Source organism: Salmo salar, chromosome ssa18 (assembly GCF_905237065.1).
Source record: "Salmo salar chromosome ssa18, Ssal_v3.1, whole genome shotgun sequence".
NCBI lineage: Eukaryota > Metazoa > Chordata > Actinopteri > Salmoniformes > Salmonidae > Salmo > Salmo salar.
This window is the reverse complement of record NC_059459.1, coordinates 71,718,642-71,982,895: the sequence shown is the minus strand read 5'-3', so window position 1 is coordinate 71,982,895 and position 264,254 is coordinate 71,718,642. Positions and strand designations below refer to the sequence as shown.

Here is a 264,254-nt window from a genome sequence, read left to right as displayed (position 1 = left end):
GGAAAAAAGGGGGTAAAAAAAAGATATAAAAAAAACAGTCTGATGGCCTTGAGATAGAAGCTGTTTTTCAGTCTCTCGGTCCCAGTACTGACCTCGCCTTCTGGATGATAGCGGGGTGAACAGGCAGTGGCTCGGGTGGTTGTTCTCCTTGATGATATTTTTGGCCTTCCTGTGACATCAGGTGGTGTAGATGTCTTCGAGGGCAGGTAGTTTGCCTCCGGTGATGCGTTGTGCAGACCTCACTACCCTCTGGAGAGCCTAACGGTTGAGGGTGGAGCAGTTGCCGTACCAGGCGGTGATACAGCCAGACAGGATGCTCTCGATTGTGCAAATGTAAAAGTTTGTGAGTGTTTTTGGTGACAGGCCAAATTTCTTCAGCCTCCTGTACGCCAAGGAACTTAAAACGTTCCACCTTCTCCACTACTGTCCCGTCGATGTGGGTAGGAGGGTGCTCCCTCTGCTGATTCCTAAAGTCCACGATCATCTCCTTTGTTTTGTGACGTTGAGTGTGAGGTTATTTTCCTGACACCACACACCAAGGGCCCTCACCTCCTCCCTGTAGGCCGTCTCGTCGTTGTTGGTAATCAAGCCTACCACTGTAGTGTCGTCTGCAAACTTGATGATTGAGTTGGAGGCGTGCATGGCCACGCAGTCATGGGTGAATAGAGAGTACAGGAGAGGGCTGAGAATGCACCCTTGTGGGGCCCCAGTGTTGAGGATCAGCGGGGTGGAGATGTTTTTTCCCACCCTCACCACCTGGGGGCGGCCCGTCAGAATGTCCAGGACCCAGTTGCACAGGGCGGGGTCGAGATCCAGGGTCTCGAGCTTAATGATGAGTTTGGAGGGTACTATGGTGTTGAATGCTGAGCTGTAATCGATGAACCGTATTTTTACATAGGAATATCTATGTAAAAATACTGTTCATCGATTACAGCTCAGCATTCAACACCATAGTACCCTCCAAACTCATCATTAAGCTTGAGACCCTGGATCTCGACCCCACCCTGTGCAACTGGGTCCTGGACATTCTGACGGGCCGCCCCCTCTTGTCCAGATAGGTTAGGGCATTGTGCAGTGTGATTGCGATTGCGTCGTCTGTGGACCTATTGGGGCGGTAAGCTAATTGAAGTGGGTCTAGGGTGTCAGGTAGGGTGGAGGTGATATGATCCTTTACTAGTCTCTCAAAGCACGTCATGATGCCGGAAGTGAGTGCAACGGGGCGATAGTCGTTTAGCTCAGTTACCATAGCTTTCTTGGGAACAGGAACAATGGTGGCCCTCTTGAAGCATGTGGGAACAGAAGACTGGGATAGGGATTGGTTGAATATGTCCGTAAACACACCAGCCAGCTGGTCTGCGCATGCTCTGAGGATGCGGCTATGGATGCCGTCTGGACCGGCAGCCCTGCGAGTGGGGTAGTGGGCTGTGTCAGTGGGGCTGTATTGTCCTCAAAGTGAGCAAAGAAGTTATTTAGTTGGTGCTCTAGTGCATGCTGGTGCTCTCGTGCTTGCTTCAGTGTTGCTTGCCTCGAAGCGAGCATAAAAGGTATTTAGCTCGTTTGGTAGGCTCGCATCACTGGGCAGCTCGGGTCTGGGCTTTCCTTTGTGGTCTGTAATAGTTTGCAATCCCTGCCACATCCGACGAGCGTTTTGACGCTTTGCTTGTTTGATGGTTCATCTAAGGGCATAGCGGGATTTCTTATAAGAGTCCAGATTAGCGTCCCGCTCCTTGAAAACTTCAGCTTAACCTTTAGCTCGATGCGAATGTTGCCTGTAATCCATGGCTTCTGGTTGGGATATGTACGTACGGTCACTGTGGGGACGACGTCGTCGATGCACTTATTGATGAAGCCGATGACTAAGGTGGTATACTCCTCAATGCCATTGGATGAATCCCGGAACATATTCCAGTCTGTGCTAGCAAAACAGTCCTGTAGCGTAGCATCCGCATCATCTGACCACTTCCGTATTGAGTGAGTCGCTGGTACTTCCTGCTTTAGTTTTTGCTTGTAAGCAGGAATCAGGAGGATAGAATGATGGTCAGATTTGCCAAATGGAGGGCGGGGGAGAGCTTTGTATGCATCTCTATGTGTGGAGTAAAGGTGGTCTAGAGTTTCTATTATTTTTTTTTTTCTCTGGTTGCACATGTGACATGCTGGTTAAAATTTTGTAAAACTGATTTAAGTTTGCCTGCATTAAAGTCCCCCGTCACCTGGAGCACTGCTTCTGGATGAGCATTTTCTTGTTTGCTTATGGCCTTATAAAGTTGGTTGAGAGCGGTCTTAGTTCCAGCATCGGTCTGTGGTGGTAAATAGATGGCTACGAATAATATAGATGAGAACTCTCTTGGTAGATAGTGTGGTCTACATCTTATCATAAGAAATTCTACCTCAGGCAAGCAATATCTCAAGACTTCTTTAATATTAGACATTGTGTACCAGCTGTTATTGACTAAAAGACACACACCCCCACTCCTAGCTTCTTCTCTGTTCTGCCGGTACATGTAAAATCCCGCCAGCTCTATATTATCCGTGTCGTCATTCAGCCACGACTCAGTGAAACATAAGATATTACAGTTAATGTCCTGTTGGTAGGATAATCTTAATCGTAGGTCATCAATTTTATTTTCCAATGATTGCATTTTAGCCAGTAGAATGGATGAGAGTGGGAATTTACTCGCTGGCCTATGGATTCTCAGAAGGCAGCCTGACCTGCGGCCCTTTTTTATTTTCTTCACGCAAATGACAGGGATTTGGGCCTGTTCCCAGGAAAGCAGTATATCCTTCTCAATGGACTCATTAACTTCTATGGGCTACATGGGACGCTAGCGTCCCCTGCGGGACACAGCCAGTGAAATATCAGGGCGGAAAATGTAAAAACAACAAAATGTCATAATTCAACTTTCTCAAACATACAACGATTAATGAGATAAACTTCTCGTTAATCTAACCTCATTGTCCGATTTCAAAAAGGCTTTACAGCGAAAGCAAAACATTAGATTATGTTAGGAGAGTACATAGACAAAAATAATCACACAGCCATTTTCCAAGCAAGGACATGTGTCAATAAAACCCAAAACACAGCTAAATGCAGCACTAACCTTTGATGATCTTCATCAGGTGACACTCCTAGGACATTATGTTACACAATACATGTATGTTTTGTTCGATAAAGTTCATATTTATATCCAAAAACAGCATTTTACATTGGCGCGTGATGTTCAGAAAATGTATTCCCACCAAAACGTCCAGTGAATGTGCACATCAATTTACAAAAATACTCATCATAAACGTTGACAAAATATATAACAATTATTTTAAGAATTATAGATAGACTACCCCTGGATGCAACCGCTGTGTCAGATTTTAAAATAGCTTTACGGAGAAATCACATTTTTCAATGTTCTGAGTACATAGCTCAGCCATCACAGTGAGCTATTCAGACACCCGCCAAGTTCGGGGCAACCTAAACTCAGAATTAGTATTAGAAATATGCTCTTTCCTTTGCTGATCTTCGTCAGAATGCACTCCCAGGACTGCTACTTCCACAAGAAATGTTGTTTTTGTTCGAAATAATCCATATTTATGTACAAATACCTCCGTTTTGTTCGTGCGTACAGATCACTTATCCAAAGGCATAACGCGCGAGCGCGGAACAAGAGACGAAAAGTAAAAATGTTCCATTACCCTACTTATAAGCATGTCAAACGCTGTTTAAAATCAATCTTTATGGTATTTTTAACGTAAAATTGCGATAATATTCCAACCGGACAATAGCGTATTCATTCAAGAAGAAAAAGAAGGAGGGGCGTTTTCGCGGGACCGAGCATATCCAATCCCTTTGTTGCCAGGCAGACCACTCAGTAACTGAGCTCCTATAATCTGCCCAGTGACAGGAGAAGCCTCAAACCACTTTCTGAAGGCTTTAGACAGCCAATGGAAGCCTTAGGAAGTGCAACGTCCCCCACAGACACTGTAGCTTCGATAGAGAATCAAAAGAAGAACTACAATTCTCAGACTTTCCACTACCTGCTTAGATTTTTCTCAGGTTTTTGCCTGCCATATGAGTTCTGTTATACTCACAGACACCATTCAAACAGTTTTAACAGAAACTTCTGAGTGTTTTCTATCCAAATCTAATAATATGCATATTCTAGTTTCTGGGCCAGAGTAGTAACCTGTTTAAATTGGGTACTTTTTTCATCCGGCCTTGAAAATTCTGCCCCCTAGCCCAGCCAGGTTATTCAAGGAAAAAGCTTCTTCCAGTTCGTGGTGAGTAATTGTTGTTCTGATGCCCAGAAGTTATTTTTGATCATAATAGACGATAGCAGAAACATTATGTACACAGTAAGTAAAAAAATAAGTTATAAACAACGCAAAAAAACTAACAAAGTTAGTTAGTTAGGAGCATGTAAAACTTCAGCCATCCTCTTAGGCGCCGTAGAGATCTGAGACAGGATTGTGTCGAGGCACAGATCTGGAGAAGGGTACCAAAATATTCTGCAGCATTGAAGGTCTCCAAGAACACAGTGGCCTCCATTTTTAAATGAAATAAGTGTGGAAGCACAAAGACTTCCTAGAGCTGGCCTCCCTGCCAAACTGAGCAATCGGGGGAGAGGGGCCTTTGTCAGGGAGGTGACCAACAACCCGTTGGTCACTCTGATAGAGATACAGAGTTCCTCTGTGAAGATGGGAGAACCTTCCAGAAGAACAACCATCTCTGCAACACTCCACCAATCAGTCTTTTATGGTAGAGTGGCCAGACGGAAGCGACTCCTCAGTAAAAGGCACATGACAGCCCACTTGGAATTTGCCAAAAGGCACTTAAAGGGCACTGACCATGAAAAACAAGATTCTCTGGTCTGATGAAACCAATATTGAACTATTTGGCCTGAATGCCAAGCGTCACACCTGGAGGAAACCTGGCACCATCCCTACGGTGAAGCACGGTGGTGGCAGCATCATGCTGTGGGGATGGTTTTCAGCTGCAGGGACTGAAGCTGAAATGATGGAAGGGAAAGATGAATAGAGCAAAGTACAGAGAGATTCTTGATGACAACCTGCTCCAGAGAGCTCAGGACCTCAGACTGGGGCGAAGGTTCATCTTCCAACAGGACAAAGACCCTAAGCACACAGCCAAGACAATGGAGGAGTGGCTTCGTGACAAGTCTATGAATGTCCTTGAGTGGCCCAGCCAGAGCCCAGACTTAAACCAGATTGAACATCTCTGGAGAGACCTGAAAATAGCTGTGCAGCGATGTTCCCCACCCAAGCTGGTAGAGCTTGGAAGGATCTGAATAGCGAAAAGCGCTTTTATTAATGAATGGGATCTAGCAGAGGTAAATGGCAAATATGAACCATGTATGCTGTCTATATTGCTTGTAATTGATTTAAGTCAACATCTAAGTATTGTTATAGTTATGGCAGTATTTAAAAAAAAAATTTAAAATAATGTTGTGGGTCCATCAGACCTGCGAACATTGGGTGAATAACAAAAACATGACCACCACACAGGTTAAAAACGGCAAAACTGTCTCCGCCAACAAGAGTAGTGTGAACAGTTTGTGTCATGCACGCATGGGTCCTGAGGTGGGGGTTTGTTACTATGCCAATAAATGAAAATATCCATCTTGAGCTTTGCAACCTAGGAAATTTGTGTGACCGGACCGCGGACGTAGTACCATACATCTTTAGGTTAATAATACAGTATCAGGATACCTTGCTTTTGGTTAAACAGTAACTAGCTGAAATGAAGTGATTACTTATCTCCAGCTTTTGGTTCTCATATGACCAATAGTATAAGATGACCGAGTGATTACACTCTGAATGTGAAAACAGGTTGTATCTCTCCCAAACTGAAATGTATAAAAATTCAACATTATAAATCAGGTTAAGAAAACATTAGCATAACTGCTCGCTGTATGGTGTTTGGGTCATTGTGGACTTTGTGCACAACTGTAATGGTGCTGTCAATCTGTTAGCTGCTATTAATGATTACCTCCTTAATCTGAGTAGATTCCATTCCGAGGGCACATTCATGAACGAGACACTCGTATCAGAGAGAACCAAGGTAAAGCCTTTTTTATTATTATTACTGAACATGACAATTTTTTCAAACAAATCCCTTGAAATATCAAATGAAATCAAATTGTAATAATCACATGCGCTGAATACAACAGGTGTAGACCATACAGTGAAATGCTTACTTACAAGCCACTAACCAACAATGCAGTTAAAAAAGAAGAAGAAATAAAAGTAACAAGTAATGAAAGAGCAGCAGTAAAATAACAATAGCGAGACTATATACAGGGGGGTACCAGTACAGAGTCAATGTGTGGGGGCAGCAGTTAGTTGAGGTAATATGTAGGTAGAGTTATTAAAGTGACCATGCCTAGATGATAACAACAGAGAGTAGCAGCGGTGTAAAAGACGGGGGGGTGGGGAGCAATGCAAATTGTCTGGGTGGCCATTTGATTAGATGCTCAGGAGTCTCATGGCTTGGGGGTAGAAGCTGTTTAGAAGCCTCTTGGACCTAGACATGGCGCTCCGGTACCGCTTGCCGTGCGGTAGCAGAGAGAACAGTCCTTGACTCAGTCCTTGACTTAAAATTTCATATCATGGTATTTTAAACATTTCTGACGGTATTTGACGGTATTTAATTTTTGGGATTAATAAAAGTTCTAAATTTTCTTCATGAGTAGTGTGTGATTAGGGTGGCAACACATAAACTCAGAAAAAAAAGAAATGTCCCTTTTTCAGGACCCTGTCTTTCAAATATAATTCATTAAAATCTAAATAATTTAACAGATCGTCATTGTAAAGGGTTTAAACACTGTTTCCCATGCTTGTTCAATGAACCATAAACAATTAATGAACATGCACCTGTGCAACGGTTATTAACTTCTTTGGGATATGGGGCAGTATTTTCATGGCCGGATAAAAAACGTACCCGATTTAATCTGGTCAGTACTCCTGCCCAGAAACTAGAATATGCATATAATTAGTAGATTTGGATAGAAAACACTCTAAAGTTTCTAAAACTGTTTGAATGGTGTCTGTGAGTATAACAGAACTCATATGGCAGGCCAAAACCTGAGAAGATTCCATACAGGAAGTGCCCTGTCTGACAATTTATTGTCCTTCTGTAGCCTCTCTATCGAAAATACAGCATCTGTGCTGTAACGTGACATTTTCTAAGGCTTCCATTGGCTCTCAGAAGGCGCCAGAAAGTGGAATGAGAGCTCTGCAGTCTCTGGGCTAAGTACAGCAGCTCTGTTTGTTACTGGCCTGCCTGGGGACAGTGACACTGGAGATGCGCGTCCACGAGACTACTCCATTTTGTTCTTTCAGTCTTTGAATGAATACAACGTCGCCCGGTTGGAATATTATCGCTATTTTACGAGAAAAATAGCATAAAAATTTATTTGACATGCTTCGAAGTACGGTAATGGAATATTTTGAAATTTGTTGTCACGAAATGCACCCGCGCGTCACCCTTCGGAGAGTGACCTCAACGCACGAACAAAACGGAGCTATTTCAATATAACTATGGATTATTTCAAACCAAAACAACATTTGTTGTTGAAGTAGAAGTCCTGGGAGTGCATTCTGATGAAGAACAGCAAAGGTAATTACATTTTTCTTATAGTAATTCTGAGTTAAGTGAGCACCAAACTTGGTGGGTGTCAAATTAGCTAGCCTGTGATGGCCGAGCTTTCTACTCAGAATATTGCAAAATGTGCTTTCGCCGAAAAGCTATTTTAAAATCTGACACCGCGATTGCATAAAGGAGTTCTGTATCTATAATTCTTAACCTGTTGGGGATAGGGGGCAGTATTTACACGGCCAGATAAAAAACGTACCCGATTTAATCTGGTTACTACTCCTGCCCAGTAACTAGAATATGCATATAATTATTGGCTTTGGATAGAAAACACCCTAAAGTTTCTAAAACTGTTTGAATGGTGTCTGTGAGTATAACAGAACTCATATGGCAGGCAAAAACCTGAGAAGATTCCATACAGGAAGTATGGAAGTATGGATACTGTCTGACAATTTGTTGTCCTTCTGTTGCATCTCTATCGAAAATACAGCATCTGTGCTGTAACGTGACATTTTCTAAGGCTTCCATTGGCTCTCAGAAGCCGCCAGAAAGTGGAATGGGGTGTCTGCTGTCTCTGGGCAAAGCACAGCAGCTCTGTTTGTGAGTGGTCAGCCTGGGGACAGTGAGACTGAGAGGCGCGTTCACGAGACTACTCCATTTTTTTCTTTCAGCCTTTGAATGAATACAACGTTGCCCGGTTGGAATAATATCGCTATTTTACGAGAAAAATAGCATAAAAATTGATTTTAAACAGCGTTTGACATGCTTCTAAGTACGGTAATGGAATATTTTGACATTTTTTGTCACGAAATGCACTCGTGCATCACCCTTTGGATAGTGACCTGAACGCACGAACAAAACGGGGCTATTTGAATATAACTATGAATTATTTGGAACAAAAACAACATTTGTTGTTGAAGTAGAAGTCCTGGGAGTGCATTCTGATGAAGAACAGCAAAGGTAATCCAATTTTTCTAATAGTAATTCTGAGTTTAGTGAGCACCAAACTTGGTGGGTGTCAAAATAGCTAGCCGTGATGGCCGAGCTATGTACTCAGAATAGCCCCAACAGGTTTTAACACAGTGTCCAAAGAAGGGCCAGAGGTATACAGAATGGTGTCGTCTGCATAGAGCTGGATCAAAGAATCACTAGCAGCAATAGCGACATCATTGATGTATACAGTGAAGAGAGTCGGCCCGAGAATTGAACCCTGTGGCGCCCCCATAGAGACTGCCAGAGGTCCGGACAACAGGTCCCCTGATTTGACAAACTGAACTCTAATTGTTGGTGAACCAGGCGAAGCAATCATTTGAGAAACCAAGGCTGTTGAGTCTGCCATTAAGAATGTTGTGATTGACAGTTGAAAGCCTTTGCCAGGTCGATGAATACGGCTGCACAGTAATGTCTCTTATCGATGGCGGTTATGATATCGTTTAGGACCTTGAGCGTGACTGAGGTTCACCCATGACCAGCTCAGAAACCAGATTGCATAGTGGAGAAGGTACGGTGGGATTCAAAATGGTCGGTAATCTGTTTGTTAACTTGGCTTTCGAAGACGTTAGAAAGGCAGGGTAGAATAGATATGGGTCTGTAACAGTTTGGGTCTAGAGTGTCTCCCCCTTTGAAGAGGGGGATGACCGCGGCAGCTTTTCAATCTGTGGGAATCTCAGACGATACGAAAGAGAGGTTGAACATGCTAGTAATAGGGTGCAACAATTTTGGCAGATAATTTTAGAAAGAGAGGGTCCAGATTGTCTAGCCTGGCTGATTTGTAGGGGTCCAGATTTTGCAGCTGATGCTGACTGTTAGTTTTGATTTTGACCCTTTGTTCAGGGACACATTATTCCATTTCTGTTAGTCATATGTCTGTGGAACTTGTTCAGTTTATGTCTCAGTTGTTGAATCTTGTTATGTTCATACAAATATTTGCACATGTTAATTTTGCTGAAAATAAATGCAGTTGACAGTGAGAGGATGTTTCTTTTTTTGCTGAGTTAATTTTCTAAATTATTTCAATGGGTCATTCGCCATTCGGATTGTTTTAAACTGTTCAATTCAATTTCAACCTAAAATAATTTCTTGCATTTCCATCAATTTCTGCATTTCCTGCAGTCATTTGAGATCATCTCCGCACTGCCACAATATGGGCAAAAATACTAGGCCTTATTTTTAACCAAATGTTACAATTGCGATTTAGATCAAAACACTTAGGTGAACTTTCAGAATCATGGAAATAGAATGTTTATTATACTTCTGTAATTAGAATATAAACGTGGGCACTTTGAATACAGTGTTGTTTGACATGACAATGAATGAAAATGCCATGGAAGAGTTATTGTGACAGGGTAGGAACCAAAGTGATGTTCCGTGTTTCCTAGGGGACCCTATAATCTTTGTCTACATTAAATCTTTATTCATATAGCCAGCATATTGACGCTTCGCCTATTCCTCTTTGATTTAGAAGATACTGTTGCACAAACAACATGCTGATAAGGCCTCCACCAGCACTGGTATCAGGTTGTGTTAGCTAGCTACGTTTGCTCTGACTTTTATTAGCTAGCCAGATAACCTCTACGGGCTAGGAGGCAGTATTGAAAATTTTGAAAGAAATATGTGGCCATTTTTAACTGCCTCCTACACCAACTCAGAAGCTAGGATATGCATATTATTAACAGATTTGGATAGAAAACACTCTGAATTTTCTGAAACAGTTTGAATGGTGTCTGTAAGTATAACAAAACTCATATGGCAGGCAAAAACCTGAGAGAAATACAACCAGGAAATTAGAATTTTGTGGCTGTACTATTTTCGAGTCATTGCTAATAGATCACACAGTGACAAAGGATTCATTTTGCACTTCCTACGGCTTCCACTAGATGTCAACGATCTTTATAAAGTTGTTTGAAGCGTCTATGATGAACAAAGACCGAATTAGAATGCAGGGAAGTTGACGTCCCTGGGATGTCGTCACTTCATTATTGCGCGCACATGCGCGTGCATGTGAGGCGAGACATTTTTCAAAAACGTTTTTCAAGACACAGGAGAGGTCGGGTTGAAATATTACTGATGTTTCACGTTAAAAATGGCCCTAAAGATTGATGCTAAACAACGTTTGACATGTTTCAACGAACGTAAATAGATTTTTTTTTTACTTTTCGTCGTGACTTTCCCCCCCCGCCCTACATTTTGAGGAGCCTAACAACATGGAACAACTTGGAGTTATTTGGACATAAATTATGAACTTTGTCGAAAGAAACCACATTTGTTGTGGACCTGGGATTCCTGGAAGTGCCTTCTGATGAAGATAATCAAAGGTAAGGTTTTATTTACAATAGTATTATTGATATTAGATGGTGCTAACCTGTATATCCTAGCCTATTGTTCTTAGCATGTTCTTAGCATAGCACCCCGTTTATTGCAAAGTGTGATTTCCCAGTAAAGTTATTTTGAAATCTGGCAATGCGGTAGCATTTACGAGATGTTAATCTATAATTCTTTGAATGACAATATTATAATTTACCAATGTTTTCGAATAGTAATTTTGTAAATTGTAACGCTGATTCACCGGAAGCATTTGAGGGAGAAAAAAATTCTGAATTTCACCGCTACTGTAAAATGCTATTTTTGGATATAAATATGAACTTGATGGAACAAAAAATGCATGTATTGTATAACATAATGTCCTAGGAGTGTCATCTGATGAAGATTGTCAAAGGTTAGTGCATAATTTTAGCTGGTTATCTGCTTTTGGTGACGCCTGTCTTTGAATTGACAAAACATTACACACAGCTATTTTATGTACTCTCCTAACATAACCTAACTTTATGCTTTCGCCGTAAAGCCTCTTTGAAATCGGACAATGTGGTTGGATTTAGGAGATGTTTATCTTTCAAATGGTGAAAAATAGTTGATTGTTTGAGAAATTGAAATTATTAGATTCTTGCAGTTTTGAATTTCCCGCCATGGTCACTTGTCAATAAATCCCAATACCGGGATCAGGTCCTCAACAGGATAACTAGCTACGCACTACCCTCTGTAGTGCCTTGCGGTCGGGGGCCGAGCAGTTGCCATACCGTGATTCAACCGGTCAGGATGCTCTCGATGGTTCCGCTGTAGATCCTTTTCAAGGATCTGAGGACCCATGCCAAATCTTTTCAGTCTCCTGAAAGGGAATAGGCATTGTCGTGCCCTCTACACGACTGTCTTGGTTTGCTTGGACCATAATAGTTTGTTGGTGATGTGGACACTAAGGAGCTTGAAGCTCTCAACCTGCTCAACTACATCCCCGTCTATGAGAATGGGAGCGTGCTTCGGTCCTCTTTTTCCTGTTGTACACAATCATCTCCTTTGTCAGGTAGCATGTTAGTGAAACATTTAATTTCCTGTGCTCTTTGATGACTTATTTGTTTATTTCTTAACACTATATCACTATCAAAAACATTTTATACCAATTAATTCAGTTATTATCTATACCATTTGCGCGAAATATTGCTCACATTTGTAAGCATTATAGTGATTGCCTTTATTCCACAATTTCATCTCTCTGCCCTTGGGTTTGAAACTACAGTACTATATCTCAGAATAGCATACAGAGTTTCCTGCAATGATACTTTCTTATCAATGTTTTATGGTCAGCATTACCTTCAGTACAATCTGTGTTTCAGGGTAATACAATGATTATCTTGTCTTTTCACCTGAACAGATACATTACAAAGAATGTCAGTGCATTCGGAAAGTTTTTCACACCCTTGACTTTTTACACATTTTGTTGTGTTACAAAGTGGGATTGAAATGTATTTAAGTCTCTAACAGCTTTGCACACCTGGATTGTACAATATTTGCCCATTATTAAAAAAATTATTCAAGCTCTGTCAAGTTGGTTGTTAATCATTGCTAGAAAGCCATAGATTTTGAAGTTGATTTAAGTCAAAACTGTAACTAAGCCACTCAGGAACATTCAATGTCATCTTGGTAAACAACTCCAGTGTAGATTTGGCCTTGTGTTTTAGGTTATTGTCCTGCTGAAAGGTGAATTAGTCTCCTAGTGGCTGTTGGAAAGCAGACTGAACTAGATTTTGAAGAATCTAAAATATATTTTAATTTGTTTAACACTTTTTTTTGGTTACTACTTGATTCTATGTGTTATTTCACAGTGTTGATGTCTTCACTATTATTCTACAATGTAGAAAATATAAATAATTAAGAAAAACCCTTGAATGAGTAGGTGTGTCCAAACTTTTGACTGGTATTTTTTTAATCAAATATGATATGTATTTTTTATACCTTAATAAAGGGGTCCTACAATTCTAAATCAAATAGCTAAATGATCCAGATTCCAAGGTTTCTAATGAACCTGTTTTTGCCAAACAATTCTACAAAATTGCGCAGATGGTCTCTGTTTTCAGGTACAACTTTTTACTAGAATAACCATGGCTCTGTGTGAGTTCCTCATGTGAAAAGGCTACTGGTGATGATCAGCCATTTTGGAAAAATATCCTTTCTTCTGTTAAATTCCATTATATTTTTACTGTAAAATGTGCGTGTTGACTATGGTAGGGCAGGGACTGTGATGTATGCTAAATTAACAAGTTGATTTCAGCGGCAAGGTGTAGCTACTAAGCACAGATAAATGCAACTCAAAACATGCTATTCTGTTCTTTTTAAATAAATTGTCTTTGATCATGTTTATGATCTTCCTAAAAAAATATGAATGGTTTTCTTTGTGATTGTGTATATTAACACTAGAAAGACAGAGAGCATCATAATGTAGCAAAATTCATTGAAATGTTTAAGTACTCTGACATTTTAAAGTCATGTCCCCCTTATCCTTGACTTTTCCCAAATACACTACATACACCTTCTTGTCGAACATCTCATTCCAAAATGATGGGCATGCATATAGAGTTGGTCCCCCTTTTACTGCTATAACAGCGTCCACTCTTCTGGGAAGCCTTTCCACTAGATGTTGGAACATTGCTGTGTGGACTTGCTTCCATTCAGCCACAAGCATTAGTGAGGTCAGGCACTGATGTTGGGTGATTAGACCTGGCTCATAGTCTGTGTTCCAATTCATCACAAAGGTGTTCCATGGGGTTGAGGTCAGGGGTCTGTGCAGGCCAGTCAAGTTCTTCCACACCGATCAACAAACCATCAGCACTACTAAAGGACACCAATAAGAAGAAGAAACTTGCTTGGGCCAAGAAACACGAGCAATGGACATTAGACCGGTGAAAATCTGTCCTTTGGTCTGATGAGTCCAAATTTGAGGTTTTTGGTTCCAACCGCCGTGTCTTTGTGAAACGCAGAGTAGGTGAATGGATGATCTCCGCATGTGTGGGTCGGCATGTACCCTAGTGGTTAGAGCATTGGGCATGTAACCGAAAGGTTTTTGGATCGAATCCCCGAGCTGACAAAGTAAAAATCTGTCATTCTGCCCCGAACATGGCAGTTAACCCACTATTCCCCGGTAGGCCGTCATTGTAAATAAGAATGTGTTCTTAATTAACTTGCCTAGTTAAATAAAGGTTAAACAAATGTGTGGTTCAAACGTGAAGCATGGAGGAAGAGGTGTGATGTTGTGGGGGTACTTTGCTGGTGACACTGTCAGTGATTTGTTTAGAATTCAAGGCACACTTAACCAGCATGGCTACCACAGCATTCTGCAGCGATTCGTCATCCCATCTGGTTTGCGCTTAGAGGGACTATAATTTGTTTTCAACTGGACAATGCCCCGACACACCTCCAGGCTGTGTAAGGGTTATATTACCAAGAAGGAGAGTGATGGAGTGCTGCATCAGATGACCTGGCCTCCACAATCACCCGACCTCAACCCAATTGAGATGGTTTGGGATGAGTTGGACTGCAGAGTGAAGGAAAAGCAGTCAACAAGTGTTCAGCGTACGTGGGAACTCCTTCAAGACTGTTGGGAAAGCATTCCTCATTAAGCTGGTTGAGAGAATGCCAAGAGTGTGCAAAGCTGTCATCAAGGCAAAGGGTGGCTATTTTGAAGAATCTAAAATATATTTTAATTTGTTTAACACTTTTTTTTGGTTACTACTTGATTCTATGTGTTATTTCACAGTGTTGATGTCTTCACTATTATTCTACAATGTAGAAAATATAAATAATTAAGAAAAACCCTTGAATGAGTAGGTGTGTCCAAACTTTTGACTGGTATTTTTTTAATCAAATATGATATGTATTTTTTATACCTTAATAAAGGGGTCCTACAATTCTAAATCAAATAGCTAAATGATCCAGATTCCAAGGTTTCTAATGAACCTGTTTTTGCCAAACAATTCTACAAAATTGCGCAGATGGTCTCTGTTTTCAGGTACAACTTTTTACTAGAATAACCATGGCTCTGTGTGAGTTCCTCATGTGAAAAGGCTACTGGTGATGATCAGCCATTTTGGAAAAATATCCTTTCTTCTGTTAAATTCCATTATATTTTTACTGTAAAATGTGCGTGTTGACTATGGTAGGGCAGGGACTGTGATGTATGCTAAATTAACAAGTTGATTTCAGCGGCAAGGTGTAGCTACTAAGCACAGATAAATGCAACTCAAAACATGCTATTCTGTTCTTTTTAAATAAATTGTCTTTGATCATGTTTATGATCTTCCTAAAAAAAATATGAATGGTTTTCTTTGTGATTGTGTATATTAACACTAGAAAGACAGAGAGCATCATAATGTAGCAAAATTAATTGAAATGTTTAAGTACTCTGACATTTTAAAGTCATGTCCCCCTTATCCTTGACTTTTCCCAAATACACTACATACACCTTCTTGTCGAACATCTCATTCCAAAATGATGGGCATGCATATAGAGTTGGTCCCCCCTTTACTGCTATAACAGCGTCCACTCTTCTGGGAAGCCTTTCCACTAGATGTTGGAACATTGCTGTGTGGACTTGCTTCCATTCAGCCACAAGCATTAGTGAGGTCAGGCACTGATGTTGGGTGATTAGACCTGGCTCATAGTCTGTGTTCCAATTCATCACAAAGGTGTTCCATGGGGTTGAGGTCAGGGGTCTGTGCAGGCCAGTCAAGTTCTTCCACACCGATCAACAAACCATCAGCACTACTAAAGGACACCAATAAGAAGAAGAAACTTGCTTGGGCCAAGAAACACGAGCAATGGACATTAGACCGGTGAAAATCTGTCCTTTGGTCTGATGAGTCCAAATTTTAGGTTTTTGGTTCCAACCGCCGTGTCTTTGTGAAACGCAGAGTAGGTGAATGGATGATCTCCGCATGTGTGGGTCGGCATGTACCCTAGTGGTTAGAGCATTGGGCATGTAACCGAAAGGTTTTTGGATCGAATCCCCGAGCTGACAAAGTAAAAATCTGTCATTCTGCCCCGAACATGGCAGTTAACCCACTATTCCCCCGGTAGGCCGTCATTGTAAATAAGAATGTGTTCTTAATTAACTTGCCTAGTTAAATAAAGGTTAAACAAATGTGTGGTTCAAACGTGAAGCATGGAGGAAGAGGTGTGATGTTGTGGGGGTACTTTGCTGGTGACACTGTCAGTGATTTGTTTAGAATTCAAGGCACACTTAACCAGCATGGCTACCACAGCATTCTGCAGCGATTCGTCATCCCATCTGGTTTGCGCTTAGAGGGACTATAATTTGTTTTCAACTGGACAATGCCCCGACACACCTCCAGGCTGTGTAAGGGTTATATTACCAAGAAGGAGAGTGATGGAGTGCTGCATCAGATGACCTGGCCTCCACAATCACCCGACCTCAACCCAATTGAGATGGTTTGGGATGAGTTGGACTGCAGAGTGAAGGAAAAGCAGTCAACAAGTGTTCAGCGTACGTGGGAACTCCTTCAAGACTGTTGGGAAAGCATTCCTCATTAAGCTGGTTGAGAGAATGCCAAGAGTGTGCAAAGCTGTCATCAAGGCAAAGGGTGGCTATTTTGAAGAATCTAAAATATATTTTAATTTGTTTAACACTTTTTTTTGGTTACTACTTGATTCTATGTGTTATTTCACAGTGTTGATGTCTTCACTATTATTCTACAATGTAGAAAATATAAATAATTAAGAAAAACCCTTGAATGAGTAGGTGTGTCCAAACTTTTGACTGGTATTTTTTTAATCAAATATGATATGTATTTTTTATACCTTAATAAAGGGGTCCTACAATTCTAAATCAAATAGCTAAATGATCCAGATTCCAAGGTTTCTAATGAACCTGTTTTTGCCAAACAATTCTACAAAATTGCGCAGATGGTCTCTGTTTTCAGGTACAACTTTTTACTAGAATAACCATGGCTCTGTGTGAGTTCCTCATGTGAAAAGGCTACTGGTGATGATCAGCCATTTTGGAAAAATATCCTTTCTTCTGTTAAATTCCATTATATTTTTACTGTAAAATGTGCGTGTTGACTATGGTAGGGCAGGGACTGTGATGTATGCTAAATTAACAAGTTGATTTCAGCGGCAAGGTGTAGCTACTAAGCACAGATAAATGCAACTCAAAACATGCTATTCTGTTCTTTTTAAATAAATTGTCTTTGATCATGTTTATGATCTTCCTAAAAAAAATATGAATGGTTTTCTTTGTGATTGTGTATATTAACACTAGAAAGACAGAGAGCATCATAATGTAGCAAAATTCATTGAAATGTTTAAGTACTCTGACATTTTAAAGTCATGTCCCCCTTATCCTTGACTTTTCCCAAATACACTACATACACCTTCTTGTCGAACATCTCATTCCAAAATGATGGGCATGCATATAGAGTTGGTCCCCCCTTTACTGCTATAACAGCGTCCACTCTTCTGGGAAGCCTTTCCACTAGATGTTGGAACATTGCTGTGTGGACTTGCTTCCATTCAGCCACAAGCATTAGTGAGGTCAGGCACTGATGTTGGGTGATTAGACCTGGCTCATAGTCTGTGTTCCAATTCATCACAAAGGTGTTCCATGGGGTTGAGGTCAGGGGTCTGTGCAGGCCAGTCAAGTTCTTCCACACCGATCAACAAACCATTTCTGTATTGACCTCACTTTGTGCACGAGGGCATTGTCATGCTGAAACAGGAAAGAGCCTTCCCCAAAACTGTTGCCACAAAGTTGGAAGCACAAAAGCACAGAATCACATAGAATGTAATTGTATGTTGTAGCGTTAATATTTCCCTTCACTGGAACTAAGGAGCCCGAACCATGAAGAAATAGCCCCAGACCATTATTCCTCCTCTACCAACCTTTACAAATGGTACTATGCAGTTGGGCAGGTAACGTTCTCTTGGCATCCGACAAAAATCCAGATGGTTCATCACACCAGAGAACGCGTTTCCACTGCTACAAAGTCCAATAGCGGCGAGCTTTACACCACTTCAGCCGACGCTTGGCATTGCGCATGGTGATCATAGGCTTGTGTGTGGGTGCTCGGCCATGGAAACCCATTTCATGAAGCTGCCGACAAACAGTAATTGTGCTGATGTTGCTTCCAGAGGTAGTTTGGAACTTGGTAGTGAGTGTTGCAACCGAGGACAGATGATTTTTACACGCTATACGTTCAGCACTCGGTGGTACCGTTCTGTGATCTTATGTGGCCTACCACTTCGCGGCTGAGCCGTTGTTACTCCTAGACGTTTCCAATTCACAATAACAGCACTTACAGTTGACTGGGGCAGCTCTAGCAGGGCAGAAATTTGACAAACTGACTTGTTGGAAAGGTGGAATCCTATGACGGTGCCATGTTGAAAGTCACTGAGCTCTTCAGTACGGGCCATTCTACTGGCAATGTTTGTCTATGGAGATTGCATGGCGGTGTGCTTGATTTTTTTTTTACACCTGTCAGCAAGGGGTATGGCTGAAATAGCCAAATCCACTAATTTGAAGGGGTGTCCACATACTTTTGTGTATATGTAGTGTTCGTCTATTTAACACACTGTCGTTGTTAGAATCGTAATATCACGAACAGAACTGGAGATATAACCAGTTTTTTTTTTTATTGGTTTTCCCTGTTAACCACATTTTTGGTCAAACTTATTTAGGCTTGCCATAACAAAGGGGTTGAATACCTACTGACTCAAGAAGTGTTCTTATTTTTAATTAATTTCCCAAAAATTCTACAAACAAAATTCCACTTTGACATTCTGGGGTACTGTCTCACTTCTTCCTATGTTTTTATCCACAGAAGAATAATACAGAACACAGCTGTTTCTGAACTTGGTCCTCCTCTACTGTTAGCTATAATGGGTAAATCTGCTGCACAGATTAAACTGTACACTCTTAAAATAAAAAAAAGGCAATTAGGGAGGGAGATATATTTTTGGGTTATACATTTTAGTTCGTTTTTTACATTATTAAAAGGAAAACCACCCAAAAACGATATAGGCCCAAAATGTTCTATATGTCAGCAATCAAGTTTAAGATATGTGACTTTCAAAATACAGAAATCTATCCCATATGATGCATTTTCCATCATGTGATGAATAACGCAGCATCTTTTGATGCAAATTACATCATGCGGGCCAGATGTCTGTGTTTAGAAAGTTACATATCTTGAAAAAGATTGCTGACATATAAAACATTTTGGGACTATATCAACAATGGACTAATGAAAGAAATACTAAAAGATAGTTTTGGGTGGAGTTTTCCTTTAATAATGTAAAAAAAAAAGAAAGAAAATAAATATATAACCCAAAAATATATCTCCCACCCTAATTAATATCATTATAACTATTACTAATATACTAATCAATGAAGAAAGAGATGCACACATTTTGAACTAAAGAAAGTACATACTGTACATCTCTTTATCAGATCATGATTGCACTACATGTTCTTCTTTGTACAGGTGGCTGTTGCAGTAGAACATCTGTTGAAGACAAAACAGGTACATTATGTTGATTGTATTTGCTGCATTAAAATCATAATGGTGGATTTAATAATTGTCTAGTTCAAAAGAGCAAAGTAATATCTTTGGACATTTGGTCATAACTATGTGATTTGAACAACACGTTGTACAGGAGCAGACATCCAAAATAATTCTAGTGAAAAACGTTTTACTTCAAAAGTAGAAAATCCCCATGTTGTACGTTTAAAATATGATTTCTAGGATTTAAGTATTTCAGATGAAAAATGTTTTATCAAATTATGATGAAGTCTTTTTTTTACATGAATGATATAACACCACAGTTATTGAACAGCCAAAGACACCCCCTAAGCAAGGTACAGTAACGAATGTAAACTACACACACATACATGCCACCATACGACATACTTTTAAATCAAGATATACCATACAGTAAGTACAGCATTATAGAAATACCTGTTATTTACTGTGTATTTCCAGGTTAATATATTTTAATTATTTTGATTCACTTATAGATGCATCAGTGCAGACCATGGAGCAGTCAACCGGTAATGGCCCTATTGTTTATACAGTATACTAATCAGGATGATAGTTTGAATGAAATGTGAGCTTTGTTATTGCACTTCTCTGTTTTCATTTTCTTTTCATTTTTTCAGATGAGAAGTTACATGAAGGTACTAAGCTATTTATTATTATTTTTTCTTACATATGGCTATTAATATTTTGTCACGTTTTCCAATCAACAACCAAGGGACAATCAGCAGTTGAAACAATAACAGTACCAGTCAAAAGTTTGGACACACCTACTCCAGGATTTGTCTTTATTTTTACTATTTTCTACATTGTAGTATATTACTGAAGACATCTAAGTTATGAAATAGCACATATGGTATTACCATCTTAAAACACTTCCATATTTTAGCTTTGTACCCTTCCCGCTCCACCCCAACAGCTTAGAGGTTTTTAAGATCAAAATAAGAAAAATGTGTCATCAACGGTATGTATGTATCTGTTTTCTTTCCTCAGTGGATGTAACTCTGGATGTGGACACAGCTCACCCTAACCTACTGATAGATGGTAAATCAGTATGCTGGATAAAGGAAACACCACAGAGACTGTGTAATGAGAAGATGTTTGATGAAGATCCCTATGTGTTGGGCATTATGGGCCGTGCTTGGAGGACCTACTGGGAGGTGAATGTGGAGAAGAAGGATGACTGGGTACTTGGTGTTACGAAGGCAACAGCTAACAGGAAGGGACAATTAGTTCTCAGCCCTGCCAATGGCTTCTGGGTAATCAGTCTGTCCAATGGGGGAAGACTGAAAGCCATGGATGATAAGGAGCATGTTCTTGACAAAGATATTCCAGATAAAGTTGCTATCTTTCTAGATTATAAGGAAAAGAAGGTGATGTTCTTTAATGCAGAAGATGGTTCACACATCTACTCATTTACCAACGGACCAAGTTATGAGGATGATGTTCGCCCACTTTTCTCACCCTGGAACAATGATATAGATCCAATCACAATTTTGTCAATTGAAACTAAACATCCTAAATCATCTAAAGCATTAAAGATCACCTCTACATCTATCAATAGGGTACTTCATTGTGATGGAGAGCTACACTTGAGTGGTCTTAACTACACTAATGATGATTAATATGCCATACATGAATAGGAGTAATTCTCACTACAGTAATATTTAGGCATTTGCTTTATGGATATAATTGTATGATGATTTGTGCTGGTCATCAAAATGTGTCTCTTCGTCACATCTAAAAAAAATGTGCAGACGCTCTTATCCAGAGTGACTTACAGTAGTGAGTGCATACAGTTTTATATTTTTTTAACTGGTCCCCTTTGTGAATCAAACCCACAACCCTGGCATTGCAAGCACCATGCTCTACCAACTGAGCCACACAGGACCAACAATGCATTTACTTTTTATTCTTCGTCTTCAACTTTGTTGAATATAATGGACAGCTATTTCAGTAGTATTTTTTCCAAACCACACGGATGTTATAAATACAAATCATGCATAGTGAATAGGTAATGTTACGCCTCCCTTCATGCACATTTACTGTACACTGTATTGATTTGTGAAACATAAAATACTGGTTTTAAGACTTGGATGTGTATCAGTTCATGTCTTGGGATCATGAAGATCAATCAGTTTATGCCAGCTCTTACATAACAGTGTATGTATATGGAAGGTTTGTAATAAGCCATAGTAAGTAACCTTGTACAAGCCAGAAAGGCTCATAGAAGCAGGAGCCTATCTCCTGCTTCTGTAGCGAAAAGCAGCATGATTTACAAGTACACCCTCTAGACAGGACACAAGTCTAGCGCATCTCCTTGATGCTGAGAGCCAAGTAGAGACGCATCAGGTCTCATTTTTAAAGCCTTTGGTATGACTTGGTCGGGGATCAAACCACAAGGTTAGCCATAGGTAAGCACAAATTACAATGTCAAGACTGCTGTTCTGGGATCTAATAAATATTTTAAAAATACATTTGTATACAGTGTCACACCCTGATCTGTTTCACCTGATCTTGTTATTGTCTCCACCCCCTCCAGGTGTCGCTTGTTTTCCCCAGTGTATTTATCCCTGTGTTTCCTGTCTCTCTGTGCCAGTTCGTGTTGTATGTTCCACGTCAACCAGCGTTTTTTCCCGTACTCCTGCCTTTGCTATTCTCCTTTTTCTAATCCTCCCGGTTTTGACCCTTGCCTATTCTGGACTCTGTACCCGCCTGCCTGACCATTCTGCCTGCCTTGACCTCAAGCCTGCCTGCCACTCTGTGCCTCCTGGACTCTGAACTGGTTTTGACCTTTTGCCTGTCCTCGACCATTCACTTGCCTACTTTTTGGTTTATTAAACATCCAAAACTCCAACCATCTGCCTCCTGTGTCTGCATCTGGGTCTCACCTTGTGTCATGATACACAGATTTAATCATAAATTGTTTGTTTAAAAATATTGTAACAAAGTCATTTTGAAATCATGAACTTGACATGGAAATATGCAATTCAAATAGATTCTGCATGAAATTTTATGATTTATAAATAAAACATTATTTTATGTGTGACTAGGGGCAGGTTTCAATCAGTTGCAGCATTAACCCGCGTTAGCCAACAACTGCATAGCTCTTGTTTTGGCAGTGTTGGAGGTGTAACTGCAGTAAGAGCTGACAAATCGGTGAGCACCTGCTCTTGTGGATCTTGTCACAAACCACTCCCCTCCTTATCCGCGTTAGTAGTTTATCCGAATATATATATATATATATATATCCCGACCGCGTTAGTAGTTTAACCAGCTATATACTGTGAAGTGATAGAAATGACATTCAAATGTAAAATTGTTAAAGGAAATGGCAGCCTACAAAATCCACTTGGCTATGTTCTCCTTAGGCTACTTGTGCAGTTGAAAAGCACCAACAAGGCTATATTTTCACAACTAAAATTGTCATACCTAAAACATAATAAAAATATATGAAATTATTTCTAGCCTATATTCTTTATGGGTTCTTTGAATAAGCTACGGCTAGCCAGCTAATGATGACACTTGAAGAAGCAAGTAGCCTATACGGATGATTACATTCCCCAGACAGAAACCAGGTTTTAGGAGGGGTTCTGAAAGACACTCATGGGGGTGTCCACTGAAAATTCACTAGCAACAACAACTCGGACCTAAAAGACACCCACCCATGAGCGGCCACTAAATTTGCCCAATAAGAGGCAAACCAAATAAAAAACCCACACCAAACTTAAAGACAGGGAGCAAACCAAAAAGTGGAGCAAAATGAAAACAGGAAAGATTAGATAAAAGATTGTTTTTCTAGAAATCAAATAGGGAGCGCCAACTAAAAGGTGTTAACCCTCCACATCTCTCAAACCGGACAGTTTTCTCTCAATCTCTTCATTCAAAGACTCAGTCATGGACACTCTTACTGACAGTTGTGGCTGCTTTGTGTGATGTATTGTTGTCTCTACCTTCTTGCCCTTTGTGCTGTTGTCTGTGCCCAATAATGTTTGTACCATGTTTTGTGCTGCTACCATGTTGTGTTGCTACCATGCTGTGTTGTCATGTGTTGCTGCCTTGCTATGTTGTTGTCTTAGGTCGCTCTTTATTTAGTGTTGTGTCTCTCTTGTTGTGATGTATGTTTTGTCCTATATTTATATTGTATTCATTTTTTATTTTTAATCCCAGGCCCCCTTCCCCGCAGGAGGCCTTTTGCCTTTTGGTAGGCCGTCATTGTAAATAAGAATTTGTTCTTAACTGACTTGCCTAGTTAAATAAAGGTTAAATAAATTATAAATAAATACAATTCAAGCTAAAAACAATGTGTTGGTTGAAAACATGAAATATTGACTCCAAACACACAAATATTGGCCATGATAATCAACAATTCGTGCCTCTTACAAGTGCTAAAAATTAAACTAGCTAAATTAAATGTACATAAATACAATCACAATTTGTCTCCAAAACTGGTATTTAAACCAATGTGTTTTACACCATTAATGCTGTAGATAGCATTGTATTGTAGGTAAAATGCTGAATGAAACTGTTATTAACTGTAATTGGAAGCCTCCTGTAAAGATTACTCTAACATACTGTATTACTTTACAGTAAAAGCTTATGCCTACTGTAGATTCAGATGATCAGTTTCATGCACCAACTTCATTCTGTCGGGTGAGACTCATGAAGCTCAGACTATTTTAGAAATATCTTCTTTAGCGGCTTTGAAGTGGAGTCATATTTTCAGCAGCTGCTGGCTAGGTACCTTGACTTGTTTATAAGAATCTTTATTGCTAGCCAACGTTGAGTTACTACATGTTTTCTTAGCTAAACTAGCTATCTGGTTGGCTAATGTTTGCATGCTAGCTAGTTAGCTAACTCATGTTGACACAGTGTCACGCCCTGATCATAGAGAGGTTTTTGTTCTCTATTTTGGTTAGGCCAGGGTGTGACTAGGGTGGGCATTCTATGTCATTTTTTCTATGTTTTGTATTTCTTTGTTTTGGCCGGGTATGGTTCTCAATCAGGGACAGCTGTATATCGTTGTCTCTGATTGGGAGCCATACTTAGGCAGCCTGTTTTCCTTTGGGTTTTGTGGGTGGTTACTTTCTGTTTAGTTCATGTTCCTGACAGAACTGTTTAGCTGTCGTTCGTTTTCTTGAAAGTGTTCTATTAAAAGTTAATGATGAGCACTCACCACGCTGCGCCTTGGTCTACTCCTTGCAACAGCCATTACAGAACCACCCACCACAAGAAAACCAAGCAGCATGGTATGGAGGAACAGAGGGTTATGGACTCCTGGACTTGGGAGATGATTTTGGACGGAAAGGGACCCTGGACAACGCCTGTGGAGTATCGCCACCCGCAGTGGGAGATCGAGGCAGCGAAGGCGGAACAGCAATACTGGGAGGAACAGGCAAGTCAGCTACAGGAGCCTGAGAGGCGGGGCACACGGGGAGTTGGAGTAAGTCAGGTTGGAGACCTGAGCCAACTCCCCGTGCTTATTATGGGGAGCGACGGTTCAAGCAGGCACCCTGTTATGCTGAGTTACGCACTGTGTCACCAGTGCGCAGCTATAGCCTGGTGCGGTCGATACGGGCACCTCAGCGTTGCCGTGCTAGAGTTGGCACTCAGCCAGGGAGAAGTGCGCCGGCGCAGCACATCTGGCCACCAGTGCGTCTCCTAGGTCCAGCCTACCCTGCGCCTGCTCTATGCACGGCAGCCATCATTTCCCAGCACAGCCCAGTTCGCCCTGTGCCAGCACTTCGCCCGTGCTGGGTTACAGCGACAACTCAGCCAGGATGGGTGGTGTCAAGCCTACGCACCAGATCTCCAGTGCTCCCCCACAGCCCGGTCTATCCTGTGCCTGCTCTCAGAGCCAGGCCTCCTGCATGTCTCCCCAGCCTGGTGAGTCCTGTGCCTGCTCCCAGAGCCAGGCCTCCTGCATGTCTCCCCAGCCTGGTGAGTCCTGTGCCTGCTCCCAGAGCCAGGCCTCCTGCATGTATCCCCAGCCTGGTGAGTCCTGTGCCTGCTCCCAGAGCCAGGCCTCCTGCATGTATCCCCAGCCTGGTGAGTCCTGTGCCTGCTCCCAGAGCCAGGCCTCCTGCATGTCTCCCCAGCCTTGTGCATCCTGTGCCAGAGTCGCCCGCCTGTCCGGAGCTACCAGAGTCGCCCGCCTGTCCGGAGCTGCCAGAGTCGCCCGCCTGTCCGGAGCTGCCAGAGTCGCCCGCCTGTCCGGAGCTGCCAGAATCGCCCGCAGGAGGGTCCCCACTCCAGAGGCGCCACCTAAGTGGGCCAAGCCGAAGGTGGAGCGGGGTCCACGTCCCGCACCAGAGCCGCCGCCGTAAGGAAGGCCCACCCGGACCCTCCCCTTTAGAGTCAGGTTTTGCGCCCAGAGTCCGCACCTTTGGGGGGGGGGTACTGTCACGCCCTGGCCATAGAGAGGTTTTTGTTCTCTATTTTGGTTAGGCCAGGGTGTGACTAGGGTGGGCATTCTATGTCCTGTTTTTCTGTTTTGTATTTCTTTGTTTTGGCCAGGTATGGTTCTCAATCAGGGACAGCTGTATATCGTTTTCTCTGATTGGGAGCCATACTTAGGCAGCCTGTTTTCCTTTGGGTTTTGTGGGTGGTTACTTTCTGTTTAGTTCATGTTCCTGACAGAACTGTTTAGCTGTCGTTCGTTTTCTTGTTTTGTTGAAAGTGTTCTATTAAAAGTTAATGATGAGCACTCACCACGCTGCGCCTTGGTCTACTCCTTGCAACAGCCGTTACACACAGCCATTTCGGTCTAATCTAAATTGATTGTAAATATCTTGCTGTGCAACCTAAAGTAAAATCTGACAGAGTGCCATTTAGAGAATAAACTGAGCGCATATATGTGACTGTTATGTTTTCACTACTGAGAAAATGGCTTGTTTTACTGTATTACTGTATTACTATCACAAAGTGTTTTTTTTCTTCGGATTGACGGGCCTAATTTTACATGTAAACCTTGTCGTGGGCTGATAAACTACTCGCGAGCCACTAAATTCAATGTGAATGACCAGTGCACCGGTGTTGTATCAGGTTCCTGCCGTCTATCGGCTGCTTGGCACTGGGCAGCTGTAACAGTGTCGCTGGCAGTAGCTAGTAACGTGGACAATATTTTTCCCTCCCAGGATTATATTTCAGTTTACAAAATAAATAAATAATATTAGCAGACATCTAGATGTCACCGTGATACAGTCTTCTCAATGGGGAGGCATGAATGGCAACAACACCATGACACAGTGTCCTCCTTAGCTGTCACAACCCTGTGTGATTCGGTTCACTCTGCTCTCAGCTGCGCTACGTACACCATCGTTTTGCAAGCCGTATAGCCTCATCCCACTAACCATTTGTTTCATTTAAACCACATTTTCCCATGATGTTACAGTATTAACTGTGACTGTTCACTTTATTAGTAGTATGCAAACGTTTGGTGGCACAGAAAGAAAGGAAAATATTATGAGTCTGGTAAAATAATCTGTGGTATTGTGTAGGCTATAACAATGTTTTATTAGTTAGCTGTCTTATATGTATTTTATCAACGACTCAATTGATTTCATAAACCTTATTGGATATATGGCTGTACAGATCCCTGGTCCACATCAACCCAAGAAAGAATCCTCCTTAGCTGTCACAACCCTGTGTGACTTGGTCTGTAGCCATGAAGTGCTTTGAAAGGCTGGTCATGGCTCACATCAACACCATCATCCCAGAAACCCTAGACCCACTCTCCAATTTGCATACCACCCCAAAAGATCCACAGATGATGGAGTCTCTATTGCACTCCACACTGCCCTTTCCCACCTGGAAAAAAGGAACACCTATGTGAGAATTCTATTCATCGACTACAGCTCAGCGTTCAATACCATAGTGCCCTCAAAGCTCATCAATAAGAATAAGCAAAGGACCCTGGGACTAAACAACTCCCTCTACAACTGGATCCTAGACTTCCTGAGAGGCTGCCCCCAGGTGGTAAGGGTAGGTAACAACACATCCGCCTGCTGATCCTCAACACAGGGGCCCCTCAGGGGTGCGTGCTCAGCCCCCTCCTGTACTCCCTGTTCACTCATGACTGCACGACTCCAACACCATCATTCAATTTGCCGATGACACAACAGTCACCGACAACGATGAGACAGCCTATAGGGAGGAGATCAGAGACCTGGCCGTGTGGTGCCAGGACAACAACCTCACCCTCAACGTGATCAAGACAAAGGAGATGATTGTGGACTACAGGAAAAAGATGACTGAGCACGCCCCCATTCTCATCGACGGGGCTGCAGTAGAGCAGGTTGAGAGCTTCAAGTTCCTTGGTGTTCACATCACCAACAAACTAACATGGTCCAAGCACACCAAGACAGTTGTGAAGCGGGCACGACAAAACCTATTACCCCTCAAGAGACTGAAAAGATTTGGCATGGGCCCTCAGATCCTCAAAAGGGTCTACAGCTGCACCATCGAGAGCATCCTGACCGGTTGCATCACTGCCTGGTATGGCAACTGCTCGGTCTACGACCGCAAGGCACTACAGAGGGTAGTACGAACGGCCTAGTACATCACTGGGGCCAAGCTTCCTGCCATCCAGGACCTCTATACCAGGCGGTGCCAGAGGAAGGCCCTAAAAATTGTCAAGGACTCCAGCCACCCTAGTCATAGACTGTTCTCTCTGCTACCGCACGGCAAGTGGTACCGGAGCGCCACATCTAGGCCCCAAGCCATAAGACTCCTGAACATCTAGTCAAATGGCTACCCGGACTATTTTACTGCTGCTCTAAACTGCATTGTTGGTTACGGCTCATAAGTAAGCATTTCACTGTAAGGTCTACACCTGTTGTATTCGGCGCATGTGACTAATAACATTTTATTTGATATTGATTTGATTTGAATCCTGAAAATGGAACAAAGTGTTTGACAAGATGGCCAAGAGAAAGCCAGCTGTTCCCAACCCTTCCATTGCCCCATTCTTCCAAGATCTCACTGAGTTTGAATGAAGTCCTCTAGTGAGGTACTGTAAGTACACACGCACACACACACATGACACAAGCTTGATATGTCCCTTGCCAGCTGTATTTCTACTTGTGAATATCTTCACTTAACTCTTAACTTTATCACTTTACTCCAACTGAAATCCAGATTACCAAAACATGAAAATAGATACTAGATCAGTGCAGAGGGACATGAGCATTCCATTTACTCCGGCTCATGCAGCTTGTACTTATGGTCTGCACTTTGAGAGATATTCTGTCCATCAAGCTGCATAATGATTTTTTTGAAAGACCTCAAAGGTGAATCAGAGTACCTTTGGATAGCTCAAGTTAAGAGCATACATGAGAGCAAATAGCATGGCGCAAGCAGATGCGACCAAACTCAGCTCATTCAGCACTTCCACACCTTCAATGGAAAGAGTCCCCTTCTTTCTGGAAGCAGACCATGGTGGTCTGCTTCAGCTCCGTCTCGGCCTTACCTTTCTGAGTGTCCTGCAAAAGAAAAAAAGAAAAAAGAATTTTAAAAAGGACAGTGCATTCTCTGATCTTAGAAGTAACAAATAATCATATATTGTGTACACCTCACTAATGAACAGGGAACGCATTTAAGGATAATGCACAATTTCATAAGTTGACTTGGAATGGGAATTAATATTGAATATATACCCTTACAAGGTACTATTTTGTCAGGTGTTCCATGTCTTCACCCAGGTACATGAGTGTTTTCAGTAAGTATTCCCTTCAGGTGAAGATGTCCACACACTGAAAACTCCAATTTATGTGCTGTCATTACTCAAAACGTTTGTGGGACCCATTACACTACCATATCTGAATACAGTTACTTGAAGTGATTTATACTGAACAAAAACATAAACACAACATGTAAAGTGTTGGTCACATGTTTCATGAGCTGAAATAAAAGATCCCAGAAATGTTCCATATGCACAAAAAGCTTATATCTCTAAAATGTTGTGCACAATTTTGTTTACATCCCTGTTAGTGAGCATTTCTCCTTTGCCAAGATAATCCATCCACCTGACAGGTGTGGCAGATCCAGAAGCTGATTAAACAGCATTACACAGGTGCACTTTGTTCTGGGTACAATAAAAGGCCACTGTAAAATGTACAGAGTGAGAGAGACAACATACTGTATCACTGCTGTTGAAGAATGTCAAGGTGTCAGATAGGGGACACTACAAATGCCAAGCCAGCTACTTGGATTGGATTCAAGAACCAGCCGTTATGCTACAGGTTACGCGTAAGTTAAGACAAAGTTAAACATCTTAATTCAGTGTGGTGCTTAGTGTAATTCAGTGTGTCTGGTACACAAATCATCAACGCAAATTATCCGTTATGATATGGTAATACTGTTCTGCTTCCCATCTTGAGCAGAGCAGGGCAGTGTCCCCAGGATCTCTATGAGGAAGCATCACAGAGTGTTCATCCAGTTCAGAGAACTGGGACCCAGAGCCTAACATGCTGAGGACGGACCGCAGTGGGAAGGACATCACCTCAGCAGAGACAGAGAGACCCAAACAGTAGGAGGGGGGTGACCTGTACTCCATCACCAGTCACATGAGAATAGGGATGGCCCACCTGGAGGGGGTCACATGTGTAGTGATGTCACAATACCAGGGAACCAAGAAGGAGTCTGCACTGCAGATGACTGGTTAGTTTAGGCACTGGATTGTATTGTTGGCTGATACCCTTAAACAAATTAACTAGGTCCTTTTTTTAATTTAAGTTTATAATGCTTAAGCGTGGTACATGTGGTGGTACACTTAGTTGTCATTTGACCCTGATTGTTTCCTATGGAGGAGTTTTACCTCAGCAGGGTTTACTGTATGTTAGGCCCCAGTACATTCAGTTACAGATAAAGGCCTAGAACATACCGTAGGTTCACTTAGAATCTAATCTGACACACACAAACCACACCTCGCAGACATTGTATTTGGATAGTGACATGAAAACCACACAGATTCTGCAGTGATGTTTTTCTGTATTTTATTCAATGTGTACAGTTTGGTATTTCACAAATGTCGATATTATTACTATTATTACATTATGTTATTGTTGTGTGCCATATTTTATATATTTCTTTACTTCCAGTTTGTCAGGAGAAAAAAAAGTAATTCAGTAAGATCTGGCAGATACTGTACATGATGCAACTCATTTGTGATGAATTTTGGGGACAAAACTCCCTTTTCTAAATGTGTTACAGTACATTCATAGTTCATTAAGTGAATTAACATGATTTTTTTTATCATTTGAGGCTTCATTTGTGTTTTTAATTATATTCATTTCACTCTTTTAAATTCCATGAGTTTTCACCAATTGTATTTTCTGATTAGGCATCATCAAATGTGAAGGGAAGGCAAGTTCTTGCAGAACTCACCAAAAAGGATACAGCCCTTGTCAAAAACAATACTATGAGTATACACAGTATTATTAACCATGGAGTTACCATCATTTCTTACATCAATCCCCAATACGTATTGATATAGCAACTTATTTTTAAATATGGTTATGTATACAGGTGTCACGTCCTGACCAGTAAAAGAGGTTGTTTGTTATTGTAGTTTGGTCAGGGCGTGGCAGGGGGTGTTTGTTTAGAGTGTTTCGGGGTTTGTTGGGCTATGTTCTATGTTAGTATATTTCTATGTTAGTTCTAGTATGTCTATTTCTATGTGGTGTTTATTGGGTTGACCTTCAATTGGAAGCAGCTGCTCCTCGTTGCTTCTAATTGAAGGTCCTATTTAAGAGGGGTGTTTTTTCTATGGGATTTGTGGGTAGTTATTTCCTGTTTTGAGTTCGTGCACCTGACAGGACTGTTTAGTGTCGTTTGTTGTTTTTGTATACGTGTTTCTTTTGTTTTCCTTCTTTAATAAAATAAGAAGATGAGTTTACACGTTCCCGCTGCGTTTTGGTCCAATCCCTATGACATCCGTGACAACAGGACTTACTGGAAACATTTCTGGCTTTTATGTTATTTGGCAAAATAAATGTTATTTATCATTTTGTTTACCATACTGTTTAGTTGAGCAATTGTCTTTTTCTGTCATAGTTTGGAGCCTAATTTTTGATTTCAAACCAACCACTTTCTTTTCACACACACACACACACACACACACACACACACACACACACACACACACACACACACACACACACACACACACACACACCACAGTGTTTTATAAATATTGTTTATTTTTCAAAATATTACTTAGAATGTTTAAATATATAATAGTACTAAAGACTACTAAATATGTTTTTAAGCATCTGGATAACCAGTTTATGATGGGGTGTGTTGAATTTCAAAGTATCTGAAACTACTTTATTTCAGTGGATGGACTTTCAACCCTGAAACTGCGCAACACAGTCTCACAGCATATCAGGACAAGACAAATATGTGAAGTTTAAAGAAAAACACAAAGAAGAGAGTACTGGGACACCTGGGAAGAACAACTAAGAAAAAGGTCCTAGGAAGAGGTTTCTGGGAAGGAAGTTTGTCTTGGGAATGGAGGGATATGATACAGGTAAACATTACTGGGAGGTTGACTTGGGGAAGAAGAGCCAGTGGAGTGTTGGAGTCTCACAGGACCCAGAGAACAGAGGGTCATCTACTAAAGTATCCAGAGAACGGCATGTTATCATCATGGAGAACAGAAAACTGTTGATGAGCTTCCCATAGAACTGAACCCTGAGAAGCTGAGAGTGTTAGTGGACTAGTAGGGAGGACAAATACATTTTTTCAACGCGGAGAAGAGGTGCCACATCCACTCCTTCTCTGGAACATGAACTAAGATAGTATATCCCTTCTTTGGCCCTAATGAAATGTGTAAAGAGTAACTCAAAATCTTCGCATAAATGCATAAATGTATTTTGGGAAACCTCATCCAAAGATGAAAATGTAAATGATAATTTATGCTCATCCATAAAAGCTACACATCTTTCATTTGTAAAAATAAATAAAATAAAAGACTGGTCCACCACTCAGATTTGCTTTAATTTAACAATGTTACAAAATATAAGTATTGAGTGTGACTGTATTGTTTGTAGTGTTGTAATGTAGTTCTGTAATATTCTGTCACCTGTATCTAATATCTAGTAAACCCCTCAAGCTCTGACAACTGTTGACAGGTGAGATGCAAGAAAACACTAAACCAAAATACTTTATAAAGGAATAGCAAATGTGTTGGAGTAGTATCTTATCTATAGATGAACATGTACATTCTAAATTATGCTAGTGTGAGGCAAACAAGGGATACATAAATAAATAACAAAGTAGATCCTCTTGTTGCTATAGCAACCTTAGTTCAACACAACGACACCTAGTGATTTTATGCTCTTGGGGAGGTTAAAAGAGGCATAGTTCAGCCATAATCCAAGTGGAAGTTGTATCTCTTTAACGGAAGCTTGAAGGCATATTTTTTGCTATAATAATGCACTTTTTCAGTATAACTTTTCAATATCTCAGATTTTTATTTAATTAAATGATTTGTTAAATGTGAAGAGGGCCATTCGTTAAACATTTAATTACATTTGTATGGCCTGACCTGTTTCAACTTTTACTGCTGGAGAAACCTCTAGAGGGAGCCTCTGAACCCTTGAACCTCAAAGTCTACAGTAGGTGTGGATAAACACTACTCATTGTTATAGGAAGCTCTGGGGAGAAAATAACGTTTATTTAATATCTGAAACGTACACTCCGTTATAGCTCCGTACTCTGTTATCTGTATTCAGGTAAGAGGTTCTAGTGAATTAATTAATTTCTAAAAGTGTATCTTTATCTATTGCGAAATAATTGGATATGTAACGTACATGTAATAATGTTTTCAAATGTCTTGATGGTTTAATTGTGTATTACTCTGGTTCATAATGAACTACAAAACATAGCTACGTATGAACAAATACATACATATCCACATAGAAGTACTGCAGTGCTTAATTTGTAAATCGGGAGGTGCTGCGACAAAAACGTGAGCGCTAGAAGGGGGTGACCTGGAGAGTTCTGAGGTACCGGAATGCATGAGAAAAAATATCACCTATATATTAAAGCATTGCATGTATATCATCGCATTTGCGTAGTGGCATAGAGCAGTAGAGTAGAGGAAGAAGTTGCACCCATGGGGAATTTTTTTTTTGCACCTTTAAGGTCCGGGAAAATGTTGGTATTTTAAAAACACATTTCATGCAATTCTATGTAATTTTACATGACTAGAGACTTTGGCAGAATCATTTTTAATACCGCACAAATGATCAAAATGGCAGGCTACTTTGACACTGACAAACTGAGAATCTGAGATCATAAAACACGACATTGTCTTGAATCCATCAATAGCCTAGGCCTAGGTTAAGTAAAGTTTAAATAAACAAATACAAATAGTTGTGTGGAGACATATTGTAGGCTACAATATGAGGAAATTATAGTCCAAAATATGCTTTCCAGTTTCACTGACTCACCCAATGATGCGCAGCTCACTCGCTGGTGATTGTCCGATGCGTTCGAAACAAAAGCATATCTCCCTTCTCCCTCTCTCTCTCTTGTAAAACATATTTGGAAGTTGATTCAATATTTTGGTGGCCTACAGCACAGACTCTTATCTTTTCAGCAGGAGTCGTTGCTTTTCAAGCTGTGTTTTCGCTCAATTGTATTTGAAATGTTTTCAGTGACAGATTTGGCGCGTTCCCGACTGTAGGCTATTCCTTATTATTGGGCTACAGTCCACCATTAGGCTATTTTTAAAAGCAGCTATTGATCATCTGTGGCTAAATTATAGGCCTTCTCGTGGTGTAGTAGGCTATGCTGAATGATTTAATGTATTTCTGAACAACCAGCAGTAATTATATAACTTTGGCAAATGTATTTGAATTCATCAGGGGTGCTGCAGTTCCCCCAGAACCCTTCGCGCAGCTTTGATTCTATACGGAAATAAATGATGAAGTGCAATGCTGGAGAGATGAGAGTTGCAGGCTCATGTCTATCAGAGCAGAGACTGAGAGAGATCATAGAACGTGAATTTCATTGTAGTTAAGTGAGAGACTGGTGCGCTTCTCACACAGCTACGGCCAAGCGTTGGTCTTAAACATATATGGTTACAATGTTGCGCAAACCATAAACAAGGGCCCGCCCAACCCAAATCAATTCATAGAATATTAGGCCCGGGCTGAAAATCAACGTTTTATTTTTTTAGGGTAAAGGAACATTTACGAAGAGGCAACTCGAATGAACTTTGATCTCTTTTATTTGAATTTTTACATTGCAAAAAGTGACAATGATTTTTCCATGCCACGATAGGTAGCGGAACAAAACAGTACAAAACAGAGAGTCGGGAATAGCCTACAGTCGGGATCCTCTCCCGACAGGATCCGGCTCAAATTACGCATTGAAGTACTGGCACAAAGTATTGTAATGAAACAGCAGGGAGCAAACCCTCGACGTTCAAGCCCGAAGTCCGGCGCGCTATCGACTGTGCCGCAAAACCATGCTCAAAAGGCAGAGTCGATATCCGCGCTTATAAACCCAGGGTCGTTACAGTATATCTGAGTAAACTTGTTGATAAAGATTTTGTTGAAAGAGTATTTGCAAAACAAAGGAATGCCAATCATGCTTATTATCTTAAAACATTATCGTAATAATATTGATGCATGCAGAGATTACAGGTCATGGTTTTATGTTCCCTGGCAGGTGCATCATGGGACCTTTGATCCAGCAATTCTGTTTGGTAACATGCCTTATCTTTTTTCCCTGTTCATCTGCTCCAGGTAATAAGCTAATAGTAACGTCTTGGGAAGGGCTATGAGGGCAGACCAAGTCATTTACCCTGGTACCACATATCCATATGTTGGTTGTCAATGTCCATTTGAACCATAAAGCTACAACAAAAAACAACATATCAGGTCCATCACCACTTATTTTAATCAAAGCCGAGGGATGATTTATTTTCTAACAAAGAGGACACATATTTAAATGTTGAGTTCAAGACCTAATTCTGATTAACCATTGCAGTTGCAGATGGAACAGAGACTGAGAGGCAATCAACTTCCGTGTCAACCTGTACACTGTATGGTTTGAATTGCACTGTGTGGTTTGCTGGATGTGTTACATTTGGGATCATTATTTTCCTGGGAGTGGTTTTCTTGGTATGGTATAAGTGCTGTAGAGGTAAAGCGTCATTAATTATACTTTATTACTTTTTAAAACAATATAATTAAATTGAGGAAATCCACTAATTTACTATGAACCTAACATTCATTATCTCCAGCATCTCCAGACTATGAGGTTATGAAGTAGTGGAAATCCCATTTAAACCCTCCATAAATCATTTTGTCTTGCTCTCTTACTGTTATCAATACAAAAACATATTACAAACAACTATCTGAGGATATGCACATACAGGTTTTTCTTAGAATAATGCAAAAACAAAAAAGAATAATAACTAATAATAACTTTCATTAAGCCAGTAATAAACTGTTCATAATTAGTGCATGTACAAATGTGAATAAATGTGTATGACAACATTTTATAAAATATTTATAAATAGTAAATATGCCACTGTTTCAGATACACAGAACCCTCCACAGCCAGACACTCCTAGCCAACCAGATAAGCAAGGTGAGGCAATTGAAGGCTACACACATGCTGATATCAGCAGGCACTGATTATGCTATCAAAGTAAGGGGTAATCAATGACAAGCAGTACATGTTCCATGAAATTGCACCAAAATTCAGAGGGTGTTGAGACATGTACAGTGGGGGAAAAAGTATTTGATCCCCTGCTGATTTTGTACGTTTGCCCACTGACAAAGAAAGGATCAGTCTATAATTTTAATGGTAGGTTTATTTGAACAGTGAGAGACAGAATAACAACAAAAATATCCCGAAAAACGCATGTCAAAAATGTTATAAATTGATTTGCATTTTAATGAGGGAAATAAGTATTTGACCCCCTCTCAATCAGAAAGATTTCTGGCTCCCAGGTGTCTTTTATACAGGTAACGAGCTGAGATTAGGAGCACACTCTTAAAGCGAGTGCTCCTAACCGCAGCTTGTTACCTGTGAAAAAGACACCTGTCCACAGAAGCAATCAATCAATCAGATTCCAAACTCTCCACCATGGCCAAGACCAAAGAGCTCTCCAAGGATGTCAGGGACAAGATTGTAGACCTACACAAGACTGGAATGGGCTACAATACCATCGCCAAGCAGCTTGGTGAGAAGGTGACAACAGTTGGTGCGAGTATTCGCAAATGGAAGAAACACAAAAGAACTGTCAATATCCCTCGGCCTGGGGCTCCATGCAAGATCTCACCTCGTGGAGTTCCAATGATCATGAGAACGGTGAGGAATCAGCCCAGAACGACACGGGAGGATCTTGTCAATGATCTCAAGGCAGCTGGGACCATAGTCATCAAGAAAACAAATGGTAACACACTACGCCGTGAAGGACTGAAATCCTGCAGTGCCCGCAAGGTCCTCCTGCTCAAGAATACATATACATGCCCGTCTGAAGTTTGCCAATGAACATCTGAATGACTCAGAGGACAACTGGTGAAAGTGTTGTGGTCAGATGAGACTAAAATGGAGCTCTTTGACATCAACTCAACTCGCCGTGTTTGGAGGAGGAGGAATGCTGCCTATGACCCCAAGAACACCATCCCCACTGTCAAACATGGAGGTGGAAACATTATGCTTTGGGGGACATTATGTTTTCTGCTAAGGGGACAGGACAACTTCACCACATCAAAGGGACAATGGACGGGGCTATGTACCGTCAAATCTTGGGTGAGAACCTCCTTCCCTCAGCCAGGGCATTGAAAATGGGTTGTGGATGGGTATTCCAGCATGACAATGACCCAAAACACACGGCCAAGGCAACAAAGGAGTGGCTCAAGAAGAAGCACATTAAGTTCCTGGAGTGGCCTAACCAGTCTCTAGACCTTAATCCCATAGAAAATTTGTGGAGGGAGCTGAAGGTTCGAGTTCCCAAACGTCAGCCTCGAAACCTTAATGACTTGGAGAAGATCTGCAAAGAGGAGTGGGACAAAATCCCTCCTGAGATGTGTGCAAACCTGGTGGCCAACAACAAGAATCGTCTGACCTCTGTGATTGCCAACAAGGGTTTTGCCACCAAGTACTAAGTCATGTTTTGCAGAGGGGTCAAATACTCATTTCCCTCATTAAAATGCAAATCATTTTATAACATTTTTTACTTGTTTTTTTCTGGATTTTTGTTGTTGTTATTCTGTCTCTCACTGTTCAAATAAACCTACTATTAAAATTATAGACTGATAATTTCTTTGTAAATGGGTAAACGTACAAAATCAGCAGGGGATCAAATACTTTTTTCCCCCACTGTATTTGCATATGTTTTACAGGCCAGAATAGATTTTATAAAGCCACGGCTACTTGTCAAAGAAAACAATATGTATGCTAAAACTAGATGGTAACTTTACAAGTAAACTTGTGAGGCTTGCTTTAGCTCTTTTAAAAATATTTTTGTGGTAATGGAAGAAGTTTATAAAGTTTTACATTACTATTTAAAGCAAAGCAGTTACGTATAGTTACATTTCTGTCTGCTTCTTTTGATAGACAACTACATCAACCTTATACTTAGGATTGTGGGGCAGATACATCAGACAAAAAGATTGATTGATTTCTTTGATTTATTGGTCAGTAGTTGTGTTGGTCAGTAGTTCTTTGGGCCCTAGAGCATGGACATGGTCAGTTGTGTTGGTTAGTAGTTGTGGTAAGTAGTTGTGTGGTTGTGGTCAGTAGTTGTGTGGTTGTGGTCAGTAGTTGTGGTCAGTAGTTATGTGGTTGTGGTCAGTAGTTATGGTCATTAGCTGTGGTCTGTAGTTGTGGTAATTAGATGTGGTCAGTAGTTGAGTTGTTGTGGTCATAAGTTGTGTGTTTCAGAAGTGTTGTGGTCATTCGTTGTGGTCAGTAGTTGTGTGGTTGTGGTCAGTAGTGGTGGTCAGTAGCTGTGGTCAGTAGTTGTGGTCAGTAGTTGAATTGTTGTGGTCAGTAGTTGTGGTCAGTAGTTGAGTTGCTGTGGTCAGTAGTTGTGGTCAGTAGTTGTGTGGTTGTGGTCAGTAGATACGGTCAGTAGTGGTGGTCAGTAGCTGTGGTCAGTAGTTGTGGTCAGTAGTTGAGTTGTTGTGTTCATAAGTTGTGTGTTTCATAAGTTTTGTGGTCAGTAGTTGAGTTTAGTAGTTGTATGGTTGTAGTCAGTAGTTGTGGTCAGTAGTTGTGGTCAGTAGTTGTGTGGTTGTGGTCAGTAGTTGTGGTCAGTAGCTGTGGTCAGTAGTTGTGGTCAGTAGATGTGGTCAGTAGTTGAGTTGTTGTGGTCATAAGTTGTGTGTTTCAGAAGTTTTGTGGTCATTTGTTGTGGTCAGTAGTTGTGTGGTTGTGGTCAGTAGTGGTGGTCAGTAGCTGTGGTCAGTAGTTGTGGTCAGTAGTTGTGGTCAGTAGTTGAGTTGTTGTGGTCAGTAGCTGTGGTCAATAGTGGTGGTCAGTAGTTGTGGTCAGTAGTTGAGTTGTTGTGGTCAGTAGTTGTGGTCAGTAGTTGAGTTGCTGTGGTCAGTAGTTGTGGTCAGTAGTTGAGTTGCTGTGGTCAGTAGTTGTGGTCAGTAGTTGAGTTGCTGTGCTCAGTAGTTGTGGTCAGTAGTTGAGTTGCTGTGGTCAGTAGTTGTGGTCAGTAGTTGAGTTGCTGTGGTCAGTAGTTGTGGTCAGTAGTTGAGTTGCTGTGGTCAGTAGTTGTGGTCAGTAGTTGAGTTGTTGTGGTCAGTAGTTGTGGTCAGTAGTTGAGTTGCTGTGGTCAGTAGTTGTGGTCAGTAGTTGAATTGTTGTGTTCATAAGTTGTGTGTTTCAGAAGTTTTGTGGTCAGTAGTTGAGTTCAGTAGTTGTATGGTTGTAGTCAGTAGTTTTGGACAGAAATTGTGGTCAGTAGTTTTGGTAAGTACTTGTGTGGTTCAGTAGTTGTGGTTACTGTCGTCCGTATTTTTCCAGGCAGCAAACGTTAGTTAGCTAACAGTAATGTTAGACTCTAACTTGAAATGAAACCACTTTTTGTCAAAATTAGAAATGTGTAATATCTGAAAATATAGCTAGCTAGACTATCTTACCGGTGCTCTGAATCAGAGTAGATAGCCAGAGCAAATTTACCAGCTACGTCTATCAACAGTTGTCGCAGTGACATTCTACTGAAATGGATACTTGAATAGTAGAGTCTTTTGTTAAGACATGTAGCTAGCTAAACAATTAACCATAATCCCATCTCATGACATTGCTACTCAGCTTGAATCTGAAAGTAGCTTACCAACCAGGTTCAATGTTAGCTAGGTAACAATAGGCTATAACTAGCAAAGCAAATGGCTCTGAGATATGAATAATAAGACCATACAGGTAATGTTAGCTAGCGAGCCAGCCAGCTTACATTAGCAAGCTAAGAGTACACTTTAACTTGAAATGAAACCACTTTATGTCAAAATTTGAAATGTGTAATATCTGAAAATGTAGCTAGTTAAACTATCTTACCCGTATAAATCATGGATGGACACGTCTCCCTCACGGATACCATGAATGCCCTTAGTGTGAAGATGTAATCCGGAGACTGGTGTTTTCTTCATCACCTTAGCTATCATACTTTATTTCTACAGATTTCAAAACTCGGTCCTCAAGAAAGTGGAGAGCAATACTTATGCAGTTTTACTACACGATACATAAAAAAAGCAGCGTTAGACAGGATTACCTACACATACTGACCAGCTCAAATAGACAGAAGCGTGTTATATGGCAGACCAATCCAACCTCATCTCTCGGCATGTCCAGCCCAATCTTTATGTCAGCCAATCATTGCTAGCGGGAAGGTTGTTGACTTTTTCTGTCATTAAACCAATTAGGCTCGTAGTTTTAAAATGTTATTTGTATTTACAGATGGCATACAAGTTTGTTATTGAGGCACATGAAAGTTCACATGTTCTAGATGACATTATGTTCAAATGGCTCTCCTGTGAAGTAGTGACCCGCGACATATGCCTGTTTCCTCAAACAAGTCACATATCATGATTGTCTGCTTGTTTCATATCTGCAAAGTAGTTGGAACTCTGTCAGTTCCACTTCAAGCATTTTGTCCTTATTTTTGTCCTCCATCCACGTTCATGGCATTTCCTTAACATTCTAAAGGCCCCATTATGACATCATCACTACTTCACAAACATTCCATTCTCTGTAAATGTAACAATGGATGACTGTAACTAAGGCTGGAAATGTCAATGCAATTAAACTAGCAAGTGCAATGATCACAAGTCATTCAAAACCTGGAAAATAGGCTAGCGCACATGTGACAAACACAAGACTCGCTGGCCAAATAGGACACACAAGCGAGTATAAATGAGTCAACAGTTGAGTCACCTACTTTATGATATTGCAGCCTGATGTGCTCACACTTCAATTGCGCTGTTTCTTATGTTCCGTTTACGGCGCGCAGTGGCGGGAAAGTGTACAGACACATGCCTCAGTCCTAGCTAGGCTACTAAAATGATGCAGTCTGGCTTCGGTTTTTAAAGCTGAACAATGAATAAACAAAATACAAAACCTGCAATAAAACACAATGCAAAGGAGAAACATTTAGGCTTAATACAGAAACATTTTGGCTTATTATAGTAACATTTGAGCAGTTGCCTAGACTGGCTACTCAACTACGAGACATTCTGAGTGCACCATACAACATCACCGGTGATCCATGCAGTGCAAAAGAAAGGAGAAACATAGTTTAAGTTTAAATGTTACAACAACCTATAGCTACGTTTTTGTAATTTGGAGACATTATATACTTTTTGATTAGGGTTGCAGCATTTACACACATCTGCAAGCATAGCAGCAAAGGCTGGACAAATATTATTTATTTCTTATTTTGTTTTAATATGTTAAAATGATATATACTGCATCCTATGGACATTATAATCCCGTTGACATAAAACAATGGCCAGTTTGGGTCACAGTTGCTATATCTGGCATGCAAATTCAATGTATTTTTTTCAATATGGCCAGTGTGCTGATTGAGTTTGGTTTCTGGGTTAGCATATCTATTCATAGAGCTAGCTAGCTATTTATTTAGCAAGCTAAAAACAAAGAGCCTAATGTTAGCTAGCTAGCTAGCTAGCTGCTGGGAGGATGTCATGTTATTGGAGGAGTGGCTGAGTGACCGATTTTTTTCCCCCTCATCGTTTTTTGAGTGGCTACAGCTAGAGATGCAGGTGTCATTTGGTTACCTAGCAAGAAATGTGAATCACTTTGCTAGTTTGCTAGCTAGCTATGCTGAACTTGAATGACAGTTATCCACAGTTAGCATATCTCTTAGTTGTCAATCAAATGTATTTGTCTTCAATCAAATCGACGTGTAGTTAGGACCATTCAGTTGATATTGTTGTTGTTGTTGATCTGCATAGACTCCCTTTTCATGGTTGTTTGATCAATAGGACTTTGAAGTTCCTAAATGTAAGAGGACTCCTGTGGTATTTACATATTTGCAGAAATCCATTCAGGTGTATTTTGTGGCTTTTGGAGAATGCATTCTTATGATCTAAAGTTGCGCTGTTGCTACTGCCTGTAAACACACAGTCCAGTTCAAAGTAAATCATCAAATCATATCAAATTGTATTTGTCACATGCACAGAATACAACAGGTGTAATAGACCTTACAGTGAAATGTTTACTTACAAGCCCTTAACCAACAATGCAGTTTTAAGACAAATATGTTTTAAGTAAAAAATAGATCAATAAAAGAGCAGCAGTAAAATAACAGTAGCAAGGCTATATACAGGGGGTACAGGTTAGTTAAGGTAATTGCGGTAATATGTACATGTAGGTAGAGTTAAAGTGACTATGCATAGATAATAAACAGAGAGTAGCAGCAGCGGGGGGTGGGGGCTTTCTCTGACACCGCCTGGTATAGAGGTCCTGGATGGCAGGAAGCTTGGCCCCAGTGATGTACTGGGCCGTACTCACTACCCTCTGTAGTGCCTTGCGGTCGGAGGCCGAGCAGTGTCATACCAGGCAGTGATGCGACCGGTCAGGATGCTCTCGATGGTACAGCTGTGGAACTTTTTGAGGATCTGAGGACCCGTGCCAAATCTTTTCAGTCTCCTGAGGGGAATAGGCTTTGTCGTGCACTCTTCCCGACTGTCTTGGTGTGTTTGGACCATGATAGTTTGTGGTGATGTGGACAACATGGAACTTGAAGCTCTCAACCTGCTCCACTACAGCCCGTCATTGAGAATGTGGGCGTGCTCAGTCCTCTTTTTCCTTTAGTCCATAATTATCTCCTGTGGCAAATGGCATATTTGCATATAGGCCTACTGTAGCTATGATTGGCTATGGCGCACTGGTCTGTGTAGACTCCGTTCCTGGACAAGACTGATGTTTTTATTAGGTTTCCTTTACTGCATTAATTGTCCAAACGCATGACCGTTTCCCACTCTATATTGCTATGTAATTTTCAAAAATGCCTTTCTCTACATCATTCCCAAACATTCTATAGTTGTATTAAAACGTGAAAATGACCATATCTACGTGCTTGCTTCTCCGAATTAAAAAAAATATATATCATCATATTCTTCCTGGAGCAGTCAACCTGTAATGATTCTACATTTCTAATACAGTCGGCTAATGTGATAATACAAAAACATTTGTTAGTAACTATCTTTTCTGGTTATTATGTGTTTATTTATCCTTTATTTAATCAGGGAAGACACGTTGAGATTGACATATCTGAGCCCTGCTTATTAGCTTTGGGTATAACACTGTATTCTGATTTACCTTTGCAGCTGATAAATTATTGCAGAATGTTGATCAGCCAAACGGTAATTATTATACTGTATTTTTATAGTCTGGTAATCAGAATGTTAATACAATGTAAATGTGGGACTTTATATAACTATTTTCATTGTGTTCTAATTGCAAAATAATTGTACAGATATAATCCTGTAATGTTCACCAGAAAGTTATGTAGTAATGTATCTAATCAGCGTCTTGTCTTTATTGTACAGTAGATTATATTAGGTAACCTTAATACCTTTAACACAAATGATGATAATTCTGACACTAGTTCTAGTTGTGTAACTGTCTAATTTCATTCTGCTTTTCAGATATAGATGTGAAGCACTTACATGAAGGTACTAAGCTATCATCTTTTAACATACAGTATTATGCCCACGTCTTCAGCAACATGTTGTCATAGTTTCAAAATAATGACGATTGATTAAATTGTTGTTTAGTAATGACCATTTTAACATGTATTTTCAAGTACGTCTGGTCATTTCTGTACTGTAAACTGAATCGGTATGGAAAACGTATTATTCAACTGTGTGTATCTGTTTTCTTTCCTCAGTGGATGTAACTCTGGATGTGGACACAGCTCACCCTAACCTACTGATAGATGGAAAAACAGTATGCTGGATAAAGGAAAAACCACAGAGACTGTGTAATGAGAAGATGTTTGATGAAGATCCTTATGTGCTGGGCATTATGGGCCGTGCTTGGAGGACCTACTGGAAGGTAAATGTGGAGAAGAAGGATGACTGGGTACTTGGTGTTACCAAGGCAACGGCTAACAGGAAGGGACAGTTAGTTCTTAGCCCTGCCAATGGCTTCTGGGTAATCAGGCTGTCCAATGGGGAAAGACTGAAAGCCATGGATGATAAGGAGCATGTTCTTAATAAAAATATTCCAGATAAAGTTGGAATCTATCTGGATTACAATGAAAATAAGGTGACTTTCTTTAATGTAGAAGACGCTTCACTCATCTACTCATTTACCAACGGACCAAGTTATGAGGATGAGGTCCGCCCACTTTTCTCACCCTGGAACAATGATACAGATCCAATCGATATTTTGTCCATTGTGATTACAAAGGTTTAGAGTAAACATTATAAACCATAAGCGGTCAGATGCCCAATTATAGCTTACATTGATGTTTTAACTGTTATTTAATCACTTGATCAAAGCAGTTTGATCTCTATCATTGGATCTCTTAATCCCTAAGAATATACTGTACAGTAACCTGTAAATGTTAGCCACTTTTTATGTTGAGTTGTTTCCACAAACATTCCACATGATGTGGATGATGTGGAAACTAAGCTACACTATGGAGAGTTTTCTTTTGTTGAACGACTTCAATTGTATATTTACAATGAAATGGAACCAATATGGGGTTGCCTGTGGCACCCACTTTGATGCCATTGGCAATCATATAGTAGTCCCCTTTGAATGTAAAACGAGAAATGTGAGTTTTGTCCACTGTGCCTCAAAACAGTCTAGATTAATACAAATATGGAAAACATTTTTATCTTGTCAATATCTGTCAATATGTATTGTGATGCAGTCCCTGTGACTTTTGAGAAATTTGAATATCATTCACTTCAGCTGTAATTCATAACATCTCCAAATGAGTGGTCACTAAATGCAGTAGCTGCTTCTATGCCAGTCATCAAGTAAAACAGGTGGAGTCCAATCAAGTTGTAGAAACATCTCAAGGATGATCAATGGAAACAGGATGCACCTGAGCTCAATATCAAGTCTAATACAAAAGGGTCTGAATACTTATGTAAATAAGGTGTTTTTGTTTTTGAGTTTTTCTACATTTGCAAATATGTCTAAAAAACTGTTTTCGTTAAAATCAATATGGGATATTGTGTGTAGATATTGTGTTTTAGAATAAGGCTGTAACGTACCAAAATTCTGAAAAAGTCAAGGGGTCTGAATACTTTCTGAAGACACTGTATTACATTTTATTCCCATATTTTCCATGACCTGTGTACTATGTCTACTGTATGTATAGGCTATTCATATGTATGTATGTACACAGTCAGGTCCAAAATTATTGTCACCCTTGATTAAGATGAGCAAGAAAGACTGTATAAAAAAAATAATACAAATAACTGAGTTGTTTTGTATGCTACATTTTTCAAATTTTGTATAGGATTTTATACTAATATAACTGCTCGGAAAAAAATATTTTGTTGAACAAGTAATATTTGTTTTTCTCAAAAAGACACTGGCACCCGTGTTTTCAATACCTTTCAATACCTCACCTTGCAAAGATAACAGCACAAAATGTAGATTTTGTGGTCAATTAAACATGTTGATGTGTGCTTGGGGTTATTATCTTGCTGAAAGATCCACTTGCGGCCAACTTTCAGCCTTCTGGCAAAGGCAACCAGTTTTTTTGCAAAAATGTCCTGGTACTGGATAAAGTTCATGATGCCGTTGACCTTAACAAGGGCCCCAGGACCAGCGGAAGCAAAATAGCCTCATAACGTCAAAGGTCCGCCACCATATTTTACTGTGGTTCTTTTCTGCTTATGCATCCTTATTTTGACACAAAACCTACCACTAGTGGGCATGGCCAAAGTGCTCTATCTGTCACGACTTCTACCGAAGTCGGTTCCTCTCCTTGTTCGGGCGGTGTTCGGCGGTCGACGTCACCGGTCTTCTAGCCATTGCCGATCCACTTTTCATTTTCCATTTGTTTTGTCTTTGTTTTTACACACCTGGTTTCTATTCCCCAATTACATGTTCATTATTTAACACTCTGTTCCCCCATGTTTGTTTGTGAGTTATTAGTTTGTTGTTAGTGCTTGTTGCACTTGACTGGTTTACGCTCGGGTATTATTGCCCAAATTATTGTTGTATTTTATGGGTGCCGTTTGTCGTTAATCAAACTACTCCGGTTATCACCCAGTTTCTGCTCTCCTGCACTTGACTTCACTGCAGCCAGTCACGCATCTTCTGACATCCACCTTTCATTTTCCATTTGTTTTGTCTTTTGTATCCAACAAATGTAAACACCTGAAGTTTGCTAAACAACATTGGTACTTGGATTGGAACTGGTGCTATGGTCAGATGACATGAACATAGAGCTCTGTGTGGCAACTTTATTTGTTCACATTGTTTCATTCAGCCTCAACAAGTAAAAGTGATATGAAGGGATAGGAGATACAGTATTGTCACTGGCTCTGATGATGTATGTTACATATTTTCTTCACCAAGATGTAAGATATAGAAGATACTGTACATTCTGTATCTTCATTTACAAGTTACAGTAATGTCTTATTCCTTTATTTAAATGTTTGACATTTACGTTATCCTGTACTTCTACTTTTCTTTCATTTCTCATTTTAGTAAACTCAATGAGTTTATACTACTGCAAACAAGTAGTAACTCCTTGAACCACTGTCTTCTGTCTTTTTCTCTGTTTGGCTGAGATTGTCCGGTTATATTTTAATTTACAGGTGATTTACGGTTACACATTTTCTTGGTTGTAGCTTCAATGCTGTGTTGTACCTCATGACACCAGGATCATGTGGTAAACAATCACCACAATGGAAAGGTCACCGGTTTGTGTCAAGAACTGCAACACTGCTATTTTTTTACCCTCAACAGTTTCCCATGTCTACTAAGAATGGGCCACCACCCAAAGGACATCCAGACAACTTGACACAACTGTGGGAAGCATTGGAGTCAACATGAGCCAGCTGCCCGGTGGAATGTTTTCGGATGTTCTGAGGGCAACACTCAATATTAGGAAGGTGTTCATAATGTTTTTTACACTCTATACGCATCACTATACACATCAATATTCACATCAATATACAAAAAGAGAAACGCATACAGAGAAAGGGAGGTAGAGAAAGGGAGCAGTGGTGAATAAGGATATTTATCATTAATCCTGGAGAAGTTATTCCTAAACAATTTCTTCTAGCTCTGTCAAGTGGGTTGTTCATTGCTAGACAGTCATTTTCATGTCTGGCCATAGATTTTCAAGCTGTAACTAGAACATTACATTTTGTCTTGGTAAGCAACTCCAGTGTATATTTGGCCTTCTGTTTTAGGTTATTGTCTTACTGAAAGGTGAGTGTTTCCCAGTGTCTGTTGGAAAGCAGACTGAACCAGGTTTTCCTTTAGGATTTTGCCTGTGCTTAGCACTATTCCGTTTTTTTTATCCTAAATAACTCTCTAGTCCTTGCCGATGACAAGCAAATGCACAACATGATGCAGCATTTCCCATGCTTGAAAATTTGAAGAGGGGTACTCAGTAGGGTTGGGTGGTATACCTTATATACCATTACCGTAAATACCTTTGAAAACTATTTCTTTTAAGTTTTTTAATTCATTTTTATTAGGTAAATACCTGCAGTCAACTTGTGCAGTCAACTTGTGCAGTAAGTTAGGAGATAAAATAATGTTGCATTCTTCATTTCACCTGTCATATAATTTTTCATTATGAAGCTTACCAGTAGTCCCCAGTCACGTGGTGTTTGTTTACAAGCACACAATGACCAGAGACCGGAGCCTTGTGAGTCACTCATTGTTGTGCAGCATGTGCCAGTTGATCTAATTATAGTATGGAATTCACAATTAAATGTTTGCCAGCTAGAAATGTGCTAAACGCTTTATAGTTGTACATTTGGTTTGCTAATATAGTAGCTAGTTAGCTACCTATAGAGAATCCCCTGCTGCATCAAGAGCCTTGCTGTCTAATATTTTGTTTGTGCATACAACAAACTGTGAGTAGCATGTTTTTGTTACTTGTATAGTTTAGGTCATAGACTGTATAAAATGTTTGCAATGTGCTCGTTAGCATTTAGTTAGCATTGGATTTTACATGTACTTGCTAGCATTGCTAACCTTCGGATTACAGAGTATCAGTCGAGTTTGAAAACAGCGCACCCTTATGTTCAGTTCCGGTATTACCGAATATCCCGGTATGGCACAAGGTCAGTATGAAGGTATGACAATGTGGATACCGCCCATGACTAGAACTCAGTGATGTGTTGTGTTAGATTTGCCCAAAATATAACACTTTTTATAACACTTTATGAAGTTAACTTCTTTGCCACTTTTGTAACAGTTTTACTTGAGTGCTTTAATGTGAACAGGATGCATGTTTTGGAATATTTGTATTCTGTACCGGCTTTCTTCTTTTCAATCTTTCATTTGGGTTAGTATTATGGAGTAACTACAATGTTGTTGATCCATCCTCAGTTTTCTCATATCACAGCCATTAAATTATGTAACTGTTTTAAAGTCAACATTGCCTCATGGTGAAATCCCTGAGCAGTTTCCTTCCTCTCCGGCAACTGAGTTAGGAAGGACGTCTGTATCTTTGTCGTGACTGGGTGTATTGATACACCATCCAAAGTGTAATTAATAACTTCACCATGCTCAAAGGGATATTCAATGTGAGGCATTGGAAAACCTCCTTTGTCTTTGTGGTTGAATCTGTGTTTGAAATTCACTGCTCAAATGAGGGACCTTGTAGATAACTGTATGTGTGGGGCACAGAGATTAGGTAGTCATTCAAAAACCATGTTAAACACTCTGCAAAGTCCATGCGACTTATTTTGTCACTTCTTAAGCACATGATTTACTCCTGTACTTATTTAGGCTTGCCATAACAAAGGGGTTAAATACTTATTGACTCAAGACATTTCAGGTTTACATTTTTTATTAATTAGCAAATATTTCTAAAAACTCAATTCCACTTTGACATTATGGGATATTGTGTGACACAACAAAATGTGTAACCAACAAAATGTGTCAAAAGTGAAGGGGTGTCAAAACCTTCTGAGGACACTGTACATTATTTTATTTCTTTTTACCTTTATTTAACTAGGCAAGTCAGTTAAGAACAAATTCTTATTTTTTTTTACCTTTATTTAACTAGGCAAGTCAGTTAAGAACAAATTCTTATTCAGCCTAGGAACAGTGGGTTAACTGCCTTGTTCAGGGACAGAACGACAGATTTTTACCTTGTCAGCTCGGGGATTCAATCTTGCAACCTTTCGGTTACTAGTCCAATGCTCTAACCAATAGGCTACCTGCCGACCCAAAAAAACATAAAGTGCACTTGGGTTCTCTAAAATACATCACAGTGAAGAACATATATCTTCTCTCTTCAAATGTCTTTGACTCATCTCAAGTTTCCCAACCAATGAGGAACAGAGATATAAGCGGTACTTACCATACACAACGACAGGAGAACACACACACACGCACGCACGCACTGATGAAAAATACTGCTCTATGTCAGTGGTTCCCAAACTGTGGGGCGTGCCCACTAGGGTGTGTGAGAGGTGTCGTCAGGGAACCCAGTTCATTTTTTTTTTAAGTCAGTCAGGCTTTCATCTTATTCTTGAAAGTTGTAATATTAAAATGCACAAGGTGCCATTTCGAACATTTTGCTGGGTTTTTTACCCCATAGATTTTGTTGAGTCACTCAGATATCACATAAACGCGTGTAGAATGTGTAGAATTGCAGGAAATAAGCTATAAAGGACCAATGTAGCTGTTTTTTTTATTATCTCAATATTAAAAATGTTCTGGGTAACAATAGAGTACATTACTGGGATTGTTTTCAATTATATATATTTTTCTATTTTAAAAAACTGCTTCTTAGCAAAGAGCTATTTCTCAAGCAAAAATTTTGCTAGGACTTTTTAGGAGTTGTCTGAGTGGGGAAGGGAAAACTGAAAACTAGCTGTTATTGGCAGAGAGGTTTGGAACTCTCTTTCTTATTGATAGATTAACTATTTTATTACATGGTGATGTCACCATGGAAGGCCAAAACTCAATCCCACCAAAACAGGCTGAGATTTCAGGCAGTCTTTTTAAACAGCACTTACACTAAAAGGGCATTATCATATGATACATTTCACAGTATTATTCCAACCTCTGACATACAGCACTGCACTATGTCAAATACCCTCTACTACGGATTCCACCAAACCATAAGACCGTCCTCATCCTAAGAATGAAACAAACAAGGAAATGTTTTATGGCCGGCAGTGTCATAGTGTGTCATATGCTAACGAGTTATAATGCATACATACATCCACTCCGTCCAGTGTCATAGTGAGAGTTATGGAGTGTTATAATGCGATGCAGGGCATGTGATATACATCCTCACTGTCCAGTGGGTTTTCTGCAGAAGGTACTGACACTGCAGCCATCTCCAGGCATAGTGTTATAATGTGATAAAAAGCATATCATAGTGAGTTATGAAGTGTTATAAGGCAACATAAGAAAAGCATACATCTTCACTGTCCAATGGGTTTTGTTTCGTCTGGACCTCCAATATGCATAATATGACCTCCTATAGTGAATATATTATTAAATTGCTATATTATTACTATTCATTTTAATATGAATTCATGTGAAAATTAAGAAACAACAACTTGAGTAAAAAAGACAGGGATAACCAAGCGAAAAAGGAAGAGATTGAAAATAGGGTTGCCTTAGCTCCATAGCCAAACCAGGCACCAGGGAGAATCCTTAGCTCCATAGCCAAAAAGGGTACCAGGGAGAATCTTTAGCTCCATAGCCAAAAAGGGTACCAGGGAGAATCTTTAGCTCCATAGCCAAACAGGGTACCAGGGAGAATCTTTAGTTCCATAGCCAAACAGGGCACCAGGGAGAATCTTTAGTTCCATAGCCAAACAGGGCACCAGGGAGAATCTTTAGTTCCATAGCCAAACAGGGCACCAGGGAGAATCTTTAGTTCCATAGCCAAACAGGGTACCAGGGAGAATCTTTAGTTCCATAGCCAAACAGGGTACCAGGGAGAATCTTTAGTTCCATAGCCAAACAGGGTACCAGGGAGAAGCTTTAGTTCCATAGCCAAACAGGGCACCAGGGAGAATCTTTAGTTCCATAGCCAAACAGGGCACCAGGGAGAATCTTTAGTTCCATAGCCAAACAGGGCACCAGGGAGAATCTTTAGTTCCATAGCCAAACAGGGTACCAGGGAGAAGCTTTAGTTCCATAGCCAAACAGGGCACCAGGGAGAATCTTTAGTTCCATAGCCAAACAGGGCACCGGGGAGAAGCTTTAGTTCCATAGCCAAACAGGGCACCAGGGAGAATCTTTAGTTCCATAGCCAAACAGGGCACCAGGGAGAAGCTTTAGTTCCATAGCCAAACAGGGCACCAGGGAGAAGCTTTAGTTCCATAGCCAAACAGGGCACCAGGGAGAATCTTTAGTTCCATAGCCAAACAGGGCACCAGGGAGAATCTTTAGTTCCATAGCCAAACAGGGCACCAGGGAGAATCTTTAGTTCCATAGCCAAACAGGGCACCAGGGAGAATCTTTAGTTCCATAGCCAAACAGGGCACCAGGGAGAAGCTTTAGTTCCATAGCCAAACAGGGCACCAGGGAGAATCTTTAGTTCCATAGCCAAACAGGGCACCAGGGAGAAGCTTTAGTTCCATAGCCAAACAGCGTACCAGGGAGAATCTTTAGTTCCATAGCCAAACAGGGTACCAGGGAGAACACTTCTCATCCTGAACATCCACATCCAAACAGACAGAAACATGAAAACACACACTATCACTGTGTTGGGATGCTCTGAATTAGAGGGTACTATGCAGATGATGCACTTATTTTATTGGGATGGTAGTATTATAGTGTGGTACTTTGTGACAACTGATGATGTAAAAAGGGCTTTCAAAATTAAATTATAAGCTGACATGGAATTGTTATAAACTGGCATGTGGAACTGTTTTAAGATGGTAATACCTTGGGCCATTTAGATATTTGATTTTGAATTTTAGGACCCCTTTAGGTATAAAAACATTAAAAATAATTATTTGATAGAATATTGAATTTGGCCTTCACTACTATAGCCCATAGAAACGCATTGAATAACACGTTCATAAATGACCAAAAAAAAGACAGTCAAAATATAAATCATAAGAAATAAAGTTTAGAAGTGTCTGTCCTCTAGGAGATATAAGGAGGGCTCAGAAAATATTTTAGTTTTTTAACACATATTTAACCCCTTATTTTTGGGGGGCACAAAACTACCTTCCTACTCCATTTCTTTGTTTGGGTTGTGTTCAGATGAGTCTCGTGACACTGGTGGGGTCGTAAAGCAAAACAGAGAACACAATTGTGTTCGTGAAAATGTCCCGTTTCCAAAGTGGAGTCACATTAGTTTGTAGCCCAAACAGTTTGGACACTACAACAGAAGTTGGCACATCGATGGTACCGATTTGAAACGAGTCAATGGACTCTATGGGATTTCCTATAAAGTACTGAACTGAAGAAGTCAATAAGGTACATTCTGTTGTCTTGATAAAAATTGGACCCTCCCAGTTTCCCAGCGTGATTCTTGCTGGAAGGTTCAACTGACTGGTTACACATTAACCAGAGGAGCAGCAGCATGCTATCTCATTATCAAATCTTTATTTTCTTATATGGCCACTCACTAGCATTTAGCATTAGTAAGTTGGTAAATGGGTACTTGGTATAAATCCTATTTGAGACTATAAGTGGTACACCAGTCTCAATGTCAACAGTGAAGAGGTGACTCTGGGATGCTGGCATTCTAGGCATAGTTCTTCTGTCCAGTGTATGTGTTCTTTTGCCCATCTTAATCTATTTATTTATTGGCCAGTCTGAGATACGTATTTTTCTTTGCAACTCTGCCTAGAAGGCCAGCACTCCAGAGTTGCCTCTTCACTGTTGACATTGAGACTGGTGTTTTGTGGGTACTATTTAATGAAGCTGCCAGTTGAGGACTTGTGAGGCATCTGATTCTCAAAGTAGACACTCTAATGTACTTGTCCTCTTGCTCAGATGTGCACTGTGGCCTACCGCTCCTCTTTCTACTCTGGTTAGAGCCAGTTTGCGCTGTTCTGTGAAGGGAGTACTACGCGGCGTTGTACGAGATCTTCAGTTTCTTGGCAATTTCTCGCATGGAATAGCCTTCATTTCTCAGAACAAGAATAGACTGACGAGTTTCAGAAGAAGGTAATTAATTTGAGGGTATTTTCATCCATAACAGTTTAGAAATTACCACACTTTTTGTACACAGTCCCCCCATTTTAGGGGACCAAGAATACTGGGAGAAATTCATTTATTAGTGAATTAAAGTAGTCAAAGGTTAATATGAATCGTGAGTAATGATGAATGAGAAAGTTACAGATAGGGCTGTTATGGTGACCGTATTATCGCCACACCAGCGCTCACGAGGCTTCTCCAAGCGCTGATTCTGCTGATGGTCATTAGTAGCCTACCAAACTTGCTAACTGCCTTGTATTCAGCATTATATTGTCCATCTAATCACTCTGACATCAATGCAAATGTTATCAAAAATCTAATCAAACACTTCATGAGAGCCTATGAGCTCATGTTGCACAACATTTCTATAGGCTGTTCAATTGTGTGAGAAAACAGAGTGATGGCCTCTATTGAAAAGAGGAGGGGTAAATCAGTTTTCAATAGGCAAGGCCTACTATATTTTTTTCTCAACTTTCCTAATATTAAGCACATTGCTTCTCTTCACAACAGGAGCATAGCCTACTTGGCTGGCAGGGAAAATGAAACACGGGAAAAGCATCCTCCACTGGCTATTTTAGTGCATAGATGACATGTATTTTTTCCCCTGTTTCGAGACAGGTGCATGATAATGGTTCATTCTATATATATTATATTTTAGCACTTGTGAATGATGCCCAGCATTAGGCAAGAAACAATGCATGCTTTTCAAATCATAGTCACACACCTTGCCCACAGGCCTTTATGTTTTGATAAGGTTTGTATCACAACTAAAGTAGCCAAATAACTTCTTAAAATTAAGAACATTAATCCACTTAACAATGGGTGTAAAGCCTACCTGGCATATATAAGCATCTGTGAGTTTCAAGTTTGGGGAAGATAATTTTCACCATAAAAATACACCTTTATAATAAAAGCATTACATGCATAATCACTTTTGCAGTTATTTTTGAAAGTGGTGTTTTCCCGCTAATGGAACATTTGAGTATAGCTGTAAGCATAGCTGTGCTTATAATGTGAAGAAATAGCTTAATAGTTTATCAGCATTTTTAACTAAACGTTCTGATCTGTTGAGTCAGCCTTATTGCATAAACAAGGTTTATGGATGCTAGTGGTTGTATTAATTTGGGAACTATCACATCCCACAACTGTCCCAGATTATGTTTGGAATATTTATTTATTGCACAGAATAGAATAGGTTCACTTTTGAACTATGGGGGTGTCATGACGTTGGCCTGTGGGTAAGGTTTATGACCCCCCCCCCATAAATACCTTTCTCCCTTCCCCTCTCTTTCTGACCCTACTGAAGGACTTGAATAGCCTGTGTTAAATATAGAGAGTCTGGGAACATCAAACAAATGGGGAAAAGGAACCATATTTTGGTAATAAAACCAGTTGGAAATATGCTTTGGAACGTAATGAGTATGGATGTCAGTTCGGTTGTCATCTGAGACATTATGACTGATGACAGGACGACATAAACTGTACCTGGGAAGGTATACACCCTCTAGTTATCAGAGTCACATGGAATTGTTGTGCAATTGAAATGTTTGATATTGAAATTGTTTGTTAGGAGATTAAATGTAATTTTAGCTTCCAAATGAGAGAATTGGGTTTTCATAAGGAAAGTGCCCTGCTTGATCAGTGGCCCACCCCTGTGAAGAGACAGGGGTTATAAACGATGAAACACATCCTTCCCCCTCTCCACTATATAAGCCTTTGACGAAAAGATAACCACATGTTCCAGTACGTGAGGTCTGCAGCCTCTACGTTAGAAGGACACACGTCAAGTACAGAACTAAGCCAACCTCGGCATGAGCTTTGGTGGCGAATGGTATGAACTTTGAGCTTATTCACTACAGAAGTGATACTTCCTAGCCGTTGGGAACCAGCGGCCGCTGTAGACGTGGGCTAGGAAAGGACGGACGACGTATCCAGTCTAACAAACAGACGAAGATACCACCACGTATCCAATTTACCACCAGAGACATTCTTCCGAGGACAGGAAGTTCTGTTGGCCAACCCGGCCAGCATCTACGACCAATCTACCGAAGCACAGCTCAGAGTAAATATTTATTGCATTTTCCTTTTCCAAATGGGCGGTAATTTAGTAATGCATAAGATAATGTATTTACGTTAGCATAGCTGCTGTTTCTTCGTTCCTAAGTCTTCCCGCTCTTTCATTCAAGCCCAACCCCCTTTCCTTTGTGTAACCAGCCATCATACAGGTTCCGTCCACCAGGACGTTTTCTGTATGACATCATTTGTATTCTGTGTATATGTAATTCTGTGTGATTAGTTTAGGTATTTAGTAAATAAATAATTAAACCCAATTTTGTATTGCTGATTCAACTTGTTAGCCAGGGTTCGTGAAGATAGCCAAGAATTTACAACTTTCATTATGAGACTGAAAATAAGATAAGGGTTAATATTGACTGCTATCGATGTAAAATATTACTAAGTATTTTAAGAGTTTATTCGGAAGATAACGGCTCTATAAACGTTCTTCCGTGGTGCCCCGACTTTCTAGTTAATTACATTTACATGATTAGCTTAATCAGGTAATATTAATTACAGAGAAAGAATTTTATAGGTTAGCATGTCATATCACTTAATCCGGCATAGCCAAAGACACGACAGGGGATAGTGGATTGACATATGCTAGTTCTTTTGCTGTTCGTTAGGCCTACTCATCTTGTTGGCTGATGAATAGTAAATGTGGACAGTTCTTCCAATTTCTTCATTATGCGCCTTGGAATTGGATAAGGACTTGAGCAGTTGTGTCCCCGATGTGTCTGTCTTCACTTGTAGCCTATGACAAAGACCTGATTACGTGACAGAGAGCTGTGTGAGTGAGAGACACTTCGGATTGTGCAGCACACTTAAGGAGAAGCGCACAACGCACCACTTCGGGACACAAAAGGCATGGATTTTTTAGGGTGCATTACAGCCACAAACGGGATGCCACAGAGAAATTTTAGGCATTATCAAGTGACGGAGAGCAATGTGAGAGAGATGTGCTTCGTAGCACGCAGGAAGCAGCAGGGAAAATGGAATTATAATTATTATATTCAGCACAACGGCCACTGGCCGCAAAAGGAATGGATTTTTATAGGAGGCATTATGGCCATGCTAAGGGGATGCCGCCAGGAAATTCGAGATATTAACAAGTGCTTGTAAAATTGTGAATCAGAGACTGTTGATGTGTGTACAGTCTGTGCAAATCATCTTTAGAGTCGCATCATTCAGAATAAGATTGTTTTAAAAATCAAAACATACAGCCCAACATTTGTATCACACCTAAAGTTACATTAATAACCTCTCTGGGCTACTGTCCCGCTAGCGGGACACCTACGACAACACTCGGTGAAATTGCAGAGCGCGAAGTTCAAAATACAAACATCGTAATATTAAACATTCATGAAAATACAAGTGTCATACATAATTTAAAAGCTTAAATTCTTGTTAATCCAACTGCGTTGTCAGATTTCAAAAAGGCTTCACGGCAAAAGCATTCCATACGATTATCTGAGGACAATGCCCCACACCAAAATACTATTTCAACCAGCACAAGTGGCACAAAATCACAAATAGCGATTAAATAAATCACTTACCTTTGAAGATCTTCCTCTTTTTGCAATCCCAAGGGACCCAGCCACACAATGAATGGTCATTTTTGATCCATAAATTCCTTCTTTATATCCTAAAAAAATAAATTTAGTTGGCGCCAGTGATCTCAGCAATCCACTCCTTCAACATGCATACAAACAAATCCAAAAAGTTACCAGTAAATTTCATCCAATCAAGTCAAACGATGTTTCTAAATCATCCTCAGGTACTCTAATATCTATATAAATGATAATCTTTAAGACAGAGAAAAGTGTGTTGAATGGGGAAGATAAATAACCAAGTGCGCACAACTCATTCACGCGCCAACAAGACCACTTTTGTAATAAGACACTCGATGGAAATCTTCAAACTACTTCTTAATTTTTCAGAAAACAAGCCTGAAACCCTTTCTAATGACTGGTGACATCTAGTGGAAGCCATAGGAACTGCAATCTGGGTCCTATCTATGAGTATATCCCATAGCCAACCATTTGAAATTGCATGTGACCTCCCCCCCAAAACATTCAGGATGGATTTTCCTCGAGTCTTCGCCTGCCATATCAGTTCTGTTATACTCACAGACATTCTTTTAACAGTTTTGGAAACTGCAGAGTGTTTTCTATCCAATGATCCAATAAGTATATTCATATCCTAGCTTTTGGGCCTGAGTAACAGGCAGTTTAATTTGGGCACATCAGTCATCAGAAATTCCAACCAAAAACCAGCATCCCAAAGAAGTTTTAAGCATATAGGACTACCTGTTTCTTTTTTAAACACTCAACACAGAATCGCCGCATATGCGCACTCCCTCAAATAGTTTGGAGGAAATATCCTTTCTATTTTATTCAGCTTTGTTCAATTGTACTCGTCATACTATAAAATAATAAAATAATACCACTGAATTCTAAGCAAATCTTGTCTGCTAATTGAACTAGTGTAGCCTACAGCCATATGGCATAGCCAGATCAGGACCTAACATTGTAAGGATCTGCTTTTCCTTTCTTAGTCAACCTTGTGTTATTTTTCTTTGTGTTCTTGAATGTAGCCCTGTTTCTTTGTGTTCTGGAACATACAGTGTGAGAAAAAAGTATTTGATCTGCTGATTTTGTATGTGTCACAGTATCTAACGAAGGTGGCGCCCCTCCTTGGTCGGGCGGCGCTCGGCGGTCGTCGTCGCCGGCCTATTAGCTGCCACCGATCGTTGTTTCTGTGTCTTTTGGTTTTGTCTGTCTATCCCGCACCTGTTTTGTGTTTGTCATTAGTGGGGGGTTATTTAGTGTGTATTTTCAGTTGGGGTTCTCGTGCGGGATTGTTTATTGTCCACTCAGGGCAGTTGCGAGTGTAAGCTGTTCTTTCGCTGTTATTGTCCATTATATTGCCGGGCTGCACCCCGTGCGCTTTTTTCCAGTGCGCTTATTTTGGGAATGTGTTTTTCCCCTGGCGGACTTCGCCACGCGCCCTGTGCCCTACGGCTATTGCGTTTGCAATTATTATTATTAAAACACAGTTGCTCCGGCCCTCTGTCTCCTGCTCCTGATTCCACATCTCCACTGGTCCTAGACAGCCGTGACAGAATCCCGCACCGACTATGGAGTCAGCAGGAGCAGAAGCGCCGTCCATGGCTGAGCAGGTCTCTCAACACGCCATCCTCCTCCACCGCCTAGGCTCGGCCATGGACCAGGTGTTGGCCCGGTTGGAGAACTGGGAGAGAGGTGCTTCCCCAGCTGGGCCAGCTCCGGTCCCTCACCCTGCGCCCCTACACACACCCCCTGAAGCGGGCGCCGGCGGTATCCGGATGACTCCTCCCCGGGAGTTCGATGGGACGGCCGCTGGGTGCAAGGGGTTCTTGTTCCAATTGGAACTATACCTGGCGACCGTCCGCCCCCCCCTCCGACGAAGAGAGGGTGAGCGTCCTCGTCTCGTGTCTCACGGGTCGAGCCCTGGAATGGGCCAATGCGGTCTGGGATGGCCCAGACTCGGCTCGGGGCGACTACCCTGAGTTCACCCGCCGCTTCCGGGCGGTTTTCGATCATCCCCCAGCGGGTGAGCAGCTATTCCATTTGAGACAGGAGACGAGGAGCGCTCAGGATTTCGCCCTGGAATTCCGGACTCTCGCCGCTGGATCAGGGTGGAACGAGCGGGCCTTGATAGACCACTATAGGTGTAGCCTTCGCGAGGACGTCCGCCGGGAGCTGGCCTGTAGGGACAACGCCTCCACCCTAGACCAACTGGTGGATTTGTCCATTAGACTGGACAACCTGCTGGCTGCCCGGGGACGTTCCAGTCGGGGCCTGTTCATTCCGCCTCCCAGTCCTCCCGCTCCACAGCCCATGGAGATAGGGGGGGGCTGCGTCGAGGAGGACCGGAGGGGGGGTCTCTCCTGCACCCGCTGTGGGCGCAGAGGACACACTGTGGACCGGTGCTGGAGAGGTCCCCCCGGGAGTTCGGAGGGCAGGCAGAGCACTACTTCGACCCCCCAGGTGAGTCCGCACCAGCCACACCCAGAGCCCCCTGTCGACCACATGTACACCTCCGTTTGTTTTCCTGATTTTTCCCCTCACTTCCAGTATAAGGCACTAGTCGATTCAGGTGCAGCTGGGAGTTTTATGGACCGTGGGTTAGCGAAGAGGTTAGGGATTCCCCTGGTTCAGCTGGACCACCCCTTCCCCGTGCACACCCTAGATAGTCGACCGCTAGGGTCAGGCCAAGTAGGGGAGGTCACAGTGCCACTGGTTATGCAGACGTGGGGGGGTCATGAGGAGCGTATCAGCCTGTTCCTCATTGACTCCCCAGCGTTTCCGGTGGTACTGGGAATCCCCTGGCTAGCCACGCACAACCCTCAGATTTCGTGGAGGCAGAGGGCTCTTACGGGGTGGTCGAGGGAGTGCTAAGGTAGGTGCACAGGAGTTTCCATCGGTGCGACTACGGTGGAGAGTCCAGACCAAGTCTCCACTGTGCACATTCCCTCAGAGTATGCCGATTTGGCTATCGCCTTCAGTAGGAGGAAGGCGACTCTATTACCCCCCCCCCATCGACGAGGGGATTGTGCGATAAACCTCCAGGCCGACGCGGTTCTTCCTAGGAGTCACGTGTATCCTCTGTCTCAGGAGGAGACAGTGGCTATGGATACATACGTCACTGAGTCCTTGAGACAGGGATACATTCGGCCATCTAAGTCCCCCGTCTCCTCAAGCTTTTTTTTTGTGAAGAAGAAGGAGGGAGGTCTGCGCCCGTGCATTGACTATAGAGGTCTAAATGCTATCACAGTGGGTTTCAGTTACCCGCTACCTCTCATTGCTACGGCAGTGGAGTCATTTCACGGGGCGCGCTTCTTCACGAAATTAGATCTCAGGAGCGCGTATAACCTGGTGCGTATCCGAGATGGAGACGAGTGGAAAACCGCATTTAGTACCACATCGGGCCATTATGAGTACCTCGTCATGCCGTATGGGTTAAAGAACGCTCCCGCTGTCTTCCAATCCTTTGTGGACGAGGTCCTTCGGGACATGCTCGGGCAGGGTGTGGTGGTGTACATCGATGACATCCTGATTTGCTCCGCCACACGCGCCGAGCATGTGTCCCTGGTGCGTAGAGTGCTTGGGCGGCTGCTGGAGCATAACCTATACGTCAAGGCTGAGAAATGTGAGTTCTCCAAACGAGCCATCTCATTTCTAGGATATCGCATTTCCACCTCGGGGGTGGAGGTGGAGTGTGACCGCGTGACGGCTGTGTGTAATTGGCCAACCTGTGAAGGAGGTGCAGCGGTTCTTGTGGTTTGCTAATTATTATCGGAGGTTTATCCGGGGTTTTGGCCAGGTGGCGGCTCCCATTACCTCACTGATGAAGGGGGGGCCGGTGCAGCTACGATGGTCAGCAGAGGCGGACAGAGCCTTCCATCGTCTGAAGGTTCTGTTTACCAACGCACCCGTCCTGGCGCATCCGGACCCCTCTTTGCCATTCATAGTGGAGGTGGACGCGTCCGAGGCTGGGGTAGGAGCTGTGCTATCGCAGCGCTCGGGCATTCCTCCGAAGCTCCGCCCATGTGCCTTCTTTTCTAAGAAGCTGAGCCCAGCGGAGCGCAACTATGATGTAGGGGACCGGGAGCTGTTAGCCGTGGTCAGGGCTTTGACGGTGTGGAGACATTGGCTTGAGGGGGCACGTCACCCTTTTCTCATCTGGACCAACCACCGTAACCTGGAGTATATTCGGGCAGCGAGGAGGCTTAATACCCGTCAGGCAAGGTGGGCCATGTTTTTTACGAGGTTTCACTTTACCCTCTCATACATTCCAGGTTCCCGGAACCGGAAGGCTGACGCACTGTCGCGTCTCTACGACACCGAGGAGCGGACCATCGATCCTACTCCCATACTTCCCACCTCCTGTCTGGTGGCACCAGGGGTATGGGAGGTGGATGCGGACATCGAGTGGGCGGGTCGGTCAGAACCCACTCCACCGCAGTGTCCCGTGGGCCTGAAATACGTTCCGCTTGGTGTTCGCGATTGCCTGATCCGATGGTCCCACACTCTACCCTCCTCGGGTCATCCTGGGGTGGAACGGACAGTGCGGGGCCTGAAGGGAAGGTACTGGTGGCCCACCTTGGCTGAGGATGTTCGGCGTTATGTCTCTTCCTGTTCGGTATGCGCTCAGTGCAAGGCTCCTAGGCACCTGCCTCGAGGGAAATTACAGCCCCTCCCCGTTCCACAGCGGCCTTGGTCTCACCTCTCGGTGGATTTCCTCACGGATCTCCCGCCGTCCCAGGGGAATACGGCGATCCTGGTCGTTGTGGACAGGTTTTCTAAGTCCTGCCGTCTGCTCCCTTTGCCCGGTCTTCCTACAGCCCTGTAGACCGCGGAGGCCCTGTTCACCCATGTCTTCTGGCACTATGGGGTGCCCGAGGACATCGTATCTGATCGGGGTCCCCAGTTCACGTCCAGGGTGTGGAGATCGTTTAGAGAGAGGCTGGGGGTCTTGGTCAGCTTGACCTCGGGGTTCCACCCCGAGAGTAATGGGCAGGTAGAGCGCATTAACCAGGATGTGGGCAGGTTCCTGCGGTCGTATTGCCGGGACCGGCCAGGGGAGTGGGCGCAGTTCGTGCCATGGGCCGAGATGGCCCAGAACTCTCAGCGCCACTCCTCTACCAACCTGTCACCCTTCCAGGTGGTATTGGGGTATCAGCCGGTCCTGGTGCCATGGCAACAGAGCCAGATGGAGGCTCCTGCGGTGGAGGCATGTGTGAAGCGCTCTCAGGAGACCTGGAATGGTGTCCAGGAGTGCCTAAGGAGGGCTGGTGAACGACACAAGGAGAGCGCTGACCGCCACCGCAGTGACGCCCCCGTGTATAATCCGGGGGACAGAGTCTGGCTCTCGACCCGGAACCTGCCTCTCCGCCTGCCCTGCCGGAAGCTAGGTCCGCGGTTTGTGGGGCCGTTCAAAGTCCTGAGGAGGATAAACGAGGTGTTTTACAGGTTACAACTCCCTTCATATTACCGCATTAACACCTCGTTTCATGTGTCTCTCCTCAGGCCGGTGGAAGCTGGTCCACTGCAGGACGATGAGGTGCTGGAGGTCCCCCCGCCCCCCCTGGACTCCCGACGTCGGGTAGGGGGCCTGCAGTACCTCGTGGACTGGGAGGGGTACGGTCCGGAGGAGAGGTGCTGGGTTCCGGCGGCGGACATTCTAGATCCACCTATGCTACAAGAATTCCACCGTCGCCGTCCGGATCGGCCGGCGCCTCGCCCTCCGGGCCGTCAGGGGAGGGGTACTGTCACAGTATCTAACGAAGGTGGCGCCCCTCCTCGGTCGGGCGGCGCTCGGCGGTCGTCGTCGCCGGCCTATTAGCTGCCACCGATCGTTGTTTCTGTTTCTTTTGGTTTTGTCTGTCTATCCTGTTTTGTGTTTGTCATTAGTGGGGGGTTATTTAGTGTGTATTTTCAGTTGGGGTTCTCGTGTGGGATTGTTTATTGTCCACTCAGGACAGTTGCGAGTGTAAGCTGTTCTTTCGCTGTTATTGTCCATCATATTGCCGGGCTGCGCCCCGTGCGCTTCTTTCCAGTGCGCTTATTTTGGGAATGTGTTTTTCCCTTGGCGGACTTCGCCACGCGCCCTGTGCCCTACGGCTATTGCGTTTGCAATTATTATTATTAAAACACAGTTGCTCCGGCCCTCTGTCTCCTGCTCCTGATTCCACATCTCCACTGGTCCTAGACAGCCGTGACAGTATGTTTGCCCACTGACAAAGAAATGATCCGTCTATAATTTTAATGATAGGTTTATTTGAACAGTGAGAGACAGAATTACAACAAAACAATCCAGAAAAACGCATGTCAAAAATGTTATAAATTGATTTGCATTTTAATGAGGGAAATAAGTTTTCCATATTTCCATAAAATCTAGACTTTCGACCCTGCCACTGCACACCCCAGTCTATATCAGGACAGGACAACAAATGTGTGAAGTTTGAAGAAAAGCACAAAGAAGAGTGTACTGGGACACCTGGGAAGAAAAACAAAATAGAAGGTCCTGGGAAGAGGTTTCTGGGAAGAAAGCGTGTCTTGGGAATGGAGGGATATGATACAGGTAAACATTACTGGGAGGTTGAATTGAGGAAGAAAACTCAGTGGAGTGTTGGAGTCACACAGGATCCAGAGAAGAGGTTCATCCAGTGGTGTAAAAATACTTTTAAGTATTACTTAAGTCGTTTTTTGGGGTATCTAACCTTTACTTTACTATTTATAATTTTGACAACTTTTACTTTTACTCCACTGCATTCCTAAAGAAAAGAATGTAATTTTTATTCCATACATTTTCCCTGACACCCAGAAGTACTTGTTACGTTTTGAATGCTTATCAGGACAGGAAAATTGTCTAATTCCCATACTTATCAAGAAAACATCCCTGGTCATCTCTACTGCATCTGATCTGGCAGACTCACAGACTCACACAAATGCTTTATTTGTAAATTATGTCTGAGTGTTGAACTGTGCCCCTGGCTATCCGTAAATTAAAACAACTAGAAAATCGTGTCGTTTGGTTTGCTTAATATAAGACATTTTAAATTATTTATAATTTTACTTTTGATACTTCAGTACATTTAAAACCAAATACTTTTAGACTTTTACTCAAGTTGTATTTTACTAGGTGACTTTTACTTTTACTTGAGACATTTTCTTTTAAGGTATGTTCACTTTTACTCAAGTATGAACATTGGCTACTTTTTCCACCACTGGGTTCATCTAACCTACTAAAGTATCCAGATAATGGCTACTGGAGCATGTTGTCATCATGGAGAACTGGAAACTGTTGATGAGCTTCCTATTGAACTGACAGCTGAGAAGCTGGCAGTGTTAGTGGACTAGTAGGGAGGACAGATACCATTTTTCAACGTGGAGAAGAGGTGCCACATTCACTCCTTTCTGGAACATGGACTAAGATAGTATATCCCGTCTTTGGCCCTATTAGAATTTGTAAAGAGAAACTCAAACTCTTACCAGTGCATAAATGTATTTTGGGAAACCTCATCCAAAGTTGAAAATGTAAATTATAATTTATGCTCATCCATTAAAGCTACATCCATTAAAACTAAATCAAATAAAAGGCAGTTCAACTCAGATAAGCTGTAAATTACTACATTTATATTTTAGTCATTTAGCAGACGCTCTTATCCAGAGCGACTTACAGTAGTGAAAGCATACATTTCTTTTTTTTTTTTTCCCATACTGGTCCCGCTTTTGAATCAAACCAACAACCCTGGCATTGCAAACACCATGCTCTACCAACTGAGCCACATGGGATAATTATATATTTTTTTACAAATGTAAGTATTGAGTGTGACTGTATTCTTTGTAGTGTTGTAATGTAGTTCTGTAATGTTCTGTCACCTGTACATATCTAGCATTTAGTAAACCCCTCAAACTCTGAGAACTGTTGACAGGTGAGAGGCAAGAAAACACTAAACCAAAATACTTTATAAAGGAATAGCAAATGTTTCAGAGTAGTATGCTATCTATAGATGAACAAGAAAATTCTAAATTCTGCTTGCATAAATTAAGGAAATGTATTTTTACTCGTACAGATACATCTCATATATTTATTATTTAACAGGGGCTTGCAAGAGGAAGAAGAATTTACAATGACACATCTTACATTTCTGATAATAAAAAGCATGATTGAACACTAAGTACTTCTCCTTGAGTGATTAGCGTACTTCCATGTTAACAGACATATGAATTAAGCAGAGATGAAATGTTGGACATTTACGTGACTGTTTTCTTTGCCAGTCAGGGTGTACAGCATCTGTTTGGCCATGAGGTCGTACACATGTTATTAAACGTTTAACAGATTTATTAGTTTTTTTTAAGCGAGGCAAACAAGGGATAAATAAATAAATAAAAAAGTAGATTATCTTGTTGCTATAGCAACCTTAGTTCAAAACTTAATGATACCTAGAGATTTTATGCTCTTGGGGAGGATAAAAGAGGCATAGTTCAGCCATAATCCAAGTGGAAGTTGTATCTCTTTAACGGAAGCTTGAAGGCATATTTTTTGCTATAATAATGCACTTTTTCAGTATAATTTTCAATATCTCCGATTTTGATTTAAATAAATAATTTGTTAAATGTGAAGACGGCCATTCATTAAACATTTAATTACATTTGTATGGCCTGACCTGTTTTAACGTTTACTGCTGGAGAAACCTTTAGAGGGAGCCTCAGAACCTTCGAGCCTCAAAGTCTAGGTGTGGTTAAACATTACTCTCATTGTTATAAGAAGCTATGGGTAGAAAATAACGTTTATTTCTTATCTGAAATGTACACTCCGTTATAGCTCCGTACTCTGTTATCTCCCAGCTAGCAAAGAGGAATTGGTCCAGAAGCGGCCCTCTCGGGGGGACGGAGCTGATTGAATTGGCCCGGAATCGGGTGTCGGACTCGGCCCGGAATCAAATGAATGACTGCCCAGAATCGGCCCAAGTACATCAGTCCGTTTCCGTCTACCAGAATTCAGCCGACTTTGCCGGAAACTTACCAGAATCCCCCCAGAAGCGTCTCGATGCAAATTTAAATAAATGTATAGAAAATTACCGATTTAGTCATTTTAAATATTAATATTATCGATTTTTTTCATACAAATTATACCCATCCACAAAAAAAAACATTTTGTTTTGGAGGAAACACCATACACCTGGAGACATCAAGCAGCTCACTCTCAGCTGAAGATATCACACAATGGGAAAGTTGTGGAGCGGGTGAAGCAAAAACAAGAACCACAGACAGAGATTGACAAGAATGACATTGACAAGCATTTTGATGAAGCCCCATATGTGTTGGGCAGTATGGGCCGTGCTATGAGGGCCTACTGGGAGGTGTGTGTAAAGGAGAAAATGGACTGGGTACTTGGTGTTACCAGGGCAACAGCTAGCAGGAAAGGACAGTTGGTTCTCAGCCCAGACAATGGCTTCTGGGTAATCGGGATCTCTGAAGGCAAAGACTTTAAAGCGTTCATAGATGATGATGATGTCCATAAAGTAATAACTCTACACCGAGTGGGTATCTATGTGGATTATCAGGAAAGGAAGGTGACTTTTTACAATGCAGAAGACAGCTCACTCATCCACTCATTTACCAATGGACCAAGTTATGAGGATGAGGCCCGCCCACTTTTCTCACCCTGGAACAACGATGCAAAACCAATCAGAATTTTGTCCATTGAAATAGTCTAAAGCATAAACTATCACCTCCACATCTGTCAATAGGCTAGTTTATTGTGATGGAATGCTAAACATGAGTGGGCCTAACTACACCAATGATGGTCAATCACTAATGATTGTCACTTCAGTAATATTTACACATTTGCTTGGAGTTGTTTAAATTGTATGATACATTTTGCTTATTATAGAAATGTGTTGCTTTCTCACGTTGACTTTATATTCTTTGTCTTTGACTTGAATACAATTTAACCGCTATTTCAGTTGTTTTTCTCAAACCACAAGGATATTATAAGATAAATCATGCATAGTGAACAGGTAATGTTATTTCTCCCTTTATGCACATTTATTGTACGCTGTATTGATTTGTGAAAAATAAAATATTCCTTTTAATACTTGAATGTGTATCAGTTTATTCCTTGTGATCATGAGGATCAATCAGTTTATGCTGCTCTTACATAACAATGTATAGATTGGGAAGGTTTGTAATCAGCCATTGGTAAGCACAACTCTGCATCAGAGGCCTTCGTCTTTACAATGTCAAGACTGCTCTTCTGGGACATCATTAATACAATGTTTGCACTCACAGATTTGATTTTAAATAGTGCATATAACAAAATCTACAGGAACAATGTGATATGGAATTTACATATATTCTGCATGACTCTGCATGAAAATGATTCTGCATTTTCTGATTATTAAACGAAAAAGCTTTTTTGTGACTAACGCAAACTTATTTATGGGTGTAGACATTATTATAAAGGACATGTCTCATATTTTAATACATATTTTAATACAATACAGACACATTTTTAAATGCCTTTTATTAATGTAACAAACGTTTTTACATTTTTACAGATTTAACACTGAGTACAGTGAGTGATTTTTTTTAACATAATATTTCAAAACAACACATAATTACAGTGAGTGAGTCAATTATTATATATTGTCATACAGTACTAAAAACAGCTAAGACTTCCTGCTCTTTCCTGAACAGTTGAAGCTATGATCCCTTATTGATGCCACTTAAATCCACTTCAGTCAGTGTAGATGAAGGGGAGGAGACAGGTTAAAGAAGGACTTTTAAGCCTTGAGACAATTGATTGTGTATGTGTGTCGTTCGAGAGTGAATGGGCAAGACAAAATATTTAAGTGCCTTTGAATGGGGAATGGAAGTAGGTGCCAAGTGCACTGGTTTGTGTCAAGAATTGCAGCGCTGCAGCGTTTTTCATGCTCTACAGTTTCCCGTGTGTATCAAGAATGGTCCACCACCCAAAAGACATCCAGTGGGAAGCATGTAGACACCTTGTAGATTGAAATGAGGCTGTTCTGATGGCAAAATTAGGAAGGTGTTCTTAATATTTTGTACACTCAGTGTATATTCTACACTACAAAACTAACATGTGTAAAAGCTACATTTTAGGATTTACATTTCATCTTTAAATTAAGCGTATATAATAAGCTTTGGGTTCTAAATACCTTTTTTTCAATGACTGTCATCTTCCATTATTTACACTAACAGTTCTCGGAGGTTGAGGGTTTGTCTCTTTGTACCACAGGTGAGATTTTGAGTTCCTCTTTACAATCAATCAAAGGACCAAAGAACGGATAGAGTTTCTTAGTAAACATGCCATAGAAGGAGTGTATGTGGCATTTCTTCTCCACGTTGAAAAATGTTATCTGTCCCCTCTCATAGTCCATGAAAACTCCCAGCTTCTCAGGTTTCAGTTCAATGGGAAGGAAAGTAGAAGACTGTTCAACTGTTTTCAGTTCTCCATCTTTGTAACATATGCTCCAGAAGCCATTTTCTGGATACATTTGGATGTTGTCTCTCTTCTCTGTGTCCTGAGCGATCCCAACACTCCACTGGCTCTTCTTCCCCAGGTCAACCTCCCAGTAATGTGTACCTTTTTCATATCCTTCCATTCCCAAGACACATTGATTAAATTTAAACTTATGTTTAGTGTCTTTGCATTTTTCTTTGATATTCTCACAATCTTTTTTTTCTTTGAATTCTCCAAATTTGAGACGTCTGTTATCATCAGATAAAGAGAGTTTGACATGTGCAGTGTCAGGGTCGAAAGTGACATCCACTGAAAAAAAATCCATGTAATTTTTGTTACAATGTTAAAAAGAATTCTGATGTTTTAAAGCAAGATATGAATCCAATAACATTAACATATTTCAACGTGTTTTGTTTGTTCTATAATGAATTACCATGACCATTGAAAAAACAATACATTTTAATTGAATTTGTGGTAGGCAATGTGATAACATTAATGTTAAAAATAAAATGTAAAATTAAAGATAAAATATCAAATATTGTTACTGAATTTAATATTTTTTGTGGTAGGAAATGTCACATGTTAAAAATGAAACATAAAATGATATAGGTGTGTGTGTGTGTGAGTATAATATTAGTCCCAAACATCATGAAACATTTGAAATATAACAGTGTTCATAATTACCTGCATGATCAACCATCAAGCTCCAAACTATGTAGGAGAAGAAGAAAAGGCATTGATGTAAGTATTTAAACACAAAAGTACTGGGACAGTGACACATTTTTGGTTGTCTTGGCTCTGTAATCCAACACTTTGGATTTGAAATGATACAATGACTATGAGGTTATGAGAGTCATTTTGGAGACACTTTTATTGTAAATAAGAATAGAAAATGTTTCTAAACACTTCGTTTTGGATGTGTTTCAGATAATTCTGTGCTCTATAGAAATGAATGGCAAATTATGTATTGTGTCACTTTGTAGTCACATTTATAAGAATACAATTAGAAGTGTATAAAAGCATTTTTTATTCTTATTTGTAATATAAGTGACTCCAAACTGACACTATACATTATTAACCATTCATTTCTGTTGGGCGCAAAATAATCTGAAACACAACCAAAACCAGTTGAAAATGAATCCAACAAGTTGGTAGAGTCACAAGCTTGATGTAGTCATTGCGTTTTAGGAATATAGTACTGAATACTAAACATTTGACTACTTTATTCATAAGAATCTTTATGGATGTCAATAATAATTGTCAATAATGTTGACCTCTACTTTTTGAATTTTTAAAAATAAATAAATAAACTAAATGAATCTATTTCTCTGAGCAATTGTATCTGTATAAAATCATATCATTTCAGGATTTATTTTACATACAATATAGCTCAGTATCTGAATTGTTTATTGAATACAGTTATTATTGCTCATCTTTATCAAGGGTGTCAATAATTGCAGTCCCCACTAAGAAGTAATCTGTTCTGCTGATGCATTCTCATTTTGACGCCAAACCCACCACTGGTGCACGTGGCCAAAGAGCTCTATTTTCATGTCATCCATAAAATGTAAAAAACTGCAGTTTGCTAAATGGCATTGGCACTTTGGTAAACTACATTGGCTTTTGGACTGGAACCGGTGCTTTGGTCAGATGCCATGAAAATAGAGCCACACACTCCTGTGGTGGGTTTGGTTTCGAAATGAGAATACACGAGCAGAAAATAACCCCATAACTACTGTAAAATATGGTGGATATTTGATGTTATGGGGTTATCATCATGAAATTTACCCAGTAGCAGGACATTTTAGTCAGAAACCTGGTTGCCTCTGCCAGGAGGCAGAAACTCGTCCGCAAGTGGACCTTTCAGCATGACAATGACCTAAAGCACACGACAATGTCAGTCTACGAACTTAAAAACCTATGGTTTGAATTAAAGAGGGAGGTCCAGACGAACGAAATCAAAGATCTGGAAGGTTTCTATATGGAGATCCCTCCCGATGTGTTTTCCAACTAAAAAAAATAACATTTTAGAAAAAGTCTCAGTGTCAAAATCCTCGCAAGGTGAGGTATTAAAATGTATTGAAAACAGGTGTGTCAATAATTTTGACCTCTACATTTTTGAGAAAAAAAGAGTACTTGTTAAACAAAATCTATTTCTCAGAGCAATTGTATTAGTATTCAATAATATAATTACCCAATTTCTTTGAGCATACAATATTATTCAGAATTTAAATTATTTATTTTATCCAGTCATTGTTGCACATCTTTATCAAGGGTGTCAATAATTTCATAACGCACTGTATTTCTGAAAACAAAAATGCATGGATTATATATTTAGATGACAAATCACTTGAAGTGTGTGCAGCACGTCCTGATCAGTAAAAGGGGTTATTTGTCATTATAGTATGGTCAGGGGGTGTTTGTTTTGTGTGTTTTGGTGTTTTTGGTTTAGGATCTATGTTTTCTTTATCTATGGTTTAATCTAGTTTTTCTATTTCTATGTTGGTTTTTTGGCATGACCTCCAATTAGAGGCAGCTGGTTGTCGTTGTCTCTAATTGGAGGCCATATTTAGTTGATGTTGTTTCACTTGTGTTTTGTGGGTGGTTATTTTCTGTATAGCCTGTGTTGCCTTACGGAACTGTTTCGTTGTTTTTGTGATTTTGGTTTAAGTGTTCACGTTACTTCAATAAAAAGAAGATGAGCACTCTACACTCTGTGCCTTGGTCCCCTTTGTATGACCCACGTTACAGAAAGAAGCCGATAGTTACCAGAGTCTGGGATTGTTTCAGTAATTCCTGTGAAAATACAAAATCATGTTACTGTATCAATTCACTTTTAATACTTGTGAAATAAATAATGCTCCATCAACTGTAAAACACATAATACGTACCCATTAACTTATCCTTATAAGTGAGTTCCTCTGTCTTTTTGATGAGATCTGTAATATACAGTAGAGGAAAGTTGTTATTTCGGTTTGAATTAAAACATTTTGAAATTATTAATTTTAAAGAAATACTGTATATATTGAAGATAAATATTGCATACCTTGGTCCATAGCTTTTAATTTTGTATTCATGTCATCTATTGTAAAAACATATATTATTATATATTTGTGAATGAGTTCAATATACGGCATACTACCTGATATTTGAATTCCTTTTTGACAATTGTTTTTTGTTTATTTATAAAAAATTTGACTTGAGATGTTGGTGTTTTTCAAATGTGTTACAGAACTCAGTTAATGCATCTTCCAGTATCGTTTCTTACCCAAAGGCTTCAGTTTTTCTCGAACAACTGGAGGTGAATATATAATATCATCATTACACAAAGTACTTGCACAACAATATTGCATGCAACAATGAAAGTATATGAAATTTAATTCCAATAACATCTGAAATGGCCTACAAAAATGTTGAATCATAGAACCTACTAATAAACATGCTTGTGTATAATTATACCCTGATATCATATTTAAACAACAAGTGAGATCCACCTCTTCTCTGATGGAATAAGGAGAGCACCGATGCAGTGATACACAGCAGTCCCAGAAACACAGGAATCACAAATGCAGAGATATACACCCGGTCTGGCAAACTGCTCATGTAGAATTCCTCTGTAACACAAGCAGGGTTAAAGGTTAGATTAGATTACCATTGCAATACATTAGTCCTGCAAATTGTTTAAGGTTCAATATTCCACATTTTTACAAATGTCACATAATTAAACTCCAACCTAATTTTCGTCTTATATAAGATGTACCTTGAGTCGGGAACTTTATACATTATCACCATGATGAACAAACAGGCCCCTGGACCACTTGTTTAGGGCATTGGTCTACAGCAGGGATGGGCAACTTTGATGGTGGTGTGGGCCACAAAAAAACAGAACTCATAACTTTGCCATAGGGTGGAGGCAAATGTTTACAGTTTTTAATGTGATAATTCGGTCAGTAAAACAACCACGCTTTCTATAAGTTTAGATAGCTGTCCGCTAGACTAACTTACCAATCAAAATGTTTGCTGACATGGGCTAATTGAGTGACTGCTGATGCACAACCAAATTTCAAAATTGCACCTTGTGTATTCTATTCTTCTAAACAGTAAGTTGAGACCTAAAGTTCCTAAACTCACCAGTCATCTGCAGTGTAGACTCCATCTTGGTTCCCTGGTACTCTGACATCACCACACAGGTGACCCCCTCCAGTTGGTCATTCCTTATTCTCATGTGACTGGTTATGGAGTACAGGACGCCCCCCTCCTTCTGTTTGGGTCTCTCTGTCTCTGCTGAGGTGATCTCCTTCCCACTGCTGTCCGTCCACAGCATGTCAGGCTCTGGGTACCAGTTCTCTGAACTGCAGCTGAGCTGGATGAACACTCTGTGGTGCTTCCTCATGGAGATCCTGGGGACACTGCCCTGCTCTGTAAAGAAACAGATGAAAAAATAGTTTTACCCTATTGTAAAATCTAAAATACTCTACTTTCTGTTGATCTGCTTTGATGATTCTGCACTAGACAGGAATGGATTAAATTGATCCTCTTACTGAATAGAGTGTTATTTACTTACGTTTAACCTGTAGCACAACAGGCAGTTCCTGAATCCAGTCCAAGTAGCTGGCTTGGCATTTGTAGCTTCCCCTTTCAGAAGCCATGACATTATTCAGCAGCAGTGATATATTGCCTTTCTCCAGCTCCTGAGTGAACACACTCACTCTACCCTCATAGCCTTTCCTCTCTGTCACCTTTCCACCATCATACAGGTACAGGGGGTTAGCGAATTCTCCTTCCTTAAACCACCTGATTTCCATGTCAACAGCACTGGTTTGAGGAGACAGGTGACAGGGAAGGATGACGTCATGACCAGCAGAGGTAACTACAGGGTCAGGAGGGACAACAAGCTGCATATCTGAGTGGAGAGAGGAGAAAGTGTTATCAGTCTGAAGGACACAAAGATAAGAGCGGCTCATATCGGGCAATAACTTTTTAAGACATTTACACAAAGTTTCCTTTTAACATAAGTGACCATCATACTAATGTATAGAGTATACCACTAATACCGAAGAAGTAGATATATAGATTTTTTATCAATAGGCTAACTTATTAGTAGGACCTACTGAGTACAATATGATATTAACGTTCAAGAGTATCAAATTGGTTACATATTGTGGATAAACGTTGAGAGAATGATCTTCCGTAATTTACATATTATAATAAGTTGTTATTTAAGATGCAAGATGATTTGTAGATCACTCGCTCTGCAATTTCCGACTGCAATGCAGTCAATCTCAAACAAAACCACTGACACATTTAAATGTGTTTATTATATTTAAGTTGTAGTTGTAGGTAAAAGTTTACATGGATAAAAGATCACTTGTAATATTAATTACCTGCAACAGATGAACAGGCAATAAAGAAGATGAGGAATGTTGACAAACAGACTTGCCGGATCAAAGGTCCCATGATGCACCTGACATGGAACATAAAACCAGGTCCTGTTAATCGCATGGTTCATTAAGTCTACAAAAATATATATTAAGCTTTAAAAAGTCAAAAGATATCATGAATTTATTTGGTATCACATTTCTTTTGGGGGGGGACATTTAAAATGAATTGACATCCATTTGTGAAAACACAGCAATTCATATCAATGTGTTTTCTCACAAATAATCAATGTATTCTGACGACGGATAGGGAAACTGAGGAAGAAGGAAATATGCCGAAGTTAAAGTGAGGACATTGGATAAATCACAACACTTGGGTAGAGGACGAAAATGAATCTGACAAGATTCAGAATGAATTACCTGCGGTGGCAGGTGTCGTGAAGATGGCCAAGGTTGAGCCTCATCCCAATAATGATAAGGATGATTCTGGCCCAGTTGGAGTGAGAAGTTTGGAGATAATGGATGCTAACCTGCTGGCGGATCCATGTGTGGTGTTAGGTTGGGTGGAGAAGAGGTTGGGGACTGCTGAGTCGGTGAATGTTACTCTAAGTGGACTTATGATGATTTTTAGCTGGGTGGCATTTAGTGTTAAGGAGGAGCAACTGAAATGGAAGATTCCTGGTATATGTGACACCTGCCGTTTGGTACGACGCAGAACCGATGGGGAGCGTGATGAAACAAGAAGACTTTGTCTGTCCTGATGAGTTTTGATGCAGAGTCTTTACCCGACAAAGTTAAGTTAGGATGTCAAATCAAATCAAATTGTATTGGTCACATACACGTGTTTAGCTGATGTTATTACGGGTGAAGCGAAAGGGAGGGCAGACGAGGGCCTTGTAGGCATCCCGGAAGTTGGAGTAGCAGTGGTCGAGTGTTTGAGAAGCGCGATTACTACAGTCAATGTGTTGATAGAACTTGGTAGCGTTTTCCTCAAATTTGCTTTGTTAAAATCCCCAGCTACAATAAATGTGGCCTCGGGATATGTGGTTTCCAGTGTGCATAGAGTCCAGTGAAGTTCTTTGAGGGCCGTCATGGTATCGGCTTGAGGGGGAATATTCTCGGCTGTGACTATAACCAAAGGGAATTCTCTTGGGAGGTAATACGGTCGGCATTTGATTGTGAGGTATTCTAGGTTGGATTAACAAAAGGACTTGAGTTCCTGTATGTTATCACAATCACACCATGAGTAGTTAATCATGAAACATACACCCCACCCTTCGTCTTCCCGGAGAGATATTTATTCCTGTCTGCACGATGAACTGAGAACCCAACTGGCTGTATGGACTCAGACAGAATATCCCGAGAGCCATGTTTCGTGATACAATCCCTGATATCTCTCTGGAAAGAAATCCTTGCCCTGAGCTCGTCAACTTTATTGTCCAGAGACTGAACATTAGTGAGCAATATACTCGGATGCGGTAGGTGGTGTGCGTGCCTCCTGAGTCCGACTATAAATCCACTCCGAGTATCTCTTCTCCGCCGGCGATGTTTTGGATCAGCTTCAGGGAACAGTTCAATTGCCCTGGGTGGAACGAACAAAGGATCTGATTCGGGAAAATCATATTCCCGATCGTAACGTTGGTAATGCTGGTGGGTTACCGCCGCTCTGATATCCAAAAGTTATTCCTGGCTGTATGTAATAACAACAAAAATAATCTGACCTAATAATGTAAGAAATAAAACATTAAAAAAACAAAATACTGTAAATTTTCTTAGGGGCTAGAAGAACGGCTGCCCTCTCTATCAGCGCCATTTTACAATATGTCAGTTATCCCGTGAGAGCTTTTGTCCCGAACCCATTACGTTGTTATAGGTGTCAAGCTTATGGCCATGTTGCAGCATTGTGTAGGATGGAGATTCCTAGATGTGAGAAGTGTGCAGAAGGGCACAAAACTAAGGAATGTGTAGTTGTGTGTGTTAGCTTTGAGGGTGCCCATAGTGCTGGAAATCGGAGGTGGCCGGTGAGAGAAAGGCAGGTTGAGGTTGCCAGGGTCAGAGTAGTACAGAAGGTGTCATGTGCTGAGGCAGTGAAGGGAGTTGTACAGGAAGATGGGTACATGGTGAGGGATCCTGAGAGGCCAATAAAGTGTGATAGGAATAATATGTTTCAGTGAGGTGGATTTCTTAGCGTTCATATCCATGGTTGTCAACTCTACTTTAGAAATAGGAATGCAACTCATAGAAAACAGAGGTTATGGTGTCAGCTGCAGAGATGTATTTGGGATTGTGAGGTTTTTCTGCAGAAGAGTTGCAGGGGGTGTTGAGTAGTAGTTTTCTGCTGTTGGCTTGGTGTAGGATTAGATAAGGTTAAATATGGTGGTGGGTTTTTAATGAGTGTACGGTTAGTTGGCACGGCAGTTTTTCCTTTTCCCATTTTATATCACAAAGTATAATGGATATATACAGTGCCTTTGAAAAGTATTCAGACCCCCTTGACGTTTTCCAAATTGTGTTAGTTTACAGCCTTCTTCTAAAATGTATTCAATTATTGATTTCCTCAATCATAATGACAAAGAAAAACAGGTTTTTAGATTTTTTTGCAAATGTAAAAAAACAAACAAAAAATTGAAATATCACATTTTCTGTACATAAGCATTCATACCCTTTACTCAGCACTTTGTTGAAGGACCTTTGGCAGCAATTAAAGCCTTGAGTCTCCTTGGGTATGGCGCTACAAGTGTGGCACACATTTTTTGGGAGGTTTCTGTCAGGTTTAATGGGGAGCATTGCTACCTGTTGGAAGGTGAACCTTCTTGAGGTCCTGAGCACTCCGGAGCAGGTTTTCATCAAGGATTTGTCTGTACTTTGCTCTGTTCATCTTTGCCTCGATCCTGACTAGTCTCCCAGTCCTTGCCTTTGAAAAACATCTGCCACCACCATGACACTGCCACCACCATGCTTCACCGTAGGGATGGGTCCATGTTTCTTCCAGAGGTGACGCTTGGCATTCAGGCAAAATTGTTCATTCTTGGTTTCATCAGACCAGAGAATCTTGTTTCTCATGGTCTGTGAGTCTTTAGGTGCCTTTTGGCAAACTCCAGTTGGCTGTCATGTGCATTTTACTGATGAGTGGCTTCCGTCTGGCCACTCTACCATAAAGACCTGATTGGTGGAGTGCTGCAGAGAGGGTGGTACTTCTGGAAGGTTCTCCCATCTCCACAGAGGAACTCTAGAGCTCTGTCAGAGTTACCATCATGTTCTTGATCACCTCCCTGACCAAGGCCCTTCTCTAGGAAGAGTCTTGGTGGTTCCAAACTTCTTCCATTTAAGAATGATGGAGGCCATTGTGTTCTTGGGACATCATGGCTTGGTTTTTGCTCTGACATGCACTGTCAACTGTGGGACCTTATATAGACAGGTGTGTACCTTTCCAAATCATGTCCAGTCAATTGAATTTATCACAGGTGGACTCCAATCAAGTTGTAAAAACATCTCAAGGATGATCAATGGAAACAGGATGCACCTGAGCTCAATGTCAAGTCTCATAGCAAAGGGTATGAATACTTAAGTAAATAAGGTATTTCAGTTTTTTCATTTTCTAAAAACCTGTTTTTTCGCTTTGACGTTATGGGGTATTTTGTGAAGATTGATGAGCATTTTTATTTATTTAATCCATTTCAGCATACGGTTTTAACGTAACAAAATGTGGAAAAAGTCAAGGTGTCTTGTAAAGTAGACACAGGGAGTCAGAAAGTAGGTGCAGTTAGTGAGTTCACTAATAACGAACACCAAGCGATACAAAACAAGAGAAGCGCTGACATAGAAACATATACAATACTACCCGATGACTGATAAAAAAGAGTGCTTTTTAAAGGGTAAGTAATCAAGGGCGTGATGAAGTCCAGGTGTGACTGATAATGAGATGCCGGTGTGCGTACTGATGGTTGCCAGGTGTGTGTAAAGATGTGTTGCCAGGACCGGTGGTTAGTAGACCGGCAACGTTGAGGGCCGGAGAGGGGGAGCGGGAGTTGACGTGACAGGTCTGAATACTTTCCGAATGCACTGTACATCCATTATAGTCTAGCTGGTGGTGGTAAAGTCTAGTTGTTGGTGGTAATGAAACATATACTGGATGCCAACCACCGTTAAACCTCACAAAGAATTAGAAGCAATGTATTACATACCAAAACAACGATGCTGTGAATACAAAAATTAGATGTATTAGAAGGTATAAAAATACCTTTTGAACAGATGACAAGATTACCATCTCGAAATATATTATTTCCATATCTACAATATTTTTTTTATTTTTGTTGCAGAATGCTGTCTGCATTGTTTAGCTGAAATGGAATGTTTATCCTGTATATTTGACTGTGATATGTGGTTAAGATGATTGCACTTACTGTAAGTCACTCTGGGTAAGAGCATCTGGTAAATTACTAAAATGTCAAATGTAAATGTTTTACATACAGTACAGATCTCATATTACTGTATTGAATACTATTTATTTATGATGTCACAAATTTATAATTTGTACAGTTCATATAAAATGTTTTATTTGTTACATTTGACTTTGTATAACCTAGCAGTACTACTAGCAGTACTTCTTTGTTCCCTGAGAGTGCGGCGGAAAAAATAGCATTTTGTACCAATAAATGAAAAAAATATTATTTGACTTTGGAAAGTAAGCATTAAGTGATAGATTTTAAACAAATGATGAGTTGAAGTTGGAAGTTCACATACACCTTAGCCAAATACATTTAAACTCAGTTTTTCACAATTCCTGATATTTAATTCTAGTAAGAATTCCCTGTCTTAGGTCCGTTAGGATCACCACTTTATTTTAAGAATGTGAAATGTCAGAATAATAGTAGAGAGAAATATTTACTTCAGCTTTTATTTATTTCATCACATTCCCAGTGGGTCAGAAGTTTACATACACTCAATTAGTATTTGGTAGCATTGCCTTTAAATTGTTTAACTTGGGTCAAACGTTTCGGGTAGCCTTCCACAAGCTTCCCACAATAAATTGGGTGAATTTTGGCCCATTCCTCCTGACAGAGCTGGTGTAACTGAGTCAGGTTTGTAGGCCTCCTTGCTTGCACACGCTTTTTCAGTTCTGCCCACAAATTTTCTATAGGATTGAGGTCAGGGCTTTGTGATGGCCACTCCAATAACCTTGACTTTGTTGTCCTTAAGCCATTTTGCTACAATGTTGGAAGTATGTTTGGGGTCATTGTCCATTTGGAAGACCCATTTGCAAACCAAGATTGAACTTCCTGACTGATGTCTTAAGATGTTGCTTCAAGATATCCACATCATTTTCATTGCTCATCATTCTATCTATTTTGTGAAGTACACCAGTCCCTCCTGCAGCAAAACACCCCCACAACATCATGCTGCCACCCCCGTGCTTCACGGTTAGGATGGTGTTCTTTGGCTTGCAAGCCTCCCCCTTTTTCCTCCAAACATAACGATGGTCATTATGGGCAAAAAGTTATATTTTTGTTTCATCAGACCAGAGGACATTTCTCCAAAAAGTACGATTTTTGTCCCCATGTGCAGTTGCAAACCGTAGTCTGGCTTTTTTTTATGGCCGTTTTGGAGCAGTGGCTTCTTCCTTGCTGAGCGGCCTTTCAGGTTATGTCGATATAGGACTCGTTTTACTGTGGATATAGAAACTTTTGTACCTGTTTCCTCCAGATTCTTCACAAAGTCCTTTGTTGTTGTTCTGGGATTGATTGGCACTTTTCGCACCAAAGTACGTTCATCTCTAGGAGACAGAACGCGTCTCCATCCTGAGCGGTATGACGCCTGCATGATCCCATGGTGTTTATACTTGCATCCTATTGTTTGTACAGATGAACGTGGTACCTTCAGTCGTTTGGAAATTGCTCCCAAGGATGAACCAGACTTGTGGAGGTATACAAAAAAAAATTCTCAGGTCTTGGCTGATTTCTTTAGATTTTCCCATGATGTCAAGCAAAGTGGCACTGAGTTTGAAGGTAGGCCTTGAAAGACATCCACAGGTACCCCTCCAATTGACTCAAATGATGTCAATTAGCCTATCAGAGGCTTCTAAAGCCATGACATCATTTTCTGGAATTTTCCAAGATATTTAAAGGCAGTCAACCTTTTGTCTGTAAACTTCTGACCCACTGGAATTGTGATACAGTGAATTATAGGTGAAATAATCTGTCTGTAAACAATTGTTGGAAAAATTACTTGTGTCATGCACGAAGTAGATGTCCTAACCGACTTGCCAAAACTATAGTTTGTTAACAAGAAATTTGTGGAGTGGTTGAAAAACGAGTTTTAATGACTCCAACGTAAGTATATGTAAACTTCCGATTTCAAATGTTTGTCTGTCATTGTCTGTCATTGAACCCCAAGGCATGATTAAATAGTGAAATAACACCACACCAATCTCTTTCATAATTTCTTGAAACAATAAAAGCGAAATTACTAACATTTCTGAAAATGGATACATAGCTTTTTGGAATTAATGGATAAAAATTGTTACCTGTACGCTGCTACAGCAAGTTTAAATGGAGAGTCTGTTGAAAAGAAGTCAAACTCTTTCCTTTTCTCCGTAGAGCATTTTATTACAATGATTAATGTTTAACCATCAATAGACTTTGGATATCCTTGAGCAATCAACGTGTCGGGAGCTTCCAACAGTGCGCTGAAATGGGGAATCATAGAAAAAAACAACAGGTTAAATCAAATCCAACAAAAGTGTGAAATGGTTTGAAGAAACTAAGGTCCAAGCAGTCAGGTGGGTTTTAAAGTTAGAATGCCAATAAACACTAACTTGTATATTAAGTTAAGTTTGCATAACTTAAATTCCAAATATATGGTTTAGAGGCTCCCTCTGGAGGAGTCTGAAGAGTGAAGGTAAGAGCAGTCATGACTAAAAAGATCTTCAAAAAACACTATTTGCATAGTGTCACTGTAATGTAGGCACTTTCAGTAGTGGAAAAGTACCCAGTAAATAGCTACTTGAATAAAAGTCTAAAAGTATTTGGTTGTAGTATTTGGTTGTAGATATACTTCAGTATCAAAAGTAAATGTAATTGCTAAATGAAACTTTAGAATCAAAAGTAAAAGAATAAATCATTTCGTATTCCTTATATTAAGCAAACCAGACGGCACCATTTTCTAGTTTTTTTAATTTACGGATAGCCAGTGGCACGCTTCAACACTCAGACATAATTTACACACAAAGCATGTCTTTAGTGAATCTGACAGCTTAGAGGCAGTAGGGATGACCAGGGATGTTCTCTTGATAAGTGTGTGAATTAGACCATTTTCCTGTCCTGCTAAGCATTCAAAATGTAACGAGTACTTTTGGGTGCCAGGTAAAATGTATGGAGTAAAAAGTACATCATTTTCTTAGGAATGTAGTGAAGTAAAAGTTGTCAAAAATAGCAATACTAAAGTAAAGTACAGATACCCCCAAAAACTACTTAAGTAGTACTTTCAAGTATTTTTACACCACTGGGTACTTTATAAGTAAGAGAGAGGAGGTCAAAGGGCTAACCAGTTGGCTGCATTAATTACCCTTGTGTAATGAATAACCTAGCCTGTAGTCTGTCGTCCCAGACATCACATACTGTACTCATATTCTAGAATGAACGGTCAAGGGGCTCCCTCTGGAGGCTGATTCAGTCTAAAGACTAAGTTACACATTAACCCTGATATTTGGCATTACAGTCAAGTAGTTCAGTGTTAATAAACTCACTGAGGTTGATTCTTGTTGACATTTGTTTTATATTAGATTCTAGTCTCAGTAGGTAGCACCAGGGTTGTGGTTTCAAGTCTTCATTCAAACACAAAAGTGTACAAAAGATGATAATACAAGATTACAACAAATGACTGTTAATCATCATGTTAGTCATACTGTTAATAAGTAACTTCTGAGTCTGAGTAATATTCCTTATTTCTAAACAAGAATAGGACGCTCGTATCAGGACAACTGAGTTACATTCATATACAACATTAAACCAAATACTCATTTCAAATCTCATGCCTATTCTACATCAATAAAATAAGTGTTTTCAGCATGTGATCTTATGAGGTGGTGTTGAAGAGAAGAGCCCGTGACAGGGTGATATAATAGACAGCCAGGTGGTAAATTGCATTTTGTTTTAAAGAAAGGACTAATATTTCTGCTAATGCGCTTCACAACCAAAATAAGACACTAATATTTCTGTAAACTCTACAAAGTTGTGTTCTCTGAGTGTCACTGAGTAGGCTGATACCCCATGTCATGGGTGCACAATCTCTAGCTTAGACTGTACAGTCCAAGATGTATGTTGAATAAGCATAATAGGCTTCATAGTGAGATGATTTCCCACAGTCAAAGTCCTGCAATAAGAGCTAAGACTTTCATATTTGTGTAAACTCTACAAAGTTGTGTTTTGTGAGTGTCACTGAGTAGGCTAATACCAGGTGCTTAATGTGTAAATCGGGAGGTCCCGGAACACATAGTGAGCGCGAGAGGGTGGGGGGTTATCCGGGCCGGAACACATTGAGAAAAAAAGTGTCAAACACAACATAGCAGACAAGTAGCCTACTATCTATGGTGGTGAAATGGACAGCACTCTCGCTAATTAATTTCAAGCATTTTAGACGTCACTGCAGTATGCCCACATACTTGAGTATAGTTTAGGGGTTTACATATGTCCGAATTTCCTATAGCCTAATTTTCTAGACATCAATGTACAGCAACATTTTTAGACGACACTGCAGAACACCCACCATATGCACACATACTCATCATCAATGTAGCAGTAGAACAAATATCACAATATCGGTATAGAACTTCAAATAAAATAGGCCTCCTGCCTATGTGATAATATGAAGCACATATTCAGATTACTAACTTGTTCTGTGCTGTTTTTGTTTTAGGTTTTTTTAATTTATTGAATATTCAAAACATTCAATATACTTGCAGTGAAGCCACTCAACAACTACATTATACCAGTCATCCAACAGATTCCCATTCAGAGCGACACACAGAAGCAGCCAGGGTCAATGCCCTGCTCAATGGCACGTTGACCGATCTACCACCAGGCCAAAAAACGTGAACCCGAACCCTCCGATATCCCCCAACAGTTCCCCAATAGCTGTCCCTCAACCATTCGAGACCCCTCCCACAGTCTCCCCCCCGGAAGAAAAATTCAAAATGAATTCCATTCCCCACCCCCAAGAACCCCCCAATGCACCAACAACCAAGAGAATGAACTAAAGAGAAAAAAGGAAAAGACAGAAGAAAACAGCAAACAGAAAACAACAATGAAAAAAAATTAGAAAAGAAAAAAAGAAATGTAAAACAAAGGACATCAAGGACAACTAAAATCATAGAGTCTTGGGTCAGTTCCAATGAGCAGGTCATACTCAGATCTGAAGGGTAAACCTAACTTACAGGTGGATCTGGCTTGTGAGTCATAGGAGTTGGAAATCATCAAACCAGTGTGGTGATTGTTTACCACATGATCCTGGTGCCATAAGGTACAATACAGCACTGAATCTACAACCAATGAAATGTGAAACCGTAAATCACCTGTAAATTAATATGTAACCTGACATTCTCAACCAAAGAGAGAAAAAGAGTTACAACTTGTTCAATGAGTTACTGCTTGTTTGCAGTAGTGTAACCTCTTTTTTTTATCAAATGAGAGATGAATCAAAGGTAGAAGTACAGGATAATGTAAATGTAAAACATTTAAATAAAGGAATAAGACATTACTGTAACTTGTAAATGAAGATACAGAATGTACAGTATCTTCTATATCTTACATCTTGGTGAAGAAAATATGTAATGTACATCATCAGACCCAATGACAATACTGTACCTCCTATCCCTTCATATCACTTTTATTTGTTGAGGCTGAATGAAACAATGTGAACAATAATCTTGCCACTCAGAGCTCTATGTTCATGTCATTTGACCATAGCACCGGTTCCAATCCAAGTACCAATGTCGTTTAGCAAGTTTCAGGTATTTACATGTGATGGATGACATGAAAGTAGAGCACTTTGGCCACGCCCACTAGTGGTAGGTTTGGCATCAAAATAAGGATGCATAAGCAGAAAATAACCACATACCTACTGTAAAATATGGTGGTGGATCGTTGATGTTATGGGGCTATTTTGCATCTACTGGTCCAGGGGCCCTTGTTAAGGTCAACGGCATCATGAACTTTACCCAGTACCAGGACATTTTAGGCAAAATAATGGCTGCCTCTGCCAGAAGGCTGAAACTTGGACTTAAGTGGCTCTTTCAGCAAGATATTAACCCCAAGGACACATCAACATGTTTAATTGACCACAAAATCTACATTTTGTGCTGTTATCTTTGCAAGGTGACTATTGTAGCTGGAAACGGCAGATTATTTATGAAATATCTAGGCGTACAGAGGCCCATTATCAACAACCGTCACTCCTGTGTTCCAATGTCACGTTGTGTTAGCTAATCCAAGTTTATCATTTTAAAAGGCTAATTGATCATTAGAAAACCATTTTGCAATTATGTTAGCACAGCTGAAAACTGTTGTGCTAATTAAAGAAGCAATAAAACTGTCCTTCTTTAGACTGGTTGAGTATCTGGAGCATCAGCATTTGTGGGTTTGATTACAGGCTCAAAATGTCCAGAAACAAAAACCTTCTTCTGAAACTGGTCAGTCTATTCTTGTTTTGAGAAATTAAGGCTATTCCATGCAAGAGATGGCCAAGAAACTGAGGATCTTGTACGACACTGTGTACTACTTCCTTCACAGAACAGTGCAAACTGGCTCTAACCAGAATAGAAAGAGGAGTGAGAGGCCCGGTGCACAACTGACCAAGAGGACAAGTACATTAGAGTGTCTAGTTTGAGAAACATATGCCTCACAAGTCCTCAACTGGCAGCTTCATTAAATGGTACCCGCAAAACACCAGTCTCAACGTCAACAGCGAAGAGGACAGCATCCCGAAGTTGCCGCTTCACTGTTGACGTTGAGACTGGTGTTTTTATTAACATGAAATCTTATTAAAATCTGTTCATATACACCCTCAAGAAGAATATGATTTTTTTTTGGGGGGGGGGCATTTTCTGAGAAGCAAGCATGTAAACATGGTCATTTACATGTTTTCAGACATCCATCGAATGTTTGGGAATGATGTAGAGGAATGCATTTTTGAAAATTATATAGCAATATAGAGTGGGAAACCGTCATGCGTTTGGACAGTTAATAGACACTGCAGTAAAGGAAACCTAAGAAAAACATCAATCTTGTCCAGGACCGGAGTTTACACAGACCAGTGCGCCATAGTCCTACTGTAGCTATGATTGGCTATATGCAACTATGCCATTTGCCACAGGAGATGATTGTGGACTACAGGAAAAAGAGGACCGATGCACGCCCACATTCTCATCGACAGGACTGTAGTGGAGCAGGTTGAGAGGTTCAAGTTCCTAGGTGTCCACATCACCAACAAACTATTTTACATTTCAGTCATTTTTGCAGACGCTCTTATCCAGAGCGACTTACAGTAGTGAATGCATACATTTCATACATTTTTTCTCCATACTGGTCCCCCGTGGGAATCAAACCCACAACCCTGGTGTTGCAAACACCATGCTCTACCAACTGAGTCACACGGGATCATCAACTATCATGGTCCAAACACACCAAGACAGTCGGGAAGAGGGCATGGCAAAGCCTATTCCCCCTCAGGAGACTGAAAAGATTTGGCACGGGTCCTCAGATCCTCAAAAAGTTCTACAGCTGAACCATCCAGAGAACAGAGATTCATCCAGTGGTGTAAAGTACTTTAGTTGTCACGGCTGTCTAGGACCAGTGGAGATGTGGAATCAGGAGCAGGAGACAGAGGGCCGGAGCAACAGTGTTTTAATAATAATTTCAAACGCAATAGCCGTAGGGCACAGGGCGCGTGGCGAAGTCCGCCAGGGGAAAAACACATTCCCAAAATAAGCGCTCTGGAAAAAGCGCACGGGGTGCAGCCCGGCAATATAATGGATAATAACAGCGAAAAAACAGCTTACACTCGCAACTGTCCTGAGTGGACAATAAACAATCCCGCACGAGAACCCCAACTGAAAATACACACTAAATAACCCCCCACTAATGACAGACACAAAACAGACAAAACCAAAAGACACAGAAACAACGATCGGTGGCAGCTAATAGGCCGGCGACGACGACCGCCGAGCGCCGCCCGACCGAGGAGGGGCGCCACCTTCGTTGGATACTGTGACATTAGTAAAAATACTTTTAAGTATTCGTTTTTTAAGTTATCTAGCTTTAACTTTTACTCCACTACATTCCTAAAGAAAATAATGTACTTTTTACTCCATACATTTTCCCTGACACTCAAAGGCACTCATTACATTTTGAATGTTTAGCAGGACAGGAAAATGGTCTAATTCACACACTTATCATCTCTGGTGGTCCCTACTGCCTCTGATCTGGCAGACTCACTAAACAGAAATTATTTGTTTGTAAATTATGTCTGAGTGTTGAACTGTGCCCCTGGCTATCCGTAAATAAAGAAATCAAGGAAATTGTGTCTTCTGGTTTGCTTATTATAAGACATTTATAATTTTACTTTTGATACTTAAGTACATTTAAAACCAAATGCTTTTAGACTTTTACTCAAGTAGTATTTTACTAGGTGACTTTTACTTTTACTTGAGTAATTTTCTTTTTAGGTATGTTTACTTTTACTCAAGTATGAACATTGGGTACTTTTTCCACCACTGGGTTCATCTAACCTACTAAAGTATCCAGAGAATAGCTACTGGAGCATGTTGTCATCATGGAGAACTGGAAACTGTTGATGAGCTTCCCATAGAACTGAAACCTGAGAAGCTGGGAGTGTTAGTGGACTAGTAGGGAGGACAGATACCATTTTTCAACGTGGAGAAGAGGTGCCACATCCACTCCTTCTCTGGAACATGGACTAAGATACTCTATCCCTTCTTTGGCCCTAATGAAATTTGTAAAGAGTAACTTAAACTCTCAACATTGCATAAATGTATTTTGGGAAACCTCATCCAAAGATGAAAATGTAAATTATAATGTATGGTCGTCCATTAAAGCTACACATCTTTAATTTGTAAATATAAATCAAATAAAAGACAGTTCCACTCAGATTTGCTGTATTTAAAAAAAAATGTTTTTACAAAATATAAGTATTGAGTGTGACTATATTCTTTGTAGTTTTTTAATATAGGTTAAAAGTGGCATAGTTCAGCGAAAATCCAAGTGGAAGTTGTATCTCTTTAGTGGAAGCTTGAAGGCATATTTTTTTGCTATACTAATGCACTTTTTCAGTATAACTTTTCAATATCTCCGATTTTTATTGAATTAAATGATTAGTTAAATGTGAAGAGGGCCATTCGTTAAACATTTAATTACATGTGTATAGCCTGACCTGTTTTAACATGTACTGCTGGAGAAACCTCTAGAGGGAGCCTCTGAACCTTTGAACCTCAAAGTCTACAGTAGGTGTGGTTAAACACTACTCATTGTTATAGGAAGCTCTGGGGAGAATATAACGTTTATTTAATATCTGAAACGTACACTCAGTTATAGCTCCGTACTCTGTTATCTGCAATCAGGTAAGAGGTTCTAGTGAATTAATTCATTTCTAAAAGCTTATCTTTATCTATTGCGAAATAATTGGATATGTAACGTACATGTAATAATACTTTCAAATGTCTTGATGGTTTAATTGTATATTACTCTGGTTCATAATGAACCACAATAAGTGAGCGGAAGAGGGGGGTGACGTGGGGAGTTCTGAGGTACCGGAACGCATAAAAAAAACGTTATAAAAAATAATTTCATGCATATCGTCGCTTTTTCGTAATGGCATAGTGCTGTAGAGTAGAGGAACTTACAGAAGTTGCACACACTTGGAACATTTTTAGTAACCTAATGTCGGGGAAAATGTTGGCCTTTTAAAAACGCATTTCATGCAATTCCTCGTCATTTTACATGACTGGAGACTGTCAGAATCTTTTTTAATACCGCAGAAATAATCAAAATGGCAGGATACTTTGACACTGACAAACTGACAATCTAAGATCAATAAAAAACGACCTTGTCTTGAATCTATCAATAGCCCACGCCTAGGTTCAATAAAGGTAAACAAATATATATAGGTGTTTGGAGACACATATTGTAGGCTACAACATTGTAGGCTACAATATGAGGAAATTATAGTCCTAAAAATTACTTCCAGTTTCAATGACTCACCCAATGATGGGCAGCTCACTCGCTGGTTATTGTCGATGAGCTCGTACCAAAAGCCTCTCTTTATTTTGTAAAAAATATTTTGAAGTTGATTCAATATTTTGGTGGCCTACAGCATAGTCTTCTCTTTTCAGCTGGAGTAGTCGCATTTCAACCTGTGTTTTCGCTCAATTTTATATGAAATGTTTTGTCTGCTTGCTGTTTTTTCACTGACAGATTTGCCGCGCGTTCCCGACTGTAGGCTATTCATTATTATTGGGCTACAATCCACAACTAGGCTATTTTTTAAAACAGCCATTGATCCTCTGTGGCTAAATTATAGGCCTTCTCGTGGTGTAGTTGGCTATTCTGAATCATTTATTTTATTTCTGAACAGCCAGCAGTAATTATATAACTTTGGGGTCCCCCAGAACCCTTCGCGCAGCTTTGATTCTATACGGAAATAAATGATGAAGTGCAATGCTGGAGAGATGAGAGTTGCAGGCTCATGTCTATCAGAGCAGAGACGGAGAGAGGTCAAAGAAAGTGAATCTCATTATGGTTATGTGACAGATACTGGCGCGCTTCTCGGTCACGCGTTGGTCTTAAACATATATGGTTACAATGTTGCGCAAACCATAAACCCGGGCCGGCCCAAACCAAATCAGCTCATAGAATATTAGGCCCGGGCTGAAAATCTACTTTTTCACATGACATTTTTTTTGTGGAGAAAGGAAAAATTAACTAAGAGGCAACTCGAATGAAATTCGATCGCTTTTATTCAAATTTTTATATTGCAAACAGTGAAAATAATTGTTCATGCCACGATATGTACCGGATCCGGCCAAATAGGTTTCGGGAACAAAACAGTCCAAAACGGAGAGGTGCGGATCCTCAAATTAAGCATTGAATTACTGGCACAAAAGTATATCTAAGTAAACTTGTTGACCAAGATTTTGTTGAAAGAGTATTTGCAAAATAAAGGAATGCTAATCATGCTTATTATCTTATAACATTATCTTAATAATATTGATGCATGCAGAGATGACATGGTTTTATGTTCCCAGGCAGGTGCATCATGGGACCTTTGATCCAGCAAGTCTGTTTGGTAACGTTTCTTATCTTTTTTGCCTGTTCAACTGCTCCAGGTAATAAGCTAATAGTAACGTCTTGGGAAGGGCTATGAGGGCAGACTAAGTCATTCACCCTGGTACCACATATCCATATGTTGGTTGTCATTGTCCATTTGAACCATAAAGCTACAACAAAAAACAACATATCAGGTCCATCACCACTTATTTTGATCAACAGCTGAGGGATGATATATGTTCTAATAAAGAGGACACATATTTAAATGTTGAGTTCAAGACCTAATTCTGATTAACCATTGCAGTTGCAGATGGAACAGAGACTGAGAGGCAATCAACTTCCGTGTCAACCTGTACACTGTATGGTTTGAATTCTACTGTGTGGTTTGCTGGATGTGTTACATTTGGGATCATTATTTTCCTGGAAGTGGTTTTCTTGGTATGGTATAAGTACTGTAGAGGTAATGCGTCATTAATGATACTTTATTACTTTTTAAAACAATAGAATTATAACTTAAATCAGGCATTTCCACCACTTTACTTTTTATCATAATATTCATTTTCTCCAGCTTCTCTAGACTATGAGGTTATGAAGTAGTGGAAATCCCCTTTAAACCCTCCATAAATTATTTGATCTTACTCTCTTACTGTTATCAATGCAATGTTATCAATGAAGATATGCTCATACAGGTTTTTTCTCAGAATAATGCAAAAACAAAACAGAATAGTAACTAATAATAACTTTCATTAAGCCAGTAATAAACAGTTTACAATTAGTGTATGTACAAATGTGAATACATGTATATGCCAAAATTTGAAAACTGTTGCTAAAAGAGCTGTATCGTTAGATTTTTGACATTTTTGTTCCAAGATTTGAATAGCAAAGAAATAGACAAAGATGTCATACCCTAAGATGTTGAAGAAATGCCACGAAAGTGGATGGAGGACAAAAAGAAGGACACACAGCTTAAAGTGGAATTGGCAGATTTCTTTAACTACTTTGTAGATATGAAACAAGCAGACAATTATAATATTAGTAAATAATATCAAATTCCCAGTTTATCTTTAAAAAAAATATTTTATAATAGGTTTTAAAATTAGGTTATCTTTTACTCAAAATTCCATGATGTACAGTAAGGAATTGTTGGCAGAATAGACTTAAATGTTTTGTCATTTAACAGATGCAAGTCAAAATCTGCTGGGAGTATTTCATGTCGTTGGAGGAGAGGGTGAGTGACCAATTTTGAATATATGGCTAAAATGTTACGTTGTTCTGTAGCCTTTCCTGCAGTCAAATGACCAAATCACGCTCTACTGGCCTCATGGGAGGAATGTTATTCATATTTTTTATAATTTCATAATGAATAAACATTCATAACAAAAACAGAAATCTGGTGTTTCTATGTCAAAGGGTTTTGTTATATTTCAGTCTTCTGTGATGTATATAAAGTGTCACACTGGAATGCAAACCCAAAATGTAATACATTTAAGCTCTATATCTGCCATGGTACAGGTCTTCTTTATTAAAAGCCCACAACCATCTATATGAGGTGTATACTTTTCATTCAAATTAGATTTGTTTAAGACTACCAAGAAACACTCTGCGTGACCCTGATATAGCCCAATGCAGTAAAAGGTCATTAATGCACACTGGAATGCCCAGCAGTTATTTAGAATTGACTATTCAACAAAAATGTGATGTAAGAAGATGTACTGTATATGTTTACCTTCAAATAAAAAATATGTTTTTGTGGTTTGGTTATACAGTACCAGTCAAAAGTTTGGACACACCTACTCATTCAAGGGTTTTTCTTTGTTTACTATTTTCTACATTGTAGAATAATAGTGAAGATATCAACACAATAAATAACACATTTGGAATCATGTAGTAACCAAAAAAGTGTTAAATAAATCAAAATATATTTTATTTTTGAGATTCTTCAAAGTAGCCACCCTTTGCCTTGATAACAGCTTTGCACACTCTTGGCATTCTCTCAAATAGCGTCATGATATAGTCACCTGGAATGCATTTCAATCAACAGGTGTGCCTTGTTAAAAGTTAATTTGTAGAATGTTTGTCCTTAATGCGTTTGAGCCAATCAGTTGAGTTGTGACATGAAGGTCAGTCAATCCGAAAAATTTCAAAGACGTTGAAAGTTTCTTCAAGTGCAGTTGCAAAAACCATCAGGCGCTAAGATAAAACTGTCTCTCATGAGGACCGCCACAGGAAAGGAAGACCCAGCATTACCTCTGCTGCAGAGGATAACTCAGTTAACTACAACTGCCACGCAGCCCAAATAAATGCCTCACAGAGTTCAAGTAACAGACACATCAAAACGTCACCTGTTCAGAGGAGACTGTGTGAATCAGGTCTTCGTGGTCGAAATGCTGCAATGAAACCACTACTAAAGGATACCGATAAGAAGAAGAGACTTGCTTGGGCCAAGAAACACGAGCAATGGACATTCATTTTTGGCTCCAACCGGCATGTCTTTCTTTGTGAGATGGAGAGTAGGTGAACGGATGATCTCCGCATGGAGGAGGAGGCGTGATGGTGTGGAGGTGCTTTGCTGGTGACACTGTCAGTGATTCATTTAGAATTCAAGGAACACTTAACCAGCATGGCTACCACAGCATTCTGCAGCGATTCGCCATCCCATCTGTTTTTCACTTTCTGGGACTATCATTTGTTTTTCATCTGGACAATGACCCAAAACACACCTCCAGGCTGTGTAAGGACTATTTGACCAAGGGGAGTGATGGAGTGCTGTATCAGATGACCTGGCCTCCACAATCACCTGACCTCAAACCGATTGAGATGGTTAAGGATGAGTTGGACCGCAGAGTGAAGAAAAAGTAGCCAACAAGTGCTCAGAATATGCAGGAACTCCTTCAGGACTGTAAAAAGGTAAGGGGTTGTTCAATAGTGAACATCATTGGAAATCCCAGGACATAGTGTCAATAACACTGTAATAAGCTCACATAGTTTCTGTCACAAACTCTAAACTCTACACAGTTGTCACTGACTATTTGGATATTCATTTCCTTGTGAGCAAACCATTTCTGTACTTACAGCGTTCATATACATTCATTTGATCACGTTGTTGCTTTGGCTGACCTTTTTCTATTATTGACATTTGTCAATACAACTCATGAGTGCAACTGTTTATGTCAAATTGTTTCGTGTTCTACTTGTAGCCCTGGTTGTCCTGAAAAGAAAATGGTAAAACACTTAATCGTGAGACTAAATATAAGGGTTGGACATTAAGATAAATGAAAGTCAGATAAAGGAAAAGCCGATTTTTGCTGCGGCCTTGGGACTGATAGGGTTAACAAATCACAATGTAGAAAATAGTACAAATGAAAATAAAAACTTGAATGAGTAGGTGTATTCAAACTTTTAACTGGGACTGTAAATGTTCAGTTTGGTCACATGGATATACTGCCATTACAGATACAAGTACCTCTCCCCATCCCAAGACGCCTAAGGCAGTTTCAATGAAAGGTGAGGCTAAATGAAGGTTACTTAACCATGCTGATATCAATAGGAAATAATAATTTTGTCACAGGACACTTCAATTAAGAACATCTTGGATAAGCAACAGTCAACCAGAAATGAATCTGTTTCAAATACAGTTTAAAAAAAAAAAATAACAGTACTATAATAAGAGTGAATTGTGAGATGTATTACTTTTCTCATATTATTTGTGTTGTAATTGTATTGTATTTTTTTCAGATACGAATATGAATTTGGACCTCCCACATAGTGGTAATGTGCTAATCAGTACTAACCATTGTTTTTACGATACATAAATTAACTTAACCCAATGAGTCCCACCATATCACTGCCGCATTTTGGACTTCTTAACCCCTTTTAAACTCCTTGTTTATTTCTTCCACATCCGTAAATACCACCCATTAGTCTGTGTGATTAACGGGGGCTGAGCTAGAGCAGTGTTTAAGAGACAAGGGCAGGTCCCAAAGAGGCTTGGGGGTTGAAAAGCTGATACTCTCACAAACATGCACATGTAACATGTTTTGCTCTATGACACTCACAAGCTACACAAGAGTTGATAGAAGGTAAGGGGTTGTTCTATAGTGAACATCATAGGAAATCCCAGGACATAGTGTCTATAACACTAATAAGCTCACATAGTTTCTGTCACAAACTCCAAACTCTACATAGTTGTCACTGACTAGTTGGATATTCATTTCCTTGTGAGCAAACCATTTCTGTACTTACAGCGTTCATATACATTCATTTGATCAGGTTGTTGCTTTGGCTGACCTTTTTCTATTATTGACATTTGTCAATACAACTCATGAGTGCAACTGTTTATGTCAAATTGTTTCGTGTTCTACTTGTAGCCCTGGTTGTCCTGAAAAGAAAATGGTAAAACACTTAATCGTGAGACTAAATATAAGGGTTGGACATTAAGATAAATGAAAGTCAGATAAAGGAAAAGCCGATTTTTGCTGCGGCCTTGGGACTGATAGGGTTAACAAATCACAATGTAGAAAATAGTACAAATGAAAATAAAAACTTGAATGAGTAGGTGTATTCAAACTTTTAACTGGGACTGTAAATGTTCAGTTTGGTCACATGGATATACTGCCATTACAGATACAAGTACCTCTCCCCATCCCAAGACGCCTAAGGCAGTTTCAATGAAAGGTGAGGTTAAATTAAGGTTACTTAACCATGCTGATATCAATAGGAAATAATAATTTTGTCACAGGACACTTCAATTAAGAACATCTTGGATAAGCAACAGTCAACCAGAAATGAATCTGTTTCAAATACAGTTTAAAAAAAAAAATAACAGTACTATAATAAGAGTGAATTGTGAGATGTATTACTTTTCTCATATTATTTGTGTTGTAATTGTATTGTATTTTTTTCAGATACGAATATGAATTTGGACCTCCCACATAGTGGTAATGTGCTAATCAGTACTAACCATTGTTTTTACGATACATAAATTAACTTAACCCAATGAGTCCCACCATATCACTGCCGCATTTTGGACTTCTTAACCCCTTTTAAACTCCTTGTTTATTTCTTCCACATCCGTAAATACCACCCATTAGTCTGTGTGATTAACGGGGGCTGAGCTAGAGCAGTGTTTAAGAGACAAGGGCAGGTCCCAAAGAGGCTTGGGGGGTTGAAAAGCTGATACTCTCACAAACATGCACATGTAACATGTTTTGCTCTATGACACTCACAAGCTACACAAGAGTTGATAGAAGGTAAGGGGTTGTTCTATAGTGAACATCATAGGAAATCCCAGGACATAGTGTCTATAACACTAATAAGCTCACATAGTTTCTGTCACAAACTCCAAACTCTACATAGTTGTCACTGACTAGTTGGATATTCATTTCCTTGTGAGCAAACCATTTCTGTACTTACAGCGTTCATATACATTCATTTGATCAGGTTGTTGCTTTGGCTGACCTTTTTCTATTATTGACATTTGTCAATACAACTCATGAGTGCAACTGTTTATGTCAAATTGTTTCGTGTTCTACTTGTAGCCCTGGTTGTCCTGAAAAGAAAATGGTAAAACACTTAATCGTGAGACTAAATATAAGGGTTGGACATTAAGATAAATGAAAGTCAGATAAAGGAAAAGCCGATTTTTGCTGCGGCCTTGGGACTGATAGGGTTAACAAATCACAATGTAGAAAATAGTACAAATGAAAATAAAAACTTGAATGAGTAGGTGTATTCAAACTTTTAACTGGGACTGTAAATGTTCAGTTTGGTCACATGGATATACTGCCATTACAGATACAAGTACCTCTCCCCATCCCAAGACGCCTAAGGCAGTTTCAATGAAAGGTGAGGTTAAATTAAGGTTACTTAACCATGCTGATATCAATAGGAAATAATAATTTTGTCACAGGACACTTCAATTAAGAACATCTTGGATAAGCAACAGTCAACCAGAAATGAATCTGTTTCAAATACAGTTTAAAAAAAAAATAACAGTACTATAATAAGAGTGAATTGTGAGATGTATTACTTTTCTCATATTATTTGTGTTGTAATTGTATTGTATTTTTTTCAGATACGAATATGAATTTGGACCTCCCACATAGTGGTAATGTGCTAATCAGTACTAACCATTGTTTTTACGATACATAAATTAACTTAACCCAATGAGTCCCACCATATCACTGCCGCATTTTGGACTTCTTAACCCCTTTTAAACTCCTTGTTTATTTCTTCCACATCCGTAAATACCACCCATTAGTCTGTGTGATTAACGGGGGCTGAGCTAGAGCAGTGTTTAAGAGACAAGGGCAGGTCCCAAAGAGGCTTGGGGGGTTGAAAAGCTGATACTCTCACAAACATGCACATGTAACATGTTTTGCTCTATGACACTCACAAGCTACACAAGAGTTGATAGAAGGTAAGGGGTTGTTCTATAGTGAACATCATAGGAAATCCCAGGACATAGTGTCTATAACACTAATAAGCTCACATAGTTTCTGTCACAAACTCCAAACTCTACATAGTTGTCACTGACTAGTTGGATATTCATTTCCTTGTGAGCAAACCATTTCTGTACTTACAGCGTTCATATACATTCATTTGATCAGGTTGTTGCTTTGGCTGACCTTTTTCTATTATTGACATTTGTCAATACAACTCATGAGTGCAACTGTTTATGTCAAATTGTTTCGTGTTCTACTTGTAGCCCTGGTTGTCCTGAAAAGAAAATGGTAAAACACTTAATCGTGAGACTAAATATAAGGGTTGGACATTAAGATAAATGAAAGTCAGATAAAGGAAAAGCCGATTTTTGCTGCGGCCTTGGGACTGATAGGGTTAACAAATCACAATGTAGAAAATAGTACAAATGAAAATAAAAACTTGAATGAGTAGGTGTATTCAAACTTTTAACTGGGACTGTAAATGTTCAGTTTGGTCACATGGATATACTGCCATTACAGATACAAGTACCTCTCCCCATCCCAAGACGCCTAAGGCAGTTTCAATGAAAGGTGAGGCTAAATGAAGGTTACTTAACCATGCTGATATCAATAGGAAATAATAATTTTGTCACAGGACACTTCAATTAAGAACTATAATAAGACTGAAACATGTTAAACAGGTCTGTTTCCTTTTCTTTTCCAGAGGCACGCTCACATGAAGGTAATCAGCTTTAATCATATTCTTTCTATATCTAAATATTCATCCCTGCTGTGAAAAAGTATTTCCCCCATTCTGATTTCCTCTGTTTTACAAATTATTTACACTGAATATTATCAGATCTTCAACCAAAATTATGTTGTGCACAATAGAAATGAAAGGTAAATTATGTATTTTGTCATTTTGGAGTCACTTTTATTACAAATAAGAATCAAATATGAATAAAAACATTTCTACATTCATGTGGATGCTACCATGATTAGGCAAAATCCTGAATGAATCGTGAAAATTTTTGAGTGAGAAAGTTACAGAGGGTCAAAGATCATACCTCCAAGACATGCTAACCTCCCCTGTTATTGTTAATGATGAGAGGTTAGCATGTGGAAAGACATTGTATTAGTTTATTAGTCCCATGTTGAGACAGCTTACTAGCAATCTGTATCTCACCTAACTTGCTCTTTAAGAGTGAAAGTTTTAAGAGTGCAGTTTTTATTTTTTATTTCAAATCATCACTGTATGTCTGGTAAATGTGTTTATTTCATGAAAATAACATTGTGTGTATATATATATATATAAAACATTTATTTTCCTGACACTCGTTTTGCCAATGAAATGCTCAGTCTGATGATGATACAAATGTAAATATATTTACATACACAGCGTTGATTGGTGGATAGGATCATCTAGACTCAGAGCCTACCTCGCTAGCCCCTTCAAAGTAGGAGGATACATTATGCAAATAATAGATGATAATAAGAATCAGATCAGATTGTGATGTCATGCTGTGGGACAAAAACTCCATCCTACCCGAACTGGCTGAAATTCCAGGCTCTTACACTAAAAGGGCATTCTCAGAATTTCCACAGTTTCAGAGTGTTATTTTGACTTCATATAGTGGAAATCAAGTTTTTGACTGCACTGCCCCTTCAAAGTATAATGTTTGAATAAGAAAACACTGGATTAAGGCCTACTATATGGCTAGTAAGACATACTCAGGGCCTTATTAGCTACTTATATACACTTATGAACCACAAATCGGTTGCTAATATGTGTACCTGAAAATGAAGTCTTACCAAATATGACATAATTGGTTGTCTTTTTTTTTGTTATTATCAGTGGATGTTGTTCTAGATAGAAAAACAGCTCACTCTCAGCTGAAGATATCACACAATGGGAAAGTTGTGGAGTGGGTGAAGCAAAAACAAGAACCACAGACAGAGATTGACAAGAATGACATTGACAAGCATTTTGATGAAGCCCCATATGTGTTGGGCAGTATGGGCCGTGCTATGAGGGCCTACTGGGAGGTGTCTGTCAAGGAGAAAAAGGACTGGGTACTTGGTGTTACCAGGGCAACAGCTAACAGGAAAGGACAGTTGGTTCTCAGTCCAGCCAATGGCTTCTGGGTAATCGGGATCTCCGACGGCAAAGACTTTACAGCATTCATGGATGATGATGATGTCTTTAAAGAAATAACTCTACACCGAGTGGGTATCTATGTGGATTATCAGGAAAGGAAGGTGACTTTCTACAATGCAGAAGACAGCTCACTCATCTACTCATTTACCAATGGACCAAGTTATGAGGATGATGTTTGCCCACTTTTCTCACCCTGGAACAATGATATAGATCCAATCAGAATTTTGTCAATTGAAACTAAAAAATTGAAATAATCTAAAGCCTAACTATCACCTCCACATCTGTCAATAGGCTAGTTTATTGTGATGGAATGCTAAACATGAGTGGTCTAACTACACTAATGATGGTCAATCACTAATGATTGTCACTTCAGTAATATTTACACATTTGCTTGGAGTTGTTTAAATTGTATGATACATTTTGCTTATTATACAAATGTGTTGCTTTCTCACATTGACTTTATATTCTTTGTCTTTGACTTGAATAATAATGGACAGCTATGTTAGTTGTTTTTCTCAAACCACAAGGATATTATAAGCTAAATCATGCATAATGCATAGGTAATGTTATGCCTCCCTTCATGCACATTTACTGTACGCTGTATTGATTTGTGAAAAATGTAATATTGCTTTTAAGACATGGATGTGTATCAGTTTATTCCTTGTGATCATGAGGATCAATCAGTTAATGCTGCTCTTACATAACAATGTATAGATTGGGAAGGTTTGTAATCAGCCATTGGTAAGCACAACTCTGCATTAGAGGCCTTCGTCTTTACAAAGTCATGACTGCTAGTCTGGGACCTCATTAATAAAATGTTTGCAACAACAGATTTGATTGTAAATTGTGCATATAACAAAATCTACAGGAACAATGGTATTTCTAAATCGTGAACCTGACATGCAAATATGGAATTTACATAAATTCTGCATGACATTATCTGATTAATAAACAAAAAAATCGTATTATAAGCTTATTATTATAAGGACATTTGTCTCATAATTTAAGAAATGCTCTTACAGAGAAATGTAAAAATGAATAATATTTTGCAAATGAGGCCTCTGGGCCTTTAAACAAATATCCACTAACATACAAGTACTTTGATCAGTTCATGACCAGTTTTAAAATGCCTTTTATTATTGTAACAAAAGTTTACACGTTTACATATTTTGCCGCATTGAGTACAGCGAGTGAAAAGCTTTTTTTAAACACATAATTACAGTGAGTGAGTAAATTATTCTATATTGTCATACAATTCTAAAAACAACTAAGACTTTATATTTAAATAGCTTAACACTGAGTGTACAAAACATTAAGAACTTCTCTTTCCTGAACAGGTGAAAGCTATGACGACTTATTGATGTCACTTGTTAAATCCACTTCAATCAGTGTAGATGAAGGGGAGGAGACAGGTTAAAGAATGATTTTTAAGCCTTGAGACAATTGATTGTGTATGTGTGTGGTTCAGAGGGTGAATGGGCAACACAAAATATTTAAGTGCCTTTGAATGGGGGAATGGTAGCTGGTGTCAGGTGCACCTGTATATGTCAAGAATTGCAGTACTGCTGTGTTTTCAATGCTCAACAGTTTCCCTTGTGTATCAAGAATGGTCCACCACCCAAAAGACATCCAGACAACTTGACACAACTATGGGAAGCATGTAGACACCTTGTAGAATGAAATGAGGCTGTTCTGAAAGCAAAATTAGGAAGGTGTTGTTAATATTTTGTACACTCAGCGTATATTCTACACTACAAAACTAACATGTGTAAAAGCTACATTTTAGGATTTACATGTTTAGCTTGAAATTAAGTGCCAATAATAAGCTTTGGGTTCAAAATACCTTTGTTTTCAATGACTTTGTCATCTTCCATTATTTACACTAACAGTTCTCGGAGGTTGAGGGTTTGTCTCTTTGTACCACAGGTGAGAGTTTCTTAGAAAACATGCCATAGAAGGAGTGGATGTGGCACCTCTTCTCCAAGTTGAAAAATGTTATCTGTCCCCTCTCATAGTCCACTAAAACTCCCAGCTTCTAAGGTTTCAGTTCAATGGGAAGGAAAGTAGAAGACTGTTCAACTGTTTTCAGTTCTCCATCTTTGTAACATATGCTCCAGAATCCAGTGTCTGGATGCATTTGGATGTTGTCTCTCCCCTCAGTTTCCTGAGCGATCCCAACACTCCACTGAGTCTTCTTCCCCAGGTCAACCTCCCAGTAATGTGTACCTTTTTCATACCCTTCCATTCCCAAGACACATTGATTATATTTAAACTTATGTTTAATGCCTTTGAATTTTTCTATTAACTTCAGTGGCCTCTTTGCGTACTTCTTCAACCTTCAGAGTACCGTCTTTGTTTTTTCCCTTTTGATTTTTCTGGTTAAAGATTCCAATTTTCTTGTCATCGTCTTTTCCTGAAACAATTAACATACCCTTTTCTGTAGGTTTTCCTGCAAATGGCCCTGGGTCTTCTTCTTTGGTTTTTTTTTCACACTTCATGCTGCCGCTTCCTTTGCATTTTTCTTTGAAATTCTCACAATCCTTTTTTCTTTGAATTCTCCAAATTTGAGACATCTGTTATCATCAGATAAAGAGAGTTTGACGTGCAGTGTCAGGGTTGAAAGTCACATCCACTGAAAAAAAATGTCAATGTAATTTTTGTTTCAATGTTAAAAAGAATTCTGATATTTTAACACAAAATATGAATCCAATAACATTAGCATATTTCAACATGTTATGTTTGTTCTATAATGAAATAGCATGACCATTGAAAAAACAATACAATTTAATTGAATTTGTGGTAGGCAATGTGATAACATTAATGTTAAAAATTAAACATAAAATTAAAGATTAAATTCAATGACGATGTTTGATTTTATATTATTTGTGGTAGGAAATGTGATCATATGTTAAAAGTGAAACATAAAATGATATGTGTGTGTATGTGTGCGCATGCGCGCATGTGTGTGTATTCTATTAGCGCCAAACTTCATGACACATAGGAAATATAAAAGGGTTCATAACAATCAAGCTCCGAACTATGTAATGGAAGAAGAAAAGTAATTATAGTGTATATAGATATATATATACATACACACACAAAAGTACTGGGACAGTGACACATTTTTGGTTGTTTTGGCTCTGTAATCCAACACTTTGGATTTGAAATGATACAATGACTATGAGGTTATGAGAGTCATTTTGGAGTCCCTTTTATTGTAAATGTTTCAAAAGACATGGTTTTGGTTGTGTTTCACATAATTTTGTGCTCAATAGAAATTAATGACAAATAATGTATTGTGTCATTTTGGAGTCACTTATATAAGAATACAATTAGAAGTGTATAAAAGCACATTTTATTCTTATTTGTAGTAAAAGTGTCTCAAAATGACACAATACATTATTTACCATTAACTTCGATTGGGCACAAAATAATCTGAAACACAACCAAAACTAAGTGAAAATGTATCCAACAAGTTTTTAGAGTCACAAGCTTGATGGAGTCATTGCGTTCTAGGAATATGGGACATAATACTAAACTTTTGAATACTTTATTCATAAGAATCTTTATAGGTGTCAATAATGTTGACCCCTACCTTTTTGACAAAAAATAAATATATAACTTGTTCATCAAAATCTATTTCCCAGAGCAATTGTATCTGTATAAAATAATATCATTTCAGGATGTTTTTGAACATACAATATAGCTCAGTATTTATTGAATACAGTTATTATTGCTCGTCTTTATCAAGGGTGTCAATAATTGCAGTCCCCGCTAAGAAGTCATCTTTTCTGCTTATGCAACGCCCTGGCCATAGAGAGGGGTTTTTGTTCTTTATTTTGGTTAGGCCAGGGTGTTACATTGGGTGGGCGTTCTATGTGCATTTTTCTATGTTGGTTTGTTTCATTGATTTTGGCCGTGTGGCTTCCAATCAGGCACAGCTGTAGAGTGTTGTTGCTGATTGGGAATCACACATAAGGAGCATGTTTTTCCTTTGGGTTTTGTGGGTAATTGTTTCTGTTAGTGTTTTGCACCTGACAGGACTATTGGCTGTCGGTTTTCTTGTTTTGTTTGTATAGTGTTCTTTCTTTATTAAATATTAAATGATGAACACTACGCTGCACCTTGGTCTACTCTCTCTCATGACAGCCGTTACAGCTTATGCATTCTCATTTCAACGCCAAACCCACCGCTGGTGCACGTGGCCAAAGAGCTCTATTTTCATGTCATTCATAAAATGTAAAAAACTGCAGTTTGCTAAATGGCATTGGCACTTTGGTAAACTACATTGGCATTTGGACTGGAACCGATGCTTTGGTCAGATGCCATGAAAATAGAGCTATTTGGCCACACACACCTGTGGTGGGTTTGGTGTCAAAATGAGAATACATGAGCAGAAAATAACCCCATAACTACTGTAAAATATGGTGGATCTTTGATGTTATGGGGTTATTTTGTTCCACTGGTCCTGAGGCCCTTGTTAAGGTGTAACGGCATCATGAAATGTACCCAGTACCATGACATTTTAGCCAAAAACCTGGTTGCCTCTGCCAGGAGGCTGACACTTGGCTGCAAGTGGACCTTTCAGCAAGACAATGACCCTAAGCACGTGTCACAATCCACAAATGGTTAATTGGTCACAAAATCAACATTTTGCATGGACAATCTCAGTGTCCGGACTTGAAACCCATTGAAAACCTATGGTTTGAATTGAAGATGGAGTCCAGATGAACAATATCAAAGATCTGAAAGGTTTCTGCATGGAGAGCCCTTACAATGTGTTTTCCAACTCAAAAAACATTTTAGAAAAAGGCTCAGTCGTAATCCTCACAAGGTATTGAAATGTATTGAAAGCAGGTGTGTCAATAATTTTGACCTCTATCTTGACCTCTATTTTTCACAAAAACAATAGTACTTGTTCAGCAAAATCTATTTCTCTGAGCAATTGTATTACTATTAAATAATATAATTTCCCAATTTCTTTGAGCATACAATCTTATTCAGTATTTGAATTATTTATTTTATACAGTCATTGTTGCTCATCTTTATCAAGGGTGTCAATAATTCCGTACCACACTGTATATATGAAAACAAAACTGCATGGATTATATATTTAGATGACAAATCACTTGAAGTTTGTGCAGCATTAATATGAAAGAAGCCGATAGTTACCAGAGTCTGGGATTGTTTCAGTAATTCCTGTAAAAACACAATACATGTTGCTGTATCAAACTCACTTTTAATACTTATTAAATAAATAATGGTCCTGTCACGTCCTGACCATAGAAGCTTTTATTTTCTATGGTAGAGTAGGTCAGGGCGTGACGGGGTTTTGTCTAGTTTAGATTTTCTATGTTATGTTCTAGTTTCTGTATTTCTATGTTGTTGTTTTTGGGATGATCTCCAATCAGAGGCAGCTGGTCATCGTTGTCTCTAATTGGAGATCATACTTAAGTAGTTGTTTTTCCCACCTGGGTTTTGTGGGAGATTGTTTTGAGTAGGTAGTAGTTCGTCACGGTTTGTTGTTTTGTTTATTAGTTTATTTTTATGTCTTGCATAGTTTCACAGTGATAATAAAATGTGGAACGATACACATGCTGCGCTTTGGTCCGCTCCTTCATTAAACAACCGTGACAGGTCCATCAACTGTAAAAAACATAATATGTACCCATTAACTTATCCTTATCAGGGAGTTCCTCTGTCTTTTTGATAAGCTCTGTAATATACAGTAGAGGAAATTTAGCCCAAACAACTACCTCTTCCCCTACTGTATTTATTTATTTATTTATTTTGCTCCTTTGCACCCCATTATTTCCATTTCTACTTTGCACTTACTTCCACTGCAAATCTACCATTCCAGTGTTTTACTTGCTATATTGTATTTACTTCGCCACCATGGCCTTTTTTTGCCTTTACCTCCCTTATCTCACCTCATTTGCTCACATTGTATATAGACTTATTTTTCTACTGTATTATTGACTGTATGTTTGTTTTACTCCATGTGTAACTGTGTTGTTGTATGTGTCGAACTGCTTTGCTTTATCTTGGCCAGGTCACAGTTGTAAATGAGAACTTGTTCTCAACTTGCCTACCTGGTTAAATAAAGGTGAAATATTTTTTTATTTTAAATAAATGTTTGCTGACATGGGCTAATTGAGTGACTGCTGATGCACAACCAAATTTCGAAAATGCACCTTGTGTATTATTATAACTGTAAACAGTAAGTTGACACCCCAACTGACTTATATTTATTTTTATAATTGGTCCACGGGCCTAAAGTTCCTAAACTCACCAGTCATCTGCAGTGTAGACTCCATCTTGGTTCCCTGGTACTGTGACATCACCACACAGGTGACCCCCTCCAGTTGGTCCATCCCTAATCTCATGTGACTGGTGATGGAGTACAGGTCACCCCCCTCCTTCTGTTTGGGTCTCTCTGTCTCTGCTGAGCTGATCTCCTTCCCACTGCTGTCCGTCCACAGCATGTGAGACTCTGGGTACCAGTTCTCTGAGCTACAGCTGAGCTGGATGAACACTCTGTTGTGCTTCCTCATGGAGATCCTGAGGACACTGCCCTGCTCTGTAAAGAAACAGATGAAAGAATAGTTTTACCCTATTGTAAAATCTAAAATACTCTACATTCTGTTGATCTGCTTTGATGATTCTGCACTAGACATGAAAAGATTAAATTGATCCTCTTACTGAATGAGTTCTTATTTACTTACGTTTAACCTGTAGCACAACAGGCAGTTCCTGAATCCAGTCCATGCAGCTGGCTTGGCATTTGTAGCTTCCCCTTTCAGAAGCCATGACATTGTTCAGCAGCAGTGACTCCTTAGTGAACACTCTAGTAATTCACTCTAATTCTCCTTCCACCACCTGATTTCCATGTTAACAGCACTGGTTTGAGGAGACAGGTGACAGGGAAGGATGACGTCATAACCAGCAGAGGTAACTACAGGGTCAGGAGGGACGACAAGCTGCTTATCTGAGTGGAGAGAGGAGAAAGTGTTATCAGTCTGAAGGACACAAAGATAAGAGCGGCTCATATTGGGCAATAATGTATTAAGACATTTACACAAAGTTTCCTTTTAACATAAGTGACCATCATACTAATGTACACAGTATACCACTAATACCAAAGAAATAGACATCTAGATTTTTTATCAATAGGCTAACTTATTAGTAAGACCTGCTGAATACAACATGACAATAATGTTCAAGAGCATCAAATTGGTGATGCATTTACATAAGTTGTTACTTAAAACCTCTTACATCTAGATGTTCCGCTAGCGGAACACCTCGCCAATATCCAATGATAGAGCGTGGCGCGAATTACAAACACCTCAAAAATCCCAAAACTTCAATTTTTCAAACATATGACTATTTTACACCATTTTACACCATTTTAAAGACAAGACTCTCCTTTATCTAACCACATTGTCCGATTTCAAAAGGCTTTACAACGAAAGCAAAACATTAGATTATGTCAGGAGAGTACCCAGCCAGAAATAATCACACACCCATTTTTCAAGCTAGCATATAATGTCACATAAACCCAAACCACAGCTAAATGCAGCACTAACCTTTGATGATCTTCATCAGATGACACACCTAGGACATTATGTTATACAATACATGCATGTTTTGTTCAATCAAGTTCATATTTATATCAAAAAACAGCTTTTTACATTAGTATGTGACGTTCAGAACTAGCATACCCACCGAAAACTTCCGGTGAATTTACTAAATTACTCACGATAAACGTTCACAAGAAACAAAACAATTATTTTAAGAATTATAGATACAGAACTCCTTTATGCAATCGCGGTGTCCGATTTTAAAATAGCTTTTCGGTGAAAGCACATTTTGCAATATTCTGAATAGATAGCCCGGCCATCATGGCTAGCTATTTTGAAACCCACCAAGTTTGGCACTCACCAAACTCAGATTTACTATTAGAAAAATTGGATTACCTTTGCTGTTCTTCGTCAGAATGCACTCCCAGGACTTCTACTTCAACACCCAATGTTGTTTTGGTTCCAAATAATCCATAGTTATATCCAAATAGCTGCGTTTTGTTCTTGCGTTCAAGACACTATCCGAAGGGTGATGCGCCGGCGCGTATCGTGACAAAAAAAATCTAAATATTCCATTACCGTACTTCGAAGCATGTCAAACGCTGTTTAAAATCAATTTTTATGCGATTTTTCTCGTAAAATAGCGATAATATTCCAACCGGGAAACCTTGTTTTCGTTCAAACACTGAAAATAGAAAATGGAGTCTTCACATGCACGCACGCACCTCGTGTCATTGTTCTCAGAACGACCACTTTCCAAAACCCCTACTGTTTTTCGCCCAGGGACTGCAGAGTCATCATTCCCCATTCTGGCACCTTCTGAGAGCCTATGGGAGCCTTAGAAAATGTCACGTTACAGCAGAGATCCTCTATTTTCGATAAAGAGGCTATAGAAGGACAAGAAATGGTCAGACAGGGCACTTCCTGTATGGAATCTTCTCAGGTTTTGGCCTGCCATATGAGTTCTGTTATACTCACAGACACCATTCAAACAGTTTTAGAAACTTTAGGGTGTTTTCTATCCAAATCAAATAATTATATGCATATTCTAGTTTCTGGGCAGTAGTAATAACCAGATTAAATCGGGTATGTTTTCTATCCGGCCGTGAAAATACTGCCCCCTATCCTAAACAGGTTTTTAGATGCAAGATTATTTGTAGATCACTCACTCTGCAATCGCCAACTGCAATGCAGTCAATATCAAACAAAACCCCTGACACATTTAATTGTGTTTATTATATTTAAGTTGTAGTTGTAGGTAAATGGTTACATGGATAAAAGATTACTTGTAATCTTAATTACCTGCAACAGATGAACAGGCATTAAAGAAGATGAGGAATGTTAACAAACAGCCTTGCCGGAACAAAGTTCCCATGATGCACCTGACATGGAACATAAAACCAGGTCCTGTTAATCACGTTTCATTAAGTCTACAATTTTTTTTATTCAGTTTTAAAAGGTCAGAAGATACAAATAATTTACTTGGTATCACATTTTTTTGGGGGGGGGGGGGGCAATTAGAATGAATTGTGCATTGACATCCATTTGTGAAAATACAGCAATTCATATCAATGTGTTTTCTCACAAATAAACAATGTATTCTGACGACAGATAAGGAAACTGAGGAAGAAGGAACAATGCCGAAGTCAAAGTGAGGACATTGGATAAATCACAACACTTCAGTGGAGGTTGAAAATGATGAATTACCTGCGGTGGCAGTTGTGGTGAAGATGGCCGAGGTTGAGCCTCGTCCCAATAATAATAAGGATGATTCTGGCCCAGTTGGAGTGAGATGTTTGGAGAGAATTGATCCTAAACTTCTGGCGGATCCATGTGTGGTGTCAGGTCATGTGGAGAAAAGGTTGGGGACTACTGAGTCGGTGAATGTAACTCAAAATGGACTTGTGATGATCTTTTGCATTTCTTTTGTCCAGAGGGAGCGGGTGCTCCGAACCACGCGCCTAGGGACAAGAACTCCTGAGCAGGGTGCCATTGAAAGGAGTGATAGCTGGGTGGCATTAAGTGTTGAAGAGGAGCAACTGAAATGTAAGATTCCTGGTGTATGTGACTCCTGCCGTTTGGTACAATGCAGAACCGGTGGAGAGCGTGATGAAACAGAGAAGACTTTGTCTGTCCTGATGAGTTTTGATGCAGAGTCTTTACCCGACAAAGTTAGGACAGGATGTCAAATCAAATCAAATTGTATTTGTCACATACAAGTGGTTAACAGATGTTATTGCGGGTGAAGCGAAAGGGAGGGTGGACGAGGGCATTGTAGGCATCCCGGAAGTTGGAGTAGCAGTGATCGAGTGTTTCAGCTGCGAGTACAACAGTCAATGTGTTGATAGAACTTTGGTAGCATTTTCCTCAAATTTGCTTTGTTAAAATCCCCAGCTACAATAAATGTGGCCTCAGGATATGTGGCTTCCAGTGTGCATATAGTCCAGTGAAGTTCTTTGAGGGCCGTCTTGGTATCGGTTTGAGGGAGAATATACACGGCTGTGACAATAACCAAAGGGAATTCTCTTGGGAGGTAATGCAGTCAGCATTTGATTGTGAGGTATTCTAGGCCGGATGAACAAAATGACTTGAGTTCATGTATGTTATCACAATCACACCATGAGTAGTTAATCATGAAACATACACCCCCGCCCTTCTACATCCCGGAGAGATATTTATTCCTGTCTGTGCGAAGAACTGAGAACCCAACTGGCAGTACGGACCCGAGAGAGCCAAGTTTCCGTGAAACAGAGTATGTTACAATCCCTGATATCTCTCTGGAAGGAAATCCTTTCCCTGAGCGTGTGAACTTTATTGTCTAGCAACTGAACATTAGCGGGTAATATACTCGGAAGCGGAAGGTGGTGTGCGGCCACCTGAGACCGACTAGTAGTCCACTTCAAGTACCTCTTCTCTGCCAGGCGATGTTTTGGATCAGCTTCAGGAAACAGTTCAATTGCCCTTGGTGGAACAAACAAAGGATCTGATTCGGGAAAATCCTATTCCTGGTCGTAATGTTGGTAATGCTAGTGAGCTACCGCTGCTCTGATATCCAAAAGTTCTTCCTGAGTTTATGTAATAACACAAAAAATTATCTGGGCTAATAATGTAAGAAATAACACACAAAAAAACTAAATTTTGCAACGTTGCCTAGGGGCTAGAAGCACGGCTGCCCTCCCTATCAGCACCATTTTACAATGTGTTAGTTATCACGTGAGAACTTTTGCCCCGAAACCATTACGGTGTCATAGGTTTCAAGCTTATGGTCATGTTGCTGCATTGTGTAGGAAGGAGATTCCTAAATGTGAGAAGTGTGCAGGAGGGCTGTAACGGCCGTCGTAAGGATTGGACCAAGGTGCAGCAGGAACGTGTATACTCATCTTCTTTATTTTTAATAAAAGAAGGAAAAACAAATGAAACACGTATACAAAACAACAAACGACACTAAACAGTCCTGTCAGGTGCACAGACACAAAACAGGAGACAACTACCCACAAACCCCCATAGCACAAACACCCCTATACATAGGACCTTCAATCAGAGGCAATGAGGAACAGCTGCCTCCAATTGAAGGTCAATCAACAAACCCTAAACATAGAAGTAGAAAAACTAGACTGAACATAGAAAAACACTAACCTAGAACATAAACCAAAAAACCCAGAGACACTCTAAACAAACACCCCCTGCCACGTCCTGACCAAACTACAATAACTAATAACCCCTTTTACTGGTCAGGACGTGACAAGGGCACAAAACAAAGGAATGTGTAGTTGTGTGTGTTAGCTTTGAGGGTGCCCATAGTGCTGGAAATCGGAGGTGGCCGGTGAGAGAAAGGCAGGTTGAGGTTGCCAGGGTCAGAGTAGTACAGAAGGTGTCATATGCTGAGGCAGTGAAGGGAGTTGTAGAGAAAGGTGGGTACATGGCGAGGGATCCTGAGAGGTCAATAAAGAGTGATAGGAATAATATGTGTTTCAGTGAGGTAGGTTTCTTAGCGTTCATATCCATGGTGGTCAACTCTACTTTAGGAAATGGAACGCAACTCATAGAAAACAGTGGTTATGGTGACAGCTGCAGCTATGTACTTGGGATTGCGAGGTTTTACTGCAGAAGAGTTGCAGGGAGTGTTGAGTGGTAGTGTTCTGTCATGCCAGGCCATTGGCATGTTTGTATCCTGTATATTTGACTGTGATATGTGGTTGTCATACCTAGCTATTTTAAGATGATTGCACTTACTGTACAGTGGCTTGCGAAAGTATTCACCCCCCTTGGCATTTTTCCTATTTTGTTGCCTTACAACCTGGAATTAAAATTGATTTTTTGGGGGGTTTGTATCATTTGATTTACACATGCCTACCACTTTGAAGATGCAAAATATTTTTTCTTGTGAAACAAACAAGAAATAAGAACTGAAAACTGAAAACTTGAGCGTGCATAACTATTCACCCCCCCCCAAAGTCAATACTTTGTAGAGCCACCTTTGCAGCAATTACAGCTGCAAGTCTCTTGGGGTATGTCTCTATAAGCTTGGTACATCTAGCCACTGGGATTTGCACCCATTCTTCAAGGCAAAACTGTTCCAGCTCCTTCAAGTTGGATGGGGTCTGTTGGTGTACAGCAATCTTTAAGTCATACCACAGATTCTCACTTGGATTGAGGTCTGGGTTTTGACTAGGCCATGCCAAGACATTTAAATGTTTCCCCTTAAACCACTCGAGTGTTGCTTTAGCAGTATGCTTAGGGTCATTGTCCTGCTGGAAGGTGAACTTCCGTCCATGTCTCAAATTTCTGGAAGACTGAAACAGGTTTCCCTCAAGAATTTCTATGTATTTAGTGCCATCCATCATTCCTTCAATTCTGACCAGTTTCCCAGTCCCTGCCGATGAAAAACATCCCCACAGCATGATGCTGCCAACGGGTTGATGAGAGGTGTAGGGTTTGCGCCAGACATAGCGTTTTCCTTGATGGCCAAAAAGCAAAATTTTAGTCTCATCTGACCAGAGTACCTTCTTCCATATGTTTGGGGGGTCTCCCACATGCCTTTTGGCAAACACCAAACGTGTTTGCTTATTTTTTTCTTTAAGCAATGGCTTTTTTTCTGGCTACTCTTCCATAAAGCCCAGTTCTGTGGAGTGTACGGCTTAAAGTGGTCCCATGGACAGATACTCCAATCTCCGCTGTGGAGCTTTGCAGCTCCTTCAGGGTTATCTTTGGTCTCTTTGTTGCCTCTCTGATTAATGCCCTCCTTGCCTGGTTCGTGAGTTTTGGTGGGCGGCCATCTCTTGGCAGGTTTGTTGTGGTGCCATATTCTTAAATAATGGATTTAATGGTACTCCGTGGGATGTTCAAAGTTTAGGATATTTTTTTATAACTCAACACTGATCTGTACTTCCCCAGAACTTTGTCTCTGACCTGTTTGGAGAGCTCCTTGGTCTTCATGGTGCCACTTGCTTGGTGGTGCCCCTTGCTTAGTGGTGTTGCAGACTCTGGGGCCTTTCAGAAAAGGTGTATATATACTGAGATCATGTGACACTTAGATTGCACACAAGTGGACTTTATTTAACTAATTATATGACTTCTGAAGGTAATTGGTTGCACCAGATGTTATTTAGGGGCTTAATAGCAAAGGGGTGAATACATTTTGTAATTCGTCTGTGTGTAGCTGGTGAGATGAGTCAGGCGCAGGACAGCAGATATGAGTAATGATAGCAATTTTACTCAAATATATCACAATACACGTCGTATAAATACAAGGCCACAAATACGGACTGCAATACAACAAACTATTACTCACAAACAACCATGGGGGAGCAAAGGGTTAAATAAGGAACAAGTAATTGGGGAATTGAACCAGGTGTGTAAGACAAAGACAAAACAAATGGAAAATGAAAAGTGGATCGGCGATGGCTAGAAGGCCGGTGACGTCGACCGCCGAACGTCGCCCGAACAAGGAGAGGGACCGACTTTGGCTGAAGTCGTGACACATATGCACACACCACTTTTTCGTTTTAGAATTTTTGGAATTTTATGAAACAAGTTCTTGTTTTAATTTCAATTCACCAATTTGGAATATTTTGTGTATGTCCATCACATGAAATCCAAATAAAAATCAATTTAAATTACAGGCTGTAATGCAACAAAATAGGAAAAACACCAAGGGGGATGAATACTTTTGCAAGGCACTGTAAGTCACTCTGGGTAAGAGCATCTGCTAAATGACTAAAATGTCAAAAGTAAATGTTTTACATACAGTACAGATCTCATGTTACTGTATTGAATACTATTTATTTATGATGTCACAAATGTATAATTTGTCCAGTTCATATAAAATGTTTTATTTGTTTCATTTGACTTTGTATAACCTAGCAGTACTACTAGCAGTACTTCTTTGTTCCCTGAGAGTGAGAAGGATATATAGCATTTTGTACCAATAAAAAAAACTAAAATCATTTGACTCTGAAATGTAACCATCAAGTGATAGATTTTAAACAAATGCATGTATGTCATTGAACAACCCCAAGGCATGATTAAATAGTGAAAAAACACACCACACCAATCTCGATCATAATTTCTTGAAACAGTAAAGTGAATTTACTAACATTTCTGAAAATTGATATATAGCGTTTTGGAATGAATGGGTAACAATTGTTACCTGTACGCTACCACAGCAAGTTTAAAATGGAGAGTCTGTTGAAAATAAGTCAAACTCTTTCCTTTTCTCTGTGGAGCATTTTATTACAATGATTAATGTTTAACAATGATTAATGTTTAACCATCAATAGACTTTGGATATCCTTGAGCAGTCAATGTGTCGGGAGCTTCCACCGGTGAGCTGAAATGGAGAATCATAGAAAAAAACAACAGGTTAAATCGAATCCAACAAAAGTGTGAAATGGTTTAAAGAAACTAAGTTTCAAGCAGTCAGGTGGGTTTTAAAGTTAGAATGCCTTTATTTACTATAAATAGACCACAATAAACACCAACTTGGATATTAATCTTTAACTTAACTTAACTTCCAAATATATGGTTCAGAGGCTCCCTCTGGAGGAGACTGAAGAGTGAAAGTAAGAGCAGTCATGACTAAAAAGATCTTCAAAACACTATTTCTTATAGTACCACTGTAATGTAGGTACTTTCAGTAATGGAAAAAGTACCCAAAGTCACCCAGTAAAATCCTACTTGAAATCCTACTAAATGTGTTTTGTTGTAAATATACTTCAGTATCAAAAGTAAATGGAATTGCTAAATTATACTTTAGAATCAAAAGTTAAAGAATAAATCATTTCAAATTCCTTATATTAAGCAAACCAGACAACACCATTTTCTAGTTTTTTAAATTTACGGATAGCCAGTGGAAAGCTTTAACACTCAGACATCATTTACAAACAAAGCATGTCTTCAGTGAATCTGCCAGATTTGAGGCAGTAGGGATGACCAGGGATGTTCTCTTGATAAGTGTGTGAATTAGACCATTTTCCTGTCCTGCTAAGCATTCAAAATGTAACGAGTACTTTTGGGTGCCAGGTAAAATGTATGGAGTAAAAAGTATATCATTTTCTTTAGGAATGTAGTGAAGTAAAAGTTGTCAAAAATAGAAATAGTAAAGTACAGATAACACAAAAACTACTTAAGTAGTACTTTCAAGTATTTTTTACAGAACTGGGTACTTTATAAGTAAGAGAGAGGAGGTCAAAGGGCTAACCAGTTGGCTGCATTAATTACCCTTGTGTAATGAATAACCTAGCCTGTAGTCTGTCGTCCCAGACATCACATACTATACTCATATTCTAGAATGAACGGTCAAGGGGCTCCCTCTGGAGGCTGATTCAGTCTAAAGACTAAGTTCCACATTAACCCTGATATTTGGCATTACAGTCAAGTAGTTCAGTGTGAATGAGATCACTGAGGTTGATTCTTGTTGACATTATTTTTACATTAGATTCTAGTCTCAGTAGGTAGCACCAGGCTTGTGGTTTCAAGTCCTCATTCAAACACAAAAGATGATAAGACAAGATTACAACAAATGACTGTTAATCATCATGTTAGTCATACTGTTAATAAGTAACTTCTGAGTCTGAGTAATATTCCTTGTTTCTAAACAAGAATAGGACGCTCGTATCAGGACAACTGAGTTACATTCATATACAACATTAAACCAAATACTCATTTCAAATCTCATGCCTATTCTACATCAATAAAATAAGTGTTTTCAGCGTGTGATCTTATGAAGTGGTGTTGAAGAGAAAAACCCGTGACAGGGTGATATAAAGATAGCCAAGTGGTAAATTGCATTTTGTTTTAAAGAAAGGACTAATCTTTTTGCTAATGCACTTCACAAAAAAATAAGACAATAATAATTCTGTAAACTCTACATAGTTGTGTTCTCTGAGTGTCACTGAAATGCTGATACCCCATGTCATGGGTGAAAAATCTCTAGCTTAGGCTGTACAGTCCAAGATGCACAGTTGAAGTCGGAATTTTACATTCACCTTAGCCAAATAAATTTAAACTCAGTTTTTCACAATTACTGACATTTAATCATAGTAAGAGTTCCCTGTCTTAGGTCAGTCAGGATCATAACTTTATTTTAAGAATGTGAAATGTCAGAATAATAGTAGAGAGAATGATTTATTTCAGATTTTATTTCTTTCATCACATTCCCAGTGGGTCAGAAGTTTACATACACTCAATTAGTATTTGGTAAAATTGCCTTTAAATTGTTTAACTTGGGTCAAACGTTTCGGGTAGCCTTCCACAAGCTTCCCACAATAAGTTGGGTTAATTTTGGCCCATTCCTCCTGACAGTGCTGGTGAACCTGAGTCAGGTTTGTAGGCCTCCTTGCTCGCACATGCTTTTTCAGTTCTGCCCACAAATTTTCTATAGGATTGAGGTAAGGGCTTTGTGATGGCCAGTCCAATACCTTGACTTTGTTGTCCTTCAGCCATTTTGCCACAACTTTGGAAGTATGCTTGGGGTCATTGTCCATTTGGAAGACCCATTTGCGACCAAGCTTTAACTTCCTGACTGATGTCTTCAGATGTTGCTTCAATATATCCACATAATTTCCCTCCATGTGCTCGCCAGAGGTAGCCTGACTGCCATTAGGTACCGAGATGAGATTCTCAGACCCCTTGTGAGACCATATGCTGGTGCCGTTGGCCCTGGGTTCCTCCTAATGCAAGACAATGCTAGACCTCATGTGGCTGGAGTGTGTCGGCAGTTCCTGCAAGAGGAAGGCATTGATGCTATGGACTGGCCCGTTCCCAAGACCTGAATCTAATTGAGCACATCTGGGACATCATGTCTCGCACCATCCACCAACGCCACGTTGCACCACAGACTGTCCAGGAGTTGGCGGATGCTTTAGTCCAGGTCTGGGAGGAGATCCCTCAGGAGACCATCCGCCACCTCATCAGGAGCATGCCCAGGTGTTGTAGGGAGGTCATACAGGCACGTGGAGGCCACACACACTACTGAGCCTCATTTTGACTTGTTTTAATGACATTACATCAAAGTTGGATCAGCCTGTAGTGTGGTTTTCCACTTTAATTTTGAGTGTGACTCCAAATCCAGACCTCCATGGGTTGATAAATTGGATTTCCATTGATTATTTTTGTGTAATTTTGTTGTCAGCACATTCAACTATGTAAAGAAAAAAGTATTTTAATAAGATTATTTCTTTCATTCAGATCTACGATGTGTTGTTTAAGTGTTCCCTTTATTTTTTGAGCAGTATATTTTTAATTCAACAGCAAAGTCCAGTTCTATCTTAGATTCCTCGCACGGGGCGTCATAATATGTCGTGTCTTTGGCATCATTAAAAGTGAAGACTGTTATGGTTATCTGCACTAACCTGTCACGTCCTGACCATAGTGAGTGGTTATTTTCTATGGTAGAGTAGGTCAGGGTGTGTCAGGGGGACTTTTTCTATGTTGTCTATTTCTATGTTTAGTTCTAGTTTGTCTATTTCTATGTTGGGGTTGTTTGGGTTGATCTCCAATTGGAGGCAGCTGATCCTCGTTGCCTCAAATTGGAGGTCATATTTGAGTTGATGTTTGTCCCACCTGTTTTTGTGGGTGATTAATTTTGAGTAGTGTGTTTTCCTCTCTGCGTCACGGTTTGTCATTTTTTGTTTAATTTGTAAAGTGTTCATTTCCTTCATTAAACTACAAGATGAACATATTCCACGCTGCACCTTGGTCTACTCATTTTGACGCCTGTGACATAACCCAGCCTTTACTATGAATTATCCATACACCAATTGTCTTAATAATTTATTTCCTAACTAAATAATCACAGAAATGCATAAATACACAAACAGTAGATATGGTTACAAGGAAATTATAGGGGAGGTTCCCTAGTGGGCTAAGCCGATATGATGGCTTGGTGGACAAAGGAAAGTGGGTGTGGACTGAGAACAGGCGGGAAAGAACAGAGGGCTCACTACATACAGTACTAGTATAATTATATTAATTGAAATGCTAATCCTTTGCACATGAATGCTCACTCAATGGGGAATAATTGCTATCAATATATATATTTACACCCATGTGTCGTGATCTTTTCTGTTGGAATCCGGTCCTTCTGCTGGAGAGTCAGTTCATCCGTGTCTCTTTCTCTCTCTCTCTACTTCCCTGAAGATCAACGTCTTTTGTAGTTTGAATGGAACCTTCAGAGTACCATTCAGAAATGTTCTCATAGAATAGATGTTTCGGTGGTTGTCAGTCTTCGCATCCCAGGTTTGCATAATTTCTAGCTGCAGACTAGTAATTAGTATCTAAGATTTGCTATTAGTCTGTAGGGATCGATAGTTTCAGAGTTTAACCTTTTCCAGCTGTGTAGCCAATGCTCCACGTGGAATGGTTAAGAATTGAATAACTATTCGCAATCACAGCTCACGCTGTGGGTTTAGTTAGTCTTGGTACTCAAACCTGTGCCACCTCAGCTTCCACAGAGGTACGCGTGGTCTGAAGAGGATTTCCTCAGGAGGGGGTTTTATTCGTAACAATAGAAAAGGCCGGTTCTATGATACCTGATCATGTCTGTGCTCACGGGGGCGGGCCAATGACTTAGTTCAACTTTAAAGGGAATACAATTCTCTCACATTAAAGGTTTAACATCACATGACATCATTTCACAAATAGTTTCATCTTTACTCATTCATTTTGTACAAGAATTAGATGCAAACCCCATAATTGAGAAATGTACACATTCATAGATATAGTTATGTGTGTTTCCTGTCCTCTCTGAGGTCACCAAATGAAATACACTCATCATACCCGTCCCTTAAGTGTCCACAGACCATTCCCACCTTCTCACAAGTGGACATTTTGTTTCAAATGCACATATTGGGGATTTAGGAGTTCGCCATTGTAACAGTGTAGGTTCCGTCCCTCTCTTCGCCCCAACCCGGGGTCGAACCAGGGACCCTTGCACACATCAACAACTGACACCCCACGAAGCATCGTTACCCATCGCGCCACAAAAGCCTTGCAACGCAAGGGGAAACCCTACTTCAAGTCTCAGAGCGAGTGACGTCACTGATTGAAATGCTATTAGAGCGCACCACCGCTAACTAACTAGCCATTTCACATCGGTTACACTCACCCCCCCCCTTTGACCTCCTCCTTTTTCCGCAGCAACCAATGATCCGGGTCAACAGCATCAATGTAACAGTGTAGGTTCCGTCCCTCTCTTCGCCCCAACCCGGGCTCGAACCAGGGACCCTTGCACACATCAACAACTGACACCCCACGAAGCATCGTTACCCATCGCGCCAGAAAAGCCGTGGCCCTTGCAACGCAAGGGGAAACCCTACTTCAAGTCTCAGAGAGAGTGACGTCACCGATTGAAACGCTATTAGCGCGCACCACCGCTAACTAACTAGCCATTTCACATCGGTTACACTCACCCCCCCTTTGACCTCCTCCTTTTCCGCAGCAACCAACGATCCGGGTCAACAGCATCAATGTAACAGTGTAGGTTCCGTCCCTCTCTTCGCCCCAACCCGGGCTCGAACCAGGGACCCTTGCACACATCAACAACTGAAACCCCACGAAGCATCGTTACCCATCGCGCCACAAAAGCCGCGGCCCTTGCAACGCAAGGGGAAACCCTACTTCAAGTCTCAGAGCGAGTGACGTCACTGATTGAAATGCTATTAGCGCGCACCACCGCTAACTAACTAGCCATTTCACATCGGTTACACTCACCCCCCCTTTGACCTCCTCCTTTTTCCGCAGCAACCAATGATCCGGGTCACTGCACCAATGTAGGTTCCGTCCCTCTCTTCGCCCCAACCCGGGCTCGAACCAGGGACCCTTGCACACATCAACAACTGACACCCCACGAAGCATCGTTACCCATCGCGCCACAAAAGCCGCGGCCCTTGCAACGCAAGGGGAAACCCTACTTCAAGTCTCAGAGCGAGTGACGTCACTGATTGAAATGCTATTAGCGCGCACCACCGCTAACTAACTAGCCATTTCACATCGGTTACACCATGTGAAATCCTTTGTTCTCTCAGTGTCTCTCTTTCTGCATGGCCAGAGAGAGAGAGTCTCTGCCAGGAAGGTACGACCTGAGATAACAGAACCTGGGTGTAGGAGAGAGTGGGAAGCCATGATCTATGACCAGAAAGGGCAACATCATAACAGTCCGCTATTGGGACAGCTTTATGTAGGCCCTGTGTGCACAGTTTGTCACCATTATAGTGCAATTAATGTATTGTTTAGTGTTGTGTTGTGAAGTGGCTTTGCTGGCATGCATCCCCAACAACATTATTTTTGGCTCACCAAGATTTACAGTCTGAATACTCATTTTCTTTATTGTGAAGAGAACCAAAATAAACACTGAATACAAAACAACGATGAAAAACAGTCCTGTGAGGCACACAGCTACACACAGAACAACTACCCACAAATCCCATAGACAAAACACCCCTATTAAATAGGACCTTCAATTAGAGGCAACGAGAAACAGCTGCCTCCAATTGAAGGTCAAACCAATAAACTAAGCATAGAAATAGACTAACTAGAACGAACATAGAAATACACTAACATAGAACATGAACCAAAAAAAAACGAAACACTCTAAACAAACACCCCCTGCCACGCCCTGACCAAACTACAATAACAAACAACCCCTTTACTGGTCAGGACGTGACGGTAGACCCCCCCCCCCCCAAACAGAAAAAACACAAAAATAAACCCCAAAACAAAAATAATCCCAACCTAAAGGGAGGGTGGCTATCGTCAGTGAAAAGGTTTTTGCCCACTTTCAAATGTTCTCTACTTTTGTATATTTTTTATACTGAATGTCATCAGATCTTCAACCAAAATCTAATATTAGATAAAGGGAACGTGGGTGAACAAATAACACAACAATTACATACTTATTTCATTTATTTCATAAACAAAAGTTATGCAACACCCAATGCCCCCGTGTGAAAAAGTAATTGTTCCCTTACACTCAATAACTGGTTGTGCCACATTTAGCTACAATGACTCCAACCAAACGCTTCCTATAGTTGATCAGCCTCTCATGTCGCTGTGGAGGAATTTTGTTCCACTCTTCCATGCAGAAGTGTTTTAACTCAACGACATTTGTGGGTTTTCAAGCATGAACTGCTTATTTCAAGTCTTGCAACATCTCAATTGTGATTAGGTCTGGACTTTGACTAGGCCATTATATAACATCAAATTTGTTGCTTTTTAGACATTTTCATGTAGCCTTGATTGTGTGTTTTGGATCATTGTCTTGCTACATAACCCAGCTGCGATCCAGCTTCAGCTTCAGCTTCAGCTTCAGCTCACAGACAGATGACCTGACATTCTCCAGTAGAATAATCTGATACATAGCAGAAACCATGGTTTCTTCTATTAAGGCAAGTCACCCAGGTCCTGAGGCAGTAAAGCATCCCCAAACCACACTATCACCACCATGCTTACTGTGGAATGCAGTGTTTGGTTTTCGCCAGGCATAATGGGACACATCTCGTCCAATAAGTTATACTTTTTAATTTCACAACAAGAATGATAATGTGAGAATGCTGTTCATTGACTACAGCTCAGCATTCAACACCATAGTGCCCACGAAGCTAATCTCTAAGCTACGGACCCTGGGACTAAACACCTCCCTCTGCAACTGGATCCTGGACTTCCTGACCTGCCGCCCCAGGTGGTAAGGGTAGGCAACAACACGTCTGCCACGCTGATCCTTAACACTGGGGCCCCTCAGGGGTGTGTACTTCGTCCAGCCTGAGGTGGTTCAACTCTGTCTAGCTGTTTAGAGTGGATGTAATTATTATCTGAGAAATCGTTTTTGGTGCTATTTTTTAAAACACAAAAGTACAAAACTCTAAACTGATAACACTTGTAATGCCCCCTATCTTATGTTCAGATTGCGCATTAATTGAGGGTTCACACATCTTTCACCCCTGAGTCGATCAAGCAAAATCTGTTTTCCATTGAATACAATGAGAACATTTAGTTAAGTCACCAATACATCAGATAATGATAGGCTCACCATGTAGTCATTTTAACTACCAAATCAAATCAAATGTATTTATATAGCCCTTCTTACATCAGCTGATATCTCAAAGTGCTGTACAGAAACGCAGCCTAAAACCCCAAACAGCAAGCAATGCAGGTGTAGAACCCCGGTGGCTAGGAAAAACTCCCTAGAAAGGCCAAAACCTAGGAAGAAACCTAGAGAGGAACCAGGCTATGAGGGGTGGCCAGTCCTCTTCTGGCTGTGCCGGGTGGAGATTATAACAGAACATGGTCAAGATGTTCAAATGTTCATAAATGACCAGCATGGTCAAATAATAATAATCATAGTAGTTGTCGAGGGTGCAACAAGTCAGCAACTCAAGAGTAAGTGTCAGTTGGCTTTTTTCATAGCCGATCTTTGAGAGTATCTCTACCGCTCCTGCTGTCTCTAGAGAGTTGAAAACAGCAGGTCTGGGACAGGTAGCACGTCCGGTGAACAGGTCAGGCTTCCATAGCCAATAGCAAAGAATATAAGATACACATTTCAAAACTGTTATTTTTGAAGTGCTGAACAGAACGAATAATAGATGTTAAATATAATTTACCATACAGTATTTGACTAAAACTTTGACTAAAACTTTTAAAATTATTTGTATCAATTGGCAGGTTATGAGGATGTTGAGAAATGTGTCAGTCTTACAGTTTCATTATCCTCATAGAATACATACATAAAGCAGTTGGCAACTGTAAAAACATAGCATGGTGTTGTATGCCATTTCTGCCCCATGCAACATTGTACAAGATCACCTTTTCTACATCACTGATACAGTACTGCCTGTCTCTCTGCTAGAAATGAATCAGCTTACAGTGTATCAATGAAATTCAGGAATATTGTTCTATATAATCCAGGTATTTCAGCAGTGCATTGTACACTATACTATAATGGTAGCACATAGGGAGTCTTTCCACTTTGTCCTATTGAAGCACACTGGCTGATGGAGAATGGAGGATGTAGTATTTACAGCCACATCCAAGTATGATACAGTTTTACATTACATTACAACATCAATTGATGTCAAATTGATAAATTTATTAGGTAAAAATATTGAATTTTACAGTGTTCCAGTTATCAAACTATATACGTTAACTATGCACTATACAATTCTGGTTAAGTAGTTATCCGATTTGAGCAGTTTGAGTAAGTTATAGTTAATTGTATTGTTAACAATTGACAACTAAGGGTGTGTTTCTAAATTCAATCTGGAGGGCCATAGTGCGCACAGTGTGTTCTGGCTGTTTGTAAATTCAGAGCATTGTCAGATTGTCCATTAGTAAATTCAGCTTTGATCTCGGAGCATACAGTATAGCACACTGGATGCTCTGGCCGAGGAGTAGGGTTGATCCGAGCGTTCTGACCTCACAACAGCAGTCAAGCACCCAAGCTAACTGGTTAATGTTGGCTAGCTTACTAGCTACTTCCAGACACAAATGAGAGAACACCTCACTCTGACCATTTTACTCTGTTTTTATGTTATCCAGAGCGTTGGTGACTGTAACTGTGCTGCATTGCTCCCCATCCAGATCTATCTGTGCTGTGCTCCATTCATCGTGCCCTCAATCCTGACTAGTCTCCCAGTCCCTACAACCGAAAAACACCCACACCACCGTGCTTCACCACCATGCTCCACCGTAGGGATTGTGCCAGGTTCCCTCCAGACATGACACTTGGTATTCAGGTCAAAGAGTTCAATCTTGGTTTCATCAGACCAGAAAATGTTGTTTCTCATAGTCTGAGAGTCTTTAGGTGCCTTTTGGCAACTTCCAAGTGGACCGAGCTCTGTCAAAGTGACCATCGGGTTCTTGGTCCAGACACAAATGAGAGAACACCCTGACCAAGGCCCTTCTCCTTCGATTGCTCAGTTTGGCTGGGTGGCCAGATCTAGGAAGAGTCTTGGTGGTTCCAAACTTCTTTGACTTAAGAATGATTGAGGCCACTGTGTTCTTGGGGATCTTCAATGCTTCAGACATTTTTTGGTACCCTTCACCAGATTTGTGCCTCGACACAATCTTTCTCGGAGCTCTACGGACAATTCCTTCGACCTCATGGTTGGTTTTTGCTCTGACATGCACTGTCAAATGTGTGACCTTATATAGACGTGTGTGCCTTTCCAAATCATGTCCAATCAATTGAATTTACCACAGGTGGACCCCAATCAAGTTGTAGAAACATTTCAAGGATGATCAATGGAAACAGGATGCACATGAGCTCAATTTTGAGTCTCATTTAAACGGTCTGAATACTTATGTAAATAAGGTAATTCCGTTTTTTATGTTTTATTAATTAGCAACAATTCTAAAAGCCTGTTTTCGCTTTGTCATTATTGGTTATTGTGGGTAGATTTCTGAGGATTTAAAAAAATATTTAATACATCTTAGAATAAGGCTGTATTAGGGGTCTTAATACTTTACGAAGGCACTATACATGCATCTTTACTGTCCAGTGTGTCACGGTTGTCTGAAGGATCGGACCAAGGCGCAGCGTGTTTGTAGTTCCACATCTTTAATAATTATTGTGAAACGTTGCAATACACCAAACTACTTGAAAATACAAAAACAACAAAACTCGTGACGCAGAGAGAAACACACTACTCAAAATGAACAACCCACAAAAAAAACCCTACTTAAATATGATCTCCAATTATAGACAACGAGGACCAGCTGCCTATAATTGGAGATCAACCCAAACAACCCCAACATAGAAATAGTAAAACTAGAACATAAAACATAGAAATAGAAAACATAGAAAAACACAAAACACCCCCTGTCACGCCCTGACCACTCTACTTTAGAAAATGACATCTTACTAGGGTCAGGATGTGACACAGTGGGATTCCTGCACTAGGTACTGGAACTGCAGTTATCTCCAGAGGCTGAACCTCCAATATGCCCTCCTATAGTGAATATATTATTACATTGTTATATTATTACTATTCATTTTAATATGAATTCATATGAACATCTACATCCAAACAAACAGAAACATGAAAACACACACTAACACTGTGTTGGGATGTCACGTCCTGACCAGTAAAGGGGTCATTTTGGTATTGCAGTTTGGTCAGGACGTGGCAGGGGTGTGTTTGTTTTGTGTGTTTCGGGGTTTTGTTGTATGTTCTATATTTTCTATTTCTATGTTCCTTGTTTAGTCAGAGCACCTTACAAGACTGTCTTCGTCATTTATTTTGTATAAGTATTTTGTTTGTGTTTTTCCTTCTAATAAAGAAGATGAGTATACACATTCCCGCTGCATTTTGGTCTATACAATACGACGAACGTTACATCGGATGCTTTGAATTAGAGGCTAATATGCAGATGTTCCACTTGTTTTATTGGGATGATAGTATTATAGTGTGATACTTTGTGACAACTGATGACGTAAAAATGGCTTTTAAAAATAAATTACAAGCTGACATATAGAATTGATATAAGCTGACATGGAATTGTTTTAAGATGGTCATACCTTGGATCATTTAGCTATTTGATTTTGAATTTAAGGACCCCTTTAGGAATTAAAACATACATAAAACAATTATTTGATAAAATATAGAATTTGGCCTTCAGTACTATAGCCCATAGAAATGCATTGAATATGTATTAAGGCAGTGGTCACCAACCTTTTCTGAGTCAAGATCCCTTTCTGAGTCAAAATGCATGCCGAGATCTACCACTCCGATTTTTTTATATGTTAATAAAAAAATGTAAGCCTATGCAACATTAACCAATTAAAACCAGTACTGTAGCAATGAGGTTTGTGCAGTAAGCTATAGGCCCAATACATTATCACCGCATATTGGCTTTGGTTGAATTGCCCTGCCAAAATTTGAGGTATTCTATATGATCACACCGGTAATAGATCCATTGCTGTATTACAAATCTAACTCCCTGTAGCTCAGGCCCTGAAGCAAGGATATGGATTTTCTTGGTACCATTTGAAAGGAAACACTTTGATGTTTGTGGAAATGTGAACGGAATGTAGGAGAATATAACACATTACATCTGGTAAAATATAATACAAAGAAAAAACCAAATGTTTTTTATATTTTTTTGTGCCATCATCTTTGAAATGCAAGAGAAAGGCCAAAATGTATTAGATGGCAGCAGTGTATGTGCAAGGTTTTAGTCTGTTCCAATGAACTATTACATTTCTCTTCCAATTGTTGTATCAAGAATGCCCAAATGTGCCTCATTTGTTTATTAATAGCTTTTCATGTTCTGAACTGTGCACTCTCCTCAAACAATAGCATGGTATTCTTTCACTGTTATAGCTACTGTACATTTGACCGTGCAGTTAGATTAACAAGAATTTAAGCTTTCTGCCAATATCAGATATGTCTATATTCTGGGAAATGTTATTGTTACTTACAACCTCATTGAATCGCATTTATCTACGTTAGATCAACCATCCCGCAGGGGACCCACCAATCCTGAAGAAGTTTTAAGGGCTCCGAATTTTGGGGAAAACACATATTTAACCCCTTTTTGGGGCACAAAACTACCTCCATACTTCCATTTCTTTGTATGGGTTGTGTTCAGATGAGTACCGTTGTCACGTTCGTTGTAAAGATGGGACCAAGGTGCAGCGGGAATGTGAATACTCATTTTCTTTATTGTGAAGAGAACCAAAATAAACACTGAATACAAAACAACGACGAAAAACAGTCCTGTGAGGCACACAGCTACACACGGAAAAACTACCCTCAAATCCCATAGACAAAACACCCCTATTAAATAGGACCTTCAATTAGAGGCAACGAGAAACAGCTGCCTCCAATTGAAGGTCAAACCAATAAACTAAGCATAGAAATAGACTAACTAGAATGAACATAGAAATACACTAACATAGAACATGAACCAAAAAACCCCGAAACACTCTAAACAAACACCCCCTGCCACGCCCTGACCAAACTACAATAACAAACAACCCCTTTACTGGTCAGGACGTGACAACCGTGACATTCGGGGTCGTAGAGAAAAACACAGAGCACCATTGTGTTCATGAAAATCTCCCCTTTCCACGGTGGAGTCATATTAGATTGTAGCCCAAACAGTTCAGATGCTACAACAGAAGTTGGCACATCGACAGCACCGACTTCAGACAACTCAATGGATTCTAAGGGAGTAAATACTTAGTCTGTACTCAATTTATATTCTGACTTGTAATGTTATAAAGGGGACAAAAATACATACCCGTTTTCTTTCTATCGGATGCTGCTAAGAATGAACAAAATTATAATTTGGTGAAATTAGTGGAACCTTGCACATGTGTAACAAGCATGGTAACAAGCATTCATTGTTACACCTCTGTAATTACAGACCTCAATTAATACCAGTTACATGTTGTTATTACAGTGTAACTTCTAGATATTACAATTAACTACAATACTTATAAAGAGCATATGCCAGGGAGATTGTTCAAAATTGACTTCGAAATTTGACCATTATCCAGGTCAGGAAATGACTTTAAAACCGGCCACTAGGGGGCAACAGTTATTAGCTATTACCATCAAGTAGTCTTTGGGTTTTCCTAGAGTTGTGTAAATGGGTGTGTGGGCATAGTCCCATGACTCCGGATTGGACGGTTGAGTGTTCAATTCCAGTGGTAGACCAATGTTTTTTATTTATTTTGTTTTAACACTTACTTTAAACCTTCGGAACCCTATCCCAAACCTTTACCTTAACCATTTGTAACGAATGCTAAACTTAATGTTTTAGGTTTTAGCAATTTCTAAATTTGACGTTTGGAGAAACGTACCGAAGCTGAGCAAGAGTCAACCCAGTCCTGGGTGTAAAAAACAGTTAGAAATTTGACGTTTGGAGAAATGTGGATAAACTTCAGAATCGGAAGTCAAATTGGTAAAACCGTGATATGCAGACACTGCTTCTCCAATAGAAATCCCCGATCACCCTTGTGTGTGACATTAGCTAGCATAGTTAATGTGCAGAAACACGTCATTGGGTCTAACGGTCTCGTTGTGCCGTACTACGCAGGCAGTCAAATTAAAGGCATTCCTTCGATATAAAGTTGTTTTTGACAAAACAGTTAATGTGTCACTTTGTCACTTTTACTAGGTTTTATGAATTACAGGTTCAGTGTTACGTTCCCCAGTTTCTGTGTTGTGGGTTTGTATTTCAGGAAATTGCTTCCTGGATTCCTCTAAGCAGCTGATTGGTCAGCCCCATTGATGATTGGAGCTGACCCCGGTCTCTCGTCAGAAAACGCTGTCTTCAATTACGAATTCCTTCTGAAGCTAGAAAAGCAAGTGTTCCTTTGTTAGGAGAGGAGATTATTAATGTGTGTGTGTGTGTGTGTGTGTGTGTGTGTGTGTGTGTGTGTGTGTGTGTGTGTGTGTGTGTGTGTGTGTGTGTGTGTGTGTGTGTGTGTGTGTGTGTGTGTGTGTGTGTGTGTGTGTGTGTGTGTGTGTGTGTGTGTGTGTGTGTGAGAGAGAGAGAGAGAGAGAGATATCCTGTGTTGGTTGTTTCTCAGATACAGCTTATTGTAATATTTCTGTGTTGGTTGTTGCACAGAGGTATAATTTGTTGCCAGTATTTTATAGTCGGTCCTGCTAAGGTGTGTCTATGAAAAAAGGACTGTGTTTTTGAATTTTTTTGAATTATTCTATTTCATTTGTTCCCAGGGGGGAAGGGGAAGGTGCTTAAACAAGAGGCCTGCGGGCATACATAACCCGTAGTATTTACTGTCTATGCACACTAGGTAAGAATTGGGCGGACCACCCCTGTATTTTGGTTAGCGCACCAGGTGGTGCTAAGTTAGGTAAGTAGTGGGTAGGCAGGTAAGGTAGGAGAGGGGGCTTTGACATTTACTTTCTTTGCTTTGGTTCCGTTCAGCCCCTTTTCCCAAATTTACCGTGTGAAGGAAGCAATAAATACCCAGTAAACGGTAAATTCTCTGCCTTTTGTCATCCTTACTCACACCTACAATCCCATACCTCTTTCACTCCACGGGGAGTTGACTGTAGCAGGGTGTTGCGTTCCCTCTTCCTAGAGACGTATGTAACATTCAGCTACTTAAGACATTGGTTTGAATCTAGGTTTTGCCTTTAGAATTTGAGAAAGGGGGTATATGTGAGACACACCAAGCATGTTAACGTTAGCTAGATAGCTAGTTACTTGTGTCAACACACCTATGAGTAGCTCCAATTCAATGTAAACAATAGCTAGCTTATCAATGTTAGCAAGCACCATCATTGGTATAATGCTAGCTGGATAACTGAATAACTAGGTAGCTAGGCCTTTCTATAGGCCTAAACTCCAAATGACAGAAATCATGATAATGATGATAGCAGAGATATTGAAGGAAGGTTTCTAGCTATACCGTCTCTTATGATAGCTAGCTAGTAGGCTAATTGTAGAGTGTCTTTCCTAAATTGTCATACATTCCTCTTCTCTCCAACAGATTCCCACAGACCGCAATTACCACCAGTTACATGTTATCACAGTGTAACTTGAGTTGATTCAACTAACTACAATACTTGTTACAGTGTAATTACACATGTTATTACACTGTGAAAAAGACCCCTTAAAATGAAGTGTTACAGAGGGAACATAGGTCACAGTTTGGACTTTGAGCCTGTTTTGTATGAAAACTTACAAGATGTGTCCAGTACAACCTATGACAGTGCTTAAAATGTATTAACTGATGGTTTGGGTTCTTTGAGGAATGAAACGCTGTATATTCTGCCAGACACTCTCCCAGTCAATAGCCTCATCATCAATAGCCAATTACTTTATACTTTCAGGTGAAAAAATCCCCACAGTCGTCAACATTTAGTAAATTTGTCTCAGAGCGTGTTACTGCTTTGATACCAAGTGGTATACACTCTTAGAAAAAGGGTTCCAAAAGGTTCTTCGGCTGTCCCCATAGGAGAACTCCTTTTGGTTCCATGCACCCTTTCCCCAGAGGTTTCTGCATTAAACTCAAAAGACTTTGTTCTCCTATGGGGACAGCCAAAGAACGCTTTTAAGTTATAGAATATATTTTTCTCAGAGTGTACAACACATGAATATGTGTTATGATACAGCACATAGATAATGCTTGCAGTAACTAAAATGGCCATGGGGGGGGGCAGCTTTCCTATAAAGTACTGAGGAAGCCAACAAGATACAATGTGTTGTCTTGATAAAACCTGGACCCTCCCAGTTTCCCTACGTGATTCTTGCTGGAAGGTGACAACTGACCGCTTACACATTAACCAGAGGAGCTGCAGTATGTTGCCTCCTTATCAAATCTTTCTGTTCTCATATGGCCACTCAGTAGCATTTAGCTCTAGTAAGTGGGTAAATGGGTACTTGGTATGAATAATATTTGAGACTATAGTGGTATGTATACAACAAAACAGGACATTCATTTATAAACTAGTTAAGTGTCTGAAAAAGAATCACCATCAGAACTGGAAATCTCTCTCTCTTTCTCTGATACTGTCTAGTTAGTGAAATGTCAAGGTCAGAATTTTTATTTTCACTTCTTTTTTTTACTCTTGGTTTTGTTAGCAATGTGAAGAAGGCCTATCAGACATGAAATAAGGCTGACGATTTCTTTATAGGTGCCATTGCTGAGTGTTACAGAAGGACGAGGCAGAGTTGTTCTGGGTCTACTTAGGACTATTTCATTGTTAACTGTTACCACTTTGCCACCATCACCATGGCAATAGCCACCATCACCATGGGTAAAGCTGCTCGCATATACAAACCTAAATCATTACCCTAAATACATGAATTTACCCCTGACTACTATATTCATTACAACTATAGTACATATACCACTGGGTCGAAAGAAGACACAACTCTTTCTTTCTTTTACAGGATAATATGGATCAAAACCAGAAGAACAGAGTAAGTTTGTTTTCGTCTCTGCATAGAAAGATTATGATGGATGTTTGTCTTTCAATAGAAGAAAATGTATTATTCAACACTGTATTACTTCATACAGGACAGATCACAGGGGATGCAACAAAGAAGGGTAAGCTTTTAATCTCTTAATGTAAATACTTTTAGTGGATCACTATTACAAAATAAGACAATCATGAGTTGGTGGATTTAAAATATCTGTTTCTTAAGGACTTAATATTTTAGTGTTTGATAGCATTAGTTATCTAATAAATAACAAAACATGACATTGATTGAAAGCATGTGCAGTTATAGGGTCTGACTAAGTATTTCAGTTGAAGAATGTTTATTAAAATGATTTAAGGAGAATTCTATTGTTTTGTTATGAAGGTTAGGACTCAACTGCGGAGGAAGAAAACCCATTACAGAAAAAAACTCAGTTCAAACCATCTAAGAAAGGTGAGAAATATACTACATCTGTCACGATCGTCGTAGAGCGGACCAAGGCGCAGCGTGAGTTGAGTTCCACATATTTTATTTAAAGTGAAACATAAAAAAAAACAATAAACAAACAACGAACGTGATAGCTGGGGTGCAACATGCACACACACACAAAAACAATATCACACAAAGCAGGTGGGAGAAAGGCCTTCCTAAATATGATCCCCAATTAGAGGCAATGATTACCAGCTGCCTCTAATTGGGAACTATACAAAACCGCCAACATAGAAATAGAATGACTAGAACACGCTCTGACCTAAACACCATAGAGAACCAAGGGCTCTCTATGGTCAGGGCATGACAACATCAATATAGTTGGTGCTGTGTATATTCTGGACACAGCTCACCCTAAGCTGAAGATAGATGGAAAAACACTACAATGGATAGATCAATCACCACAGAGAAAAATTGACATCACGGGCTGTGCTTTGAAGAGGCAACGGCTATCAGAATGGGGCCGTTGGCTCTCAAACCAACTGACGGCTTCTAGGTTAATCAGCCTATCCAATGGGCAAAGACTTAATGCAATGGAGGATAAAAAACATGTTCTTGACATAGGCATTCCAAATAAAGTTGGTATCTATCTAGATTATCAGGAAGGGATGGTGACTTTCTTTAGTACAGAAGAAGGCTCACTCATCTGTATTCTACTCATTCAACACTGTATTCTATATGAGCACAAATATGGTTTTTGTAAAAACTACTCCACAGATACAGCTCTTTTGCAACTTGTGGATAAAATCTTTACAGAGCTTAACAACAATGGATACGCTCTAGGCATCTTTTTAGATTGATCCAAAGCGTTTGACAACGTTGATCATTAAAGATTACTTTCTAAATTGAATTGTTTACAGTTTTCATGATTATACATATAATTGGTTATATAGTTATGTTTATGCAAATTGGTGTGCATCTACCAGGGCCAATACATCTTGTGGTGTGCCACAGGGTTGGATAATTGGACCTTCGTTATTCCTAATCTATATCATTGGCCTTGGTTTGACTCATCAGGCTTGCTTCCTAACTCTATACTAAAGCTTCATTTACCCATATCTCATTTACTGTAATATTGTCTGGGCCAGTACATATGCCTCCTACCTACACAACTGACTCATCATACAAATTACATTTGCAAGAATTTCCACCCTCTCTAATTACCTGGCTCCATCTGCACCTTTGTTTTAGAAACTCAGTATCTTCTCCATTTACGACATTAATGTACGTCAATTATTTACTTTCATCTACAAATACTTATAACTCCCTGACAGTTTGCCTAAACTCTTCAATGGATTCTTCCAGGTTAATTCTGAAATCTATCTATATAACACAAGACTGTGATAACCTTCACCCTCCCCTCTACCGCACCTCACATAGTCAATTCTCTGTCAGATACAGAGGTACCATACTCTGGAATTCTTATCTTCACATTGCCAAAACATCATCGTCCCTCAATGACTTCAAGTGAAGACTGGGGATCAGCCTGATGAACCAAACTACCCAATAATTCCCTCCATGTAGCCTAACTCTCATACACACACACACACACACACACACTCACACACACACACATAATCAAACATGTTTTTTCTTGTATACTGAGTATATCATGAACAATTATAATTTATATTTAACATATGTTTAACTGATTGAACAAACTTGTATTTTTGTACTTATATTTGTGGTGTGGTTTTCATAACAGCCCTTTTGTTCTTCCAACCTGTATGATCGTTTTGTCTTTCACTTATTTTCTTTGGCACAAATAAATAAAACCTAAAAAACCTGAAACCACTTTTCTCACCCTGGAACAATGACGCAAACCCAAAACTCTTCACACAGTTCTCCTAACTAACTGTCAGCATGGCACAGCAGTTAGTTTCACGTTCAAAATGCCCTAAACTACCAAAACACTTCATACATGTCTCAAATCAACTCGTTCTTCCATAACATTAGCAAAGGTTGTCCCCCAACAAGCACACGTTGTCACTCATAAAACAACGACCTAAACAACACTAACAACAGGTAGCACTACACAATGTTTTCATTACAAAACAGGAATGACACCTCTCTACTGTTTAGAATTCACTGCGGTATATGTTACAGGAATGAATCAGACATGATGCAATATGCTTCAATATGTTTATGTCATTGAGTGATTCCAAAATACAATAATTTGTATATACACCATCTACCGATACAGATATAGTAGCAATACTAGTCAACCCTGTCTTCTGCATTTGACCACAGGTTCTCATCCACGTCACATCTTATGTCATCTTGGGCAATACACCTAGGAAAGAATCTTTTGGCATGCCTGGTGCATCCCTGGCAATCTTCTGCAGATATGTCCAGGCATCCAGCATTCATTGTGTCCAGGAGGGACATTTGATCATGTGGATGGTGGTCATAAACCTTCCACCTCCATGAGGAAAATAATTCCTCTATGGGGTTGAGGAATAGAGAGTAAGGAAGGAGGAAAAGTGACATCATCCTGGGATGGTGTCATCGACGTGTGTGTAGGTGGCAGGGAAGTCAGGCGCAGGAGAAACCAACTTGTTATCACTGGAGTTGTTTAATAAATGATAAACAAAAAACGAACTCCAAAACCAACGTACATAAAAAAATAACATGGGTAAAAATACCCATAGCACACCAATACATAATACACAACAAAAATAACAAACAATCTCGGACAAGAACATGAGGGGAAACAGAGGGTTAACCTGTTAGGGCTAGGGGGCAGTATTGACACGGCTGAATAAAAAACGTACCCGAATTAATCTGGTTACTACTCCTGCCCAGTAACTAGAATATGCATATAATTATTGGCTTTGGATAGAAAACACCCTAACGTTTCTAAAACTGTTTGAATGGTGTCTGTGAGTATAACAGAACTCATATGGCAGGCAAAAACCTGAGAAGATTTCATGCATGAAGTGGCCTGTTTGACAAGGTGTCGTTCTTCTTGTCTCTGTTTATTGAAGAGTGAGGATCTTAGCTGTACCGTGACACTTCCTACGGCTGCCATAGGCTCTCAGAAGGCAGCAAAATGCTGAATCGTGGCTTTGCAGGCTCTGGCTGAAACAAAGTAGCGCGTTTGGGTAGTGGCTGGTTACAGTACTGTGAGACTCAGGCTCGTGCCCGCGTCGACCGAAAGCTTTGTTTTCTTTCCTCTGTTTAGCTAAATGGAGATTCCCGGTCGGAATATTATCGCTTTTTTACGAGAAAAATGGCATAAAAATGGATTTTAAACAGCGGTTCAAATCAAATCAAATCAAATTTATTTTTATATAGCCCTTCGTACATCAGCTGATATTCTCAAAGTGCTGTACAGAAACCCAGCCTAAAACCCCAAACAGCAAGCAAAGCATGTGAAAGAAGCACGGTGGCTAGGAAAAACTCCCTAGGAAAAACTCCCTAGAAAGGCCAAAAACCTAGGAAGAAACCTAGAGAGGAACCAGGCTATGAGGGGTGGCCAGTCCTCTTCTGGCTGTGCAGGGTGGATATTAAAACAGAACATGGTCAAAATGTTAAAATGTTAAAATGTTCATAAATGACCAGCATGGTCAAATAATAATAATCATAGTAGTTGTCGAGGGTGCAACAAGCACGTCCGGTGAACAGGTCAGGGTTCCATAGCCGCAGGCAGAACAGTTGAAACTGGAGCAGCAGCACGGCCAGGTGGACTGGGGACAGCAAGGAGTCATCATACCAGGTAGTCCTGAGGCATGGTCCTAGGGCTCAGGTCCTCCGAGAGAAAGACAGAAAGAGAGAAAGAGAGAATTAGAGAGAGCATATTTAAATACACACAGGACACCGGATAAGACAAGAGAAATACTCCAGATGTAACAGACTGACCCTAGCCCCCGACACATAAACTACTGCAGCATAAATACTGGAGGCTGAGACAGGAGGGATCAGAAGACACTGTGGCCCCATCCGATGATACCCCGGACAGGGCCAAACAGGCAGGATATAACCCCACCCACTTTGCCAAAGCACAGCCCCCACACCACTAGAGGGATGTCTCCAACCACCAACTTACCGTCCTAAGACAAGGCCGAGTATAGCCCACAACGATCTCCGCCATGGCACAACCCAAGGGGGGGGCGCCAACCCAGACAGGAAGACCACGTCAGTGACTCAACCCACTCAAGTGACGCACCCCTCCCATGGACGGCATGGAAGAACACCAGTAGGCCAGTGACTCAGCCTCTGTAAAAGGGTTAGAGGCAGAGAATCCCAGTGGAAAGAGGGGAACCGGCAAGGCAGAGACAGCAAGGGCGGTTCGTTGCTCCAGCCTTTCCGTTCACCTTCACACTCCTGGGCCAGACTATACTTAATCATAGGACCTACTGAAGAGATAAGTCTTCAGTAAAGACTTAAAGGTTGAGACTGAGTCTGCGTCTCTCACATTGGTAGGCAGACCATTCCATAAAAATGGAGCTCTATAGGAGAAAGCCCTACCTCCAGCCGTTTGCTTAGAAATTCTAGGGACAATTAGGAGGCCTGCGTCTTGTGACCGTAGCGTACGTGTAGGTATGTACGGCAGGACCAAATCGGAAAGATAGGTAGGAGCAAGCCCATGTAATGCTTTGTAGGTTAGCAGTAAAACCTTGAAATCAGCCCTTGCCTTAACAGGAAGCCAGTGTAGGGAGGCTAACATGCTTGACGGTTGACATGCTGACATGCTTCGAAGTACGGTAATGAAATATTTAGATTTTTTTTGTCACGAATTGCGCCATGCGCACGACCCTGATTTACCATTTCGGATAGTTTCTGGAACGCACGAACAAAACGCCGCTATTCGGATATAACGATGGATTATTTTGGACCAAACCAACATTTGTTATTGAAGTAGCAGTCCTGGGAGTGCATTCTGACGAAGACAACAAAAGGTAATCAAACTTTTGTAATAGTAAATCTGATATTGGTGAGTGCTAAACTTGCCGGGTGTCTAAATAGCTAGCCCGTGATGGCTGGGCTATGTACTTAGAATATTGCAAAATGTGCTTTCACCAAAAAGCTATTTTAAAATCGGACATATCGAGTGCATAGAGGAGTTCTGTATCTATAATTCTTAAAATAATTGTTATGCTTTTTGTGAACGTTTATCGTGAGTAATTTAGTAAATTGTTAGTAAATTCCCCGGAAGTTTGCTAGTTCTGAACGTCACATGCCAATGTAAAAAGCTGGTTTTTGATATAAATATGAACTTGATTGAACAAAACATGCATGTATTGTATAACATAATGTCCTAGGGTTGTCATCTGATGAAGATCATCAAAGATTAGTGCTGCATTTAGCTGTCTTCTGGGTTTTTGTGACATTATATGCTAGCTTGAAAAATGGGTGTCTGATTATTTCTGGCTTGGTACTCTGCTGACATAATCTAATGTTTTGCTTTCGTTGTAAAGCCTTTTTGAAATCGGACAGTGTGGTTAGATTAACGAGAGTCTTGTCTTTAAATAGCTGTAAAATAGTCATATGCTTGAGAAATTGAAGTAATAGCATTTCTAAGGTATTTGAAAATCGCGCCACTGGATTAGACTGGCTGTTGCGTAGGTGGGACGAATTTGTCCCGCCTGCCCTAGAGAGGTTAAATACACAACATGTAATGAATGGGAATGGAACCAGGTGTGTAGGAAAACAAGACAAAACCAATGGAAAATGAAAACCGGATCAGTGATGGCTAGAAGACCGGTGACGTCGACCGCCGAGCACCACCCGAACAACTTCGGTAGAAGTCATGACAGATGGGCTGCAAACCACTCTGTGACTGCCCGGGAGTGGTGAAATGCCACATTGTCCCTTACAAACATTGGCCGATTTCGCCTCACCCTTTCCTCACCTGGCACAACCCTTCCATAGAGGTCACCCAGGAATGAAATGAGACGCTCGGTGTTGTATGGTCCAATTAGCGGTTTGTGTAACAGCAATCCATCAGAGGATATTGCTGCAGACATTGTGATGTTGGCACCCCTCTGGCCCGGGACATCCACTGTGGCTCTTTTTCCAATCACATTCCTTCCTTGCCGCCATGTTTTGGCCAAGTTGAAACCAGCCTCATCCAGAAAGATGAATATGTGGGGTGTTTGCCTTGCTTCTCTAAAATAAATCCACAAGACAACATAAGAGTTAGGCTATTACGGTAGTTTACATTATACCTTAAAACATGCCATTGTGTGCCTCTGCCCTGTTTGGTTTTGTTCAAAACCAGTTCTGTATTTTATAGTCATCTTACCTGGACATATTGGTTCCTGAGTTGCTTGACTCGTTCAGAGTTCCTCTCAAAGGGGACAGTGTACAACTGCTTCATCCTGACTTGATGTTGTTTCAGGAATCTAGAAATATTTGTTATGCTTACAATGTCTGCCAACACTCATTCCGAATCTCTGTGAGTTTTATGCCATTGATTCTGATGACCATATCAACGATTGCAGCTTCCTGCACAGCAGTGAAAATCCTACCTCTCCCGCCTGTAGGAGGTAACCCTTGGGTCCTACGCAGAAATATAAAAACAATTACAATTATACAGAAGTAGGTTTGGAGGCTTTGCTCAATTTACTTCTGTCATGTGCAGTTCAGTCAGATGCCCTTGCAGAATAAACATCTTTCCTGTTGTTTTGCCGGAAATTTCTCAAGATTCCACTGTTGAGTGTTTCAGATTTGGCTGCACTCTCAGACCAGCCTCTCTCATTGATAGATCATGATTTATTACATGATCAATTATAGTAGTCCTAATCTCATCTGAGACTACAGCTCTTCCTCTGTCTTCTTCCACCACGCGTACTTACTCCTCTCCCTCTCCCAGCCACTCTTCTTCCTCTGTCAGTGTAACGCCCTGGCCATAGAGAGGGGTTGTTTGTTTTTTATTTTGGTTAGGCCAGGGTGTTACATTGGGTGGGCGTTCTATGTTCCTTTCTCTATGTTTTTGTATTTCTTTGTTTTGGGCCGTGTGTGGCTCCCAATCAGGCACAGCTGAAGCTCGTTGTTGCTGATTGGGAGTCACACATAAGGAGCATGTTTTTCCTTTGGGTTTTGTGGATAATTGTTTCTGTTTAGTGTTTTGCACCTGACAGGACTGTTTGGCTGTCGGTTTTCTTGTTTTGTGTGTATAGTGTTCTTACGTTTATTCAAATTCAAAGATGAACACTAACTCTGCTGCACCTTGGTCTACTTCCACAGACAGCCGTTACAGAATTACCCACCAACAACGGACCAAGCAGCGGAGGAAGGAGAAGCGCCAGGAGAGGAGCGTTCAGGATTCGTGGACTTGGGAGGAAATCCTGGACGGGAAAGGTCCATGGGCTCAAGCTGGGGATTATTGCCGCCCGCAGTGGGAGATCGAGGCGGCGAGAGCTGAGAGGCGCTAGTACGAGGAAAGGGAGCGCAGCAGACACGAGAGGCAGCACACGGGGAGATTGGTGGAGTCAGGCGGTAGACCTGAGCCAACTCCCCGTGCTTACCGGAAGCAGCGTGGTACTGGTAAGACACTGTGTTATGCTGTGGACCGCACGATGTCCCCAGTACGCGTGCATAGCCCGGTGTGCTACATACCAGCCCCCCGCAAGTGCCATGCGAGTGCAGGCATCGAGCCAGGGTGGATGGTGCCAGCTCAGCGCGTCTGGTCTCCAGTGCGCCTCCTCGGTCCAGGTTATCCTGCGCCGGCGTTGGGTACTGTGTCTCCAGAGCGCTGGGAGGGTCCAGTTCGCCCAATGCCTGCTCTCCGCCCGTGCCGGGCCAAAGTGGGCATTCAGCCTGGAGTAAGCATGTCGAGCGTACATAACAGAACTCCAGTGCTCCCCCACAGCCCGCTTTATCCTGTGCCTCCTCCTCGGTCCAGGCCTCCAGTGGGTCTCCCCATCCTGGTCCGTCCTGTGCCACCTCCCAGGACCAGGCCTCTAGTGGGTCTCCCCATCCTGGTCAGTCCTGTGCCTGCTCCATGGGCCAGGTCTCCAGTGGGTCTCCCCATCCTGGTCCATCCTGTGCCACCTCCCAGGACTAGGCCTCCAGTGGGTCTCCCCATCCTGGTCCGTCCTGTGCCACCTCCCAGGACTAGGCCTCCAGTGGGTCTCGCCAGTCCGGAGCCGCCAGAGCTGCCCGCCAGTCCGGAGCCGCCAGAGCCGCCCGCCAGTCAGGAGCCGCCAGAGCCGCCCGCCAGTCAGGAGCCGCCAGAGCCGCCCGCCTGTCCGGAGCCACCAGAGCCGCCCGCCTGTCCAGAGCAGTCAGAGCCGCCCGCCAGCCCGGTGAGTCCTGTGCCTACGCCTAGGGCCAGGCCTCTGTCATGTCTCCCCAGCCTGGTGAGTCCTGTGCCTGTGCCCAGGGCCAGGCCTCCATCATGTCTCCCCAGCCTGGTGAATCCTGGGCCAGAGCCGCCATCGCCGCCCGCCAGCCGGGCGCAGCCATCGCCGCCCGCCAGCCGGGCGCAACCAGGGTCGCCCGCCAGCCAAGCGCAACCATCACCGCCCGCCAGCCAGGCGCAGCCATCGCCGCCTGCCAGCCGGGCGCAGTCAGGGTCGCCCACCAGACCTTCGGCGCGGCCAGGTGCGCCGCCTAAGAGGGCGACGCCAAGGGTGGAGCAGAGGCCACGTCCCGCACCTGAGCCGCCGCCGTAAGAAGGCCCACCTGGACCCTCCCCTTCAGAGTCAGGTTTTGCGGCCGGAGTCCGCACCTTTGGGGGGGGTACTGTAACGCCCTGGCCATAGAGAGGGTTTTTTTGTTCTTTATTTTGGTTAGGCCAGGGTGTTACATTGGGTGGGCGTTCTATGTTCCTTTCTCTATGTTTTTGTATTTCTTTGTTTTGGGCCGTGTGTGGCTCCCAATCAGGCACAGCTGAAGCTCGTTGTTGCTGATTGGGAGTCACACATAAGGAGCATGTTTTTCCTTTGGGTTTTGTGGATAATTGTTTCTGTTTAGTGTTTTGCACATGACAGGACTGTTTGGCTGTCGGTTTTCTTGTTTTGTGTGTATAGTGTTCTTACGTTTATTCAAATTCAAAGATGAACACTATGAGCACCTTGGTCTACTTCCACAGACAGCCGTTACAGAATTACCCACCAACAACGGACCAAGCAGCGGAGGAAGGAGAAGCGCCAGGAGAGGAGCGTTCAGGATTCGTGGACTTGGGAGGAAATCCTGGACGGGAAAGGTCCATGGGCTCAAGCTGGGGATTATTGCCGCCCGCAGTGGGAGATCGAGGCGGCGAGAGCTGAGAGGCGCTGGTACGAGGAAAGGGAGCGCAGCAGACACGAGAGGCAGCACACGGGGAGATTGGTGGAGTCAGGCGGTAGACCTGAGCCAACTCCCCGTGCTTACCGGAAGCAGCGTGGTACTGGTAAGACACTGTGTTATGCTGTGGACCGCACAATGTCCCCAGTACGCGTGCATAGCCCGGTGCGCTACATACCAGCCCCCCGCAAGTGCCATGCGAGTGCAGGCATCGAGCCAGGGTGGATGGTGCCAGCTCAGCGCGTCTGGTCTCCAGTGCGCCTCCTCGGTCCAGGTTATCCTGCGCCGGCGTTGCGTACTGTGTCTCCAGAGCGCTGGGAGGGTCCAGTTCGCCCAATGCCTGCTCTCCGCCCGTGCCGGGCCAAAGTGGGCATTCAGCCTGGAGTAAGCATGTCGAGCGTACATACCAGAACTCCAGTGCTCCCCCACAGCCCGCTTTATCCTGTGCCTCCTCCTCGGTCCAGGCCTCCAGTGGGTCTCCCCATCCTGGTCCGTCCTGTGCCACCTCCCAGGACCAGGCCTCTAGTGGGTCTCCCCATCCTGGTCAGTCCTGTGCCTGCTCCATGGGCCAGGTCTCCATTGGGTCTCCCCATCCTGGTCCATCCTGTGCCACCTCCCAGGACTAGGCCTCCAGTGGGTCTCCCCATCCTGGTCCGTCCTGTGCCACCTCCCAGGACTAGGCCTCCAGTGGGTCTCGCCAGTCCGGAGCCGCCAGAGCTGCCCGCCAGTCCGGAGCCGCCAGAGCCGCCCGCCAGTCAGGAGCCGCCAGAGCCGCCCGCCAGTCAGGAGCCGCCAGAGCCGCCCGCCTGTCCGGAGCCGCCAGAGCCGCCCGCCTGTCCAGAGCAGTCAGAGCCGCCCGCCAGCCCGGTGAGTCCTGTGCCTACGCCTAGGGCCAGGCCTCTGTCATGTCTCCCCAGCCTGGTGAGTCCTGTGCCTGTGCCCAGGGCCAGGCCTCCATCATGTCTCCCCAGCCTGTTGAATCCTGGGCCAGAGCCGCCATCCCCGCCCGCCAGCCGGCCGCAACCAGGGTCGCCCGCCAGCCAAGCGCAACCATCACCGCCCGCCAGCCAGGCGCAGCCATCGCCGTCTGCCAGCCGGGCGCAGTCAGGGTCGCCCACCAGACCTTCGGCGCGGCCAGGTGCGCCGCCTAAGAGGGCGACGCCAAGGGTGGAGCAGAGGCCACGTCCCGCACCTGAGCCGCCGCCGTAAGAAGGCCCACCTGGACCCTCCCCTTCAGAGTCAGGTTTTGCGGCCGGAGTCCGCACCTTTGGGGGGGGTACTGTAACGCCCTGGCCATAGAGAGGGTTTTTTTGTTCTTTATTTTGGTTAGGCCAGGGTGTTACATTGGGTGGGCGTTCTATGTTCCTTTCTCTATGTTTTTGTATTTCTTTGTTTTGGGCCGTGTGTGGCTCCCAATCAGGCACAGCTGAAGCTCGTTGTTGCTGATTGGGAGTCACACATAAGGAGCATGTTTTTCCTTTGGGTTTTGTGGATAATTGTTTCTGTTTAGTGTTTTGCACATGACAGGACTGTTTGGCTGTCGGTTTTCTTGTTTTGTGTGTATAGTGTTCTTACGTTTATTCAAATTCAAAGATGAACACTATGAGCACCTTGGTCTACTTCCACAGACAGCCGTTACAGAATTACCCACCAACAACGGACCAAGCAGCGGAGGAAGGAGAAGCGCCAGGAGAGGAGCGTTCAGGATTCGTGGACTTGGGAGGAAATCCTGGACGGGAAAGGTCCATGGGCTCAAGCTGGGGATTATTGCCGCCCGCAGTGGGAGATCGAGGCGGCGAGAGCTGAGAGGCGCTGGTACGAGGAAAGGGAGCGCAGCAGACACGAGAGGCAGCACACGGGGAGATTGGCGGAGTCAGGCGGTAGACCTGAGCCAACTCCCCGTGCTTACCGGAAGCAGCGTGGTACTGGTAAGACACTGTGTTATGCTGTGGACCGCACAATGTCCCCAGTACGCGTGCATAGCCCGGTGCACTACATACCAGCCCCCCGCAAGTGCCATGCGAGTGCAGGCATCGAGCCAGGGTGGATGGTGCCAGCTCAGCGCGTCTGGTCTCCAGTGCGCCTCCTCGGTCCAGGTTATCCTGCGCCGGCGTTGCGTACTGTGTCTCCAGAGCGCTGGGAGGGTCCAGTTCGCCCAATGCCTGCTCTCCGCCCGTGCCGGGCCAAAGTGGGCATTCAGCCTGGAGTAAGCATGTCGAGCGTACATAACAGAACTCCAGTGCTCCCCCACAGCCCGCTTTATCCTGTGCCTCCTCCTCGGTCCAGGCCTCCAGTGGGTCTCCCCATCCTGGTCCGTCCTGTGCCACCTCCCAGGACCAGGCCTCTAGTGGGTCTCCCCATCCTGGTCAGTCCTGTGCCTGCTCCATGGGCCAGGTCTCCAGTGGGTCTCCCCATCCTGGTCCATCCTGTGCCACCTCCCAGGACTAGGCCTCCAGTGGGTCTCCCCATCCTGGTCCGTCCTGTGCCACCTCCCAGGACTAGGCCTCCAGTGGGTCTCGCCAGTCCGGAGCCGCCAGAGCTGCCCGCCAGTCCGGAGCCGCCAGAGCCGCCCGCCAGTCAGGAGCCGCCAGAGCCGCCCGCCAGTCAGGAGCCGCCAGAGCCGCCCGCCTGTCCGGAGCCGCCAGAGCCGCCCGCCTGTCCAGAGCAGTCAGAGCCGCCCGCCAGCCCGGTGAGTCCTGTGCCTACGCCTAGGGCCAGGCCTCTGTCATGTCTCCCCAGCCTGGTGAGTCCTGTGCCTGTGCCCAGGGCCAGGCCTCCATCATGTCTCCCCAGCCTGTTGAATCCTGGGCCAGAGCCGCCATCCCCGCCCGCCAGCCGGCCGCAACCAGGGTCGCCCGCCAGCCAAGCGCAACCATCACCGCCCGCCAGCCAGGCGCAGCCATCGCCGCCTGCCAGCCGGGCGCAGTCAGGGTCGCCCACCAGACCTTCGGCGCGGCCAGGTGCGCCGCCTAAGAGGGCGACGCCAAGGGTGGAGCAGAGGCCACGTCCCGCACCTGAGCCGCCGCCGTAAGAAGGCCCACCTGGACCCTCCCCTTCAGAGTCAGGTTTTGCGGCCGGAGTCCGCACCTTTGGGGGGGGTACTGTAACGCCCTGGCCATAGAGAGGGTTTTTTTGTTCTTTATTTTGGTTAGGCCAGGGTGTTACATTGGGTGGGCGTTCTATGTTCCTTTCTCTATGTTTTTGTATTTCTTTGTTTTGGGCCGTGTGTGGCTCCCAATCAGGCACAGCTGAAGCTCGTTGTTGCTGATTGGGAGTCACACATAAGGAGCATGTTTTTCCTTTGGGTTTTGTGGATAATTGTTTCTGTTTAGTGTTTTGCACATGACAGGACTGTTTGGCTGTCGGTTTTCTTGTTTTGTGTGTATAGTGTTCTTACGTTTATTCAAATTCAAAGATGAACACTAACTCCGCTGCACCTTGGTCTACTTCCACAGTCAGCCGTTACAGTCAGCCACTTCTCTATCTCTGGCTGGGTCCATGTTTACATTACAGTACAGCATTATTCATAAGATGTCCCCTTTTGTATAGATGGTAATGTAATTGAAAGACTAACACCTGTGTAGATGTTCAGCTACAATGGGAATCAGCTGTGGTTGGTCTAATTGTTTTGATAGTATTTCATTTATTAGATTGGAATATATTTCAGTACGGTATTACTGTAGAAATGTAGCAAATGTATGTCTTATTAAAGGTTGTGTTATTTTAGGTTTTGAACTTAAGTTTAAAAGTTTTGAAAAGAGTATGTAAACATGTGCAAATTGGCCTGTAGGTACATAGAGTTTTGGTGGTGGTTGTGTCTGAGTGAGAAAAGAGTTCATGAAAATTGAAAGATGTAGTCATTGAATGCATTTTGTGCCAAAGCAATGAAAAATGATCCATAGTTTAGCCCACATAGACTGTTATGCTCACTGTGTGAAGAGTTTTGAAAAAGTGACCTAAGTATTGAGAAATGGGTCCTAGCGATTGTAAAAAACTAAGTTATATCAAGAAATGTGGATTAACTTGTATGATCTTTGCTGTCGTCTAACCAGGCATTAACGTTGTGTTCTCTATTATTTTATACATCAATTATTTCAGTAGTTTGTGAGTGACGTTAAACAAGCATTTTTGTTTTAAAACATGAAATGTTTATTTGTGAAAAATACAAGATTTATTGATGACTAGGATTGAGAGAAACTACTACCTTCTAATGGCTTGTATGTAGTTGTTTTGACAAGTTTGGTAATCATCCATCACATAAAAAATACTATATTAGTCATTGTGAAAGTAATAATCTTTACAATGACCAAGAATGAAATCTAGTTATCCAGAGACTTGACACAATATATTGACCCATATTTTCATTACAGACATTTCTACCAACATGCTAGTTCAAACAGTCTGGAATATAAAGTGATTCTATGATTTGTTTTTAAAATAACTAAACTACACAATATGAACATGACAAAACATTAATATGACAAATGAATATGACAAAACAGAATACGTTACTGTATACATCATTACAACAAGGGTTATTTACTCACTTTACAATAATGAGTATATACAGAATCAAAACAGAGGTTTTAGTAGGTTTTTACAGTTACATCTAAAGCATTATAAAACAGTACAGCTATAAAAAGGGGGAAACGTTCCATCTCAAATCGCTCAGATCAATTTGTGTGGGATAGAAGAAGTAAAAGATTAAAGTAACTCAATCTTAATTATGTTAATAATTGCTAAAGCTAAATAATTACTCATACAATGGAAGATAATCCAGATTGCACTCTATGCATCATCTGTATTCCCCATGGTCAAATAAAACCACAGAGAGTTGTGGAGTATTTGAGTACTAATAAAACCACAGAGAGTTGTGGGGTATTAGAGTACTAATAAAAACAGAGTTGTGGGGTATTACATTACTAATAAAACAGAGAGTTGTGGAGTATTAGAGTACTAATAAAACCACAGAGAGTTGTGGGGTATTAGATTACTAATAAAAACAGAGAGTTGTGGAGCATTAGAGTACTAATTAAACCCCAGAGTGTTGTGGACTTTTAGAGTACTAATAAAACCACAGAGAGTTGTGGGGTATTAGAGTACTAATAAAGCCACAGGCGAAGGCAGTAGTAACCAAAGACAGAACAAAAAATGCTATGGCCTTGCCTGACAACTGCAATCTTTTACAGGTTCACTTTTCAGCTTGAGGGACGGGTGAGATTTTGAGTTCCTCTTTACAATCAAACATAGGACCAAAGAACGGATAGAGTTTCTTAGTAAATGTTCCAAGGAAGGAGTGGATGTGGCATCTCTTCTCAACATTGAATGGTTGAATTCCAAGATGGCGTAGTAGTGCAGACGTGTTTTGTTTGTCCTCTCGTGTACTTTTGTATTTTTCGTCCTTTTTTGTATATATTTCACATTTATTTTCAATCTCTTTTCCATTTTAAATCAATTATACCTTCCGGTAACCTGCCTCACCCAATGTGATACGGAACCGCATTTTTTGTTGTTGTTGACCTTATAGCCAGAACCAGCTAGCCATCAGAGCTAACCAGCTAATTAGCTACATACTATTTAGGCATTGTTAGCGGCCTTTACCTTCTGCACAGATACCAGCCATTTTTTTTGCCTGGATAATACTTGCCAGCCTACCAGTATCGGACTATTTCTCCACTACAACGCCGGATTCCTGCTGTAAACCCTGGACGATTACTCCTGATCTTCACAGCTAGCTAGCTGCCACCGAGTGACCCAGTACCGAAGCTAGCCCTGAGCCAGGCCAGGCCCACCTCCCGTCCTACTCAGTTGTTCACCCGGACTCCACCCAAACACAGCTAGAATCCACTACTCCAACGGATCCTTGCCGTAAGCTCTGGATCTTGGCACCGGATCACCGCTGCTACCAAGTGGCTATAGTGGCTAATGCCCCTGCCCCGAAGCTAGCACCAGTTAGCCGTGAGCCAGGTGCATCTCCCGGCTAGCAAACTAAATTACTACAACTACAATACCTCTTTCGCCATCTGGCTTGGATCCTTTGTCGACACGACACCCCGCCGCACCACCACGACTGGTCTGCCGATGAATACTCCATCCGCTTTTCCCTCAACCGGCCTCTGTCGGACGTCGGAGCAGATGCTTTTACTAGCCCCGGCCTGCTAACTTTAAACGCTGTGTCGCCCACGTGCTAGCATAGTAGCAACTACTCCGCAGCTTCCCTGTTGCATCTATTACTGTCCCCTGGACCCTATGATCACTTGGCTACATAGCTGATGCCTGCTGGACTGTCCATTAATCACGGTGCTCCATTCTGTTTATTTATGTTTATCTGTCGGCCCCAGCTGCGAACTCAGGCTCTGTGTGTAGTTAACCGACCCTCTCTGCTCATTCTTTGCCATTTTACCTGTTGTTGTTGTCTTAGCTGATTAGCTGTTGTTGTCTTACCCGTTGTTGTCTTAGCTAGCTCTCCCAATCAACACCTGTGTTTGCTTTATGCCTCGCTTTATGTCTCTCTCAAATGTAAATATGCCTTGTATACTGTTGTTTTGGTTAGTTATCATTGTTTTAGCTTACAATGGAGCCCCTAGTTCCACTCATCATACCTCTGATACCTCCTTTGTCCCACCTCCCACACATGCGGTGACCTCACCCATTATAACCAGCATGTCCAGAGATGCAACCTCTATTATCATCACTCAGTGCCTGGGCTTACCTCCGCTGTACCCGCACCCCACCATACCCCTGTCTGCACATTATGCCTTGAATCTATTCTACCACGCCCAGAAATCTGCTCCTTTTATTCTTTGTCCCCAGACGACCAGTTTTGATAGCCTTTAGCCGTACCCTTATCCTACTCCTCCTCTGTTCCTCAGGTGATGTGGAGGTAAACTCAGACTTCTGTGATCGAAAAAGCCTTGGTTTCATGCATGTTAACATCAAAAGCCTCCTACCTAAATTTGTTTCACTCACTGCTTTAGCACACTCCGCCAGCCCTGATGTCCTTGCCGTGTCTGAATCCTGGCTTAGGAAGGCCACCAAAAATTTGGAGATTTCCATACCCAACTACAACATTTTCCGTCAAGATAGAACTGCTAAAGGGGGAGGAGTTGCAATCTACTGCAGAGATAGCCTGCAAAGTTCTGTCATACTTTCCAGGTCTATGCCCAAACAGTTCGAACTTCTAATTTTAAAAATGAATCTCTCCAGAAATAAGTCTCTCACTGTTGCCACCTGTTATCGACCCCCGTCCGCTCCCAGCTGTGCCCTGGACACCATATGTGAATTGATCGCCCCCCATCTAGCTTCAGAGTTCGTTCTGTTAGGTGTCCTAAACTGGGATATGCTTAACACCCCGACAGTCCTACAATCTAAGCTAGATGCCCTCAATCTCACACAAATCATCAAGGAACTCAGCAGGTACAACCCTAAATCCGGAAACATGGGCACCTTCATAGACATTATCCTGACCAACTTGCCCTCCAAATGTCTACTTTGCAGACAGAGTTCAGTATGTCAAATCGGAGGGCCTGTTATTAGGACCTCTGGCAGTCTCTATGGGGATACCACAGGGTTCAATTCTCGGGCCAACTCTTTTCTCTGTATATATCAATGATGTCGCTCTTCCTGCGGGTGATTCCCTGATCCACCTCTACGCAGACGATACCATTCTGTATACTTCTGGCCCTTCCTTGGACACTGTGCTAACTAACCTCCAAACGAGCTTCAATGCCATACAACACTGCTTCCGTGGCCTCCAACTGCTCTTAAACACTAGTAAAACCAAATGCATGTTTTTCAACCGTTCGCTGCCAGTACCCGCCCCCCCGACAAGCATCACCACCCTGGACAGTTCTGACCTAGAATATGTGGACAACTATAAATACCTAGATGTCTGGCTAGACTGTAAACTCTCCTTCCAGACTCATATTAAACATCTCCAATCCAAAATCAAATCTAGATGTGCCATCCGTTTTGTTACCAAATCACCTTATACCACCCACCACTGTGACCTGTATGCTGGCCCTGGCTACATATTCGTCGCCAGACCCACTGGCTCCAGGTCATCTATAAGTCTATGCTAGGTAAAGCCCCACCTTATCTCAGCTCACTGGTCACGATAACAGCACACGTTCCAGCAGGTATATCTCACTGATCATACCCAAAGCCAACACCTCATTTGGCCGCCTTTCCTTCCAGTTTTCTGCTGCCAGTGACTGGAACGAATTGCAAAAATCGCTGGAAGCTGGAGACATATATTCCCTCACCAACTTTAAACATCAGCTATCTGAGCAGCTAACCGATCGCTGCAGCTGTACACAGTCCATCTGTAAATAGCCCACCCAATCTACCTACCTCATCCCCATACTGATTTTATTTACTTTTCTGCTCTTTTGCACACCAGTATCTCTACTTGCATATCATCATCTGCTCATTTATCACTCCATTGTTAATCTGCTAAATTGTAATTTTTCGCCACTATGGCCTATTTATTGCCTACCTCCTCATGCCTTTTGCACACACTGTATATAGACTTTCTTTTTTTCTACTGTGTCATTGACTTGTTTATATGTGTTATTGGCTTGTTTATTGTTTATTCCATGTTATTCCATGTGTAACTCTGTGTTGTTGTCTGTGTCACACTGTTTTGCTTTATCTTGGCCAGGTCGCAGTTGCAAATGAGAACTTGTTCTCAACTAGCCTACCTGGTTAAATGAAGGTGAAATAAATAAAAAAATCTAATTAAAACCGTTGAAACATACTATCCTTCTCTCATAGTCCACTAACACCCCCTCATAGTCCACTAACACTCCCAGCTTCTCAGGTTTCAGTTCAGCGGGAAGTACAGTAGGAGACTTGTTAACTGTTTTCAATACTTTGTTTTCCAAACGTATGCTCCAGTAGCCATTCTCTGGAATTATTTGGAAGTTTGAACCTCTGTTCTCTGGGTCCTGGGCGACTTCAACACTCCAAAAATGACAGATAGCTAGCAACCTAAGAGTTTGTCAGTTCAAATGTCCCAACTAAGCGTCAAACTATCCTGTCACATCAACACCTTGATTTAGCTGTAAAAATACAGTAAATATGGTTTATCATGTGAAAAGTGAACTTGACAGACCACAGCTGTTTCACATGTGATTTTGACTGCAAATTGTTTTTTGTCAGGGAAGAGTGGCTCATATTCAGCACAAATACAGGCCTCTGCCTAATAGGTATGTTTTTTATTTTCAAATTTGTGTTGTCACTGCATGTGTATTAACAAATAACAAATGTGTGTTAACAGTATATACTTCAGAGGAGGCTGGTGTGAGGAGCTATAAGAGGACGGGCTCATTGGAATGGAATAAATGGAAACATGGTTTCCATATGTTTGATGTGTTTGATACCGTCCTATTTATTCCATTCCAGCCTTTACAATGAGCTACAGCTCCTCCCACCAGCCTCCTCTGACATAGTTGTAATTTCACTTACCTGCAACAGATGAAGAGGCAGCGAAGATGACAAGGAAAGTTAGCAAACAGATTTTGTGAATCAAAGGTTCCATGATGCACCTGTCAGGGAAACAAACCAGGTGCTTTTAGTCATTGTATTTGTCAAGTAATAATCCAGTCATATTTTACGAAGAAAAAAAAAATGTTTTCACTGTCCCATCGAAGTAATGTTTGCTTATACAAAATAAAAAGTAGTGAAGCCATGTGTTTTAGTTCAATACGATGACTAAAGGTATGGTCAAAATATACAATGGAAATATGTAACTGGACACATATAAAATGCCACTACTGTATGTAATAATATATATTCATGACATGTATTTTGTTTTGCAAAAGAAAATACCTATGAATATAACCTTTAAGAAATTAATTCACTAGAGCCTTTTACCTGACTTCTGGCACCAGGAAAGTTTACCGGAGAGTCAGTTGTAAATATGAGAACACTTTCATTTTCCATCAATGAATGTAATACACACCCACTTGGACATTTAGGAGGGAAAACACATTTCAAAAGATAGAATAGAGTATGGTTTTCAGTTATTGTTAAAGCTGTCTTAACATGTACATAGGTATTAATTTTCTTTAGATTCATTTATCATGTATATTAACGTATAACGTCTACATACTGTAGCTCCCAGATCTATGGTATACAAGCCCCCTCTACAGGCTGCTGCAGGGGTAATGTGAGAGCAGGTCATGGTCAGTTTCTCTAATACACCAGTTTATTACAATGTGTGGTTATCCTACATTTACATTTACATTTAAGTCATTTAGCAGACGCTCTTATCCAGAGCGACTTACAAATTGGTGCATTCACCTTATAATATCCAGTGGAACAACCACTTTACAATAGTGCATCTAAATCTTTTAAGGGGGGGGTTAGAAGGATTACTTTATCCTATCCCAGGTATTCCTTGAAGAGGTGGGGTTTCAGGTGTCTCCGGAAGGTGGTGATTGACTCCGCTGTCCTGGCGTCGTGAGGGAGCTTGTTCCACCATTGGGGTGCCAGAGCAGCGAACAGTTTTGACTGGGCTGAGCGGGAACTGTGCTTCCTCAGAGGTAGGGAGGCGAGCAGGCCAGAGGTGGATGAACGGAGTGCCCTTGTTTGGGTGTAGGGCCTGATCAGAGCCTGAAGGTACGGAGGTGCCGTTCCCCTCACAGCTCCGTAGGCAAGCACCATGGTCTTGTAGCGGATGCGAGCTTCGACTGGAAGCCAGTGGAGAGAGCGGAGGAGCGGGGTGACGTGAGAGAACTTGGGAAGGTTGAACACCAGATGGGCTGCGGCGTTCTGGATGAGTTGTAGGGGTTTAATGGCACAGGCAGGGAGCCCAGCCAACAGCGAGTTGCAATAATCCAGACGGGAGATGACAAGTGCCTGGATTAGGACCTGCGCCGCTTCCTGTGTGAGGCAGGGTCGTACTCTGCGAATGTTGTAGAGCATGAACCTACAGGATCGGGTCACCGCCTTGATGTTGGTGGAGAACGACAGGGTGTTGTCCAGGGTCACGCCAAGGCTCTTAGCACTCTGGGAGGAGGACACAAGGGAGTTGTCAACCGTGATGGCGAGATCATGGAACGGGCAGTCCTTCCCCGGGAGGAAGAGCAGCTCCGTCTTGCCGAGGTTCAGCTTGAGGTGGTGATCCGTCATCCACACTGATATGTCTGCCAGACATGCAGAGATGCGATTCGCCACCTGGTTGTCAGAAGGGGGAAAGGAGAAGATTAATTGTGTGTCATCTGCATAGCAATGACATGAGAGACCATGTGAGGATATGACAGAGCCAAGTGACTTGGTGTATAGCGAGAATAGGAGTGGGCCAAGAACAGAGCCCTGGGGGACACCAGTGGTGAGAGCACGTGGTGCGGAGACAGATTCTCGCCACGCCACCTGGTAGGAGCGACCTGTCAGGTAGGACGCAATCCAAGCGTGGGCGGCGCCGGAGATGCCCAGCTCGGAGAGGGTGGAGAGGAGGATCTGATGGTTCACGGTATCAAAGGCAGCAGATAGGTCTAGAAGGATGAGAGCAGAGGAGAGAGAGTTAGCTTTAGCAGTGCGGAGAGCCTCCGTGACACAGAGAAGAGCAGTCTCAGTTGAATGCCCAGTCTTGAAACCTGACTGATTAGGATCAAGAAGGTCATTCTGAGAGAGATAGCAAGAGAGCTGGCCAAGGACGGCGCGTTCAAGAGTTTTGGAGAGAAAGGAAAGAAGGGATACTGGTCTGTAGTTGTTGACATCGGAGGGATCGAGTGTAGGTTTTTTTCAGAAGGGGTGCAACTCTCGCTCTCTTGAAGACGGAAGGGACGTAGCCAGCGGTCAAGGATGAGTTGATGAGCGAGGTGAGGTAGGGGAGAAGGTCTCCGGAAATGGTCTGGAGAAGAGAGGAGGGGATAGGGTCAAGTGGGCAGGTTGTTGGGCGGCCGGCCGTCACAAGACGCGAGATTTCATCTGGAGAGAGAGGGGAGAAAGAGGTCAAAGCACAGGGTAGGGCAGTGTGAGCAGGACCAGCAGTGTCGTTTGACTTAGCAAACGAGGATCGGATGTCGTCAACCTTCTTTTCAAAATGGTTGACGAAGTCATCCGCAGAGAGGGAGGAGGGGGGGGGGGAGGGGGAGGAGGATTCAGGAGGGAGGAGAAGGTAGCAAAGAGCTTCCTAGGGTTAGAGGCAGATGCTTGGAGTTTAGAGTGGTAGAAAGTGGCTTTAGCAGCAGAGACAGAAGAGGAAAATGTAGAGAGGAGGGAGTGAAAGGATGCCAGGTCCGCAGGGAGGCATCAAAGGATGCAGAGAGGGAGGAGAGGAGGGTTGAGGAGGCAGAATCAGGAGATAGGTTGGAGAAGGTTTGAGCAGAGGGAAGAGATGATAGGATGGAAGAGGAGAGAGTAGCGGGAGAGAGAGCGAAGGTTGGGACGGCGCAATACCATCCGAGTAGGGGCAGAGTGAGAAGAGATGAGGATTCCAGTGCCACCACCCCGCTGGCTCGATGCTCTAGGGGTATGCGAGAAGACGTAGTCAGACGAGGAGAGAGCAGTAGGAGTAGCAGTGTTATCTGTGGTAATCCATGTTTCCGTCAGCGCCAGGAAGTCTAGGGACTGGAGGGTAGCATAGGCTGAGATGAACTCAGCCTTGTTGGCCGCAGACCGGCAGTTCCAGAGGCTGCCGGAGACCTGGAACTCCACGTGGGTCGTGCGCGCTGGGACCACCAGGTTAGAGTGGCAGCGGCCACGTGGTGTGGAGCGTTTGTATGGCCTGTGCAGAGGAGAGAGAACAGGGATAGACAGACACATAGTAGACAAGCTACAGAAGAGGCTACGCTAATGCAAAGGAGATTGGAATGACAAGTGGACTACACGTCTCGAATGTTCAGGAAGTTAAGCTTGCGTTGCAAAAATCTTATTGACTAAAATGATACAGTACTGCTGGCTGGTGGAGTAGGCTAGCTAGCAGTGGCTGCGTTGTTGACTTTGAACGTGTAGCTGGCTAGGTAACCTCGGTAGTTTCAGTACTACACCTTGTCATGATACAAAGCAACTTTGTAGCTAGCTAGCTAACATAACACTAATCAAGACGTTCCTTGTAGTGTATTTAGTTTCAACAATGCTGCTCGTCGGTAATAGTTGGCTGGGTTAGGAAAAATGGCGTCGCGGGGGACGGAAATAGCTGGCTAGCTAACCTCGATGGCTGGCTAGCTAACAATTATCAAGCTATGACAAAGACAACTAAGTAGCTAGCTAGGTAACACTGCACTAGTCAAATCGTTCCGTTGTAAAGTATTAGTATCTACAGCGCTGCTAGTCGGTAACGGTTGGCTAGCTGGCAGTGGGTTAATGATGACTAGGTGTGTTGAGTAAGTCTGGCGCCGCGTCGCGGCTGGCTGGCTCACCTCGATAATACTCAAACTCAAACTACACAATTATCTTAGATACAGAGACAGCAAAGACAACTATGTAGCTGGCTAACTAACACTAACACCACACTAATCAAGTCGTTACGATGTAATAGTTTCTGCAGTGCTGCTAGTCGGTAGAAGTTGGCTAGCTAGCAGTGATGACTAGCTAGCTAGCAGCTAGCAGTGTTGACTACGTTAGGAGGACGAAGATAGCTAGCCTCGATAATTACTCAGTTACTCTAAACTACACAATTATCTTTGATACAAAGACGGCTATGTAGCTAGCTAAGAAGAATTGCTCAGATCAAACAAATCAAGCCGTTGTAATGTAATGTAATGTAGTGAAGTGTAATATTACCTGTGGAGCGAAGCGTGGTGCGGCTGCTCGCTCCAAACCGGAAGCATCAATGATCCTGCTGTGAATGTTGTAATTGTTAGTTAAATATGAAGCCAGGTTTACATTTATTTTGACAATTTATCTAGTGACTGTTATTGGAATATTTTATTATGTAGATGTTTTCATTCCAACAAGCCAAAGTACATATAGGTGGTTATTAATCATTAATCTCATTGTCATAAACAGCTCGAAAGAAAACAACAACGTTTTTCCTAAATTAAACCGTGCCAGTAAAGAATTTGGACACACCTAATCATTCTAGGATTCTGCTGCAGGGGTAATGTGAGAGCAGGTCATGGTCAGTTTCTCTAATATGATGTAATACACACCTGGTTGTGACAATATGTGAGAGGTTATACTGCTGTGAATGCTGAAGTTTAAAGAACAATCTATTTGGACAGGTAACCGTCTATCCACAATATAACAGAGGATCTAAAGCCATAACACATATGTTTTTCCTGCTGCAGACAGTGATCAATAATATCAAAGCCACACTGAAGTCTAACAAAACACCACCTACAATCTTTTTATCATCAATTTTATCAGCCAACCAGTCATTTGTTTAAGTGCCCTGCTTGTTGAGTGTCCTTCTCTATAAACGTGCTGAAAGTCTGTTGTCAATTTGTTTACTGTAAAATAGCATTGTATCTGGTCAAACACCAGTTATCCCAAAAGTTTACTAAGGGTTGGTAACAGGCTGATTGGTCGGCTATTTGAGCCAGTAAAGGGGGCTTTACTATTCTTGGGTAGCGGAATGACTTTTCCTTCCCTCCAGGCCTGAGGGCACACACTTTTTTGTAAGCTTAGATTGAAGATGGAACCCCTGATCAAAGACAATGCTATGAGTATACACAGTATTACAAACCATAGAGTTATCTTCATTTCTTACATCAATGCCCAATACTTATTGATATAGTATTGGGCATTGATATAAATATGGTTATATATACAGGAGTTACTGGAAACATTCTGGCTTTTATAATACTAGGCTAAATAAACCATATTTATCATTTTGTTTACCATGTTGTTTAGTTGAGCAATATTTTTTTTTTCATCATACTTGGAGCCTAATTGTTGATCATTCAGGTAATTTCAGACCAACCACTTTCTATTCACACAGGCACACACACAGGCACACACACACACAGGCACACACACACACACACACGCACACACGCACACACGCACACACGCACACACGCACACACGCACACACACACACACACACACACACACACACACACACACCACGGAGTGTTTAATGATTATTTTATTTTTTTACTAAATATTGCTTAACATATATTATGATATAATAAAACATATATATAATAGTACTAAAGATTAGGAAATATATTTTTAAGCATCTGGATTAACAGTTTATGATGGGGAATGTTGAATTTCAAAGTATCTGAAACTACTTCATTTCAGTGGATGGACTTTCAACCCTGAAACTGCACACCCCAGTCTCACAGTATATCAGGACAAGACAACAAATGTGTGAAGATTGAAGAAAAAAACAAAGAAGAGGGTATTGTGACACTTGGGAAGAAAAACTAAGAAAAAGGTCCTGGGAAGAGGTTTCTGGGAAGGAATTGTGTCTTGGGAATGGAGGGATATGATACAGGTAAACATTACTGGGAGGTTGACTTGGGGAGGAAGACTCAGTGGAGTGTTGGAGTCACACAGGACTCAGAGAACAGAGATTCATCCAGTGGTGTAAAGTACTTTAGTAAAAACACTTTTAAGTATTCGTTTTTTAAGAAATCTAGCTTTGACTTTTACTCCACTACATTCCTAAAGAAAATAATGTACTTTTTACTCCATACATTTTCCCTGACACCCAAAGGCACTCATTACATTTTGAATGTTTAGCAGGACAGGAAAATGGTCTAATTCACACACTTATCAAGAGAACATCCCTGGTCCTCCCTACTGCCTCTGATCTGGCAGACTCACTAAACATAAATTATTTGTTTGTAAATTATGTCTGAGTGTTGAACTGTGCCCCTGGCTATCCGTAAATAAAGAAATCAAGGAAATTGTGTCTTCTGGTTTGCTTATTATAAGACATTTATAATTTTACTTTTGATACTTAAGTACATTTAAAACCAAATACTTTTAGACTTTTATTCAAGTTGTATTTTACTAGGTGACTTTTACTTTTACTTGAGTCATTTTCTTTTAAAGTATCTTTACTTTTACTCAAGTATGAACATTGGATACTTTTTCCACCACTGGGTTCATCTAACCTACTAAAGTATCCAGAGAACGGCTACTGGAGCATGTTGTCATCATGGAGAAGTGGAAACTGTTGATGAGCTTCCCATAGAACTGAAACCTGAGAAGCTGGAACTGTTAGTGGACTAGTAGGGAGGACAGATACCATTTTTCAACGTGGAGAAGATGTGCCACATCCACTCCTTTCTGGAACATGGACTAAGATAGAATATCCCTTCTTTGGCCATAATGAAATTTGTAAAGAGTAACTTAAACTCTCAACATTGCATAAATGTATTTTGGGAAACCTCATCCAAAGATGAAAATGTAAATTATAATTTATGGTCATCCATTAAAGCTACACATCTTTAAATTATTAAATATAAATCAAATAAAAGACAGTTCCACTCAGATTTGCTGTATTTAAAAAAAATGTTTTTACAAAATATAAGTATTGAGTGTGACTATATTCTTTGTAGTTTTTTAATATAGGTTAAAAGTGGCATAGTTCAGCAAAAATCCAAGTGGAAGTTGTATCTAGTGGAAGCTTGAAGGCATATTTTTTTGCTATAATAATGCACTTTTTCAGTATAACTTTTCAATATCTCGATTTTTATTTAATTAAATGATTTGTTAAATGTGAAGAGGGCCATTCGTTAAACATTTAATTACATTTGTATGGCCTGACCTGTTTCAACTTTTACTGCTGGAGAAACCTCTAGAGGGAGCCTCTGAACCCTTGAACCTCAAAGTCTACAGTAGGTGTGGATAAACACTACTCATTGTTATAGGAAGCTCTGGGGAGAAAATAACGTTTATTTCATATCTGAAACGTACACTCCGTTATATCTCCGTACTCTGTTATCTGCAATCAGGTAAGAGGTTCTAGTGAATTAATTAATTTCTAAAAGCTTATCTTTATCTATTGCGAAATAATTGGATATGTAACGTACATTTAATAATACTTTCAAATGTCTTGATGGTTTAATTGCATATTACTCTGGTTCATAATGAACCACAAAAAGTGAGCGCTAGAGGGGGGTGACGTGGGGAGTTCTGAGGTACCGGAACGCATGAAAAAAAAAAACGTTATAATAAATCATTTCATGCATATCGTCGCTTTTTCGTAGTGGCATAGTGCTGTAGAGTAGAGGAACTTACAGAAGTTGCACACACTGGGAACATGTTTAGTAACCTAAGGACCGGGAAAATGTTGGCATTTTAAAAACGCATTTAATGCAATTCTACGTCATTTTATATGACTGGAGACTGTCCTAATCTTTTTTAATACAGCAGAAATAATCAAAATGGCAGGCTACTTTGACACTGACAAACTGTTCCCCCAGAACCCTTCGCGCAGCTTTGATTCTACACGTAAATAAATGATGAAGTGCGAGAGATGAGAGTTACAGGCTCATGTCTGTCAGAGCAAAGACGGAGAGAGGTCGAATAAAGTGAATAAAGTGAATCTCATGTGACAGATACTGGCGCGCTTCTCGGTCACGCGTTGGTCTTAAGCATATATGGTTACAATGTTGCGCAAACCATAAACAAGGGCCGGCCCAAACCAAATCAGCTCATAGAATATTAGGCCCGGGCTGAAAATCTACTTTTTCACATTACATTTTTTTGTGGAGAAAGGAAAAATTAACTAAGAGGCAACTCGAATGAACATCTATCGCTTTTATTATGATTTTTACATTGCAAAAAGTGAGAGAAAAAAATTTCATGCCACGATATGTACCGGTTCCGGCCAAATAGGTTTCGGGAACAAAACAGTCCAAAACGGAGAGGTGTCGGATCCTCAAATTAAGCATTGAAGTACTGGCACAAAAGTATATCTAAGTAAACTTGTTGACAAAGATTTTGTTGAAAGAGTATTTGCAAAATAAAGGAATGCTAATCATGCTTATTATCTTACATTATCTTAATAATATTGATGCATGCAGAGATGACATGGTTTTATGTTCCCAGGCAGGTTAGTAGTAATAATAATAAGTTAGTAGTAACGTCTTGGGAAGGGCTATGAGGGCAGACTAAGTCATTCACCCTGGTACCACATGTCCACATGTTGGTTGTCATTGTCCATTTGAACCATAAAGCTACATCAAAAAACATCATAACAGTTCACCCACCACTTATTTTAATCAAAGCCGAGGGATGATTTATTTTCTAACAAAGAGGACACATATTTAAATGTTGAGTTCAAGACCTAATTCTGATTAACCATTGCAGTTGCAGATGGAACAGAGACCGAGAGGCAATCAACTTCTGAGTCAACCAGTACGCTGTATGGTTTGGATTCCAAAGTGTGGTTTGCTGGATTTGTTACATTTCTGATCATTATTTTCCTGGGAGTGGTTTTCTTGGTATGGTATAAGTGCTGTAGAGGTAAAGCGTCATTAATTATACTTTATTACTTTTTAAAACAACAGAATTCTAACTTAAATCAGGCATTTACACCACTTTACTTTTTAACATAATATTCATTTTCTCCAGCATCTCTAGACTATGAGGTTATGAAGTAGTGGAAATCCCCTTTAAACCCTCCATACATTATTTGATCTTACTCTCTTACTGTTATCAATGCAATGTTATCAATGAGGATATGCTCATACAGGTTTTTTCTCAGAATAATGCAAAAACAAAACAGAATAGTAACTAATAATAACTTTCAATAAGCCAGTAATAAACAGTTTACAATTAGTGTATGTACAAATGTGAATACATGTATATGCCAAAATTTGAAAACTGTTGCTAAAAGAGCTGTATCGTTAGATTTAAATAAAAAAATTGTTCCAAGATTTGAATAGCAAAGAAATAGACTAAGATGTCATACCCTCTAACTTTTTTGTCTAAGTTGTTGGAAAGTGGTCAAAGTAGCTGATTTGTGTCAAAAGTCAAAATGTCACATTGGGGCCTTTAGAATGTTGAAGAAATGCCACGAAAGTGGATGGAGGACAAAAAGAAGGACACACAGCTTAAAGTGGAATTGGCAGATTTCTTTAACTACTTTGTAGATATGAAACAAGCAGACAATTATAATATTAGTAAATAATATCAAATTCCCAGTTTATCTTTAAAAAAATATCTTTTCTAAGAGGTTTTAAAATGAGGTTATCTTTTACTCACTTTATCAGATCTAATAATACTCAGTGTAAATAATTTGTAAAATAGAGAAATACTTTTTCACAGCAAGTGTCCAAAGTTTTATCAACACTACTAAATAACACATTTGGAATCATGTAGTAACCAAAAAAGTGTTAAACAAATCAAAATATATTTAATTTTTGAGATTCTTCAAAGTAGCCACCCTTTGCCTTGATAACAGCTTTGCACACTCTTGGCATTCTCTCAAATAGCGTCATGATATAGTCACCTGGAATGCATTTCAATCAACAGGTGTGCCTTGTTAAAAGTTAATTTGTAGAATGTTTGTCCTTAATGCGTTTGAGCCAATCAGTTGAGTTGTGAAAGGTAGGAGTGGTATACAGAAGATAGCCCTATTTGGTCAAAGACCAAGTCCATATTATGGCAAGAACAGCTCAAATAAGCAAAGACTAATGACAGTTCCTCATTACTTTAAGACATGAAGGTCAGTCAATCCAAAAAATTTCTAAGACGTTGAAAGTTTCTTCAAGTGCAGTTGCAAAAACCATCAGGCGCTAAGATAAAACTGTCTCTCATGAGGACCGCCACAGGAAAGGAAGACCCAGCGTTACCTCTGCTGCAGAGGATAACTCAGTTAACTACAACTGCCACGCAGCCCAAATAAATGCCTCACAGAGTTCAAGTAACAGACACATCAAAACGTCACCTGTTCAGAGGAGACTGTGTGAATCAGGTCTTCGTGGTCGAAATGCTGCAATGAAACCACTACTAAAGGATACCGATAAGAAGAAGAGACTTGCTTGGGCCAAGAAACACGAGCAATGGACATTGATTTTTGGTTCCAACCGGTATGTCTTTCTTTGTGAGATGCAGAGTAGGTGAACGGATGATCTCCGCATGTGTGGTTCCCACCGTGAAGCATGGAGGAGGAGGTGTGATGGTGTGGGTGTGCTTTGCTGGTGACACTGTCAGTGATTCATTTAGAATTCAAGAAACACTTAACCAGCATGGCTACCACAGCATTCTGCAGCGATTCGCCATCCCATCTGTTTTGCACTTTCTGGGACTATCATTTGTTTTTCATCTGGACAATGACCCAAAACACACCTCCAGGCTGTGTAAGGACTATTTGACCAAGGGGAGTGTTGGAGTGCTGTATCAGATGACCTGGCCTCCACAATCACCTGACCTCAAACCGATTGAGATGGTTAGGGATGAGTTGGACCGCAGAGTGAAGAAAAAGTAGCCAACAAGTGCTCAGAATATGCAGGAACTCCTTCAGGACTGTAAAAAGGTAAAGGGTTGTTCAATAGTGAACATCATAGGAAATCCCAGGACATAGTGTCAATAACACGGTAATAAGCTCACATAGTTTCTGTCACAAACTCTAAACTCTACACAGTTGTCACTGACTAGTTGGATATTCATTTCCTTGTGAGCAAACAATGGCTGTACTTACAGCATTCATATACATTCATTTATAGTGTTGGCCGAGCTTTTTGTATTGTTGACATTTGTCAATACAACTCATGAGTGCAACTGTTTATGTCAAATTGTTTTGTGTTCTACTTGTAGCCCTGGTTGTCCTGAAAGGAAAATGATAAAACACTTCATTGTGAGACTAAATATAAGGGTTAAACATTAAGATAAATGAATGTCAGATAATGGAAAAGCCGATTTTTGCTGGGGCCTTGGGACTGATAGGGTTAACAAATCACAGTACTATAATAAGACTGAAACATGTAAAACAGGTCTCTTTTCTTTTCTAGAGGCACGCTCACATGAAGGTAATCAGCTTTAATCATATTCTTTCTATATCTAAATATAGAACCCTGCTGTGAAAAAGTATTTCTCTATTTTACAAATTATTTACACTGAGTATTATTAGATCTTCAACCAAAATTATGTTGTGCACAATAGAAATGAATGGTAAATTATGTATTTTGTCATTTTGGAGTCACTTTTATTACAAATAAGAATCAAATATGCATTGAAACATTTATACATTAATGTGGATGCTACCATGATTAGGGAAATTCCTGAATAAATCTTGAATAATGTTGAATGAGAAAGGATGAGTTGGACTGCAGAGTGAAGAAAAAGTAACCAAGAAGTGCTCAGAATATGTAGGAACTCCTTCAACACTGTTGGAATAGTATTCCAGGTGAAGCTGGTTGAGAGAATGCCAAAAGTGTGCAATGCTGGCATCAAGGCAAAGGGTGGCTACTTTGAAGAATCTCAAATATACAATATATTTTGATTTGTTTAACACTTTTTTGGTTACTACATGATTCCATGTGTTATTTCATAGTTTAGATGTCTTCACTAATAGACTACAATGTAGAAAATAGTACACATTTTAAAAAAAACTTGAAAGAGTAGGTGTATTCAAACTTTTAACTGGGACTGTAAATGTTCAGTTTAGTCACATGGATATACTGCCATTACAGGTACAAATATTTCTCCCCATCCCAAGACGACTAAGACAGTTTCAATGAAAGGTGAGGCTAAATTAAGGGTATTTAACCATGCTGACATCAGTAGGAAATAATAATTTTGTCACAGGACACTTCAATTAAGAACATCTTGGATAAGCAACAGTCAACCAGAAATTCATCTGTTTCAATTACAGTTAACAAAAATATATAACAGTACTATAATAACAGTGAATTGTGAGATGTATTACTTTTCTCATATTATTTTTATTGTGTTGTAATTGTATTGTATTTTTTACAGATGCGAATATGAATTTGGACCTCCCACTCAATGGTAATGTGCTAATCAGTATTAACCATTGTTTTTACGATACATAAATTAACTTAACCCAATGAGTCCCACCATATCACTGCCACATGTTGGACTTCAAACCCTTTTTAAACTCCTTGTTTATTTCTTCCGCATCCTTAAATACCAACCATTAGTCTATGATTAAAGGGGGCTGAGTTAGAGCAGTGTTGATGAGACAAGGGCAGGTCCCGAAGGGGCCCGGGGCCAGGGTTGGAAAAGCTGAGACTCACAAACATGCACATGTTAAATGTTTTGCTCTATGACGCTCACAAGCTACACAAGAGCTGTTAGAAGGTAAAGGGTTGTTCTTCAGTGAACGTCATAGGAAATCCCAGGACATACTGTCTATAACACCGTATTAAGCTCACATAGTTTCTGTCACAAACTCCAAACTCTACATAGTTGTCACTGACTAGTTGGATATTCATTTCCTTGTGAGCAAACAATTTCTGTACTTACAACATTCATATACATTCATTTTATAGTGTTCTTGTTTTGGCTGAGCTTTTTTTATTATTGAAATTTGTCAATACAACTCATGAGTGCAACTGTTTATTTCAAATTGTTTTGAGTTCTACTTGTAGCCCTGGTTGTCCTGAAAGGAAAATGGTAAAACACTTAATCGTGAGACTAAATATAAGGGTTGGATATTAAGATAAATGAAAGTCAGATACAGGAAAAGCCGATTTTTGCTGAGGCCTTGGGACTGATAGGGTTAACAAATCACAGTACTATAATAACACTGAAACATGTTAAACAGGTCTGTTTCCTTTTCTTTTCTAGAGGCACGCTCACATGAAGGTAATCAGCTTTAATCATATTCTTTCTATATCTAAATATAGAACACTGCTGTGAAAAAGTATTTATCTATTTTACAAATTATTTACACTGAGTATTATCAGATCTTCAACCAAAATTATGTTGTGCCCAATAGAAAGGAATGGTAAATTATGTATTTTGTCGTTTTGGAGTCACTTTTACTACAAAAAAGAATCAAATATGCATCAAAACATTTCTACATTAATGTGGATGCAACCATGATTAGGGAAAATCCTGAATGAATCGTGAGTAATGTTGAGTGAGAAAGTTACAGAGGGTCAAAGATCATACCTCCAAGACATGCTAACCTCCCCTGTTATTGTTAATGATGAGAGGTTAGCATGTGGAAAGACATTGTATTAGTTTATTAGTCCCATGTTGAGACAGCTTACTAGCAATCTGTATCTCACCTAACTTGCTCTTTAAGAGTGAAAGTTTTAAGAGTGCAGTTTTTATTTTTATTTTCAAATCATCACTGAATGTCTGGTAAATGTGTTTATTTCATGAAAATAACTGTGTGTATATATGTACATATACATAACATTTATTATCCATAAACTCATTTTGCCAAATAAATACTCAGTCTGATGATGATACAAATGTAAATATATTTACATACACACAAAGTAGGAGGATACATTATGCAAATAATAGATGATAATAAGAATCAGATCAGATTGTGATGTCATGCTGTGGGACAAAAACTCCATCCTACCTGAACTGGCTGAAATTCCAGGCTCTTAAACTAAAAGGGCATTATATTCATTTTCGCAATTTCAAAGTGTTATTTTGACTTCATAGTGTTGAAATATCATTAACAAAACAGGAGAATCACATTTTTGACTGCACTGCCCCTTCAACGTATTTTTGAATAAGAAAACACTGGATTAAGGCCTACTATATTACATTTACATTTACATTTAAGTCATTTAGCAGACGCTCTTATCCAGAGCGACTTACAATAAATTTACTATATTGCTAGTAAGATACTCAGGGCCTTATTAGCTACTTATATACACACTTATGAACCACAAATCGGTTGCTAATATGTGTACCTGAAAATGAGGTCTTACCAAATATGACATAATTGGTTCTCTTTTTTTGTTATTATCAGTGGATGTTGTTCTAGATGGAAAAACAGCTCACTCTCAGCTGAAGATATCACACAATGGGAAAGTTGTGGAGTGGGTGACACAAAAAGGAGAACGACAGACAGAGATTGACAAGAATGACATTGACAAGCATTTTGATGAAGACCCCTACGTGTTGGGCAGTATGGTCCGTGCTATGAGGGCCTACTGGGAGGTGTGTGTAAAGGAGAACAAGGACTGGGTACTTGGTGTTACCAGGGCAACAGCTAGCAGGAAAGGACAGTTGGTTCTCAGCCCTGACAATGACTTCTGGGTAGTCAGGATCTCCAATGGCAAAAACCTTCAAACATTCATGGGTGATGATGTCCTTAAAGAAAGAATTCCACACCGAGTGGGTATCTATGTGGATTATCAGGAAAGGAAGGTGACTTTCTACAATGCAGAAGACAGCTCACTCATCTACTCATTTACCAACGGACCAAGTTATGAGGATGATGCCCGCCCACTTTTCTCACCCTGGAAGTATGAAAAACAGCCCATCACAATTTTGTAAATTGAAACTAAACATGTGAAATAATGTAAAGCATGAAAGGATGCCCTCTACATCTGTCAGTAGGCTACTTTATTGTGATGGAAAGCTTAACTTGGCTGAGTGGTCTTATACAAGTAATTAATGGGAATAATTACCACTTCAGTAATATTTAGGCATGTGCATGAAATTGTTGAAAATGTAGGATATTTTTTGCTTATTATAGAAATGGATTTCTATCTCAAATGTACTTTATATTCTTCAACTTTGTTGAATGTAATACAGCTATTTCAGTTGTATTTTTCTCAAACCACACGGATATTAGAAGAGAAATCATGCATAATGTATATATAATATTATGCCTCCTTTCATACACATATGCTGTACACTGTATTGATTTGTGAAAAATAAAATATTCCTTTTAATACTTGAATGTGTATCAGTTTATTCCTTGTGATCATGAGGATCAATCAGTTTATGCTGCTCTTACATAACAATGTATAGATTGGGAAGGTTTGTAATCAGCCATTGGTAAGCACAACTCTGCATCAGAGGCCTTCGTCTTTACAATGTCAAGACTGCTCTTCTGGGACATCATTAATACAATGTTTGCACTCACAGATTTGATTTTAAATAGTGCTTATAACAAAATCTACAGGAACATGTGATTTATAAATCGTTAACTTGAAATGAAAATATGGAATTTACATAAATTCTGCATGAAATTTTGGGATTTATAAATTAAACATGTTTTATGGTGACGCACACATATTTTAATAAATGTAAAAACAAATAATATTTAGCAAATGAGGCCTCTGGGCCTTTAAACCAATATCCGCTAACATACAAGTAATTATCATGACACATTTTTATTAAAATGTCTAAAATTGTCACAAAACTTTACATTTTTACAGATTTTGTAAAAATGTGAGTGAAAAGCTTTTTTTAAACAGAATATTACAAAACTACACATAATTACAGTGAGTGAGTCAATTATTCTACATTGTCATACATATTGTAATTAAAACAACTAAGACTTTACATTTAAATAGATTAACACAGTGTACAAAACATTAGGAAGACCTGCTCTTTCCATGACATAGACTGACCAGGTGAATCCAGGTGAAGCTATAATCCCTTATTGATGTCACCTGTTCAATCAGTTTAGATGAAAGCGGGAGACAAGGCTTAAAAATCCTTCTTTAACCTAAGACAGTTAAGACATGGATTGTGTATGTGTTCCATTCAGATGGTGAATGGGCAAGACAAAATGTGTCTTTGAAGGAGGTATGGTAGAAGGTGCCAGGTGCACCGGCTTGTATTTTTCATGCTAAACAACATTTTAAGATTTACATTTTCATCTTAAATTTAAGTGTCTATAATATACTTTGGGTTCTAAATACCTTTTTGTTTTCAATGACTGTCATCTTCCATTATTTACACTAACAGCTCTCGGAGGTTGAGGGTTTGTCTCCTTGTACCACAGGTGAGATTTTTAGTTCCTCTTTACAATCAATCAAAGGACCAAAGAACGGATAGAGTTTCTTAGTAAACATGCCATAGAAGGAGTGGATGTGGCATTTCTTCTCCACGTTGAAAAATGTTATCTGTCCCCTCTCATAGTCCATGAAAACTCCCAGCTTCTCAGGTTTCAGTTCAATGGGAAGGAAAGTAGAAGACTGTTCAACTGTTTTCAGTTCTCCATCTTTGTAACATATGCTCCAGAAGCCATTTTCTGGATACATTTGGATGTTGTCTCTCTTCTCTGTGTCCTGAGCGATCCCAACACTCCACTGGCTCTTCTTCCCCAGGTCAACCTCCCAGTAATGTGTACCTTTTTCATATCCTTCCATTCCCAAGACACACGTATCTTGATTAAACTTAACTTTAGTTCCTTTGGATTTTTCTTCTAAATTCTCAGTGGCCTCTTCTTTGCGTACTTCCTCAACCTTCAGAGTACCTTCTTTGTTTTGTCCTTTTTTCATTATCCTGTTCAAGAATCCAGTTCTCTTATCTTTGTCTTTTCCTGAAGCATTTAACATACTATTTTCTGTAGGTTTTCCTCCAAAATGCCCCGTGTCTTCTTTGTTTTCTTCATCAAACTTCATGCTGCTGCTTCCTTGGCCTTTTTCTTTGAAATTCTCACAATCCTTTTTTTCTTTTAATTCTCCAAATTTGAGACATTTGTTATCATCAGATAAAGAGAGTCTGGGATGTGCAGTGTCAGGGTCGAAAGTCACATCCACTGAAAATATTGTTCGGTGTTATTTTTTTTTCAATGTTAAAAATAATTCCAATACGTTTCGCACAAAATATGAATCCAATAACATTAGTATATTTCAAAATGTTATATTTGTTCTATAATGAATTAACATGATCATTGAAAAAACAATACAATATAATCTTATTTGTGGTAGGAAATGTGATCATATGTTAAAAGTGAAACATAAAATGATATAGATGTGTGTGTCTGCGCAAAAAAAATAATAATAAAAAAAGAATGCATGAAATGAAATGTATGCATTCACTACTGTAAGTCGCTCTGGATAAGAGCATCTGCTAAATGACTAAAATGTAAATGTAAATGCATTATTTTAGCGGCAAACTTCATGACACATAGGAAATATAACAGTGTTCATAATTACCTGCATGATCAACCATCAAGCTCCAAACTATGTAGGAGAAGAAGAAAAGGCATTGATGTAAGTATTTAAACACAAAAGTACTGGGACAGTGACACATTTTTGGTTGTCTTGGCTCTGTAATCCAGCACTTTGGATTTAAAATGATACAATGACTATGCGGTTATTAGAGTCATTTTGGAGTCACATTTATTGTAAATAAGAATATAATGTTTCTAAACACTTAGTTTTGGTTGTCTTTCAGATTATTTTGTGCCCAATAGAAATGAATGGCAAATAATGTATTGAATCATTTTGGAGTTACTTTTATAAGAATACAATGTGCTTCTATACACGTCTACATTAATGTGGATGCTAAAAGGATTACGGATAATCCTGAATCAATCGTGAATAATGATGGGTGAGAACTTTACCCCCAAGACATGCTAACATTAACATGTCTTTGGGATATGATATGTGACCCTCTGTAACTTTCTTACTCATCATTATTAACAATTCATTCAGGATTTTCCCTAATCATGGTAGCGTGTAGAAGTGTATAGAAGCACATTTTATTCTTATTTGTAATAAAAGTGACTCCAAAATGACACAATACATTATTTACCATAAATTTCTATTAGACACAAAATAATCTGAAATACAAACAAACTAATTGAAAATGTATCCAACAAGTGTGTAGAGTCACAAGCTTGATGTAGTCATTGTGTTCTAGGAATATGGGACAAAACACAAACAATGTGACTATTTTATTCATAAAGAATCTTTATGGTGTCAATAATAATTGTCAATATTTTTGACCCCTACCTTTTTGACAATAAATAATAACAATTACTTTTTCAACAAAAATATATTTCCCTGAGCAATAGTATCTGTATAAAATAATATATTTTCTGTATTTATATGAACATTCAATAAAAATGTCAAATACTGAGCTGTGTTGTATACAGTTTTCATCACTATCAAGGGTGTCAATAATTGCAGACCCTTCTAAGAAGTAATCTGTTCTGCTCACACATTCTCATTTCGACACCAAACTCACCACTGGTGCATGTGGCAAAAGAGCTCGATTTTCATCCATGAAATGTAAAAGCCTGCAGTTCTCTAAATGGCATTGGCACTTTGCTAAACTACATTGGCATTTAGATTGGAATCGGTGCTTTGTTCAGGTTACATGAAAATAGAGCTGTTTGGCCACACACACCCTGTGGTGGGTTTGGGGTCGATATGAGAATACATGAGCAGAAAATAACCCCATAACTACTGTAAAATATGGTGGATCTTTGATGTTATGGGGTTATTTTGTTCCACTGGTCCTGGGGCCCTTGTTAAGGTGCAACAGCATCATGAACTTTACCCAGCACCAGGAGGCTGACCCTTTGCCAGGAGGCTGGCCGCAAGGGGACCTTTCAGTAAGACAATGACCCTAAGCACAAGTCACAATCCACAAATAAATGGTTCATTGGTCACAAAACCAACATTTTGCATTGACAATCTCAGTCTCCGGACTTGAAACCCATTGAAAACCTATGGTTTGAATTGAAGAGGGAAGTCCAGATGAACGACACCAAGGATCTGGAAGGTTTCTGTATGGAGATCCCTCCCAATGTGTTTTCCAACTCCTTATGTTTTTTTGAAAAAGTCTCAGTGTCGTAATCCTCTCAAGGTTTAGGTATTGAAACGTATTGAAAACAGGAGTGTAAATCATTTTGACATCTACCTTTTTGAAAAAAAGAGTAGTTCTTATACAAAATCTATTTCCCTGAGCAATTGTATTAGTATAAAATAATATAATTTTCCAATTTATTTAAACATATAACATAGCTCAGTATTTTAATTATTTATTTCATCCAGTCATTGTTGCTCATCTTTATCAAGGGTGTCAATAATTCCGTACCACACTGTATATATGAAAACAAAACTGCATGGATTATATATTTAGATGACAAATCACTTGAAGTTTGTTCAGCATTAATGTGAAAGAAGCCGATAGTTACCAGAGTCTGGGATTGTTTCAGTAATTCCTGTGAAAATACAATACATGTTGCTGTATCAATTCACTTTTAATACTTGTGAAATAAATAATGGTCCATCAACTGTAAAACACATAATACGTACCCATTAACTTATCCTTATAAGTGAGTTCCTCTGTCTTTTTGATGAGTTCTGTAATATACAGTAGAGGAAAGTTGTTATTTCGGTTTGAATTAAAACATTTTGAAATTATTAATTTTAAAGAAATACTGTATATATTGAAGATAAATATTGCATACCTTGATCCATAGCTTTTAATTTTGTATTCATATAATCTAATATAAAAATAAATATTAATTTATATTTATATACAGCATATTACTTGATATTTTAATTCCTTTTTGACAATTGCTTTTTATTTATTTATAAAGAATGATACTTGAGATGTTGGTGTTTTTCAAATGTGTTACAGAACTCAGTTAATGCATCTTCCAGTATCTTTTCTTACCCAAAGGCTTCAGTGTTTCTCGAACAACTGGAGGTGAAAATATAATATCATCATCACAAAGTACTTGAACAACAATATTGCATGCAACAATGAAAGTACATGAAATTTAATTCCAATAACACCTGAAATGGCCTACAACAATGTTGAATCGTAGAACCTACTAATAAACATGGTTGTGTATAATTATACCCTGATATCATATTTAGATAACAAGTGAGATCCACCTCTTCTCTGATGGATTAAGGAGAAAACTGATGCAGTGATACACAGCAGTCCCAGAAACACAGGAATCATAAATGCAGAGATATACACCCGGTCTGGCAAACTGCTCATGTAGAATTCCTCTGTAACACAAGCAGGGTTAAAGGTTAGATTAGATTACTATTGCAATACATTAGTCCTGCAAATTATATAGGTTCAACATTCCACATTTTTCCAAACGTCACATAATTACACTCCAACCTAATTTTAGTCTTATATAAGCCGTACCTTGAGTCGGAAGTTTACACATTATTAACATGATGAACAAACAGGCCCTGGACCACTTGTTTAGGGCATTGGTCTACAGCAGGGATGTGCAACTTTGATGGGGGTTGGGGCCACAAAGAAACGGAACTCATCATTTTGCCATAGGGTGGAGGCAAATGTTTGCAGTTTTTTATGATCAATAGGCCCCACGCCAATCAATAATTCGACCATGCTTACTACAAGTTTCGATAGCTGGTTGCTAGACTAACTTACCAATGAATAATAAAATAGCTGACATGGGCTAATTGAGTGACTGCTGATGCACAGCCAAATTGATACATTTCACCTCCAGTATTCTATTATTCTAAATCTCAACAGTAAATTGAGATTTTTTGGAGGTGGTCAAATTCGTCCGCGGGCCAACGAAAGGGGGGCTGCCAGTTGTCCATTCCTGGTCTACAGTATATTCCAGTTAATAAACTCACCAGTCATCTGCAGTGTAGACTCCATCTTGGTTCCCTGGTACTCTGACATCACCACACAGGTGACCCCCTCCAGTTGGTCCATCCCTATTCTCATGTGACTGGTGATGGAGTACAGGTCACCCCCCTCCTTCTGTTTGGGTCTCTCTGTCTCTGCTGAGGTGATCTCCTTCCCACTGCTGTCCGTCCACAGCATGTCAGGCTCTGGGTACCAGTTCTCTGAACTGCAGCTGAGCTGGATGAACACTCTGTGGTGCTTCCTCATGGAGATCCTGGGGACACTGCCCTGCTCTGTAAAGAAACAGATGAAAAAATAGTTTTACCCTATTGTAAAATCTACAATACTCTACTTTCTGTTGATCTGCTTTGATGATTCTGCACTAGACAGGAATGGATTAAATTGATCCTCCTACTGAATGAGTTCTTATTTACTTACGTTTAACCTGTAGCACAACAGGCAGTTCCTGAATCCAGTCCATGTAGCTGGCATGGCATTTGTAGCTTCCCCTTTCAGAAGCCATGACATTATTCAGCAGCAGTGATATATTGCCTTTCTCCAGCTCCTGAGTGAACACACTCACTCTACCCTCATAGCCTTTCCCCTCTGTTACCTTTCCACCCAAATACAGGTACAGGGGGCTGGCGAATTCTCCTTCCTTAAACCACCTGATATACATGTCAACAGCACTGGTTTGAGGAGACAGGTGACAGGGAAGGATGACGTCATGACCAGCAGAGGTAACTACAGGGTCAGGAGGGACAACAAGCTGCATATCTGGAGGGAGAGAGGAGAAAGTGTTATCAGTCTGAAGGACACAAAGATAAGAGCGGCTCATATTGGGCAATAATGTATCAAGACATTGACACAAAGTTTCAACAAAAGTGTATATCATACTACTGTATATACCACTAATATCAAAGAAATAGACATCTACATAGTTTTACAAATCTATAAGCCTACTTAATAGTAAGCCGTGCTGAATACAACATTATACAAATGTTTGAGCGATTCAAAAATTTGTAAGACATTGTGCTACACAAGGAAAATCTGATTGATCTACGTACATATAAAAATATTTAGTTGTTTTTTAAGATGCAAGGTGATTTGTAGATCCGCAATGCAGTCAATCTCGAACATACGTTTATTATATTTAAGTTGCAGGTGTAGGTAAATGTTTACATGGATAAAATATTACTTGTAATCGTAATTACCTGCAACAGAAGAACAGGCATTAAAGAGGATGAGGAATGTTAACAAACAGACTTGCTGGATCAAAGGTCCCATGATGCACCTGACAGGGAACATACATCCAGGTCCCGTTAAACGCACAGTTCATTCATCAACAAAAACAAATATTAAGCTTTAAAAAGTCACATGATACCATTAACTTACTTGGTCTCACACATTTTTGGGGAGAATATTTAAAATTAATTGTGCATTGACATCCATGTGTGAAAACACAGCAATTCATATACATTTGAGTTCTCACAACAACAACAAAAAGCTATTTATTCTGACGACAGAAAGGGAACTGAGGAGGAAGGAAATATGCCGAAGTTAAAGTGAGGACGTTGGATAAATCACAACACTTGGGTGGAGGACGAAAATGAATCTGTCAAGACTGAGGATGAATTACCTGCGGTGGCAGGTGTGGTGAAGATGGTCGAGGTTGAGCCTCGTCCCAGTGATGATGAGGATGAGTTGGAGTGAGACCTTTGGAGAGAATGGATCCTAACCTTCTGGCGGATCCATGTGTGGTGTCAGGTTGGGTGGAGAAGAGGTCGGGGACTGCTGAGTCGGTGAAAGTAACTTGAGGTAGACTCGTGATGGTATTTTTGTCCAGAGGGAGCGGGCGGTCCAAACCAAGCGCCTAGGGACAAGAACTCCGGAGCAGGGTGCCATTGAAAGGAGTGATAACTGGGTGGCATTAAGTGTTGAGGAGGAGCAATTGAAATGGAAGATTCCTGGTGAATGTGACGCCCAACGTTTGGTGCGAAGCAGACCTGGTGGAGAGCGTGGTGACAGAGAAGACTGTCTGTCCTGATGAGTTTTTATGCGGAGTCTTTACCCGACAAAGTTAAGTTAGGATGTGTCAGTAATCCCGTGAGAGCTTTTGTCCCGAACCCATTACGCTTATGGTCATGTTGCAGCAGTGTGTAGGAAGGAGATTCCTAGATGTGCAGGAGCGCATGAGACGAAGGAATGTATAGTTGTGTTAGCTGTGTGTTAGCTGTGAGGGTGCCCATGGTGTTTGCAGTTGGATGTGTCTGGTGAGAGAAAGGCAGGTTGAGGTTGCCAGGGTCAGAGTAGTACAGAAGGTGTCATGCTGAGGCAGTGGTAGAGGAAGATGGGTAGAGGGCGAGGGATACTGAGAGGATTCCGGTGAGTAGGCCAATGGATAGTGATAGGAATAATATGTGCTTCAGTGAGGTGGGTTTCTTAGCGTCCATAGCCATGGTTATCAACTCTACTGCAGAAATGGAACGTTAGTTATAGAAAGTAGAGGTTGTGGTGGCAGCTGCAGAGAAGTAATTGGGATTGCGAGGTTTTACTGCAGAAGAGTTGCAGCGGGTGTTGAGTGGTAGTGTTCCGTCCTCCCAGGCGGTAGGCCTGGTGTAGAATTATATAGGGTTAAATAGGGGAATAGGATTGTGGGTTTTTAATGAGTGTAGGGTTAGTTGGCATGGTAGTTTTTTTCCTGTTCCCATTTTGTATCACAATGTATAATGAATATATACTGTATACTCCAGCCTTGTTGGTGGTGGCAATGCAAATAATATTGGATGCCACCCATCGTTAATCCTCACCAAAGAAGAAGAAGAAATGTATTACAGACCAAAACAAGGATGTGATGAATACAAAAATGTTTGAATATATTAGGTCTAAAAAGTCCTGTTGCAACAGATGACAAGACTAGCATATCTAAATATATTATTTCTATATCTACACATGTTTCTTAGTGGTGTTTTTTCATCAGAAATTATATGTTATGGGTACCTTTATGTGTGTGTAAAATATTACTGTTCTCAGATTTATTATTGATAGATTTTAGATGTGTATGATTCATTTTCTTATTTTTCAGAATTGTATATATCCATTGTTTAGCTGGAATGGAATGATTGTATCATATATATATACATATATATATATATATTTTTTTTTATTTGACTGTGAAATTAGGTTCTCATCTAACTATTTTAAGATGAATACTCTGGATAAAATGTAAAATGTAAATGTTTTACATACCATACAGATATCATATTACCGTATTGAATACTTTTATTTAAATAACGTCACAAATGTATAATTTGTACAGTTCATATAAAATATGTTGTTATTTGTAAAAATGTACTTTGTAAAACCTAGCAGGACTACTAGCAGTAGTACTTCATTCCCTGAGAGGGAGGCGGACATACAGTACCAGTCAAAAGTTTGGACACACCTACTCATTCAAGGGTTTTTCTTCATTTTTACTTTTTCTACATTGTAGAATAACAGTGAAGACATCAAAACCATGAAAAAACACATGTGGAATCACGCAGTAACCAAAAAAGTGTTAAACAAATTAAATATACATTTAAATTTGAGGTTCTTCAAAGTAGCCACCCTTTGCCTTGTTGACAGGTTTGCACACTACCGGCATTCTCTCAACCAGCTTCACCTGTAATGCTTTTCCAATAGTCTTGAAGGAGTTCCCACAAATGCTGAGCACTTGGCTGCTTTTCCTTCACTCTGTGGTCCAACTCATCCCAAACCATCGCAATTGGCTTGAGGTCGGGTGATTGTGGAGGCCAGGTCATCTGATGCAGCACTCCATCACTTTCCTTCTTGGTAAAATAACCCTTACACAGCCTGGAGGTATGTTGGGTCATTGTCCTTCTGAAAAATAAATGATTGTCCCAATAAGCACAAACCAAATGGGATGGAATATCGCTGCAGAATGCTGTGTGTAGCCATGCTGGTTAAGTGTGCCTTACATTTTAGATAAATAACAGTGTCACCAGCAAAGCACCCCCACACCTCTTCCTCCATGCTTCATGATGGGAACCACACATGCAGAGATAATCCGTTCACCTGCTCTGCGTCTCACAAAGACACGGCGGTTGGAACCAAAAATCTTACATTTGGACTCATCAGACCAAAGGACAGATTGCCACTGGTCTAATGTCCATTGCTTGTGTTTCTTGGCCCAAGCAAGTTTCTTCTTATTATTGGTGTCCTTTAGTAGTGGTTTCTTTGCAGCAATTCAACCATGAAGGCCTGATTCACGCAGTCTCCTCTGAACAGTTGATGTTGAGATGTGCCTGTTACTTGAACTCTGTGAAGCATTTATTTGGGCTGCAATGTCTGAGGCTGGTAACTCTAATGAACTTATCCTCTGCAGCAGAGGTAACTCTGGATCTTCCTTTCCTCTGGCAGTCATTATGAGAGCCAGTTTCATCATAGCGCTTGATGGGTTTTGCGACTGCACTTGAAGAAACTTTAAAAGATCTTGACATTTTCCGGATTTACTGACCTTCATGTCTTAAAGTAATGATGGACTGTCAATAGTCTTTGTTTATTTGAGCAGTTATTGCCATAATATGGACTTGGTCTTTTACCAAATAGGGCTATCTTCTGTTTACCAACCTTACCTTATCATAACACAACTGATTGGCTAAATCACATTAAAAAGGAAAGAAATTCCACAGCTGTTAATTGAAATGCATTCCAGCTGACTACCTTATGAAGCTGGTTGAGAGAATGCCAAGAGTGTGCAAAGCTGTCATCAATGCAAAGGGTGGCTACTTTTAAGAACCACAAATTTAAAATATATTTTGCTTTGTTTAACACTTTTTTGGTTACGACATGATTCCATATGTGTTATTTCATAGTGTTGATGTCTTCACTATTACTCTACAATGTAAAAAATAGTAAAAATGAAGAAAAACCCTTGAATAATTAGGTGTGTCCAATCTTTTGACTGATACTGTATAGCATTTTTATAACATGTTTTTTTTGCCTCTGGAATGAAACCATCAAGTTATAGACTTTAAAGAAAAACATGTCAGTCATTGGACAACCCGATGCCGTGATAAGATAGTGAAAAAACACCACACCAATCTCTTTCATCATTTTTTGAAACAATAAAAGTGAATTTACTAGCATTTCTGAAAATGGATATATAGCGTTATGGAATGAAACTCATCATATGCGTTTATAAATTAATGGATAGAAATTGTTACCTGTACGCTGCCACGGCATGTTTAAAATGCAGAGTCTGTTGAAGATAAGTCAAACTCTTTCCTTTTCTCCGTAGAGCATTTTATTACAATGATTAATGTTTAACCATCAATAGACTTTGGATATCCTTGAGCAATCATTGTGTCGGGAGCTTCCAACGGTTCGCTGAAATGGGGAATCATAAAAAAAACTACAGGTTAAATCGAATCCAACAAAAGTGTGAAATGGTTTGAAGAAACTAAGATTCAAGCAGTCAGGTGGGTTTTAAAGTTAGAATGCCTTTATTTACTGTGCATAGACCATAATAAACACTAACTTGTATATTAAGTTAATTTTTGCATAACTTCAATTCCAAATATATGGTTTAGAGGCTCCCTCTGGAGGAGTCTGAAGAGTAAATGTATGAGCAGTCATTTTTTAATTATTTAACTTGGCAAGTCAGTTAAGAACAAATTCTTATTTACAACAACGGCCTAGGAACAGTGGGTTAACTGCCTTGTTCAGGGGCAGAACGACAGATTTTTACCTTGTCAGCTCAGGGATTCAATCTAGCAACCTTTCAGTTACTGGCTCAACTCTCTAACCACTAGGCTACCTGCTGCCCCAATCATGACTAAACAGATCTTCAAAACACTGTTTTGCATAGTGCCACTGTTATGTAGGTACTTTATAAGTAAGAGTGAGGAGGAGGAGGTCAAAGGGCTAAGAAGTTGGGTCCATGAACTACCCTTGAGTAATGAACATTCATATTGCAACATACAGCCTAACCTATGCATCGTGCACCCATGAAATGGGGTATCAACCTACTCAGTGACACTCACAGAACACAACTGTGTAGGATTTACACAAATATTAGCATCTTAGCTCTTATTGCAAGACTTTGACTGTGGGAAATCAGCTCACTATAAAGCCTGCTATGCGAATTCAACATACATCTTGGACTGTACAGTCTAAGCTAGAGATTGTGCACCCATGACATGCGGTATCAGAATTTCAGTGACACTCAGAGAAAACAACTAACATTCATATTGTAGTCTGGCATCCCAGACATCGGTCAAGGGGCTCCCTCTGGAGGCTGATTCAGTCTAAAGACTAAGTTACACATTAACCCTGATATTTGGCATTACAGTCAAGTAGTTCAGTGTTAATAAACTCACTGAGGTTGATTCTTGTTGACATTTGTTTTATATTAGATTCTAGTCTCAGTAGGTAGCACCAGGGTTGTGGTTTCAAGTCCTCATTCAAACACAAAAGTGTACAAAAGATGATAATACAAGATTACAACAAATGACTGTTAATCATCATGTTAGTCATACTGTTAATAAGTAACTTCTGAGTCTGAATAATATTCCTTGTCTCTAAACAAGAATAGGATGCTCGTATCAGGACAACTGAGTTACATCCTTATGCAAAATTAAACCAAATACTCATTTCAAATCTCATGTCTATTCAACATCAATAAAATAAGTGTTTTTCAGCATGTGATCTTATGAGGTGGTGTTGACGAGAAGAGCCTGTGATATAATAGACAGCCAAGAGGTAAATGCATTTTGTTCTAAAGAAAGGACTAATATTTTTGCTAATGCACTTCACAACCAAAATGACTCTACTAGCTGTAAATGCTTGGCTGGGAAATTTGCCTACTAGTTTATCAAGACAGCTATTTTTTAATAGAACTTTTCAAATATATATAACCAGATACATAACCAGCTGTCTATGGTCTAGCTACCTGTATACTCACCAACACCGCACTGGGGACCAACGAACTACAACCACCTATTGAACATGACAGTCCTTCAGCAGGGCATGCAAACCATAGATGATCAATCCATATGGGGATTTTCAGTCTCAAATGGTTGTGATCTTTGAAATGCTTTGGGAGCGAAGAAACAACAAAGCCCCATTCATTGAAGGGAAGCAACATGGGCAGAGGTGCAAATTAAGAGCTAAGACAATAATACATCTGTAAACTCTACATAGTTGTGTTCTCTGGCTGGCACTGAAATGCTGATACCCCATGTCATGGGTGCACAATCTCTAGCTTAGACTGTACAGTCCAAGATGTATGTTGAATAAGCACAATAGGCTTCATAGTGAGATGATTTCCCATAGTTAAAGTCCTGCAATAAGAGCTAAGATGCTAATATTTGTGTAAACTCTACACAGTTGTGTTCTGTGAGTATCACTGAGTAGGCTGATACTCCATTTCATGTGTGCACGATCCATAGGTTAGGATGTACAGTATACGTTTGTCCCCAATGCAATTCTAAATGCTATTACATTCACAGTTTCAAATTAACTAATTATTGCATTTTGTTTAATTTATATAACACCCCGATCTTGGTAATCATTATCTAGTTCAAATATGGGATGATTCCACTATATGTATCTGTTTGAATTACTTTCAATGGGAGACTTTACATTTAAAAGCAAACCACAAATTCCAATATTGTGGCTAGTCCTTGTATCTAGCTTCACACAGGTGTGCACGGCAGAGATGTTGACAAATGTCGAACACATGGCACAGTTGATAATTTGGCACTGTTGATCAGCACACATTTGGATTAAAATGTCAAGTAGACAGGAGAAGGAGCGTAGCGGAATGTGTTATGTATGTTAAAAACTGGTGAGCTTGTCTAATGATAGTAGTAGTAGCAACCCGTATTATCGGCATATTCAACAGCGTTTAAGAAATATATTACCTTCAACACTTATCTTGTGATCAAGCCATCAATGTTTTGTGATTATTGGTGTTGTAAAAATGTTAGCTAACGTATTAGCAATTAGCATGTTTAACATTTCAGTGGAAATACTACCACTAGCAGATTTTTGATAAGTGGTTTGGCAAATAAAATATGTCCTGTATTATTGGCCACCTAACTGTTTTGTTCAATTACACGATATATCCGTTTTATTTTGATCAAAAAATAGTGACCAACCTTGTATCCGAAGTGTTTATTAGATAGTTGACTAGTGTGCTAGCCTTCCGATAAGACAAAAAATGACTTGTGTGAAATCCGCTAGCTACATTTCGGAGGTAAAAAGTTTGATTTTAAATGATGTGAGGTCTGTTGCACAGTCAAAATTTGAATATACAGCGTGTCCCACAAAATGTACATAACTTCTTTGAAAACTCTCAAAACCTAACTTACATAAATTGCAATGAAAATCGGTGGTCAGCTAGCTAGAAGGGTGTCTATAGTTGCAAAACTTAACGTTTAAATGTTGAGCTCTAGGTGATAAATTGCTTCTGCGGAAGAACCGGCACCCAAACTTTTATCGACAGGAAACACGACCTTGACGCCCAGCAGATCTACAATTGCCTCTAACCTCTAGAAAGTTAGGGGTTGTCCGATGTTGTGGAAAAATTAGCTTGCAAGAATGCATATGCACACTGGTGTCAGTGCACAACAGAACGATGAGCTTTGTTTATTTGTAACGTTAGCTAGCAATTTGTTTTCTCAGCCATTTGAGATGTGCCATACCGTAGCTTGGACTATGGAGTAGCTATCTAGATAGTGCTGCAAAATACCATTGTACGCATTGTAAAGTGACAATTTGCCAAACATTTGATGTTGGTTTTGAAACGATTTACATTAGCTAACTAGCAATATTTTGTGGGAAAATGTAGGGCTGGCATTTGGAATTGAGCTAGCTATCAATAGCTTGCTTCTATGTTGAGGTCAGCTGTTGTTTTTTTGGCTATAGCAAATGGCTGAAGTAATTTGTGTAAAAACCATCCATAATCAAATATAGCTACCTTTGTTTGCCTGCTCATTAGCTAGAGATGTGGTTAAGGTTACGTTTAAATCAGATTTTATGAAGAAAAATTCTAGAAATAGGCGTTACGATGTTATTACATCACAGGCCACGATAACGTGCTGGGAGTACTCGCAGAAACTCTTCAGCCAAGAGGACCTGCAATATGTATAATGCACGTGGCTGTATGAGACAATGTATGTATTATGTTGAGTGTATTTTGTTTACAGCAGTACTCTGCCTCTAAGACAATTTCCCCTCTGGGACATTAAAATGAATCCAATCCTACTTCTTGTAGGACGTGTTGATGTAAACCGTGTACACAGCAAGCGGCCTGGCGCTGATGCATTTGTTGCTGTGGTACGAGCCCTGGTGGGTCCACAGGCGGGTGCCATGGCCATTGCAGATCTGCTGGACGTCAAGGTCATGTTTCCGGTCGATTAAAGTCTGGGTGCCGGTTCTTCCGGAGAGGCAGTTTCTCTTCAGGTGTAGTGTGTTTCAGGGTAATGATCATAACTTCTCTAACAATATATTTAACACGCAGCTAACTCACTATCACTTAGCTAGCCTAGAAATCTTAGTCCGGATGTTAATGCTGCACTTACTGTTATGAATCCACATATCCAACCTACTGCTTTCACTATACTTGTGAGAAATTTGATTCAGGTGGTTTCGTAACATTTATGTGTAAGATTTTTTTTTCTTCTGTTTTCCTCAAATATGCCAAATACTCAAATACTTCCGTTACAATAAACAATATGTACTTGTCGTCTTCAGTCTTCTATGTATTAGTGCGAAAGCACTGACACCATCTGGGAGATTTCTTACACTCTAAAATGATATGGGCAGATCCTAAAACTGATGTGTGTATTATTGTCAACATCACCTTTTCCTGTACTTGTTTGCATTATACAACAAATATGTTGGCTAACTGCGACTAGTAACTATATAGTACAATTGTTTCTTGGGGCTCTATTCAATCTGTATCGTTGAAACGTTACAGACTGCGCGATAGCATTTTAAAAGTAATTTCCGATTGAGCTGACATATGCAGCGTTTACCATGAATGCAATCTCCGCTAACATGGGAACATTGTCTTTAAATTGTAATAATGTTGTACCTCTTGCTACATGGACTGAATAAAGCCCTTAGTTGCATAAAACTGTACATTAGAAAAACTGTAGAGGAAATGGGTAGTTGTAGGTCTACCAGCAGCATTGGTTTTAAATTGTATAGCTAGGCTAATGAATTTGTCGGAAGCTATTTAGTTTTGCACCTCTCATATCTTATGTTTGTGTATTTATGTCAACATAACAACACAGTTAAGAATTCACAAGAGTATAGCTACAGTATACTGATTATACATTACTTTATATGAGTATAGCTACACTATACTGATTATACATGGCTTTATATGAGTATAGCTATACTGATTATACATGGCTTTATATGAGTATAGCTATACTGATTATACATCGCTTTATATGAGTACAGCTATACTGATTATACATGGCTTTAGATGAGTACAGCTATAGTGATTATACATTACTTATAGTATAATGTAGTGGTTTCAGGGGTTGTGTGGTGGTTGGACGTTATGTGCCTGCGAGATTTCTTTGTTTTTTGGCTGCCAGGATCATGGGTCTTTTTATCATTAATATTCGATAATATTCCAACCGGACAATAGCGTATTTATTACAGAGGAAAAAGAAGGAACGGTGCGCCTGTGTGACTGTGCAGTAAACAACTCATTGGTCTCAGGCAGTCATCTTGTTGAGTCAGCTCTTATTCTCGCCCCAGTAACAGTAGAAACATGAAACAAGGTTCTAAAGACTGTTGACATCTAGTGGAAGCCGTAGGAAGTGCAAAATGAACCCTAAGTCGTATACTGTACAGGCAATCACTTGAAAAACTACAAACCTCAGATTTCCACACTTCCTTGTTGGATTTTTCTCAGGTTTTTGCCTGCCATATGAGTTCTGTTATACTCACAGACATCATTCAAACAGATTTAGAAACTTCAGACTGTTTTCTATCCAGATCTACTAATAATATGCATATCCTACCTTCTGAGCCTGAGTAGCAGGCAGTTTACTACAGGCATGCCTTTCATCCGGACGTCAAAATACTGCCCCCTACCCTAGAGAAGTTAAATTGTTTGTTGACTTGCTCCTGTGTGAATAAGAGGCCTGTCAGCAAAAATCTACAGTACACAGGCCTATACAGAGGGTTCAGGATGTTGTCACTAGTTTATTTAGTTCTATGTTGTTTGGTTCTAGTTTCAGTTTTTCTATGTTGGGTTTTTTGGATGATCCCCAATTAGAGGCAGCTGGTCATCGTTGTCTCTAATTGGGGATCATATTTAAGTAGTTGTTTTTCCCACCTGTGTTTGTGGGAGATTATTTACAGGTAGTGCATGTAGCACCTCTGCCGTCATGGTTTGTGTTTTGTTTATAGTTTATTGTTTGTCTTGCATAGTTTGACATTTAAATAAAAGATGTGGAACGATACCCACGCTGCGCTTTGGTCTCCTTCCTACGACGGTCGTGACAGAATCTCCCACCACCAGAGGACCAAGCAGAGTGACCAGGAGGAATGGACATGGGAGGACATTCTGGACGGCAAAGGATCCTGGACGTGGGAGGAGATCCAGGCCGGATGGGATCGCCTCCCATGGGAACAGGTGGAAGCAGCGAGGGAGGAACGGCGACAAGATCGGGAGTCACGGCAATGACGGAAGCCCGAGAGGCAGCTCCAAAAACATTTTTTTTGGGGGGGGCACACACGGGGAGATTGGCAGAGTCAGGGTTTAGACCTGAGCCAACTCCCCATGCTTACCGTGGGGAGCATGTGACCAGTCAGGCACCGTATTATGCGATGATGCGCACTGTATCTCCAGTGCGCATTCATAGCCCGGTGCGCACTGTGCCTGCGACCCGCATTTGCCGGGATAAAGTGAGCATTCAGCCAGGACGGGTTGTGCCAGCTCAGCGCTCCTGGTCTCCGGTGCGTCTCCTCGGTCCAGGATATCTTGCACCGGCTCTATGCACTGTGTCGCCAGTGCGCCTTCATAGCCCAGGGCGTCCTGTGCCAGCGCCCCGCACTTGCCGGGCTAAAGTGAGCATTCAGCCAGAACGGGTTGTGCCAGCTCTACGCTCCAGACCTCCAGTGCGCCTCCACGGTCCAGTAAATCCTGCACCGGTTCTACACACCAGGTCTCCAGTGCGCCTCCACAGCCCAGTACGTCCTGTGCCTCTTCCTCGCACTCTCCCTGAAGTGCGTGTCCTCAGTCAGGTACGTCCTGTGCCTGCTCCTCACACTCTCCCTGAAGTGCGCCTGCCCAGTCAGGTACGTCCTGTGCCTGCTCCTCGCACTCGCCCTGAAGTGCGTGTCACCATTCTGGCACAACCTGTTCCAGCTCCACGCACCAGGCCTCCAGTGCGCCTTCCCAGTCTAGAGCTTCCGGCGACAGTTCCCAGTCCAGAGCTTCCAGCGACAGTTCCCAGTCCAGAGCTTCCGGCGACAGTTCCCAGTCCAGAGCTTCCGGCGACAGTTCCCAGTCCAGAACCTCCTGAGACGGCCCACAGTCCGGAGCCTCCTGAGACGGCCCGCGGCCCGGTGCCACCTGAGACGGCCCGGAGCCTCCTGTGAAGGCCCGCGGCCCGGAGCCTCCAGGGACAGTCCGCGATCCGGAGCCTCCAGCGACGGCTCGGAGCCTCCTGTGACGGCCCGCGGCCCGGAGCCTCCAGTGACAGTCCTCGGTCCGGAGCCTCCAGCGACGGTCCGCGGTCCGGATTCTCCACCAATGCTGGCGGGTTTGCAGGATGAGAGGGTTCTTCGTCCTGCACCAGAGCCGCCTCCTCTGCTGGCGGATCCGCGGGATGAGAAGGTTCTTTGTCCTGCACCAGAACCGCCACCAACACTAGACACCCCCCCAACCCTCCCTTTTGGTTTCAGGTTTTGCGACCGGAGTCCACACCTTTGGGAGGGTACTGTCACATCCTGACCATAGAGAGCTCTTCTTTTCTATGGTAGAGTACGTCAGGGCGTGACTGGGGGGTGGTTTATCTAGTTTATTTAGTTCTATGTTGTTTGGTTCTAGTTTCTGTTTTTCTATGTTGGGGTTTTTGGATGATCGCCAATTAGAGGCAGCTGGTCATCCTTGTCTCTAATTGGGATCATATTTAAGTAGTTGTTTTTCCCACCTGTGTTTGTGGGAGATTATTTTGAGGTAGTGCATGTAGCACCTCTGTCGTCACGGTTTGTGTTTTGTTTATAGTTTATTGTTTGTCTTGCATAGTTTCACATTTAAATAAAAGATGTGGAATGATACCCACGATGCGCTTTGGTCTCCTTCCTACGACGATCGTGACAGATGTATACACTTATGCTTTGTAATGCCAGTAAGAGTTTTAATTTCATACAAAAAGTAGTCACTCATTGGTTATATATATGCAATTGATTCAAATATTTTCACCAATGTGTAACAAAGTAAAAAGAAAGACAAAATACGTATCTGATTGAATTGACAATTTGCTAACACCATACTAACCCAACCTAGGGCTGTTGTGGTGACTGTATTACCGCAACACCGGTCATGAACGCAGTCAACTTCCATGTGTCCGTTTAGTCACATTTATTAGGCTTCTCCATGTTCTGATGCTTTCTGCTGGAAGTTAGTAGCCTACCAAACTTGCTAGTTGCCTGGTACTAATCACTCTATTGTCCATCTAATCACTCTGACATCAATGTAATCGAATCTAATCAAACACTTCATGCAAGTTCATGAGCTCATGTTGCACAACATTTCTATAGGCTATGCAATTGCGCAAGAAAAGAGTGATGGCCTCTATGAAAAAGAGGAGGATCACATCAGCTTTCTGTAGGCTAGGCCTACTATATTTATTTCTCAATGTTCTCTTACAGTTTCTGTTTTATTTTGAGTGTGTTTCCTTAGGTTACTGCTGGAGGGCAGCCTTACCTTGTTTCTAGTTTCCAGGTTACCCTGATTGTTTCTTATTGGCTTCACCTGTGTTTGATTGCCCCCTCTGTTCACCTGGTTGCCTGGCTATTTAGGTTCCTCTGTTGGCCTGGATCCTTGCCTTGGTCTTATTTTTAGTGCACTCTTGTGTGGTTGCCTTGTTTCTGTTAAGACTTTTAGTAAAGATCTGGATTTACCCTTATCTCTGCTTGCTGTGTTTCTCTGCGACTGGGTTCGAGTTCGTACAAGCATCATTGTAACACCTTCATAATATTAAGCACGTTGCTTATATTTATAACATGAGTATAGCCTACCTGACTGGAATGAAAATGAACCATGGGAAAAGCATCCTCCATTCGCTCTTAAAGTGCATAGATTACATGTTTTTCCTGCTGCCCCTGTTTTGATACAGGTGCATGATAATGGTCCATTCTCAATCAAAGCAAATGTCATACAAATATTATTTAGTATATGTAAAGATTAAATCAAGAATAGTCTGATGGGTGACAATATTAGCCTATTATATATTATCACTTGTGAATGATGCCCAGCATAAGAAACATTTTTTTTGCAACTTTTTCTAATCATAGTCGCACATCTCATGTAGCCTAGTCCATAGCTCTATATAAAGTTGCCAAATAACTTATGGATAGGAGGCAGTATTTTCACGGCCGGATAAAAAACGTACCCGATTTAATCTTGTTATTACTCCTGCCCAGAAACTAGAATATGCATATAATTATTGGATAGAAAACACTCCAAAGTTTCTAAAACTGTTTGAATGGTGTCTGTGAGTATAACAGAACTCAAATGGCAGGCCAAAACCTGAGAAGATTCTGTACAGGAAATACCCTGTCTGACCATTTCTTGGCCTTCTTTGTCATCTCTATCCAAAACAAAGGATCTCTGCTGTAACGTGACACTTTCTAAGGCTCCCATAGGCTCTCAGAAGGCGCCAGAACGTTGAATGATGACTCTGCAGTTACTGGCTGAAAAACAGTAGCGCATTTGGTAAGTGGTCGATCTGAGAACAATGAGACGGGTGTGCGCATGCACGTGAAGAGTCCATTTTAGATTTTGAGTCTTTGAACGGAAAGGACGTCTCCCGGCCGGAATATTATCACTTTTTTACGAGAAAAATCGCATAAAAATAGATTTTAAACAGCGTTTGACATGCTTCGAAGTACGGTAATGGAATATTTTGATTTTTTTTTGTCACGATACGTGTCCGCGCGTCGCCCTTCGGATAGTGTCTTGAACGCACGAACAAAACGCCGCTATTTGGATATAACTATGGATTATTTGGAACCAAACCAACATTTGTTGTTGAAGTAGAAGTCCTGGGAGTGCATTCTGACGAAGAACAGCAAAGGTAATCCAATTTTTCTTATAGTAAATCTGAGTTTGGTGAGTACCAAACTTGGTGGGTGTCAAATTAGGTAGCCCGTGATGGCGAGCTATCTACTCAGAATATTGCAAAATGTGCTTTCACCGAAAAGCTATTTTAAAATCGGACACCGCGATTGCATAAAGGAGCTCTGTATCTATAATTCTTAAAATAATTGTTATGTTTTTTGTGAACGTTTATCGTGAGTAATTTAGTAAATTCACCGGAAGTGTTCGGTGGGAATGCTAGTTCTGAACGTCACATGCTAATGTATAAAGCTGGTTTTTGATATAAATATGTACTTGATTGAACAAAACATGCATGTATTGTATAACATAATGTCCTAGGAGTGTCATCTGATGAAGATCATCAAAGGTTAGTGCTGCATTTAGCTGTGGTTTTGGTTTTTGTGACATTATATGCTAGCTTGAAAAATGGGTGTGTGATTATTTCTGGCTGGGTACTCTGCTGACATAATCTAATGTTTTGCTTTCGTTGTAAAGCCTTTTTGAAATCGGACAGTGTGGTTAGATAAAGGAGAGTCTTGTCTTTAAAATGGTGTAAAATAGTCATATGTTTGAAAAATTGAAGTTTTCGAATTTTCGAGGAGTTTGTATTTCGCGCCACGCCTTATCACTGGATATTGGAGTGGTGTTCCGCTAGCAGAACGTCTAGATGTAAGAGGTTCTTAAAACTAAGTACATTAATCCGCTTTACACGGGGTGTAAAGCCTGACATATATAAGCAGCGTGTGAGTTTAAAGTTTGGGTAAGATACATTTTCACCAGAAAAATGCACCTTTATAATAAAAGTATTATAAGCTTTTTAGTGTTTTCCACTAATTATAGCCTACTACCATGTGCGCATTGCTGCGCTTATAATGTGAAGAAATAGCCTAATTGCCTAACATTTTAAGCTAAGTGTTCTGATCTGTTGGGTCAGTCATATTGCGTAAGAAAAGTTTTTTTGTATTAATTTGGGATCTATCACATCCCACAACTGGCCCAGACTATGTTTGGAATATTTATTTATCACACAGAACAGAATAGGTTGACTTTTGCACTATGGGGGATAGTAGATTGACATAGACTAGTGCTTTTGCTGTTCGTTAGGCCTCCTCTTCTGGTTGGCTGACGAAAAGTAAATGTGGACAGTTCTTCCAATAACTTAAATATGAACCTTTGAATTGGATAAGGACGCGCGCAGTTGTGTCCCCGAAGTGTCGGTCTTCACTTGTAGCCTGTGAGAAAGACCCGATCAAGTGATGGAGATCCATGCTAGTGAGAGGTGATTCAGAGCAAGCAGCACTCAGGGAGAAGGGCACAACGGCTACTGGCTGCAAAAGGCATGACATTTTTTAGGGTGCATTACGGCCACACAAAGGGAATGCCACTGTAAAATTCTAGGCGGCATCAAGTGCTTGTCAAATTGTGAATGAGTGACTGATGTAGTGTGTACAGCCTGCACCAAAAAACTAAGCAGAGCTCATGCCTTTAAAGCAACGTTTTTCAAATCATTAGAGTCGCATCATGCAGCCTCACAATGTATTAGACATCTAAACATATAGCCCAACATTTGTAGAAGAATTAAAGTTACATGAATAACTAAATTAAGCATATAGGAATACCTATTTCTTTGTTAACCGCTAAACATAAAATACCCGCATGTGCGCACTTCCTCAAATCTATTGGAGAAAATATCCTTTCTATTTTATTCAGCTTTGTTCAATTTTATTCTTCATACTATAAAATAATGCAACGGAATTAAGCAAATCTTGTCTGCTAAATGAACTAGTGTAGCCCACATGAATTTGGCATTGTCACGGCTGTCTGAAGAATGGGACCAAAGTGCAGCGTGTGTATCGTTCCACATTTTTATTTAAACTGTGAAACTATGCAAGATATAAAAATAAACGACTAAACAAAATAACAAACCATGACGAAGAGGTGAAACATACACTACCTCAAAATAATCTCCCACAAACCCAGGTGGGAAAAACAACCACATAAATATGATCCCCAATTAGAAACAACGATGACCAGCTGCCTCTAATTGGAGATCACCCCCCCCCCCCAAAGAAAACAGAGAAATACAACAACTAGAACCCCACATAGAAATACATAAACTAGACAAACCCCAACATAGAAAAAAGAAACTAGATCCAACATAGACATAAATAAACTAGACAAAACCCTCTGTCACGCCCTGACCTACTCTACCATAGAAAAATAAAAGCTTTCTATGGTCAGGACGTGACAGGCATAGCCAGATCAGGACCTAAAATAAGGACATCTCAAAGTAGGCTATTCTATTCTTCTGAAATAGACTACATTTTCTTAATATCATGCTTCTTTAGACCTGTCTAAAATAAATAATGGATTTATTGTGAATTAGTAGGCTATGTTACGTTGACTTATTAGACTTTTTAAATGTTAACGTTCCAAAGGTCTGCACCAATGGCTTGTATGTGTGGAAGCCAGGAGATGCTAAATGTGTTTATGTTAATTAACGGTCAACTACCTTGACACCGACAGTTATTTGCTTGACTATCATCGGCTGATGAAATTTTGTGACCGCCACAGCCCTAACCTGACCCAGCCCTAACTCTAGCTGTAGCCCTAATCCTAACCTGAAGTGAATGTCTTTCACCTATAAGGCTGAGCAATGCGGGACATCACCCTGTTTTGGTGATGACCAGTGGGTCTGAGTTCTCCTCCCCATTCAGAAGATGTGGGCTGAAATATGGATATATTTCCCCAATAAAGGAATACCCAGTGAAAGAATGTATGTGAGCCTTAGCCTCCACATCATAAAAAGACACCAACCCCTCCTCATAATCCACAAACACCCCCACCTTCTGGGGCTTTTCTCTCAGTGACAACAGAAAAGGGGGGTCCCCCAAGGCTCCGTATTTGGCACCATTATAATTCACTATTGCCCAGTAACCGTTAGTAGGATTCACAGAGAGCTTCCCCTTCCTGTTGGCATCTCCTCTTGCTATTCCCAGATCCCAACCCGTCTTGTTGCCGACATCCACCTCCCAGTATGATCTCCCAGAGGTTAGCTTGTTTTGTCCTAGGACGCTGCCGAAGTGATCGAAGCGATGCGGACAGTCAGGGAGGTCCTGTATCTTTCCTCCATCTCTCACTTCTTTCCCGTCCTCAGATAGAATCAGCTGTGTGTTTGCTGTGTCCGGGTCCAATGTCACGTCAACTGAATAACATCATATATGGTTGTTATTGATATGAAAAGATATATGGGCATATAGAAGGCCTATCAGTTGGCCTGAATGAGGTTAACATGTGGCCTACTACAAAATGAATGTGGTTGAGATGTACTCTAAAATATTCGTATACTAATGTAGTTTTACACTGAAATAAAAACAATATACACCTGCAAACTTCAGGATCCTCTTAAGTTCTGTGGAAGAAATCACATATTTGGGCTGTCAGGGTACTTGCAACATATCAAGCTAAACAGAAAAACACTGGAAAGTAGTCCGATAATATTTACAGTTGAAGTCAGAAGTTTACATACACAACTCGTTTTTTAACCACTCCACAAATTTCTTGTTAACAAACTATAGTTTTGGCAAGTCGGTTAGGACATCTACTCTGTGCATGACACAAGTAATTTTGCCAACAATTGTTTACAGACAGATTATTTCACTTATAATTCACTGTATCACAATTCCAGTGGGTCAGAAGTTTACATACACTAACTTGACTGTGCCTTTAAACAGCTTGGAAAATTCCAGAAAATGATGTCATGGCTTCAGAATCTTCTGATAGGCTGATTGACATCATTTGAGTCAATTGGAGGTGTACCTGTGGATGTATTTCAAGGCCTTCCTTCAAACTCAGTGCCTCTTTGCTTGACATCATGGGAACATCCAAAGAAATCAGCCAAGACCTCATAAAAAAAATTGTAGACCACCACAAGACTGGTTCATTCTTGAGAGCAATTTCCAAACGCCTGAAGGAACCACGTTCATCTGCACAAACAATAGTACGGAAGTATAAACACCATGGATCCAAGCAGCCGTCATACCGCTCAGGAAGGAGACGCGTTCTGGAGACGTGTTCTGTCTCCTAGAGATTAACGTACTTCAGAGCAAAGGACCTTGTGAAGATGCTGGAGGAAACGGGTACAAAAGCATCTATATCCATAGAAAAACGAGTCCTATATCGACATAACATTAGCATTAGCATCGAACTGCCCCCGCGATATGCAACTTTTTAGGGAAGTTAGAAACCAATACACACAGGCAGTTAGAAACGCCAAGGCTAGCTTTTTCAAACAGAAATTCGCTTCGTGCAACTCCAACTCTAAAAAGTTCTGGGACATTGTAAAGTCCATGGAGAATAAGAACACCTCCTCCCAACTGCCCACTGCACTGAGGATAGGAAACTCTGTCACCACCGATAAGCCCACTAAAATTGAGAATTTCAATAAGCATTTTTCTACGGCTGGCCATGCTTTCCACCTAACTACCCCTACTGCATTCAACAGCACTTCACCCCCCACAGCTACTCGCCCAAGCCTCCCCCATTTCTCCTTCTACCAAATCCATTCAGCTGATGTTCTGAAAGAGCTGCAAAATCTGGACCCCTACAAATCAGCTGGGCTTGACAATCTGGACCCTTTCTTTCTAAAATTATCTGCCGAAATTATTGCAACCCCTATTACTAGCCTGTTCAACCTCTCTTTTGTGTCATCTGAGATTCCCATAGATTGGAAAGCAGCTGCTGTCATCCCCCTCTTCAAAGGAGGTGACACTCTTGACCCAAATTGCTACAGACCTATATCCATCCTACCCTGCCTTTCTAAGGTCTTCGAAAGCCAAGTCAACAAACAGATTACCGACCATTTAGAATCCCACCGCACCCTCTCCGCTATGCAATCTGGTTTCAGAGCTGGTCATGGGTGCACCTCAGCCACGCTCAAGGTCCTAAACGACATCGTAACCGCCATCGATAAGAAACAATACTGTGCTGCCGTATTCATTGACCTGGCCAAAGCTTTTGACTCTGTTAATCACCACATCCTCATCGGCAGACTCAGTAGCCTTGGTTTCTCAAATGATTGCGTCGCCTGGTTCACCAACTACTTCTCTGACAGAGTTCAGTGTGTCAAATCGGAGGGCCTACTGTCTGGACCTCTGGCAGTCTCTATGGGGGTACCACAGGGTTCAATTCTTGGGCCAACTCTTTTCTCTGTATACATAAATGATGTCGCTCTTGCTGCTGTTGAATCTCTGATCCACCTCTACGCAGACGACACCATTCTGTACACTTCTGGCCCTTCTTTGGACACTGTGTTAACAACCCTCCAGTCGAGCTTCAATGCCATTCAACTCTCCTTCCGTGGTCTCCAACTGCTCCTAAACACAAGTAAAACTAAATGCATGCTCTTCAACCGATCGCTGCCTGCACCTGCCCGCCTGTCCAGCATCACTTCTCTGGACGGTTCTAACTTAGAATTTGTGGACAACTACAAATACCTAGGTGTCTGGTTAGACTGTAAACTCTCCTTCCAGACTCACATCAATCATCTCCAATCCAAAGTGAAATCTCGAATTGGCTTCCTATTTCGCAACAAAGCATCCTTCACTCATGCTGCCAAACATACCCTCGTAAAACTGACCATCCTACCAATCCTCGACTTCGGCGATGTCATTTACAAAATAGCTTCCAATACCCTACTCAACAAGCTGGATGCAGTCTATCACAGTGCCATCCGTTTTGTCACCAAAGCCCCATATACTACCCACCACTGCGACCTGTACGCTCTCGTTGGCTGGCCTTCGCTTCATAATCGTCGCCAAACACATTGGCTCCAGGTCATCTACAAGACCCTGCTAGGTAAAGTCCCCCCTTATCTCCGCTCACTGGTCACCATAGCAGCACCCACCTGTAGCACGCGCTCCAGCAGGTATATCTCTCTGGTCACCCCTAAAGCCAACTCCTCCTTTGGTCGTCTCTCCTTCCAGTTCTCTGCTGCCAATGACTGGAACGAACTACAAAAATCTCTGAAACTGGAAACACTTATCTCCCTCACTAGCTTTAAGCACCAGCTGTCAGAGCAGCTCACAGATCACTGCACCTGTACATAGCCCATCTATAATTTAGCCCAAACTACTACCTCTTCCCCTACTGTATTTATTTATTTTATTTATTTTGCTCCTTTGCACCATATTATTTATATTTTATCTCTGAACTTTCTTCAAACTACAAATCTACCATTCCAGTGTTTTTCTTGCTATACTTTATTTACTTTGCCACCATGGCATTTTTTTGCCTTTACCTCCCTTATCTCACATCATTTGCTCACATTGTATATAGTCTTATTTTTTTTTCTACTGCATCATTGATTGTATGTTGTTTTACTCCATGTGTAACTCTGTGTTTTTGTATGTTGTCGAACTGCTTTGCTTTATCTTGGCCAGGTCGCAATTGTAAATGAGAACTTGTTCTCAACTTGCCTACCTGGTTAAATAAAGGTGAAATAAAATAAAAATAAAATAAATAAAAATAACCTGAAAGGCCGCTCAGCAAGGAAGAAGCCTCTGCTCCAAAACCGCCAGAAACCGCAACTGCACATGGGGACAAAGATTGTACTTTTTGGAGAAATGTCCTCTGGTCTGATGAAACAGAAATAGAAGGGTTGGCCATAATGACCATCGTTATGTTTGGAGGAAAAAGGGGGAGGCTTGCAAGCCGAAGAACACCATCCCAACCATGAAGCACAGTGGTGGCAGCACCATGTTGTGGGGGTGCTTTGCTGCAGGAGGGACTGGTGTACTTCACAAAATAGATGGCATCATGAGGGAGAAAAATTATGTGGATATATTGAAGCAACATCTCAAAACATCAATCAGGAAGTTAAGGCTTGGTCGCAAATGGGTCTTCCAAATGGACAATGACCCCAAGCATACTTCCAAAGTTGTGGCAAAATGGCTTAAGGACAACAAAGTCAAGTTATTGGAGTGGCCATCACAAAGCCCTGATCTCAATCCTATAGAACATTTGTGGGCAGAACTGAAAAAGTGTGTGTGAGCAAGGAGGCCTACAAACCTGACTCCGTTATACCAGCTCTGTCAGGAGGAATGGGCCAAAATTCACCCAACTTATTGTGGGAAGCTTGTGGAAGGCTACCCGAAACATTTGACCCAAGTTAAACAATTTAAAGGCAATGCTACCAAGGACTAATTGAGTGTATGTAAACTTCTAACCCACTGGGAATGTGATGAAAGAAATAAAAGCTGAAATAATCATTCTCTCTACTATTATTCTGACATTTCACATTCTTAAAATAAAGTGGTGATCCTACTGACCTAAGACAGGAGATTTTTACTAGGATTAAATGTCAGGAATTGTGAAAAACTGAGTTTAAATGTACTTGGCTAAGGTGTATGTAAACTTCCGACTTCAACTGTATTATTTTTAGTACGGTTTATATTGTCTCAATCTTTTACCAACTGAGGAGAGCTTCTCCAGCTCGTGCTTGATTCTCTCCGTCATGGTCGACCAGCTGCTTCTCATGGTGCCAAAGGAGAGTGTAGTATCAATGGAGGCCTCAGTCCAGTCTCTGCCATCACCCAGCCCCGACAGGGATGGGAAAGTCTTGTGGCGAGACGGATGGAGGGACAAGGGAAAGAAAGAGAGGGAGACAGGAATCAATAGAGAGAAAGAGACACATTAACAGAGATAGATGACAAAGTTAATTGAATACTTGTTTTTCATTATACTGTATCATTATTATGAAATTCAAATTCAACCATTTTTAGACAGACAATAGACACTCCAGTCTAGTACAATCCATGTACTGTATTTCACACAATACTGGTACACAAACATCAGCTAACATTGGAACAGCTTGCAGAATGTTCAGAGTGTGGTGCCAGTGGAGATCATGTGTGGATCATATATTAAAAGGGTTATGTCAAAGTAAAATTACTCACCTGCAGGAAGTGAATGTGATCCTTGAGGTCAGCAACAACCTGCAATTGACCAATGGTTTCTTTCAGTTCTCTGATCTCTCTCTTCAGCTCCTGGGTGAGTTCTCCTGCCTCTCTCTCCACCTCCTGCTGCCTCTCCTCCATGGGCCTGAGAGCATCTAGATGGGTCTCCTCTACAGCTGCTATCACTGCTTTGAACACAGAGTCAATCTCCCTCCTCTCCCTGTCCACGTGGGCCTAGAGGATGGATGGTGGACAACAACTCAGTATTAACTCAATGTCTCTCTCCCTCCTGTGTTTTTGTCTCTGTCTGCCTCACTTTTCACTGTACATTTCTCTCTGTGCTTGTCTCACTGTCTGTGTTTCATGTTTCTCTTTCTCCCTGTCTATGTGCAACAGGTCTCTCTTTCTCCCTGTCCCTGTGCAACAGGTCTCTCTTTCTCCCTGTCCCTGTCTATGTGCAACAGGTCTCTCTTTCCCCCTGTCTATGTGCAACAGGTCTCTCTTTCTCCCTGTCTATGTGCAACAGGTCTCTCTTTCTCCCTGTCTATGTGCAACAGGTCTCTCCGCCTGTCTCATGGTTAAATATGTCACTGTTACAGTCCTCCATCTTTGTGTTTGCAGGTAGACATGTAGTGACTCACTCTGACTCACACAAGACTACCCTTACAGGTATAGTTCCTCATGTCTTTGTGCATACGGTCCAGATTATTTGTACTATCTTGGTTCCCTCTCTCTGTGCTTGTAACACAGTCTCATGTGTACTGTTACAGTCCTCCATCTCTGTGTTTGCAGGTAAACAGGTAGTACCTCACTCTGACTTAACCAGGCCTCACCTTGCACTGCTCCACAGACACCCTGATCTCCTCCACCTTTCTCTCCCTCTCCAGGATCCTCCCCTGCATATCAGCCTTGGTGCTCTCCAGGTTACCCTAGGACATACAAACATGTACAGACACACACACAATGAAACTACCTCATGGTTTTGTGTTAGGTTATTTGATGTTTTCATCACTCAATACACACTCTCATTCAGACCCACTCAATACTACACACTTTTTAAACACAACGAAACATCTACAGAGTTTATTGAACCAATTGAATATATGACAGCATGAAAACCCATTGAAAATATGACAATATGACACCTTCTTCCTGTCCCACTCCATTTCCACAGAGATGACCTCGTGACCCTCCTCCACGCAGAGGGCACAGACACAGCGCCCCTCTGCTCTGCTATACAGCTCCAGGGGACGACCGTGGGTCAGACACGCCCTCCCGTCCAGGTCCTTCACAGGGGCCACCAGCCTGTTTATACATTTTAAACAATACAACATTTTAGTTCCTTTTGTTGACTGGAAAGTGTATGTTATTTTGTTGTCCTGTCCTATCCATCTATCTAAGTGTGTGTTTTCTGATGAAGTTTTCTATGCAATTTTCTGTATTTCTACAGATTTATTGTGACCTGTTAGCAAGAATCAATCAAGTCAAAGTAAACCAAGCCATTCAGGACATCCACAGGGGCCACCAACCTGTGGCCCTTCAGCCTGCCTGCTGAGGTGTGGGGGCCCAGGTGAGTCTCGCAGTATGAGGCTAGACACACCAGACAGGACTTTTGGGCCTTTAGCTTCCTCTCAGTGCAGACGTCACAGGCCACCTCACCTGGAGCTCCAGAATACTCCCCTGGCTTCCTCTCCTGGGCCTTCTTCAACTCCTGAATGAGAGTACTGAGGATGATGTTCACCTGTGGGTGATATTGTGCTTTGTTTATCAATTTGATGCTCTTACTGTTTATTATCTATCCTGTTGCCTAGTCACTTTATGTAAATATGTATGTATGTAAATATCTACCTCGTACCCCTGCACATCGACTCGGTACTGGTACCAAGTCTATATAGCTAAGTTATCATTACTCATTGTGTATTTATTCCTTGTGTTATTATTTTTCTATGTATTCCTTGTGTAATATTTGTTCTACTATTTCTAAATTTGTTCTCTCTGCATTGTTGGGAAGGGCCCATAAGTAAGCATTTCCCTGTTAGTTTACAGCTCGGTTAGTCTACAAATCATTTGATTTCATTTTAGTACAATACATCCCCCCCAAACAACAGGTTGATGTAGTGGGGGAAAATGGCTGAGACAGGAAGTGTTATATTGACTTTATCTGGCATGAATTCACCTGTGGGTTCCTCCTCAGATGCTCCTTGCAGACGGGGCATATGAGGTCATTGAAGTGGAGGTTGCATTCCAGGCAGGTCTGGCAGAAGGTGTGACCACAGGGGGTGGTGACCGGGTCCTTAAACAGGCCCCGACAGATGGAGCAGTTGAGGTGCTGTTCAATCAGGACAGGGGTGTTGATGGAGATGGAGACTGCAGATGAGAAGGCCATGTCTGATATGGGACGTTAGAGATATCAGATCCATTATTCATCGTTCATTAAACAGACAGTCTGCAGTTGCTACATCTTTTTAAATGCCTCATGAGCTTAGTTCAACTGTAGTACTCCATCACAACCCAAAATATAAGCTTGTTTTACGCCAATGTTTGGAAACAAACACTATGTATCCTCAAAACATGGTTAAAACTATCATCTTGATATAATGGATGGTCAGCCCTTGCATCCATAGGTCTGTCTATGAATTTAGGAATGGTTACATTTCTCCAGCCCCATTGATAAGCTTTTTACCGAAACAGGGGTGGGAATCACACTTTGTTATTGTTTCAACTGCTGATTGCCCCTTTAAGAGACTAAAACACATATTAGAGATGCATTGTTGGTGGTGCACAGTTTGGGTTTTGCCCTAGCAGTACACAGCTGATTCAAATAATCAATGTTTTTTATTTGAATCAGATGTTTAGTGTTAGGGCAAAAACCAAAACGTGCACCCCATGAGGTCCCCAGGACCGAGTTTGGAAAACGCTGCTTTACAGAATAGTCACAACTTTGCTGTGTAACTGAGGCACTAAAATGAACCGTGTTTGGTCGTCCTCTGCTGGTACAGGGACAGTACAACACCATCCTGATGTCTACAGTACATTGTCTATTGAGGTATTTGCATCAGTCAAATGAGATTTCACAGTGAGACATATAGGTATGCCCACATATGGTATGACCACTGACACACCCATGTAACGAGAGACGCCTCTAAGACACTGTGTGTATACCTACCTACCTACTGTACCTACTGACCTACCTACCTACTGTACCTACCTACCTACTTTCCTACTGACCTACCTACCTACTAACCTACCTACCTACTGACCTACCTACCTACTGACCTACTTTCCTACTGACCTACTTTCCTACTGACCTACCTACCTACTGTACCTACCTACCTACTGACCTACCTACCTACTGACCTACCTACCTACTGACCTACCTACCTACTGTACCTACCTACCTACTGTACCTACCTACCTACTGACCTACCTACCTACTGTACCTACGTACCGTACTGACCTACCTACCTACTGACCTACCTACCTACTGACCTACCTACCTACTGACCTACCTACCTACTGTACCTACGTACCGTACTGACCTACCTACCTACTGACCTACCTACCTACTGTACCTACGTACCGTACTGACCTCCTTTTGACTATTTCATGGATTATTGAATGAGGCTAATTGTTGGCTAGTTTTGATACAGAAATAATAATTTAAGTAGTTTTACCATAGTCCTTCAAAGTATAATATGTCTATCAACAGTATTACACCATCTCATAATGTATTACATCTATCGTACCTGTACATGATCAATAACAAACAATCAATAATACATGACAGTTGAACATCATTCTTTGACATCCTATATCAACACATCCTGACGGTAGTATAATGTACACATAAAAGTCATACAATCTGTTTTTAGTATAAGAAAAAGGGTACTACCTTTCAGCTGATGCGATCTTCCTTTACTTTAGGCTCATATACTCCCTGTGTATTGGATCTCTATTTCTCTCTGTCTTGAGTTTCGTTTCTGAAAACATAATAAATCCACACCCCTTTCCCTGAATCAGGTATTTCTACATCAGTACCAGTGTGGGCCTATGCAAACATGTGTGGAAAACCTGTGTGTGTGTGTGTGTGTGTGTGTGTGTGTGTGTGTGTGTGTGTGTTTTTATGCTTGAAAGTCAAAAATGTGTCTTTGCGTGCAGATTTGTTACCAAAGTTTCACTTCTGTGGCATTACGTTATGTTAACAACAAGCTGCAGTATTTATACAAGACAAAGACAAACTATGCTAACTGCACAATCACAAAATGGTGACAACCCTGTGTAAAACTTGATTGGTGGGTCATACTGTTTTCTGGCAAAGTTCAAAATAATTAAACACAAATTATAAGAAGCCATACATTTTAGTGGTGAGCTGTTTGTTCACCTGCAATTTTTATTTTATTTTATCTTTATTTAACTAGGCAAGTCAGTTAAGAACAAATTCTTATTTTCAATGACGGCCTAGGAACAGTGGGTTAACTGCCTTGTTCAGGGGCAGAACGACAGATTTGTACCTTGTCAGCTCAGGGATTCGAACTTGCAACCTTTCGGTTACTAGTCCAACGCTCTAACCGCTAGGCTACCCTGCCGCCCCGCTAATAACCCATCTAATAACCCATCTGCAACAGCCTGACTATATGTAATAAAGTCAAACTCTGAGGCCCGCACTCAACCCTAACCCACAAATATAGACAATGCGCTACAGTCAAAGACGGCAGAAAGGTTTTTTGACAGCGGTTGCAGGATTTATTTTTTGCTTGATTAAGATATGTTCCTGCTTATAATTTCGGATATTTGGGTAGGCTATATGTTAGTCAACGTGTCTATAGTTAGATACATGTAGCTTCTCTTTTGTCATAATATGTTGTAATAGAAGACTAAATATACCCCTGTGAAACAGAATAATGTAATAATTTGATAGAATGAATGCTTCAATCTATATAGTGAATATCAGTAAAGTTCTCTGTCATCGTTCGAGGAGTAAAGACGTTTAGGGACTGGTGAGAAAATACCATATCGCAAACGTTTTTACCAAATGTCCAAAATGTCCAAATGACATCAGTTTGACCGATGGTAAGGAAAAAGAAAGCTGTGAAAACAACCCAACGTGTTTCTGATAAGATTTCAGTTAAGTTTCAGTTCTCGAGTCAAGTTTCAGTTCTCGACTCCTGTAGCTGGACTGCCGCTCGGGCCTGATGAATGTTTCCCCGCCTTGTCATCTGTCCCTATCCGAATGGCCTGTGCTACCTGGAACTTGCCTGCCAAGAAAGACGTCTCCATCTGCTTCTCCTCCTCCGTCTTGTAGTGGAGTAGACGAAGAACAGCAAGATGATTGTTTCAATCAGCGCTGGTCCCATGTCACAAGTCGTGGAAACAGAAGGCAGCGGCATGCTGCTAAGCGGACAGGAGTGTGTGCGAGGGGTTCGGAGCAGATAGACATAAGTTATAGCTTCGCTGTACTGGTGGTACCTGATCGACCTGTGCCTATATCGTTGGGATTGCCTGTGTCTGCGACGGCTGTGCTGATTTCATCAACGCTGACTCCTGCAGCGGCTTCGTCGTCAAGTTTGGAACCTTTCCCTCTCTCTGGATCTGACGGGGCACTGCCTGCTATGGGAGGTCTGGATCTATCCCCGGGAGCAGCGGGCGTATGCTATCCTGCTACTCATAGGCCTGTGAAAGGTTCAACGAATTGTGTGAGGGGTAGGAATGGGTGGATTTCTCCATCTCCATCCCCTTGTATTGGGAAGTTCAATGATGAGAAATGTCTCAGTACCTGAGTGTAATATTCATATGTGAATACATACTGAATTATAATTGGATGCATTTTACCGCCGTATCATACTGTGCGGTGATTGGTTAAGACCACCCAGACGGTTAGGTCATCGTCAGTTGATCGTGGTTGGAGATAGGCTAACATGTAGTTGTAGCTAGTTAATAAAGAGTTATGTTAAGAAACATCCTGTAGTTCTGCGTTTTATTATTTTGTACAAAGCGTACAAAACAAGACATGGTGTCAGAGTAAATGATCTTAAAAGATGGATTTTTCTGGAGTTCCTTCACCTCGAATGGACTGGGAGTCTACAAAGTTACCCGATGCATGGCGTAAGTACAAACAGCATGTGGAGCTAATGTTCACGGGTCCTCTGAAGGAAAGAGGAGAAGAGGAAAAATGTAGCTACCTGCTCCTCTGGATCGGTGAAAAAGGGAGAGATATTTACAACACATGGACACTTACCGAGGCTGAATCAAAGGTACTGAAAACATACTACGATCGTTTTGAAGCATATGTTGTGCCGAAGACTAATACAATTTTCGCTAGGTACAAATTCCATGAGAAAGTACAGGGAGCTAGCGAGTCTTTTGAACAGTTTGTGACTGAGCTGCGTCTGCTTGTGAAAGACTGTGATTATGCAAACAAGGATGAGATGGTCAGGGACCGTATTGTATTTGGAATACACTCACCGCGAGTGAGAGAGAAACTTTTGAACGTTGGGTTTGAGCTAACGCTGGACAAAGCTATCGACATAGCCAGATCTCACGAGCTAGCACAGGCTCAGATGAAAACCATTTCGCGGCAGCACGAGCGCATCACGTGAACAAGCAGTGCACGCAGTCAGGCAGACATCAAAGCACACCTCCGGTGCCCAGAGAGAGCGTTTCAGAACGGAGAGAGACATAACTCCAAAACAGAGCGACACAGACTCAAAACGCCCCCAAAACATGTGGATATTGTGGATACAAAGTGCATGGCGAACAAGGAAATTGCCCAGCTAAAGGCAAACAGTGTACTAAATGTGGTAAATGGAATCACTTTGCAAAAGTGTGCAGAGCTTACCGTGGAAAAACAGTACACACAGTGAGTGAAGATGAAATGTCAATCAAAGAGTCAAATGATGATGAACTGTTTATTGATTCAGTGACACAGAAAAGTCACATATCAGAGACAGAGCAAACCTTTGCTGACATTGAGATAGGAACACAAGGCACAAAGCTAAAGTTCAAACTAGACACTGGTGCACAAGTAAACATTATTCCTCTGAATAAGTACCGCAGCTTGACATCTGAGTGCGAGCTACAGCCCACCATGCGCAGACTGACTGGTTATGGTGGTGAACAGCTCCCGGTAAAAGGCACATGCACTTTCAAATGCAAATACAAAGAAAGTGACATGATGTTGGACTTTTACGTTGTTGACACTAGAGCACCTGCAGTGCTAGGTCTTAAAGCATGTTTAGACATGGACCTCATCAAGCTAGTTTTATCAGTAACAGCACCAGTAGAGACAGAAAATGTACTGGAGGAGTTTGCTGATGTCTTTACAGGAATAGGATTATTCCCAGGAGAATGTACCATTCACCTTGACCCAGACGCAACCCCTGTGGTCTACCCACCGAGAAAGATTCCCCTTGCTCTCCGTGCCCGTCTGAAGAAAGAGTTGGAGAGCATGGAGCAATCTGACATAGTCACCAAGGTTACAGAACCGACTGACTGGGTAAACGCGTTAGTGGTGGTGGAGAAACCACGCACAGGCAAGCTCCGAGTATGCCTCGACCCAAGAGACTTGAACAAGGCTATCAAACGGCCCCATTACCCTTTACCGACGCTAGATGGTATCACGCACAAGCTAGCGGGAGCACACTACTTCAGTGTCATGGACGCTAGATCAGGCTACTGGGCTATCAAGCTCACAGAAGAGTCATCTAAGCTCACAACATTCAACACACCGTTTGGACGCTACAGGTTCCGTCGCCTGCCTTTTGGGATTATCTCAGCCCAAGACGAGTTTCAGCGAAAGATTGACGAAGTATATGAAGGCCTCGACGGAGTTGTGGCAATTGTGGACGACATCCTTGTTTATGGTCGAACCAAAGAGTAGCACGACCGAAACCTCCGCGCGATGCTGCAAAGGTCCCGCGAGAGAGGAGTCCGGCTCAACCCCGAGAAGAGCACAGTCAGAGGTCAGAGGTCAGCTACTTCGGACATCTTCTCACAGCGAATGGAATCAAGCCAGATCCACAGAAGATCACAGCCATAAAAGAAATGGAGCCAACAAAGAACCGTGCAGAGCTGGAAACAGTGCTTGGCATGGTCAACTACTTAGCCAAGTTCGCACCCAGCCTCTCCAATGCTAATGCACCCCTGCGTCAACTGCTAAAGCAGTCCAGTGAGTTTCTTTGGGACAAGCAACACGACATTGCTTTCCAGAATGTGAAAGACTTGATCACGAGAGAACCAGGACCAATCCTTGCCTACTACGACCCCAACAAAGAGCTCAGACTCCAAGTGGACGCGTCGAAGTATGGACTAGGTGCAGTGCTACTGCAAGAAGGAAAGCCCATCGGCTACGCTTCCAAATCTCTAACAGACTGTGAAATCAACTACGCTCAAATCGAAAAGGAGCTCTATGCCATTCTGTTCGGATGTAAACGTTTCCATCAGTACGTATATGGACGACAAGTCATTGTGGAATCCGACCACAAGCCCCTTGAGTCAATCATGAGGAAACCACTAGCTGCAGCCCCGCCAAGGCTACAGAGAATGATCCTTCAACTACAAAAATACGACTTCACAATCAGTCACCGTCCAGGCAAAGACATCCCTGTCGCAGACACACTCTCCAGGAAGTTTCTTACCTACAAGGACAGCAGCCTCAGTGAGGGCATGGACATGCAAGTGCACACTGTGTACAGCAACTTACCAGTTAGTGACACGAAACTGAAGGAGATCCAAGCAGAAACAGACAAGGACTCACAACTCACACAGCTGAGGAAAGTCATACAGGATGGATGGCCTGAGGAGAGGAGAAAATGCCCTCAGAGCGTCTCAGAATTCTGGAACCATCGTGATGAACTATCACAGATCAACGGAATCATTTTCAAAGGAGAGAAAATCATTATTCCTACCAGTCTCAGAGAAGAGATTTTGACAAAGATCCATGCTGGACACATGGGCATGGAAAAGTGCAAACAGAGAGCACGGGACATTTTGTTTTGGCCTGGAATGTGCAAACAAATAGAGGACATTGTTGGTAGATGCACCATCTGTCTTGAAAGACGCCCCTCAAACACCAAAGAGCCAATGTTACCTCATTGTATCCCAGACCGACCCTGGCAGGTTGTGGCAACCGATCTGTTCACCTGGAACAACGAGGACTACATCGTAACAGTGGACTACTACAGCAGATACTTCGAACTCGACAAGCTTCACAGCACCACATCTGCAGCTGTGATACACAAGCTGAAAGCAGCCTTTGCCAGGCATGGCATTGTAGAGACTTTAATATCTGACAATGGGCCCTGTTACAAATCAAATGAGTTTGAATCCTTCACAAAAGCATGGGAGTTCACACATGTCACCACAAGCCCACATTACCCTCAAAGTAATGGCCTTGCTGAAAAATCTGTGCAGATTGCTAAATCACTCATGGACAAAGCAAAAGCAGACAAGAGAGACCCCTACCTCAGTCTCCTTGAATACCGCAACACTCCAGTTGACAACTTCAAATCACCAGCCCAGCTGTTGATGAGCCGCAGACTTCGCTCAACCCTTCCCAGCACCAACCAGCAGCTGCAACCTGAGGTCGTCAGCTACAAGGAAATGCATGAAAAACGTGCACAGAGACAACAACAACAAAAGCGATACTACGACAGGTCAGCTAGACCACTGCCACCACTGATCGACGGAGAGTCAGTTAGAATCCAGGAGCATGGCCTTTGGAAACCAGCAGTCGTCATCCAGCCAGCTGACACTGAACGTTCATATAATGTCCGCTCAGCAGAAGGAGCGGTGTACCGCCGCAATCGTCGTCACCTACTGAACACAAAAGAACAACACACTGATGAGATGAACAGTACCCCTGAAAGAGAATGTGATGGACTAAACACACACACAGCACAACATACACCACACTTACCTGCAACACCACAAGAGCTGTTGACTGACACAGAAGCATGCTCAACATCATATCGCACAAGGTCAGGAAGAGAGGTCAAGCCCAGAGCTCTCCTCGACCTGTGAAATGTCAAAGGGTGTAGGCGGATCGCTGCCATAAAAGAGTTCCAGACTGTAAACTTGTTATTGAAAGTTCACTTGACATGCTTTGGTATTGTATTTGTTTGAAATGTTAAGATGTCATTCCTACAGTGATAGCTGAGTTGCTGAGAATCCCTTGTTTGAAAAGTTGGATCATTGTTTCAGAGTCTATGTTGATTCAGTTGGTGTATTATGCAATATAAATGGTTACTTACCTTGAGTTCAAACTACAGAGCATGTATCCAAAAGAAAAGCTTAGAATATGTAAAACATTTGTATTTTGTTTAAAAGAAGGGGGATGTAATATTCATATGTGAATACATACTGAATTATAATTGGATGCATTTTAACGCCGTATCATACTGTGCGGTGATTGGTTAAGACCACCCAGACGGTTAGGTCATCGTCAGTTGATTGTGGTTGGAGATAGGCTAACATGTAGTTGTAGCTAGTTAATAAAGAGTTATGTTAAGAAACATCCTGTAGTTCTGCGTTTTATTATTTTGTACAAAGCGTACAAAACAAGACACTGAGCAAAAACGTTATGCTATCCATGAGCATGAGTACAAGACATTAATAAGCTGCTCCCAAACATTTTAAACCTACATCAGGAAATTGACTTTATGATAGTTCATGTGGGATTAAATAATATTATGAAGGGCAGCTCACAACAGCTGAAGATGGATTTTAAAGAACTGATTGGGTCTCTGCTTGACACCAACAAACGCCCCATAATATCTGGCCCAGTGCCCTCCCCATGGCATGTAACGTTTCAGCAGACTTGTTGCCCTCCATATATAGCTACGAAACTATTGCAGCTCTGTGGGTGTAACATTTTATTGACAATTTTTATACCTTCTGGAAACAAAGCAAAGTTATGAGTAGGATGGGATACACCCAAATCATTTGGATTCCTGGATCCTTTCACAGCATTATTATATAATTTTTCTAAAAACTCTACTTTAAAACACTCTCCTGCAACCCGCCTCACCAGTTTGTGGTGCGAATATTATTATTATTTTTTTTTAAGTATTATTCACCTCAAATCTGAAATCCACAACAGAAGCTAGCCAGAAGTTAGCCAGTTCACTGGATAATGTTAGTATTCAGCTAACCACGGCTAGCGGTCATCAGCTATCCTTTTCCTCAAAAAGCAATCGTCAGTTTTGTACAACGCGACTCAGACCAGAGCATACCGGACCTATTTTCTCTCCATATCCCCGGATTTCTACCGCAAGCTCTGGACATTTACACCTGGATCTTGCAGCTAGCTAGCTGCTATCCGAGTGACTATTGGCTAACGTCGATCCCGGAGCAAACATCAATTATTCCGGAGCTAGCTAGCTGAAGAGTTCCATCAGCCACTCCTGGTCTACAATCACCTATCCGGACCCGTTTTACTGCCGATCCGGAGCCCCACTGGGCCTTCACGACTGGACTACCGACGTTATCTGCCCGAGGTCTATTTATTGCCTTTACCTCCCTTATCTCACCTCATTTGCTCACATTGTATATAGACTTATTTTTCTACTGTATTATTGACTGTATGTTTGTTTTACTCCATGTGTAACTCTGTGTTGTTGTATGTGTCGACCTGCTTTGCTTTATCTTGGCCAGGTCACAGTTGTAAATGAGAACTTGTTCTCAACTTGCCTACCTGGTTAAATAAAGGTGAAATAAATAAATAAATAAAAATATAATATTTCAACCAGGCAGGTGCGACACGAAAGTCAGAAATAGCTATATAATAAATGCCTTACCTTTGAAGATCTTCTTCTGTTGGCACTCCAAAAGGTCCCAGTTACATCACAAATGGTCCTTTTGTTCGATAAAGTCCTTCTTTATATCCATAAAAACTCAGTTTAGCTGGCGCGCTTCAGTCAATAATCCACCGGTTTCCCTCCATCAAAATGCATACAAAATGAATCCCAAACGTTACTAATAAACTTTCCAAACAAGTCAAACAACATTTATAATCAAACCTTAGGTACCCTAATACGTAAATAAATGATCAAATTTAAAACAGAGAATCGTTATTGTCTTTACCGGAGATAAATAACAAAGAACGTGCTCTCAACCACTCGCTTGGAAACACTACAGCCAAAATGGGAGCCACCTAGAAAAACTACATTTTCTGACAAATTTTTCTAAAAACCAGCATGAAACACTTTCTAAAGACTGTTTACATCTAGTGGAAGCCCTAGGAACTGCAATTTGGGATGATTTCGCCTCATGATGAAAGTGACAGCCATTGAAATCAGTGGTAGGCAGAATTTTTTTTGGGGGGGATGGTTTGTCCTCGGGGTTTCGCCTGCCATATCAGTTCTGTTATACACAGAGATTATTTTAACAGTTTTAGAAACTTTAGAGTGTTTTCTATCCAAATGAAATGCATATCCTAGCTTCTGGGCCTGAGTAACAGGCAGTTTACTTTGGCACGCTTTTCATCCGGACGTCAAAATACTGCCCCCTAGCCCAAAGAGGTTGAATAGCCATCACTTTCCGGCTACCACCCGCTTACTCAACCCTGCACCTTTGAGGCTGCTGCCCTATATACATAGACATGGAATCACTGGTCACTTTAATAATGGATCACTAGTCAATTTAATAATGTTTACATACTGCTTTACTCATCTCATATGGATATACTGTGTTCTATTCTACTGAATTTTTTGTCAATGCCACTCCGACATGCTCATCCTAATATTTAAATATTTCTTAGGGAAACCCTGTGTAAGACGACTGCTTTGTTTGAGAACCTCTGCAGCTATGTCTGTCTCTATCTCCTAGTATAGCAGTCCTTCTACAGGCACATACAGCATGACACCACAGTCTAGAAAACCACAAAAATGAAAAGTATTATATTAATACATTCATGTATGAATACTCATGATATTCATATAATATTAATACATAATAAGAAGCTAATGTCACCTACCAGTCCTTTAAGGAGGATACTATAAAGTCAAGCCCTAGGCCTACGGTGGCACAACAAGTGTGTGAGAGTGTGTGCAGTAAAGTGGCACACTCATTGGTGATCTCCTCACCCAATCACAAGGGTGAGGACACACCTTGTCACTGTCGATAAAGGGGAGGCACATTTGGACTATGAACATATAGTATTGCATCTTCCTTACCACCTATTCTAATAAACATGTCCTAAAGTGGAGCTGGTGCTTTTTGTACTTTCCCCTCTAGCAAATCTTACATATGCAAAATAAAAAAATAAAAAATGTAGATTAGAAAAATATTTATTTTGTCTTAATTTATAACATTATATACTCATAGTGTACATACAAACTAAACAACCATTGATACAGAAAGGCAACAGTGAGTGTCAACAATATTGAATTATTGTTCTACGATATGTAAAATGTGTTTTGACACTGTCAATAAAGATACATTAGAAAGAAATATTTATGGAATTTATAGAAAGTGAACCACATTATGATGCATTAGAATGACTGGAAGGGAAACTATAACATCTGATTTCTACAGTGCTAGAGCCATACAATTCATATGGTTACTCTTTAGCTTTAGAGACGGCTTGCAGGAGTGATAGGTAGCGTGCGCTTGGGTCCTCCATGCAGGAAATGACCAATGCCTCTGACTTTCTGGCCTTGCTATACACGTAAAAGTAAGGGTAGAGTTTCTCAGTGAAAGACTGGTTTGTGAAAGAGTAGATGTGAGATTTTTCATCCACGTCGTAGAAGGAGACCTGACCCCTCTCATAGTCCACATAGATCCCAATTTTTCTAGGCCTGGGGTTCAGATAAAGATTCTTAAGGGGGGAGGAATTAACCTTATAATCAAATCCATCTTTTCCCAGCGCAAAGAACCCATGCGCTGAGTTAATTTGGACATCTTCCTTCCTGTTTACTGTTTCCTTGGCAACACCTACATACCAGTCATTTCTTAGGCCCACCTGAACCTCCCAGTAATGGCGTTCAGAGTTGAAGCCTTTCTCTCCTAAAACCATGGGGTAGATGTCGAACCTGTCTGGGCTGTCAGATATGATGATCTGGGATGTTTTAGAGTGTTTGATGCGTTTGCCACCATCAAACAGGCATATCCAACGACTTGCTGTGTTCGAGTCCAGGGTGACGTCCTCTGTGGAACAGAAAATCCATAGCAACCTTACTGAAATATATAGCGCTGCGAAAAAGTATTTGCCTTTCTGATTTTCTCTATTTTTGCATATTTGTAATACTGAATGTTTTCAGTTCTTCAACTAAAACCTAATATTAGATAAAGGGAACCTGAGTTGACAAATAAAGTTATGCAACACCCAATTCCCCTGTGTGAAAAGTAATTACCCCCTTACACTCAATAACTGATTGTGCCACCGCTGCAATGACTGCAACCAAATGCTTCCTGTCATTGTTGATCAGTATCTCACATCACTGTGTAAGAATTTTGGCCCACTCTTCCATGCAGAACTGCTTTAACTCATCAATATTTGTGGGTTTTCAATAATGAACTGCTTGTTTCAAGTCCTGCCACAGCATCTCAATTGGGATTAGGTCTGGACTTTCAGTTTAGGCCAGTCCAAAACTTGAAATTGGTTGTGTTTTAACAATTTTATGTAGACTTGATTGTGGACTTTGGAAAATTGTCTTGCTGCATGAACCAGCTGTGCTTCAGCTTCAGCTAACAGATGGATGGTCTAATATTCTACTGTAGAATTATCTGATACAGAGCAGAATTCATGACCTAATCCCAATTGAGATGTTGTGACAGGACTTGAAATGAGCAGTTCATGCTTGAAAACCCACAAATGTTGCTAAGTTAAAGCAGTTCTGCATGGAAGAGTGGGACAAAATTCCTCCACAGTGATGTGAGAGACTGATCAACTATAGGAAGCGTTTGGTTGGAGTTAATGCAGCTAAATGTGGCACAACCAGTTATTGAGTGTAAGGGGGCAATTTCTTTTTCACGGCATTGGGTGTTGCATAACTTTGTTAATGAAATAAATGAAATAAGTATGTCATTGATGTGTTATTTGTTCATTCAGGTTCCCTTTTTCTAATATTAGGTTTTGGTTGAAGATCTCATAACATTCAGTGTCAAAAATATGCACAAGTCGAGAAAATTTGATAGAGGGAAAATACTTTGTCACAGCACTGTATTCACTGTTAATGGCAATTACTGCTCTGATTTAAATTTCATATTGCTTGTAGTTGAGGAATTTAGCATCTTACCTTTAAACCCCCTCATTCTCTTCAGTTCTGAAAAAATATGAAAATGATTGATCCTCCACTATATTTACATTCAGAAATATATTTTTTAATAATTTAACATAAAGCTAACCCATGTCTGTTAGCGTTTTCAGTTCTCTCTTGAATATCTCCACCAGATTGGACACAGCTCTCCTCACTATCCCAACACACAGATCTGAGTACACACTGATCTCAGAAAAGTCCTTGGTGGATGGAGGGACACGTAGGGTCAGGTAAGTCTACAGTGAAGGAGATCAGAAAGCCAACAACATTAAGTTATGTACAGTATAGTAATCTTCTGACACATTGACATCAACCACTGAGAGTGATACTGGCCTGTAGGAAGTGGAGGTGATCATCAGTGTGTGAGAGCTGCTCCAACTCAGTGCTTCTCCTCTGTAACTCAGTGATTTCCTGCTCCAGGTCATTGATGAGCCCTTCAGCCCTTTTTTCTGCTGCTGTTTGCATCGCCTCCATCACCTGCTTTAGATTGGTTTGTCTTTCTTCAACCGAACGCAACAGATTGGTGAAGAGATTCTCACTGTCCTCAATATCTTTGTTTGTACTTTTCTGTGTAATGGAAAGATGTTTACACACTATTGATTAACTGATTCAATTGTTATACCCATTTTCCCATTGATTACATTAACATTGTGTATTGATGATATTCTTTTTATTATGACATTTCTAAAGACTTACCCTAGTGAGCTCCACGGAGTGTTTGATTTCATTCACCTTCTTCTGTCTCACCTGGACCATCTTTTCAACCTCTGCTTTAGCGGCCGCAAGCTCACCCTATAGACAGACAATATTGACATAAATCAATTCTGTTTTTGCAGAAAAATAAATGTTTACTGTGTGGTTTCAACAAATCTTACCTTCTGGTGTGTTCCCATGTCTTCAATGGGCACAGTATCGTGAGACTTGTGGTCTGTCTCAGCACAAAACTGACACACACATGTCTGGTCGCTCCTACAGAACAGCTCCAGCAGCCTATCATGCTTCTTGCACATCCTGTCCTCCAGGTTCTCCACAGGGTCGATCAGCTTGTGTCTCTTCAGATTCACCACTCTCTGATGAGGCTCCAGGTGAGTCTCACAGTAAGAGGTGAGACACACCAGGCAGGACTTCAGGGCCTTGGTCTTTCTTGTAGAACAAACATCACAAGCAACCTCCCCAGGAGCAGCTAAGCATTCTGGTACATCAAGTCTTCTTCTCTTGATATGTACAGAGATCTCTTCTATCACAGAGTTGGTGGAGATCTCTGGTCTCACATAGAATCGTTTCTGACATTTTAGACACTGGCATATCTCACTGTTATCCCAGTGTCCACTAATACAAACTTTGCAGAAGGTGTGGCCACAAGGCGTGGTAACTGGATCAGTGAACACATGCAAGCAGATAGAGCACAGTAACTGCTCTTCTGGTAGAAGGCTGCTGTCAATATTCAATGATGACATCTCTATGGGGGGAGATATGTTATGATTAAATTATTATGGCTCTTGAATCATCCATATACTTTGAGTCAATATACATTTAGTCCATTTGCTTACTTTTGGTTGATAAGAAATGACTTCAACCCAAATACTGTGAAAATGCTGTAAAATACACATGTATAAATATGTATAAAAAAAGCACATGCACAACATTTTAAGCAGATGGAATTGAACTACACTGCAAGCAAAGGCTTGTACCTACATCATCATTAATAAGACTGGTCTCCATCCTGTTGAGAGTGACTCACTGTACATGCATGTAACCCAACACCTCCTGCCAATTAATTGAAACCTAAAGTTGAACATCACTTTCTTTCACTTCACTGAACAAAAGTAAAAAGTAAGGTTAAGAAAAACTACCTGTTTTGTCTTTTCTTTAGCTATATTTGTCCCGGCACACTTTTCAAACGCAGACAGGAATCATCAGGACAGGAAAGAAAACGATCACACACACATAAGAGTACTCCCTCACAACAAGATAAATGCTGTTCCTTTTAGAAGGGAGGAGGATGAGCATTTCAAAGGGAGGAGCTACATTTCATAATTTCACTGAAAACGAAACTTAGAACTCTCACTGGAAACATTCACAGGTGACGGCCAAATGTTCAACTTGAGGTGTAGGTTTTTCATACTTTATGATAACAATCTTACACGACATGGAGAATAGACAAACATAAACCTTTGTTGAAAATCTATGTACATGTTTTCACATAGTGTGCAATACACATCTGAGAGAGTAGGTAGAATATGCAAATAGGCATTTAATGCTAAATGGCAAGGCAGAAAAAAATACTGTAATAATCATAGGTACAATCAAGTCACAGCCACAGCAGGCCTGTGTGCAAATACTAGTTCACGCTGTTGGAGTTGCTCTTTCCTTGTTCAATGTCATCAATTGTACTTTCCTCTCTTGCAAATCTTATACATACAAAAATGTTTGAAACATGTAAATTCAGCAGAATTTCACACACATATTTGATGACAACATAAAAACTTTGTATTCCTTCATTTTATGACTTTTACTGTTGTTTGTGAGGAAACACATGCTATATAAACATGATATAGGATTTTATTACGTCAGAGGAAACTAGTGAGGTGTGCCAAGTCATTTAATTTAGTGTAATATAGAGTACTATTGAGTAATAATATCTAGCCTTTTATGGTGAGTATCTTCACTTTGCGGTATTGGAGAGTCTCCTCAAATGGTCTTTGTACTTCTTTATCCAATCGATGTAAATGACCAGCGACTCAGACTTCTTTTTCATGCTGTAGAGGTAAAAGTAAGGGTAAAGTTTCCCGGTGAAGGACAGGCCAAGGAATGAGTAGAGGTGTGACTTTGCCAGCACATCATAAAAAGACACCTGCCCTTTCTCGTAATCAACATACACACCGACTCTTCTCGGTATGGGGTTCAGATTGAGGGTGGTAGGGGGTGAAGAACCAGCCTCATACCCCAAGTATCTGCTCTTTGACAGAACAAAGAAGCCATGTTCAGAGTTCTTTTTAACCGCCTTCTTCCGGTTGACGGCCCTCATGGCAATGCCGACCTCCCACCTCCCACTCACGCCCACCTGGACCTCCCAGTAATGGCGTCCAGAGATGAAGCCCTTCTCTCCTAAGACCGCTGAGTAGTAGTCAAACCTCTTTGGATTGTCAGACACTGTCTGGGCTGTTTTGGCATACTTTATTTGCATTCCGTCTTCAGAGAGCTGTAGCCAACGATTTGCAGTGTTGGGGTCCAGAGTGACTTCATCTGAGGAGCAGAGATATGGGCCAATATATCAGTTCGATAACAATTGCAAAACATACAGCACAATTATGGGCCATATCATGGTTGTTAATTACCATTAACTTCGTTATCATTCTCAAAGAAATTACAAATTATATCACCTTTGAACTCTTGCATTCTTGTGAGTTCTGTAAGAAAATAGACAGCACATCATTAAACAATCCAGACAGAATACAATAGGACTGATTTTGTTAAATGCTTCTTTAATATATTGGTCAAAAGGAATCTTACCTATTTCTGTAAGAACTTTTAGTTCTCCTCTTATGTTTTCCTCAATTTGAGACAAGGCTCTTCTCAAAGTCCCCACACACAGATCAGTGTTAACACTGACCCTGGACCATTTCTTAGTAGACAAAGGGGTGCGAAGGGACGGCAAACTCTACAACTCCCAAAAATGTATTTATTATCTCATGAGTTCAGCGAGTTTTCACTTGATGCATTTACAGTATATTGACGATATAGATTAACCCTAACCTATTGATCACAGAGAGGGACACTGACCTGTAGGAGGTGGAGGTGGTCCTCAGTGTGTGAGAGCTGCTGCAGCTCAGTACTTCTCCTCTGTAGTTCAGTGATTTCCTGCTCCAACTGTTGGGTGAGCCCTTCAGCTCTCCTCTCCGCTGCTTTTTGCCTCTCCTCTATTACCTTGACAAGCTTAGTTCTCCTTTTTTTTATAGACTGTAACAGTTCAGTGAAAAGCTTTTCACTGTCCTCCACTTCTTTCTCAGTACTTTTCTAATGAAAAAAATAATAATTACATGTAGAGTTAATTACTTCAAAAGCAGAATATTTGGTTAATACTCTACTATAAACTGCTTGAATACAGAAGATACCTGCCATCGGATCAATTGATTGACAAATATTCATTTTGGTTTAAAAGAATGTATACACATTTTGCCACTGGCCAAATAAACATTGTGGCAATCCAGTGTGGTAATATAACATATTTTATTTTTGTCAGAACTTACTTTGCTGAGCACCACTGAGCGTTTGATCTCCTCCATCTTTGCATGTCTGTCCTGAATCATTTTCTGCACCTCTGCCATAATGGACACAAGCTCAGCCTGTGGAAAATTCATAGCAAGTATGCATGAAGGAAATTAAGATGTTGTCGAAAAAAGAATGATAGAAACAAATGGAATTTAAAGGTCTTACCTTTTCTTTTACTCCCTCCTCTTCAATGGTTACAGTATTGTGACACTTGTGGTCAGTCTCAGTACACAAAACACACACACATGTCTGATCAGTTCTACAGAACAGCTCCAGGCCTCTTTCGTGCTTCTTACACATCCTGTCCTCCAAGTTCTCCACAGGGTCGATCAGCTTGTGTCTCTTCAGATTCACCACTCTCTGATGAGGCTCCAGGTGAATCTCACAGTAAGAGGTCAGACACACCAGGCAGGACTTCAGAGCCTTGAGCTTCATTGTGGAACAAACATCACAAGCAACCTCCCAAGGAGCAGCTAAGCATTCTGGTATATCAATTCTTCTTCTCTTGATATGCACTGATATCTCCTCTATCACAGAGTTGGTGGAGACCTCTGGTCTCACGTAGAATCGTTTCTGACATTTTAGACACTGGCATATCTCACTGTTATCCCAGTGTCCACTAATACAGGTTTTGCAGAAGGTGTGGCCACAAGGAGTGGTAACTGGATCAGTGAACACATGCCAACAGATAGAGCACAGGAACTGCTCTTCTGGTAGAAGGCTGCTGTCAACATTCAGTGATGACATCTCTATGGTTGGGAGATATGTTATGATTAAATTATTATGGCTCTTGAATCATATCATTTTTGTACCTTTGGCCCATATATTTTAGCACAGTATTGATGAGGTTCATAAGAAATTACTTCAGCTAAATTACAGTGAAAATACTGTAAATACACATGTAAATATGTAGAAAATGTAAGTACATGCACAACATTTTAAGCAGCTAAAACTGAACTACACTGCAAGCAAAGGCAGTTATCATCAATAATAAGACTGGTCTCCACCCTGTTGAGTGACTCAATTTACATACATGTAACCCAACACCTCCAGCCAATTAACCAAAACCTCAAGATGAAAAACATCAGTTTTTTCACTTTTTTAAAGAAAGCAACAACCCGAACATAACTAAATAAGTCCAAAGTAAGACAAAAAAACATAAGCTTACCTGTTTTGTGAAGAAGAAAAACTACAAAAAAAATGCCTGGGCTCACTTTTCAAAATGCACCACAAGAATGAAAACAGCGAAACACACGTACTCACAAACGGTACTGTATTATATTCCCTTTACAAAGAGAGGAGGAGGAATGTTTCAGAGGGAGGGGCTAAGTGCCATAATTTTGCTGAAAGGGAAACTTTAAACTCTAACACAAAACATACCCACGTGAAACCTACATTTTCAGATTGAGTGTGTTAAAACTTTTCAAAATCTCACAAGACATGGACCAAAGACAATCATACATTTATTGTTCAAAATCATTGTCATATTTTTTTCACAATGTAAGTTGGATATGTAAATAGGTGCTAAAGTGCAAGTTAGAGAACAGTACTGTCATCCTCATAGATACATTCAAGGTCCTGGGATGAAACCAATGTCTGTTAGATTCATCTTCTTTCAGATATTTAATCTAGACTTTAACGAACAGGAAATATCCCATAAAAAAAACAAACATAAAAAAAAATAAGAAAAAAAACAACCACCCTACCTACCAAGATTATATTTTAAGGTATTTTCTGGGATGTGAGAATTCCGTTTGTTTGACCTGACAAAGATCCGTTTTGGATCGAAACGTTGTCATTAAATCGGTGAATTGGGAGCTTTAACAGTGTGCTGGCCTTCTTGTTCTATAAAGGTATTTTCTGCACACAGAATTGTAGTCTTTCAGAGTTGTTCGTCATAGCTGCAGTCTTTCTCAACAAGGTTCAACTGATATGGGTGAGAGGGGGACTCGACACCACCATAATAAATTATGTTGTTATCACCATGAAAAAAAAGAAGTATTTTCTGCACACAGAATTGTAGTCTTTCAGAGTTGCAGTCTTTCTCAGCATTGCTTGATCTCAGTCTTCTCATTGGCCGGACAGATTACTATGGTATCCGACTGTTTATCACAACAGTACAAATAAAAGAAGGGAAACAACTTTTCCTTAAAGCTGTCCTCCATGAACGTATAGATATGACTCCTCTCCCTCACATTGTAAAATGACACCTGGCCCTCCTCACAGTCCACGTACACCCCGACCCTCTTCGGCTTGGGGTCAAGGGTCAGCGTTAACGGCGGGGTCGTGGAGGCCCTATACTCCTGACCTTTCTTCATGGCCAGCGCCCAGTAGCCCTGGGAGGAGCTGATGGCGATCCGGCCCTTCCTGTTGACCGATGCCTTGGCCACGCCTAGGTACCAGTCGTCTTTGTCTCCCACCTGAACCTCCCAGTAGTGCCGCCCGGTGCTGAAGCCCTCACAGCCCAGGACGATGACCACGGTGTCAAAACGCTCTGGGACGTCCGGAAGGTCCTGCCACGCCCCGAGGTGTCGTACCTGTCGGCCATCCTCTGAGAGCTGGAGCCACGGGTTGGCTGTGTCCGGGTCAAGTGTCAGGTCAACTGAGAATGGGGAGGAGAAATGTGTGAGCTACAGTATTTAATGCAATGAAATTACATTGAAAGTACTGTAAAAAAAAAAATAAGGTTAGTCTCAATATACATTTTTCAGGAGGACCTGTTAAAGGTGTTAGAGATGTGTGGAATATATAGGAATAGGATGCAATTGCACCTGCACACTGATCTTAGGTCAGTTATGTGTAACTCCCCTAATGGTTGAGGTTAGTTTTTTGGGCAAGGTAAACTGATCATGGATCTGCTTCTACCCAAAGCTTCAGTTGATCCTTCACTATGCCCTGCCCCAGAATTTTGGGCCATCAACCGCAGCGGTCCAATGGATAGCAACTGTCCTCCAGTCCGACTAGGGGTAAACGACTCCAGGATTTTTGGAGTCGACTCCGACTTCTGTGTTTGGAGTAGAAGGAGTTGACACTTGCTCAACACCCAGAGCACACTGAAATGGCTGTGCACAAGTAGGCTAACACACCACCTTGTTATTGCAGAGTCCTACTGTGTGATTGTGAGGCGCTATACAAATTCCACAGGCATTTCAAATAGACCTATGGCACGTCAAGGGAACTGTAGCCAACTCTTCAGATGGTTAAATGGAAACTGAAATCAGTACACTGACTGTATGTCTGTATAAGCTCTCACATGGCCTTAATATTAACTCCTGCAGAATTAAGCATTTCTTTCAAAGAACAGAAGTGGAGAAATATGATTTTTTTTCTTCAGTTTCTTGAGATAATGCAAATGCAGCTAGATACTGTCTTTAACCTACATTTTTTTTAAACATTTTTCAACCACATAAAATATGCATAATCTATTTCCTTACAACCGGTCAGAGATGACAGAGAAAACTTTACCGATGTCAACTAGATTAAAGCATTTGTTCTTTCGATTTATTACATTTTTCTGGTGAGCAAAGGTTTATTTAGTCTTCTAGAACAGGGTTTGCCACACTTGGGGGGGGTCCTCCCCCAGGTGCACACTTTGATTTTAGCCCTAATACTACACATCTGATTAAAATAATCAAAGCTTGATGATGAGTTGGTTATTTGAATCATCTGTGTAGTGCTAGGGCAAAAACCAAAACGTGCACCCAGGGGGGTTCCCAGGACCGAGTTTAGAAAACCCTTTTCTAGGACAATATAATTTATAACAGCAAAAAACAAACTGCATGCATCTGATTATAGACAAGTTGACTAACAAATAGCCTACCAAAATGTCCTAAAATCATAAGCAGAAACATAGACAATAAAAAAAAATCTTTCTCCACCGGTCAAAAAATCATTCTGAGATCTCTGACTGTATCCTAGTGCATTTTTTATATTAGCGGGTTAGGGTCGGGTGTGGGCCTTTGATTTTCTCATATAGCCGGGTGGTTGCGGATGGGTTACTAGCAATTGCAGGCAGGTGCAGGTGAACATTCAGCTGACCGTGCACCACTAGTCGGGGAAGGTAAACTGATCCTAGGTCTGCATCTACAGAAAACTTCTATCAGCAGCTTCAATTGTACCAGTTACAATGTTGCTTGTGACTTTTTAAGGACTAGAATTGTGGATAATTTCACAGGGACATCTATGGATTACAGGGAAAAGAAAAATGTTCACCTGAGTATTTTGGAATTCTCTTCAGCTCTGTAAAATAAAAGAAATAATCAATATCAATGTATAATTTGCTATATAGAACATTGGGGGGAAAGTTTCCTTGACACAGATTAAGCCTATTGCTGGACCGAAAAGCACAGTCAATGGGGAATCTCCATTGAAAATACTTTTTATTTTAAGGCTAGACTATCTGTGTCCTGGAACCCGCCCCTGAAGGTGTGGACCTCATGTAAAGAGGAATCAGAAACCTACCAGTGTCCACCAGTTTCTCAATTTCTTTAGCCAGTGTTTCTTCCAGTTCCGACACTGCTCTTCTGATGAGCCCAACACACACTTCAGAGTGAACCCTGGTCCCAGACCAGTCCTTAGTGGCTGGAGGCCTGCACAGGGCTGGGAAACTCTACATCGAGAGATATGAAAAAACGGTGAGTCAATCTACCTATGCAATATATTTGTGTGCCATATTTCTACAGTATCAAGACTCTAAAATGTGTGGACATTCTGATGATGCTTGGGTACCACACAATTATATTCTGCTATGCACTGACAATGAAAGGAATGTATGAAATAATTCCAACCTGTAGGAAGTGGATGTGGTCTTCTGTGCATGAGAGGTGTTCCAGGTCTTTATTCCTCCTCTGTAGCTCAGTGATCTCCTGCTCCAGATCCCCTAAGAGGCCCTGGGACCACCTTATATTATTAAAGAGACAGGACACCATAGTGTTAACTTAAAATCACATTTTATTGGTGAAATAAACATATTTAGCAGACGATATTGCCGCTGTAGCGAAATGCTTGTGTTCCTAGCTCCAACAGTGCAGTAGTATCTAACAATTCACAACAATACACACAAATCTAAAAGTAAAAGAATGGAATTAAAATACAGTAGAGCACAGTCTATACATATTAAATGCATAAAACAGTATGTAAACATTATTAAAGTGACTAGTGTTCCATTTAAAGTGACCAGCGATTCCATTTACATTTACATTTAAGACATTTAGCAGACGCTCTTATCCAGAGCGACTTACAAATTGGTGCATTCACCTTATGATATCCAGTGGAACAACCACTTTACAATAGTGCATCTAAATCTTTTAAGGGGGGGGGTAGAAGGATTACTTGATCCTATCCCAGGTATTCCTTAAAGAGGTGGGGTTTCAGGTGTCTCCGGAAGGTGGTGATTGACTCCGCTGTCCTGGCGTCGTGAGGGAGCTTGTTCCACCATTGGGGTGCCAGAGCAGCGAACAGTTTTGACTGGGCTGAGCGGGAACTGTGCTTCCTCAGAGGTAGGGAGGCGAGCAGGCCAGAGGTGGATGAACGCAGTGCCCTTGTTTGGGTGTAGGGCCTGATCAGAGCCTGAAGGTACGGAGGTGCCGTTCCCCTCACAGCTCCGTAGGCAAGCACCATGGTCTTGTAGCGGATGCGAGCTTCAACTGGAAGCCAGTGGAGAGAGCGGAGGAGCGGGGTGACGTGAGAGAACTTGGGAAGGTTGAACACCAGACGGGCTGCGGCGTTCTGGATGAGTTGTAGGGGTTTAGTGGCACAGGCAGGGAGCCCAGCCAACAGCGAGTTGCAGCAATCCAGGCGGGAGATGACAAGTGCCTGGATTAGGACCTGCGCCGCTTCCTGTGTGAGGCAGGGTCGTACTCTGCGAATGTTGTAGAGCATGAACCTACAGGATTGGGTCACCGCCTTGATGTTAGTAGAGAACGACAGGGTGTTGTCCAGGGTCACGCCAAGGTTCTTAGCACTCTGGGAGGAGGACACAATGGAGTTGTCAACCGTGATGGCGAGATCATGGAACGGGCAGTCCTTCCCCGGGAGGAAGAGCAGCTCCGTCTTGCCGAGGTTCAGCTTGAGGTGGTGATCCGTCATCCACACTGATATGTCTGCCAGACATGCAGAGATGCGATTCGCCACCTGGTTGTCAGAAGGGGGAAAGGAGAAGATTAATTGTGTGTCGTCTGCATAGCAATGATAGGAGAGACCATGTGAGGATATGACAGAGCCAAGAGACTTGGTGTATAGCGAGAATAGGAGAGGGCCTAGAACAGAGCCCTGGGGGACACCAGTGGTGAGAGCACATGGTGCGGAGACAGATTCTCGCCACGCCACCTGGTAGGAGCGACCTGTCAGGTAGGACGCAATCCAAGCGTGGGCCGCGCCGGAGATGCCCAGCTCGGAGAGGGTGGAGAGGAGGATCTGATGGTTCACAGTATCAAAGGCAGCAGATAAGTCTAGAAGGATGAGAGCAGAGGAGAGAGAGTTAGCTTTAGCAGTGCGGAGAGCCTCCGTGACACAGAGAAGAGCAGTCTCAGTTGAATGCCCAGTCTTGAAGCCTGACTGATTAGGATCAAGAAGGTCATTCTGAGAGAGATAGCAAGAGAGCTGGCCAAGGACGGCACGTTCAAGAGTTTTGGAGAGAAAAGAAAGAAGGGATACTGGTCTGTAGTTGTTGACATCGGAGGGATCGAGTGTAGGTTTTTTCAGAAGAGGTGCAACTCTCGCTCTCTTGAAGACGGAAGGGACGTAGCCAGCGGTCAAGGATGAGTTGATGAGCGAGGTGAGGTAGGGGAGAAGGTCTCCGGAAATGGTCTGGAGAAGAGAGGAGGGGATAGGGTCAAGTGGGCAGGTTGTTGGGCGGCCGGCCGTCACAAGACGCGAGATTTCATCTGGAGAGAGAGGGGAGAAAGAGGTCAAAGCACAGGGTAGGGCAGTGTGAGCAGGACCAGCGGTGTCGTTTGACTTAGCAAACGAGGATCGGATGTCGTCAACCTTCTTTTCAAAATGGTTGACGAAGTCATCCGCAGAGAGGGAGGAGGGGGGGGAGGGGGAGGAGGATTCAGGAGGGAGGAGAAGGTAGCAAAGAGCTTCCTAGGGTTAGAGGCAGATGCTTGGAATTTAGAGTGGTAGAAAGTGGCTTTAGCAGCAGAGACAGAAGAGGAAAATGTAGAGAGGAGGGAGTGAAAGGATGCCAGGTCCGCAGGGAGGAGAGTTTTCCTCCATTTCCGCTCGGCTGCCCGGAGCCCTGTTCTGTGAGCTCGCAGTGAGTCGTCGAGCCACGGAGCAGGAGGGGAGGACCGAGCCGGCCTGGAGGATTCCATGTCTATGTATATAGGGCAGCAGCCTCTAAGGTGCATGGTTGAGTAACCAGGTGGTAGCCGGTTAGTGATGCCTATTTAGCAGTGATGGCCTTGAGATAGAAGCTCTTTTTCAGTCTCTCGGTCCCAGCATTGATGCACCTGTACTGACCTCGCCTTCTGGATGATAGCTGGGGTGAACAGGCTGTGGCTAGGGTGGTTGACGTCTTTGATAATCTTTTTGGCCTTCCTGTACATCAGCTGCCATAGGAATCTTGGAGGGCAGGCAGTGTGCCCCCGGTGATGCATTGGGTAGACTACACCACCCTCTGGAGAGCCCTGCAGTTGTGGGTGGCGAAGTTGCCGTACCAGGCTGTGATATAGCCCGACAGGATGCTCTCAAATGTACATCTGTAAAAGTTTGTGAGGGTCTTAGGGGCCAACCCAAATTTCTTCAGCCTCCTGAGGTTGAAGAGGCGCTGTTGCGCCTTCTTCACCGCACTGGCTGTGTGGGTGGACCATTTCAGATTGTCAGTGATGTGTACGCTGAGGAACTTGAAGCTTTCCACCTTTTCCACTGCGGTCCCGTCAATGTAAATATGGGCGTGCTCTCTCTGTTGTCCACAATCAGCTCCTTCGTTTTGTTGACGTTGAGGGAGAGGTTTTTTTCCTGGCACTACTCCGCCAGGGCCCTCACTTCCTCCCTGTAGGCTGTTTTGTCATTGTTGTTAATACGGCCACTACTGTTGTGTTGTCTGCAAACTTGATGATTGAGTTTGAGATGTGCGTGGCCAAGCAGTCATGGGTGAACAGGGAATACAGGAGTGGGCTGACCACGCAACTTTGTGGGGAACCTGTTTTGAGGGTTAGCGTAGCGGAGGTGTTGTTTCCTACCTTCACCACCTGGGGGCGGCCCGTCAGGAAGTCCAGGACCCAGTTGCACATGGCGGGGTTCAGACCCAGGGCCCCAAGCATAATGATGAACTTGGAGGGTACTATGGTGTTGAAGGCTGAGCTATATTCAATGAACAGCATGTACACATGTATTCCTCTTGTCCAGGTGGAATAGGGCAGTGTGCAGTGCAATGGCATTTGCATAATGTGTGGATCTATTGGGGCGGTATGCAAATTGAAGTGGGTCTAGGGTGTTAGGTAAGGTGGAGGTGATATGATCCTTAACTAGCCTCTCAAAGCACTTCATTTTGTCAGAAGTGAGTGCTACAGGGTGATAGTCATTTAGTTCAGGTACCTTTGCTTTCTTGGGTACAGGAACAATGGTGGACATCTTGATGCAATTGGACTCGGATAGGTAGAGATTGAATATGTCCGTAAATACTCCAGCCAGCTGGTCTGCATATGCTCTGAGGATGCGGCTAGGGATACTGTCTGGACCGGCAGCCTTGCGAGGGTTAACACAATTAAAATGTCTTACTCACGTCGGCCATGGAGAAAAAGAGCCCACAGTCTTTGGGAGCGGACCGTGTCGGTGGCACTGTTATCCTCAATGCGGGCGAAGAAGGTGTTTAGCTTGTCCAGGAGCAAGACATCGGTGTCCGTGACATGGCTAGTTTCCCCTTTGTAATCCGTGATTGTATGTAGACCCTGCCACATACTACATCTCGTGTTTGAGCCATAGAATTGCGATTCCACTTTGTCTCTGTACTGATGTTTTTCCTGTTTGATTGCCTTACGGAGGGAGTAATTACACTGTTTGTATTGGACCATATTCCCAGTCATCTTGCCATGGTTAAATGCGGTGGTTCGCACATTCAGTTTTGTGCGAATGCTGCCATCTATCCACGGTTTTTGGTTAAGGTAGGTTTTAATAGTCACAGTGGGAACAACATTCCCTACACACTTCTTGATGTACTCAGTTACCCTGTCGTGAATACGTCAATGTTATTCTCAGAGGCAACCCGGAACATATCCCAGTCCACCTGATGAAAATAATCTTGAAGCATGGATTCTGATTGGTCAGCGTTGAAAAGACCTTAGCACGGGTACTTCCTGTGTGAGTGTATGCCTATAGGAAGGGAGGAGCAGAATGGAGTAGTGATCTAATTTGCTGAAGGGAGGGTGGGGGAGGGCCTTGCAGTCATCCCGGAAAGGAGAATAACAATGGTCAAGAATTTTTGTAGCGCGAGTACTGCAGTCAAAAAGGTGATAGAAATTTGGTAGCATTTTCCTCAAATTTGCTTTGTTAAAATCCCCAGCTACAATAAATGCGGCCTCAGGATATGTGGTTTCCAGTTTGCACAAAGTCGAGTGTAATTCCTTGAGGGCCGTCATGGTATCGGCTTGAAGGGGAATATACACGGCTGTGACTATAACCAAAGAGAATTCTCTTGGGAGGTAATACGGTAGACATTTGATTGTGAGATATTCTAGGTTGGATGAACAACAGGACTTGAGTTCCTGTACGTTATCACAATCACACCATGAGTAGTCAATCATGAAACAAATGCTACTTCCTTTCTTCTTCTCGTAGAGTTCTTTATTCCTGTCTGCGCGATATACTGAGAACCCAGCTGGCTATATGGATGGGGACAATATTTCCGGAGAGAGCCATGATTCCTTGAAGCAGAGTTTGTTACAGTCCCTGATGTCTCTCAGGAAGGAGATCCTCACCGTGAGCTTGTCTACTTTATAATTCAAGGACTGAACATTAGCTAGTAAAATACTCTGAAGTGATGGATGGTGTGCACACTTCCTGAGTCGGCTAGAAGTCCACTCCGAATACCTCTTCTTTGCCGGTGGCATCTTGGAGCAGCCTTTGGGATAAGTTCAATTGCCCTGTGGGGTACGAACAAATGATCCAATTCGGGAAAGTAATATTTCTGGTCGTAATGCTGATGAGTTACCACCGATCTGATATCCAAATGTTATTTCCCGGCTGTATGTAATAACACAAAAAACTTTCTGAGCTAATAATGTAAGAAATAACAGACAAAAAAACGAAACACTGAAAAGTTGCTTAGGAGCTAGAAGCAGAGCTGCCATCTGTCAGCGCCATTTTCTCCATCAGGAACCTCTTTAGTAAGATAACACCGGATACACGACACAGAGCATTATGGATACTGTAGTACCTCCCCTACACACCTCTCTGTCTCGCTCTGCTTCTCCTCGATGGCCAGCACCAGCTCAGTCTGGGTCCTCTGGATGGAGCGAATCAGCTCCTGGAACATCTGCTTGCTGTCCTCGATCTCCCTCTGGGCGCTGGACTATAGCAGGGAGTACCATTACTTAAGGTGAAGCAGTATTGCATTCTGGGGTCCCACATATACCATAGTAATTACAATGTTATTATACATTGTTACATGGTATTTAAATATTTGTAACTGCATAATTGAGACTAGTGTTGCAAAATTCCTTGAACTTTCTATAAATTCCGTGGTTTTCTTGGTTGGAGGATTTCTGGAATCAGAAGGGAATAATCAGGAAATCCGGACATCTCCAACCAGGATTTCTGGAAAACCAGGGAATTTATTGAAAGTTTCAGGAATTTTGTAACCCCAGTTGTGACTACAGCAGTGTGCATACTAGTTGTTTATATTATGGTATTCCCTCTGGGTACTGGATCATACTTCACAATATTTAGACTTCATAACATGGTAAATACCATTTTAGAGCAGTGTTACAATGAGTAAATTATCATTGTGTATTTATTCCCTGTGTTATTATCTTTCAATTTTTTCTATCTGCATTGTTGGGAAGTGGCCCCTAAGTAAACATTTCACTGTTAGTCTACACCTGCTGTTTACGAAGCATGTGACAAATACAATTTCATTTGATTATTACACGTTTGAATATTGCTTACTTCTTAGCAACTGGGTATCATCAATGTTATTATTATACTATATTGGGACACCCCTCTAGTGTGTAGAAGAGGATACCATTTCTTGAGCAGCAGCTGCAGCGGCAGTAGTATTCTACAGTATTCTTTCTAACGCCCTGTAGTAAGCACATCAATAAGGTTAATACTACAACCCTGCCAAGAGGTCCATGTTGCATACCAAATGACACCCTATTCCCTAATAAGTGCACTACTTTTAACCAGGGTCCTGGTCAAAAGTAGTGCACGACATAAGGAATAGGGGGCTGTTTGGGATGTAGCCCCCTCCAGACTCTTTGGTCTTTATGGCTGAAGTGTTGGCTTTGAGTGTGCCAGGACGTTATTGAGATCCACCCCTTCTGTCAGATGACCTTTAGGTTGCCTGAGGAGGATACATTTACATTGTGTGTTTTTCTACATCTCGATAAAGGAAGGAAAATACTTTGAAGCTAAAATACGGATCTACCCTACAAAATCCAACAGCAATGTATTGTGTCAACCCTGCTCCCCACATTGGGCCGATGTACAAAGCTAAATTATATGCTAGAATCCAGCAGTGTATTATGTTAACTCTGGTCCTTAAAGGTATTCTTCAGGATTTTGGCAATGAGGCCCTGTATCTACTTCCCCAGAGTCAGATGAACTTGTGGGTTCCATTTTTATGTCTCTGCGTGCAGTTTGAAGGAAGTGGCTAACTAGTTCAATTGCTCATGAGCGTTAGCTTAATGAGCTAATGCTAGTCAGCATTGGCTCACGAAACTACAGTACCTCTAACTTCCTTCATATTGGACACAGAGACATACAAATAGTATCCACAAGTTCATCTCACCATGTTTGTCAAAATATATCCCTGATATATCTATGATTTAATCTCTTGTACAGTACGAATCCCAACTGTCACCTTGACAACTGGGCGGCAGGTACCCTAGTGGTTAGAGTGTTGGACCGGTAACCGAAAGGTTGGTGGATCGAATCCCCGAGCTGAAAAGGTACAAATCTGTCGTTCTGCCCCTGAACAAGGCAGTTAACCCACTGTTCCTATGCCGTCATTGTAATCAAGAATTTGTTCTTAACCGACTTGCCTTGTTAAATAAAATAAAGGTAAAAAATAAATAAAATCATTTAACCTCTGTTTCCTATATGCTGTAGAGTACTGCTTTTGACCAGGACCCAAGTCTGTGATGAAAAGTAGTGCACTATGTACAGAACAGGGTACCTTTTAACCAGGGCCCGTATTGTTAAAAGTAGTGCACTATGTAGGGAATAGGGTGCCATTTTCGAAGCAGCAAAATAACTCACTTTATTCAGCTCCACTGATTGTTTGATCTCTTCCACCTTCTTCAGTCTGTCCTGGATCATCTGCTGTACATCAATCTCTGTCTTCTTCACCTGAGCCTGATGTGGAAAACGTAGGTGAGAGTTAATTCATCTTACAGCAGGCGGTCTACAGCTTGGTCCCAGATCTGCTTATACAACATGTTGACAATGACCAACAAGGACTTGGCATGACAGCGCAAGCAGACTGGAATTCAGGGTAGGCAGCATATTCTCTTCCAATAAAATCTAGGGCTAGGCCTCACAAATTGTAGTGTTTTATTGGTGTATTTACATAAATACACTTGATCTCTTCTGAAAGTTACTTTTACAACAACAATGGCAATCACTGTATGTCGGTTTTATTAGTAGTGGACTATAAATGTCTAAAATCTTCTGGCCATAATGTGATGCAACATCACAATGAGACTATACTATTTTGCTTTCCATGCTATGTGCATCAGGCCTTGACATCTGAAGAGTTGCTATGTCTTCGAAAATTATAAACCAATTCAATGAACTCCAATTCATCCTCAACACGTTCAGATACAGTATAGTCTTTGCCAAGTATGGGGCAAATCTTAACTTCCAGTCTCTCACTGACATCAATGCATGACTAAGAGAAAATTGGATGTTAGGACTTAACCTCAAGTCTAGGGAATTCCTCTCACCTTCTTGTCAGACCACTCCCTCTCCACAGGGACGGTATAGTGGGCTCTGTGGTCCGTCTCGGTGCACAGCACACACACACACATCTGGTCCTTCTTACAGAAGAGCTCCAGGAGCCTCTCGTGCTTCGGACACATTCTATCTTCCAGGTTAGCCACAGGCTCAATCAGCTTGTGCTTAGTGAAGCGGGTGTTGTGGTTCTTCATGTGTTCCTCGCAGTATGACGTCAGACACACCTACGAATAATTCATAAAAGTAATCATAATAAATGATTATAATTGTTAAGCGCTTTTCAGAACAAACATCAACTTGAATAATCTTCAGCATCAAAATATAACAGACAAGAAATGTATAAATGATATATTATCCAAAACACAACAAACAAATCTAATAAGAATCTTATATCACCAAGCAGGACTTGACCGCCTTCATGCGATCACCCATGCAGACATCACAAGAAACCTCGCCCCAGGGAGTGTGGGGTGGAGAGGGCGGAGCAAGGGCTGGTGGTGCCTTTGGCTTTTCCTCTGGTTTTGAATCCATTACTTTCTCTGGTTCCTGGCTGGTCGTTAGCTGCAGTTGTAGCTTCTGCATCTTTTGATTCAGCCTGAGCTCCTGAAGAAGTTTCTGCTGCTTTTGAACCAGATCCTGCTGTTCTTTCTTCTTAGTTTCCGGCTCCATCTTTTTCTCCTCCTGCTCCTTTCTCTGTTCCTCCATCTTCTTTTGTAGCTCATGTTCCTCTTTCAGCTCCTGCTGTTGGAGACGCACTGCATTGCTAACCCTGATGTCCTTGAATTGCTCTGCAATCTCTCTCAGGACGGTGTTGATGCTAATGTCGGGCCTCTTGAAGAAGGTCTTCTTGCACATGGGGCATTGGAACAGGGCGGTGGTCTTCCAGTAGTCTAGGATGCAGCAGCGGCAGAAGTTATGTCCACAGGGGATGGAGACAGGGTTGGTGAACACGTCCAGACAGATGGAACAATGGACCTGCTCCTCCGCCAGATTTCCATTATTTCCTGCAAAGTAAGCCATTGCTGGCAGAGAACACCATGCACAGTCACACTTTACATTGCAGTGTTCTGTGACACTTCATTGACATTGGGATCGTTGTCCAACCTGTGATAACTGACCTGTGAGATGCAGGCCATAAAGCAGGCAGTAAGATCAGGTGTATTTTAAAACAAAAAAGGTCTTCATGAAGTATGTTAATTTCGTCTCCAAAATATATTTCTCGAAACAGAATATTAGAAATTAATTTCTAGTGTTTCTTGAAGAATTACTATTATAACACAACAAATGCAGCCCTTGCCACTTCTGATGAGCAGCCAAGCGAGATCTGTTGATAAGCGTGTGGGCATTCTTTACTTGAATTATCCCCCATGTTCAATAGACTAGGCAAGAGTTGTTTGATATGGAAAGCAGGTTGTCAGCATGTTAAAACTATGTGCACCCCTGGCCCACCCGCTTTTTAATTTGGGCAACAAGCATTTATGAACACATGGCCTGCGATCCAAATGGAACCATAATACCCTATGCAGTGCACTACTTTTGACTAGTGCCCACATGGCTCTGGTCAAAAGTAGTGCACTATAAAGGGAATATGGCGCCATTTGGAATGCACACATGGATAGAAGTTTGGCTATTCTTAGATCTGCTCTGCTTTCTCTGTCATAAACAACTTGGGTGCATCCGTATAAGCTCTTCTTTCTCCAGACGTGTGCACTTCTCTTCATGGATTTGAAAGATGACTGGTATATCAATCCAATGGTTTTACATATGTGAATGAGTGTTAACTTCAGGAGGAAAAATAGATTGCTATTATTAGAACCACAAAGAGACTTTCTGGATCTTGTCAAGCCATTTAATCCTCAGAAAATTACTAATTATTTTTCATATGCATCCTCCAATCCGCCTGTAGTACACAATCAAGATATTTCAACAGCTTAGTACAAAAGCAAAAAAGCTGAGATCAAGCTATATTAAACTCTTTCCCATCTGTCCTGATAGAATACAAACACAATCAAAAATACATTATAGAATTCCCAATACCTTAAGTGTATTCTTGCTGAAGCAGTTATGGTAGAGAGAAAACGTGCAGAGAAAGAGAGAGACAGAGACAGACAGAGAGCTAGACAGAGACAGAGAAAAAGAGAGATATGGGAACACTCACCAGAAGGCAGCTGCTGTAGAGAACCACTGTAGACAGTGACTGCTCTGACCAACACTGACACATGACACTGTTGCCACCAACAGCCCCACTCCCCAAAATATACCTCTCTCCCTCTGCCTCTTCACCTCATTTATCAATTTATACTTCCACGACCACTGTGCACAAAGGGGAACAAGATTACCCCTTTATTAGGCAATGGCTTTTGTCATTCTTTGCTTACAGCCCTAGGTCACTTTTTCAATGATTAACATTTGTAAGATTGGGTCATACACTCAACACAAGAATTAGTAACGCATAGAATAGACATACCGGGGTGGCAGGTAGCGTAGCAGTTAAGAGGGTTGGGCTAGTATCCGAAAGCTGGTTTGAATCCCTGAGCCGACTAGGTGAACCATCTGTCAATGTGCCCTTGAGCAAGGCACTTAACCCTAATTGTTGGGTAACAGCGTCTACTAAGTTACTAAAATGTGAATGTCAACATCACACAATGCCGTACTTCTCACTTTAGATGTAAGTTATGTCAACACGTGGCCATTTGGGTGTATATTGTGCTCTCTCTCTCTCTCTCTCTCTCTCTCTCGTCAGGTTTTACAAAGGTCATAAATACAGTGGTTCCTCCTTTAAAAGTTGTGTCATACTACCGCACACCTTGCGAGCTGCCGCAGCATTCTGTGGCATGTCATTTAATCGTCAGCCATTTTTTTCTGTTAGTGCTAGTTTGACCACCAGAGGGCATCTTTGAGAAGCATTCGATAGTCTTCCATATGGGCATTACCAGAGATGGGCAGGGCACATGGGAGACAATGGTTCAATTCCCCGACAGAGAGGAAGGACTAGGCTGTCCTTGTAAATAAGAATTTGTTCTAAAGTGATTCCATATGTGTTATTTCATAGTTGTGATGTCTTCACTATTATTCTACAATGTAGAAAATAGTAAAAATAAAGAAAAATCCTGGAATGAGTAGGTGTGTCCAAATAAGGCACTATACAACGTGACGGTCAGGAGAAGGCTACAGCATAAGTGGATTGGAGGATTCTAAATTAATATCTAAGGGGCATAACATTTCCACACCCTAATTGTAGTGTAACCATACTTTCAATTGAAGGTACTAGCTCTTTGCCTTTTCTACCTCTCTACCAGAAGTTGATGCTGGAGTGCCGGCACTCATAAATTCAGAGTGTTTGTCAGACTGTCAGTTTGTAAATTCAGACCGTTTCACTCTCGGAGCGCACACTGGACGTTCGGGCTGAGGAGTAGGGTTGATTTGAGTGTTCTGGCCTTACAACAGTATTCAAGCACACAAGCTACTGCAATGCTGGCTAGCTACAGTGGGGGGAAAAGTATTTGATCCCCTGCTGATTTTGTACATTTGCCCACTGATAAAGAAAGGATCAGCCTATAATTTTAATGGTAGGTTTATTTGAACAGTGAGAGACAGAATAACAACAAAAATATCCAGAAAAACCCATGTAAAAAATGTTATAAATTGATTTGCATTTTAATGTGGGAAATAAGTATTTGACCCCCTCTCAATCAGAAAGTTTTCTGGCTCCCAGGTGTCTTTTATACATGTAACGAACTGAGATTAGGAGCACACTCTTAATTAAAGGGAGTGCTCCTAACCACAGCTTGTTACCTGTAAAAAAGACACATGTCCACAGAAGCAATCAATCAATCAGATTCCAAACTCTCCACCATGGCCAAGACCAAAGAGCTCTCCAAGGATGTCAGGGACAAGATTGTAGACCTACACAAGGCTGGAATGGGCTACAAGACCATCGCCAAGCAGCTTGGTGAGAAGGTGACAACATTTGGTGCGATTATTCGCAAATGGAAGAAACACAAAAGAACTATCAATATCCGTCGGCCTGGGGCTCCATGCAAGATCTCACCTCGTGGGGTTGCAATGATCATGAGAACGGTGAGGAATCAGCCCAGAACTACACGGGAGGATCTTGTCAATGATCTCAAGGCAGCTGGGACCATTGTCACCAAGAAAACAATTGGTAACACACTACGCCGTGAAGGACTGAAATCCTGCAGCGCCCACAAGGTCCCCCTGCTTAAGAATACATATACATGCCCGTCTGAAGTTTGCCAATGAACATCTGAATGATTCAGAGGACAACTGGTGAAAGTGTTGTGGTTAGATGAGACCAAAATGGAGCTCTTTGGCATCAACTCAACTCACCGTGTTTGGAGGAGGAATGCTGCCTATGACCCCAAGAACACCATCTCCACCGTCAAACATGGAGGTGGAACATTGTGCTTTGGGGGTGTTTTTCTGCTAAGGGGACAGGACAACTTCACCGCATCAAAGGGATGATGGACGGGGCCATGTACCGTCAAATCTTGGGTGAGAACCTCCTTCCCTCAGCCAGGGCATTGAAAATGGGTCGTGGATTGGTATTCCAGCATGACAATGACCCAAAACACACAGCCAAGGCAACAAAGGAGTGGCTCAAGAAGAAGCACATTAAGGTCCTGGAGTGGCCTAGCCAGTCTCCAGACCTTAATCCCATAGAAAATCTGTGGAGGGAGCTGAAGGTTCGAGTTGCCAAACGTCAGCCTCGAAACCTTAATGACTTGGAGAAGATCTGCAAAGAGGAGTGGGACAAAATCCCTCCCGAGATGTGTGCAAACCTGGTGGCCAACTACAAGAAACATCTGACCTCTGTGATTGCCAACAAGGGTTTTGCCACCAAGTACTAAGACATGTTTTGCAGAGGGGTCAAATACTTATTTCCCTCATTAAAATGCAAATCAATGTATAACATTTCTGACATGCGTTTTTCTGGATTTTTTGTTGTTGTTATTCTATCTCACTGTTCAATTAAACCCATTAAAATTATAGACTGATAACTTCTTTGTCAGTGGGCAAACGTATAAAATCAAATACTTTTTTCCCTCACTGTATCCTGTGTCCTCTGATTAATGCAGATGAAGGGAGTTAAATATGCATCGTTTTTTTCTGTATATATGAATTACAAATCAGCCTTTACTTAAATCATGTTTCTAGTCTACTGCATAGTTACAATGTGTAATCATTGATGTCCCAGGAGAGGTAAACACTGTTGAAGTGTATAATTGTAATACATACATGCAGACGCAGCATCATTCAAACACTGGAGTTTGATACACCTGGTATTGGACATGACTGAAAAATGTCTCAGATTCATACCTGAACCGCACCTTTATTTGCCAAGGAAGAGTACATGATCAGTAAATATATTCAATGTACAGGCTACAATGTGGGGATCTCACGCGTGGTAATAAGTACAGTACGTGTGTGTGTGTGTGTGTGTGTGTATATAGGACTTGCACAATAAATTTACTATATTCTACTCTATCCATAGGCTTCATTAATGCCATTCAGACTTGAAACCTGATACAACTACTATCATAGCTGAGGTTCATAGACAGGTTCTGAATTAATATTCATACCAAACGTTTTAGGGTCCATAAACAGATCGGCTACATACTGTAGCTAGCTACACATCCATAGGCATACAGTTATTTTTATCCTCCACTACACAATAAGCAAGTAAATAGTTAGCTAGCTATGTTACTTCAGCTGCATTGCAAGGCAAGGCAAGCTTACACAATTGTACATTCAATTTGCAGTAAATGCTTTAGCTAGCTAGATTCTTCACATCCACTGTTTCACAAGACGACAGCCTGGTTTGCTGGTTTTCTCAGGAGTCCCTAAAACATTAAATAACACGAATTACAATGTCATACTCATGTCATAACACCAGCTAGCTAGCTGGCTAATGTTAGCTAGTCAGTCAACGTGCTAAATCGTGATTTTCGTAAATTAACTATATGTCAAAAAAATATGCATAATTGTTTGTCTCTGCACCGACTAACATATTCCTCTCAATTGTACATTTTTTGCTTGGCTCGTTATGTTATAATTACTTACATTTGCTTCCACCGTAATGTTTTGACAGCCACCTTTGCTGAAGAATGTCACCAGGGACGGGTGGCGCACACCAAATTTGTCAATGGAACCACTCACTATGATTGGTCATATAAAAACCTTGGGACCCAAAAGCATAATGAGTGCTCCAACTCCCCCTTGTGGTGGTCTGGAGCAATGAAGCCATGATGCTGGGTACTTTTAAGTCCCGCAGTGTAAGCTCACAACTTTTAAAGGAGCAACCACTGTACCTGGAAGAAACTGCCATGCAGTATTGAGGGAGAGAGTCTACCAGAACAAAGAGCTTCTCTTTGTTCAAAACTCCTAATCCCCAAAATGGGAGAACTAAACAATATTTCTATTTTTGAGAATGTGGGAATGGTCCATGGTCACTTAAGGGACAATAATGTTGTGTGTTTCATGAAGGACAGGAAACACACATAACCGTATCTCTTAAAGTGTACATTTCCCAGCTATCTGGGAAATCTAAATATTGTGAAACGTATGTGATTAAACATTAAGCTATTTTTGAAAAGACATAATGTGATGTTAACCTGTTGGGGGTAGGGGGCAGTATTTACACAGCCGGATAAAAAACGTACCCGATTTAATCTGGTTATTACTACTGCCCAGAAACTAGAATATGCATATAATTATTGGCTTTGGATAGAAAATACCCTAAAGTTTCTAAAACTGTTTGAATGGTGTCTGTGAGTATAACAGAACTCATATGGCAGGCAAAAACCTGAGAAGATTCCTTAAAGGAAGTGCCCTCTCTGACAAGATCTTGTTCTTTTTGTCTCTGTTTATTGAAGACTGAGGATCTTTGCTGTAACGTGACACTTCCTACGGCTCCCATAGGCTCTCGGAGCCCGGGAAAAAGCTGAATGATGTCATTCCAGCCCCAGGCTGAAACACATTTGCGCTTTTGGCAAGTGGCCGATAAGAGGATAATGGGCTTTGGCGCGTGCACGAGTCGATCCCCTGCTTTATTTTCTTTCGTCTATTTACCTAAACGCAGATTCCCGGTCGGAATATTAACGCTTTTTTACGAGAAAAATTGCTTAAAATTGATTTTAAACAGCGGTTGACATGCTTCGAAGTACGGTAATGGAATATTTCGAATTTATTGTCACGAAATGCGCCAAGCTCGTAACGCTTATTTACCATTCGGATAGTGTCTCGAATGCACGAACAAAACGCTGCTGTTTGAACATAACTATGGATTATTTGGGACCAAACCAACATTTGTTATTGAAGTAGAAGTCCTGGGAGTGCATTCTGACGAAGAACACCAAAGGTAATCAAACTTTTCTAATAGTAAATCGGAGTTTGGTGAAGGCTAAACTTGCTGGGTGTCTAAATAGCTAGCCCTGTGATGCCGGGCTATCTACTTAGAATATTGCAAAATGTGCTTTCACCAAAAAGCTATTTTAAAATCGGACATATCGAGTGCATAGAGGAGTTCTGTATCTATAATTCTTAAAATAATTGTTATGCTTTTTGTGAATGTTTATCGTGAGTAATTTAGTAAATTCTTAGTAAATTCGCCGGAAGTTTGCGGCGGGTATGCTAGTTCTGAACGTCACATGCTAATGTAAAAAGCTGGTTTTTGATATAAATATGAACTTGATTGAACAAAACATGCATGTATTGTATAACATAATGTCCTAGGCGTGTCATCTGACGAAGATCATCAAAGGTTAGTGCTGCATTTAGCTGTCTTCTGGGTTTTTGTGACATATGCTAGCTTGAAAAATGGGTGTCTGATTATTTCTGGCTGGCTACTCTGCTGACATAATCTAATGTTTTGCTTTCGTTGTAAAGCCTTTTTGAAATCGGACAGTGTGGTTAGATTAACGAGAGTCTTGTCTTTAAAATGCTGTAAAATAGTCATATGTTTGAGAAATTGAAGTAATAGCATTTCTAAGGTATTTTAATAACGCGCCACAGGATTCCACTGGCTGTTACGTAGGTGGGACGATTTCGTCCCGCCGACCCTAGAGAGGTTAACCTTCTAAATGAGAGTATGGATTTTCATATAAAGATGAACTAGTCAGTGGCCACACCCCCGTGAACCCAAACATCACATTAGGCGTCATTGAACCACCCCTTTTCCACAGAGTATAAAACACACTTCCAACAAAATATACATTAAGTCAGAGAATGCCGGGGCAGAGTCCCCACGTTGGAATTGCTAAAATTCTATAGGCCACGGAAGATTACTTACAGGCATAAATGTATACATTGCAATTATTCTCGAATGAGCAGCCATTTATGTGCAAAGGATTAGCATTTCAATGATTATAATTATCCACTCTCAGTCCCCACCCCTTTCCTTTGTCTGCCAAGCAGTTATATTGCCTTAGCCCACTATGGACTTTTCATTCATTGTTAGTAACCAATATCTACTGTTTGTTATGCATTTCTGTGATTAGTTAGGAAATAATTAAGCCAATTTGTATATTGCTGATTCATTATGGAAACTAGGGTTTGTGCAGATATTCAAGGGTTTGCAACGTTCAGTAATGAGAATTGATATAGTAATAATAATTCATTAAATCGAAGACTAATTGATTCATTTAATCACATAATTAAACCAAGAGAATTGATTTGATAATATAGTCTTCACATTTAATGATAGTCCAGACACAACATTTATATAACTCCAAGTCTACTGTGAATTTCACTTAACTTTGCTGTAGTGGTTTTCTTTCCTAGGACTTTGGTTGAATATCATTTCAGGGGTCATTTACTTGATAGAAAATCTTTATTTAAAAGCTCCAGATTGAAGTACAAAAGTAAAAACATTTCTCTGAATTTGCTTTACTGTAGTTACATATTTAGTAGATGTTATTGTGGGTGTAGCAAAATGCTTGTATTCCAAGCTCCAACTGTGCAGTAATATCTAAGGATATGCAACAATTCACACAAATCAAAAGCAAAACAATGGAATAGAAATATTAGGATGAGCAATGTCAGAGTCCGGACTCTTAATAGCTTTCAATTTACTTCTAGACTAGAAAGATATATTTTTATCCAAAGATCGATCCCTTTAACAAATACTTAACATGTTTCGTTGTTTACTGTTTAGTAACGCAATACTCAAATTAAAGTATGGCAATACCCAACTAAATGTCCATTTTGATTAATCCAGCTATCAAAATAGTTCAAATGTAAAGCATTAGACTTCTGTGTATTAAAGCAAGTAAGAATCTGGACAGTAAGGTCAATCAAATATTAGCTTTTCCTGACCTGAGGAAAACTCTGGGCCTTAGTTATACAGTATATCGGCTATCACTTGGGTCCCACAGTTTTTCCTGGTAAGATCACACAGTGAGGAAGAACTCAGGCCCCTAATCAAGTGGCTAAACTGTGATGGTCAACCTCTGAGCAGAATGGGTTGTTGTCAAGGATGTGTCCCAAATGGCACTCTATTCCCTGCATAGTGCACTACTTTTGACCAGGGCCCATAGGAGTGCAGTCAAACTTAGTGCACTGTATTGGGAATAGGGTGCCATTTGGGACACAACCCATGTCATGTTTTGTCTCAGCTATGCTTCACAGCACTGATGATGAGCGGAGCCGTGTTCTTTCCATCCTGGTTGAGACAGGGACTAAATATCGGATACAAACTCTCACTGAACGTATCCACGAACGTGAAGAGGTGCGTGCGCGCCTTGACGTCATAGAACAACAACTGGCCACCTTCATAGTCAAGAAAGATGCCAATCTTCTGGGGGTGAGAGGTCAGCTGGAGGGGCTGTCGAGTAGATGCCAGAGCCTTGACCTCGCCACTCTTCAGCCACAGGCACCAGTACCTTTGTGATGAATTGACATTAGATTATTATTCTTGCTAAATATCACATCCATAACTGATCTGTAAATGTATTAGCTAATGTTAACTACAGCATTTGTTAATGTCTATTCATGTACCCTTATCGGCAAGTGTTAGCAATAAAATAAAACAAACATCCTACTCAATATTTTAAAAGGGTAGAATTAAATAATTACTTTGCTACACTGAACAATATGCTCTGTAACAATAAGGTCATGAAATCTATCTAGACTGAAGCTTTATGAATGTTATTATTATTATGAATTTTGTATACTTTTGTTTACCCCCTTCTCCCCAACTTCGATCTTGTCTCATCGCTGAAACTCCCCAACAGGCTTGGGAAGGCAAACAAAGGTCGAGTCATGCGTCCTAAGAAACATGACCAGCCAAACCACACTTAACACCCTCCCGCTTAACCCGGAAGCCAGCCTTACGAATGTGTCGGAGTAAACACCGTTCAATTGACAACAGAGGTCAGCCTGCAGGGCGCCCGGGCCTACCACAAGGAGTCGCTAGTGCATAATGACCCAAGTAAAGTCCCCCCGGCCAAACCCTCCCCTAACCCGGACGACGCTGGGCCAGTTGTATGCTGCCCTATGGGACTCTCGATCACAGCCAGTTGTGATAAAGCCTGGGATTGAACCCAGGTCTGTAATGGCGCCTCTAGCACTGCAATGCAGTGCCTTAGACCACTGCGCCACTAGAGCAATTTGTGATGTTTTGTGTTGAAATTTGTGGAAGGATGTGTTGCATTTTAACTTTTATCCTTCAAAATGTATGACATTTTAATTGAAAAATTAAAACAATTAAACAGAAAGTCAGCATTACCCTCCGTCAGGGCTCAGCTTTATCTCTCCTTTCCGACGTGCCGATGCCCGCATCACACCCACAGTCCAGGCAGTCTTGCGGCCCACCTCGACCTCCCAGTAATGGCGTCCAAAGGTGAGGCCCTCGCGAGCGAGCACGAAGAGGGCGGGGCTGAAGCGACGAGTGCCTTCCGAATGGTTGTGCTTCCGTTCCTCGTATATCACCTGGCGACCGTCCTCTGACAGGACCAGGTTCCTCTGGGCGGTACCCGGGTCCAGGTACACTTCAGCTGGAGGAGCAGAGAGAGAGAGCCGACAGCATTTATTCTTATGAGCAGAGAGTAAGTTATATTTGGAAGAGGGTGGGTTATATTGCAACCAGTCCAAGTTCCATTTAAAACAATGTATGTACTGTAGTTGACCAAACAAAATGGAGGAGTGGACTAGAGGTCGACCGATTAATCGGAATGGCCGATTAATTAGGGCCGATTTCAAGTTTTCATAATAATCGGAAATCTGTATTTTTGGACGCCGATTATTATTATAATTTTTATTTAGACCTTTATTTAACTAGGCAAGTCAGTTAAGAACACATTTTCAATGACGGCCTAGGAACGGTGGGTTAACTGCCTTGTTCAGGGGCAGGATGACAGATCTTTACCTTGTCAGCTCAGGGATTCAATCTTGCAACCTTACGGTTACTAGTCCAACGCTCTAACCACCTGCTTTACATTGCACTCCACGAGGAGCCTGCCTGTTAAGCGAATGCAGTAAGAAGCCAAGGTAAGTTGCTAGCTAGCATTAAACTTCTTATAATCACTAGTTAAACTAGTAATATCATCAACCATGTGTAGTTATCTAGCCTGTCCTGCGTTGCATATAATCGCTTAGGTACACGTTGCTCCAACCATAAACATCAATGCCTTTCTTAAAATCAATACACAAGTATATATTTTTAAACCTGCATATTTAGTTAATATTGCCTGCTAACATGAATTTATTTTAACTAGGGAAAATGTGTCACTTCTCTTGCAAACAGAGTCAGGGTATATGCAGCAGTTTGGGCCGCCTGGCTCGTTGCGAACTATGAAGACTATTTCTTCCTAACAAAGACAGCCGACTTTGCCAAGCGGGGGATAATTTAACAAATGCGCATTTGCGAAAAAAGCACAATCGTTGCACGACTGTACCTAACTATAAACATCAATGAATTTCTTTAAATCAATACACAGAAGTATATATTGTTAAACCTGCATATTTAGCTAAAAGAAATCCAGGTTAGCAGGCAATATTAACCAGGTGAAATTGTGTCATTTTGCGTTCATTGAACACAGAGTCAGGGTATATGCAACAGTTTGGGCCGCCTGGCCCGTTGCGAATTAATTTGCCAGAATTTTACGTAATTATGACATAACATTGAAGGTTGTGCAATGTAACAGGAATAACGTTTTGTTTTCGAGATGATAGTTTCCGGATTCAACCATATTAATGACCTAAGGCTCGTATTTCTGTGTGTTGTTATAATTAAGTCTATGATTTGATAGAGCAGTCTGACTGAGCGATGGTAGGCAGCAGCAGGCTCGTAAGCATTCATTCAAAATAGCACTTTCGTGCGTTTTGCCAGCAGCCCTTCGCAATGCATTGCACTGTTTATGACTTCAAGCCTGTCAACTCCCAAGATTAGGCTGGTGTAACCGATGTGAAATGGCTAGCTAGTTAGCCGGGTGCGCGCTAATAGCGTTTTCAACGTCACTTGCTCCGAGACTTGTAGTCGTTTCCCCTTGCTCTGCATGGGTAACACTGCTTCGAGGGTGGCTTTTGTCGATGTGTTCCTGGTTCAAGCCCAGGTAGGAGCGAGGAGAGGGACGAGGAGCGAGGAGAGGGACGAGGAGCGAGGAGAGGGACGAGGAGCGAGGAGAGGGACGAGGAGCGAGGAGAGGGACGAGGAGCAAGGAGCGATACTGTTACACTGGCAATACTAAAGTGCCTATAAGAACATCCAATAGTCAAAGGTATATGAAATACAAATCGTATAGACAAATATTCCTATATTAACTACAACCTAAAACATCTGACCTGGGAATATTGAAGACTCATGTTAAAAGGATCCACCAGCTTTCATATGTTCTCATGTTCTGAGCAAGGAACATAAAACCTCTTAGGGATAGGGGGCAGTATTTTCACGGCCGGATGAAAAACGTACCCAAATTAAACTGCCTGCTACTCGGGCCCAGGAAGTAGGACATGCATATTATTAGTAGATTTGGATAGTAAACACTGAAGTTTCTAAAACTGTTTGAATGATGTCTGTGAGTATAACAGAACTCATATGGCAGGCAAAAACCTGAGAAAAATCCAACCAGGAAGTGGGAAATCTGAGTTGTAGTTCTTTCAAGTGATTGCCTTTACAGTATACAGTGACTTAGGGTTCATTTTTCACTTCCTAAGGCTTCCACTGGATGTCAACAGTCTTTAAACATTGTTTGAAGATTCTATGGTGAATTTGATAGGAATTACAGCCCAAGGAAGTAGGTGTCCCATTATAAGGCATGGGCTCAGTCACGCGCAAGGACTTGGGAGCGAGCTGAGTTCATATTCACTCCTAAAGAGAATGGATAGGTCCACCTGGAATTTTATTGAAGATATATGTTAACCTTTCTGGGCTAGGGGGCGGTATTTTCACAGACGGATAAAAAACGTACCCGATTTAAACTGGTTACTACTCTTGCCCAGAAACTGGAATATGCATATTAGTAGATTTGGATAGAAAACACTAAAGTTTCTAAAACTGTTTGAATGGTGTCTGAGTATAACAGAACTCATATGGCAGGCAAAAACCTGAGAATATTCCAAGCAGGAAGTGCCCTGTCTGCGATTTTGTAGTTCTGCTTTTGCTTGTCTATCGAAACTACAGTATCCGTGGGTTTATGTTGCACTTTCTAAGGCTTCCATTGGCTCTCTAAAGCCACCAGAAAGTGGATTGGGGCATCACCTGTCTCTGGGCAAAGTATAGTAACTCTGTCAGTGGTCTGCCTGAGGACAAAGGGAATGGAAATGGAAATGCGCGTTCACGAGACCATGCTGTTTTTTCTTTCTCTCTTTGAATGAATACAGTATTGCCCGGTTGGAATATTATCGCTATTTTACGAGAAAAATAGCATAAAAATTGATTTTAAACAGCGTTTGACATGCTTCTAAGTACGGTAATGGAACATTTAGAATTTTTTTGTGTCGATATCCGCTCGCACGTTACCCTTTGGATAGTGACCTGAACGCACGAACAAAACGGAGGTATTTGGACATAACTACGGATTATTTGGAACAAAAACATTTGTTGTGGAAGTAGCAGTCCTGGGAGTGCATTCTGACGAAGAACAGCAAAGGTAATCCAATTTTTCTAATAGTAATTCTGAGTTTACTGAGCCCCGACGTTGGCAGGTGTCTGAATAGCTAGCCTTGATGGCCGAGCTATGTACTCAGAATATTACAAAATGTGCTTTCGCCGAAAAGCTATTTTAAAATCTGACACCGCGATTGCATAAAGGAGTTCTGTATCTATAATTCTTAAAATAATGATGTATTTTGTCAACGTTTATCATGAGTAATTTAGTAAATTCACCGGAAGTTTTCAGTGGGAATACAATTTCTGAACATCACACGCCAATGTAAAAAGCTGTTTTTTGATATAAATATGAACTTGATTGAACAAAACATGCATGTATTGTATAACATCATGTCCTAGGAGTGTCATCTGATGAAGATCAAAGGTTAGTGCTGCATTTAGCTGTGTTTTGGGTTTTTGTGACATATATGCTAGCTTGAAAAATGGCTGTGTGGTTATTTCTGGCTATGTACTCTGCTAACATAATCTAATGTTTTGCTTTCGCTGTAAAGCCTTTTTGAAATCAGACAATGTGGTTAGATTAACGAGTCTTATCTTTCAAATGGTGTAAAATAGTCCTATGTTTGAAATATTGAAATTATAGCATTTGAGGTTTTTAATTTCGCACCACGCTCTACTACTGGCTGTTGAATAGAGTGGGGCGCTCCCACCTAGCCCAGAGAAGTTAAAAACAACATAAAGATTGATTCTATACATCGTTTGACATGTTTCTACAAACTGTAGTATAACTTTTTTGACTTTTCGTCTGGACTAAGTAAGCATGCGCGTTGTGTATTTGGATAGTGAACCTAACGCACGAACAAAATTGATTATTTGGACAAAGATAATCTTTATCGAACATTTATTGTGGAGCTGGGGTTCCTGGGAGTGCCTTCTGATGATGATAATCAAGGGTAAGTGAATGTTTATAACGTAATTTCTTAGTTTTATTGATTACAAAATGGCGGGTTTCTGTTTGCTTGTTGGTGTCGTCTGGGCTGTACTCAGATTATTGCAAATTGTGCTTTCGCCGTGAACCTTTTTTGAAATCTGACAAAGCGGTTACATTTAGGAGAAGTGTATCTATAATTCTGTGCATAACACTTCTATATTGATCAAAGTTTATGATGAGTATTTCTGTAATATGTGTGCTCATTGACCGGAGGTTTGGAGGGAAAACATTTCTGAACATTACGCGCCAATGTAAAATGAGGTTTTTGGATATAAATATGAACTTTAACGAGCAAAACATTCATGTATTGTCTGACATGAAGTCCTATGAGTGCCATCTGATGAAGATCAAAGGTTAGTGAATATTTTAGCTGTATTTCTGGTATGTGTGATGCATCTAGTTGCTTGGAAAATGGCTGTGTGGCTTTTCTTGTTTATGTGGTGTCCTAAAATATTCTAATGTTTTGCTTTCACCGTAAAGCCTTTTTGAAATCGGACAATTTGGTTAGATAAAGGAGAACCTTATCTTTAAAATGGTGTATAATACTTGTATGTGTGAGAAATTTGAATGTGATTTTTGCTGTTTTGAATTTGGCGTTCAGATTTTTCACTGGCTGTTGTGAAATCAATCCCGCTAACGGGATTCGCGTGTTAAGGGGTCACTAACAGGTTAAACGTTAGCTTTTTTACATGGCACATATTGCACTTTTACTTTCTTCTCCAACACTTTGTTTTTGCATTATTTAAACCAAATTGAACATGTTTAATTATTTATTTATTTGAGGCTAAATTGATTTTATTGATGTATAATATTAAGTTAACTTCTCTAGGGTAGGGGCAGTATTTTCACGGCCGGATGAAAAACGTACCCAAATTAAACGGCCTACTACTCGGGCCCAGGAACTAGAAAATGCATATTATTAGTAGATTTGGATAGAAAACACTGAAGTTTCTAAAACTGTTTGAATGATGTCTGAGTATAACAGAACTCATATGGCAGGCAAAAACCTGAGAGAAATCTAACCAGGAAGTGAGAATTCTGGTGCTTGTAGTCCTTTCAAGTCATTGCCTATCGAACACAGTGACTTAGGGTTCATTTTGCACTTCCTAAGGCTTCCACTAGATGTCAAGTCTTTAGAAAGTTGTTTGAGGCGTCTATGATGAACACAGAGCGAACAAGAAGGTGGGTAAGTTGGTGACCCAGGGAAGGACATCAGTTCATTGGCGCGCATTCACGTGAGAGGTAGCTGTGTTCCAAAACATTTTTCAAGACAATGGAATCGTCCGGTTGGAATATTATTGAAGTTCTAAGTGATAAAGGCCCTAAAGATTGATGCTATACAATGTTTGACATGTTTGAACGAACATAAATAGAACTTTTAACTTTTTGTCGTGACATTTTCCACGCACTTCCTACACTTGGAGTAGCTAACTGAACACGCTAACAACAAGGAGCTATTTGGACATAAATTATGGACTTTATCGAACAAAGCAACATTTATTGTGGACCTGGGATTCCTGGAAGTGCCTTCTGATGAAGATCAAAGGTAAGTGAATATTTCTAATGCTATTTATGATTTTAGATGACTCCAAAATGGCGGGTATCTGTATTGCCTAGTGTATTTTTCTGAGCGCAGTACTCAGATTATTGCAAAGTGTACTTTCCTCGTGAAGCGTTTTTGAAATCTGTCACAGCGTTAGCATAAAGATGTTCATCTATAATTCTTTGAATGACAGTTTAATATTTTACCAACGTTTATGGTGAGTATTTTTGTAAATTGTTGTGCTGATCCACCGGCAGTATTGGAGGCAAAACATTTTCTGAACGTCACGCGCCAATGTAAAACGGGGTTTATGGATATAAATATGAACTTGATCGAACAGAAAATGCATGTATTGTGTAACATGATGTCCTAGGAGTGTCATCTGATGAAGATCGTCAAAGGTTAGTGCATCATTTTAGCTGGTTTTTGTGACGCCTGTCCTTGCTAGGAAAATGGCTGTGTGCTCTTGTGTTGGAACAGTCCTAACATAATCTAACTTTAGGCTTTCGCCATAAAGCCTTTTTGAAATCGGACAATGTGGTTACATTAAGGAGACGTGTACCTTTACAATGGTGTAAAATAGTACTTTGAGAACTTTGAATTATGACATTTTGTGGTTTTGAATTTGGCGCTCAGATTTTTCACTGGCTGTTGAATAGTGTGAACCGTGGGAGGTTAAAATAAGTGTTCATTCAGTATTGTTGTAATTGTCATTATTACAAATAAATAAAAATGCATAAATAAATAAATAAATAAATAAATATCGGACGATTAATCGGTATCGGCTTTTTTTGGTCCTCCAATAAATCGATATCGGCCTTGAAAAATCATAATTGGCCAACCTCTAGAGTGGACATATCCCTGGAGTGAACAACCGGTGGAGGCTGCTGAGGGGAGGATGGCTCATAATAAATGTCTGGAACGGCGCAAATGGATTGGCATCAAACACATTGAAACCATGTGTTTGATGTTGTTGATACCTTTCCACTTACGCTGCTCAGCCATTACCATGCCGTCCTCCCCAATTAAGGTGCCACCAACCTCCACTGCAGGTTTGTATCAAATCCTAACTGTTATCATGACCCAGTACTGACAATGTATGGTGAAGTATAGACAGAGCTGAATTACTGAGGTTCAACAAAGCCTTACTATTTTCATCTGATATCGACCAACATTTTAGTAATCCACAGGATTCTGTCATTAACGTTAAAACAAAGTTGTTTCAAAGAGGAGTATGTTTAGCCAAATCATCACAGTTGAAAGTCAAATTCGCACCAATCTAAAAAAGAACACAGGTAACTGTACTCACTTGCATAGTTCTGCAGCTGCCTGAGCTCTGGAAAAGACAGAGAGCAAGAACAAAAATATAATTACTTGAAATTGGAAAGAATGAACCAAAAGACAGAGCAAACTAGAATGCTATTTGACCCTAAACAGAGAGTACATAGTGGCATAATACCTGACCATTGTGACCGACACAAAATTAAGGAAAGCTTTGACTATGTACAGACTCAGTGAGAATATCCTTGCTATTGAGAGCTGCCGCCGTAGGCAGACCTGGCACTAAAGAGAAGACAGTCTACAGGATGTTCCCACTGCCAACAAAATTAGGTTGGAAACTGAGCTGCGATTTCTAACTTCCTGCCAAACGTGTGACCATATAAGAGACACATATTTCCCTCAGATTACACACCCACAAAGAATTTGAAAACAAATCATATGTTGATATCTCCCATATCTATTAGGTGAAATGCCACAGTGTGCCATCACAGCAGCAAGATTTGTGACCTGTTGCTACAAGGGCAACCAGTGAAGAACGAAGAACAAAAACCATTGTAAATACAAGCCATATTTATGTTTATTTATTTTCCCTTTTGTACTTTAAAACTTCTTCAGGATTGGTGGGTCGCCTGCGGGACGGTTGAGCTAACGTAGGCTAATGCGATTAGCATGAGTTTGGAAGTAACAAGAACATTTCCCAGGACATAGACATATCTGATATTGGCAAAAAGCTTAAATTCTTGTTCATCGAACTGCACTGGCCAATTTACAGTAGCTATTACAGTGAAAGAATCCATGCTATTGTTTGAGGAGAGTGCACAGTTTTGAACATGAAAAGTTATTAATAAACAAATTAGGCACATTTGGGCAGTCTAGATATAAAATGTTGAACAGAAATGCAATGGTTCATTGGATCAGTCTGAAACTTTGCACATACACTGCTGTCATCTAGTGGCCAAAATCTAAAATGCAGCTGGGCTGGAAAAATACATGATGGCCTCTCTCTTGCATTTCAAAGATGGTACAAAAAAAAGCAACAGTCGGTGCGGGTGGGAGAGCGACAGTTGGCACGGGCGGGCGAGCGACAGTCGGCGCTGTCAGTCAGTCACCTGTTGTTGCCATCTCATTACTAACAGATGGCTGACCTTTGGCATCTACTGTACCTCAATCTGATGACTCTATATATATATATATATATATATATATATATATATATATATATATAGAGGTGCTAGTCTAATGACCTACATCTAGATATCTACATAGACACCACAGGAGGTTAGTGGCACCGTCATTGGGGAGGACGGGCTCATGGTAATGGCTGGAGTGGAATAGTATCAAATACATCCAACCAATGCCATTCCATTGATGCCATTCCATTCCCTCCGTTCTGGCCATTATTATGAGCCGTGATAAACACTGACATAAGGTCAGTTTGGTTTTTTTCCTTCTTTGTAGTTGAGATAAGGATTGAGTGAAACTAAACTGATCCTAGATTGGTGCCTACAGGTATATTCTATCTGGAGAGAAATGGGATTTGGAAACAGGAAGTGAGGTCACAGTAAGCAAGTGAAAATGGTTGTCTCTCGATTTTAACAGTTTTACGCTTTTGACTAAAGCCTTATACTGTAGATCAGGGGTAGGCAACCCTGGTCTTGGAGTGCCGTAGAACTTCATGTTTTTGATTTAACCGACGTGGAACACCAGGTGTGTTGAATTTAGGCAATCACTGGACTGATCAATTAGCTCAGTTGGTCAGGAGTGGTGCCCAGTGGCAACAAAATCCTGCAGTACCTGTAGCCTACCCCTGCTGTGGGTAGTGCAGCACTATTTTACCCTGAAAAACAAGGTATCATTTGCTCTATATAATAATGGTTGATTTTACCCACCCTTTCCATACAGACTCTTCAGTTCTTCCTGGAACCTGTCGACAAGGGTGCTGACGGATGATTGGATGGTTCCTAGGTAGAGGTCTGTGTTCACACTCACTCCTGACCAATTACTGGGCTCTGGGAGGGGCGCCAGGGTGGGCAGGCTCTGCAGGGGAGGACGAGGAGAGGTTTAACTGTGCGTGTGTGTATGTGCGTCTGAGTTTCTGTGTGTGTGGGTCTGTGTATCCCCTCATGTCTTAGCCTACCTGGAGGAAGATGACTTTATCCTGGTTCTGTGCCAGGGCGTCCAGCTCTCCGCTCCTCTTCCGGAGCTGGATCAGTTCGTCCTCCAGACCTCGGGCCAGCTCCTGGGCATGCCTCTCCGCCTCACGCTGTCTCGTAGCGATCAGCTCCACCAGCTCAGCCTGGCTCTGCTCCACTAGACGCTGCAGCTCTGCATACACCTGCCAGCTGTCCTCCAACTCCCTCTGGGCAGTGCTCTATAAAGACAGGTGATAGACAGACGTACACAGACATTGAGACATTGTTCTATTTTTTCAATGTTTCATTTCACCAGGTTGGCCAGTTGAGAACAAGTTCTCATTTACAACTGCAACCTGGCCAAGAAAGCAAAGCATTGCGACACAAACACAGCGTTACACATGGAACAAACGTACAGTCAATAACACAATAGAAAAGTCTATATACAGTGCGAGTCAGAGATGGGAGAGGACAGCGTGACATGTACGGACATATTCTAGAGATACAGATAAATACATTACCACAGCTTGACTCCAATCAAGTTGTAGAAACATCAAGGATAATCAATGGAAACAGGATGCATCTGAGCTCATTTGAATCTCATAGCAAAGGATCTGAATACTTTAAAAAAAAAAGTCTTATAAATTTGCCTTCATTTCTATAAACCTGTTTTCACATTGTCATTATGGGGTAGTGTGTGTAGATTGATGAGGAAAACTAGTAGAATAAGGCTGTAACGTAACAAAATGTGGAAAAAGTCAAGGGGTCTGAATACTTTGTGAATGTACTGTATACAGACATTCTGGAGATAGAGATAAATCCTTCGCTCTCCTCCATCTCCCTCTGAGCACTGCTATAAAGACGGGTGATGCAGGAAAGAGGTTGTGGTGTGAAAACACACACGGCTGAGGTAGGTGTTTGAATGATGCCAAGTGACTAAAGCTGTGGACACACACAGACACCCACCCACCCGGTTTGCCAACAGCACAACTCGCCTAACAGGTCTGGCTGCCTTATCTCCCTCAGCCCACATTCAAATATCTACCGGTTTGAGTTGGAGGAAACACTGTGTTTTCTTATACTTCCTTTCCATGTCACATGTTCATGATTACACAGGAAAAGTGTATAATACAAAAACATTGAAAATCAGAACCTATTAACAGAATTGGTTATCAACCCCCCATTCCTTTCCCCCCTCCCTCCCTCTAGTCAGAAAGTAACCCACAATATATCCCCTCCCTCTGTAACCTGATCCCATTTTTAAACATGGCTCAAGTGAACTGCAGTTGCACTGTGCTCTATTTACAGTCAATATCTGACCAGGAGACTGGTCAACCAGTGTAGCAGTGAACTTAGGAAGATTTAGTGAGTAGGAAGTACTGCTAGATAGTAAACAACCCGGTTTTCTCCTGTTTACTACCATTTAGCCTAGTCTCAATTGGCTGTGTCTACAGTATGTAATCCCTGTAGGAATTGACCCCACGACCTTGGCTAGTGCCTCTCTATCTATTTGAGAGTGGCTACATTTTCTCTAGTCCCATGCCTCAGCTGTTTACCTAAACAAGTGGCAGGGTGGTCGTTTTGCTGTTATTCGAATACCGGATTTCCCCTTTAAATCCTACAGAAATCCTACCTTATTAACCTCTTTGGTCCACAAAGGGAGTTTCCAGGAGGTTCTAGCTAAGGAGTATAGGATTAAAACAGGGTGTGGGCACTCAGGTAAATGTTTGCACTGGCCATGCTGGTTAGTCTGCCTAGGGGATGGACCAGAGCCATCAAACATGGGAGCAAAAACACTTTCTATGGTAGTCAACTGTAAGACCTAGCGTAAGGGCTGGGGACACTATGGGGGGGTAATGACACTATGCAAATGTATTCTATTTGATTTATACATCATATGACTATTCACCATATGTCAAGATAGATGTTTATGTTACAGAAATAATAGAAGAAAAAAAAAAGAGGCTTGATCAAGAGGCAGTATGCCAATCAACTATACTGTACAATGCACTATTGTTAATTTGCTATGGTTTGCCCTAATGAATACAATCCAGTTTACACTCACTCAACCAAACACCACAAAAGACAAAGACAGTGCATTTTGATGAAATCACCATTTATACAAGGGACTCACTTTTATGACCCGTATGGACTGGTTGATCTCTTCTAACTTCTTGGCCCGCTCCTTGATCAGGTGTTTCAGCTCCAACCTCCACTTGCCCAGATGACTCTGTGTGAGGGCAGAAAATGTCCAAGACTGATGTATAGTACTGTACAAAACCAAAAATACACAAGGGGGGGTGCTTTTGTTGCAATTACTGGCTAGATGTGATGCAGATGCTAGGTGTGATGAATGCCGAATCACCTCCGTTACCCAAGGGCTGGCAGTACCCAACAATAATGTATCCACAAGTTATATTGTGTTACACATCTCAGCCTGCCTATCTGTCTGTCTGCTGAGCTAATGCACTGTAGTGCTACACAATTTCTGTAATTATAATAAACCAGGGTATCCTGTGCACTACAAGACTGTTAGCCCGCTGAGCTAAAGCCTGGCTATTAAGCCCATCTTTTTGCTGTATCTGTCTGTCTACCCTGGACTCACCATCTTCTTCTTCCACTCACGGTCGACGGACACAATCTCGTGGGTCTTGTGTGAGGCTTCTGCGCAGGAGATGCAGACGCAGCCGTGGTCGTTACGACAGTAGACCTCCAGCAGGCGCTCGTGCTTCTTACAGATCTTCTCTTCCAGGTGGTGCATGGGCTCAACCAGGCGGTGGGACATCAGAGACTTCACCTTCCTGTGTTAAGGTCAAGTTTAGCTTATGTGTCAGGGTGGGGGTCAATTACATTTCAATCATAGGGAGAAGGCGGAAAAATATATATATATATAGTTTTTATTTCTCACTTGTGATGTCGGAGATGTGCGTCACAGTATGACCCGGGACAGTTGAGACAAGACTTCAATGCCCTCATCTTCCTCCCAATGCACGCGTCACATGGCACCTCGCCCGCCCGGGCGAACTCTCCACCCTCCGCCGCAGCTGCCGGTGACTCTCCGTGAAACCCATGTCCCGCCGCCAGACACCCAGCCACCGCACCCGCCTTCGTGTTCGGTGAAGTCACACCCACATCGAGCCCCTGGAACTGGGAAGAGATCTCGGCGAGGACCCGGTTGATGCTGAGCTCCGGCCTTCGGGTGTAGCTCTTCTTACACATGGGGCACTGGAACTTCTTGCTGTGGTCCCAGTAGCCCTACAGAACGAGGAAGGAGGAGAAAGACTATACATTTTCTTTACAGTCCATGGAAACACACACACACAATGCGGGGTTGGAAGCACGTAGTCTAGTATTCTTCCTCGGTTCCTTAATACCATCTAGAATGTTTTTTTTCTGCCCACGTACATTTCGCTTAGGTTTTCCTTGCTTTTTAGGGTCTAGGCCAGGTAACTAAAGCATTTTCTGACAACTGCAGATGTAAAAAAGGCTTTATAAAGTAAATGTGATACCTGAAGACAGGCCTTGCAGAAGCTGTGTCCGCAGGGGGTCGAGACAGGCTCTACGAAGACCTCCAGACAGATAGAACATTGGAATGACTCCTCTGACAAGGTGCCCCCCCTCCCTGGGGATCTCACACCTGACAGGGGGGAGGCGAGGAGAGAGGGAGGTGAGTGAGAGAGTGTGTGTGTGTGTGCGCGCGAGTGAGTGCATAAGAGGGAGAGATGAAAAAGCCAGTATGTTTAAATGAGCACCACAGCCCTAAGTTTTTAAACATCAACAATGCTCACTCCCATCAGCAAACGGGTCATGAAAGAGTTTGTTCCAAACGTTCCATTTGTAAACCATCCCTGGAATGTAGAAATGCAGGCTGTATGTCTACCTTGTACCTGCTGTAGGTTTTAAAAGAATCTGTACGGATGCGTACTGTCTGCGTCTCAAATAGCACCGTATTCCCTATACAGTGCACTCTGGTCAAATGTAGTGCACTGATGGAGGATATTGTGCCCTTTGGGACGCAACATACTTGAACTGAAAGGACATGCCATATTTCGATAAATACCTTTTCATCTTCAAATAACAATACTATTAACAAAACAGCTTCACAAATACAGGAAGTTTGAAGTTAAAGGGAGAGCATATGGCAGAATAACCGATGTCAATTTCCACAGAACTATTATCAAATTCATGCAAAAAAAAATTAAGAAAATACTACTTTTAGATACTATTCTTTCGTGTTGACTTGAAAAATAATTTCTCCGCCCATACCATCGATTCATACTTTTGTAAATTGTTCTATACTAGATCAACATTTCTTTAAATGCACTATTGAAAACACTCCCCCCCACATGCTGTGAGAAAAACCTGTCCAAACAAGTTTACCATCATTCTTAGTAACCAACTTGATGACATATGAGATATATTACAACAATAAAAAGGGATAAAAATGTTTAGAAATATAAAGGTTAACTTACTCTGCATGCTGATTAAGGTATCCTGTTTCTCGTGTGTCCACACAGTCCCGTGTCTCTGTACAGGATTCTGGAGCTTTCTCCCTACTCCACTGTATTGTACTGGCAGTCTCTCTATGGAAATCCACAACAGGTTTTGGCCCTGTGAAACACACTACTGTCTCTCCCTCGAGCTCAACATCACACCCTGCAGTATCTCCCTCTCTCTCGCACTTTGATCTGAGCACTGTGGGTGTGTCCAAACTTCACCTGAGCCTGTATTCACGAAGCAGGAGTGTGGATCTAGGATCAGGCCCCTTATCCAAGTCCATATAATCATATTATGGTCGAAATGCAAAACTGATCCTAGATCAGCAATCCTAGTCAAAGGCTTTACAAATACAGGACATGGTAGGAAATTAGTGCTTCTCTAGTCTCCACCTTTACCCACACCCTACTCAACCCCAATACCACGACATCACAATCACTCCAGAAGCCTAAGCAAAGTTGTCAGAATTGTCATAATTAGGCCTGTGCTATAATGGATTGTAGTTTTGTTCCTTTCCATGAAAACATTACAAAAACTAACCAGATTAAGTCAAGATGTGACAATGCACACTGAAGTAGCCTACGCATGAGTGTCATTTCACGCCATTGCCATCAGTTGGCGCTCAACATAGATTGGAAATATTTGCAAATGTTTGTGAAGTTGCAAGCGATATGGGTTTTGGGTCAAGATTCACATGGCATTGACCAACACACCATTCTATTATCAGATATAGCTTCCTCTAGAAATAGTCTGCTTGAAAGACAGTTCAATTGCTCAGTCTGGAATTGTTCACTAATCCTCAGGGCCATAACTTCTGTAAGAATTGTATTGGTCAATGGTTTGTCCATTCATATACACTGTAAATTTAAAGAAAATTCTTCAGAGTGTAAAATGGAAGAAAGTTGAGGTGATGTAGAAAGATTACCTAGGCAGCATCCCCATTCCTTCTGTCGCTCACACTTGCATACTCCCAGTCATGATTGAGTGTCAACAATGTCTGTCCTCCCGAAGTGTACACTCCCAGTTAGATTTAACAATGGTGGAAACTTTCCAGCCAATGCTTACACCAAGCCAATGCTTTCAAATACATGAATGCTCAAGTACACTTTGGGAGAAATGTGGAGAAGTGGAATGCAGCCCAGATAAAAAAATTAAAAAAAAAATTGCCCTCTTACCATCTGCAACATTCTGAACAAATCACCCCAATGAATTGAGTGGTTTTGGAAAAGACTGTCTGACCATCCCCCCCCCACCATCATTTTGCAAGTACGCAGTTACTGTGAGCTCCTGCCCAAGTCTAGCACTGCATGTGCCTAAACCATGGCTGTCTGAAAACATTACTAGCAGTCAACCCTTGATTCCTCCATCCTGGGAAAGAGTACAATTTCATACCCGTCACTTAGTCTCCTCCTCAAAACCGATTGGAGGAAGAGGACAGAGGGGAGGGACCCCTGGCTTACTCATCCAATGGGTTTTGAGAATGAGACTAGAGGACACGAGGAGTATGCAATTGAGAACTTCCCCTGGGTCTCAACTCCATTAGAGGGGAAGACCCAAGCTCACTCTTTCAGACCTCCTCCAATAAGATTCCTTGAGAAAACAAGGACAGAGGAAGCAAAGAAAAATATTTCTCTTCAAATTCAGCTCACATTAAATGAAAATAAGGCAATGCCACTATACGGTCCTGTTAGACGGGAAGGGAGAGATTGGTTTCTACATGCAACAATAAGGAGCTCGAGGTAAAAAAATGTTTTACTTTTATTAAGACATCTTTAAAAACATTTTTTTTAACTGGATAAAAAAAATTGACAAGAAAAACAAGAAAAAGTAGTGATCTTGACCAGAATTCTCCCTCAAAATGCTTGGACTGGCACTGAGCATCATCATCCACGTAGGTGGTTTGTGGCAGTAAGGGGTCTAACAATCATGACGTGGTTGGCGGGGTTGTCTCCAGGAGTGAAGAAATCAGGGCTGAAGACAGGGAAGAGTCTTTCATTGGTTGGCACGTTGTGGTATGTGTAGAGGTGATGACCGAGATTCACGTCGTAGAAAGACACGCGCCGCTCCAGCCCGTCAAAGTATACACCCACGTGTGCCTGTAAAGTATGCAATAAGTTTATTAATACTTACTTAAGTAAAATTGTATTTGAATAAAATTGCCCCTCCAGAATAAATACATTTGACTTGAATTTAAAGGCGTAGATATGATTCCGGATTTAGCCTCGGTTTCAATTCCTCTCATTAGCAAATGCGACAGAGCAGGATTTGGGTTTTGGAGGCGTGCTTTGATGTGGGCATCTCGAGTGCGCGTGTGTGTGTGTGTGTGTGTGTGTGTGTGTGTGTGTGTGTTCGAGCAAGGGAAGCATTTGTACTTTCCCTGCCAAAACCCACAGTCAATCACCCTTCTAGAAAACTTGAAAGTGTCTAACCAGGTCGTATATGGAAGTAGACTAGTTAGCAAGCCAACTTCTTTTGCCATTAAGCTTTCCGTCAGCTGGTATGCTACTGTGGCAAAGTTGGTTTGACTTTGGATAGCCTATCTGTGGGGCTAGTTAGGGACCATCAATAAATTACAATGGAACAATATCTCCAATGCAACAATATCTTCATGTTACACACCTTTTAGTCATCTCATTAAATGGTTTCAATATGCATATACACATTCCTACAATGTATAGTTGGTTTGAGGTTAAGAAAAAAAAAAAAAAGGCTATTGACCTTTTAAAATATTGTCCCATGTACATAGTGTAATTTACTGATGGTCTCCAACTAGCCCCATAGGGATATCCACTGTCAAACCAAAATAACCATGGGCATTACGATCTGGTCGTGTTCAGCTGCAGCCAAATTGATGGCAACTTGAGTGATGCCAGCTGTGGGCAGGATTGAAATAAACCCAAGGAGAACTTTTACAGTACCCCTTCAATCTGTGAAATACATTTTTTCCATCTAGCAAATCTCAGTTTTGGACTTAAATATTTTTTCAATTATTCCATTTTGAGACTGGAATAAAATGTTTGACTCATATCTACGTCACATATTGAGTGATCGAACATTAGAAATATTCAACTTGTATCTTCAAATATTCATCATGACACTTTAAAGGCTAGCTCCAAAAGACATGCATGAATCAGAATGAGAGAACCTTGTGTGATTGTGCCCTCTCCTGGTGAGGAACATTTAAAGTATAGTCATATTTATTTAACCATAGAGGTGTCCTAGACTCAAGAGCACTTTGGGCCAAGTACCCTCTATTCAACTATGCCATCAACATACCATGCTCCTTTGTGTTCCGATGGCCACAGGGGTTGTGTTGGTGGACGGCCAAAGCTTTCCCCCGCGGTGTACCAGGACCCAGAACCCCTTCTCGGGGGTGAGATCCACCCCTCGTGATGTCATGGAGGATTTAGTTGCCACACCCACACACCACACACCAGATCCCGTCCAAGTCCAGTCCTCCACCTCCACCTCCCAGTATGCTCGGTGGCTGCTGAACCACTGGGTGGCGAGGACGCACAGCACCTGGGTGAAGCGCTGGGCCGACAGGGGAAACATCTGGCCCATCTTGCTCCGGTCCACTCGGATCTCACGTGATGCCTGTTTGAACAGGAGCGATGGGTGGGCTGTACTGGGGTCAGGAGTCACCTCAACTGAGAGGAGGAGAAGAGAAAGGGGAAAGGTAGGGCTAGAGGAACGCAGCAATCAATTGTTCCCAATTATAGATATTTGGCCGGCAGATCCAAAGGTTAGGTAAGGGTTCATTTTGGGAGGGTGTATGGTAGAGGACAACTTTATGATCCATGGTTGGATTCATTTCAATAGCAGACAAATTCCTCGTTTTGCCATATTGTACATTGCTCTCCATCATTAAAAAAAATAAATCATTAGCACAGTATGACCCAATTCTCGCTCCAAAGAAAAAAAAAAAAAAAAATGAAGTAGATTGTGCAAATTTATTGGTACATTGAATCATGTCGAGCACCATAGTTTAAAAACTCTGTGGGTAGTGCTAAAACAATGATGTCATAGCTGAATTCCTCCATCTTTATGCACCTTTTCCATTATAGACAAGTGTATATTTGTCCCTGGTACATAAACAAGTTCAGTAAGGGTTAAGGTCCAAGTTAAGGATACATGAGGTTTACAGGCAGCACCGTCATTTGGGGAGGACAGGCTCATAGTGAATCGGAATGGTATAAAACAAACAGTTTCCATCTGGCTGATACCATTTACTCCATTCTATTATTATGAGCGGTCCTCCCTCGCCGGCCTCCTGTGATGGGGTTAGCAATCCACCTTCCAGAATCATTCAAAATCTGCTGGGTGTATACAAAATATAAAACATGGGAAGCAGAACTACACCTTCGCTCACCTGTGAACTCTTTAACCACAGCAATCTCTGTGGGATAAACACACAAAAGGTTAAAAAAACTGCAAAAAGTTGAACATCTGGGCCCATTTTCACATGTCAGAGTAGGAGTGCTGAACCAGTTGTTCCACTCTGTATGTATAAACTGACTCTTTGGCTGTGTTTACACAGACAGCCCAATTCTGATCATTTTTCCACTCATTTTACTTTTGACCAAATCACATCATTTTTTTCCCCAGAGCTGATCAGTCAAATGACCAATTAGTGAAAAAAAGATCAGAACTGGTTTGCCTGTGTAAACGCAGCCCAATTGGTCATTTGACTAATCAGATCAGGGGCACATTCCTCTGCCCAGGTGTTGCAGAGGCATGCCATATCTTACGCCTGATAGCTATTTTAAGTATAAGCTAATGACATATGTGACCCGTTTCAAGAAGCTAAGCATATGTTTCATGTCACTACTTCAGATGAGGCATCAAGTTATTTTTTTTATCAAATTTGTTTTGGTAGAAATGCCTTCTGGAACATGGGAAATTTCATGTGCCTTAATAAAACAAACTTGTATGCGATCTGTAAATACAAATACAGTTGTTAAAATTATGACCGCAGTTGGTTTAGCCACAGAAAAAAAATACAGGAACCGTCCCGCTAGCCATGATTGGCTGAGATAATGGATGGACTGGATATTCCGAAATATGCATTTGGGTAGGTCTGCCAATTAGCATACTTCTGTCTATAACATGACCTGCTCAGTATGTGTGGATAATCCTTTCTACTGCACTTGAATAAAAAATATATATCTCATGAACTTAATGTCGCATTTCTGACCTGAAGTTAATAGCGCTATCGACAAAGATCAGTGGGAAATGTTGTGATGACTACTTTCTGGAGGACTTACATGCCATGCTGACTGACTTAAAAAAATAAATAAAAAATAATCGGTGGAATGCCTGGTGGAAGCAGAGATGAGTCCCAAATGTGGAGAGTCAAAAAGAGAACACAGGAGGCTGTTGTACAAAACACTTCTCTCCATACTAACAGCTAGCTAGCGTTATGTGTATGATCTGTGTTGCAATATTATTTTTTATCTCAGTAGGCCACTTGCATTGCTAGCTATAGCTACCTCGCAAAAAATGTGGCTAACATTGAACTTATATGGTTAGCTTTAGTTACCTGCAGATTCATGCATGGTATTAAGAGTTCATATTATGGTTCATTGTTTAGCTAGCTACACGTCCCAACAAAATATTCCACTATGCAAGTAACCATTTCACTGTACCGTTTACACTTACTGTATCCTGTGCATGTGATAAAGTCCGTGTTTACCAGAGATGGTAAAGTGCAGAACATGACCCTGCACAAAAGTCAGATTAGGATATAGGCCAAGACCTGGAGTTTCCTTATTGTAGGCCACTACTTTCACCACTTTAGTCTTGAAATGTTTGGTTGTTTACTACATTACCGTATTCTCTCAGTTTAGCACATGCCCTCACATGTGAATCCTTAAAGAGACTCTACTTTTATCAAATGTAAAACCATTTTTTTTTTCAAATCACACCATTTGCAATATAGGCCCGAATCCAGGTGGTGGGTCACTCGACTGCTGCCCAACGGCACAGTCGAGCAACCATTGTTTTATGTATGCAACGCCTGAGCAGGGGAACGTGACCCATATCTTTGCCAATAATTGGAAAACATGTTAGAACTGCCTGTGTAAAAGCAGCCTTTAAGATCTAAAAAGCTGAACTGACTACATCAGACTGAGAAAAAAAAGACCTGGGACAGCATAGCCATTTGTAGACAAGTAGCCCATCTTGAGTAGTTTGGCAATGTCTTTCATTAAGGTATTCAGAAGGTTTCCCAGTAGGTCCTTGAGGATGTTGATGCTGCATTGTCCTCTGACCCCATCTGGAAGAGCAGAAGGGAGAGAGGGAAGAATCTGAAAGGAGAAGGAACAAAAGAGATGGAATGAATGGGGTTGAACATACAAGCAAGTTGACCCGCAACAATGCCATGTTTAGATTCTCCACACTTGTACCCTTCTTGGATTTAAAAGCATTAGCTTTTTGTAAGCATTGGCTGTAGGAAGTTTCCACCATAGCTACATCTGTGACTTGGAGTGTAATTCAAGAAAACACTTTGGGAGAAGTGGAAGCGATTCAGTGTGCAGCCAATGGCCATGTTCGAGAGCATCAAAACCATGATGCATAATTAGTCAATTGTGACAATGAGTAGTTATTTATGGTTGCAAGGGGATTTGCAGATAAGTCACACTGGACTCAAGTCGGCTGCAATTACTCACATTAAAAAACACAAAGGAGTCTGAGGAGCCAATCAGCTGCTCCAGCTCAGCACCTCTGCTTGTCAGAGCTGTTATGTCATCTTCAAGCACACGTCTCCGACAGGAGGCTGTGCTCTTCATCTCATCCACCCTCCTACGGGCCTCAATGTTGGAGCGATCACAAATCAGCCCCACCTTGCTGACCAGGTCTAGTCGGAACCCATTCACAAACCGGATCTGGCTCGTTGCTACATCCTGCAAGGGTGCAAATACACAAAACAGATCTAGGAGGGGTTTTCATTGATGTGATAACTTCTGAAAGTTCCAGATAGAAATACAATAGATGGACAATTATTTAATCTCAATCAGCATGTTCTACACAACACATTTCTATCTGAATGTTCCAAAGCATTACACCATCCTGAACACATCCTAAGGCAAAATAGATTCTCTCAGTAGGCACAACAGTGGAAGCAAATGCCCTGAAGCAGTGACTAACCCAAGTGCATAGGGAAAACTGTCCCTGAGTCTTTGTAACCCCATGTGCGGTTTTTTGGAATGTTTTACAATTGAATGCTACTGCAAAAGACGGCACAATTACAACAGGTTCTGACTATAGCCAATTCAAATGAAAAAAAAAAAACTCACCTTGCAGTGATGGAATGAAGAGTTGAATTGCTCTGCTTCTTTCCAAGTGGCCTTCAGCTTCTCCTTTACCTCTGCTTGGGCTTCAGTCAGCTGAGCCTGAAGTGAAGACCATAAGTGTTAGCATTAGTGCTGGGATGGAGAAAAAAACAACAAAAAAAACACGGTCCCCATGGGCATATTCATTAGGCACCAAACTAAAGAATAAAAAAAATAAATGGATGAAACACGTGAGGGACTACTTGAACAATGTTCTGTTCCAAAATGTTTTGATATGGTGTGCCTTAATGAATACAAATAAGGACCAGGATCGAACGAAATCATTTCACATCAGAAACAAGCATTTATTGGACAAGTTCAGGAAAGTCCCTCTCGGTTTCAGTCCGTTAGCTTCCGTTTGTTGCTTAGTGAATCCGACCCTGGATTGAGGAACCATTTCTCTAAAACTCATTCTTACCTTTTGAGCCAAGAACTCTACCTGCATCGACACAACCTGGTGGGCCGGCTCCGGATGAGTGTCACACACCCCACACATCATGGTCTTGTCGGTGCGGCAGTAACGCTCCAGGAGCCTCTCATGGTTCAAACACATCCTCTTCTCCAGGTTAGCCAGGGGCCTGACCAGCTGATGCCTGGAGAACCGGGCATTGTGAACCATTTCATGCTCCAGGCAGTACGACGACATACACACCAGGCAGGAAATGACAGCCTTGGTCATCCTAGATCCTAAGCACGCGTCACAGGAGACCTCTCCCGGAGCCACAGTGGGCCTGTCTACGGCCTCGCCGCCACTTCCACTCGCCCCCTTGAAACTTTCCACAAGGTCTCTCAGGACTATGTTGACCTGGATGGTGGGGGTCGGTGTGAACCTCGTATTGCACACAGCACAGACTGCATAGTCTCCACTGCTGTTCCAGTCACCCTCGAGACAAGGCTTGCAAAAGCTGTGTCCACATGGGATTGTGGCCGGGTTGGTGAAGACACCAAGACAGATGGAGCACAGGAACTGGTCCTCTGACATGGCGCTGTAAGACGCCATCTCCTCAAGCTGGGTACAACCGGTTAGAAAACATATAAATAAATTTAAGTTGCACATGAATTAGTCTAAGGCAGTCCAATTCCGATAACCCTCCCTAATTGGGTCTTTTGTCCAATCACATCAGATCTTTTTCACAGCTGATACGATCGGTCTAAATATCAATTAATGAACACGTATCAAATTGGGCTGCCTGTCTAAACGCAACTAGCCTGTAAATATTGCATTGACAAAAAGTAATGTGAATACTGAAAACGATAAGGTTGGATACAACCAAAAACTACCACGTTGTACAGCCTATTGTTCGCATTCACATTTGTCCCAAAATTATGGTAAGGTAGCAAAAGTTTTAGTGACAAAGTAACTGCCCAGAGAAAATTGCACTTTCAAAAGTTTATATTCTGTTCTCATATGCAAATAAATGTAAACTTGAGTTGCCAAAGCATAAATTGAAATAAAAAGACAAAAAAACCCACCTCAGAGACAGTAAATTTGTTTTGCCATTTCCTCAGAACATGATCTCCCTAAGGAGAATGAGTTGGCCAATCGGCAGTCTACTTGCATTAATATTTTTTATGACAATATATGCCCACACCATTCTATTGTTAGGGGTACGTACACACCACAGGAGGTTAGTGGCATCTTAATTGGAGAGGACGGGCTCGTGTTAATAGCTTGACTGGAATGGTATCAAATGCCATTCCAGTCGACCATTCTAGCCATTGTTATGAGCCATCCTTCCCTCCACAGCCTCCAATATTGCTCCCGAGTGGCGCAGCGGTCTAAGGCACTGCATCTCAGTGTAAGAGGCATCACTGCAGTCCCTGGTTCGAATCCAGGCTGCATCGCACCCGGCTGTGATTGGGAGTCCCATAGGCCGGCACACAATTGGCCCAGCGTTGTCCGGGTTTGGCTGGAGTACGCCTTATCGTAAATAAGAATTTGTTCTTAAATGACTTGCTTAGTTAAAGGTTAAATATAAATCTACTCAAACAGAGAATCTGCTTTTTAACCATACCAACCATTTTTTTTCATTATTATTGGAAGGACAACTAATTCAGTCTTATTGTAAGTAGTTACAGGTCATATTTCATTGAAATCTGGAAACACTGGGCAGTTACTTTAAGTGAATAGGATCTAGTTAGGAGGGCTTGAACTAACAGAACAAATATGGTGAAAAATACAAGTTTTATTTACAGTGCAGCCCAGTGATAACAGTGCAAGAGAAAACTTAACAAAAATATTTGAGCTAAATGAAGGCAAAATGACAACGTTGAAAAATACAAAACAGTAGAAATAGTCTCCCTTGGACACAAAAAGATTTGGAAAACCTAAAAATCAGACCTAACTCACTCAGCTGAGCATATAACAAGCGCGTCAACACACATGAATGGAAATCTGCATGTGTAGCCTGAGCTTGAACAGATACTCCCAAAAACCTAGGCCTATAGGCTATACAAAGACCAGCCAAAACAAGCAATACAAAATGCTAACAGACACCGTTTCCAATGCTTGGCATGGGCAGGAGCTCACCAGAACTGAGTAACAGCACCTCAAATGTTCGGCTTGGGCTTGTGTTGCTCTTATAGATTATACTTTTAATATAGTGGAACTCCTGCACCTAAATATAAACAGTACCAGCACCCAAAATAAGTAAAGGCACCTATATCAGTCCAAGTCAAGCACTGTTCCTTACACATTGAAGACCACATGAATAATGATTGTGGCAGTCACTAACTTAAGCATGAGTGAATATATAGAATTTAACAATTATTCAGTAACTGCATAAACCAATGCATTTTACCGGAGTCACCAAGACAGGTGATGCACGCACCCTCAAAACATGAGACGGGAACACTAACACACGCTGGCTTGCTGATGCCATGTGTTGGCTATTGAGGTTTTGAAGCCACAGTTCGGCCATACTGGCACTCCCCGATAGGAGCAGTCCTCCATAGGAATGAATTAAAATTCTAACGTGTTTCAATTAAAGGTTAAGGACAAAAATGACATTTTTTATCATCATGGGGACAGTAACATTAGTAATCTCCAGTTTTACCAATTGTTAATTTTGTTTAGCTCACAATTTAATTTAAAAAGTATTTATTACAGTGTCTAAGAATTAATGCTTTTCTTTACCTTCAAAAGTGTTTTTATAATGGTGGGTGAATACCAATATGGAGGTGCAGTGGCTTAAACACAGGGATAAATAAAGGGGAGTAGTCATTAGGTGGTGTTGTGGTTTCATCTCACGTTCAGTATGCTTTAGGTTTGTTCTTTTGTATCGTTTCATTATTAAACTCACATTCTGCATCACTTCCTTACTCCTGGCGTATATGTTACACGCACACACAATTTTTTATATATTTTCCACTAAACCTACCACCACTAGCCGAATTGGAAACAATTTACTACGCAAGACTTATTTGATGAAATCAAAGTGTCACAATGGCTCGGTTGTTACATATGCACTGATAAGTGGATGCTTGTAGAATTTCAAAAATAAAAAGATCAGTTTCCTGTTGTCATAGAGACTCATGGACATTTTTTGTTAAATAGCAATAATATTTAACCCATATAAAAGTCAGGAACAAATTCTTATTGACAATGACGGCTTACTTGTAAAGTCCCCCACAGTCAAACCCACCCCTAACCCGGACGACTCTGGGCCTATTGTGCACTGCCCTATGGGACTCCCGATCTTAGCCGGATGTGATACAGCCCAGGATCAAACCCAGGTCTGTCATGACACCTACTAGCACTGCGCCACTCAGGAGCACAAAGGACTTCCACCATTTTAAAGTAGGCAACTGATGGGGGATTCATACAAGTCGGGAACAATCAGCCAATTAAGAAAGAAATGGACGATTTTAAAGTGGAGACAGCCTCATTGGCACTGCCCATGTCACAGATCCTTTAATGGCACAGATACAAAGATGAGTCCTCTATCTCTGAGACCCATTGGCAAGAACGTGTGACCAGGTGGGGCCATTCTCCTGCCTTCCATCTTTGAGAACATGCATTTCCATTAAAGCATTCACTCGACCATCTTGTCAAAATATGGCAATCTTGGATTTTACCAGAGTCACCGACATAATAGATAGTGACGTGCGCACGCACCCTTAAAACAGCGCAAAACTGTGACCACAAACACAGGTGGACAAACGATTGTTGCAATAAATGGTTACAATGTTACACAAAAAAAATTAAAAAATTGGGGAAGTCCTTGTGTTGTAACCTAACAAAATATAGGCTGTACATGGATGCAAGTGCTTAAAAGTTGTCAAGAGTTACATTTGTGTTTGACTCAGTTGAGAGGAAATTAAGGGCCATGTGGGGATGGTGCGGCATAGATCACATTTGACAAAAGTATTCCTTTGAAACTCACCTGTCTATGTATGCAGAACACAGCTCACGAGGAAACAATTATCTTCCACTTCTGGGGGGAAAACACAATCTGATGAATTTCCTTGATTGAGTTCAGGTGGCATTTTGAAGACTGGTAAACTCCTCCCTCTTTCATGAAAAAAAAAACACATCACTGGAAGTTTTTTGTATGGGTATGTGCTCAACAACCATTGGTCACACCGTACAGGACACATAATGAAAACTTTGTAAGGCTTTGTCCCGGGCTGCGTTCAGTACGTTTTTAAATTAAACAGAAACAGTGCTGACCTGAATGACCAATTTAAAAATGGGGAGGGTTTGGATTGTGGGTTGGGGAAAGCCGTCAACATGGCCACTTCCGTTTAAATACGCCACTTATTGCTTCACCCACCGGATGGGAGAAAACATACCTCAAAGTCTGTTCAAGAACGTACAAAAACATTTTGGGGGAAACGTGTCATTCAGTACAAATAGTTCCTCAACGTAGCAAACGTTCAAGCGAACTGAACGCACCTCCTGTTCAGAGGTTGAACTACACTGAAGAGGCACACAACCACAGGTAAGGACTCTAATTTTAAACAAAAAAAGGTTTGTACTGATCATTTAAAATGGAAGGAGACAACATCACATTCATTAAAAGGTCAATATGCAGTTGCTATATCCATTTTTGGACTTACATTAATAAATGAATCATACAGTATATACCTGTTGATTCTTGAAAAATATAAATTATGACTCATGAGCTTAGTTCAACAGTACCTGATCAGAACCCAAAATACAAGCTTGTTTTAGTCCAATGTTTGTCAACAAAGTAAATGTAAACAAACTGTATACCATTAAAACATTGTTAAAACTATATTAATTTTGATATAATTTGATATCATGGATAGTCAGTCCTTTCATCCATAACTCTGTCTATCAGTTTGCTAGTGATTACATTTCTCCAGCACAATCCCTCAGCTTTTTACCGAAACAGTGGTGGGGAGTATGTTGTGTTACTGTTTCAACCACTAACTGCCCCTTTAAACCTGATCAAGGATAAAACACAATAAACCTTAAAGGTGTATTTCCATTGTGGTCCTCTTTGTCAACAAGATGGTAAGATTGACACTGAGTATGCTGTACTCTCAATGTTTGTCTAAATGTTTTCCTTGTTATATATTATCAATACGGAACTGCCCAGCTAGGACATTTGGTTCTTTGGAAGTTCTGGGAATGTACATGTTTTTTGTTTCCTGGGAAAGAAGCCATATGTTTGACTGTTAAAACTGAACGTAAAAATATTGCCTGTTCTGGAAACATACATTTTTAGGTTGCATGGAGATTCTGAGAATGTGAATGTTTACAATGGTTCCCTGAAAGTGTTCTTACTGTTTTTAAATCTGGCTGAGAATATCACAGCGAGATCAAACCACAACTGTTGGATTCGCTGGGCTGTCACCTTTCATGCCATCTCATGCTGTCTCACAGTCGCTCAGAGGAAGAGCAAATCTATTGTTTTTCTGGATAGGCCGTAAAATGTGACTTGTCACTCCCTATGCAAATGCAGGATATGAAACTTGACGCTTCAAGTCAGCTCCGCTTAGAAAGTGGGAGCGGAGAGCAGACAGACAGGGCTTGCTGAAACTATAAGGCACTGGACCCTACGCCGTTCAGAGTGCTTTGTACACCAAAATGTGAGTCGGAACCAGTCCAGAACCACTCAACATCACCCATATAGAGAACTTCACATGTAGGCATATATATGTATACCATGACAGGAAATTATACTACAATATGTGACAAAGAAAAACACAAACATCAGACAATTCTTATAATGGCTGAGATGTAGGCTTCTTTTCCCTCAAGTACAACGGAAAGCATATTTGTTTTTTGGGGTCATGTACTCATATTCTTTAAGAGTATTAGAATACCATCATAGTCTCCTAAAAGGGTATGTTGATTTAACAAGAGGCAAATAAGGAGATGGAAGCATTACTTAGTGTACACTGAAGCATGCATAACTCATACAGCACCAATCCCAAGGACCAAATATCACTGCAAAGGAGGGAAAATGCATTGACATTTAACTATCCATGGTGATTTCACATGGATGTCAGATATCTATTATAGGGTTGCAGGTCTCCTTTGATATATTTTTGTTTGTTTTTATTTGGAATGTACCTTTTGGTGTCATAAATTCCTCCAGTCAGACTCTCTGGGCCTAAATAACCCATCATTCCATTGTCTGAAGATCCACATTGAGAAGCACTGGTAGGAGAGATACTCATTAGCAGACAATCATTAAACCGGGTGTAACATCTTTAGGTATTCAAATACATTTTTCACCAATTTGTTATTATTCAAAAAAATGACTATACTTTTCATTGAATCTTCCGAAGTCTCCTAAACAAAGTGTCCTAAATGTTGTGACAGAAATGTATATTTAGTAGGGTGAAAACAAAACAGCTAATTAACCATTTATATAACATCAGATTACATAGTTAATTGCCCCACATAAAGGCTATATTCTGGATCACTTTAACAATTATCTTATCAAAAAGACAAGGAATATGTACAAAATAACCCTAAAAGTGCCAACAGGGGTCAGAAAGTCATAACTTGGAAACCCTTATTTTGATTGTTCAGAAATTTCAGGATGTTGTCAAAGAACTAGTTACCGACAATAAAACACAATTTACCAGTATTTCTGTGTTAATATTGAGGAATTAAAAATAATATGTTTTGTATACTAGTGGTGCGTGAACGGGTAAGTTGAAAATGTTGAAAGATATACAGTAGACTTGGAGCCACCACAGATTTGGTCCGTGGGGAGCGTGGCAGCCACTTTAACTGAAAAATAACAATGTCGAACCCTTCTTGTCTTCCAAAGAATCCTTATTGCCTTCTAAAGAGTCATCAAAAGAACCTTTTCTCCCAATAATGGTTCTTAGGATGTTAAAGGTTCTATGGAGAAACCTTTGCTTTACAAAGAATCTTAGTCTCCCAAAAAGGGTTCTTCAGTTGAAAATGGTTATTGGTAGAACCCTATCCATCAGTTTTTCAATGAATGTACCGGAACCCAATTCGCCCATCGTAGGTCGTACCGGTGTGTAAGACGAGTTCAATCACCAATTCCTGAGCCATTGAGTATCACAGAAACACATGGAATGAATTTAAAAAAAATATTGACAAGGTGCTATGGATGAAATTGATAAAAAATCTGCTGTAATCTCTGTCTAGGGTATTTCTATCATGTACAGTATTGACTTGGGGGTGATCAAGGTAT

At 41.1% G+C, this 264,254-nt stretch overlaps 11 protein-coding genes across 38 annotated transcripts; 3 read left to right on the top strand and 8 right to left on the bottom strand.

The window, feature by feature from the left end:
• Positions 1 to 5,851: 5,851 nt before the first annotated feature.
• LOC106577958 (butyrophilin subfamily 1 member A1) lies at positions 5,852 to 21,951 on the top strand. Of its 3 annotated transcripts, XM_014156443.2 has the most exons (7): positions 5,852 to 6,067; positions 18,763 to 18,824; positions 19,426 to 19,464; positions 19,767 to 19,799; positions 19,959 to 19,991; positions 20,100 to 20,117; positions 20,470 to 21,951. In XM_014156443.2, exons 2-7 carry the CDS (start codon positions 18,821 to 18,823, stop codon positions 21,099 to 21,101), a joined length of 759 nt encoding a protein of 252 aa, XP_014011918.2. In that variant the 5' UTR covers positions 5,852 to 6,067; positions 18,763 to 18,820; the 3' UTR covers positions 21,102 to 21,951. The 3 variants fall into 3 exon arrangements, with proteins under 3 accessions (XP_014011918.2, XP_045557434.1, XP_045557435.1); XM_045701478.1 differs by lacking the exon at positions 19,767 to 19,799 and having other exon boundaries at positions 5,970 to 6,067; XM_045701479.1 differs by lacking the exon at positions 18,763 to 18,824 and having other exon boundaries at positions 6,005 to 6,067.
• Positions 21,952 to 32,829: 10,878 nt separating this feature from the next.
• Positions 32,830 to 98,529, top strand: LOC106577961 (ret finger protein-like 4A). Of its 14 annotated transcripts, none has more exons than XM_045701467.1 (13): positions 32,830 to 33,095; positions 35,158 to 35,234; positions 35,479 to 35,634; positions 90,300 to 90,347; positions 92,573 to 92,623; positions 92,855 to 92,887; positions 93,743 to 93,793; positions 94,024 to 94,056; positions 94,913 to 94,963; positions 95,193 to 95,225; positions 96,082 to 96,132; positions 96,266 to 96,283; positions 97,397 to 98,529. In XM_045701467.1, the coding sequence occupies exons 2-13, from the start codon at positions 35,165 to 35,167 to the stop codon at positions 97,951 to 97,953; spliced, it is 1,152 nt and encodes a 383-aa protein (XP_045557423.1). In that variant the 5' UTR covers positions 32,830 to 33,095; positions 35,158 to 35,164; the 3' UTR covers positions 97,954 to 98,529. The 14 variants fall into 14 exon arrangements, with proteins under 14 accessions (XP_045557423.1, XP_045557422.1, XP_045557424.1 ...); XM_045701466.1 differs by having other exon boundaries at positions 32,838 to 33,099; XM_045701468.1 differs by lacking the exon at positions 35,158 to 35,234 and adding an exon at positions 35,235 to 35,369 and having other exon boundaries at positions 32,872 to 33,099.
• LOC106577960 (butyrophilin subfamily 2 member A1) lies at positions 67,430 to 80,487 on the bottom strand. 4 transcript variants are annotated; one of them, XM_045701463.1, is made up of 12 exons: positions 78,188 to 78,223; positions 77,969 to 77,981; positions 73,791 to 73,870; positions 72,971 to 73,309; positions 72,538 to 72,825; positions 71,901 to 72,020; positions 71,675 to 71,701; positions 71,453 to 71,488; positions 71,298 to 71,345; positions 71,176 to 71,202; positions 69,091 to 69,117; positions 67,430 to 68,715 (listed from the first exon to the last, which is right to left on the bottom strand). In XM_045701463.1, exons 1-12 carry the CDS (start codon positions 78,210 to 78,212, stop codon positions 68,138 to 68,140), a joined length of 1,608 nt encoding a protein of 535 aa, XP_045557419.1. In that variant the 5' UTR covers positions 78,213 to 78,223; the 3' UTR covers positions 67,430 to 68,137. The 4 variants fall into 4 exon arrangements, with proteins under 4 accessions (XP_045557419.1, XP_014011924.1, XP_014011923.1 ...); XM_014156449.2 differs by lacking the exons at positions 77,969 to 77,981; positions 78,188 to 78,223 and adding an exon at positions 80,308 to 80,487; XM_014156448.2 differs by lacking the exons at positions 77,969 to 77,981; positions 78,188 to 78,223 and adding an exon at positions 74,205 to 74,317.
• Positions 89,101 to 163,159, top strand: LOC123723801 (butyrophilin subfamily 1 member A1-like). Its single transcript, XM_045701480.1, has 6 exons — positions 89,101 to 89,138; positions 156,625 to 156,780; positions 159,951 to 160,001; positions 160,237 to 160,269; positions 161,071 to 161,088; positions 162,221 to 163,159. The coding sequence occupies exons 3-6, from the start codon at positions 159,995 to 159,997 to the stop codon at positions 162,748 to 162,750; spliced, it is 588 nt and encodes a 195-aa protein (XP_045557436.1). The 5' UTR covers positions 89,101 to 89,138; positions 156,625 to 156,780; positions 159,951 to 159,994; the 3' UTR covers positions 162,751 to 163,159.
• Positions 163,152 to 174,278, bottom strand: LOC106577959 (butyrophilin subfamily 3 member A3). Of its 3 annotated transcripts, none has more exons than XM_014156445.2 (11): positions 174,024 to 174,278; positions 170,010 to 170,089; positions 169,234 to 169,572; positions 168,801 to 169,088; positions 168,072 to 168,191; positions 167,848 to 167,874; positions 167,639 to 167,674; positions 167,484 to 167,531; positions 167,363 to 167,389; positions 165,372 to 165,398; positions 163,152 to 164,971 (listed from the first exon to the last, which is right to left on the bottom strand). In XM_014156445.2, exons 2-11 carry the CDS (start codon positions 170,080 to 170,082, stop codon positions 164,169 to 164,171), a joined length of 1,788 nt encoding a protein of 595 aa, XP_014011920.2. In that variant the 5' UTR covers positions 170,083 to 170,089; positions 174,024 to 174,278; the 3' UTR covers positions 163,152 to 164,168. The 3 variants fall into 3 exon arrangements, with proteins under 3 accessions (XP_014011920.2, XP_014011921.2, XP_045557417.1); XM_014156446.2 differs by lacking the exon at positions 174,024 to 174,278 and adding an exon at positions 170,435 to 171,668; XM_045701461.1 differs by lacking the exon at positions 167,639 to 167,674.
• An 11,951-nt stretch (positions 174,279 to 186,229) lies between these two features.
• LOC106577990 (E3 ubiquitin-protein ligase TRIM39) lies at positions 186,230 to 197,984 on the bottom strand. 2 transcript variants are annotated; one of them, XM_014156497.2, is made up of 9 exons: positions 196,004 to 197,984; positions 194,288 to 194,499; positions 193,641 to 193,852; positions 193,257 to 193,416; positions 192,945 to 193,040; positions 192,112 to 192,345; positions 191,626 to 191,773; positions 187,542 to 187,568; positions 186,230 to 187,361 (listed from the first exon to the last, which is right to left on the bottom strand). In XM_014156497.2, the coding sequence occupies exons 2-9, from the start codon at positions 194,495 to 194,497 to the stop codon at positions 186,823 to 186,825; spliced, it is 1,626 nt and encodes a 541-aa protein (XP_014011972.1). In that variant the 5' UTR covers positions 194,498 to 194,499; positions 196,004 to 197,984; the 3' UTR covers positions 186,230 to 186,822. The 2 variants fall into 2 exon arrangements, with proteins under 2 accessions (XP_014011972.1, XP_014011971.1); XM_014156496.2 differs by lacking the exon at positions 196,004 to 197,984 and having other exon boundaries at positions 194,288 to 195,385.
• A 7,394-nt stretch (positions 197,985 to 205,378) lies between these two features.
• LOC106577966 (nuclear factor 7, brain) lies at positions 205,379 to 209,366 on the bottom strand. Of its 3 annotated transcripts, XM_045701458.1 has the most exons (8): positions 209,219 to 209,318; positions 208,916 to 208,960; positions 208,241 to 208,824; positions 208,062 to 208,157; positions 207,699 to 207,932; positions 207,454 to 207,601; positions 207,345 to 207,371; positions 205,379 to 206,253 (listed from the first exon to the last, which is right to left on the bottom strand). In XM_045701458.1, exons 3-8 carry the CDS (start codon positions 208,820 to 208,822, stop codon positions 205,667 to 205,669), a joined length of 1,674 nt encoding a protein of 557 aa, XP_045557414.1. In that variant the 5' UTR covers positions 208,823 to 208,824; positions 208,916 to 208,960; positions 209,219 to 209,318; the 3' UTR covers positions 205,379 to 205,666. The 3 variants fall into 3 exon arrangements, with proteins under 3 accessions (XP_045557414.1, XP_014011939.1, XP_045557415.1); XM_014156464.2 differs by lacking the exon at positions 208,916 to 208,960 and having other exon boundaries at positions 209,219 to 209,366; XM_045701459.1 differs by lacking the exon at positions 208,916 to 208,960 and having other exon boundaries at positions 209,061 to 209,319.
• A 233-nt stretch (positions 209,367 to 209,599) lies between these two features.
• Positions 209,600 to 212,912, bottom strand: LOC106577967 (zinc-binding protein A33). Its single transcript, XM_045701460.1, has 7 exons — positions 212,806 to 212,912; positions 211,803 to 212,386; positions 211,616 to 211,711; positions 211,149 to 211,382; positions 210,879 to 211,026; positions 210,749 to 210,775; positions 209,600 to 210,611 (listed from the first exon to the last, which is right to left on the bottom strand). The coding sequence occupies exons 2-7, from the start codon at positions 212,382 to 212,384 to the stop codon at positions 210,031 to 210,033; spliced, it is 1,668 nt and encodes a 555-aa protein (XP_045557416.1). The 5' UTR covers positions 212,385 to 212,386; positions 212,806 to 212,912; the 3' UTR covers positions 209,600 to 210,030.
• A 171-nt stretch (positions 212,913 to 213,083) lies between these two features.
• Positions 213,084 to 227,475, bottom strand: LOC106577963 (E3 ubiquitin-protein ligase TRIM7). 4 transcript variants are annotated; one of them, XM_045701457.1, is made up of 10 exons: positions 227,224 to 227,475; positions 226,915 to 227,069; positions 225,153 to 225,778; positions 224,747 to 224,980; positions 224,061 to 224,156; positions 222,029 to 222,150; positions 216,425 to 216,536; positions 216,099 to 216,246; positions 215,850 to 215,876; positions 213,084 to 214,239 (listed from the first exon to the last, which is right to left on the bottom strand). In XM_045701457.1, the coding sequence occupies exons 3-10, from the start codon at positions 225,774 to 225,776 to the stop codon at positions 213,683 to 213,685; spliced, it is 1,920 nt and encodes a 639-aa protein (XP_045557413.1). In that variant the 5' UTR covers positions 225,777 to 225,778; positions 226,915 to 227,069; positions 227,224 to 227,475; the 3' UTR covers positions 213,084 to 213,682. The 4 variants fall into 4 exon arrangements, with proteins under 4 accessions (XP_045557413.1, XP_014011935.2, XP_014011933.2 ...); XM_014156460.2 differs by lacking the exon at positions 215,850 to 215,876; XM_014156458.2 differs by lacking the exon at positions 227,224 to 227,475 and having other exon boundaries at positions 226,915 to 227,137.
• A 6,118-nt stretch (positions 227,476 to 233,593) lies between these two features.
• Positions 233,594 to 249,507, bottom strand: LOC106577964 (E3 ubiquitin-protein ligase TRIM39). 2 transcript variants are annotated; one of them, XM_014156461.2, is made up of 10 exons: positions 249,244 to 249,507; positions 248,281 to 248,408; positions 247,680 to 248,026; positions 247,377 to 247,572; positions 246,906 to 247,001; positions 244,777 to 245,010; positions 244,529 to 244,676; positions 242,668 to 242,694; positions 235,504 to 235,771; positions 233,594 to 234,658 (listed from the first exon to the last, which is right to left on the bottom strand). In XM_014156461.2, exons 1-10 carry the CDS (start codon positions 249,248 to 249,250, stop codon positions 234,388 to 234,390), a joined length of 1,722 nt encoding a protein of 573 aa, XP_014011936.1. In that variant the 5' UTR covers positions 249,251 to 249,507; the 3' UTR covers positions 233,594 to 234,387. The 2 variants fall into 2 exon arrangements, with proteins under 2 accessions (XP_014011936.1, XP_014011937.1); XM_014156462.2 differs by lacking the exon at positions 248,281 to 248,408 and having other exon boundaries at positions 249,244 to 249,449.
• Positions 249,508 to 251,063: 1,556 nt separating this feature from the next.
• On the bottom strand, positions 251,064 to 261,118 carry LOC106577965 (E3 ubiquitin-protein ligase TRIM7). The gene is made up of 8 exons (XM_014156463.2): positions 260,988 to 261,118; positions 257,021 to 257,611; positions 256,567 to 256,662; positions 255,940 to 256,173; positions 255,414 to 255,576; positions 253,641 to 253,667; positions 252,545 to 252,918; positions 251,064 to 251,364 (listed from the first exon to the last, which is right to left on the bottom strand). The coding sequence occupies exons 2-8, from the start codon at positions 257,600 to 257,602 to the stop codon at positions 251,152 to 251,154; spliced, it is 1,689 nt and encodes a 562-aa protein (XP_014011938.1). The 5' UTR covers positions 257,603 to 257,611; positions 260,988 to 261,118; the 3' UTR covers positions 251,064 to 251,151.
• Between the last annotated feature and the right edge of the window lie 3,136 nt (positions 261,119 to 264,254).

What these genes read in the sequence shown, in the direction of transcription:
- LOC106577958 (XM_014156443.2), top strand. An exon ending in ATCTGTTGAAGACAAAACAG is followed by an intron (nt 19,465 to 19,766) that starts GTACATTATGTT and finishes ATAACACCACAG; the next exon opens with TTATTGAACAGCCAAAGACA. An exon ending in AAAGACACCCCCTAAGCAAG is followed by an intron (nt 19,800 to 19,958) that starts GTACAGTAACGA and finishes ATTCACTTATAG; the next exon opens with ATGCATCAGTGCAGACCATG.
- LOC106577961 (XM_045701467.1), top strand. Translation starts at nt 35,165, where the DNA reads ATGGGACCTTTGATCCAGCAATTCTGTTTGGTAACATGCCTTATCTTT. An exon ending in TAAGGCAGTTTCAATGAAAG is followed by an intron (nt 93,794 to 94,023) that starts GTGAGGTTAAAT and finishes TATTTTTTTCAG; the next exon opens with ATACGAATATGAATTTGGAC. An exon ending in TAAGGCAGTTTCAATGAAAG is followed by an intron (nt 94,964 to 95,192) that starts GTGAGGTTAAAT and finishes TATTTTTTTCAG; the next exon opens with ATACGAATATGAATTTGGAC.
- LOC106577960 (XM_014156448.2), bottom strand. Translation starts at nt 74,248, where the DNA reads ATGAGGCTCAACCTTGGCCATCTTCACGACACCTGCCACCGCAG. An exon ending in CACGACACCTGCCACCGCAG is followed by an intron (nt 73,871 to 74,204) that starts GTAATTCATTCT and finishes GTTCCATGTCAG; the next exon opens with GTGCATCATGGGACCTTTGA. An exon ending in TGAAACAATCCCAGACTCTG is followed by an intron (nt 69,118 to 71,175) that starts GTAACTATCGGC and finishes TCTCCTACATAG; the next exon opens with TTTGGAGCTTGATGGTTGAT.
- LOC106577959 (XM_014156445.2), bottom strand. Translation starts at nt 170,082, where the DNA reads ATGGGACCTTTGATCCAGCAAGTCTGTTTGTTAACATTCCTCATCCTC. An exon ending in TGTTGTGCTACAGGTTAAAC is followed by an intron (nt 169,089 to 169,233) that starts GTAAGTAAATAA and finishes GTTTCTTTACAG; the next exon opens with AGCAGGGCAGTGTCCCCAGG. An exon ending in ATTAAAAGCTATGGATCAAG is followed by an intron (nt 167,532 to 167,638) that starts GTATGCAATATT and finishes TGTATATTACAG; the next exon opens with AACTCATCAAAAAGACAGAG.
- LOC106577990 (XM_014156497.2), bottom strand. Translation starts at nt 194,497, where the DNA reads ATGGCCTTCTCATCTGCAGTCTCCATCTCCATCAACACCCCTGTCCTG. An exon ending in ATCACATTCACTTCCTGCAG is followed by an intron (nt 191,774 to 192,111) that starts GTGAGTAATTTT and finishes TCTCGCCACAAG; the next exon opens with ACTTTCCCATCCCTGTCGGG. An exon ending in GAGGATCCTGAAGTTTGCAG is followed by an intron (nt 187,362 to 187,541) that starts GTGTATATTGTT and finishes GATGTTATTCAG; the next exon opens with TTGACGTGACATTGGACCCG.
- LOC106577966 (XM_014156464.2), bottom strand. Translation starts at nt 208,822, where the DNA reads ATGTCATCATTGAATATTGACAGCAGCCTTCTACCAGAAGAGCAGTTA. An exon ending in ACATGGGAACACACCAGAAG is followed by an intron (nt 208,158 to 208,240) that starts GTAAGATTTGTT and finishes GTCTGTCTATAG; the next exon opens with GGTGAGCTTGCGGCCGCTAA. An exon ending in ACTCCGTGGAGCTCACTAGG is followed by an intron (nt 207,933 to 208,061) that starts GTAAGTCTTTAG and finishes TCCATTACACAG; the next exon opens with AAAAGTACAAACAAAGATAT.
- LOC106577967 (XM_045701460.1), bottom strand. Translation starts at nt 212,384, where the DNA reads ATGTCATCACTGAATGTTGACAGCAGCCTTCTACCAGAAGAGCAGTTC. An exon ending in AAAAGTTCTTACAGAAATAG is followed by an intron (nt 210,776 to 210,878) that starts GTAAGATTCCTT and finishes ATTTTCTTACAG; the next exon opens with AACTCACAAGAATGCAAGAG. An exon ending in AAGAATGCAAGAGTTCAAAG is followed by an intron (nt 210,612 to 210,748) that starts GTGATATAATTT and finishes TCTGCTCCTCAG; the next exon opens with ATGAAGTCACTCTGGACCCC.
- LOC106577963 (XM_045701457.1), bottom strand. Translation starts at nt 225,776, where the DNA reads ATGGCTTACTTTGCAGGAAATAATGGAAATCTGGCGGAGGAGCAGGTC. An exon ending in AGGCGGTCAAGTCCTGCTTG is followed by an intron (nt 224,981 to 225,152) that starts GTGATATAAGAT and finishes AATTATTCGTAG; the next exon opens with GTGTGTCTGACGTCATACTG. An exon ending in GAGAATTCCAAAATACTCAG is followed by an intron (nt 214,240 to 215,849) that starts GTGAACATTTTT and finishes CCCCATTCTCAG; the next exon opens with TTGACCTGACACTTGACCCG.
- LOC106577964 (XM_014156461.2), bottom strand. An exon ending in GTGAGTGGAAGAAGAAGATG is followed by an intron (nt 247,002 to 247,376) that starts GTGAGTCCAGGG and finishes GCCCTCACACAG; the next exon opens with AGTCATCTGGGCAAGTGGAG. An exon ending in AAGCTGAGCCCTGACGGAGG is followed by an intron (nt 234,659 to 235,503) that starts GTAATGCTGACT and finishes TTCATCACAAAG; the next exon opens with GTACTGGTGCCTGTGGCTGA.
- LOC106577965 (XM_014156463.2), bottom strand. Translation starts at nt 257,602, where the DNA reads ATGGCGTCTTACAGCGCCATGTCAGAGGACCAGTTCCTGTGCTCCATC. An exon ending in ACTCCTTTGTGTTTTTTAAT is followed by an intron (nt 255,577 to 255,939) that starts GTGAGTAATTGC and finishes TTCTCCTTTCAG; the next exon opens with ATTCTTCCCTCTCTCCCTTC. An exon ending in AAATGGCTATGCTGTCCCAG is followed by an intron (nt 253,668 to 255,413) that starts GTCTTTTTTTTC and finishes TTTATCCCACAG; the next exon opens with AGATTGCTGTGGTTAAAGAG.